At 41.5% G+C, this 226,293-nt stretch overlaps 2 protein-coding genes, 2 long non-coding RNA genes and 1 other non-coding gene across 11 annotated transcripts; 2 read left to right on the forward strand and 3 right to left on the reverse strand.

Annotated features, from left to right (window-relative positions):
- Positions 1-8,876: 8,876 nt before the first annotated feature.
- On the reverse strand, positions 8,877-23,067 carry HINT3 (histidine triad nucleotide binding protein 3). Its single transcript, XM_027972326.2, has 5 exons — positions 22,664-23,067; positions 18,380-18,497; positions 14,677-14,746; positions 12,671-12,797; positions 8,877-9,636 (listed from the first exon to the last, which is right to left on the reverse strand). Exons 1-5 carry the CDS (start codon positions 22,862-22,864, stop codon positions 9,604-9,606), a joined length of 549 nt encoding a protein of 182 aa, XP_027828127.1. The 5' UTR covers positions 22,865-23,067; the 3' UTR covers positions 8,877-9,603.
- A 17,615-nt stretch (positions 23,068-40,682) lies between these two features.
- NCOA7 (nuclear receptor coactivator 7) lies at positions 40,683-198,751 on the reverse strand. Of its 7 annotated transcripts, none has more exons than XM_004011139.5 (16): positions 198,637-198,751; positions 174,218-174,328; positions 121,656-121,876; positions 97,675-97,754; positions 93,640-93,747; positions 89,090-89,203; positions 88,423-88,548; positions 86,293-86,477; positions 81,250-82,256; positions 79,774-79,942; positions 57,522-57,669; positions 49,861-49,986; positions 48,213-48,365; positions 43,725-43,820; positions 43,238-43,311; positions 40,683-42,860 (listed from the first exon to the last, which is right to left on the reverse strand). In XM_004011139.5, exons 2-16 carry the CDS (start codon positions 174,265-174,267, stop codon positions 42,725-42,727), a joined length of 2,793 nt encoding a protein of 930 aa, XP_004011188.1. In that variant the 5' UTR covers positions 174,268-174,328; positions 198,637-198,751; the 3' UTR covers positions 40,683-42,724. The 7 variants fall into 7 exon arrangements, 6 of the variants coding, with proteins under 6 accessions (XP_004011188.1, XP_012037865.1, XP_042109141.1 ...); XM_012182475.4 differs by having other exon boundaries at positions 81,250-82,289; XM_042253207.2 differs by lacking the exon at positions 198,637-198,751 and adding an exon at positions 171,795-171,874 and having other exon boundaries at positions 81,250-82,289; positions 174,218-174,331.
- LOC132660194 (uncharacterized) lies at positions 51,587-75,689 on the forward strand. The gene is made up of 2 exons (XR_009601507.1): positions 51,587-51,853; positions 53,647-75,689. It is a non-coding gene; the product is annotated as an uncharacterized LOC132660194 (long non-coding RNA).
- An 8,324-nt stretch (positions 198,752-207,075) lies between the features above and the next one.
- Positions 207,076-210,839, reverse strand: LOC105608245 (uncharacterized). The gene is made up of 2 exons (XR_001042036.5): positions 210,663-210,839; positions 207,076-210,552 (listed from the first exon to the last, which is right to left on the reverse strand). It is a non-coding gene; the product is annotated as an uncharacterized LOC105608245 (long non-coding RNA).
- Positions 210,840-210,954: 115 nt separating this feature from the next.
- TRNAE-CUC (transfer RNA glutamic acid (anticodon CUC)) lies at positions 210,955-211,026 on the forward strand. Its single transcript has one exon. It is a non-coding gene; the product is annotated as a tRNA-Glu (tRNA).
- The last annotated feature ends 15,267 nt before the right edge of the window (positions 211,027-226,293 follow it).

Here is a 226,293-nt window from a genome sequence, read left to right on the forward strand (position 1 = left end):
TGTGGAATGCTGCGTTGCGTTCCAGAGCAGGTTGCGATCAGACAGTGTAGTTCCCAGTGATCCTCCACCTGAAATGTACTTTTAACTTTCCCGACAACTCTTCAAATCCGAGTTTTAACTGAACTGAAATTTCACCTACTTCAGGGCAGACTTCTCCAACCACTTTAGGCGTGGGGAATGACTTAGCTGGCTCACTCACTCAAGATTTAGTATGCTTTTTATATTTTCGGTAACTTTCAAAGATACTTGCCTTGTAAGCCAATCAGAGTCAGCTCTTGAGGACGGAGGTCATCTCTTAACAATCCATTCTGTACCTCACAGAAAACAAAGTGAAAGTGAAGTCACTCAGTAGTGTCCGACTCTTTGTGACCCCATGAACTGTAGCCTACCAGGCTTCTCCGTCTATGGCATTCTCCAGGCAAGAATACTGGAGTGGGTTGCCATTGTCTTCTCCAGGAGATCTTCCTGACCCAGGGATTGAACCCTGGTCTCCCACGTTGTAGGCAGATGCTTTACCATCTGAGCCACCAGGGAAGACCTCCTCAAAGTTCAAGTTGATCCTTGAACAAGATGGATTTGTTCTGCTTGGGGTCCAGTTACATGTGGTGGTGGTTGTTTTCCCACTGAGTACTACTAAAGTACTACAAGATTAGAGGTCGAAGGGCCAACTATAAATTTTTACACAGATTTTCAACTTCGCAGGGGCTGGATACCCCTAATCCTTCCCCAAGACCCTACCCACACCATCTTGTTAAAGGATCAACTGTACTTGAGTTGTGGTGTTAGGCTCACATGACAAGTCCACAACCAATTGTATATTAAAGCAATGATGTAAGTTGCTTCTAACTATTCACAATGGCACAGATTTGATAGCAGATAGTTTGCAAGTTCTAATAATTTACATAGTCTATGTATATGTTGTTGCTTTTGAGGGTACTGAGTCTTTTGAGCTTTTGAGACCTGTTGTACATTGTACATAATATTGTGCAAAGTACAAAAGGGTTGTTATTCTGCATATCCCCACCATCAAGCGCCAAGATCATAGTTGATGCTTAGTGGAAGTGACTAAGAGCATAGGCTGTTGTCAGTCTTAGGTTCAAACTTCAGTTCCACTATTTACCATCTATATGCACTTAAGCAAATTTCTTTGCCTCTTTTATGCTCAGTTTTATCGGAAATGGAATAATACTGCCTCCCTTAAGGGATTGTTCTGATTGAGATAATAAACATGAAGAGTTTAATAAATTGTATGGGGCAAAGGGGCTTCCCAGGTGGTGCTAGTGGTAAAGAACCCACCTGCCAATACAGGAGACGTAAGAGAAGTGGGTTCGATCTCTGGGTTGGGGAGAAGGCATAGCAACCCACTTCAGTATTGCCTGAAGAATCCCATGGACAGAGAAGCCTGGCGGGCTACAGTCCATAGCGTTGCAAAGAGTTGGACATGACTGAAGCGACTTAGTACGTGTAGGGCAAAAAAAAAAAAAAAAAATTTAAGGAGGATATTTTTCTTCTCATAAAAAAAAAAACTGTAAGAAAATTCCTCTTAACACACCATCTACTTTTTTTAGGTAAAATGTCTTGATAACCCCACTTGAAGTAAGTAAGCCTCTGAATGTCTCTTGGCCAAGGCTTCAGAGAGGGTTAAAACTACTAGATGTGAAAAGGGAGTTGTTGACTCCTTTGAGAAAAGAGGCCAAGGTAGGCACAGAACCGATGAAATGTTAGGGCAAGGATGTGCAGTGCTTGATAAACCCCTATCCCCCAAGTTTCTCAGAATGATTAAATACTATACACGAGATTTTGATGGAACAGCTTTTTAAGTTTTAAAGAAATGCTGATTTTCATGGCTGGGTTGATTCGGTGCTGTGCAGAAATACCAAGTGAGAATACTGGCCCTAGAAGAACCCAGATGAATTCAAGTTTCACAGATTTTTCACATTGAGATCCTTTAAGCTAAGGTTCATAACTAAATCTCTCCTAATTCTTCACTCCAGAAATGAGCAGAAGAGCATCTGCATCATGAATCTCAAAGTGTTGGCTACATGGTCTGGGGAGATAGAACTTAACCCTGCATAGGCCATTAAGGTTAGTGAGAAACTACTCTGAGATCAATTAAACTGCCTTTGGAGGAATCACAGCTAGAACTGTTCAACATTTGGAGGCTTTCTAGAGTAGTTAAGGAGGAGCAGGAAGGTACAGATTTGGGAATTTGGTGTTCAAACTAGCATCTAGACTCGCAATTTTTTAAAAAAATCATTTTGTTGAAGTATAATTCATTTTCAGTATTGTGTTAGTTGTGCACAGCAAAGTGGTTCAGTTATACATATATATTTTTTTCACATCCTTTTCCATGGTTTATTATCAGATATTGAATATAGTTTCCTGTGCTAGTCAGTAGGACCTTGCTGTTCACCCATTCTATATATCATAGTTTGCATCTCCAACTTAAAAAAAAAAAAAAGAGTACTAGAAGGAGTTAAGAGGTTCAAATTCTGCCTTCTGGGAGCTGATCCAAAGCTCCATTTTTGTTTCATCTATCCAGACAGATCTCTTAGAGACCTGGCTCCTCTTGTGAGATGGGAGCCTCTGAGATAGGCTGCTCATATTAAAAACCCAGAGGTATATTCCTGGGAAGTCAGGAGAGGAGAACTTTAAGTTCAGGTTAGAATAGGTCACTACAGTGTTGAGACTAGTAGGACGTAGTGAAGGTAGGAAATGAGAGTTAACAGGCCCAGCAGCAGAAGTGCGACCATACATCTAACTGAACATCTAACACTTGAAGTGTTTAGGTGTCACAAAGAACCACAGGGATTGTGAATCAATGAGAGGGAGAAAAGTATGTATTAAGACTAGAATTTTGCAACAAATTAAAAGCAAGGGGATTCTGAGCAGTTCAAAGAGTACAAATTTGTTGTAACAAGTCATGTAAGAACTGAAAACTTCACTGTAGTGAAGCATTCCTGAGGGAGTTCTGTTTCACAGTATTTCAAAAGAATACTCGGCATCGTCAGTCTTAATGAAGATAATTCAGGAAGAAAAGAGAAAAAAAAAGGGGTCACTTTCAGGAAACTGAACAAAGTGGAACTCTGAGTTCAAACTCAGCTCCTGGAGGTTAAATTTCCAACAAGCAAGATCTCTAGATGAGGATAAAAGTAGATCCCATCTTCCGGTCGAAAGACTCCCCAGAACAAATCTGAAGTCCCAGTTGCAAACTGGACCAACTAATTTGCTTCCTGTGAAGCCCAATCTGTGCATAGAAAAAATTGTGAAGGGAAATAGGCTGGAGATTCAGCTTTCTTCCTTGGTCGTCCTGCCACTTTCAAATAATCAAGGGCCATACACTTCAAGGCAGATGTAAGATGGCAACATGATTGAGTTAGGTTCAAAACCAACTCTCCCCAACTGAGCAACTGCATGAAGTCGAAACAATTTTTCCAAAAGGAGCCTAACCTAGGGCCTGCTGCCAAAATTAGGGATGCCTTTCCTCTTTGGGCCTGTCCTTAATTTCTTTTGTTTGCAATGAGATCGATTGCAAGGTACCAAAAATGGTTTGTCTTTTACTCTACTTCAAATATAAGGCCATGCAAGACCTGGGTATCATCTGCACTGCTCCAGGCTTCAGCTTTGTAGCTTAGGTGGCTCTGCACATCTTTGAACAAATGCCATTTATTACTTCTCTTGGGCAGAACTTGCATACTAGGCATAAGTTCACAGTGCATGTGCTTTATCTGAGCCAGATCTTTCATCTTTCTTTTTTTTCCTCCTCATTTTCCTTCTCTTGCTTCCTTCTTTCCTTCCTAAAATATAAGAAGCAAAATATGATATCTAAATAAAGGCTTTTGACAAGTGTACATGCTAAATTGCTTCAGTTGTGTCTGACTCTTTGCAACCCTGTGGACTGTAGCCCACCAGGCTCCTTTGTCTGTGGGATTCTCCAGGCAAGAATACTGGAGTGGGTTGCCATGCCCTACTCCAGAGGATCTTCCCAACTCAGGGATCAAACTCTTGTCTCTTACATCTTCTGCATTGGAAGGCAGGTTCTTTACCACCAGGGCCACCATTTGTTTGCAGATATTAAGTAGGTGTGCAGCTTTCCTGGGGCGGGGGGGAACCCCCACAGATTCTTATTTAAGCACAATTTCCAGTAATGACCATCTCTTGACCCTAGTTGCTTACCATGAGTGGAAAATAATCATAGTGTAGTTAGCGTCAGGTCCCAGAGAAAGATTTTCTTGAACATCTATTGTAACGGGGCCCAGAGAAGTTTTATTCAATCCCATAAGACACAGGTTTTCCCATTTTAACTGCACACTGGAATTACCTGAAGACTTTTTAAAACTACAAGGCCTGGAATCTATCTCCAGAGACTCTTGTCTGGTATGTGGCCTGAACACAGTTATTTTTTTAAAACTCCTCAGTTTTTATTTACTGTGCAGCCACCAGCATATCACCTGGGAACCACTCAGAATGCAAAATCCTGTCCCACCCTACATCAGACACTCCAGTGTAGGCCCCAGTAGTCTGTTTTCAGTAAGCCCATGAGGTGGTTCAAATGCACAATGAGGTTTGAGAATCACTGCTGAGAAGACAGTGGCACGGAAGATGGATGGGCTTTGAGTCCCAGGTACCACAGATAATAGCATGTTTTTCCTTCTTTGCACCCAACTTTGGGAAGAGAATTTATGTGATGTTTGCAACATACTGCAAATATTTTCTCAGAAGGTATAACAAGAAAATATTCCTCTCTTACTAGCCAGAATGAGACTCAAAGATAAATCTTAGCTGAGAAAATACCTAGTATAGCCTCCTGTGCTAGGTCACTTCAGTTGTGTCCAGCTCTTTGTGACCCTATAGACTGTAGCCCGCCAGGCTCCCCTGTCCATGGTGATTTTCCAGTATAACCTCCTAAGGTAGGTGAGTTCTTGTGGCCCAGGCATGGTGACTAGAACTGAGGCTTCAGAGCAAGTTTTTAAATTCCAGAGTGAAAGTGAGATAAATGTGTCCCCAAGGCAAGGAGAGAAGAAATAGAGGAAAAGTGAGTCAAGATGGCAAGAGCTAGATAACACTTTCCCCTTGCCCTGCAAAGGTGTGGTTGTTAGCTGCAGGAAATGTTTGGTGTGGGTGGATTCTTTGGAATCTCAGAGGTTTCACACCTGAGTTATCTTGGTCATGGACACCACTGTAATGCCAGGAAGGTCCTGACATCTAGGTTGTACTCTTGATTTTTGGATTGAAAGCTGCTTGAAATCACTATCATGGTGCTTAACCAGATTTTGGTTCATTACGGTAACATTTTAAGAGACGTGGAAAGTAAAATACAATATCTCCTGAGTGGTATTATGCATCAGTCACCGGGTTAAGGCAGTGGGAATACAAGGATTAAAAAAAATCATCCAACTAAGAGTTTTAAATCCAATGGCAAGAATTACACTATATTTCCTGGCTAGACTGTGTAAGGTCTATGCTAGGAAAATAAAATGTCATGGACCACAGCTGATGGTACATTTAATAATGCTGTGGTTGGGGATGGGCAGTATAGACATGACTTCCCTAAGGAGGTATGGAGAAGGCAATGGCACCCCACTCCAGTACTCTTGCCTGGAAAATCCCATGGATGGAGGAGTCTGGAAGGCTGAAGTCCATGGGGTCGCTAGGAGTCGGACATGACTGAGCGACTTCACTTTTCACTTTCATGCATTGGAGAAGGAAATGGTAACCCACTCCAGTGTTCTTGCCTGGAGAATCCCAGGGACGGGAGAGCCTGGTGGGCTGCCATCTCTGGGACACGACTGAAGCGACTTAGCAGCAGCAGCAGCAGCAAGGAGGTAACATTTTAACCTGGCCTTTAAAAGTGAACAGATTTTCAAAGGTGTGCTCAGTTTAGTTGAAATAGTAAAAAACGTCTGGTATGTGGACTATGAGTACAGGAGATAAAGCTGAAAAGGTTGCTGAATAATCTTGATGGTAAATGGGCATTTTCATAAGAAAGAAAATTGCATAATCAGGTCAGCAATTTAGAATGGACTCTGATGGAGGCTGTGTTAGAACGGAACCAATAATGGGAACAGAAAGCCCAGTTAACAGATTCTAGTAACATTCAAGGCAAGAGAGGATGAGTGTCTGGAAAGGCAGAGACTTTGGGCACTTACAAGAATGAACTGATTTTTGTTTCAGCTTCCTTCTAAACAGTTCGTGTGATACCATAATGGGATACATGTCATTACATGTCATACATGTCATTAGGGAGCGCCCCTGCGTGCTCGGTCGAGTCAGTTGTGTCTAACTCTGCAACCCCAATGGACTGTAGCCCACCAGACTCCTCTGTCCATGAGATCCTCCAGGCGAGAAGACTGGTCTGGGTCGCTGTGCCCACCAGGGGATCTTCCTGCCCCAGGGATTAAACAGATCTCTTGTATTGCAGGTGGATTCTTTACCCACTGGGCAACTGGGAAGCCCCTACATGTCATTCATTATGTATTTGTCCAAACCCACAGAATGTACCACACCAAGGGTAAACTTTAAGATAAACTACGAACTCTGGGGTGATTTTGATGTGTCAGTGTAAGTTAATCAGTTGTATTAATAACAAATGCACCACTCTGGTGGGGAACCTTGATAATGGGAGAGGCCCTGAATATTGTGGGGACAGGAAGTATAAGAAGTCTACGTACCTTTCTCCCAATTCCACCATGAACCTAAAACTACTCTAAAAAAGCAAAATCTTTTAAAAACAAAAATTTTTTTTAAGCCCAGAGAGACAAAATTTCACACAATATTTTTTCCATATTTATTTAGCAGAAATTTAGCTAAGTAAACAGTTTGAAACAGTTCATTGTTAATAATTTTAAAATTCCGGTTACCAAAAATAGTATCACAACATGCATTAATAATCCTCTTGATACTACTATAAACATTTTTAAGACAGGTTATGAATTAGCATTTGTACTGAGCTAATGTTATAACTGTAGCAGCTAGAGTTACCAAATATTAATAATTAAAGAAACTAATAATTAAACTATATACTTAAATAAACCTAATAAATAAACTATATACTTAAATAAACCTAGTAATTAAACTACTGCAAAATCTGAATGAATTTCAGTTGTCATAATTCGATTATTAATCTTGACAGAAGTGCCACTAAAAATTTAAGGCTCCAAGGGTTTTCCAGCAAAGGAAAAAAGCTTACTATGAGAGGGTATAATCCCATATAAATTAAATCAAATGGCTAATCAACATTTTTTGTGAAGCCCATGGGGCATCTGAGAATTCTGAGAATTCCTTAAATACCTTTACGTTATTATCATAATACTGTCCATTATGTCACTACAAGGTCACAAAGCACAACACATTCCACATGTTGAAAACTCCTTTCCTGAAGAAGCTGGTCACAGCTGAACTGATTTATTGCTAAGTCACTTCAGTCGTGTCCGACTCTGTGCGACCCCATAGACAGCAGCCCACCAGGATCCCCTGTCCCTGGGAGTCTCCAGGCAAGAACACTGGAGTGGGTTGCCATTTCCTTCTCCAATGCATGAAAGTGAAAAGTGAAAGTGAAGTCGCTCAGTCATGTCTGACTCTTAGCAACCCCATGGACTGCAGCCTACCAGGCTCCTCTGTCCATAGGATTTTCCAGGCAAGAGTACTGGAGTGGGCTGCCATTGCCTTCTCCGGAACTGATTTATAGGAACGTGTAACTGTGAATCTGCATAGGTGCTCAGCAAGCTACTTAATACAGTAGTGCTGAAAAACTCGTAAATATGATTTTGAGAGCCCATAAGCCCTCTCTCCACCTCTAGAGAATACAATGGAATCCAGATATTCAATTGTAAAGTAAATAGTAATGGAGGCAAAACCCAAGGAAAGTGCACGTTGGTCTCTCGGCCTTAACCTCCACGGTCCACCTGCCAAACACTGAGTCACGAACACTTAGTTCCACTGCCACCCGTCTCCAGTGTGGCCCTCTCCACAGACTCCGCTACGGACATTCTGATACTTAACATACCAACTTTTACCCACTGGTTTTGTCTGATCCTTGTATTGGCAATTAAAGGCAGATGGTCCTTTCTCACTTCTATATTTCCTGATCCTGGCAGTGCCTGGTACAAGTTAAATGCTCAGCAAATGTTTGTTGAATGAATAAATGAACTAGACAATATTGAAAAACACTGTAATTATAATAAGTATTTCATTACTGAAAACTATGTTTAATATAATGCACCCCAAAAAGGAAGAAAAAAAAAACTAGTCTTCTTGGATTATTTCTAAGATCAATACTTTAATCCTTATGTTCATTTATATTCGTGTACATGGTACAATTACACACTGGCACAACGTAAGATCAGCTTTCAGCGCTTATTTCTCATTCACATTCACTACTATTAGTGTAGGTTAGCACCAAAAGACAATTTCTGAAGAAATATGTCTCATGAAATGATTTATCAATAATATTAATGTATTTAATGTATTATTAAAGTAAGTCTTCTCATCCGCACCTATCCATCTCTACTTTCAAGTCAGGGCTTGTTCATGATAAAAGACAGGTCTAATCACTTTGTAATTCTAATTTTCCTTTGGTATAGTAGACAAATTATCAAGCAGCAGCTTCCTCCAGTTTTTAATATATTAATAAAACCACTTCATGTTTCTTCCCCATTTATATTCTTACAGGTAAAATTCCATTACAATGAATTCTCTTGGATAACCAAATTGATTTGCTGTAGCAAATTCACTGTTAGAGAGAAGTTATTTTATATATACTATATAGCTTTCAGTATCAATTTATTACAAAGATGCTAGGTTTCAGGAAGTGAAAACCAGCACCTGAAGTCAGTAAAAAGTGACACGCATACAATTCTTTCCATCAAGATCAGAGATCACTGTGTAGTATGGTGCTCTTTATTTTGAAATTTTACATGTAAAATTACAGAACAATCAATAAGTAATTTATTTCTCTCCTTCATATAACAAAGTTTCCAACAAAGTACTTTTACACCAGTTTATTCTTCATAAATAAATCACTATTATAACTGACTGCTAAGTCGCTTCAGTCGTGTCCGACTCTGTGCAACCCCATAGACGCCAGCCCACCAGGCTCCCCCATCCCTGGGATCCTCCAGGCAAGAACACTGGAGTAGGTTGCCATTTCCTTCTCCAATGCATGAAAGTGAAAAGTGAAAGTGAAGTCACTCAGTCGTGTCTGACTCCTAGTGACTCCAAGGACTGCAGCCTACCAGGCTCCTCCACCCATGGGATTTTCCAGGCAAGAGTATTATAACTGACTACTTACTGAGAAATAAAAATATTTGAATTTCTTAAAAAAATACAGAGCCCTTCTTGATTAACAGAATTTGTTTTAATAGGACTTTATCTAGAGTATCTTATACTTTAGACAAGGAACCATTAAGACAAAGTCAATGACAAAGAATTTATATGACTACATCACACATTTCAGGAAACAAACACGAAGAAACAATTTAAGGCTGCCCAGTAATAGCTTCTCATAAAACCCAGTGAACCTTACAACTGTAATTAGACTTCAAAGAGACGAAAATATTAGTCTATGTTGAGCCAAGATTAGGAAATCTTCCACTGTTGACATTTTCATGTTCTTAGTCTTTCAATCAAATAATCAGCCTGTAATTAAAAAAATACCATATCTTTAGTCTAATTATCATAGCCTATATGAAATAATTTTACTGGCACTTCTATTATAATAAGCCACAACAGAAGAGCTGGATACTACATATTCTTTTCCTAAAAATCTTACAAAAACTCTCAGTTGGTTTTAAACTATGGTAAAGGTGTTTATTTAATATTTTGTATATAAATAGGCAGATTTTTATCCACATTGCCTATTTGTCAGAAAGTTTCAAAAAGAAAAAGAAATACATCACACTAAAGTTTTAGAAAGTAAACTAAGGGGGCTTCCCTAGTGGCTCAGCAGTAAAAGAACCCACCTGCACATGCCGGGGACAAGAGTTCAACCCCTGGCCAGGGAGGGTCCCGCCGGCTGTGGGGCCACTGAGCCTGTGAACCACAACCACTGGCCTGCTCTCCAGAGCCCAGGAGCTGCAACTCCCGAGCCCACGTGCCACGACTGCCGGAGCCTGTGTCCCGAGCCCACGTGCCACGACTGCGGAAGCCCGTGTCCCGAGCCCACGTGCCAGGACTGTGGAAGCCGGTGTCCCGAGCCCACGTGCCACAACTGCGGAAGCCGGTGTCCCGAGCCCACGTGCCAGGACTGCGGAAGCCCGTGCACCCTAGAGCCTGTGCTCCACAGACAGGCCACCGCAATGAGCAGAGAGCGGCTCCCCCTCACCACAACTAGAGAAAAGCCCGTGCAGCAACCAAGACCCAGCACAGCCAAAGCTCAGTAAGAACTGTTTTTCTAAAAATCAAGAAGTAAACTCTATATGGAGGAACTTGAAAAGCATTTTACTAAGTGAAAGAAGTGAAAAGGCTATATACAATATGGCTCTAACTATATGATATTCTGGAAAAGGCAAAACTGGAGACTTAAAAAAAAAAATCAGTGGTTACCAGAGGTTAAGGGGCAGGGAGAAACGAACGATCAGGGCACAGAGGATTTTTAGGGCACTTTAACTACTCTGCATGGTACTACAGTGTTGGATATATGTTATGATACATTTGTCCAAAGCCACAGTATATACTACACAAAGAATGAACCCTAATAAAAACTATGGACTTTGAGAGATAATGATATCAATGTAGTTTCACGGATTATAACAAATTTGTCACTGTGGTGTACAATGTTGATAGTGGGAGAGATTGTGAGTACGTGGGGACACAGGATATATGGGAACGCTCTGAACTTTCAATTCAATTTTGCTGTGAACCTAAAATTCTTTAAAAAAAAAAATCTGTTTAAAAAAGAATAAAAACTAAGGTCTTCTAGTTAAATTATTTCAGATACTTTACTCAGTCATCTTATATATCTGGAATACTATATAAGATTTCAGAATAAATGTTAACATCTTTATTTTTATTTTTTCAGAGTCTCATAATATATACTTAATATCTATATTTAAGAAGAGTTCAGATTCCCAGGATGAACCATTAACAGATATAACTTTGTTCATTCATTTTTTTCCCAACTAAAAAATCTTGTAAGGAATACAGTTTAGAAATTATAAAAATATATTTAAATTGTCTTATTATAAGACATAATATAGAAAATTAGAAATACAGATTTTTTTAAGAATGCCTCTTTTTTATCATACCAATCTTTTAAAGAGACCACACCAGCTTCCCACAAAATGTCCAGTTTTTTAATCTGAAGTACACATACGTCTTGGCTTCCCAGGTGGCTCCAGTGGTAAGGAACTCATCTGCCAGTGCAGGAGGTGAAACAGACGGGGATTCGATTCCTAGGTTAGGAAGATCCCTTAGAGGAAGGTATGGCTATCCACGCCAGTATTCCTGCCTGGAAAATTCCATGGACAGAGGAGCCTGGCAGGTTACAGCCCATGGGGTCACACAGAGTTGGACATGACTGAAGCAACTTAGCATGCACACACATACATCTTAAATATATTTTTAATTAAATAAAATAATCTGGACAAGTTGAAGAAAGAGATAATAAGTCTGAAATACGAAGTTTCTCAAAATCAAATGTATTTTCATTTCTTCTGTAATATGGCTATAATAATAATATATATTAACTAATGGTAATTACTTAATTTGTAATTTGATGGTTTTTCAGATTTAGCTGCTACAGGTCACCTTATCATCATGGACATATAAGAAACTGGTAAATTACTAGTCAAGTGGCCCTGGAAAGACAGAGTCATTTAATAACAAAGCTTGACTGTCAGGTTACAAGCTTATAATCAGTAGAATTCTATTCTACTGTTGCTCTAGCAAAGCAGAATTCTGCAGTTTTTTAGACTCACAGCTTCAACTTCAGGTTTAGCAGCTGATGCTACTTGCCTCTGTTTCTACAAAGAGGCTAATGATGAGAGAGGCTGCATTTACTGAGCCCTTACTATCTGCAAGGTACAGTTTTGAGCACTTTGTGCACATGTGTGTGTTTGTGTGTGTGTGTGCTTAGTCACTCAGTTGTGTCCAACTCTTTGCAACCCCATGGACTACAGCCTACCTAGCTCCTCTGTCAACTGAATTTTCCAGGCAAGAATACTGGAGCGGGTTGCCATTTCCTTCTCCACGGGATCTTCCTGATCCAGGGATCAAACCTTTGGCTCCTGCACCTCCTGCATTGGCAGGCGGACTCCTTACCACTGCACCATGTTAATTAAATAATCAATCCTCTTCTGAACCCTGGAGGCAGGCACTATTAACCGTAAGTCAGTAGACAAAAAGCTTGGGCCTTAAAAAGTTTAAGTAACTTGCACATGGTCACTTGAATAACTAATGGAGCCAGAATTCAGAACTATTAATGCTACAAACTTCTATATCATATCCTCTGCTTACAATTCAGAGCCTTCACCACGGTATCTCTTCCTACAGATCTGATGACCTGGAAAGTCCCCCAAATTAAAAAGATTATTTTGGATATGTGCAAATAGTACATTAAAACAGATGACCAAATCTATAAGAAGTGTAAATGTCTACTGTTGCCAAGAAAAGAAAAACTACAACCAAAAGGACAAATATTTTTGTATGCTGCTAGCGTAACAATAATACTCACTGTGATAAACCAATAGGAATTCACTCTATAAACCAATCTTGACATGAAGCTCAGCTGATCAGCTGGTGCCAGAACATGAAGGTGCAAGTGGGCAATGGAACAGAATGGTGACACATGGAAACCCATTCTGAAACAGAAAAGTACGAGGTAGCTGACAGATTAGTTTACAACTACATTTTCAGGTTAAAACACATAAATATTAAGGATACCCAAAACAGGTTATTTAACTTCTATGCAGAGTACATCATGAGAAACGCTGGACTGGAAGAAACACAAGCTGGAATCAAGACTGCCGGGAAAAGTATCAATAACCTCAGATATGCAGATGACACCACCCTTATGGCAGAAAGTGAAGAGGAACTAAAAAGCCTCTTGATGAAAGTGAAAGAGGAGAGTGAAAAAGTTGGCTTAAAGCTCAACATTCAGAAAATGAAGATCATGGCATTCGGTCCCATCACTTCATGGCAAATAGATGGGGAAACAGTGGGATCAGTGTCAGACTGCATTTTTAGGGGTTCCGAAATCACTGCAGATGATGATTGCAGCCATGAAATTAAAAGACGCTTACTCCTTGGAAGGAAAGTTATGACCAACCTGGATAGTATATTCAAAAGCAGAGACATTACTTTGCCGACTAAGGTCCGTCTAGTCAAGGCTATGGTTTTTCCAGTGGTCATGTATGGATGTGAGAGTTGGACTGTGAAGAAAGCTGAGTGCTGAAGAATTGATGCTTTTGAACTGTGGTGTTGGAGAAGACTCTTGAGAGTCCCTTGGACTGCAAGGAGATCCAACCAGTCCATTCTGAAGGAGATCAGCCCTGGGATTTCCTTGGAAGGAATGATGCTAAAGCTGAAACTCCAGTACTTTGGCCACCTCATGCGAAGAGTTGACTCATTAGAAAAGACTCTGATGCTGGGAGGGATTGGGGGCAGGAGGAGAAGGGGACGACAGAGGATGAGATGGCTGGATGGCATCACTGACTCGATGGACGTGAGTCTGAGTGAACTCCGGGAGTTGGTGATGGACAGGGAGGCCTGGCGTGCTGCGATTCATGGGGCCGCAAAGAGTCGGACACGACTGAGCGACTGAACTGAACTGAAGGTAGACAGATTACCACTCAAACAACTCTTCCACTGTTTTTCTACATGAACTTCAGAGTATTCACACAGTTCTTCCTCATGTTGAAGTTCACAGTAAGATAAAGCCTTCATCAAGAAAAGCTTTCACAGAATATTATGGCACTGTATAACTCTTATGAATTCTGAGCTGGCATTATGTCTTACTTCCATTCTTATCCCTGGTGGCTCAGACGGTAAAGCGTCTGTCTACAATGCGGGAGATCTAGGTTCGATCCCTGGGTTGGGAAAATCCCGTGGAGAAGGAAATGGCAATCCACTCCAGGACTATTGCCTGGAAAATCCCATAGATGGAGGAGCCTGGTAGGCTACAGTCCATGGGGTGGTAAAGAGTCGGACACAACTGAGCGACTTCACTTTCACTTTCAGTTCTTATCATATTCTGTTTAATTTTCCTAAAAAATGCCGAGTCACTGGACACTGAGTAGAAGTCGGGAGTCCTTAGTTCTAAGACATGACCAGTAGATGGCATGCTTTCTCCTAAATAAAGTGGTCATTTCCTTACTATCACTAAACAAACTTTGTCATCACTTTTAAGTTTCTTGAATACTAAAAGTTAGATTTTTTTCCCTAAGGAAATTCAATTTATACACAGTTTTATCGGAATGCACATACTCAACAAAAGACTAATTTTCCCTGCCCACTGCTTGAATATACCTGTCTGTCCAAACTGCAAGTGGCAATTATTAGAAGATGCTGAGATGTGAAAAGAAGTTCTGTTCATTAAATTTACTAGTGAACAATATGTTCACTTTCAGGAAAACTGCATTTAGACCATGAACTCTGCATCTCTACTTTCATTTTCCCGAGGAAATAACATTTGAGGAAAACAAACTGTATGTATTGGTTTCTATATGGAAATATACGAACCTTGTATTTGCAAAATCAGTGAAATTATTCCTCTCTAGAATGGCTTTTCCAACAGTCACCATGTTCTCAACTGTAAAACAGGAAAGAAACTACATTATGCTCTAGGAGACGTTAAGTTCATTCCCTAGTTATTAACCCAAACTTTTAGATCCTAGTAAAAAGTCATATCAAATGGATACACATTTAAAGACTTCTTCAACAGCTCTAAGTTACTATGACGTTTGCTGATCAACACCTCAAACGAAGGTGCAACCTATCACAAACTACCACACAAGAGCTGACTCTAAACAGCTCTTGAGGGATATTATCAAGTGATACCACAGGACATCTGATCCTACTGTGGTCTAATTCTAATCATAAGGAAACCAAGTATCTATACAAAACTTGTCTGAGTTAAGAAGACAAGAGAACTTTGAACTTGCTTTTGAACTCAAATTAGGAATATGACACCGCTTTATACTAGCCCCGCTGTGACTAAATGTTTGTTTTTCTTCTAAACTCTCATCTGCCTTAGCATCTTAGTCTCAGTGTCTCACGGGCTTCAGATGGGATATGCTTCCCCATTAAAACATTTTTGGCAACCTGGTACCTTCAAGCACAATGCCAAACTTCAGATCCCTTTTGTTTCTGAATTGGTGTAATCAAGCATTTACAAAGGGAAGAAGTGAGAGAATCTGCAGAGGATAGTTTTAAAAGAGGTTTAAAATCATTGCTATCAGTTTGCTTCTCTTAAATCAGGCTTGAGTGGGAAGGCTTCCATGACAAGGTCGGTACCATTCAGTCAAAAAAAAAAGCCTAAGCGAGACTGTATCTTGTTTTCTTTCACAAGACTCCCAAGATTCGAGGGGGTGGGGTAAGGTTAAATTAGGAGGCTGAGATTAACATACATACATTACTATATGTAAAACAGATAACCAACAGGGACCTACTGTTGTATAACACAGGGAACTACACTCAGTATTTTGTTATAACCTGTAAGGAAGAAGAATTTGAAAAAGAATATATATACATACACGTATAACTGAATCGCTATGCTGTATACCTGAAACTAACACAGTATTGAAAATCAACTATACTTCAATGAAAAAATTTTAAAGTAAGAAGAGAGAGATGGTAGAAGCGTGTAATAAGATAGAGATGGTAGTCCATGTAATAAGATAGAGAAGGACTTTTAGCACCATAAATCTAGTCCAGAGATCTTAATTGGATGACAAATTAAACTGAAAATATTCAGAAGAACGTTGCCTAGTTTCTGGTTCAGTATGGAGACCTGTGTGATTATTCAACTTGCTTTTGCTTTCAACATTAAAACCATTCTCGAAAGTATAATTTGAGAAAAAAAATACCCCCAAGATGCCAAACATTTGAATAAATAAAAGACTGTTTTTTCTTTTAATTTCTTTAAAGGACATATGACTATTTAATCATTTTAACAGTAACATGGCATTATAAAGTATATAGATGAAATATAAATGACAATAACACTACAAAGTGTTGCAAAGTTTCTCATATTTTGAATTGATACAATGCTAACTCTAAGTAGGCTGTTTTAATTGCAGGATGTGTGTTTTAATTTCACTATAGCAACTACTTCAAAAAAATACAAAGAAAATTGGCTAAAATGACAGGAGAAAAATTAAAGTGGAATATTAAAAGTATGCTTGAAAAAAAAAAAGTATGTTTGATCAACCACAGAAAGGCAGGAAAGAAGAAACAGGGCAACAAAAAGCAAGTGGGACAAATAGAAAACAAATGGCAAGATGGCAGACCTAAATCCAACTATGTCAATAGTTATATTAAATGTTTCTGAACTAAATGCTCCTATTAAAAGACAGCGATTTCCACATTATGTTGTTTTTTTTAAATGCCAGACGCAATTACATTGCTATCTTCACGTCTTTAAATATACATATTCAATTTATTATAAGTAAAGGATAGAAGAGGCTTCCCTGGCAGCTCAGTGGTAAAGAATCCGCCTGCCAATGCAGGGGACACAGCGTCCATCCCTCGGTAGGAAAGCTCCAGTGGAAAAGAAAATGGCAACCCACTCCAGTGTTCTTGCCAGGGAAATCCCACGGACAGAGAAGCCTGACAGGCTACAGTCCACGGGGTCTCAAAGAGTTGGATACAACTTAATGACTAAACAACAACAACACAAGGATAGAAAAAGATGCCCAAGGCTAACAGTAAGTAATAAGAAAGTTGCTGCTACTGCTGCTGCTAAATCGCTTCAGTCGTGTCCGACTCTGTGCGACCCCACAGACGGCAGCCCACCAGGCTCCGCCGTCCCTGGGATTCTCCAGGCAAGAACACCGGAGTGGGTTGCCATTTCCTTCTTCAGTGCATGAAAGTGAAGTCACTGAGTCGTGTCCAACTCTCAGTGACCCCACGGACTGCAGCCTACTAGGCTCCTCTGTCCATGGGATTTTCCAGGCAAGAGTACTGGAGTGGGGTGCCCCTGCCTTCTCCTAATAAGAAAGTTGGGAGTATCTAAATTAATATCATACAAAATAGACACAAGAAGTACTTTCAGAGATTAAAAAGGAACATTTTATAATGATAAAAATAGATCATTGAGAAGACATGACCATCATGTTATGCATTCACTAAAATCAGATCCAAACTACATTAAAGCAAAACCAATTGTCTCGTTCCTGTTTCATTGATATCTGCTCTATTATTTCCTTCTTTATGCTTACTTTGATCTGATTTTGCTCGCCTCTTTCTAGTGTCCTAAACTGAAAACAGATCATTGATTTTATACCTCCCTTTCTAACATAAGCACTTAAAGCTATAAATTTTACTCTATACACTTTAGCTACATTCTATAATCCTTTGATATATGTTTCTATTACCAATCAATTCAAAATATTGAACTATTTAGAAGTTACTTAAAAGTGTAATGTAATGACAATGTAATTCCATTGTCATCAGACAACATATAAGGTTTTGATCATTTGAAAATGTACTGAGACTTTATTTATTGTCCAGAATATATCTTGGTTAACATGTGCTCACAAAAAAATATGTATTCTATAGTTAGGTGAAGTTCTATTAATGTTAATTATAGTCACAGGGCTTGACACTGTTACTAAGCTCTTCTATATGGTTATTATTTTCCCAACTTTAAAGACTATAAAAAATTAATTGCAAGGACTTTTAAAGGTTTATTATGAAGATATTCAAATATACACAAAATCAGTAAAAATAGTTTTATAAAATGAAATCCAAAACATCTACTATGCTGCTTCAAAATTAGTAACATTTGATTTGCACAGTTATAAAAGCTTTCGAGAAGAAATATTAGAAAAAGAAAAGCAAGCATAAACACATTTCTTCCTCTTAAAAAAAAAACAAAGTAAATACTTAAGGGGCTTCCCTGATGGCTCAGTGGTAAAGTGTCTGCCTGCCAGCGCAGGAGAAATAAGTTCGATCCACGTGCCACAGAGCAGTTAGGCCCGTGTGCCACAACTACTGAGCCTGGCCACGAGTTAATAAATGTTGAGGTTTGATGATAAGTATGTAAAGGTTATACTAAATATTTTCTTTAATTTTGTATATATTGGAAATTTTTCATAATGAAAGTTTAAAAAGCCACATGCTCCTTTATCACAATACCTGTCTAACCTATTTCAACTGTCACTGCCATCACTGATGCCAGTTCAAGATGATATGACTGTGAAGAATGCCACCATCCACTTACTGAGTTCTATGTGATCTTTCTTTAGATATCTGCAGTTTTCAAAATGCTTCTTTGGCACCACAAGATAATGATGAGGTGCTGCTGGCTTGATATCTTTGAAGCAAACTAGGTCTTCATTCTAAAGGAAAAAAAAAGTGTCATTTGTTAGTGAATTTTTAAAAAGAATTTCCTAATGCAGTTGAGGCATGTATTAAACATCATAAATCTCAGTCTGATATGGAAATGGTACTTATGTTACAGCTAATCTCCATTGGGCAATTTTGTGATTATGCATTATATCCATAAAGACAAGCTTTAGCTTCTTTCATGAGACACTCATTTATCCCAGAGAAGAAAAAGACTTATATAAAGTCAATTTCAAGGAAACAATTATGAATGAAGCTATTAAATTCATTACTATAATCCAAAATTTTTTTTAAATCTCATTATATATTTCTCCATCTCTACCCTAAGGTTTGTCTCCTCCTAATATGTACTTTTAAAGGTTTGACTACAGAATCAAAGCAGGTTTGATAAATATTTTAAATTTAGTTTTTTTCTAAAGTCACATTTTCTTCAATTATAGCATCATCTAGCATCTACATGGGATTACATTTTAAAGCTTTTTCTACAAAATTTTTTTTTAATTTGCCACTTTACAGCATTAAAAAAGACTCAAAATATTGAAAACAAACTCCAGTATATTGTGCTAAGATATGTATGGCATCTCTTTTCTGTTTTATACACTCTATACAGCAATGTAAGGAAAAACAAAATAGAAACAAAACAGTGAATCTTTCAACCTATTAACATTTGAGTTTCAAGCTTTTCCAAGAGAAAAATCTATATTCCCTAAATAAGCTTATTCAATTTCTCATACTTAAAAATTAAGTAAAAACTAAAATCAGTATCAATAATCATAGTTTCCCTCAGAAACAATGACAGAATGCACTGTTGCTCATTAGTTCTCCATTCCAAGAACTAAAATTCAACTGGGACAAGGGCCTCATATGCATACCAATAATCTTGATTTCAACAAGAATAATGATGAAAGGCAATTGTACATGTATCATGAACTCCCTTATCAGTATCCATCAGTTCAGTTCAGTCGCTCAGTCGTGTCTGACTCTTTGTGACCCCATGGACTGCAGCACGCCAGGCCTCCCTGTCCATTACCAACTCCTGGAGTTTACCCAAACTCATGTCCATTGAGTTGGTGATGCCACCCAACCATCTCATCCTCTGTGGTCCCCTTCTCCTGGCGCTTTCAATCTTTCCCAGCATCAGGGTCTTTTCAAATGAGTCAGTTCCTCACATCAGGTGGCCAAAGTATTGGAGTTTCAGCTTCAGCCTCAGACCTTCCAATGAATATTCAGGACTGACTTCCTTTAGGATGGACTGGTTGGATCTCCTTGCAGTCCAAGGGGCTCTCAAGAGTTTTCTCCAACACCACAGTTCAAAAGCATCAATTCTTTGGCACTCAGCTTTCTTTATAGTCCAACTCTCACATCCATATGACTACTGGAAAAACCATAGCTTTGACTAGCTTTGACCTTTGTTGGCAAAGTAATGTCTCTGCTTTTTAATATGTTGTCTAGGTTGGTCATAGCTTTTCTTCCAAAGAGCAAGTGTCTTTTAATTTCATGGCTGCAGTCACCATCTGCAGTGATTCTGGAGCCCAAAAAAATAAGGTCTGTCACTGTTTCCCCATCTATTTGCCGTAAAGTGGTCAGTATCCATACTGCTCATCTAAAATTTATTTGGCTGCATCAGATCTTAGCTGTAGCACACAGGATCTCTGTTGTGTTATATGGACGCTTTTGTTGAGGCACACAGGCATGGGCTCCAGCTCAGTAGTTGTGGTGCACGGGCCCAGCTGTTCCAGGGCACGTGAGATCTTAGTTCCCCGACCAGGGATCAAACCCGTGTCCCCTGCATTAGCAGGTGGATTCTTAACCACTGGACTACTAGGGAAGGCCTCAAATGCCACCTTCTTGGCGAAGCATTTCCTTCCTAAAACTTTAAAACTGCATCCCTTTTCTCTTTTGTTGTTCCCCATCTAAGAAACTATGGATTTTATTTATTATGTTGCTTATTGTCTATTTCCTGTGAGTGGAATGTAAGCGCCACGAGGACGGGGAGTTTTGCTCATTTTATTTGTTGCTGTATCCCAATGCCTCCAGCAGTGTCTGGCACACAGAAGGCACTCATGTAAATACTGAGTAATGGACAGGGGACTAAATTCCTCTCTACCAGGGACAAAGCTCTACCTCTTGCGGCCAGTTTAAACATCTCTCCATTGGTACCTGCCCATCGTGATTTAAGCACACCAAAGACTTCCCTGTTTTATAAAACTTTCTCTTAACTCCACCACCTCCTGTAGTTACCACTATCTCTCCCTTCTCCCCAAGACTGCCAAACTTCCTTCAGAAGTCGTCTGTCTTTGCTGTCTTCAATGTTTTAGGTTGAATCTCAAGGTTTTTATCAACGATCTGCCCACTGCCTCATCACTGCACTGCAGTTGTTCTCCTGAAGGTCAGCGGTCATTACCCCGGGGACAAAACTAGTTCTAATCTAAGTTGGTCTCTCTGCATGCATACTGGAGAGTCATCCAACCCAGATATGAGGATGAGGGAAGGTAGCTATTGCTGCCAGTTCCTATCTTCTCAACATATTCCTCTCTCTTCGCTTTCCTAGTTTCTCTGTCCCCTTTTCAGGTCTTCATCCTCTGCCTTTCTCTTACGATGTTAGTGTTCTTTAGAGTTCTGTGCAGGGATCCCTTCACTACCCTAAAAATATGTCCTAGGTGATCTTATTAATTTCCCTCTTTTCAATTTCCACCTATAAGCTGGCAGTTCCTATCATCTGGGCTAGCGATGCAGACCTCTCCATTGTCAGACTCCTAATTATTCCTAAATTGATCTGCTTTTCTTCATCCCCATTACTACATTTTAAATCAGGCTAGACTACCTCAACAGCTTCATAACCAGTCTCTATGCCTCCAGCCTGGCCCTCTCCAAATCACCCTTCCCCAGGGTACCAGATGATCTTTCAAAGATCAAACGTTTTCATGGACCTCAACCCTTTTCTTCCAACTCAGCATGAACAGTAGCAATAAACTGTGGCGCTTCCTTCCCCTCACTCTTCATATAAAGCCCAAACTGCTTAACATGAAGTACAACAGCCTTAATAACTTGGCCCTCGCCTACCTCTCCACCCTCAGTTTTTACCACTCACCCCTTCAAACTCTATGCTCCAGTTAGATTGAATTTCTATTCGCCTGTGGCAGAGACCAAACCGCGGAAGGTTCTCTTTACCCAAGACATTGTTCTCTCCTCCTCCTCACCTGACCATGCTTATTTTTTCATGTCTCACTTCCTCTGGAAGGTCTTCCCTAACCCTTCAAATCTGGTCAGGTGCCCCTCCCACGGGCCTTGCAAAATACTGCAGGTGGTAAAACCATCTCACCATAGCACGGAGCACACTATCAGCTGCCTCTTCTGTCGGTACTGACTCCACCCTTTATGTTATAAAATGTAGACAGGGACTGCTGGCCTTTATTTACCTTGCTCAGCACTGAATCTCCAACAGTGCTTAGAAGGAATTCAATTTACTTTTAACCAATGAATGATTATTACAAAACAAAAACAAAGCCCAGAATCTTTGGAGCTGATTCTTTCAAAAGACTGTTTCTTTAAAGGCGAGTCAAGCAGGTAGACGAAAGTACCTACCCGATACCTGTTTTAAAATATCTGAGCAAAGTCTAAATGCTTTGAAAATTTCCCCAACTGATAATAACACTTCTAAGGAACTGTGGAAATCAGAATGCATTAACTAATAGTGTGACCACGGACCACTTCTGCCAGCCTATTTTCAGCGGATCTAACAAATGGGCTTGTCACAGTCACCATTATCTATTTTCTACTAGTTTGTTTTCAGAATCAGTATTTGCAGAATGTAAAGGCAGTGTCTAGAAGAGTGGGGGGAGGTGGGGCAGGGGGAGGTTCCTTTAATAAAATCAGAGGTCACTATTGTCCACCGACCACCTTGGCAGCTGCGGAGAGAGGTTTTATCTCTACATTTTCTCCCCTTAGAACAGTAAACGAGGCTGGCGACACTCCCGGCGCCTAGAGAAACAAGCCTGTCTCTATCACTAGGACACCCAGCCTCCTCCAGCTCCATTTACGCAGGACCGTCCCCACCCGATCCACGCCGGCGAGGCCCCCCTAAGCTGAGGCGCCCTAAGCGGAGCCCCCCGAGGGCGTTCCGGATCCCACCCGCGCCGGGTCGCGCGTCGCAGCCCACCTCACAGTGCAGGAGTTCGGTGCCGGGGTCCTGGTGCGCCGCGATCCGGCAGAACACGCACTTGCTACTGTAGTTCGCGAGCTCCGGGGACTCTGCGGTGACCGCGGGGGTCTCCCCTGGGGATCCCGCCGGTTGGGCAGCCGCCACTGGCTCAGAGCGGGCACACGACTTCCCTAAACCGCATTCCTCCTCCTCCATCATCGCACCCGCTCGTCTGCGCCGCTGAGAGGCTTCTCCGGGACAACAGGGCCTCCTGCAGAGTTCGCCTCCTGCACCTCCTAGATTTTACCTCGAGGCGTCGCCCCTTGTCTGGCGCTGGGCCGGGCAGGGACTGGGCACCGCGCGGATCCAGGGCCACCGGAGCCGCAAGGCGACTCGCCGCGAAGCCGCAGAAGCCAGAGGCTGGCCTTCACGCTGACTGCCACTCGGGGGCGCGCAAGGACGCGGCACGGAAGAGCCGCCGCCGCCGGCGGCAGCCGCCCATCCCCGTGCGTCTCGGTGGTAACGACGCAGGACTTCCGCCACAACGCCGGCTCGCGCCCCACGCCGCGATGACCTCACGTTCGCGCTCTACCCGGGGGCCAACTGGAACTTATTGAAGGTCTTCTCCCTGAGCCCAGTAACATAAAGTACCTCGAGTGTATAGCGATGTCTTAAAATTTTAAAAAAAAAATTTTTTTTTAATTCGTAGGTTTTACGAGAATGAACATTTCTAGAGCTTTGTTTTCTACACAGACTATTTTCGATACTTTGGGTATCCATTTAATACCATGATAATTTTAGGTGATAAGGCTCAAAATATCAAAACAGAACTTCACACCTGTTTTTACCTTTTGTTGTTATTATTGACAGCACCAGCTAGATCAAAATAGTGGGCTTTATCTCATTCTTCATACACAGATAAATGCGGAATCCTGTAGTTTATAGTCTGACATATTCCGGAACTTCATAGAAATTGACGAGGAATTGACCTAGAAACTTCAAGAAATTGACAAGAAATTCAGGCAGGGCTTTCTTGGGAGTTGTGCTTCGGGAAAGAGCGAAAAATGAGTAACACATTCCCTTGCTGGCTCCCTGGGTTGGGAGGGGCGCATGAGTTGGTCCCTTAAATGGGATGAGGGCCGGGCCAGATCTGGGGGTCTATCGGCGGGCGGGGGTGGGGGGGGACGTGGCTTAGTAGGTCGGCCCAACCACCCCCACCCTCTTGAGGGTGCTGTGTGCAGGGATCATGAGTAATACTAACACCCTCTTTCTGCTCAGGACATCGCAGAAGTAGCAGCTGGGTTTTTGGTCTTTTTGTACCTTGTTGCTTATAACTTGTTCAGGCTGTACTTCAGTTCAGTTCAGTCCCTCAGTCCTGTCCAACTCTTTGTGACCCCATGGACTGCAGCATGCCAGGCTTCTGGGTCAATCACCAACTCCCTAGAGCTTGCTCAAAACTTGCAAGCAGTTATTTTTAGTCCTTTAGTTTCTTTATATTCTGTTGCTCAAGCAGACATTTGTCCACATGCAAACACTGTAGCAAAGGGTCCCAAGTCCTCAGTCTCTCTCATTCCCCCGCTGTGAGCTTTTGCACCCCTTATTTTTAAGGGTTAAGGGGCTGAAGTTTTCCTCTTCTGAAGCATCTTCTGGCTGGACAAGGGGTCTCAGACCCTAGCTTACATTAGAGGTTTAGAAGTCCCTTGCTGACTGTTTCAAGGACATGTAGGGACCTGGGCCACCCTCTGCTGGAATGGATTGAAACCCTTGAGTCATAATGAGCCTAACTTGAAATTGCTGGAGCCTAGAAGATACAAAGTTAACCAAAAGATTAACCAGACAAGAGCCGAAAAAAGCCACTAACGGGCCTAGAAATGGAAGAAACCAAGTTAACTTTGGGAGTAGGGCTCCTGTCAGTGTTGACCAGACAGTGAGATTGTGTTGCTCTTGCCACAATTGTGACGCCGTTCTGCATGGGTGAGTATTTCTTTAATATTAACATCCACCTGTCCTGTTGCACTGATCCAGGCACAGCAGGAAGTATTAGTTACCAAACAAACTCTGCCTTGTTCTGCCAGAAAGTAACAAAGAGCCAGGCGATTATGAAGAACTATATTAGCTAAAGAGACAAGAGAGGTCTTAGGTCCCATTAAGGCTTGTTCTATCAGTTCCATCACACAACCACACTGTCCGGGTGAAATTTCCCAGTGTTACTTCATGATAAGTTAAGCCTCCGTGTAGAGCTGCCTGTCCTATGACTAGCCCTGCCCTGTGCTAAGATCATTCCTTTTGCTCTCCAGATTTGGGAGTGAGCCAGCCTGGTCCTATTATAGATAATATCCCTCTTATCCCTATAGACCATACAGGACACTCTCACACGAAGTGGACATCATCAGTGCATTTACAGACCATAGTATGAAGGCCTTGGGAAAAGGGCATGGCCTGGCATAACTCCATAACACGATGTTTTGGGTGTCTTCAGAGGAAAACAAACCCTTCAAGGGGGCAAACCCTTCTGAATGTCTTACGATTGTTCAGACCTGATAGTCCCTGAAGGACATAGCTGTTGCTAGTACATATGCAACTAGGAGACCACAAATCTTTATGTTGGTAATTTAGATTATATCACGTTATAAAGGTCTTCATGAAATGCTTCAGTGTGATCTGGTTGGTTTTGTCAGAGTTGACAACTGTAGTCCAGCTCATTATTTGCTCGATGTCCCACAGGCAGGTTGAATTGGATTGACAGGTGGATGAGATATTTCTTTCAACCATTCACACTCCCCTTCCATGTTGTTTAGGAAGACGGAGCCATAGTTTGAAACAGGACACGGGAGGTTGTAAGTACAGTTTCTCCCTACATAAGAGGCAGAATATCTGGTGTAATTCTGTCTCCAGTTGCCGGGGGTTGGGGGGTAGGCATATGAAACAAGTACTATTTGTGCAGTTTAACATAGCGTGCCCCGTGCCTTGGGTCGTTGTATAGGGGATTCAGGTTAAAGCATTGTAATAGCCCCCTGGAAAGTGCAAGCGTGACTAGCAGAGAGGGAAGGGGTGGCAACTGTCCCCAATTTATTTTGTTAATCAATATTGGAACCGGAAGGATCAGGGGAAATGCAAGGGGAGGGCCAGTATCCAGCTGGGGTGGTGAGTGTTGATGGTATATCCAGCATTATTTTAAATGTTCTCTTTTGGACATGATTTTGGAAATGTTGATGAGTGAGTGTTCTCACTATTTTTTCCTGGTTACATGGACTAGTAGGGCACACAGGGTCAATAACAGAGCATCTTGGGGGTGGAGAATTTTCCCTTAAACCAGCATGGACAAGGGAGTTAATTCTCTGGCGAGGGTGGCCGTGCAAAGCAGTAGGATGCAAGCAGCAGCACAGTAGCACAATTGCGAATGGGAGTCCAGCTCACACACCGATTTACTCACCTGTGGATCATGCCTGTGCTTGCAACAGGCATCACAGGCTTTCCCCTGGCTCACAGATGTGTTGCTCTTCTCTCATGACTTGAGGGGTTTTCTCCACATCTAGTACTAAGACAAGGCCTCCCACTGGTCATTTCTGAGCTAAGCCTCAGACCACTCCTGGGGACTACATGGACCCCGAGGACTGCAGGACGAAGCAAGTGTCATGAGCCTCTTGGCAGAGCTTTGCTAAGGTTTTCTCTAAAGGATGGTTCATTTTCTCCACCTTCCCTGAAGACTGGAGGTCTTCAAGTATGGAGGCCAAGAAGTATGTAGCTTGTAATCAGTCCCTAGACCCCATGTGAGCCCCTGTGTGATTTTGGCTATAAAAGGGGGCCTGCTATTGCCCTGGAGGGGAAGTTCAAACCAAGGAATTATTTCTTTTAAAAAGGACTTAGACTTCAGTAGCCTTTTCAGGTAGAGTACGGAAGGCTTCAACCCATCCTGTGAAAATAACAACAAATACACAAGAAGATATAGCCTCACCGCGGGGGCATTTGGGTGAACTCTAACCACCAGCCAGTCTTCCCTGTGTGTGTCCCTTGATGTTGAACCAGCCTGAGTAGCAAAGCGTGGATTGGATGGGTTTGTGAGTTATTACAGGCACACAAATCGTAGGCAAGGGTTACTTGTTTTACTGTTCTTTGGAGCCCCTTTCCTGGAAGAGCCTTTTGCGTCAAGCCCCATAGTACATCCCTGTCACAGTGGCTGGCATCAGGCAAGCTCTTAGCGAGTTTCCATTGTTGAACCTTAGGGATTAGAGCCTCGTGAGCCTTCAGGCCAGCCTGTGCTTCCTTTCTCATAGCCCCATTTCTCAGCATTTTCTTCTTCCTGTGGGGAATACTGAGAAAATCTAGGAAGTTCAAGAGGGCCAGTCACTAGGACCATAATTTGATCAGGTTCTTGTGGTCAAGCTGCCTGTTTTGCAGTTTGATCAGCTTTTGCTGTTCCCGTGGCTCTCAAAAGATCCATCCTTCAGTGGATTACTGCTACCTGGCTTGGGAACTATACTGTTTCTAGAAAGCCAGAATTAAATCTTTATGATTTTAAAGAGAATTTCTAGCAGTTAACATTCCTCTTTGCTAAGTATTGGGGCAACCATACAATTAACAGAATAAGTCTCAATTTTTTAATAGAGCCTGGTCACAGGTCATGGAGCATTTGATCTTTATTTAAGCATAGATTGCAGCAATAAGCTTCAAAAAAAAAAAGCTTAGAACGTCTTTTTAATAACTCAAAACTACAGGAAGGGGCTATCTGGGAGGTGAGTTTTAGGCAGTAAATACAGATTACTTATGTAAGTGTAATTGATCATATAGGTTCTTTTAAATTGGCTATGCTGCATTTTCATAAGGAGGTCTCAGACTAAACTTTTAAAAGACCTCCCAGGACCCAGGAAAGCCATGCCAAGGGTTTATCACAGATTTTGCCTAACAGATTTGAAGAAATTAAAAAAACCTTTCTGTGGTTTTTCCCCCAAATGACCTTGAAATTCTTGCATTTGTTTGGAGGTGGGCTTCCTTATTTACCGGATAAAGTTCCTGGGAAACTCAGAGTTTCCAGTTTCTGGAAGGATCAGGTAGAGAGAAAATATAAATGCTTCAATTCTACTTAGCATTGTAATTTACCAAACTGCTGTAAATCAAAATTAGCTTTAAGGGAAGGGTTTTCTTATATATGGTGAACACAGAATAATAAGCTAATAATATCTCAGACAAAACAAAAGAATTATAACCACACCCATCAGTTTACTCAGTCCTATGTCATTAACAGCTTTCTAGAGCCATCAAGTTTACTCAGTTCAGTAGAATGATACGAAAGTTACCAGAAACCTGTATTGGTCAGAAAACCCTTTCTATGAATCTTCCTGAAATGAAACATTTTTGGTTTTTTTACATTTACATTATTGAAGTACAGTTGATGTACAATGTTGTGTTAATTTCTGATGTACTGCACAGTGATTCAGTTACTTATATATACACATATATACACACATATATACACACATACACACATTCCTTTCCATATTCTTTCCCATTATGCTTTTTCACAGAATATTGCATAGAGCTTCCTGTGCTCTACAGTGGGGCCTAGTTGTTTATCCATTCAATATGTAATAGTTTGCCCCTGCTAATCCTGATCTGCCGATCCGGAGCGCCCTGGCTTGGCAGCCACTGGTGTGTTCTCTGCATCTGTCAGTCTGTTTCTGCTTTGTGGATAACTTCTTTGTGATATATGGTGTTTGTCTTTCTCTTTCTGAACTACTTCACCGAGTATGATGATCTCTAGTTGCATCCACATTGCTGCAAATGGCATTGTTTCACTCTTTTCACGGCTGAGTAGTATTCCACTGTATATATGTACCATGTCTTCTTTATCCATTCATTTATAGATGAACGTTTAGGTTATTTCCATGCCTTGGCTGTTGTGAATAGAGCTGGTGTGAACATAGGCGGAGTGGCAGCTGTCCTGGTTATATCCCTAGTGATACCTACAATCGCTTCGCTCACTTACCTGGTATTTTCAAAAAGTTGCTTTCTGTTTCCAAACCTTGGACTTGATATAGTTCCCTGCCATAGAAGTGGGAGGAGCAGAACAAAGTCTTTGAAAATTTTCTAGAGTATGTGTCCTGGTGTGGGAGCAGGCACAAATATAGGCACTGTGTGTGTCCCGGCAGAGCGGATACCAGCTGGTGTTCTGGATAGCTGCCCTGGGAAACAGCAATTTGAGTTGTGTGACAGTAAGCAAACTTTACATTTTATTTGCAAAATGGAGTGCTCTTTTCTAATTTCGAAAGGACACCATTTGGGGCAGTAGCAGCTCTGCTTCAGAGCAGGCTCTGGAATTGGACAGCTGTGCAACTTGTCATCTGTGAAGACATGGGCTAAGTTTTTCTCTCTCTCTCTCTGTATACTTTGCTGTATACCTGAAACTAATACATTGTAAAATTAACTAGAATTTAATTTAAAAAATAACTGATGGCAATGACGACCCTGTATGCAAGACAGGGAAAGAGACACAGATGTGTATAGCGGACTTTTGGACTCAGAGGGAGAGGGAGAGGGTGGGATGATTTGGGAGAATGGCATTCTAACATGTATACTATCATGTAAGAATCGAATCGCCAGTCTATGTCTGACGCAGGATGCAGCATGCTTGGGGCTGGTGCATGGGGATGACCCAGAGAGATGTTATGGGGAGGGAGGTGGGAGGGGGGTTCATGTTTGGGAACGCATGTAAGAATTAAAGATATTAAAATTTAAAAAATAAAAAAAATAAAAAAATTTTTTTAAAAATAAAATAAAATGAAATAAAATAACTGATATCAAAAATAATATACAATATGGAGTAAGTCACATTACTGTTATCAGTAGCAAGCATTTATTAAGAGCCAACTTTGAACATCATTGGAGAAGGAAATGGCAACCCACTCCAGTACCCTTGCCTGGAAAATCCATGGACGGAGGAGTGTGGTAGACTACAGTCCATGGGGTCACAAAGAGTCGGACATGACTGAGCGACTCCACTTTCACTTTCACCATCATATCACAATAGAACAAGCCGTCATTTGTTCATGCCTTCCCTGTCACTTGCTGATCCCTTTCTCTGCTCTCCTTTGCAGCCAAACGCCCCCTCAAGAGTTGACCTTGCTCTTCCCAATCCTTCCCCGCCCCTCCTCTCACACTGTCTCCCCTCAGGCTTTCACGGCCATCATCCCATCCAAACTATTCTGCCGAGAGGACCAATGACCTCCATGTCACCAAACCTAATGGGTCAGTGGTCATCTTTTCAGCCAAAGTTGATTATCATCTTCCTCTTAATGAACTTCTTCTCTTGTTTCCAGGACACGACACTTCCTCAGCTTTCCTCCTTCTGGGTTGGTTGTTTCTTCTCAAGTCTCCTTGGCGTCTTCCTCTTCTTCCCACACCTCTCTCATCACCAATGGGCTTTGGTCCTAGGTTCTTTTCTCTCTCTACCTCCCTCCTTCTCTCTCTCATTCCCTCCCTCTCACATATAAAAAGCTGTACATATTTAACATGTAAGTCTTCCCTTAACTGTACTCACTCCCTTGGTGATCTCCTGCAGCCTAATGCCATCACATTAGTCAGTGACAGAGCTGAGACCCAAATCCAAGCAGTCTGCCTGAAAGAATATATACCAAATATATTTGCACTGTGATCTCTGGATGGATAAATTATGACTCGATGGTTTAGCTATATATTTTACATCTTCAACAATGAAAATATAGTATTTTTGTCATAAGGAAAACATTTTGACAGACTTAAAATTCAGGATTCCTGATAAACTTCATTTCATCATTCTCTGTTTCATAAATAATCTCATTCCATACACTTTTTAAGTTGTTCAGCCATGGTGTCAAAAATCACAAGGCATTTTTCAGGCAGATTTTTTGGTGTTTCCGGCAGAGACAGACAATGGAGCTACTACAGCCATATGTCTGATACAGCGCAATGCTGAGTCCATTCTACAGTGAGGATATAGAAAGTGTGTTGGTGAGTTTGTCTTCATCTCATAAAATATCATCTCAACAGTAGACACCCCTTTTCCACATCCTAAATAGAAATTTCCTGAATATAAATACAAAAACCTTCTATGGCTTATATTGAGTAAATAGGAACAACTTTTTACTACTTCACCAGTCTCAAAAATTTTAGATCATTCTGGAGATAAAATATAAGCATGGGCACACTTCCCCCTCCCTAAGAAAGCCAGTGTAAAAGTAAGTGTATGTGTAGGTGCAAAGTCATGTCTGACTCTTTGCTACCCCATGGACTGTAGCCCGTCAGGCTTCTCTGTCCATGGGATTTTCCAGGCAAGAATACTGGAGTGAGTTGCCATTTCCTTCTCCATGGGATCTTCCTGACCCAGGGATTGAACCCGTATCTCCTGCATTGGCAGGCGGATTCTTTACCACTGAGCCTCCTGGTATGCCCATAAAAGGAAATACTTAAGGCTAAAGTGGCCACTACTTGGTACTAAGTATTGCATGATGCTGGCCTCCAACTGTTGGAGTGAGTGAAATGTCTAATAGGCAAAAGAGGGGAGGAAGAAGTGCTTGTGTGTGGGAAAGGAGAGAACTTTCCGGTTTCTGATTATTAAACTGCCTTATTTAGACCTCTCTTTGAGCAAATATTGGCACATGGCCCAGGATCCTAACTTGTGACTGTTTGAGCTCTGCTGAAGGACTTTAAGGGAAGTCCTGATCTGTTGTTCTGAAGTGGAAACTTGGTAAATTGATTGTAATGGATAGGATGATAAAAGAAAAAAAAATCCCATCTCCTTATAGCAACTTTCCCATTCCTTCACTGATATTTTGTTTACTTGTCTACAGAATATAATGCAGACACTTCTGCTTTTTGCCATAATCCTTTCCTGAAAGCCATGTCTTCAAAGCACTGAAAGTAACTTCTACTTTTATCAGAAACCACATTACAGTTAGACTTTGCATTTCTGATAGAGAGTGCAGAATAAGCAAAGTCTGATGTGACTAACACCGAAGTAGCACTCCATTACCTTTTCTGGCACTTTGCAGCTTTCTAAGGCACTTTCACGCCTGCAACACGGGAGACTTGGGTTCAGTCCCTGGGTTGGGAAGATCCGCTGGAGAAGGGAATGGCTACCGACTTCAGTATTCTTGCCTGGAGAATTCCATGGACAGAGGAGTGTGGTGGGCTACAGTCCATTGGGGTCTCAAAGAGTTGGACAGAGCTGAGCAACTAACACTCTCACTTTTTCACTTATTTCACATATGCAAATTAATTTGATACTCTTGACAAATCAGAGAAGACAATATTATTACTTCTATTGTGGAAATGGAGAAAATGGGACAGAGGAAGATGAATCAGCCTACTCAGGATCACTTAGGTGGCAGATAATAGAGGGACCCATCTTTCAGACCTTTTAGTAGAACCAGGACCAGAGGTACTTCTTTTCTTCCTCAAATCAACAGAAAACAGCTACCACGTAAATCGGCACACTCCCATCATCTTGAAGTTAACGTCAGTTTTCTTGCCAAATCACACCTGTATTTTTTCATAATCTCAAGGCCAATTAATCTCATCTTTGCCATTCATTCTTTTTCTTATTAAATTTTTTTTTGTCTTTACTCATACCCAAACTGTCTTATGCTTCCTTTTCTCCTTTTTTCCACCTCTGGCCTCTTTGAATCTTTTTCCACTCTAATAGCCATAATTTCTTTGTAAGCACCCCAATCTATATCAACAGCTTCCTCACAGAACCATACCTTCACCTTTTTGCCTTGACTGAAACCTGGCATTCCCCTAAGGACATCACTCCCCTTGAGCCCTGACAAACAAAGACTGCTTTTTCTGCCCCCCTTCCAACATGCTGAAGCAATCTGGAAGCAATGTTGGCATTCTCTAGCTTCTAACTGCCAGTCCAGGTGATCCCATTCCTACCTGTGTGCACCTCCCCACCCTCTGCACCCTTCTGAGTGTCATGTTGTAGCACGAAGCGCAGTCACATCGTGCTCCAGCTTCTTGGTCACTCCCTTAGATAAACACAGAGCTTCAGCACCTGGCCCACACACGCTGCCAAACTCCCACGTTATCTCAGACAAACCCAGCACCCGTGACTCAAAGCTGCTCAGGCACACAAAGGGACTGCGTGTGCTTCCACTCCTCTTTAACACAACTCATTCCCGTGGCAAAATCCCAGCCTGACATCTTCCAGATGCTCTGAAAAACCTAAGCTTTAATGACTCTTCACAACTCTGAAAGCACCCGTCCTAGCAACTTTCACTCTCTCCTGACTTCTTAGGGATTTCTGTTCTTGATCTTTCTTCAACGCTTTCTGTTGGATTCCCACCTTCACGTCTCTCCTTTCCCAGCATAAACTCCCAAAGCCCATCATATCCCAGAATTGCTTCTGGGCACCTACCATGCCCTCCCTCTATTTTTGCTGTACTGCCAACTAACTTGGTATCGCCTGTGGTTATCTCAGTGGTTAAAGGCACAAGCTAGGGAGTCAGACTTCCTCAATTTCTATCATTTAGTAGTAATTCTATCTTAGACAAATCATTAATTTTTTCAGGGCTTTCAGTTCCTCAGTTGGGAAATAACAATAGAGTACTTAGGACCATCACAAGTTATTATGCAGATTAATTGAGATAATGTTATGTGAAGTGCTTAGAATAGTGTTATGCCTTACACATAAGTGCTCGAAAATCTTTACTGTTATTACAAATAAACTGCTTGATGCTGCTGCTTAAAACAATCACATAATCAAATTAATAAGTCCCAATATATGCCCAAATCTGCAAAGCAAAACACAAATCGATAAACATCCCCCCTTTCCACCCCTCTCCCTAGATATTGCCCACTGAAAGGAGACACTTGAGAAAATACCCTTGTAGGGCCTGAGGATCTCTGAGATATGTGTTTGTGCTCAGTCATGTCTGACTCTTTGCATCCCCATGAACTATAGCCCACCAGGCTCCTCTGTTCATAGGATTTCCCAGGCAAGAATACTGGAGTGGGTTGCCATTTCCTCCTCCAGGGCATATTCCTGACCCAGGGATCAAACCGTGTCTCCTGCATTGACAGGCAGATCCTTTATCACCTGGGAAGCCCAAGGACCTCTGATATCATCATGTTAACTGTCCTCCTCATCAAAGGTAGATGGGATTAACAGACTGGCTAATTTCTTTTATTCTTAGGGCAATAACAGCAAGGATTTCAGGTGACTACTTCCCAGAAGACAGACTAGAAGAAACAGGCATTGACATGAATAGACATCTCACAAAGGAGAAAACATAAATGGCTAAGGAATATGTTAAAAGATGCATATCCTCATTAATAGTCAGGAAAATGCAAGTTGGAACTACAATGAAATAACATTGCACATTCCTGAAATTGGCAAAAACTAAGAAATTTAACAATGTCAGGTGTTGGACAGAATATTGAAATAGGCATATAAATTGTACAGTCACTTTGTGAAACATTGAGAGATTATCTTGTAAAGCCAAATACTTACTCCATAGACTAGCCATTCCACCCCCATGAACCTCTTTCCTGTGGGCCTCAGGACAATTTTCAGAATCAGACAAAACTGCCAGCAACTCTATCCACTGATAGAATGGATTAAATAGTGATACAGTGGTACATTCACACCAAAGAGTATTAAACACACACAGAAATGAAATACAAAAGCAATAACAACATGGCAGAATCTTAGAAACAATGATGAAAAGAAAAAACCACATCTCTAACAAGTAAATAGTATAATGACATTTTACATTTATCGATCCACTTGATTCTTCCAACATTGCTCTCATTTGACAAGTGAGGAACTGATGGCACAGAGAGTTTAAATAGCTTGCTGACAAAGGGAAGTTTCCAGGATCTAGCTAACATTTACTTCGTGCTTACCATACCATGTACTTTCCTGCTGCTGCTGCTGCTAAGTCGCCTCAGTTGTGTCCGACTCTGTGCGACCCCAGAGACGGCAGCCCACCAGGCTCCCCCGTCCCTGGGATTCTCCAGGCAAGAACACTGGAGTGGGTCGCCATTTCCTTCTCCACTGCATGAAAGGGAAAATTGAAAGTGAAGTCGCTCAGTCATGTCTGACTTTCTTAGGTTATTATTTTATGAGAAATGCTCCACGTAACATGTCCTTGATTTTTTTTTTTTCCCCTGACTAATCTTTCTTCCAAAATCAACCCCTAGAGTTAGGAGTGAAGAACCCAGTTTATCATATGCCTTTGCACTCTTCCCCTAACCCTATCACCAAAGTGCAAACTCACTGGATAGTTGAATTTTTACTTAAATGGTCTTCTGAACTATTTTCTAGATTCCTCACTTGGAAGCAGAGTGTGACTCACTGTCCACACCCTAAAGCCCTGAAGCCTTGAACTTCCCTTTAGTCTATACTTTTCAGAATGACAGTAACTAAGAGGTCTGAAAATGAAGGAATTTTATTCCCAGAAAGCATTCACACACCACCCTGCCCTCCACCCTAGACTTTACATGACACTCCTAAGACCCAAAGGATAGAACTTGAGCAGCTAGAGGAAGGTCATTTCTTCTTGCATCACAATCTTAAGAATGACACTTGTAAACCTGTGACTAAGCACTATATAGCAGGAAGGGGAGGAGAGCCAGGAATCCAAAACCTGTATTTTAATCTCAAGTTCTACTACTTAGCTGTACAGCATTGGGCAAATTCAAATTCTCTGTTGTTCATTTACTTTAGTTATGCGCTTTGTTCAGTCAGCCTTGACAGGCATTTATCGAATGCCTCCTAGGGGCCATGCACACTGCCAAGCATGGCACCCGGACAAGCCCTGGGACTATAGGGATGCATAAGACCTTGTTAGCTACAGACAACCTCCCAGCCATGAAGGAGCTTTCTTTCCAGAGTGAAATCCTGTTATCTTGGCGCCTGAGATGGTTAAGTAGAGTGTGGGTAACATTAAGCAGAGTGTGGGTAACCTTGTGGTAGAGATGTAGAGACTGGACAATGGTCAGCATACTTTTGTGGTTAAGAGCTTAGCTCTGGGGTCAGTTATAACTAAATGTATCCTGGCTTTAACTCTGATGAACTCTGTGATTTCTGGCAAGTTATGTAACCTCCTGAAGAATCAGTTTACTCATCTCTAAAACAGATAATACTATATATACTATATATACACACACACACTATATTTTATATATATATACTATGATTATACTATATTCAATTTGAGAATCAAATATGATAAATGAATATAAAAGGATGTTGAGATTCATGATAAATAAATGTTACCTGTCCTCTTCATTCTCCTTTTCATATTATTATTGTTAATAAATCATTTGTTTCTCCATAAGGCACTGTGACAGAGTTTGGAGATTTAGACAGAAGTTGTCCATCGTCTTGCTTGGCTCTAGCTGGAAGATGGTACTTTAGATGGATATTCAGATCTTGTCCCAAGACGGTTCCTGAAAATGTTGACATGTTTTAACAGGATGATTACAGGCCAGTGCAAAGTGAAACTGATCTTGGAGGAGGTTATTTATAAATGTTCTGAAATATGGAAGGAGGTATAATTAATCATAGAATAAGCAAGAGGATGCATTTTAAACTAAGGATGGGTCAGTACATTCTTTGGGGAGATGTTTAAGTGAGTGCAAATCATACTGAATAAATTTGACTTAATCTAAAAAACTGTGGTCCAGAATTATGTCAGAAATGAATGATGAATATGATTATAAATAAATTGTAATTAACTTCTTATGTATTAAAAATGCATGTATTTCAAAAGTATAAACTGAGCAAAAATATTTGCTATGTTTTGTCATTTATGTATATGACAAAGGGCTAGCATTGTGAATATACTAAAGAAATCTTACAAATACATAAGGTGGTGAGTAACTCAGTAGAAAAATGGATAAAAGACTTAGCTTATTTAGGAAAAAAGACATAAATCTGGGCAATATATGTGACCCCAAGGACTGTAGCCCACCAGGTTCCTCTGTCCATGGGGTTTTCCAGGCAAGGATACTGGAATGGGTTGCCATTTTCTTCTCCAGGGGATCTTCCAGACTCAGGGATTGAAACCATGTCTCCTGCATTGGCAGGTGAATCCTTTACCACTGACCCACCTGAGAAGCAAAAATGATCTTACAGATACACAGATTCATATCGCACAAAGTTCTATATGTGTGGATGTTCACTAAGAATTATTTGTAAGAACCAAAAAAAAGTTCATTAGTGAATAGCCGTTAAAACAATGACAGACCCATGCAATGTATAATGAGGTAAGTCTACATGTACTGATTAAAAAATGCTGTTCATAGTATATTGTTAAATTAAAAAGGCAAAGAACAGTGTGCATAGTATGGTTCTGTTTAAAAAAAGAAGATACAAACAAAGATATATGCATAGACATGCTCCGGAAGGAAACACAAGGAATTTCTGTGGTGGTTACTTCTGGGGATATAGGAAGGAAATGTTTGCCTTTTACTGAATTCTCTCTGTCCTGTTTGAAAACGTTACCACGAATGTGTTTTACTTTTATAATTAAAGGGAGAAACAAAACCTCAGGTTAAAAATTCTAAATAGCAAATGGGAACCATTGCAGTATCTGAAAGTAGGGTTCATTACTAAGTACGTTGCTGCCTTAGAAGAGGAACTTTCCTGTGCAGCTCTCACGTTATTAGTTGATTCCTCCATTCGAGGGAAGCATTTCTACATTTATTTATCGAACCCTTAGCTGTGCTTGCTTTATGTCAGACACTATTTTAAGTGCTCTCATCATGATACAATCATGAGGTGGTGGTTATTATCCCCATAGTGGGGATCAGGAAGCACATAGAGGTTAAAATACTTAACCAGGGTCACAGTGCTAGTAAGCTCTAGAACTAAGATTCAAACCCAAACTGGGTCTAGAGAAGCCATGCCTTAATCCACGCTTTTGTTGCCTTTGGAAGTCTTTAGAAGCTTTGAGTTCTTGCCAGGTAATCTGGTTGTATGATCTGCTGAAAGGAACTTATGTCATGCATAGCCCCCAGCTCTCCTTGGGACACCCCAGGTCCAACCTACCCACATTTCTGACCCTTTGTGGGACCTTAAAGTACTCTTGCCTGGGAAATCCCATGGACGGAGGAGCCTGGTAGGCTGCAGTCCATGGGGTTGTGAAGAGTCGGACACAACTGAGCGACTTAACTTTCACTTTTCACTTCCTGCATTGGAGAAGGAAATGGCAACCCACTCCAGTGCTCTTGCCTGGAGAATCCCAGGGACGGCGAAGCCTGGTGGGCTGCCCTCTAGGGTCGCACAGAGTCGGACACGACTGAAGCAACTTAACTTTCACTTTTCACTTTCCTGCATTGGAGAAGGAAATGGCAACCCACTCCAGTGTTCTTGCCTGGAGAATCCCAGGGAAGGCAGAGCCTGGTGGGCTGCCCTCTATGGGGTCACACAGAGTCGGACACGACTGAAGTGACTTAGCAGCAGCAGCAGCAGCAGGATCTAAGAGAGAAACAAACGCTGTAGGAGAACAAGACTAAGCCCTGCTGGGCATGGAGTAATAACAGGACCTTTTAGCAGCTCTCAAGGTCAACACAATACCTCAACACAGCGTATCTTTGTAGAAATATTCTTACTGTTAATTGGCATCTTCAAAGACGAAAGGGTTGATCTCAGTCAGCTGTTAGGTAAAATGTGGCTGATCCATTAGCCGGTAGAGACTGTTGAACCAAGAAGGACTGCTGTGGAGATTAAAGGCTGAATTGATCGGCTGAATTCCAATGTTTTCAACGTATGTCAAGGTAAGGACGACTTTTTTAGCTGGAGAGACATGAAAAGGGCTGCCTTATCATCCAAGTTTGTTGAATGTGAATGTTCCTTGTAGGTGTTTCTTGTTTATCATTTTCTTCAGTATAATCTCAGACTTGTGTTAAGCTCTATCAAGGCTACTTTTTGTAACCCTAAAAGTGGATTGGTTGATGAAATGATGGGTTCTTGTTGATGGGTAAATAGGACACTAAGTTGATCTAATCATCCCTTTTCTTATGCTTTTTGATTGCCCTTCATTCTAACAGGTTGATGTTGAAAGCTTTCTCCACAGGCAGCAGGTTCTCTGGGTGTGCGTGCAGCCATTGGGCATCCCAGCCGGCAAGCTCAATAAGGAAGACCAGTCATTGAGCAAAACTGTTTGAGGCATTTTGGGTGGTTCATTGTTCCTTGAGGATTCTGAAACTGGATGCACAACTCTATATAAGAAATAAACGTTTTTTCCTTCCTGTGGTTCATTGTGCATTGTGGATGGGTGCCTGGTAAGAGCTATGTCATCCTATAGGACTGCCATGGGCACCAGAATATCCAGGATAGGAACAAAACACATACAGATGGCCAAGGTGGAAATTTATTTAAGACAAGGTCTGGGCACTGGAAAAGGTTTTTTAAAATTATTTTTTTCCTCAAAGATGAGCATCATTTATCCTAAACAGATCTAGGTTTTCAGTGTGAAAAGACTCTCAGGGAAGTGAACCTTCTGGTTATTTTATTAGCAGACCACCTAAACAATGAGACATACTATTACTTCAGGTGGTACCTAGTTTTGTGAAGATCCATAATGGCAGGGACAAATCAAAGTACTTAGAACTAAAGGTTCCCTTCTGGTGATGGAGTAACAGGCTGAGTTCATTGCTGATAACATATGATTTGGTTTTGCCAAATCTTGATCCCGAGCTATGCTGTTCAACATGGCAGCCACTAACCATATGTGGCTAAATTTAAATTCTTTAAGATTAATTAAATGAAATTAATAAAAATTAAATTTAAAAAATTCAACTCCTCAGTCATCCAAGTCACATTTCAAGTGTTCAACAGTAGTATGGTAGTGGCTACCAAAAAGGACAATGCAAATTCAGGGAACAGTTCGATTGGAGTAGAATGTTCTGTTCAACAGCGCTGATCTAGAAAATAAATAGGTCTCAAAAGATAGTCTACCAAAAATCACCATTTGGATGCTTGCTTGGCCACACCAGGGAGATTCTATCTAGTTTTTATTCTGAACCACTAGTTACCTGAAGGATTGATAGAAGGGTGGAGGCAGTATGATTTTAGATTTGGGGTGGACTGTAAAGCCCAATTTTTTCCGTAAAGATAGCCTTCTGTTGGCAGATCACTGTGGACATGGGTCATAGGCGAGTAGGTAGGAGGATGTGGAAAGGTTGGGGCTTACCCTGAATGAGGAGTGTGTGACCTGACTGGGCAGGAGGCAGGGCGCACAGGTACTTTTGACAGTTGCACAAAGGGCGAGCATGGCTGTTTAGTTTCTGGAGCTTCCTTTGGTTTCTGACCTCCTTACCTTTCTTTATCTGATTATATAAAATAGGTTAGGCATCTTAAGAAAGTGAACCTCAGCTTTCTTTTCTGGTTTAAGAGATTCTTAATGCCTTCCTCAAAAGGAAAGTATTTCTTTTATTAGTCCTGTTTCATATGCCTCTAAAACTTTAAAAGGATTTAAGGAAAGGGAAATCAAATGAAGGCTGATAATACCTCTCACAAGAGTTCAGGATTTCCCTGGTGGCTTGTCACATGAGGGTGTATCTAAGTCACTTTCGACAGTGGTGAGACATTTGGCTGCCCTCTCCCATCTACGTCTTTTGAGGTTGCCTCATGAACTGAGGAACTGGGAAGGAAAGAACACTGTCTGAGGTCTTCATCTTCAGGGGCTAGGAGACAGGATGTTAAAGAAAATTGATCGGAGGGTAAGGTGTCTCTCGTGGAAGTTAGGAAGTAGGTCAAGAGAGAGATACTAAAAAGAAAGTCACTATTCAAAGAACAACTAGGATTAAGAACAGAGAAACTAGCAACAGAGCCAGGAGTTGTCTCTAGTAACTGTAACAAGGAGCAGTTTTCGGGAACTGAATAGGAGTGTGGGTACGGGGAACAAAGAGGGAATTTCCAAGGTAGCAATAAAAACATGACCACTGGACCTTACTTATTTAGTCTTGGTTATTTCACCATCGTCTCACGCAAGTAAAAGCTCCAGCATGCAATAAATACTTGCTGAATGAATCCTCAGGAAAGAAAATCACATTGAATGCATGAATTCCTTTATTGAAAATATTGGGCTAGCACTGCATTACATACACTCAGTATCCATAAATGAAGGGCCACACATGTCTGATTGGACAATACTGTTTTAAATAGAGAACACAGCATCTGAATATGCTCTCACAAGTATAATATCATGGACTAAACTAGGTAAGAGTGAACTATATGCAAAATGACCATTTTGTTAATAGCATATGGTTGCAAATGGCATAAATGGTAAACGTGACCATACTGAGACATTCCTGGAATCTCACACAGGCACATTATGTAACAAGCAGATTAATAAGGTTCAACTGCCAATAAGTTGTTAATAAAGAGTTTATAACAGAACTTGGGTGAAAGTACACCCAGGCTACAGGTTTAAGATTTTATAGCATTCAAAGAAACTTGTATGGAATGTGAGTGGAGTGAAATAATTGTTGATCTGACAGGAGGCCACATGGTAATTTGTTTGTTCTCTTTTATAAATAGTCTAAAGTAAGAGAATAAGCTAGAGGGAGTATTCCGCCAGCTTAAAGCCAACATTCTAAGCACTGTTTACATTTTTTAAATGCAGATCTATAAACTACTACTTTCTATTAATTTTTCCTTTCAAAGATCACTGGAAATGTAATTTATGACAGACAACTTTCTCAGCTTTGGCTATTACTTGACATTTTTTTCCATTAGCAGTCTTTGGCTTTTGTAAAAGTTTGACAATAATATTTGTTAAAATTTTAATAAGGTTTTATTATTAACTTTCATAAAAGAGTGTTTAATGATATGAAAGTGAGTTGATATTTAAAAACTGCTTTTTACTTTTTTTTCCGATTGTGGTATAAATGCATTTCTTGGCATTGAATTTTTTTCAAATAAAAGAGTGTAGAAACCAAGACAATTGGGATAATGGACACTTTTCATTTGATATAAAATATACAGAAATTAAAACATTCAGTCTCATTTAAAACAGAGGCCTGTTAATGTAAAAACTTGGGGAAAATTATGCAAAAAAAATCTAATAAAAATACAATTTCTGTTACTAACACATGAGATTTTATAAGAAGCAAAACATTTCTTTTCAAAGGCAGGGTTCTAAATCCAGGATCATAAAAGTATACATTACTGTAAATATCAATTTATGACTGTGAGAAATGGCTTATTCTTCTTTACACAATTATGTTCAGAGTAAATAACTAAAAATGTATCTTTTCAATGACAAAAATGGAAAGATGGCCTACAACAGTCAAATCAATAAACATTGATAATGAGTTTTTAAAAATTCAGAATTGTGTGTGTGCATATATGTGTGTGTGTGTATATATGTGTGTATATATGTGTGTGTATATATGTGTGTGTATATATATGGACATTAAGCAGCACATACATATACAGATCACCCTAAACAATCAGGGCAAAAAAAATTTAATATAAAACTATATAAATCAAATGGATTTGTTGCCAAGACAGCACAAAATGTATACATTTGTTTACTTCAAGATTTGACACATTAAAAGAAAAAAATTGCCAACACATTTCAAACAATATACTAGAAATAATAAATAAAACAGTTTTAAAAAATCATATATTCCCTTTAAGTGCTATGCACTTTCAATTTTTCTAAATGAGACTAAACTTTTCAATGGCAAACGAGTATGCTGTACATTTTGGTAATGAAAATTATGTTGATAAATATACAAGGAATGTATATACTTCTACAGTATTTTCTTTTTCACAGTTACCAAAAATAAAAATTGCATTCAACTCACATCTATAAATATTCTGACTCCTCACTCTATGGGTTTGAAGAAAGTGAGAGTATAAAGTCTTTCAACGATCTGAACTTCAAATTCTTTCTTCATCGTCTGCCTTCCACATGTACCCTTCAGAATCTCTCTGCAATGTAGTTGCGCTCTGAGATGATGGCAGAAAGAAAGCACTATGATGGGATGAGGCAGTCTGGGCTGGGGCTTCGTCTTCCAGCTAGCTTTAGCAGGGCTGACTGAACCCAGTCTTTTTAAATGTTCTATTTTAAGGCAGTCTAAATTTCACTCGAATGTCCATACCTCGAGGTCTTGAACTATGAAGTCTTCCTTTTTGGAAAGAATATCATTATTAAAAGTGCTGCAGGAGTTGCTTCGTCCATGGTATAAGTCGGCATCTAACCATAAGCCAAATCGTCCCCTAAAAAAGGTTAAAAAGGCAAAATGGTGAAAACATCTCAACTTTATGTACACGCAGAAATGTACACACACAGAAATGTCCTCCCTTGTCCCAACTTCTTTCTGTAATGCTATAGTCAAAACCCGAAACTGCTTATAAAACATTTCCTCTATTTCATTTAAATGACCTGTCTTTCAGGTGGTCCCTCATTTGGACACATAAATAAGTCATTTTATCTTCAATTCTTAGTGTCGTGTGTTAGACCACACTGTCCTAAATAATCGGCTAACTACACATGGACTAACTACGAGCAGCTGACACCACAGTTTCAGTTACCTGGATTGAAACAGACCCACTCTGGTCAAGTAGTAAATTAATAACAACAACAAAAACCTTACCCTCCACCACCAAGTTCCAAAGAACTTATGTCTCCATTGATAAAGTATGAGTTTTCTCCACTCCACTTGAAGACCTTAGGTAGAAACAGAAGACAAAGAGAGATCAGACATTTCAATCTGGAGAATTAGTAAAGAGAGAGGGGACCACCCATAGGCTGAGGAAGCTTCTGACTTCTAGACCTTTCCTACACCAGGATGAGCTCTCTGAAGTGGTTATGAGGCAGGAAAGATCGCTCGCACACATGTTGGCTCTGACCTGCAATTCCACCCTGGATCTCAGAAGTTCATGCAAAAGTTCCCAAGGCCCAGGAAGGGAACCAAGTGGTTTCTATGCTGTGGTCATGAAGTGCTGAGCAGGCTAGAGTGAGGCCAAGTGAGGTTATGGGATGGGACATCTACCACTCCGACCACAGCCTCCAGCCTCCAGCTCCACCCACCCTCCTGACACCACGACACTAGGCCGTCAGTATTCCTTCCATCCAGGTACCTTGAAATGGGGGCTAAATGTGTAGAGAAAAGTTTCGCCTGTGCCATAATAGTGGTCACTGAACTTGAAAGGATGAGTCGCATATGCTCCAAAGATCTGTCAAAAGAAAACAGAAATGTTAGCAGCTTTCAAATACAAACCTCTCAAAGAAAGCCCTTCTGAAATATTTTAGCATAATCCTTTTCTGAGGTCTCATTATATCTCTTTCAGCAAGATAATTATGAAGAGCATTACTAAGTCAGAGTTTCTAAGTGAAAAAGACCACCAACCAACAAATAGAATGTTCCTGGTTCTTATCAGTACCCAAGGGGCTCAGAGAACTTATAGGTCAAAGGTCAGCAATTGCTTCAATTTAAAAAGACTTCCAAAGTCCACTGTAGAGACAAAGTCTTCCAGTGAATACAGGCGGCACACTGGAATATTAAACAACTGCAGCATACACCTTGCTCACAGAAATGAGTGGTTGACACAGTGAGGGCCTGTCTCTGATGTGTTTTATAAGTAGAATCATGGTCAGATATTTCCCCAGAGAAAATAAAGTTCCCTCCCCCTTGATTCGTAGAAATGAGTTTTCAATATGCTTAATAGAACTGTGTCCTTGACGTGACTGATCCAATACTTAGTTCAAAATGACTTTTAAGAAAAAAGCAACAATTCCATAATACTATGGGCTTTCAAGGTGCTTTAGATGTATCTGAATCAATGATTTTGTCTATTTTTTCTTTTTGGGGTTGGAAGAAGCAGTGTTTTCAGAATGACCATCCCACTGCTTCAGCCTCTTATCCTCCTCAGGTCCCAACCAGTACCTGCAGGGGTGAAGACTGGTAAAAATGAGCATACATATTCTGGAAATGTCCCTAGGTGATTCTGATATATCTTCTCCAAATTCCACTTGAGAAACAAAGCTTCAAATGGAGTCTACCTGGAAAATGTCTTATAATTCTTCAAAATAATTTAAATCTGATTATTATCATCATGGAATCTCTGCTTCAGTTCCTAGCTCCTTGAAATACTAAAAATTAGGCAGAGTAGAAGTCTCAAAACTCTTTCTAACCCATGTTCCTCATACCAAAATCTCTCCTTAGAGCTGCTAAGAACAAAGAAAAAACAGTAACAAATCTTCTTAGCAACCACAGAAATTTGTTTAAGCACTGGAGATAGGATGATACTAAGAAATGACTGTTAATTTTTTGGATATACAGCATTATGGTTATGTAAGAAAACATTCATTTTATTTTTTATATTAATTTATTTAGAAAGAAGTTATATAATATGTACATAATTGTATTGTTGGGTCAATAGCATCTAAAAATTTAATATATTTGACAATAATAGAACAAAGGAATCCACGGAGGGGAAGGAAGATAGCCAGAAGTGGTAAAAGGAAGGTTAATACGACAAAACCTATAAATGCGTAATTGCTCTCTTTCTTCTCTCAGCTTTCTTAGTAGATAAAAATTGCACAGCTATATAAATAACAGTTTATTTGTTGACTTTGTAATATATATCAATGTTATGCCATAAAATTACTACAAAAAGTGGAAAGATAGAATATAGGAGTAACATTTCTATATCTCACTGGAATTAAGTTAGTATAAATCAGGCTCTGTTACCTGATGACTGCTCTATTATTTTCCATAGTGCCTTGTGGCATAAACTACTCCATGGTAATTCTCTCTCAATTACATTTAGGCCCCTTTGCCACAGTAGTTTTCCTTGGCCAGTCTGTAATTTATCCTGACTCCAGGAAGGCTCTCCTCAGCTGTCTCTCGCCCTGGTTCTCTCTGGAAGGTCTATAGCTTAGTCTGCTGCCTTCAGGGAGCCACTAACCTCCTCTTAATTGTTTACTACCACATTTTTATTGTTTTCTAGAGGAGCCTGGTGGGCTGCAGTCCATGGGGTCGCTAAGAGTCGGACACGACTGAGCGACTTCACTTTCACTTTTCACTTTCATGCGTTGGAGAAGGAAATGGCAACCCACTCCAGTGTTCTTGCCTGGAGAATCCCAGGGACGGGGAGCCTGGTGGGCTGCCGTCTATGGGGTCAACTGAAGAGACTTAGCAGCAGCAGCAGCAGCAGCAGACTTCCCTTTAGCTTGAACTTCCCCCACGTTCTTCTAAATGATGTCAGGTCTTTTGGGGAGAGCTTCTGAGCTGTATGTTTTATGGTCTGCCCATTCACCTGGAGCTGGGAGCTATAGATTCGGCTTTGGAGCTGGGAGAGGTGGATAGTGGTTCGCTTTTCTCAAAGGTACAGTCCTGCTTTATGAGCACAGTAGCAACTAGTCTTGGCTCCCCTCTCCTACCTGTAACTTCTGCTCTGTGCTGAAGCAAGGGCAGTGGAGACCCCTGTATTCTCAGCCTGCTGTGCTGAAGGTAGACCAACCGTCCCCTAAGGGGAAGAGCGCCGCCTACCTCCAGGCCGCCCTTGGCTGCAATTCAGCCTCTGAAGCTGAATGGTGGGTAGGGGATAAGAAATGCTGAGGACCTGCCTGGGAGCTGGGGGTGATGGATCCTCATCTTCCTGTCCATGCAAGCCCAGAACGAAGCCTGTGTCTGAACAGGGACTGGGGTCGGGGGGCAGGGGGGCCGGGAACAAGTGCCACAGAATCCCACTGTTATTACCGAGATTTATCAGATATTCTTTAAATGAATTTTCACTTGCCATATGCCCTTAGGACAATATCCAGAGACAAAGTGATTATTGCTTTTATAATTCCCATCAGTAATGGCTGTTTCACTGGGGATTGGTTCTGTAGAACTCCTCATGCCTGCCAGTCTGCATATGTAATGCTTTTATATTAGAATTGTATGTGGTTCATTTCCAGATAAATGTACAGATGTTGTGTTATCATGTTCCCAAACAGTGGAGCTGCATCCTTCCTTGCCTTGGGGGTAGATGGGATGGGGAAAGCAGAGTTAGTGTCCAGCTGCCTTCAAACAACATAAATGCTTTCAGTAAGATAACACCTCAGAGACAAATAGTGTAATCTTCAGGACTAGGCAGACATCCATTACATACCTTCTGATAGGAAGCTGAGTAAAATCATGCACCATCAAAACCTGCTCTGTGAGGCCAACAGATTTCCCAACAAGTTTGCTATCTATTCGTAACCTAACAGGAGAACTAATCTATACGTACAGTGCAGGTTTGTGTATAGTCTAACACCATCTAGCTCTATCTCATCTAAAACGTAGCACCTAACTTTGCAAATATTTCACTAAATCTCCAAGTAAATTCCATTTTAAATCTTTGTTGTTATTATTAAATTTTTTTTACCTTGCCTCTCTCTACTATTCAGCTTGGACTATGATTAAATAAAGTGTTCTCAATCTGTAAATAACAGTAGTAACAGTGATAATAGCTGAACCATTCCCCACAACTCTTAATCTATAATTATACTGTAACCTACTCACAGGAAAGATCACAGTCGAGACAGACGGTGCCTTTAGTACCGCAACCACTCATTTTTCCCAAGACAAATTATGACAGCAAATATCTATTTCCCCTAAACTGATCCTAATTATATGGCTTCTCAGCAAGCTCCTCAATGTTTAATAGTGCCCCACACCTAACAGACACTCATGCATTTTCTGAATGGATGCATAAATAAATGGTTGTCAAGTAAACCCTGCTTCTAAATGCCAGAAATAGAGAATAATGATATCTACATCTTAGAAGAGCAAAGAAATTTCTTCTTGCTATAATACAGGCCAAATTGAGATGCTCTTGAAAGATGAAAAAGCAGACTTGAAAGATTTCTTCCTTTTGTAATGCAGAAGTTGGCCTGGATGGTGTAGAAAGGAAACCCGGACAGATTCCACCCAAACTCCCAGCTGAGTGAGCCGAGAATTATTAGTGTAGGGTAGATGGGAGTAATATCTATTAATAGATTTCATCAGGGCCTCCAAGACCAAGAGGGATGAAACAGAGATGAAAATGAGAGAGATGAAAGTGTAATGAGCAATGGCCCAGAGCATTTTCTCCTGTTTTGTAACAACTGGGCCCATAAGGTACAACACATCACGTGCCTAACTGGCTCTCCATCTCAGGAGCTATGTGGACAAGGTTGGTGGGCACTACCTCAGCCACCTGAAAAGAATTCTGGGATGGCACTGAAACTTCTTTCTGCAACTATCTCCAAATCTCGACTTGAATTCTTCCAACTTCTCCAGTTTCAGCTTGCAGGATATCCCTGTAGCTTCCTACTCTATGATGAGAACAGGGGAAAATGATGTGACTGTACTTGGAGACATGCTCCATTTTCGTTTTTAGAGATGCATTCTGAAGTAACTAGGGGTAAAACAACATAATAATTGGGGATTTACTTCAATCCTTCAGGAAAGAAAAGAACCAAGTGTCTGTGGCAAAATCCTGCTAACTGTGCAGTCTGCTGATGGGAGTTCATTGTATCTGTCTCTCTCCTGTCGTGCAGGTTTGAGAAACTTCATTGAAAAAATGTTTCTCTATAAGAGGAACAAGCCTCACCTGATTATCCATATCTTTGATGACCAATAGGACAGGACTGTCTAGTGCTGCTGACTTCCGGTAGAGAGTTTTCAAGCTGGTCCCATGCTCTAGCGTGCTGTACGCGAGTCTCCATGGATAGCCCTGCACCCTTGCTGGAAGGCGTCGGGCCAGCTGTGAATCCAAGGATGGAGATGTAAATATACAGGCTGCCTGAAAATCATCACGCATGAACTTGTAGCACCAAACAGATGCCTGTGGCTCAAACTCAAAAATCACATGACTTTCCACATTGTTCCCCTTTACTCTAGCAAGTACTTGCCACTATAAACTGAGAAGGCAAAACCATCATTGCTTGACATTGTTTACCTTGGCAGGAATGCTCCCCAGAGCATGTCCTCCCTCTCAGGGATGGTGCTGAAGGGTTACTGTGCCACTATACATTTGCAGATAGAGCACCGAGCTTGATTAAGAGGTATGAGTTAGAGTCATGCTGTCTTCTGTACACTTCAGCCTTTCTTTCACTGAGTATTTTACCAGCTGATCTTTCTAAACATGCCAAGGCTCAGAGCTGTTGCTGACAACTGAAGAGTCTCACCAAACTGAGCACAAGAAAGCATGGGTATTTTATGCCAGTAATCAGACGGAGTTTGTCCTCCTTGCACTTGTATTTGTCGCTAACTTTAATATTTAACTTGATTTTGGCTGTCATAGGGCTTCCCAGGTGGTGCTAGTGGTAAAAAACCCACCTGGCAATGCAGAAGACGTAAGGGATGCAGGTTTGATCCCTGGGTCAGGAAGATCCCCTGGTGGAGGGCATGGCAACCCACTCCAGTATTCTTGCCTAGAGAATCCCATGGACAGAGAAGCCTGGAGGGTTACAGTCCATAGGATCACACACAACTGAAGTGACTAAGCACAGTAGCTGTCATAAATATCAATAATGCATATCTTTTAAAAAATACAAACAACGGAGGCTATGAAAGATGTTGAGGTCCTCAAAATGCTTGGCGTAGCTCTAGAATCAGCATGAACTCCGTAACTGCTTGGTCAAGTCACTTAGCTTTACGGGCCATCACAGATGCTTTTATAAATTGAGGGACTTGAACTTGGTGATTCTTTAAGGTCTCTGAATTTCAGTTTCTAAGGTAATTGATGGGGGAAGTACAAGAGGTTCCCTTCCTAAAGTTCAAACTCAAGCACATAGTATTTCATGAAAACATAATTAAGAGATGCTCAGGAAATAGAAACAAAACAAAACAAAACAAAACTAAGAGAAAGGAAAGTTTTTCCTAGTAGTAATAGATGGTTTTCATAAAGCAAGTTAAGTGTACTTGCTATGTGACGTTTACTGAGCCTGATCAATTAAAACCATCGGAACTCTGAGATAAATGATCCTTTTAAAATATGTTAGGACTATAATAGGACACTTTAAACGTTATTCTGAAGACAAGAAATGGTTTTTTGCTCAGGTCTCAGGAAATGGATGTTGGCCAAGTCCTCCTTCTCCCAAGAGGGTGGCAGGGACACTGTCTTTCTGAAACAGGGGGTCTTGGTCAGGCTGCTGGGGTTTTCCTTTGAAACTGGACTCACTCTCCACCCCAAGTGAGAAGAGCAAATGGTCTCGAGGTTTGGAAGGCCCCCACCCTCATCCCCAGGGAGCACACACCTGCTCGATGTGCATGTTCTCCAGAAGCGCGCTGTGGGGCTGCAGGGTTGGCAGGGCGGCCTCGTCCTCATCTTCGTAGTAGCTGCACGTGCTCTTCCTGCGTTTTGCCTCCTCGACCGTGATGATCTGAAACAGAGAAGCCAGGTAAACCAAGAAAAATGATATTCTGGCTTTTCCTTCACCTGCTATTAACAAAAAGGACCTCAGGTACACGATTGCCTGTAACCAGTAGGTTTAGCAGCGGGACATAAACTGAGCCAAGACTCTTGGGGGAAACGGCTAATTATAATCTCGATTTCAGAGAAAATGCAGAATTTAACACAGAGTGGCTGCAACACTTAATATGTACAAATTAAGTCACAAGTTTTCCAGTCTTGTTACTCTCGGCCATCAGGTAAGAATTATGTATAATTTCACAAGTGATTCATACCTTTGAAATGCCCTGAATGATTCTCCATTAGCCTGCATCTAAATTTGAATTATTAAGGGAGTAATTAGAGATCATACTATGAGTAAGTCTTCTATAAATAGGGAAATTGGGAAGATTAAGAATAGCTTTTTAATCAAGACTCCTAACGTTTCCTCTCAAGGCCAGGCACATAGCAACCAACAAGCAATCACAGCAACACCGAATGATAACATCTATGGAAAATAACAAAACAAAGAGGCATCAAGCTTTAGTCTAGATTGTAATTCTGTTATGATTCTTTATGGACAGTTCAGAAGCCATCAAAGTAGTATTTCCTTCAAAGCTGAAAACAGAAGCACGATGTTGGTACACACCATTTATTTCATCGTAAATACACTTGTCAAGTACCAGGTTCGAATCTTTTCGCCTTCTGCTTCTCTGAAAATCTGGATAAGTCACCAAATTATTTTGAAATTGAAGGGTATAGAGAGAAAGTAACTAATATACTAAAATACCTGAGTACAATGGAATGATTTTTGCATTATAGAGAAAAAGCACTTACGTTACCTTAGTGAAAAGTTGCCCGATAGTGACTACTTAGTTTCCAGAATGCTGTCACCTAAGCCTGATTTACAGGTAAGGAAATTGGCCCTTAAATTTTTACCGTTTTCTAAGGGGTATTTACTTAAAGAACACACTGTCAAAGAATCACAAATTCAGCATTTTAAATGTGTTAAGTAAAGCACATGTTTGGGGGGGGGACCTCTGCATTTAACACAAGTACAAAATGGGGCTGCAGAATGAAAAAATAAAGTGTGGAATTTTGACTCCAAAGGGAAGGGGCAAACCACACCGGTGTCTCTCTCCAAAGTGAATAAAAGACCTGCTCTGGCGGAGAGAGCAGCCTGATCCTTTCTAATTAGAAAGCGTTTCAAAACATCTGAGTGGCAGAGTGCAGAGGGTCCGCGGGCACCTGATAAGCTATCAGGACTCCAACATACCTTCACAAAAGGCTCTTGGTCCGGTCTGGCACAATAGAAAATCTGAATGTCTGGAGGCAGTCTTCGGACTCGCATTGTGAAGGGGTGGGAACTGCCTGCTTGCTCTCTGAAGGGAACAGGTTTTTTGCCTGTCTGCCTCCACAGCACTGTTAGAGCCACGAGGAGCTACAACTGCTTATGTAGTATCTAGTTTCCTGCATGATTGAGTTTCTGTTTCCCTTAGGAGAGCGTTCAATATTTCTCCAGGAACACACCCAAATTAGGATTTCGAGCAAACACACACTTCCTGTTAGGCATAGCTGTGAGGCTGTAAAATGACACTTTCACCTTTGAAACGCTGGTGGTTTCCTAACAGCACAACAAAACCTCATTGTTGTGCGTTTTTTTTTCCCCCTTCTTCATCTTGTACTTTTCTTCCCAACTGTCCTCCGGCTGCCTGAGCTAGCTTTTTCTAGCCCTGCCTTCTCAGATTTTTCTTTCTTGCATCTTCTCTGAAGGGAAATCTCCATTTTAAATCTTTGAGTGTGCTCGCTGACATCAGTTTGAATCTCAAAGGAAAGATGAAAAGGAGGCTTTACCGGAGGTAGGTTCATTACATTTAGAACAACGGCGTTTCACTTCAAGACCCTGTCTGTTGAGTATGAGAGACGTTCAGAGGAAGGAAGAACATCTGGTTTATATGAAGCTGAGAAAAACGTTACTTTAGATTCAGTTTTTCAAAAGAGTCGGCCAAGTAATATTTACCTTTTAACCTTTCAAAATATTAATCTTAATGACAAATAAGCATGATGAGTCTTCCTCTACTGGCCAGGGCAGATTTCTAGGGGTTGGAGAGAAATGCAGATCACTATTGGATCAATTTTCAAGGATCTTTCTGTGAGTTTTCCAGGTCATAAATGGCCTTTTGGTACCGCTGGGGGATTGAGTGCCGCTACACAGATCATCCCAGGGGTCATGAGGCTGTGGAGGATGTTTGGTGACCAGTCTCAGGTTGGCCAGAACTTATTCTCAGTGCGAGAGTCTGGACACAATCTAGGGCAGAAGCGCTTGGACTCTGCGCCAGTGAGCTGGCATACCCTTCAGTGCCTGGCGCTTCGTGACAGCTAACATTTGCTGAGTGCTTTCTCTATGACCCCAGTGCCAGCTGCTTTGCAAGGCGTGACACAAGCAATTACAATATATCATTTGTTCGCTTTTCAAATTAGCAGAAGTTTTGAGAAAGGAAGAACAGTTAATAAAGCTTTCTGTTAGCAGAAGCACAGTGAGAAGGGTATGCCTCACATTTCTGGCAAACTGTCATTATATACAAAATTAGGAGACTTAAAAAAGTAATGCCCTTATGCTAAGTAATTTCACTTTCAGGAAATTAGGAAAAGAGTCAGAGTTACACATCATCTCACCCTTGTGAAAAACTTGAATGAATACGATTTCTACAAGTGGCGGAATTGTTAAATTTTGATTGAGGCTTAAAATATGTAACCATTAAAACAAGGCTTCCAAATCTTTAAATATGATACAATTCTCACAAGATGTCAGGTAAGAAAAGCCAGATACCAAACTATACATAAAAATGATCTCATTTTGCAAAAATAAAAAGACTCACTCTCCCTACCCTTACCCCCTAGAAAACACTCTATGATAGAAAGAGTTTAAAAAATGTACAAAAGTGTTGTGTGGTTAGATATTATTTTTAAAATGTGCAGCATTGTGCTTTTCTATAGCTTCCAAATTTAATATAATAAGCAGGTATTTTATAAAACTAGGGAATAATGCCTATTTGAAGAGCTTGGTGTGGAGGGTGGACTAATGGTTGGGTTGGCTGGAGGTGCCCTTGAAAGGGTGCAGACAGCTTACTAGGGCGGTGGGCCCCACCCCACATGAGATCAGAATCAACAGACTCTAACTGGAGATGACTGAGGATGAAAGAGAAGAATCTGGGATGATATTTAGGCTTCTGACTTGGGGCACCACTAATTAAGATGAGAAGGCATGAGGACAAGCATGTTTGGGGGAAAGATGACAGGACTTTGGACATGCTGAGGATCAGACACCCGTTAGGGGAGTGAAGCTTCCTCTTCCCACCCACAGAGGAGAAGGAATGGGACGCCAGGGGCCCGGCTTTAAGGTAATGCTAGTAAGCTGAGTCTGCTCCTGCATGGGAAGGAGCCAGGACAGCTCAATTCTTCGCTTCATTGTACTTTTGGACTTTCTTGTCCATGTGGCAAGAAACCGGGATAACAGTCCAGTCACCTCTGTCTCCAGGTATCTCTTCTTTCCATGTGCCCCAAGTGTTAACAAGAGCACTAGGGTCTTGGAAGAGGCCACCCCGTTTCTTCCTCCTTCTCCATCCCTCCTTTTCTTCCTCTTCCACCACAGGTCTAGAGACACACCTTCTAGAGGGATGAGCGCTCTCTTTTATCCTGCTCAGTGGCTCAGCCTGAGAGGCTCACTCAAGCCCACTCGACTCTAACCCGGGAAGCAGACTTCTCTCTCTCCGCATGCCTCCTCAGCGCCTTTTCCTCTGTGTGCTGGAGGGCACGGCCACTGCTCCCACTGGACTTGTCAGGAGCTGAGATTCAAGGTTGGGATTAGTGGAAAGAGGCAGAATAGGCCTAAACGAGGGCTGCTTCCGTTCAAGATATCCAGACCTAGTCAGGAAAGGATTGAATTCCCAAAACAATTGAAACCCTCTCTCCAGGCCTCCATACTGAGGCAAGAGACCACACATAGCCTCTACAAGAAAATATACCTTTCCCAGCTCTGCTTCTTCTCGGCACATATCTCATGGGGGCCTCTTGGGCACAGATGGTTAGGTGAGGAGGACAGGAATTGATATTCCCTGATGCCTTAGCCAGAATGCCAGTGTCACGCCATCTCTGCCTCGTGGAGACCCAGGGGTCCCTGTGGGGCCTCTATGTGCTTGACAGCGGCAGCTTGGAAAGAAAGAAGCATGTGAAGCAGACATGTGGGAATCTGCAGCATAAATCTCAAAAGCTGATGAGCTCATCCAAGGAAGATGTAATAGATGAGAAGAGAAAAAGAGTCAGAAATAAACCCTTGGGGAACACCATGAGAAAACGAACAAGCAAAGTATATTTGGGGGACTTCCCTGGTGGGCTAGTGGTTAAGAATCTGCCTTCCAATGCAGGGGACGTGGGTTTGATCCCTGGTTGGGGAGCTAGGATCCCACTTATCCCAGGGCAACTAAGCCCACGAGCCACAACTACTGAGCTCGCGTGCCACAGCTAAGACCTGATGCAGCTAAATATAAATAAATATATTTTTTAAAATGTACTCAGAAAGACTGGCCAGGGATAGAAATAAAACAAAACAAAACAGAGATGATAAGAAAAGCCAAAGAGAAGGAGAGTCTAACAGGCTTGTGCTGTGCTAAAATTGCTTCAGTCGTGTCTGACGCTTTGTGACCGCATGAACTGTAGCCCATCAGACTCCTCTATCCCTGGGATTCTCCAGGCAAGAATACTGGAGTGGGTTGCCGTGCCCTCCTCCAGGGCATCTTCCCTGCCAAGGAATCGAACTTGAGTTTCTCGCATCTCCTGCACTGGCAGGCGGGTTCTTTACCACTAGTGCCACCTGGGAAACCCTATTTTTAATCAATGGTTTCAAACAAGAAGGAGCAATGTGAAGGCAAACATGCAAACAAGCCAAGTGCGGGGCCACAGACCGCAGTGCTGGGAACCGTGGGCTGAGGGAGCAGAGGAGGAGTACTCGACTGAAAGCCTCGCAGCAGTGACCGCCGAGCTGGGCCTGCGAAGGGTGACAGGAGCTTGCTGTGTGCATGCATGCACCGCGGGGCTGGGAGTGAGTAAATGAGAAAGGGATGGTGAGGCAAACACACACACGGAAGGACCCGGCGTGTCAGCGGAGTCAGAGCCAAGGGGCCGGCCTCTCCACCCTGCACCGTCCCTGTCTCACAGAGGGCCAGTCTTGGAAGATCTGACAGTCGCTTGATGAACCTGCATCCAGGTTGGGAGTGTTGCTGGAGAAACCTCATCGCCTGCCACCCCCCACCGCAGGCTGATGCCAGACCCCACCGGGGCCTTCAGTAGCAGGCAGCCATCCTCCTGCAGTTCGTCAGCTGGCATTATTCCTGGTTTCTATAGCTCCTACTCAGACCTTCTCTGTATTCCTCCAAGTCCTCCCTTCTTCACTTCTAGGAGATGCCCCCTTCTGCTGTTACCAAGAAATCATCAAATGAGCAATACCACGACTTACATAATACTGCCACTGAATCTGCATTCTGTTCTCACACGCCCTATTCCTTTCTGCTGCCTGAACACCTAAGACCAATCCTATCCCCACCCCTACATTCCCTGCCAATTCTCAGGGATCCAGTCCCTGGCTTATGCCCTCTCTTATTTTATCTTCTGAACCCTCTACTCTACCATTCCTGCTGATCTCTTCTGAAAGGTTAAAGCCTCTCTCACGAGAAGGAAAACCTCCCACCCTCACATTCGCTCCCAGCTTTCCATCTCATTTTTATTCTCCAAAAGCAAATTTGAGTGGTTGGCCCACATCCACTAGCTCCATTCACTCACCCTGGATACATTCCCTGAATGTTAGAAGCTACATTTTGAAGCTGCCACTTTAATGAATCTGCTTTTTTGCTGAAGTCACTGACTACTACCTCCTTGGTTTTAGATCTAAAAGACAAACCTTAGTTCTTTCTTGTTGACTAATCCCTGGGATCAGAACACAGAGCATTTTTTTTTACTAAACCTAATCTTCTTGCTATGTTCCTTATCACAGTGAAGGGCTGGTACCTCGATCCTTCCAGTTTCCATTCTAAAAACCTAAAAATCTAAAGAGATCAATCTTGACATCTTTCTTACTTTCCACATGTAATTAACTACTCACAAAATCCTCTTTCTCCTCCTATCTTTCAAAAGCGCTGTTTCCTTAGTCATCACTGTCATTCTTTCAGGCACTGCGCGCTCTCAACAGTGACTACTGCAAGAGCTTCCTAGAGTGTCTTCAAGTGTTGTCCAATTCCAATCAACTGCACACCTGCCGGCAAGAGCAGGCTCTCCAAAATGCGTGTCTCTGTTTAGTTCTCCACGCTCAAAACAGCTCAGTGCCTTTCTACTGCCCTTAGGAAAATAACCAAACTCTTCAAGCAGTTCATAGGTCCTCTGTGACCTGCCATTTCATTATCTCCAGCTTCATTTCTTGCCACTCCCTCAGCTTTGCACTCTATGAACCAGCCACACTGAACTCTTTATTAGTCCATCAAAAGCCGCACACTCTTTGCTTCTCCCTTGGGTCATTCCTCTGCACAGCAGACTTTTCTCTCTGGCCAGAACATGTTCTGTGTCCCACTTCCACCCCAGCTGCCTGTCCCCCCACTTCTGATCTCAGCTCAGATTACTCCTCCTGGGTCACTTCCTTGGATCCCCTAGCTCCATTCCGGTGTCTGGGTACACGCTTCCATAGCCTGTGGCACCTCACCTATAATGGCAATTACCTCACTATATTGTAATGATTCTTTACCAACTGAGCTATCAGGGCTCCCCTCATAGCTCAGTTGGTAAAGAATCCCCCTGCAATGCGGGAGACCCTGGTTTGATTCCTGGGTCGGGAAGATCTGCTGGAGAAGGGATAGGCTACCCAACCCAGTATTCTTAGGCTTCCCTTGTGGCTCAGCTGGTAAAGAATCCGCCTGCAATGTGGGAGACCTGGGTTCAATCCCTGGGTCGGGAAGATCCCCTGGAGAAGGGAAAGGCTACCCCCTCCAGTATTCTGGCCTGGAGAATTCCATGGACTACACAGTCCATGGGGTCCCAAAAGAGTCGGACACGACTAAGCAACTTTCACTTCACTTCACTATTGTAATGATGTATCCATACTCCTTGATAGTAAATTCTACTTAGCCCATCCATTGTGCTCCTAACATGAGAAGGGCTTGCTAAGTGCTCAAAAAAAAAAAAAAAAAGAATGGTTTTTCAGGCCAAATTAAGAAGCTTGACTTTCATCATGTACATAATGGGGACCCTGCAGCAGTTTCAAAAAAGGGAAGTGAAATAACTGGCTGGTAGATGTGGTGATAGTGTCTTCCTAATACACAAAACTAGTTTCAAACAGAGGAAGAAGGTTTTCCCTCATAGGATTTCCAAGGCGCACAAGAAATCTTAACTTCTTGCCAGCCAAAAAGTGCTTGGATTTTGGACACGAGAATATTTCGTTTGTGCCTTGTACTTTAAGGACGACAGTCTAACCCTCTTGAGCCTCACCTCCCAGCTCTTGGTGGTTGGCTCACTGAAGAAGTTGTCGATCATAGTCAGCTCTTCTTTCTCCACCACCACAAAGCCTTGCTCTTTGGCGTCTTTCCCATAGACGTCAGGAGACCACTGGACAAAGAACGTGTACAAGTGATCCACCCTGAAAAACACGTTTGCCATAGGGGTTAACACCAAATCTACTTTCCTGGCAGGCACGAGTAGGAACTTGGGCATGTATGACTCTCCTTTTCCTGCTTAGCAAGTCCATGTTGCTACTTGGGAAATCTCCCATGTTGAAGACAGTCTCTACTTGTGCATTCCAAATTTGGAAAATAAGTCAATAAATGCAAGCAAAAGTCCACAGACACTGAGCAAATGTCCTTCAATCTGAGGAAAAGATCAAGAGATGGAACTTAAAGGTAGAAAACACAATGAAATATTTACACCAAAATTGTTTTTCTTCATTGGATCCTCATTTATTGAATATCTCTATTCACAGGGGAAAAATTGACCTGAAACTTTAGATGGGAACAAAGCAATATTCCAGTGGGTCTTTATGTAGACTGAAACATTATTATACCTTAATTTTAATAAAATATCTTTAATACCTAGAAAATAGCAGGGATAATACTAGCTATCATTTTAACATTAGAAACAGACTTAATTTAACCAATACTAGGAATGCAGTCTTGCCTTCAATATCTCTGTTCTCTTATACATATTTAACATCTGAAGCATCTCTCCAGACTTAACCAACAGACAGGTGGCTAGTTCCCAAGAAAAGACTGGGAGCTCTCAGTCTTAGCACCTAAAATACCTCCCACCCTTCACCCATGTGAAAGAGTCAAAAGTTCTCTGACCTGCAACCATCACAGTGGAGGTGTAAAAAACAGATAGGATCAAATGATTCTTAAAGTCTTTAATAATTACAAAATGATAATTTCAATTTGAGTCTCCTGTTTGGCACAGTGCTAACTCATTCCTAAGTTTATAAAAGTTCTAACTGTAAAAATATTGTAACACTCTTGCTGTAGACTGAATATTTGTGTCCCCCTAAAATTCGTATGTTGATATCTAATCCCCAAAGTGATGGTATTTGGATGTAGGACCTTTCAGAGGTGCTTAGGTTATGAGGCAGAGCCCTCATGACTGGGATTAAAACACCCCACAGTGCTGGCCAGCCCCCTGTGCCACGTGAGAACGCAGTGCAAAGACAGCCATCTATGGAACCAGAGCAAGCCCTCACCAGACATTCAATCTGCCAGCACTTTGATCGTGGACTTCCGAGACTCTGGAACTGTCGCAAATAGACCTCTTCTTTAAAAGCCACCCAGTCTGTCATATTCTGTTATAGCAACTAACTGAAGGGTTCCCTGATGGCTCAGTGGTAAGAATGCCTGGGCCACTGAGAGAGACTCAGGTTTGATCCCTGGGTCAGGAAGATCCCCTGGAGAAGAAAACTGCAACCCATTCCAATATTCTTGCCTGGAGATTCTCACGGATAGAGGAGCCTAGTGACCTCAGTCCCACACAAAAGAGTCAGACACAACTGAGCAACTAAACGACGACAACAAACTGAGAAATATAAACAGGATCAAAACACACAACAGAAATGTCACCATAATTCTAACATTCCAGTGGATCCAACTGCCTTTAGGTTTCTATGGTCCTAACCTGTTCTTGATCATAGGTACAAGGTCTTCTTTCCATCGTTACCGGGGCTAAGACATAATTGTTATATGTAACATTAAATAGCGCATATTTGCCATTGTTGCTAATCTTTGTACTGACTTGTAATGGCTGCATTTCACAGAAGTAATAAACCATAATTACCCAAATCCCTATGTCCTTGGGATGTTTAGCTTGTTTCCAATTCTTTTTCTTTGGTTGTACAAATAACATTGCAATGAATATCCTCATGATCCATGCCTTTTGTCATCTTTTGAATTATCTCCTCAAGATTAGTTCCCAGAAGAGGGATTATTAGGCCAAAGGGCATGGTTTTACAGCTCGTGATCCATCTTAACAAACTGCTCTTGAAAGCCTGACTAATTTACTCTGACAAGAGCATTACAGTTTGCATCTAAGGTAACAATCTTATCTTTTTTTTTTTTCTAAATGAATTTCATATATATTTTAAGTTTTACCCCACTGATTCTGTATTTCTTTGAGCGGTAGTAGGTTGAACATTTTTCAAATGTTTGCTTCCTGGCTGCCTTCTATGAATTGGCTCTGTGATTGTGGAGTCATTGTTTTTCTTTTCAATATATGGGAGCCTTTATAGAATGTAAACATTAGCCACTACCAAATGTTTTTCTAAGCTGTTTTTTTTCCCTTTTATAATAATTATGTCTTTTCTTTCATAATATAAAATTCTTATTTTCATATATTTTAAAGGTATAGTTCCTTTGAGACTTCTACTCCTTCAAAACAAGGGAAGTTGGCACCCAACACAAGGTGTGTATCAGTGTGCTATGATATGCTAACCATTTCTATTTTTTTCTAAAAAAAAAAAAAAAAGAAATATAGATCTATGTTATAACTGTGCATGGCTGTGATAGTTAATTTTATATGTCAACTTGGCTAGGCCGTGGCCAGTCTTTGGTCAAACATGAGTCTAGATGTTGCTGTGAAGGTATTTCTTTTTAAAGATGTGATTAACAAGTAAGCACCCTTTCAATAAAGCAGATTATTCTCCATAACGTGGGTAGGCCTCATCCAATCAGTCAAAGGCCTTAAGAGGAAAAGACTAAAGTCCCCAGAGTGAGAAGGAATTGTCTCTAGATGTCCTTCAGGTTTGTGACTACAATATCAACCCCTCCCTATTCCTCTAGCCTGCTAGCCTACCTTGCACATTTTGAACTTGGCAGCCCCCATAGCCATGTAAGCCAATTCTTTAAAGGGAATCTTTCTCTGTATATGTGTGTGTCTGCATACAGACATATATATACCTACACACACACACACATCTTCTCAGTTCTGTTTCTCTTGAGATCCTTGACTAAGACAGTGGACAACTCTGAAAAACTATGTAAGAAACTGAGGGGAATGGTTATCTCTGGGGAATGGAATGAGGTAGAAGAAAAATACATTATATATATATCTTTCCTTAATTTTTTGGACTTGATAGTACATTTTTATAATTTTAAAATTAAAATTACATTTAAAAAAAGCAAATAATGAGAACTTTCCACCTTAGTCATATCCCTGTGCATCACATTCTGGGTCCACCTCTCCCGCTGTAGGTGACCACTTTCTTATCTCCTTGTGTGTTCCTGTGGTGCTGTTTGTATGTTGTTCATTGTTGTTCAGTCGCCAAGTCGTGTCTGACTCTTTGTGACCGCGTGGACTGCAGCACACCAGACCTTCCTGTCCTTCACTATCTCCTAGAATTTGCTCAAACTCATGTCCATCGAGCTGGTGATGCCATCTAACCATCTCATCCTCTGTCACCCTCTTCTTTTCCTGCCTTCAATCTTTCCCAGCATCAGGATCTTTTCCAATGAGTCAGTTCTTCATATCAGGTGGCCAAAGTATTGGAGCTTCAGCATCAATCCTTCCAATGACTATTCAGGGTTAATTTCCTTTAGGACTGACTGGGTTTGATATTTATATCTATTTTTATAGCTAGAAATAAACATGAATATAAATTCTTTTCCTCTTTTGTTTCTATGAAAAATAGTACTATTCTCTAGTTTTTTTTGCTTAGCAGTAGAGCCTAGATATCTTTGCACAGCAGTAGAGAGATGGCTTCCTCGTTCTTTCCTTTATAACTACACAGTACTTTCCTGAGTGGATTTACCCTGGTTTACGTAACCATGCTCTCTAGCCTGGTCACCTGGCTTGTTTTCAAGACAGTGCTGTCATAAACTGTGTCATGAGTAACTTGGAACGTCATTTTTGCAAGTCTTACAGACGGAGCTATAGGATGTATTCTCAGAAGTGAGACTGCGTTATCGAAGGAGCAATTCACTTATGGCACCATTTTTTGCCCTCCCACCAGCAATATGTTTGCTGCTTTGAATCTCCAAACTATTTTTATCATGTAATATGACACTTCCTATTAAAAGTTAACTTAACAGTAAAATAAATCATATGACTCCAGAAAGGTTGGTAAGTATACAATTCTAACTCTTTTTGAGTTTTCTAACACTTAAAATTTAGTCCATCTTAAGTGTATTTTAGAAAAAAGTTGAGAAGCAAATATGCTTCACTCTAACTTTTGTAAAAGGACACATTTATTACATGCTTACCCACCTCAGATAAAATGGCTTCCTAAATATATGTGGGTTAGCTCATCTGTGAGAAAGAAGAAAGCACTTCCTGATACATGGGAGCCGGTCTGCTCCTATCGGCCAGGTCCCACTGGTAGAGGAGCTGGCTTAGCACTCCCAGCTCGGCTCTGGTAATCTCCTGTTGAACATAAACAATTCCACAGAACATGAAAGTGAAAGTGAAGTCGCTCAGTCGTGCCCGACTCTTTGCAACCCCATGGACAGAAGCCTGCACCAAGCTCCTCCGTCCATGGGATTTTCAAGGCAAGAGTACTGGAGTGGGTTGCTATTTCCTTCTCCAGGGAATCTTCCCAACCCAGGGATCAAACCCAGGTCTCTCGCATTGTAGGCAGACAATTTACCGTCTGAGCCACCAGGGAAGTCCACACAGAATATGAACATCAGGCAAAGATACTCTATGACCACGATGAATCATGACAGAGATGAGTCTGCTGGGGTCTTATATCTGAACACAGTGTGCACCCACAAAAATGACCAAACATCCCTCTAATCTGGCTACTATAAATGACTGTGCTACTTCACCAGTTAGGGCATTAGCCTCTCTCGTTTTCCCTCCCTCAACATGGGATTTCTGCGTCTAATCCAGTTCGACTTAAAGTTCTCCCTCGAATCACCTAACATACATCCTGTGACCCTTTTCTAGCACTCTCTAACTAGAAAGGGCCCTAAGATGGCCCTAAGTCCCATGCATTCTACTTCAATACAATAAATCAAGCAAGCTCATTCAACTTCAGGGGTGTTCCTGGTGGTCCCTGGCTGCAGGGCATTGCTTCCTTAAACAATACTCCCTATGCACCCACTATGCGCCAGTGACCCAGCCCTGGAGGAGCTACCTTCTGGAATATTAGGGTTGGAGATATAAGGTATCATTTAATCCAGCTGACTCTTCTTGATATAAGAGAATGAAGGCGTTGAAGTCTACTATCAGCATCACAGCCAGGACCAGATCTCCTGAGGTTCTTTGAATCACATTGCAAAGCCTTCCCCATATGCACCCTACACTGATTTCTGCATTGGTTCCCCTGTAACGTCCTGGTTATGACACAAGACACATTTTCTTCATCACTTTTTGAACCAACTATCCATGAAGGAGTGCTCATTTATTTCTTCTCTAACACGTTACTCTCAAAGGAGAAGGCATTGTACAAATATAAACACTGAAGAAGCCTCCTAAGAAATGCTAGGGTCTCAAGCTGGCATATGTCCCTGTGTAAGACTGCAAGCGAATGAGGGATGAGGCAGAGATTCAAACTGAAGATTTTATTTCTATTATAAGAAAATTTAATAAAATTTTATTTCTCTTACAAGAAAATGTATAATTTTATAAATTATAATTTTCTTATAAGAAAATATAAATTGTGACACCTGCAGGTCCGTGAAGATTTTAAGGTGAGTTCCTATCTCAGGAACTGCCAGTCACTTCCCTTTTCGGTGACCAAGACAACAAATTGCTTGGGAAACCATTTGAGCAATTCTTTTTATTATGCAGATTCAAGGTGAGTAGGACGTATTATTTTAGAGGAGGGTAGAGTTGAACAGTTCCTGTTTGATGACCACAGCTTGTTCCTATAACCCACTGGGCAGGTGGGTGGGATGGAAGATCTGTATGTGGGCCAAAGGATTTCCTAAGAAGGAGGAAATCTCAAGTCTAATACCTTCTTTTTCAAAGTTCAACATTATCAGAGCATCTCTGTTGAATTAAGCTGGTCCTAATAGAGGTAAGCTCTCAGAAAAGGATAATATCCTTTTCTGGAAGAAATACCCCTTCCTTCTGGAAGAGAAACTCTTCAAGGTGGTGGGGGGAACAGTCTGATCTAGACTGATGACCTGGGATCCATATGAATGCCATGGTTATTTTAGGAGCAGATTAATTTGGGCATGTTGTGTTGCCGATGGAAAAACTTAGGTCAACCACTTGCCACAGTGGGCATACGATGGAAGAAATGGCTACACATGTCATACATATATGCGTGAGTTCCCTTTGTCGTTGTTTACTCAGTCAGCACTGAGCGAAACCCCATGAACTGCAGCACGCCAGGCTTACCTCTCCTTTACTATGAGACCCCTAGGAGCTATAACAAGTGAAGGGCTGGGGAGGGAAAGGTGAGTGTGGGCACAAGGTATTCTTGCCACCATGCACTTTTCTCTCTAGAAGAACTACATCAACCTGGGGCAAGAATCTGCAGTGACCAAGTAAGAGAGGTTTATTCCAATCTCTTCTCTAGGGATGGTTGGATTTCCTGCGAGGTGAATCAAGCCTCTGGGATCATTGGTTGACAGAGTAGCCTATTTTGTAGCCAGGTCAAGAGCAGCCAGGGTCATCCCTTTAAACTGGACAATCCCTGGGCTTGCTGAACTTACCACAAAAGGAAGTGTCTAGAACGGAGACATGCATTCTCAAAATACCATAAAAGAAGGTCAGTGTCAGAAAAATTTTACTGTTAAACACAGAAGCGACCTTATGTTTTAAGCAATGCTGATGAAATATATCAGCTACCTAAAAAGAAAAGATTGGATTCCCTGCCTTGAGGACCTCACATTACACAACAGCTCTAAGAGTCAAGTGTTATTAGGCCCAGTTTAAAGATCAGAAAACTGAGGCTGCGAAGACTGAATGATGTGCCCGAATACCCCATCACCGGAAATGCTCCAGCCAGTCTAAGCAGACTGCCTCCTCTTTTATGAATGCTGAGCCCCAAGGGGGATGGTGCACTTTTGCAACTGTTAAGGGTCTCACAGAATGAGTTGGCTACTTCCTTGGTTTGGGGTTTTATGAACGAAGCTTAAGTAGGTGTGAGATGCCCTGAGTGGCCCTTAGGTCACATGGGGGCACCCTCCCCCATACCTCCTTCTCCACACTTCCACGCACTGCACACAGCACTCAGCTCCAGGCCTGGGGAACATCAGGGCAGCCTACTCTGCTCAGCCACACCGCTGGGAACGGCTCTCCACTGGCTGCGACGGGTGTGCAACAGCCCTGGACAGCCTCCTGCCTCTCTCAGGTGGCAGGCTCTCTGCCTGCAGCCAACAGTCTCCCCAGCCTCGAGAAGCCTCCGGGGATACAGGAAACCTCCAAAGTAGGTTGTGCAACAGGGCAACCTGCTGGGGAATGCCCATGTCTCTTTTCTCAGATGCCCAGGACCCTGGCGCACCCCAGCATCCCTCAACCATAGCCTCCCACACGTAAAACCTCCGCATTGTCTTACAAGGAGGGGTTTTCACACTATGCCTCTGAGGGGAAAGCAGGGGTGAACAGTTAGAAAGGCCCGTCCTATGAGAGAAAATTAAAGCTCATCTGGAGCTGGTTTGATTGCTTCATTCCTTGGTCCTTGGAGACCAAAAAGAAGAGGATGTGACTTCATTTTTTTTTTCTCCTTCTAGATTAGAGAGGCCCTGAGTTTATTTAAGTTTCTCTAACCTAATTCCTGGAACAGTTCTTTTTGGCTAGCTTAACTGGATTTTCCTGGTGGTTAGTTCCCAGAACCGAATCCTGCCCTCTGGAAACAGGCCTGAAGTTCTGAAAACCCCCTCCTTGTCCCTCTGCCCCCACCTTGCCCTCCTCACGACCACAACCCCGTCAGTTCCGCTCTCACCTTGACCCTCACCCCTCGCCTTTCCCCAGTATCAGCCCCTCGGGAATTCACACACTTCCAGGCCAGTCTCTGCACCTCACCCCCACCAGGGCCTCCTAAAGGCACACAGCTTTCTCCCTCCTGTTGCACCTGCCCTTCCAAACCCCTATTCACAGAAACAAGCACCTTTCTAACTCCTCTAGTGAGACGATGGATGTTGCTGCATTTGCTTATTGGAGCTTAATAGGTCCACTACAAGTCAAGGGCGCCCAACGTGTGCCAGAAGAAACCCGCCCTCCTGGGGCTCTCTACTCACCTCCAGTGCCCCTCCTCCACGGCTCCTCCACTCAGCAGCTATTCCAGACTCAGCCCTCAGCCCACATTCAGTCTCTCTTCTACCCACCCTGCCTCTCAGAACAGAGGACTCTCTAATAGGGTGCTCCCCCTTAGTAAGCATTCTCTTCAGAAGAAGTAACTGCTCTCCTGTTTTAACCCTCCTCTCAGAACTTCAAACAGTCCCACCCTTGAGTGGTCTCCCTACATTATTCCCATCTCACTTCTCTACCACTTTATCTCCTTCATCTTAATCCACAAATTTACTTGCACTTCCCCACTCTTAAAAATACATATATAAGCCTCTGGGACCTCCCTGGTGGTCCAGTGGTTAAGGCTCCGAGCTCCCAATGCAAAGGGTATGAGTTCGATCCCTAGTCAGGGAACTCGGATCCCACATGCATTGCTTTGTGGTCAAAAAACCCCAAACAAACAAAAAACATAAGCCTCGAGATTTTGTTTCTCCCTAAGGCTTCCTTCCCATACCTCATCTTCCCTTCAGGTTATATTGTTAACATTTGGGTTAAACATTTTTTTCGCAACTCCTTTTTGTTCCTGACTCTATTAACCTTCTAGTATATGCCCTTTGTCCCAGGTGGCGCTAGTGGTAAAGAACCTGCCTGCCGATGAAGGAGACATAAGAGACGAGAGTTCGATTCCCGGGTCAGAAAGATCCCCTGGAGGAGAGCATGGCAACCCACTCCAGTATTCTTGCCTGGAGAATCCCATGGACAGAGGAGCCTGGTAGGCTGCGGTCCACAGGGTGGCAAGGAGTCAGACACGGCTACAGTGACTTAGCACAGCACAGAAGAAACCTGCCTCAGAAACTGTGTGGATGGAGGCAGGGTTTTGCATCCTGTTCCCTCCCTCACTACTTTAGTGAAGCTGACTTCCTCAAACTTGACCTACCGTGAAGAAACTCAACAGTATCTCATTCATGGCTTTTATTTTATTTTTGAAGCACACTGACTCACCCTGTGGTCTCCATGAGTCACCGAGCTTCAGCCTCAGTTACCTCAGAACACCATCTACGGCCTCGGGCCAAGCCAACACAATTACTGCATTACCAGTAATTACCACCCTGCTGGCTACCATGCGGTCATGAAGCAGTAAGGGTGGTAACATCTGTGAGCAGGGAACTCACAGGACAGGTACTGGGCCCTGGAAAAACCTGGTATGTAAGGAAAAAGCAGGAGGAGAAGTCCTGGAACAAAGCCAAGAAGAGGCAGAGAAGTAGAAGCAAGGTGATAAAATACACATCTGAGCACTTGACCCAGCTGTGCAAAACCCTTCCGCTCTCTCCCTGGAGGTTTTCGGATAATTTCAAACTCCTTAGGGCTCCTGAGAGCTTTGTTGTGTGTCAGTCTCCCTAACGGGCTCTTTGCTGCAGCCACACGCTCTTGTATCTCTCTCCTCCAACATCCCACTCTGGCCTCCACGCTCCATCTGTTGAGCCTCTTTCTTTCTTGTTATTATTATTTTAAGAAGAGTGATAACAAAGGTAAGCCTGGTGGAGAATCATTTCATGCTGGGGTCAGGGAAGGCCTCCGAGGGGTCCAGGTCCAGCTGAGTTCTGAAGGAACAGTCAGTTACAGGAGGAAGGCAAGCAGTATTCCACTGCAGGGTCATGTGCAAAACGACCTGGCATTGTAAGGGCAGGGTGGTGCTGGAAGGAGGTCAAACTGGACATGGCAGAGGGAAGGAGGGACAATGCAATCACATCCCTGGTGACTTCTTGACGCAGATTCTGTAATCGGGACAAGCTACTGAGACACGGTGCCTGCCCAGGGTGATCCAGCCCCTGCCCTCAAGCGATCAGGTTGAGAGAAGCCAACAAAAGTGCCTAACACAGTTCCAATGGCAGAAGCCAGTGGGCATCAGGACTGGGATGTCCACGCAGGACAAGAACTCATCAGGGAGGAGAAGAATTCCTGACAGGTGGGGAAAAAAGATAGAGTTTTATCTTTTGTTAATGGACTGGCAGGGGTGGGGGGGAAGAAAAAGCCAGAGGAGCTGGGTCACTGGGTCACAGCAAATCCTGGGCACAAGATTATATGCTCTGACCTTATTCCAAGGCTACCATTCTCCAAAGTGTACCATGGGCAGCTCCAGTGACTTCAGAGGACGCCCAGAGGACCCTATTTCCATAGTTATGTATTTATTTAAAGTGTATTGGGAGTCAACACAATTAGCATATTATTAGCTCCTAAATTTCACAGATATTACTGCTCAGGAAAAGCCTAAGTTAAAAAAAAAAAAAGAGTTGATCTAAATCCTTTGAAGACAACTCTTAAGGAAATAGTAGTACAGATGGTTTGCAGATATGGGGGTATTTGGAAAGGAAGGGAATGACCGAAGTTTGAGAAGCACCACTAGGCAATATCCAGGGCTCCGGCAGGGAAGTGGCCCAGCCAGATCTGCAGTTTAGACAGACTGCTGTGGAGCCAATGAGGGAAGGTCAGGAAGAGATACAACTAACTGGAAACAAAGACTTTGTGGAGAAGGCGGCAATGGCAATCCAGCCAGGAGGCGATCAAGGCCAGGGTCCAGGCGAAGTGGTGGACATAGCGAGGAGCTTGCCATTCACACTCCTCCAGGCACAAGAATAGTTCCCACCCATCCAGCCACTGGTGATACCAAAACCCGGCACTCAAGATTTGTTCAGGTTTCCCGTCTAACTCCAACTTTGGGCTTAATCATATTTCATCATCTGCAGTGATTCTGGATGCAGATGGTGACTGCAGCCATGAAATGAAGATGCTTACTCCTTGGGAGAAAAGTTATGACCAACTTAGGCAAAAAAGCAGAGATATTACTTTGCCAACAAAGGTCCATCTAGTCAAGGCTATGGTTTTTCCAGTAGCCAAGTATGGATGTGAGAGTTGGACTGTGAAGAAAGCTGAGTGTCATAGAATCGATGCTTTTGAACTGTGGTGCTGGAGAAGATTCTTTAGAGTCCCTTGGACAGCTAGGACCAGTCAGTCCATCCTAAAGGAAATCAGTCCTGAATATTCATTGGAAGGACTGATGCTGAGGCTGAAACTCTAATACTTTAGCCAGCTGATATGAAGAACTGACTCATTTGAAAAGACCCTGATGCTGCAAAGGATTAAAGGTGGGAAAAGGGGACGACAGAGGATGAGATGGTTGAATGGCATCACTAACTCAATGGACATGAGTTTGAGTAGGCTCTAGGAGTTGGTGATGGACAGGGAGGCCTGGCATGCTGCGGTCCATGGGGTCGCAAAGAGTCGGACACGACTGAGTGACTGAACTGAACGGAGATTTTGTCATAAGCCTCAAGGCTCCTTTAGAGATTCACCCCAAAGAAGACACCATATTCAAGTTACAAATCTGCATTTAGCAGATAGAGTTGTCATCTCTGAGAAAGAAATTCAAAGAAGGGAAATGATAAAGGTTCTTAGAAGGCAGCAGGCTTACCTTAGAGGCAAAAAGTACTGCCAACTATAGGAAAGGAAGCCGCAGAGCAGCAACTGACTATCATTTAGAGGACAGACAAGCGCAGTTATTTCTCATGATAACTTCAGGGGGCAGCCACTATAATTAGCGCTCCTAGTTAGTGCTGGAAGAAACAGATGCTTACACAGGTTAACTAACTTGCCCACAGCCACACAGTATGCTAGGGGCGGACCTGGCATTAACCTCAGGTCAGTTCATGGTCTCAACCCACATGTTGCACTGTTTCCTTTATGTCAGTCTTGCTGTTCTGGTTTTACTATTTCATGAAAGCCCACCACTGACCAAGCTGTAGGGTTGAGGGATATAAAACGTGAGGACAAATCAGAGGTGATGCTTGGAACAAAACATTATTCCAGCCGTTCACAGTTGAGGTGTAAAGGTTTTAGGTATGATTATCATTTATGCTATCAAACAAGACTACTAGTTATGGTGGGATTTTATTTACTGTTGCTTTTTTTTTTTAAACATAATTGTGAGGTAAAGGACAAAAGCACCATTTCTAAGTTAAAGACCTGACCTCCCAAGTTAGTTCCACTTGTTATCAGCTGGAGGCTTTGGGAAAGTTCCTTAATCTCTCTGTGCTTTTATTTTATTATTATTAATCTATATATTTATTTGGCTGTACTGGGTCTGTCAGTGGCAGCACACAGGATCTAGTTCCACGACTAGGGATCGAACCTGGGCCCCCTGCATTGGGAGTGAGGAGTTTTAGCCACTGGACCACCAGGGAAATCCCTCTCTGAGCTCTTAAAATGAAGGTAAGAAAACCTAGCTCCTTATTCCAGTATATGGAGTGTTAAATGCATAAGTTCATTCTACTCTGAAACAGATCTTTCAGAAAGTGCCCTATATGTGATTCTCTAAAATCGTGCTACCACATAGACCAACAAACCTGACCAAAACGACCCAGAAGCAGCTAGGCATTCTCGTCTTATCACAGGTCACTTGACTGGTACGAAAAGAAACTGGGGCAACACACAGCAAGATATAACCCGCAAACCACGCACTTAATTTAAAAACTAAGCAGGAACCATTAAACAATTTAATGGTTATTACATTAAAGATATACTTTAGAGTACATTATGGTACAGAGAATAGGAAATAATACTACAAGAAAGGGAAGAAGAAAGAATGTGACCCAGACAGTAAGGAGTACATATGTAGTCCCCCTGTTCAGCTGTATGAATGGTAAATTAAAGATATTCTATGCACTTCAGCCTCGGAGAAGGCAATGGCACCCCACTCCAGTGCTCTTGCCTGGAAAATCCCATGGGTGGAGTGTAGGCTGCAGTCCATGGGGTCGTTAAGAGTCAGACACGACTGAGCTACTTCACTTCCACTTTTTACTTTCATGCATTGGAGAAGGAAATGGCAACCCACTCCAGTGTTCTTGCCTAGAGAATCCCAGGGACGGGGGAGCCTGGTGGGCTGCCATCTATGGGGCTACACAGAGTCGGACACGACTGAAGCGACTCAGCAGCAGCAGCATGCACTTCAGCCTAAACCATTCCCAGACTTTTCCACTCAGAAACCCAATAAGGCAAAGCACTCTTTTCCTGTTTGTGTTTAATATCTTGCTCTCTTCTTATACGAGCATTTTATTTAAATCATTAAAGAAATGTTTAACTTTTCCTGACTTAAATACAATCACAACATTTTTTTTTGCTATTTATTAATAGAATAGCTGTGTGAGCTCTACAGTAGACTGGTCATTACAAAACAGAATGCTTTCATTTGTTTTTAAGGCAAAGCACTCTCGACCACAGAAGCTATTACTAGAAAACTATCACTTAATTTTAAACCCATCCTCAATGGCCTGACCTAAGGTCCTGATAGCTTAGGGTGAACGGTGTCAGATTCTTGATCTCCAAAGAAGATTTCTCTTCAGGACCAGGAACCAGGCTTGATCACTCAAGAACTTTTGTGTAGCAGTTGAATTAAAGTATGAAAAAGACAGAGAAAGCTTCTGACACAGACATCAGAAGGCGGACGGAGAGTGCCCCTCTGCTAGTCTTTAGCCGGATGTTTTATGTCTGCCAGAAAGCTATTAATCAGATAAGAGGGACACCTCAAGGCTGAAGAGTTTTACTAGGCCCCTCTCCCACAATATGCCTTTTTGAGATCTGATGGCATGAAGTGTGTCATCCCCCAGTCATAAAACAATTGATATGAATACTGGTCTGTTGAGCTATTATCAGCCCAAAGTTTGAGAAGAGGAAAAAAAAGTTAGTCTTAGGTGGAACCATTTTGAAGAAAGGCAAATTCCAAAGCAAATACATAGTTTCACTAACACAGTTTAAGAAAAACATTTCCATAAGAAAAACGCATTGGTTAGCTCAAAGTTTGAGAAAAGTTGAGTTCAGGTGGAACCAGGTGTTGTCATGGCAACACAGAATTTTAAGAGACTCTTGCAGCCTATTTCCTCCATTTGGAGACCCCTGGCCTTTCTGCCTGTTACCCTCTCAGCCGTTATATGAAAGGGGTCATTTTACTTGCTGGTAAGGTCCCTTCTGGATTCAACATTCTACAACTTCAAATGAAATCAATGGTTAGTAATGCCCTGATGTAATGTCCATTCTTAAAGGGTCTCTGTGTATCTATAAAAGAAAACTTCATTTACAAAGCACCAACTAAACAAGCTTCTTTGTTCACCAGAAATAATAGGAAAGTCCTTTTGAGAATCATTCATCAAAACAAAATAGTTACAATACAGATCACTCACAAATAAGTAAAAACTGAAGGTTTATATTAATATCAATGCTGGAGGCCTTCAGTCGGCAGCCTGTTACTTGGACTCAGCAGTAGGGAAGTACTTTTTGCACTGCTCACTACTTTATATTCCCCATAAACAGTGGCTAATACTGCAAAATTGGGGGGATTTGCCACACATCATCCATAATTCAATTTCTTCTGAAAGAGATGAGAAAATTTAGCAACACCACGCTCACATTCCCACATAGCAGCATTGGGTCGGAGGGACCAAGTTACTCAGCAGCTGATTCCCAGAGCAGATAATTAACACGGGCCCCTAAGCATCTCTCCCCACATCCCTCCATCTGGCCCCTGCAAACATGTAGTTGCAGTAATTACTGTTTCTGCATACTTACTCCCAAACACTATGTGCGGCACCCATTGGCCGGGATTAATTATCCTGCAGTGGAAACAGGCAACAAACTACTCTCCAAAGTGCTGGCTCTCACTCTTCCACCACAAAACACAGCCACCGGAGTAGAGCGCTCACTCTAAAAGGGGCGTTCTTTTTTCACATGCTTAGGCTCCACTGTAGAGTCACTGATTAACTTAAGGCGCTTGCCAAAGCTGGTTAGTGAAGTTACTGAAGGGTGGCTGCCTCTACCAAGGTGCTTCTGGAAAATGATGAATTGCTAGAACTTTAAGTGGGTGAAACAAAAAGTAAAATGACCAGGAATAGAATGAGAGGAAGCAAGACCACTTCAAAATGTTTGGAAGTATTAAAAAAAATAAAGTGAGAATATTTACATAAGTAACCTTATTATCCTATAGCTTACTTTTTTTTCAGTAGGTTCCCCAAAGTTAGAACTTGTGTTAATACAAAGAGAGAAAGATAATTCCTTTAGGAATTATTTTGGAGCTGTTTTTGAATTTTTTCTTTATTAGTGATATGCTTATCTTAAAACATTATTATAAGACTACAATATGACATAAAAATCACCAGGTTTGTATTCTGAAATATACCTGGTTTGACTAACTAGAGCCTAGATTGTTCTAAAAAGTATAGTAAAGACTATTGAGAACGATGGTCTTTTGGGCACTGACCATTACTAAAGATTTCAGTTTAGCTCTGATACCCTTAAAAGCAAGCAAAAGATGACTTTTGATCAGAAAATGCAGCACTAACTATGGTTCAAGATTTCATGGTGTAAAACTAGGTCAGTCTGTGATTCCTTTAATTCACTGTTTTCTCTAAGGAAAATGAGAAATAAGGAGCATTTTTCTTAGTCTTCATGAGGGTCCTTAGGACTTGGATTATCTTCCCACTGTAAAGTGAGTTTAATAGAAAAATCAATTTTTTCAATTTTATATCTCATTAACAAAAGTAATGCATGCTTACTAAATGCAGATAGGATGTTTAATGGCAGAGAAGTAAAAGCAGTTTACAAAATAGTGTATACATGTATATTGTGTATTTGTGTATATATAGACTTACTACATTAATGCACACATAGAAAAAAGGCTGAAAGGCTACAAAAACAAAGATGAACTGTAGTCAGCTTTGTGTAACAAAATTATGAGCTTTTTATTTTGCTTTTGCTTTTTAATATTCTTCTAAATACTATATAAAGCATGCACATGTGCTCGGTCGCTTCAGTCATGTCCAATTCTTTGTGATCCCATGAACCATAGCCCACCAGGCTCCCCTGTCCATGGAATTTTCCCAGCAATAATACTGGAGTGGGTTGTCACGCCCTCCTTCAGGCAATCTTCCCGACTCAGGGATCGAACCCAAGTCTCCTGTGTCTCCTGTCATGGAGGCAGGGAAAACAAAGAAGGTCGCACACTCAATTGTACATAGTGGTAGTGTAGATAAAATAAGTATAGTGGACTGATGCCACTACCAATGTCCAATATGTTGGTAGTGGACTGATGTCCAGTACCTTGGCCACCTGATGTGAAGAACTGACTCATCTGAAAAGACTCTGATGCTAGGAAAGATTGAAGGCGGGAGGAGAAGGGGATGACAGAGGATGAGATGGTTGAATTGCATCACCAACTCAACGCACATGAGTTTGAGTAAACTCCGGGAGTTGGTGATGGACAGGGAAGCCTGGCGTGCTGCGGTCCACAGGGTCACAAAGAGTCGGACGTGACTGAGTGACTGAACTGACTGAAAAATACTCATGGGCTCTCCCTTTTTCCCTTTCCCTCTCTTATTAGCCTACTTATTACACAAATCACACTTACCAGTTACTTCATCCTGGATTGATGAATTAAACATTTATACATGATTTGGCCAATTCTACATAATTCCTGCTATTTCCATCTTACTGATTTTAAAAGCTAAATAATATGAAATCAATTATTATTAAATATGAAATAAAAAATTAAATATTAAATATTTCAGAGGTTAAGAGGCCATAAATAATTGAAAAAAGATAACATTTTTAATTTAAATAGGAATTATTGGTTCTTTCTAAGAAAGGAAATAATCTCCGTAGAGGAAAAAAGACAAATGTATTTTTTATATAGAAGAGTATCCAAATGTTTGGAATACAATCTATATTAAGCCTCTAGATAGTCATTAAGTTTCAACGCATACTAAAAGATCTGCATCTTTACCACCACCTCCCTGGCATTTTGTGTTTTGATGCCATAATTGACATCTTACATATTCTCTTGCTTTTCCCTTAACTGTTAGCTATAGTTACAGCTAAGATTTTTCTATTTTTTTTCTCTTTTAATCTTCATATTGGCTTATGTAAGTGGTTGATCCACAGCCTTTACTATATACTTGCCTTTACTAGTGGGCTTTTTCCTTTCCGATAAATTCTTTTTTTTTTTTTTTTTTACATGCAGGAAATGAATTTTTTTTTTTTAAATTTTAAAATCTTTAATTCTTACATGCATTCCCAAACATGGGTTTGCAGCCTACTCTTTTCCACTTAGAGAAGACCCTTCAACATTGCTTTTAAAGAGTTGGTATAGTGTTTATGAACTCTTAGTTTTTGCTTCTCTGAGAAGTTCTTTCTCTCTCCTATTCTGAATGACAGTCTTGTCAGGTAGAACACTCTTGGTTGCCTAGGTTTTTCTCTTATAGCACTTCAAATGAGGATTCCCTTGTACATGACTTTTCCTCTTGTTGCCTGTAGAATTCTCTAAGTTTTGCCATTTTAATTATGGTGTGTTGGGGTGGATCTCCTTGGTTTAATTTGAGACTCCTTTGAGACTCTTCTGCTTCCTATACCTGGATATGTTTCTCTCCTTCAGGTCTGGAAAGTTTTCAGTCATAATTTTATCAAATACATTTTTAATCCTTTCCTCTGTCTTCTCCTTCTGGGACCCATATAAAGACCCATATTAGTATGCCTGATGTTGTCCCAGAGGTCCCTTAAATTGTTCATTTTTTTCTTTTTGCTGTTCTGATTGGGTGATTTTCATTAATTTAATTTTCCAGATTGCTCACATGTTCTATATCACTCTGTGTGCTGTTAATTCCTTCTAGTGTGTTTTCTATTTCAGTTACTATCTTCAGTTCTGACTGGCTCTTGTTTTCAAGTTCCTTATTAAAATTCTCATTCTGTTCGTCTATTCTCTTCCCTAGTTCAGTGAGCATTCTTATTATTAATGTTTTAAACTCTTTATCTGGTAAATTATTTTATCTTTGTTTCATTAAGTTGTTTTTTCAGAGAGTTTTCTTGTTCTTTTGTTTGAAACAATTGTCTCTCAGCTTCCCTGGTGGCTCAGATGGTAAAGCGTCTGCCTACAATGCGGAAGACCCGGGTTCAATCCCTGGGTCAGAAAGATCTCCTGGAGAAGGCAATGGCAACCCACTCCAGTACTCTTTCCTGGAAAATCCCACAGACGGAGAAACCTGGTAGGCTATGGTCGATGGGGTCGCAAAGCGACTTCACTTTCACTTTCTATGAAATTAGGATTAAATGGTTACCTATCTAGGTCTTGAAGGGCTGCCCTTGTGTAGGAGCATTCTGATACAGTCTGCCTGTGGCTCTGGTGGGAGAGTAGGATATGAAGTTAGCACAGGTCATGTTTTTCCCCAGGTGTCCAGGCAGCTCTCACTTTGGTGGGAGGTGGAGCTGGTGATGGAGGAGACACAGCCAGAACCAGGTGTGAGCTGGAGTTTCCCCTGTGCCTAGTGGCTGATGCTGTCTCATTGGGTGCAGTGTCGGTCACAAGGTGCCGGAGCAGGTATGAGCTGGCTCAGTTCCTCTAAGAGTATGCTCTCCCTATTCCCAGCATTGGCACCTTTGTCCAGATGAGAGCAGCACTGGAATGGGTTGGGTGGTCCTAGCATGCCAGTCAGTGCTCCAGACTACTCTCCATCTGCTGGGTCCATGAGAACCAGGAATGGCCACTCTCTCCCCATTCAGGAAACAGTGACAGACTTTATTTTCTTGTCCTCCAAAATCACTGCAAATGGTGACTATAGCCATGAAATTAAAAGATGCTTGCTCCTTGGAAGAAAAGCTATGACAAATCTAGACAGCACATTAAAAAGCAGAGACATTACCTTGGCAACAAAAGTCTGTCTAGTCAAAGCTATGGTTTTTCCAGTAGTCATGTATGGATGTAAGAACTGGACCATAAAGAAGGCTGAGCACTGAAGAATTGATGCTTCTGAACTGTGGCGTTGGAGAGTCCCTTGGACTGCAAGGAGATCCAACCAGTCCATCCTATAGGAAATCAACCCTGAATATTCATTGGAAGGACTGATGCTGAAGCTGAAGCTCCAATGCTTTGGCCATCTGATATGAAGAGCCTACTCATGGGAAAAAACCATGATGCTGGGAAAGATAGAAGGCAGGAAGAGCAGGGGGCGACAGAAGGTGAGATGGTTGGATGGCATTACCAACTCAATGGACATGAGTTTGAGCAAGTTCTGGGAGCTGGTGATGGACAGGGAAGCCTGGTGTGCTGCAGTCCATGAAGTCACAAAGAGCTGGATGTGACTGAGCGACTGAAGAGCAACACAACAACATGGGAGTGTATATTTCTTTTTGACTTTTGTTTTCTTCAAATAAATACCCAGAGGTGAAATTGCTAGACTGATGGCAGTCCCTTTGTAAATGTTTTGCAGAACCTCCACACTGTTTACCATAGTGGATGCCCCAGTGTGCACTCCCACCAACAGTGCACGAGGTTTCCCTTCTTCTACATCCTCGCCAACTTGTGTTGTCTTTTTGATGACAACCATTCTGACAGGTGTGAGGTATCAAGATTTTGATTTGCATTTCCCTGATGATTAGTGATTTGAGCATCTTTTCACACGCCTGTTGGCCATCTGTATGTCTTCTTTGGAAAGAGGTCTACTCAGAGCCTCCATCTGCTTTTTAATTGAATTTTTTGATACTAAGTTGTATGAGTTCTTTACATATTTGAGTTCTTTACGTATTTTGGACATTAACTCCTTATCAGGCATATAATCTGCAAATATCTTCTCCCTTTCAGTAGGCTGCTGTTTCATTTTTCTATGGCTTCCTTCACTGTACAGACACCTTTTAAAGCTTGATGCAGTCCTATTTGTCTATTTTTGCTCCTGTTGCTCTCACCTAAGAAGACGTATCCAAAAAAATATTGCTGAGACTGATGTCAAAGAGCTTACTGCCTATGTTTTCTTGAAGGAGTTTCAAGTCTTGCATTTACACCTTTAACCTATCTTACTTTTCTATGTGGTGCAAGAAAGTGATTCAGTTTTCCCATCACCATTTATTGAAGAGACTGTCTTTGCCCTATATTCTTGCCTCCTTTGTTGTAGATTAACTGACCATAAAAGTGTGGGTTTATTTTGGGGCTCCCCATTCTATTCCATTTCCCAATCTTAAACTAAAACGTGGCTTCCCTTAGGGTAGGTAGAGACGGAAATACGTAAAGAACGGAAAAACATTTCCCAACATCTGCACAAAAAACATGAACATAGTGAGATATATAGTATTTCCCAGAAAAATATTTGGTCAATTAATGATTAGTTTAAGAAAGACAAGTATGTCAGGTTATTTGCTAGCCAAAGACAAAAAAAAAAAAAAAAAAAAAAAAAAAAACCAGGGACACTATAAAATACAATGTAATAGAATTCAACAAGTGACCTACTTTAAAAAAGCTCACAATAACTACTTGTGTGCGAGGTCAAAGAGAAGTGTTATTTCAGCATTACAGACTTATTCTGGCTTAAAGAATGACAGTAAAAAACTACATGTGTGAGTGCAAATAAATCACTCTGTAAGATTCGTTGGTACACATACATCTCAAAGATAATACAACTGAAAAAACCTAAATTCATTTTATTATAAACAATACATTTTTCCAGAGAGAAAATGATATAGATAGGTCTCCCAACAGACCAGGAATCCACGTAACTTAAATATAGCTGAAAGAGTCAGTACTTTGTTATCTCCACCAATAAAATCAGGAATTGGCTAAACCTCTAAGATATTATACATCTATGACATATGATTCTAGAACTCCGATTTTCACAGGGCTTCAGAAATTATTTGTAAATATTTCAAGAAGAAGAAATGTAAAAGACACACATTTTCTTTGTACCTCCTCAGTATCTGTAAACTTTGAAGGAGTCAGTGTTGGGGTTCTAAGCACAGGGAGAGGAGTACAACTTGTAAACACTAAACAAATTATGCTTAACATCTATGTTAACACGAGTTTGTATTCCAAACAGAAAAAATATTAGCAAATTTCTTAATTAAAATTCTATTAATTAGCTTCACATTAAACTATGATTTATTAAGATCAGGCAACTCTTCATGAGAATTACCATTCTGGGCACTGATCAGCCAGAAGTTGTGCTTGTGTTTGGAATTTCATTTTGCTTTATTAAGAAATCAGGCTTGGGAATTCCCTGGCGGTCCAGTGGTTAAGACTTGGCTCTTTCACAGCCGTGGACTGGGTTCAATCCCTGGTCGCGAACTAAGTTTCCACAAGCTGAGTGGCATGGCCAAAAAAATAAAGTAAAAATGAAATTACCTCTTCAATACTGAAATATCTGGGGAAAAAGTTCAGTTAAATAAATAAGCATTCATGCTTAAGGAAGCTCACTGAGTATTTATTCTTGGCAGGTATGTTAACCAAAAAGCATGCCTTGATGACTAGTTAGGAAAAGGAAAAATGCGTGTGTTTAACAATTTTGAAGACTAGCTTCAAGGCTTCTGAGAAGAAATTTTTATTCTATCACATACAAAAGAAAATTTCTTTTCTAAAAAATAACGTTTCCTAAATATTTCTATTATAAAGATGTACTGCTCAGTGACACACTGCTGAAGAATGCCACGCCTCTGTCCCTGCTCTCCTAGACTGTCACATCACCAATAAAACTTCGTAGCAATTTAAAAATACAAATCTCTTTAGCGGTCTATGTAGCCCCCAAAGCGCACCCAGATGGTTTTAGTCACATTTCTCATGCTGCTGACTCACAGACACTTTCTCCATAAGGGGAAAGCAATCTTTGGTGCCCGCCCGCCCCCCCCCCCCAAACAGGCACTTTAAAATTAAAATCACGCCTTTCTGCAGCACTTGGGGTTTAGCTCTGCTCCATCATATTCCTTTATTCCCAACAGAATGTACTTCCACTTACTGGCACCTGAAAATACCTCAATCTTCCTTCATTTAAAACTCAACTGAGTAGAAAGTTTTGAAAGTGGTTCTGCACGCAAGACCGAGGATGACTTCAAATTTGCTATATTGAAACCACCCTTTAGCCGAAAGCTACTGAAATAACACCCTTTTAGAAATTCTAAGATGTACTATGAAGAGAAATCTCTTATTCAAGAATAAAACCAAGAATTTCAAGACTAAATTAAAAACTGAGATGCAATTAGAGTCTACTTGACCAACAGATTTCCTATTCCAGCCCACACTCACCTCTCCCGAGGAACAGCAAACCAGTACTCCGGCTGCTTTCTTCGTTTGCCATACTGCTGGACCACAGCTGTCGTGTGAGTGGCAAAGGATTTCCTCATTGGTTTTCCCACTTTAATGCACAGAAACATGGGTGGAGTTTTGCTTTTCTCTTCTTTTGAAGGAAGTATATCTGAATCACACATGAAAAAAAAAAAAAACTCCATTATTAATAATATTGGTGATACTGAAATATTTCAACTTACAAAGAATTTCCAGTCCCCTCTTAGTGGTGGAAAGTCAAAACATATGGCATAAATAGCATATAACATGATCATGTTAGATTAGGACTAACTAAATCAGACCTTCTCAAGCACAAAAGGTGAAAGTTCTGGATGTTTCACTTTGGTCTGCATCACATGAAATGCTACAAACTAGGAATAAGGATAAAAACCAACACCACAGCAAAGAGCAGAGATTTGTGACAACCCACAAGAATACATATTAATGATTGGTACTGAGGACCACATCATACCACAATGCCATTCGATTTAAAACTGAAATACCTTCAAAAACCAAAGTGAAAAAGGAAAAGTTCCTTGAAAGATTAAAAAAAAAAAACAACACACTACTTTCATTATAGAATTCTGTGTCATAGTTCAGTGTTCAAAATAGATACCATATATTGCTGATTCTTCCCAATTACTATTGACCCTTGAATAACAGAGGGTTTAGAGATGCTGACACTTCCGCAGTTAAAAATACATGTATAACTTTAGAGCTGTCTCTCCACATCCCTCCTCCATAGATTCAACCAACTATTGATGGTGCAATATTGTATTGCAAATTTATTGGAAAAAAAAAAATCTGTATACAAGTGGACCTGTGCAGTTCAAACCCTTCCGTGTCTCAATAAAGATATGCTCTATTGAGGAAACACTGTTCTCAAATAACTGTACTTCTTTTGCTGTTGCATGTGCAAATTTTAGAAAGGCAACTATACAGGCATATCTTGGAGATATTGTGGGTTTCGTCCCAGACTATCAAGATAAAGCAAATATCACAATCAAGTGAGTAACACAATTTTTTTTTTTGGTTTCCCAGTGCCTGTAAAAGTTGTTTATATTATATTGTAGTCTATTAAGTGTGCAATAGCATTATATCTAAAAAAAAGAGTACAATGTAATTAGAGAATCCTTTATTGCTAAAAAACTTTTAACCACCATCTGAACCTTCAAGGGTAATATCTAAGATCACTGATCACAGATCCCCACAAATATAAGAATGAAAAAGTCTGAAATATTGCAAGAATTACCAAAATGTGGAACAGAGACATAAAGTAGACAAATACTGTTGGAAACAGGGCGCCAATGGTCTTGTTTGATGCGGGGTTGCCACAGATCTTCAATTTATAAAAAAAAAAAAATGCAGTTTCTGTGAGGCGCAATAAAACAAGATATGCCTATAGAACAGAATAGAAAGAAATGAAAAATGGCTTACCTTCAATGGGTACCTGAATTCTCTTTAATAGCCATAACTGAATTTCAGATTTATTATCCATTTGTGCACCTTGGCAGCTGTTGTCCAGGGTAGATTCCAAAGAGGAGTCTGGATACTCTTTATTCATACCTTCTTCTGCAGAGGAGCTCAGTTGCAACGGAAGGGCTGCTCTCTCTCTTGCCCAGGGTTTATCTGGCTCTTCCTTGCCCTCAATCGGGGGATCACCTGTCTGGGGAAGAGAACTACTAAGGGTGATGTCTATGCCCACTGGCTCAGTACTTTTGCCATCGCTTAATTCTGCCTTCTGCATGTTATCAGGTAACTGTGACCCTTCTTTGTTCTTAGTAAGGTAATATTCAATGAGTTTGACTTTATCTAGATCTTCATGTATGTCCAGTGTGTTTTCCACCTGGCTTTCTGGGGACCCAGACTGCTTGTCCACCTCGGGCATTATATCTTGTTTCTCACAGGTTTCTAAGTCTAGGGCTCCCTTCAGTTCAGCATCACACTCTGTTCCCGAAAAGTTCAGGGCGGACTGAATTTCTGTAGTAGGACTGATTAGTTGCGCTTTAGTCTTCCTTCGTTCCTCTGGGTCAAGAGAAAGGCACTCCTTTGCGGTGTCTCTTTTGTCCGTTACACCTTTAGTTTGAGAAGAAAGTTCTTCCAAGTCAACGAAGTCATCATCTTCCCCTAAAAGAGAATTTTCTTTGGCTATAGATTCAAACGCAGCCTGAGTGTCAGAAGGTTCCTTGCTGACGTTAGCTACTGGGGTAGATTGTTGGGTTGCCTCTGCAGAGGATTCCAGTTTCTTTACCTTGACTGATACAGAGCTGTCTGAGGGCTTCGTTTCTATGTATTCTGTTGACTTCTCTGAAGGTCCTGCTGATGTGGAATCTGAAGTGACTGTCCTCTCTCCGTTCTGTTGCCGTTTTTCTTTGTTGAGAGATTTGAACTTACTGAATGGGTTGATATCCTTTTCTGAAGCCAGGTCTTCCCATTCTCCAGGCCTGTACAGAGGACAAAGATCCTGAGGTAGGTCACTGCAGGGGAAAAATGGTGAGTGCACATGGAATGTTAAAAACAAAACCAAAAGCAAAAGGATGAAAGGCAAAAAAACTAAAAATCCAACAAAAGAAACAAAACATAAATATACCACAACTTAAATTTATATTTAAAGGACTTTAAAGCAAGGAAATAAAATCAACAGATTGACTTCAAAAAGAAAAATAAAATCAACCGTAAAAAGTGGCAAAATAAAGAACCAGGAGAGTTGCTTGCATATCCTATTAGAAGCAAATGAATGGTATTTGAGGTCATTTATGAACATGGAGATGTCACCCACCAGATTTTTAATGATGAAATAAAGTTTCTGATTTTCATGAAAGACAAAGGAGACTGAATGTTTTAGTACTATGTCTAAAATTCCTTAGATATTCAAGGCTTTTCCTTTTTTCATAAAAAAGTACATAAACCAACTACATTACTTCTGAATGGCTCATTGACCAAGTAGCTACTCATTTAACTGCTTTGTAAAGTAAATGACATGGAACCATAATTTTGGTTTCATGGTTTAAGATCCAACGCTTTCAAAAAGAGACATCCTTCTATTCCTAAAGGAGATACAAGAGGATTATTTCCCCTATTACTGCAGGTATATAGCACCAGCTCCATTTTACAGTTTAAAAATTTATGAAAATAAGTCAAATGAGCTCTTGCTTACAACGATTGATTTACATTTCTTATCTCTTTCATTTTATTACATTATCATTTTCCTTTATGGCAATAAGCAGCTGTTTTATCAGCTGAAACATAGTTTCCTGGCACTTGGCCAATTATTTTTCCTTAGTGACAGATGCTTTATTACTCAGATTTAAATTATACAAAAAATGTTGATTAAACATGTTCTCCAAAGTTCTCCATAGTTTACTTACCTTACTGTTGATATGGATTAAAACACAGATATAAAACCCTTTTCTAAAATAACATGTTTGGATTTCAGAAATAAATTTTCTAAAAAGGCTAAATCATATTCAGGTAATACTTTACTATTCTGGCTTTGAAATAATTATGACAATACTCAGCAAAGTCCTAGGAAGTTCAAGATACAAGACAGTCTCCCCAAAGTTACTGAATAAATCATCTGCATAGAGCATCCAGGGTTTTTCCAATATAAAATAAAAGCCTATGTAACTGTTAGGCTCTGATAAATGCTTTAAGAGGCCTCTAATTCGTAATTCACTTCAATTCAACAATCATTTACTGAGCCCCTACACACCATATATGCTAAAAGACAATTGTGACGGTATCTCTGTTTGGAAGAAGTCTGCAGACACAAAAATGTTCTGCTCACCATGAGCATCTCAAGAGATGTTACAGATGCTTCAATCCTAGACTCAAGTATAATGTAGCATAATTTCCATTTTCAGGCCCCAAATTTAATCTGGCATATTAAAGACCAAAGTCAGTCCTGTAACAAAGAAGCCCAGCTTTTCACATACTTAATGAGCAAATTGATAAGCAAAATCATCTTCCAGTGAACACCTAAGTCCCTTCCTCATCTCTTACTTCCCTGGCTGGCTTGACCTCCACAAAGAAAGCATATGACTGCACTCTAATCAGCCTTCTGTATTGCCTTCTCATCTACCCCTCCCTTCTTGTTCTACCTAATCCAAGCCAGGATTAATTTAGCCATCTGTTTTGTTTGTTTTGCTTTTTTTTTTTTAAATATCACAGCTGCCAAGCTCTACTGTGGCAACATACACAGTGGTGTCAACTGGCTCTGCTGTTAATTAATGTTTTCTAGACTCAACCAGGGACCTAATGACGACCAGTAATCCCTTCAGTTGTTCCCTTCCTAGTCTCCACGGCAGCTGGAGCTACGAAATGTCTTGCACAAAGTATATAAGGCCTGAAGGTGAAGATCGAGAGGTTTTACACACACACTTTTATTATCTTCCAATAAAAAAAATTTGTAATAATAAAAATAAATAACAACTATTTTCATGTGGCAACCAGATAATCTGCACTTCTTGTTTTAACATACAGCTTTAAATAATGAAATTTAAACTGCTTTAAACTTTTCAACAGTTGATGGAATTCTGAGGTCAGTACCAAATTCATTTGACACTGATTCTACCACCTCATTCTATTTTGCTCATTGGTGCACATACTCTTCATTAGACTAAAAATGTCTTTAGATCCCTGCATCCACAGGAACAATCACTGTACAACTCTGAAATAATTTCAGCACACTAGGAGCCAATTCCCAACTCCTCCCTCTCCCCTCAGCTACAGCATTAGCCTTGGACCATGAAACACAATCTCACATTGAGAGAAATCTTTCTGTAAGGGTGTATCTTCCTATTACTAAAAGAACACTTAACATCGTACTCTGATGATATGCAATAGAATCGCTCCATTAGAAGCCATCCCCGGGCAGGAAATGCCCCTAACTGCCTGGCCATCCACTTCCAAACTTAACTGTTTCTTTACCTGTTCTTGTCTTCTTTCCCCTCATCACCATGTTCATTCTTTCTTTTCAAAACTAACTCTTTCACTCCCTTTGATCTTCCTCATCTAAAGATTCCGAGATGGCTGGACACTCCCTCACACGGTTCTCATGGAACGCTGTGTTCACATCTATGTCTACAGTGCTGTTCAGGGACCACTCTTGTCTGCCTGTTGTACCCAGCAGATGGCGAGACAGTGGCTGTGACCCACTCGCCAACAAATCCCAGCCACACAAGAGGCATACACTAGGATGTATTAGAACCCTCAATCTGTACGAATAGAAGATTTCCACAGAATAATGAAGAGTTTCAGATATGCACAGAAGGTTCAAATAAACAGCCTATACATATTAGGCACCAGGCTATTGTCTAAGAGTTTTGGTATATCAACCCTTTTAGTTCTTGTAACAGCTCTGCAGGCTAAAAAATACTATTAATTCCATTTTACAGATGAAAAGACTGAGGCTCAAGATTGAGTTACTCAGGAAGGTCGTGGAGCCACAGGGTGGCAGAAAACCCAGGCACTGTCATGCCAAACTGCCTGGGGTGCTGTACTGCCTCCTATAACCTCCCACTTGGACACTTCCCCCAGGACTCAGAGAGACCCCAGTGGCCATGCTTCTACGGTCCCTGCAGGGTCTAGCGGATCCGATGCTAAGGACCGCACAAGTCCAGCGGAGCCAGCTGGCATAAATCCCTAGGTTAGTTCCCTAGTTTCCTTTCATGCTTTTTATGAGTCCAAGGGGCTGGTTTCCCTTTCTGCTGTTGGACCCACTGCTCTGTCTCTTGCCTCCTATCACTGAGAGCTTCTAAAGGTGTTTATACTGCTAGCACATACACAGTATACAGAATTAGGCACACTGACAAAATGACAAAGGATCAGATTAGCTCTACAAGTGAATCGATTCTCTGAGTTTTCTTAAGCTGTTCCTTCATGGGGACCTTCTTTTTTTCCAATCAAAAAACTCAGTTTTAGAAGACAAAAGTAATCAGAACTAAAGCAATATCCACCTACACTTCAGAGACAAAATAAACTACTATTACTCTCTTTCACACCACTTAAGGCAGTCTGGCTACAAGGCACTGCCTCTGCACTGTCCACTCAAATCTCTCTCCACAAAGGATTAAGGAAAGACGCAAGCTGAAGAAGAATAAAACTCTGCTTACAATTAAACCGAATAGAAAATCCTGATTCACTCTTCATAATCAGACAAATTCTTTCAGAGAAACTTCACTTATTCTTTCATAAATTAAGAACATGCATTCAGGAAAATAAGCCAAAGAAACAGCATTTTTACATGCTGGGTTGTTTTTTTTTAAATTTTCTCATCTTCGAATGTTCTACTCTTCCTTATTATTGACTTTATCATTTCCATTTTCTCTTTTTTCTATTTTTTAAAAATTTAGTACACAAATATTCTACCTTCAAACTCACCTCTACACAGTCTCTCACTCCCACCAATGCCCTCAGTTTTTAACTGCATTTAATTCTCCCAATACTCCCTTGGCTGGTAAACAAAGAAAGGTGTCTTACGATGGCAAGGCATCTTTGATCTTCATGTGGGAGATATCATTGTAGAGGGCGATGGAAACGACCTCTTCCATGGGGCAGATGAGGCCGTATTCCTCACACCCATTTTCAATGACCAAGGGATCGGACTTGTGAGGGTCAAACATGATGTTGTTAGGAGTGACAATCATGACGCCTCCGACTACACCCTGAGGAAAAAGACAGAACAGAGTCGCTACAGGCGAGATGCAGCCAGCATAGTAGCTTTAGTGAACTCATGTTGCCATCCCACCGACTTCTCGAACCCTGGTATCTTACAGGACAGTTGCAGCCCTTCTACTGGAAAAACAGGCTGAAGCAATTGTGTCACTGGGTGCGGAGTGCTGAGTCAGAGAAACAGACACGCCTCGCTGTGGCCATCAGCTGAGCCTGGTTTGAGCATGGCTGCTCAATAGTACAGGGACCTTGGGTTTCACATGTATGTCTCAGATCCCCAGTTCCCCGTTGGTAAAATGAGAAGGGCTGTCCCAGGTGGTTACCTGATTGAGAACTTTGGACTTTACAATTCACTCAGCAGGTATTCACATGCCCAGCAAGTGCATGGTACTGTGCTCTGGAGGGAGCTGTCTCAGTCTCGGTGTCAAAGAACACCCCTAGCATTTTGATCTAAGATGCTCAGAAAGCCCCCATTCAGCAAACAGGAATATGAAATTTTTACAAACAGAAGTGAATATATTCAAACTATGGAAACTGAAAGCAAAGAACAGTTGGGAATTCCCTGGCGTTCCAGTGGTTAGGACCTAGTACTTTCACTGCTGAGGGCGTGGGTTCAACTCGTGCTTGGGGAATTAAGATCCCACAAGCCATGTGGTGTGGCCTAAAAGAAAAAAAAAGAAAGCAAAAAAACAGTACCATGGTAGGAACTTGTCTGAAACTTTGTCGGTTTACATGGTGGACCATGTTGACCATGGGGATACTGTCTACCAGGCACAGTAGGATACAAACAACTCCCTTTAGGTACATTATTTATTTTGATACTCTTAATGAGTTTAGTGATCACCTTAGCAAAAAGTTTTGCCTTTCAGACATTACTTATTCTTGGTTGCAAAAGTTTTTCCTACCATTAGAACCTAGCATTCCTATGAGCACAGGAATTTGCTTTATATCAACATTACCCCTTCTTCAGAGGCTCACTAAAAGTCAGGTTTGTTTTTTATACAAAACACCAACAAGCAAAAAACTAAAAAAATTATATAACAGACATTTTCATACCAGCATCTCTAGTGGCAAACAGGTTGATAACTTAGCATTTTCCAAGTTAAGTGCTAAGCTCCTTAAATGAATCATATTTTTTTGTTTTTAATTATTTCTAAAAATGTTTTATTTTGCACTGGGGTATAACCAATCAACAAACAATGCTGTGATAGTTTCAGATGAACAGCAAAGGGACTCAGCCATCCACATGCATGTATTCATTCTCCCCCAAACCTCCCATCCAGGCTGTCACATAACACTGAGCTCTAGAGTTTCATGTGCTACACAATATGTCCCTGTTGGTTATCATGAATTCTCTTTTAGTTAGCACACCCTATTAATTAAATTGTATTATTATTCTTACTTCATATGAGGAAAATGGAAGCTTAGGAAATGTAAATATTTTGCCCATGGTCTCAGAGCTAGTGGCAAAGAGCTGTAACTTAAGTTCAGCGACTCTGACTCTCGCGTTTGCTGTTAAAACACATTCTATACTGTCCCTAAAACTTTATGGGCTAAGAACTGAAATATAAGTGATAAACCCAAGATCACAAAGAATCACATGTTCACTCAATGGTTCAGTTCAGTTCAGTTCAGTGCAGTCGCTCAGTCGTGTCCGACTCTTTGCAACCCCATGAATCGCAGCATGCCAGGCCTCCCTGTCCATCACCAACTCCCGGAGTTTACTCCGACTCATATCCATCAATGGCTACTATTCCCTTAATAAGTAAAATGCCAGGCATCCAAGAGGGAAAAAACAAATGCAGTTTTGAAATCTTGCAGCTGAAACTTCGGGTAAGATATTTTAAAGTAGTCTGCCTTTGATAATTTGGAACTGGTTTCGTTTTCCACAGATTCTAAGGGAAAAAAAAAAAAAAATCAAACTGCATAGTCATATACCTTTCCATCAGTGAAGTACCGGCAATTCATTTTCAAAAATTTTACCACTCCTGGCTCATCCTCTTCCGAAGTGGATGATAAGACTCTCTCGATGGGTTTTAAGGCCTTTCTTGCTAAGTCAGCATCCTTTAGAAAGCAAAAATTTCCACAAATAGAAACACTTAAAAAAATATTATTTGTATGAATTTAGTTATCTAAGTTTCCTATAAGTAACCTGTTTTTATTAAACGTGAATATTTATAAAAGGCAAATGTCTTCCATCCTTCAAAAATAATCACCCAAGTCAAACTAAGATTTTTAAGGCATATATGTATGAACCTATAAAAATGCCCCATCACGTCTTTAGAAAATACCTTAAATGAAATAATTCATATTGAACTCATTCAAATTCTGTAGAAAAAGGAGTAAAAGTGGTACAAATAAACTACTGGCCTCACTGAGAGTTTAACTTCTACATAAACAAGACATGCATTTCTGCCTTTGAGACCTTAAATGTGAACCAGTTTCTTCTCTCAACTGATGACAAATTATTTTAACCCCACCTCTTCAGTGAGGGAGGAGAGTTTCAGATGAACTCTTGAGAAAAATAACATGAGTTATTTTCTATAATTACTCAAAAAACCGGTGCCGATAAATATGCGCTTCGGTGCAAGAGTGAAATACATACAGGCAGTTTGTCGTATTCTGCATCTGATGATGAAGGAGAGACAGTAGCACCAGGGCTGGATGATGAGAACCTTAAGGTACTCGAGGGAAAGCTGGCATCGGGCACAAAAAGAACCTGAGAATGGGAAAGAAAGGCTAGGTGAGTCCCAAGAACCAGGGCAGCGTTCAGGGCAGTTTTGCTCCACACAGTATCACGCTGGGTGTGGGACGAAGACCTCACTGGCTTGCGCTGAACTTCTGACTTACTCGGGGCCTCCCAGACTAATCTATGCACTAGTATTCAGAGAGAGGAATGCGCGCAGTGCAAAGGGTGCTGAATATACTGCAGGCGCTCACAGGAGAGAGAAAGGCGGGGGAATACTCTGCACAGGCTGGGTGAAGCAGGCGGGTCCAAGTGAAGCCGTGGGCAGCAGGATTTGGACAGGGAGGGAAGAGCCTTCCAGGGCCGGGTACGATAGTACAAGGGGATAGAGGCGAGAGTAGCATGGCGTACTTCTAAACGCAGCACCCGCGTCAGGAAGAAACAGGACGCATCCAGGCTTCCTGACTCCAAGCAGGCCCTGAGTGCTAATGCATTAAGGTCCTTATATGAAAAAGCTGTACACGGCAGCATCAATAATCTCAGCACCTGCTCTTCCATCACTGTTTGGGATACCTAAAAATCCCCTAACTTGGTGGTGCTCGTGGTAAAGAATCCACCTGTCAGTGCAGGAGACACAAAAGACGCAGGTTCGATCCTTGGGTCAGGAAGGTCCCCTGGAGGAGGAAATGGCATCCCACTCCAGTATTCCTGCCTGGAGAATTCCATGGACAGAGGAGCCTGGCAGCCCACAGTCAATGGAGCCACAAAGAATCAGACACAACTGAGCGAATGAGCCCATACTGCACTAAACTGCTTTCTTCTGCAAGATATTCTGGTTCCCGAAATGCTATTACGATTCTGTTACTCAACACTCTTTTAACAATACAGGCTACATTCTGGAATTATATCAAATACTATTTTAAAATGACCTTTAATGTTATAAAATATGTGAAAGTGAAAGTGTTAGTCACTCAGTCATGTCCAGCTATTTGCAACCCCATGGTCTGTCCATGGGATTCTCCAGGCAAGAATACTGGAGTGGGGTGGGAGGGGGGTTCATGTTTGGGAATGCATGTAAGAATTAAAGATTTTAAAATTTAAAAAATAAAAAACTAAAAATAAAAAAAATAAAAATAAAAAATAAATAAATTTAAAAAAAAAAAAAGCATACTGGAGTGGGTTGCCATTCCCTTCTCCAGGGGATTTTCCTAACCCAGGGATTGAACCGGGGTCTCCCGCATTGCAGGCAGATTCTTTACCATCTGAGCCATCATAATTCACAGCTAATCATGTAACAACTGTTCAATATTGTTACTGAACACTTTGCCCCATCTTCTAGTTGTATCTCTATTTTATTTACTTATTTATTTTTCAGAGTTATGTTTTATTCAGTGGGAATTTTTAGGACTTAAGCGCAGGAGACAGCATCTCAAGTAACCCTGAGAGAACTGCTCTGAGGAGGCAAGGGGAGGAGCCAGGTTATACAGGAGTTTTACAACAAAGGGCAGGTAGTTTGAACATCAATAGATTATTGCTAAAGAAAACCAGATGTCCCAAGTTAAGGAATTTAGCACTTTTCTTGTATGGGAAGATGCAAGAGTCTGGGCTCATTCAAATCATTCTTTTGCATATCTCTATTTTAACATTGTTGTTCAGTAGCCTAGTCGTGTCCAACTCTTTGCAACCCCATGGACTGCAGCACGCCAGAACTCCCTGTCCCCTCACGATCTTCTGAAGCATGCCCAAGTTCATGTCCACTGCATCAGTGATGCCATCCAGCCATCTCACCTCTGACGCCCTCTTCTCCTTCTGCACTCAATCTTTTTCAGCATCAGGGACTTTTCCAATGAGTTGGCTGTTCACATCAGACTGGAGCTTCAGCATCAGTCCTTCCAACAAGTATTCAGAATTGATTTCCCTTAAGGTTGACTGGTTTGATCTCTTTGCTGCCCAAAGGACTCTCAGGAGTCTTCACCAGCATCACAACTTAAAGGCATTAATTCTTTGGCTTCTGCCTTCTTTATGGTCCAGCTCTTTACAACCATATGTGACCACAGGGAAGACCATAGCTTTGACTATACGAATCTTTGTTGGCAGAGTAATGTCTCTGCTTTTCAACACACGGTCTAGGTTTGTCATAGACAAATTTTAACTTTAGTTCTTTTAAATCTCTCTTCAGTCCAGAAAAAAAGTGAGCCAAGAACAAAACACACCTTAAGATAAGGTGGAAAAATCATCGTCAAGGAGAAATAAGATGAGGACTGATAATACTGAAATATGAGCTCCCAAATTATCAAACGTTCATTAAGAATTGGGCCATTAGATTTGGTCCAAGTTTCCAAATAACCAATGGAAAGATATAGACATCATGAATCAACAGAATTCACTGTCCATAAAATAAAAACAAACTAGTTTCTTACTAGTACAAGTAGTCTCCCACAAAGCCTCATTTGAAAAAAACAGTGTCTCACAGTGAACTCTTTGTCCTAATGACACATGACAGTAAATGAAATAACCAGTTTTGAAGGACTGTTCTTTGTAACAATGTCAAAATGGGTCAGTGGCAAATGTCAAAAGGTTAGAGTTTCATGAAAGTAATTAATTTACAGAAGGCTAAAATTACATGGTCTTAGTATACAGCTCTTATTTATTGTATGTTTCTGGGCTAGGACCGAAACAGATTTCTTCCAAACAGATGTCAATTCTCCATTAATATTTTCTTTTTGCACCTGAACACTAACAAGTGTTAGGCAACATAGGTTGAGATTCTATTGCCTGACATTCTAAATGCCAAATCAAAGAGATAATTCCTATGCTTAAATAGCCCACTGTACTGTGTAAATAGAAGTGAGTGTTAACGTGGAGAAGCCCAGTCACTACACATCTTCCTTCAACGTGGAAGTGAGTCTGGATCATTCTTCTTAATTCCTCATCTTTGCCAGAAAAAATCATGAGCACAGCCAGATCTCGGGACAACTAACAGCACATAACTGTTTAGTTATATGGGGGCTACACAGCATAGTAAAGGCAAGAAGGACCATGTGAGTAAATGTAGCCCAACCCCTCATTTCAGAGATGAAACCAAGGTCAAAAAGGAAGTGACTTGCCCAAGTTTAATAGTTATTAAAGGGTCAAAGGAAATGAAGCTTTGGGGCACCTATTTTTGTATTATTATCCTTAAGGAGGCATATTAAAATGGTTAGATGAGATGGTTAGATAGAATCACCAACTCAATGGACATGAATTTGAGCAAACTCCAGGAGATAGTGGAGGACAGAGGAGCCTAGCGTGCTACAGTCCATGGGGTCACAGAGTTGGACATGATTGAGCAACTGAATAACAACAACAGGGCATATTAAGACAGTTCCTATATCTCCTATTAGTACTGGACCTTAATCCAGTACCAATAAACTATTTTGTTCATGGACTTAGTAAAAGAATAAAGAATCACCCTAAATTATCTTAGTAAGTTCCAGCGGCTACAGCTTGAATTAGTAACAATATGCCTAGGTTCTCTGCTATGGGTCAGTTAACAGATTATTCAGCAATATCCCAGACTATACGAAACCCAATAAAAATGACTAAAATCTATTAATTTTGCAGAGATAAAAATATATTAATTTTTGAAAAATTTTAATTCGTATTTTCCCTCGACTAACCTGGTACCGGCAATATACTAATTTCTCTCATTTATGACAAGGACATAAATACCTAAAGCATGATAGTACAAACTGGCCAATTTATAGCCTGGTGGCTTCATTTGCTGCCCTTGAAATAAATGCAAAGAATACTACCATTGCCTGAGTGAAGTTATTCTTAGAAGTAGCAGCATCCACTGTGAAAGAACTCAATGTCACTAGAATTTATTTATTTGTAAACTTTTTGATGGCTACCACTCTGACCAGTGTGAAGTAATACATCATTGTAGTTTTATTTGCATTTCTTTACCAATTAGCAATGATGAGCGTCTTTTCATGTGTCTGTGGCCCTTTCTTAATGATCCTGCTGAATGTCTCCACCTTGGGCCAGATTGATCACTTCTGTCATGGTATCACATGAAGGATAAAATGACAAAAATTTTGCCTAATTTAAAATAAAACGATGGCCATAATATACCCCATAAGTGGACTAAACTGAAACTTGCAATTCTAAATTAAACATTTGAAGAATATCTGTATAATTCTACAGGGAAAAAAGTTACATTAATTTAACTTTTCTTGATGGAAACATCTATTAACACAAAGGATAGTTAAATCAACTGTGATAATCATTTGCAAAGCATTTATCTCTGAACAGTTCCTAGGCATCAGGATGCTTTCAGAAGTCTTGGATCTAAGAGACTGAACCAAGACACAATAACAACAATGACAGTCCTGAGACACTAAGAACAAGTCATTAAAAATGGCAGCGAAAATACATTTCTAAAAGGAAAATGTTTCTAAAGGAAAATTCAATAAGAAAATCATTACCTGGCCTGGAACAATAGTATGCGTGAAAAGCTTATTCAGTTCCACTAATTTATTGGGAGTGATGTTAAATTTCAGTGCTATGGAGTTTAGGGTGTCCTGGCTTCCAGCCTGGAATAATCAAAGAAACAAGATTCAATACACAAAGCAAAAGACAGACAAAATCTTTCTCCCGATAGTCACATTAATCTGTTTGATACGAGTCCATAAAAAAGTAACACATGCATCCAAATGTATTATGAAAAAAGCAAATACATTCTCAATTCTTAACAAAAAAGTCTTAAATATTATTCATATCTGGGCTCCCTTATTTGCAAATTTCACTGTCCACTAATAGATTTCTAAACTTACTCTGGCACAACTTAGGTGTGTAGAGGAGAGAGTCTATGAGGTATAACATAAAGCTAAGAAGCAAAGAAATATTACACATAATACTATTCATAGGAGAAATGGAACTAGTTTCTCTCTTTGCATTTTCTGTCTGTTTGCCTGTCTCTTTACTGTACTTTAGGCTCCTGGATTGTGGCCTGTTAAAGACCATTTCCCCACAGTGCCGGACACATAGAAGGCATTTGAATATTTGATGAATGAATACAGTGAAAGGCATGGAAATCTTAAAGGACGCAGATTAGCTACCAAAAATTGTTCACTGACATTAACATGACAGTTTCCCACAGTCAACCAAATTAGTGCTATTCTTTAAATCTATAAAAGTTGTGATATGTCTCAGCTGTTCATGTCTCTGTCCTTCTCCAATAGAGGGGGATAGGAATAAAAAGGCGATGGCACCCCACTCCAGTACTCTCGCCTGGAAAATCCCATGGATGGAGGAGCCTGGTGGGCTGCAGTCCATGGGGTCGCACAGAGTCGGACACGACTGAAGTGACTTAGCAGCTGCAGCAGCAGGAATAAAAAGGGCTGTAAGAAGATGTGAAACTGGACGTCCCTGGTGGCTCAATGGTAAAGAACCCACCTGCCAATGTAGGAGACACAGGTTTGATCCCTGATCTGGGAAGACCCCTCATTCTGTGGAGCAACTCAGCCCTCGTGCCACAGTGGAGCCAGTGACCTAGAGTTTGGGAGTCGCAACTACGGAACCCACGCGCTGCAATTACTGAAAGCCAGGCGCCCCAGAGCCTGTATTTCACAAGAGGAGCCGCTGTGGGGAGACGCCCCCGGCACCGCCAACTGGAGAACAGCCCTCCGCCTGCCGCAACTAGAGAAAGCCCCCGTGACAACGAAGACCCAGCACAGGCATGAATAAATAAAATTATTTAAAAGAAAAGGCGTGAAAAGCTCCACCCAAAAAGAAGTCTGCCCGCTCTGGTCAGGTCAGTATCCGAGGACAGACTCCCTGTCCAGGGTCACCGGATGGAACTTGTTAGCAGGCAGCCCCTCTGGCAACTATCACTGAGATGCTCCCAACTACCGCCCTGGGTCAGCACCGGGGGTTAACTCTGTAAGCACAATGGGCTCCACTAGGCGAGCCTTGAAAGACAGGCGGAGATTTGAGGTGGCTGAAGGAGTTTGTAAGCAGGTGAAATGAGACTTACCCCTTACCACTCACTGCCCTCAGGTACCAAAGGCCCACCGACTAGATGGACTTGCCCCAGTTCTATACCTGTCCCAGAACTATAACCAAGTTCATAGTTACAGACTAAACTAAAACTACCTCAAACATTTCTAGAACAAGATAGAAATACATACATTTTTTTTTAAAGTTACTGAAAACGTAACAGATGCCTTTACCTTACCCTATGCAAAATCATCAGTACTAAAGGTTAACAAAAAAGTTTAAAAAAATTTTTTTCAAGTAGTACACATTTACATAATATATTCAAACCCCTAGTTTCTCAAGGTTTAGAGTCAGTAGAAGACACAGATTGATAATACAGACAGACTGAGTCAGACTGTTGGACCTGAATTCCAAATCTGCCACTTGCCAGCTGTGTGACCTTGAGTCACTTGCTTAACTTCTCTGTTCCTCAGCTTCTTCATCCAAATGGAGATACATATGACAAGTGATCAATGAACCGGCTTCACATTTTTACACAAAAACTTGAGGATAGGGGCTTCCAGGAAGGAGGAAGATTTTAACGATTTGCAGGTATTACACAAGGATAAAACATATATACAGAGCCAACTTACAGAACCTGGGAGGGATACTGGTATCATTAAATGTTTGAAACTAAACAGAACGCTTGAACATCCACAGCACTGGAACAATGCAAGCAATTGTGTAAGTGGCTCTGGTCATGGTTCTCTACACACAAAGTTATGGATCACCTTTTAATAATGAGAAGTACACAAAGTAACTGGCCAACTAATCTCCATAACGTAAATCAATCAGGTGGAGAGATCTGCCATAATGACAACTAGTTCCACCTGAACTTAACTTTTCTCAAACCTTGAGCTAACCCATGCATTTTTCTTATAGAAATGTTTGTCTTAAGCTATGTTAATGTACGATGCATTTACCCCAGACTGTCTTCAAGTCAGTTCACCTAAAGGCTCAGAACTGACCTGACAACCCAGTATGTTATACTCATACAGTTCTCTTAATCTAGGTTGATGAAATTCTATATTTGTATGGGAATCTGCCTTTCTTCAAGATTCATGTCAATCGTTTTATGGCCCAGGATGACTCCCCTGGTGCCAAGATTATCTCAAAATGCATTTTGTGGGTGAGGGGCCTGGTGCCATTCTCTGAGTTTTGAGACATTTCCTTCCTTTAATTAGCAGACTGCTAGTAGCTATGGGCTGCCATCTATGCGGTCGCACAGAGTCGGACACGACTGAAGCGACTTAGCAGCAGCAGCAGCAGCAGCAGCTATATAACATCCAGCTAAAGACTAGCAGGGGGGCATTCTTTCTGCCTCCTTCTGATGTCTATGTCAGAAGCTTTCTCTAGCTCCTTTATACTTTAGTAAAACTTAAAGTTTCATTAAACCTTGTCTCTGGCCCTGGATTGAATTCTTCTTCTCCGGAGGCCAAGAATCCTGGCATCTTTCCATGGTTCAGCAACCTTTCAAATGTGATGATACAGAAGCTTGGAGAAGATTCACCGTTCTAGAAGAAATGCCGGGGAGGGGCAGGCCTTGCTGCTTGCCTTATATAGAGAGCCAGGCATTGCACACAAATAATGAACAGAAAATAAATACCATGAGGAAAACACGGGGGCAGGGGCAACAGTACTTAATTTCTTTCTAGAAATCAGAGATCACTCCTCAGCAATGCCAGTTCAAAGTAATGAAAACAGATCTATAACTGAGTGCCCACTTCGTGCCAGGCCTGGGAGAAGCATGCACAGCTGCTGCCCTCCAGAAACTCAAGGTGTGATGGGAGAGATGAGTACATAATGGGGAGGTGCAGTCACAGACACACACACCGCATCATCCGTCTGCTGATCCAACCACATGGAGGTCTAATACCCTGCAAGCACCAGAGTTAGAATGGCAACCAAAATGGGATCTGGTCTCTCTCCATGGGCATATGAATTAAGGCACAAGATAGACATTGAAAGATAATAATTATGCTAGTGGATCAACACTGTTAAACTGATAGAAAAGAACACAATTCTATGAGACAGTAAAATGAAGGGATCTGCCCTAGACTGGCAGCATGGTCACAGAAAGGAAGAATGAACGTGGAGAGGGATAGGAAGATGACGTTCGGGCTGAGGTTCTGGTCTGTAGAAATGTATGGATGATGGAGTCACTGCTCCCTGAAAACAGGCCAAGCCTGAAGGTCTAAGTGACTGTGTTGAGTAGACAACTGAATGTATGGTTTGGGAAGTCAGAAAGCATGTCTAAGAAGGAGACCTAAAATTACTCATCATTGGCATATCAAAGGTAATTCAAGTAATAGGTTTATTCAGGGAAAAGTTACAGAAAGGAGAAATGACTGAGGTCTTAAGAAGCTTTGCTATTTAATGGCTACATAAGGGGAAGGCAGCTAAGGGGCAGGATGTGTCCAGGGAGAAACATTATGTAAATCTAACAGTATTAACAAGTGTTTGTACTACCTGTTTATACTTACAGTGTATTCCATAGTACCATGGGGCTTCTGAACCACCATCTTCTTCTCTTTTTTATCATGTGTTTTGTTTGGATTGTCATCTGAGGAATAAAATGATATAAGTGAATGATTTCATTTTTAGGAACTGAGGATAGGGTTATTTACAATATATTAAAAACCCATTCTCAAAATGATTTTGAAAAAAATAAAAAAAAAAAAAACGAAAAGAAAAATGGGCTGAAGGCACAAATAGACCAAACACATAAAAACATACTGGTCATCAATGTATACTTGAATAAATGATTAACGCTAACTGCAATTAAATAGTACAAATAACAATGAGGTTGTGCCTTACAGTTATCCAAGTGTTTGTTTACGTGATAATGTATAATGATGAAGTTAACTAGCATGGTGATATAAGTGATATACAATGTAAATCAGTACAGCCCTTTTAGAAAGTGATTCTCCAATATGTAACAACAGCCATAAAAAACGTCCATAACTCAGTAATTTTTCCCTTAGTTATCCTAAGGAAAAATTCAACACAAGGAAAATGCTATGCACAGCAAATGGTTACTGCAGTATCATTTATAACAGTGAAAACCTGGAAAGACCTCTGTGTTCAACGACACATTAATCTGGAACACAGATCGAGCTGCTTTTAAAGGTCAAAACCAGTCAACCTAGTAGTTTGGCAGCTACGAATGATTCAACCTAGTTGCTATGACGAAATACCTCTTAATATAACCAACCTGGACACTGAAAACCAGAGAGACATGTATCAATGGATATACATTTAAGTGACAAAAAGTACAAGATTGAACTAACTATGAAAAGCTGCTCTAACTTGTATGAGATCAGAAAAATGCAAATTAAGACGAGCTATCATTTTACAGCTATTGGCATGGTAAAACTCAGAAAGCTGGATAATTCTAGGGTTGGCAAAGATGCAAGCTGCTACAAGGAATGTAAACTGGTACAGCCATTCCAGCAAATTAATTATATACAGCCTGCTGCTTCTGTTCAGTTGTTAAGTCATGTCTGACTCTTCGTTACCCCACGGACTGGAGCCCGCCAGGTTCCTCTGTCCATGGGATTGTCCAGGCGAGAATACTGGAGTGGGTTGCCATTTCCTTCTCCAGGGGATCTTTCTGACCCAGATTCAAATCCACATCTCCAGCGCTGGCCGGTGGATTCATTGCCACTGAGCCACCAGTACGACTCAGCAAACTGACCCACAGATACATATCCTCTCCCAGGAGATATCAGAAAGTGAGTGACCGGCTGGCGGGCGCACAGAACAGAGTTATCTGTGGCAGTGAGGAGCAGGAGGGTAAGCAAAATATATCTAATTACTGCCTAGAATCCCAGAGCATAACACACCAGAAGCATACACCAAAACATGTTTAGAGAGAAACAGAATGGTATGTGCAGAGTAGTACCATTATGTATCCTAAAAACAGCTGCACGGAAAACTACACACATTTTTTAAAAATATACTTTTATTTACTTATTTGGCTGCACCTGGTCTTGCTTGTGACATGTGGGATCTAGGTCCCTGACCCAGGTCCCCAGCATTGGGAGCGTGGAGTCTTAGCCACTGGGCCTCAGGGCAGTCCCTGTGGCTGAACAGGTTATCAGCCTGTCCCTTGCCTATAGAATCTGGGGAGTTGCTCGGTCTTATTTCACCTTCTTTCAGTTCTCTGTTTACAGCATTTGAGGGGTCGATCAGCCTCATTTCATTTTATCTTCTTTCCGTTCCCCTCAGTCCAAGGTGGCAATGTTCCTGCTGGTATAACATTCAAGAACTTGGAGGGTCATTAGACAAAAGGCTCACTTACAGATCTTTCCGAGAAATTCCATTTCTATTTCTGACTGCTGCTGGGATGACTGAGGGAATCCACGAATTACAGCTCTGATCTCTTCAAAGAGCCTTCTGATAGCTAGACACATTTTTTAAGGCTACACCCCAACAAAAGCCCACACAGACTGAACACAATAGAATGGAGTGGAGGGGGAGAGAAACAGCAGGGGGAGATGAGGACCTCTCCATCTGAGACCCTATAGCCCCCAACACCCACACGCAAACCAACAGTATCATTTCAGCTACCTAACAAACATGGATGAGCTGGATGAGGATGGAAGGGAACACGGGAATGTGAAGATAGTTAACGTACACGGGATTTCTCTGCCTTTTAAGAAATTCCTTTATATTATTTAAAATTAAGAACCAAGATAAAAAAAAAATAGATTGCTATTAGAGTCTTTTTCTAGTCCTTTCTAGAACCAGAGACACTCTGAACATCTACTATAAGCTTATTCACTCAGTTGTGTCCGACTCTTTGTGACCTCATGGACTGTAGGCCGCCAGGCTCCTCTGCCCATGGAATTCTCCAGGCAAGAATACTGCAGTGGGTTGCCATGCCCTCCTCCAGGGGATCTTCCCAACCCAGCGATCAAATGTAGGTCTCCCGCTGCTGCTGCTGTTAAGTCGCTTCAGTCGTGTCCAATTCTATGCCACCCCAGAGATGGCAGCCCACCAGGCTCCCCCGTCCCTGGGATTCTCCAGGCAAGAACACTGGAGTGGGTTGCCATTTCCTTCTCCAGTGCATGAAAGTGAAAAGTGAAAGTGAAGTCGCTCAGTCGTGTCCGACTCCTAGCACTGCAGATATATTCTTTACTGTCTGAGCCACCAAGGAAGCCCCCAAATCTTCTAGATAATATATATTTTTAAAAAATGATTTCTCTTCCTTTAGGTGATCGATCACATCTAAATTATTTCAGGAAGATGAGACTCTACTGACTGTGGTCTTCAGATCTCCAGATTCTGTAGGAGGAGAATCTGGAGGTTCCATGCAGTCTAGTGAAAAATCAAGGAGAGTATTTTAAAACTCTCATCATCTGCATGGTGTTCATTCCTTTTAATATCTTAGCTCCACTCTCTGCCCCACATTCCTGCCCTTTTCTTTGCTACCAGCAACAGCTATCCCTTCAGGTCCTCCTGCTTTCAGCACAGTCTCTTCATATCCCTCTGTAGGTGCTTCCTATTTCTAGAGCCTAATTTGCTGCTTCTTTCCATCTGTGGCAGCTTCAGCTCATGCCCTTCCACAGGCTGTACATAGTCATTTCTGGTCCCAATGGGGGTCCTGTTGTATGCCAGCAAATCATGAGAGTTTTCATATTATTCAGCTGCCAAAGAAAACCAGGTGCTGGCTGAGCTTTTCAGGATAAACTTGACTATGTACAACTGATTTAGTACAAAAATTACTTTTCTTCTGCACAGGTGGATAGGCCAGAAAAACTGCAAACATGGTAATAATATATTTAGAAGGAAAAAAATAACAACCTTTCCTCCAGAGTCTAGGATTTTGAAATATTTGAGGCGAGGACCATGATGTATCCCTCTTTGAATGTCGTGTGCCCTAGTGTGATACCCATTACACATGCTTGCATGAAATTTACCAATACAAATCAACAGACCTGATGAGTTTGAATATGGGCAATGTTTTCACCGATAGAACATCACACCAGGAACATCATTGGAACCAAAGCCACAAACCAAACATTAGGTTTTACAGTTGACTGAATACAGAAAGCTGAGAAGTAACTGACACATTCTAAGGACCCAGTCTGTCTTCATATGATTATAGCCCAAGGTAAGGATTCATCAGTTCAGTTCAGTCCCTCATTCGTGTCCGATTCTTTGTGATCTCATGGACTGCAGTACGCCAGACCTCCCTACCCATCACCAACTCCAGGAGTTTACTCAAACTCATGTCCATTGAGTCGGTGATGCCATCCAACCATCTCATCCTCTGTCGTCCCTTTCTCCCACCTTCAATCTTTCCCAGCATCAGGGTCTTTTCAAATGAGTCAGTTCTTCGCATCAGGTTGCCTAAGTATTGGAGTTTCAGCTTCAGCATCAGCCCTTCCAATGAATATTCAGGACTGATCTCCTTTAGGACAGACTAGTTGTATCTCTTTGCAGTCCAGAGGACTCTCAAGAGTCCTCTCCAGCACCATGGTTCAAAAGCATCAATTCTTCAGCACTCAGCTTTCTTTATAGTCCAACTCTCACATCCATACATGACCACTGGAAAAACTGTAGCTTTGACTACACAGACCTTTGTTGGCAAAATAATGGCTCTGCTTTTTAATATGCTATCTAGGTTGGTCATAACTTTTCTTCTAAGGAGCAAACGTCTTTTAATTTCATGGCTGCAGTCACCATCTGCAATGATTTTGGAACCCAAAAAAATAAAGTCAGCCACTGTTTCCACTGTTTCCCTATCTATTTTCCATGAAGTGATGGGACTGGATGCCATGATCTTTGTTTTCTGAATGTTGAGTTTTAAGCCAACTTTTTCACTCTCCTCTTTCACTTTCATCAAGAGGCTCTTCAGTTCTTCTTCGCTTTTTGCCATAAGTGTGGTGTCATCTGCATATCTGAGGTTATTGATATTTCTCCCAGCAATCTTGATTCCAGCTTGTGGTTCATCCAGCCCAGCATTTCTCATGATGTACTCTGCATATAAGTTAAATAAGCAGGGTGACAATATACAGCCTTGATGTACTCCTTTTCCTATTTGGAAGCAGTCTGTTGTTCCATGTCCAGTTCTAACTATTGCTTCCTGACCTGCATATAGGTTTCTCAAGAGGCAGGTCAGGTGGTCTGGTACTCCCATCTCTTTCAGAATTTTCCACAGTTTGTTGTGATCCATACGGTCATACTGCTTCTTAAATATTTTTTGGCAGTAAGTTTTCAAGACGGCCAGCTGCTCCTCTCAGTGAGTGAAGTCTTGGATACATTACTTCCACAAGCTCTGCAGCACATGGTCTGTGAAGCGCTGGGGAGAGCGGGGCAGAGCTCCGGAATGCCTGGGGAGAGAACTTCTCTGCCGGGTTTCAGGAAGGGCTCTGCTGCCAGCAGTTCAGGTGAGGACTCAGGGCCATCTGCAAGGATGCCGTTATCTCCCAGTGATACCTGACATCTCTATTTCGAGCTTCAGGCCTCCTTAGACCTTTCTGTCGTTCAGTTGCTAAGTCATGTCTGACTTTTTGCAACCCCATGGCCTGCAGCACGCCAGGCTACCCTATCCTTCACCATCTCCCAGAGTTTGCTCAGATCCATGTCCATTGAGTTGGTGATGCCATCCAAGCATCTCATCCTCTGCCGCTCCCTTCTCCTTCTGCCTCGGATCTGTTACACCTGCCCAAATTCAAATCCTCCCCCTGCTTACAAAAGCAAATGATTTAGAAGTATCTACTGCCAGAGGAGAACACTGGCCAAGTGGTCCTCAGAAGCCATTCACAGGAAAGCAACTGTACCTCCTGTTTGCCCCACAAATAGGGCTCTGAAAAGTTTTCAGAGACAGCTTTTCCCAGTCCAATAAGTGTATTAACAAAACCCTGGAGGAATGAAGCACAGGCTCTTTTGCCTAAACTGTCTTGTTTCCTCATAAATCCTAGAAGGGTTGAAATGGGCAATGGGGGGAATCAGCGTTGACCTGGTGCCCTGCCCACAGGTCCTGCCTCCTCATCCCTTCCCTGCCCACAGGAGGACCAGGGGTGTCTGGAACACACGGCTACTGGCTCCGGCATCTGAGGACATCCTAGACAACGTCTGTTGAAAGACTCCTTTCTCTCTCCGTGCGTTGGGGCTAACAGAAGTTGATGTTCAGGAGAAAGTCCAGGGCCTGGAAAGGCAAGAAGGCTGGAAACTTATCATGGCCAAGGAGATATATTTTAAGAGAACACCTGAGGCTTGAGAACAGCACCTACAGAAGTCTGAGATTTGCAAGGGCGGGTAGGGAGGTAAAAAGAAATGTGGCTGATCGAGGGGGTGGGAAAGGTTCAGAAGAAAGGAAAATAAGCGTTATGTCACAAACGCACAGAAACCAAGCTAAAGGAGGGTTGTACTGACATTGTCAAGTGTTACCCCTAGGATGGGAGATCGAAACTTGGAAACAAGTAACTGGGAGGTCACAGAGGTCCTGCCGTGGAAAAGGAAGGGATCTCAGGACAGATGTGCTGACCCTTTCAGTCAAGTAGGGATAAGGTCATCTGCTGAAACGTAAGGCGTTTGAAGACAGGACTGGGGACTTAAGGCGCTGTGAAATTTGGAAGAGTTATTGCGGCAAAGATGAGGTTTCAAAGATATAAATACTGAAAGAAGCAACAGGAAGAAGCAGCAAGGGTTTCCCCGAGGGCTGGGTCTCAACCCCAAGGTGGCAGACCATGGAGGAATAAGCAGGCCCCTCCGTCACGGCCACCTGCGCCAGGAGAACGGCACGACGTAGCTGCCGCTGCTGTAAGACATCACCAAATCGAGTGGTTCCGAACTTTAACAGACACCAACTTATGATCTTATAGCTCTACACATTTCAAGTGTGACATGGGGTCTCACTGGGTAAAATTCAGGGTGTCAGCAGGCAGCTCTCTTCTGGAGGTATGAGGGGAAGACTGGCTTCCTGGTCTGTTCATCTCGGAACAAGCCCGCCTTCCGGCCCCTCAAGGTCCCTCCCTCAGTGGGCAGAGCCAGCAACATCCAGCCGAGTCCTCTCACACTGCCGTTTCTCCAGTTTCTCTGCCACCCTCCTCTCACTCTTCAGCACTCTGGTGTCCACACTGGGCACACCTAGATAATCCAGGATGCTCTCCTCCTTCAGGTCACCTGATTAGCAACCTTAATTCCATCCACAACTCGAATTCACCTCTGCATGTAACCTAACAGGTTTCAGGAATTAGGACACGGACACCTTCCGTGAAGGGGTAGGGGACATTATTCTGCCTACCAGAGATGGAGAACAGGCTTACGGGAAAAGACAAAAGAAGTTCAGATCCCAAAAGGGGATCTTTGATGATTCAAGTAATAACCCAGGTTATATGAGTGTGCTGGGGTCGGGGGAGGGAGAAAGCGTAGAGGGGCTTAAGGAATGCAGCTCTGGTTATGTGTTTTGGTTCTGAAAAAAATCCAGCAAAAATGAGATACTATCCATGACCTTGAAACCTGGGCATGTGGCTCCAGGCACAGACCACTGGAGAAAGTGGAGTCAGGACAGTGGACATTATCCATTACTGTCCTTGAAAGCAGAAACAAGAGACACTGGTGGATTCCCTGGCTCTTGGTTCCATAAGCTCCATATAGATAGAAGTGAAGTGAAGTCACTTAGTCGTGTCTGACTCCTTGCGACCCCATGGACTGTAGCCTACCAGGCTCCTCTGTCCATGGAATTTTCCAGGCAAGAGTACTGGAGTGGGTTGCCATTTCATACATAGATAGAAGAAGGACAGAAAAGACAGTATGTAGCTTTCCTCTTACTATCTGAACAAGCACAAATAGAGTGTTGAAAATTACCAAGTTTTCAAATTTTATCAGGATCAACTTTGCTCTGGCCTTCCACTTACTGTGTGTGTCCCTTCTTCCCGTACCCCTCTTGACCAGTTCTCTTCCTTCCTTGCATCCTTATCACAAGACCATCTGAATGGGGGGCATGAGGCTGATGGCAGGACTCTCTACACACTTGTCCAAAGAGGAAGGATGGCTTCCATGACATCCAAAAGAGGGGCATCAGTGCAGCGGTAATTGTCTACGCCTGTCTCATGGTAGTGGAGTCGCGCAGCTGTGTCTGACTCTTGCAACCTGCCAGGCTCCTCTGTCCATGAGATTCTCCACACCAACAATACTGGAGTGGGTTGCCATTTCCTTCTCCAGTGTCTCTCTAGAGCTTTCTAAGAAAAGGGCATCCTGATACATAAACAGGAAAAGCTGTTTCCAAAGACAGACACAGCCCCAGACTGGAAATAGATGGCACAATTTGATATTAATCAGTCAGGTCATGTACCATTTCCCTTATGTTACCCCACATTTTTTCTGATGACAGTTTGGTTTTGGAGTCAAAACGAGCTGGCTTCACCAATCAACCCTCACAGCTGTGCGACATTGAACAAGTCACTTAAAATCTTTGTACCTCCATTTCCTAATCTGTAAAATGGACGTCTCACAATGTTGCTCAAAAGATTAAATAAGATAATGGACACAGTTTATCTCAGAGCCTGGCACAGAGTGTTTAACAAATGCTACCTTGAACAGCAAGGAGACTAAACCAGTCAGTCTTAAAGGAAATCAACCTTAATACTCATTGGAAGAACTGATACTGAAGCTGAGGCTCCATACTTTGGCCACGTGATGCAAAGAGCTGACTCATTGGAAAAGACCCTGATGCTGGGAAAAATTGAAGACAGGAGGAGAAGACAACAACAGAGGATGAGATGGTTGGATGGCATCACTGACTCGATGAGCATGAACTCAGGCAAACTCTGGCAGATAGTGCAAGACAGGGAAGCCTGGTATGCTGCAGTCCATGGGGTCTTGAAGAGTCAGACACGACTTGGTGACTGAACAGCAGTAACATTAATAATGTTAAAGTTTAAATACAGAAATATTAGAGTGATATAGCATTAATGCGATAGATGATTATAAATTGTTTAAAGGAGAAAAGCCTTATCTGATCACTTTGGTATATGACCAAAAAAAGCATCTGATGAAATTAAATAGCCATTATTATATATTTTTAAAAATATAACATTAAAAAAAAATCCAACTGTTAGAAAATTTAGAATAGCAGTGACTTTCCTTAACATGATGAAGAATGTTTACTCTGTGACACTCATTAGAAATAAGCTTCTGAAAAAGCAGTGAAACCCTAAAGGTTATATACACCAAAAGCAATTTCCCCATAAGAATGGAAACCGAAGGACTTCACGACATCTTTCAGGACTGCATGGCTTGTTAATTACCTAAATGCAGCCTGAACTAACACACGAGTGAGGCCCCCACCCCAGCCTTACAGAGGGTTCCAGGGCCTGCAGTGGGAGAGACACCCATTGGCACTGTACAAACTCCATCCATTCTTCTTTTTCCTGTTGTTCTGAGAAGATAAGTGCCTGAGAGCACTTCTAGCATAGCTTTTAATGCTTCTGGGCAGAGTATCTTCCAGCCCACTAAATTACAACAAAGAGGCTAACATAATGTGATGCAAGGCTAAACCGCAAGTATCGATGGTCATAGAATAAACTTTGTAGTGGAGATGAAAACAGAAACACTTCAAATATAAGGAGACAGCCTGGAAATCCGAGAAGAGGGAATCCCTGCCCTTTACTGGAGGTCCCCTTTCATAACCCTGAAAGGCAACACCTGTGCAGAATGAACACCAGGCACCCGCTGGTTCCCCTATGGACTCTAGAAATTAAGTACCAATATCTAAACCCTCCTGAGTCATACCTAAGTAAACTGAGAAGCATTCTTGTAGCAGAAATCGAAAGCAAATATAAAAAGTAAAACACTAACCAAAATACCTACAGAAACTCCTACTATCAGTTTATACTCAACTTTTTTTTTTTTTTTTTCTGGAATCTCCATTCAAAAGCAACACATAAAAAAGTTTAAATACTGAAGAGAAAGAGATGAAAATTTGATTATTAGCAGATAAGTTATCTACCTATAGAGCCAACATCATAAAAACATCCCCTGGTGGCTCAGTGGTAAAGAATCCACCTGCCAATACAGAGGACGTGGGCTCGATTCCTGATCCAGGAAGATCCCACAGGCTGCGGAGCAACTAGGCCCGTGCGCCACAACTACTGCGCTCTGCAGCCTGGGAACCGCAACTACTGAGCCCTCACCCTGCAACGAGAAGTCACTGCAATGAGAAGCCCACTCATCACAACTAGAGAGTAGCTTCCACTCGCTGTAACTAGAGAAAAGCCCGAGCAGCAGCTAAGACAGAGAAGGCAATGGCACCCCACTCCAGTACTCTTGCCTGGAAAACCCCAGGGACGGAGGGGCCTGGTGGGCTGCAGTCCATGGGGTCGCTAGGAGTTGGACACAACTGAGCGACTTCATTTTCACTTTTCACTTTCATGCATTGGAGAAGCAAATGGCAACCCACTCCAGCGTTCTTGCCTGGAGAATCCCAGGGACGAGGGAGACTGGTGGGCTGCCATCTATGGGGTCGCATAGAGTTGGACACGACTGAAGAGACTTAGCAGCAGCAGCAGCAACTAAGACCCGGCATGGCCTAAATAAATAAAATTTTTTAAAAATTCAGAAATTGTAAAATTGTTCAGTAAGGTGACTAGATGTAACAGTGTTTTACACTTGTAATAGAAACTTTTTGGAAAAGTCCCAGACATAATGATATCACACTAGAAAATATGTAGGAATAAATATAGCCAGACAATGACAAGAGACGTAGAAAGAAAGTTTTAAAGGTTCTCTGCAGTATATAAACAGAAGCTTGAATAAAGGGCAGTACACATAATGTTCCTAATAGGAAACATCATTCTTATAAATATCTTTCTCTTCAAATTAACTTTTATTTTTTTTTTTATTTTTAGTTTTTTATTTTTTACATTTTAAAATCTTTAATTCTTACATGCATTCCCAAACATGAACCCCCCTCCCACCTCCCTCCCCATAACATCTTTCTGGGTCATCCCCATGCACCAGCCCCAAGCATGCTGCATCCTGCGTCAGACATAGACTGGCGATTCAATTTACATGATAGTATACATGTTAGAATGTCATTCTCCCAAATCATCCCACCCTCTCCCTCTCCCTCTGAGTCCAAAAGTCCGTTATACACATCTGTGTCTCTTTCCCTGTCTTGCATACAGGGTCGTCATTGCCATCTTCCTAAATTCCATATATATGTGTTAGTATACTGTATTGGTGTTTTTCTTTCTGGCTTACTTCACTCTGTATAATCGGCTCCAGTTTCATCCATCTCATCAGAACTGATTCAAGTGAATTCTTTTTAACCGCTGAGTAATACTCCATTGTGTATATGTACCACAGCTTTCTTATCCATTCATCTGCTGATGGACATCTAGGTTGTTTCCATGTCCTGGCTATTATAAACAGTGCTTCGATGAACATTGGGGTACATGTGTCTCTTTCAATTCTGGTTTCCTCGGTGTGTATGCCCAGAAGTGGGATTGCTGGGTCATAAGGTAGTTCTATTTGCAATTTTTTAAGGAATCTCCACACTGTTCTCCATAGTGGCTGTACTAGTTTGCATTCCCACCAACAGTGTAGGAGGGTTCCCTTTTCTCCACACCCTCTCCAGCATTTATTGCTTGCAGATTTTTGGATCGCAGCCATTCTGACTGGTGTGAAGTGGTACCTCATTGTGGTTTTGATTTGCATTTCTCTAATAATGAGTGATGTTGAGCATCTTTTCATGTGTTTGTTAGCCATCCGTATGTCTTCTTTGGAGAAATGTCTATTTAGTTCTTTGGCCCATTTTTTGATAGGGTCGTTTATTTTTCTGGAGTTGAGCTGCAGAAGTTGCTTGTATATTTTTGAGATTAGTTGTTTGTCAGTTGCTTCATTAGCTGTTATTTTCTCCCATTCAGAAGGCTGTCTTTTCACCTTGCTTATATTTTCCTTTGTTGTGCAGAAGCTTTTAATTTTAATTAGATCCCATTTGTTTATTTTTGCTTTTATTCCCAGCAATTTAGGTAAAAATTTAAAACAAAATTTCTGGGAAAGGAAATAAGTCAAATTGATAACTAGGCATAAATATATAAGACTAGAAGCATAATACAGAAGATTATCCAAAATTATTTTTGAAAGAGAAATGAGGGTAGGTATACTATATCATCCAAAAGGAAATCCTAAAGGAAATCAACCCTGAATATTCAGTTGGAAAGACTGATGCTGAAGCTCCAATACTTTGGCCACCTGATGCGAAGAGCTGACTCATTGGAAAAGACCCTGATGCTGAGAATTGAGGGCAGGAGGAGGAGGAGAAGTGGGTAACAGAGGATGAGATGGTTGGATGGCATCATCGACTCAGTGGACATGAGTGTGAGGAAACTGCAGGAGATAGTGAAGGACCGGGAAGCCTGGTGTGCTGCAGCTCATGGGGTCAAGAAGAGTCTGACACAACGGAGAGACTAAACAACAACAATACTGTATCTTGTTAAAACACACGATTATAAAGTCATAGCAATTAAAACACTGTGGTGAAACAACCAAAAACCAGAGCTATATTGAAAGGGTGTGTGTTAAGTCGCTTAGTCGTGTCTGACTCTTTGAGACCCCATGGACCTCAGCCCACCAGGCTCCTTGGTCCATGGGATTTCCCAGGCAAGGATACTGGAGTGGGGTGCCATTTCCTTCTCCAGAGGATCTTCCCAACCCAGGGATTGAACCTGGGTCTCCTGTACTACAGGCACATTCTTTACCATCTGAGCTACCAGAGAAGCCTGGTATTGAAAGAATTTCATGTAAAATAAAGGTATCTTTAAAACCAGTAAGAAAAGGCTTAGTTTTCACATAAATTTCTACCTTCATGTTATAGTGGAAGCTCTGGCATCAGGCACATAGAATGAATCCTTGTCTGTCCCTGACTCACTGCGTGACCTTGGACAAGTGACTTAAGGAGGCTTCTCAGGGTGTAAAATGGGAAATGCCAACTGGACTCTCCCAGAGAGTTACTGTAAGGATTAGATAAGGCAATTCAATCAGGTAAAGCACTCCACAAAGTGCAAAGAAAGGGCTCAGGAAACCTTAAGGACTATTATTAAATGATAATGGTGAGCACTAGCTAATGTTTGGAGATAAAACCATATCACTCTGAGGTCAAAACAGATGATGGATTAAAGATTTAATAGTAAAATGTCAAGTCATAAATATTCTTGAAGAAAACACAGGACTTGTCTTTGCTTAAAGATGTCACATTTTCTCTATTGGTGATACACACTTTCCGTTATCACTAGCCTGCCTCAGTCAAGAGTGCAATTAAAATATTCAATATTGTTGTTTAGCATTCTAAGGGTAACTTCTGGAATACCTGATCATAAACCATTAATAAAGTTTTAGATAGCCATGCTCCATAAAGAGCCTGGAGAGGGTGGGAACGTGAGGAAGAACTCTGTACTCAGTGTGAACACCATGTTTCATCCTCTGTTGACACAAAGGGAATGTCTTCAGTGGGTATTATTTACCTTCCTTCAAGCACATCACAAGCACTACAGTCCTTGACTGAAATGAGTCACGCTGAAGTAAAACCTAGGCTGGAAGAAGGGCAGAGGAGGAGCTGTCTCTCACAGAACATTCTACTTCAGAGCCCAGTACCACCCTCCGCTCTGATCACGCCCTCACCTGTCTGCAGAATGAACGAAGACTCACCACTATACCACCAACACAATGCTGTGGAATAAACGAACTAGTCTCATCCTGACTCCGAGGAACCAGTTTTTTCTCTCAGCATTTGATTTAGTTGTAAAATCAGTGAGTGTTCTGAATGTAACTACATATGTGACTGGGTGAGGTAATTAAGTGAGAACTTTCAACCTTGTCATCATATTCATTACAGCTCAGGGGAAAAGGAAATTCCATGCAGTCACCTTTTTATTCCCCACTAAGATATAACAATGTTCTTGGGGCAGGGGAGAAGACATGAAAATGTTATTTAACTCTTGCCTTATTCTTCTCTCACAGTAGATTGAGGGGAAAGCAAGAAAGATGAGGGAGGCTTCACTCGGGCTTCAGTACCACAGAGCTGGGCTTGAACCCAGCTTCATGCAGAGCCGCAGGGGGACCGTCTGAAACTTTTTCAGCTTCTAGATTTTCTCACTTACAAAACAGGCCACTACTGCCTGCAGTAGATCGTGATGATTAGCACATTAAATAATGAAATAGAGCATCTAGCCCACAGCAGTCACTCTCCCAAAACATGCTTTCTGCTCTCCCTCATGTCTCATGCTGCTTCTCCTCACCTTCCCACCTTCTTTCCCACCCTCTGAAAAAAATTTCTCAAAATGTCTTTTTTTTCTTTTGTATAAATAGGTCAAGGCCTTAACCGAGTAAATTTCAGCCTTAGGAGAAATTTTAGGAAATGTGAAAAACAATTCTATATGAATCAAAACTATCTGTGTTCATTTGAAAATACAGTGGAACAAAAGAAGAAAATACCAATCACCCATTTTACCCTGGAGAAGGCAATGGCACCCCACTCCAGTACTCTTGCCTGGAAAATCCCATGGACGGAGGAGCCTGGTGGGCTGCAGTCCATGGGGTCGCTAAGAGTCGGACAAGACTGAGCGACTTCACTTTCACTTTTCACTTTCATGCATTGGAGAAGGGAAGTGGCAACCCACCCCAGTGTTCTTGCCTGGAGAATCCCAGGGACAGGGGAGCCTGGTGGGCTGCCATCTATGGGGTTGCACAGAGTCAGATACAACTGAAGCGACTTAGCAGCAGCAGCATTTTACCCTGGTTCAGAGAGAAACATCTGATTTCTGGTAAATGTACTTTCAGCAGCTTTCCTTCTTTTAAACAAAAATGGAATCACAGTCGATTTCTATTGCCAACCTGCCTTTCCACTGTAACAGTATTTTGTGAAAATCTCCCACGTCGTCAACTGTTTTTCTTCATCATTAAAAAATGACACATAGCATTCCATGTTAAGTTATTGATGTTATCTTAATTTTCCCACTATTTTAAACAATGCCGTGACAGTCTCTGTGGTCAAATCTATCGACACGCACGATCATTTCCTTAGGGTAAGCTTCTGCAAAAAGAACTGTTGGGTCAAAGAGTGTGCAAAAGTAAGACTGATAAAAGTGACCAGACTGCCTTCCAAAAAAGACTCAGTCACTTTCCTCCCGTCAGTGTTTTTCCTTGGCAAACTCCCCAGTTCAGTTCTAACTTGATTTTTCAAAATCACTCCAACTCAAAAACCACTAACCCTGTTGAGTCTGAACTGCTGTCCTTCTCTCAGCCCAAACCACATTGGAGCGTTTGACCAACAGTGAGATTTCTCATAATACAAAGCGGATGTCACACAAGGACTGAGCAGGAAACAAGATTTGCATGCTGCAGAGCGCCATGATCGTGAAAGGACTGGACTCTCAGCTTGAACTCAGAGCACGGCAGCTTCCGTCAGACACAGCTGCTCTGCTCAGAGACTAGAACGGATTACAATACACTGTGTTAGTGGGAGGGCTGGAGTTGTGAGAGGAAAAGGAAGGAGTTTCCCTTGAGCAAAACTCAGCCAGATTACCAGGAACTGGTAGGGCGGGGGAAAACAGGGAGACGCTGATCAGGGTACAAACTTCCAGGGATATGATAAGACAGATAGGTTCTAAGGATCTAGTGAACAGCTTGGCGATCACAGTTAATAATACTGTACGTTATACTTAAAAGTTGCTGAGAGAGTGGATCTTAGATATTCCCACCACGCAAAAGAGATGGTAATTATGTGACCAAATGAAGGCATTAGCTAGTGCCAGGGCAGTAACCATTCTGCAATATATCCATATATCAGCATATTATATACATTAACCTGCACAATTTAATGTCAATTATATCTCAGTAAAGCTGGAAAAAAGAATGGTGCTGCCTTTTTACTGTCATACTTAAAGCCATGTTTACAATCATCATTATGTCTTTTTTAATTCTATGTTTAATTAGTTACAGTACTGACCACCAACAATTCTTTCATACAATGACTTTTTCCTTCTTGAGGACTACATTTCGACATGCGTCTCGGAAAAGTGCATCACTCCTGCACAGTAACTTTAAGAAAGGTATGACACAAAAGGTCTGTTTCCTGAGACCTTAGTATGTCTGAGGATGTCCTGTTATCTTTGAACCTGGAAAACAGCTTTCACTTCACAATTCTGAAGAAGTTTAATTCCTCTGCTGTTCGCTGCTGTGGAGAAGTCTGTGCCTTTCCTCTTTGCTCCTTTGCAGGGAACATTTTGTTAAGGTTTTTATTTTTTCGCCTATTTATTTTTTACCATTAATCCATAACCTGCAAATATTTGCCACAGTTTAAGTGCAGTTTTCCCAGTATTTCTGCTTAAATATAACAAGCTGTCCTGCAAAGAAATAGAGGAAAACAACAGAATGGAAAAGACTAGAGATCTCTTCAAGAAAATTAGAGATACCAAGGGAACACTTCATGCAAAGATGGGCCCAATAAAGGACAGAAATGCTACGGACCTAACAGAAGCAGAAGATATTAAGAAGAGGTGGCAAGAATACACAGAAGAACTGTACAAAAAAGATCTTCACAACGCAGATAATCACGATCATGTGATCACTCACCTAGAGCCAGACATCTTGGAATGTGAAGTCAACTGAGTCTTACGAAGTATCATTACGAACAAAGCTAGTGGAGGAGATAGACTTCCAGTTGAGCTATTTCAAATCCTGAAAGATGATCCTGGGAAAGTGCTACACTCAATATGCCAGCAAATTTGGAAAACTCAGCAGTGGCCACAGCACTGGAAAAGGTCAGTTTTCATTCCAATCCCAAAGAAAGGCAATGCCAAAGAATGCTCAAACTACCGCACAATTGCACTCATCTCACACACTACTAAAGTAGTGCTCAAAATGCTCCAAGCCAGGCTTCAACAGTACATGAACCATGAACTTTCAGATGTTCAAGTTGCTTTTAGAAAAGGAAGAAGAACCAGAGAGCAAATTGCCAACATCTGCTGGAGCATTGAAAAAGCAAGAGAGTTCTAGAAACACATCTACTTCTGCTTTATTGACTATGCCAAAACCTTTGACTGTGTGGATGACAATAAACTGTGGAAAATTCTGAAAGAGATAGGAATACCAGACCACCTGACCTGCCTCTTGAGAAATCTGTATGCAGGTCAGGAAACAACAGTTAGAACTGGACATGGAACAACAGACTGGTTCCAAATAGGAAAAGGAGTATGTCAAGGCTGTATATTGTCACCCTGCTTATTTAACTTCTATGCAGAGTACATCATGAAAAACGCTGGGCTGGAGGAAGCACAAGCTGGAATCAAGACTGACGGGAGACATATCAATAATCTCAGATATGCAGGTCACTTTCACCCTTATGGCAGAAAGTGAAGAAGAATTAAAGAGCCTCTTGATGAAAGTGAAAGAGGAGAGTGAAAAAGTTGGCTTAAAGCTCAACATTCAGAAAACTAATATCATGGCATCCGGTCCCATCACTTCGTGGTAAATAGATGGGGAAACAGTGGAAATAATAGCTGACTTTATTTTGGGGGGCTCTAAAATCACTGCAGATGGTGACTGCAGCCATGAAATTAAGAGACACTTACTCCTTGGAAGGAAAGTTATGACCAACCTAGACAGCATATTAAAAAGCAGAGACATTACTTTGCTAACAAAGGTCCATCTAGTCATTGGTTATGCTATGGTTTTTCCAGTGGTCATGTATGGATGTGAGAGTTGGACTGTGAAGAAAGCTGAGCACTGAAGAATTGATGCTTTTGAACTGTGGTGTTGGAGAAGACTCTTGAGAGTCCCTTGGACTGCAAGGAGATCCAACCAGTCCATCCTAAAGGAGATCAGTCCAGGGTGTTCACGGGAAGGACTGATGGTGAAGCTGAAACTCCAATACTTTGGCCACCTGATGCAAAGAGCTGACTCATTGGAAAAGACTCTGATGATGGGTGGGATTGGGGGCAGGAGGAGAAGGGGACGACAGAAGATGAGATGGCTGGATGGCATCACTGACTCGATGGACATGAGTTTGGGTAAACTCCGGGAGTTGGTGTGGTTCATGGGGTAGCAAAGAGTTGGACACCACTGAGCGACTGGACTGAACTAAACTGTAAGTTTCCACTCATGAAAGCACTCTTCCGGGGCATTCGTCAGATTGGACCTGTTCACCACCTAGGCTTTCATGAGAAGACTTCACTTTAAACATTAGTCTGATTTCCTTGATGGCCCCAAGAAGCACAAACCCAATGATTTCCACCTTAATCATTTCAATTTATGTTATACCCTAGTCCCTCAAGTATCCTGCTTGATTTAAAAAAATTATGAATTAGGGTCTTGATATCCTTCCACATCAAAGTCCATTTTAACCCTTTAATTTGAACTCTAGAGTAGGAGAATGAACATTGATTTTGAACAGAAGAGTAATGCTACTGTATGTCTGTGGTTTGACCTACTTTTATGTATAGGAATTAACTGATCAAAACAGCACAGCTTTGGCTTTCTGAACTTGCAAAGTGAAGCAATGATAAATGACAGATGGGAAATCTTCACATGTATGGTTAAAAAATACCCCAAAGAAAAATAATCTGTATGAGGAAAAGTCTTAGGGTTGCCATCGTGAGAAATAACTCAGTAGTTGCTTACTTTTATTGTGTGGCAAACCCCAAAAATGTTTAACAAAGGAAAAGTAGAGAATTTCATTTCTTTTACTCTTGTTAAGTTTCTTTTGAACTCAGCAGAGAAAGTTACAGTTTGAAATGCTTTACACTTTACAGATTTATTGTTGAAAAGCTAAATTCATTCTTTATACTGCAGAGGTTTTCTCTAAATAAATCTTTATTGCTGTAACCACAAAACTAACCATACTCAAACCTAAGTGCTTTCTATTTGTCAAAATCACCTCCTAATTCTCTTAAAATATCTACTTTACCATTCAGGATTCTTACTAATCTTTTACATAAACACACTACAAAAACATAGTGATTTATTTTATTCCAATTTAGCCTTGCCTCCCACATTTATAAAACTTTTCTCTTTCAGGTCTTACATCTGTATATCTATGTTTCAGTTTGAAGAACTTCCCACTGAGACAGTATCCACATTTATAAAATTCCCATTCCTATCTTCATTTCCATAGAAGCAAAGATGTATACTCTTCTACTGTGAAGGAATAATGTATTCCTTTAATACAAGAGAATTTTGAGATATATTTAATTCATGCCACTCAATATATTTTGATACTGTGATATGGACCAAACATCTTTTGAAACATATGTAAATATTACTACTACTTGTGTCAAATTTAACTGTAACAGCAAATTTTGAAAAATATATTAACATATTATTAAAATATAAAACTGTAAAAATATACTGTGATCAAACAATTCCTTAAGGGTTTATATAAATAAACAGAATAACTGAGTAAGGAGCTCTATGTATCAGTAAATACCAGGGCAGGCACAGAAGAATTGAGCTCACTTATGTCAGAAGCTTTTGCTGGGATGCTTGCCATGTGCCTGGTGCTACAGTAGGTGCTAGGTCTCCATTTATCTGATGCCATCTGCCTCAAGGAAATTACTCCTATTTCCCCTCCTCAAAAACAAAGCAGTTTTGGAGGTGGTTATCATCTTGTTACAGGCAATTCTCGTGATTCGGTCTTTCCATAACATCTTTTATCAGCATCTTAGCTCTTGTGTTCTTCTAAGTGCTAGGAGTAAGGAATTGCTATCCAAGGCTTACACGAGGCACAGATAAGTCTAAAGAGCTAAAAATATTATTTTGTCAAAATATGCTTCCTTAAATCAAGTAGGTAATATTACAGATGTGGAAACAGACACCAACAGGAAGCAATTATTTTATATGGATGATAGAACTTTACATTTGTTTAATGTTCTTTTTCTAAAGCCCTTGGGTTTGCTCTGTTATATTATTCAGTTCACTATAATTTTCTGACTGGTATTAAAAATAACTTTAAACTATGTGATGTGAAAAAAATGAAGAAAACAAAACTCTTTTGTAATTTCTGTACTCGGAGAAAACAAAAATCAGATCCTACCTTTACAGATCCTTCTAGTCTGTTTTTCTATAAACTCATTATCATTTGTCATCCATTAACTTTTTGTTTTGACTTTGTTTTCCCTGGATTGCATCTTTTATTTGCATTCACCTTGCACCTTGAAGTAGCAATTTCCAGGCCTTTCACCTGAAATTCAGGCCCCTCTAGACAAATCTACTTGGTACCTCTAAAATATCTCCAAACACATATTCACTATTTTCCTTCTTGAGTTCTCAAGTTTGCCAATTCTTGACTCTGTCTTTTCTCCCTCATGTACTGTACCAAACAATGCTGTTTCTAGGAGCAAATTCTCTCCCTAGGGTTCTGTTTCTCCTCTGCCCCGGTCTCCAACCTGCCTTCAGGCTCACTTCCACCCGCTGTCCTTTGATTTATCCTCTTAAAACAGAGAGTTACAGAGTTTCCTCAACGGCTTCCACAGATACAGGATAAAATCCAAATCCTTAATGTGGCTAGGGCTTCCGTGGCGGCTCAGCGGTAAAGAATCTGCCTGCCTCTGCAGGAGACAAAGATTCAGTCTTCGGGTTGGGAAGATCCCCTGGAGAAGGAAATGGCAACCCCCTCCAGAATTCTTTGCCTGGGAAATCCCGGACAGAGGAGCTTGGCGGGTCACAGTCCATGGGGTCGCAGAGAGGTGGACTGCTGCTGCTGCTAAGTCGCTTCAGTCGTGTCCGACTCTGTGCGACGCCAGAGACGGCAGCCCACCAGGCTCCCCCGTTCCTGGGATTCTCCAGGCAAGAACACTGGAGTGGGCTGCCATTTCCTTCTCCAAGGCATGAAAGTGAAAAGTGAAAGGGAAGTCACTCAGTCGTGTCCGACTCATAGCGACCCGATGGACTGCAGCCCACCAGGCTCCTCCGTCCCTGGGATCTTCCAGGCAAGAGCACTGGAGTGGGGTGTCATGGACTAAACAACAACAACAAATGTGGCTTACAGGGTCCTCCCGGGTTGGCATCTCTCCTCCCCAGACTGGTGCCATCAAAGGGACTTAAACCGGAATTACCTTTGACTTGAGTCTAAGCTCCACCTAGTGGTACAAGACAACATTTCTGGGTGGAAATCCAGGGAATATGCCAGGTCCACCCCGTGAGGTCAAGCAAACCTGCCAACACAGGCGTCCAGCAGGTAGAGTAAGACGTGGAAAAGACAAGGAACCCTGGGACTCAGAGGCCAACCTAGCAGTGCTCTGTAAGCACTGGGTTCTCCTAAGGAAATGCCTGAAACCTCCAAACCAGTTATTAGTGCCATTCTCCAAAGAAGATGAAAAGTTATAATGGCATCTCTTTAGTTCTTGTCGCCAAATAAAATCACAGGATAATTCTGAGTCAACTATTTTTTTGTTGCCTATATCCTTCCAGAATTTTCATGAAAGTCCAAACAATCACAGTATTCATTCATTTGTGTATAGTTCATCCTCTCAATGCACATTTAAAGAGCACTTGTAAAGTAGATACTAACAAAGCTAATAATACAGGGTCTAATCCACACCAATCTACAAACAGGAAAGAAGGTAAATAAATCCATGATGAGAATACAGAAGGGAAGTCTAACCTGTCCAGGGAAAGAGTGGGGTTTCTGGAAGAAATGAGGACTGTGGTGACTGATGAAGTCTAGTAAGAATTAAGTTTGTAGACCTATAGCTGATTCACGTTTATGTTTGACAGAAAACAACAAAATTCTGTAAAGCCATTATCCTTCAATTAAAAAATAAATAAATGTTTAAAAAATTAAGTAAAGAGTAGAGCGTACGGTACTAAAGAGTCTCTTAATGAAGGTCAAAGTGAAAAAGCTGGCTTAAGACTCAACACTCAAAAAACTAAGATTGTGGCATCTGGTCCCATCACTTCATGGCAAATAAATAAGGAAACAGTGACAGACTTTATTTTCTTGGGCTCCAAAAATCACTGCAGTGACTGCAGCCCTGAAATTTAAAGACGCTTGGTCCTTGGAAGAAAAGCTATGACAAATCTAGACAGTATTAAAAAGCAGGGACATCAGTTTGCCGACAAAGGTCCATCTAGTCAAAGCTATGGTTTTTCGAGTGGTCATGTATGGATGTGAGAGTTGGACTTATATAAAAACGGCTGAGCACCAAAGAATTGATGCTTTTGATCTGTGGTGTTGGAGAAGATTCTTGAGAGGCCCTTTGACTGCAAGATCAAACCAGTGAATTCTAAAGGAAATCAACCCTGAATATCCAATAGAAGGACTGATGCTGAAGCTGAAGCTGCAATACTTTGGCCACCTGATGCGAAGAGCCAACTCACTGGAAAAGACCCTGAAGCTGGGGAAGACTGAGGGCAGGAGGAGAAGGGGGCAATAGAGGATGAGATGGTTGGATGGCATCACCGACTCAATGGACATGAGTTTGAGCAAACTCCGGGAGTTGGTGATGGACAGGGAAGCCTGGTGTGCTGCAGTTCGTGGGGTAACAAAGAGTTGGACACAACTTAACAACTGAACAACAACAACAGAGTGAACGGTATTGCTTCAAAGTGCTATGCACATAACAGAGTGCAGCACGCTAAAAAGCTAGGCTAACGCATCAGCTGAAGTGAGTAGTGTCATGCAAAGAGAAATCTCAATGGAAAGGACTCTGTCAGCTTCCTTCAGGGAAACTCTACGGAGCAAAATGTCTCGATTTTAAAATACTTTGTAAGCACCAGCATTTAAAGTAGGATGAGAAGAGAGTGTTTTAAACTGTGTGACTGTAAAAACCACACATTTTCAAATGTCCAGTGTGTACACTGTAAAAGATGTGAGAAGCCATTTTGCTTACCCCTGTTTCTCTTTTTGAGATAATACTCAAATTTTAAGAGGGAGTTTATTAATCACACAGAAATCTTTTTCAAAACATTTACAGTTATAGCTTTTCATAAAATGCTGGATGGCTTCAGATTAAAAGCAGGCAGGTTTTCTGTAGCAGAAGGCCTCTGCCTCTGTCGAAGCAATGTTAGCAAAACCTCGCTTATAACCTTCCCATGGCAGCCCACCTATATCTTTGATGAGAACTAGCAGAAAGTTATATTAAACACACAGACCAGATCTGTCCCCCGGGTAACTGGCATTAACTGGGACCAAGTCTGGGGCCCTGTGCACCAAGTGCCTGCTACCAGCCCAGGTTCCATATACTGGACTGCAGTTCATCCTTAGAGACCTCCTTAGTCTTCTGAGCCTCGCAGTCTTCGTACACCGTAATCTGCATCACACCAAGTTTCATCTCCTGGTTCCCTTTCTTTAGGGGGTTTCCCTGACGGCTCAGACGGTAAAGACTCTGCCTGCAATGCAGGAGACCTCTGAACATACTTCAGGCCTGCCTGTGACAGGATCAGTAGGCATGAGAAGCATGGTAAAGCAAAACAGGAGCATGACCTCCATCACGCTAGACAAGTCACAACTACAGACGCAACGATCATCCTCAGACACTGTATGACCCTGTGGATTCATCTTAAGAGGCCTCTTAACTACAACTTCCAAGTCATCATCGTCGTGGTCTTTTGTTTTCTTTTTAATTTAAGGATGCCAGGCCACATCTCCTCCATTTCCTATTGCCTAGCTGATACCAAACTGTGCAGGCATTTCTACCAAGACTTCTATGGATAGGTCTATAAACATTAAGAAAAATACTTCTCATACAGGGTAAGTGACCATTATTTAATAAATATTTATGAGCAGACACTGTTCTAGACACTGTGCTAGATGCTAGAAGATAAGATGAAATAAGACACATCAATCTTATTTAACTGTACTTCTCTTTATATAAGATTTTACCAATAAAACAAGGCCTGGCAGCACATAGAAGCTGCTCAATAAACTGTTACTACTGTATCAGGCTTCCCACCTGGCTCAATGCAGGAGCCTCAGAAGATGTAGGTGAGATCCCTGAGTTGGGAAGATCCCTTAGTGAAGGAAACGGCAACTCACGCCAGTATGTTTGCCTGGGAAATCCCATGGACAGAGGAGCTCGGTGGGCTGCAGTCCATGGGTTACGAAGAGTCAGACATGACTGAGCACGCGTGCAAGAGTAACAAATATTAAAGTCCTCAAGTTCCACCTCTCGCTCTCATGATTATTACAGAGCACATTATAATATTATATGGGCTTCCCTGGTAGATCAGATGGTAAAGAACCTGCCTGCAATGCAGGAGACTCAGGTTCGATCCCTGGGTTGAGAAGACACCCTGGAGAAGGGAACAGCAACCCACCCCAGTATTCTTGCTTGGAGAATGCCACGGACAGAGGAGCCTGGAGGGCTACAGTCCATGGGGTCGCAAAGAGTCAGACATGACTGAACAACTAACACTACACTAATACGATATACTATTACCAGTAACAAATTATCATCTTTTAAAAATTACTACAGTTTTAAAATGAAAATACTGCCGAGTTGCCACCAATACTCACCAATACTATAATATCTCTTTAGTTCTGTGCGCCTGATCTCCTTTAACTGATTACTTTTTCTCTTCTTTTTCTCATCAGTAATGTACTCCTCTTCCACAGCAATGTTGCACTTGTCTTGCTCTAAAATGACTTTACTAGCATCTTCTTTTCCAGAATGAGTCCTTGCAGCCATAGCTGAGGCTGTCTCTGCATTCTGTTTGGCTTGCTTTTTCTTTTTCAATCTAAGGGTGAGAAGGAAAAAATAAGAAAAACATTAGAAAAATAATTTGCTAAGAGAAATTATATTAATTTCATGCTATTGGGCTTTGAGAAACTAATTAACTGATATTGAAAACATTTTATATTATTGAGTTTTTTCCATTTTTGTTTATTTTTACATATTATTGTTAATTATACTTTCCTCTTGTTTTTTGTTTTTTAATCACTTAAAAATTCTTTTATGGAGATCTGTGGCCTTTCCTCTGTTTTATGTCCTCAATATTTATATCTCAAAAACATCACTGGGAGATGCTTTAGACCTGAGGAAATACTAGATTCTTCTGCAGGCTATAAGACATTGGGTATGTTTTTTATCACAATGTACAGCTACTTTACTATCATGCCATGTTTAGTGTGTTACTTTTTAACTGTTTCTGGTCTCAAGGGTACCTTTAGCCTGATGAGCAAGCATATTTATGAAAAAATCCTTTATAATTGACTCACACACTGAATATAAAGGTTTGTCAAGGTGTGAGCTGGTTCAGGTTTGAGTAATTCTTTTCCTTTATACCTATGATAGTAATAAGAAAGAGCTGAACTTCTTGGGATAGACAATGCCATAATGACAATATCAACTTAGTATAATTACTAATATAAAAGCTGACTGATAACATTAACTTATTTGACATTTTCAACTTTTCACTCCTCAAAGATGTGTAAAAGGTTTACCATAATCCACTGAAATCCAGTAACTCAAAATATTTCCCAGTTGATGTATCATTCTGATTAACTGACATGTCATTCTGTACTCGCTAGTCCTTCTTAAGAATGTTTTTACCTCCCAGAATGTAAAGAGTAATGGCCTTGGCCTCCACTGTATGAGACAGGCTGGTCATATATAAACATTTTTTAAATTGGGATCCTTTCCCCCTCTTCTGTCTAGGCACAGTCAGCTTTTTTACACACATGTCTACTTCCTTTACTCCCTTGCACATCTATAAAATTTGATGTTGGGCAATGGATGAGGAAATGTTTTGGGAAGAAAAGGAGATAACTAGGATCAGAAAGGGACAAAGTTTGATTTTATGTTGCTTTGCTCTGTAATGTTGGCCAAATCAATTTAAAAGTTAAAGTCACTGAGGCTTGGCTATCTAATGCAATATTTTATCAGGATCAATTGAAATAATATGTCAACAATAGAACACACACACACAGTAGTATATACCCCAATACAATCATAGGATGACATGAGAACTAAGGATGGCATCATATACAACACACTTAGCTTTTGAGATAACAGTCTCATGTTCCAACAAATATTTCAACTAGGCTGTCATTCATTCAATACTGAGCAGGCAAGTTCTTATAGTTTCACTGGCTAATAAATAAGTATATGGCATAAGAGAAAGCACAGCTAGAAAAAAAAATCATAGATGGATATACTCCCCATCTCTGAGTTTAGCTCTCTCTTTAGGTTTACTTGTTAAAAAACAAACAAAACAAACAAGAATACAATCTAAACAAAATCGGAAACTCATAAAAAAGGAATTATATCCAATAAACACATTTTTATTTTGTACCCTCACATTTTAAACTGCTTTTTTTCAGGTAAAACAGTATGTAGCTCTTTGCAAAGGTGAGTCAGATAATGCTCCTAATAAAACAATTTCTTAATCAAGATTTCTGTATGAGGCTGAAATTAATATGCAGTGGTGGCTTCCCTGGTGGTTCAGTGGTAACAGAATCGACCTGCCAATGCAGGAGATGAAGGTTCAATCGCTGGATTGGGAAGATCCCCTGGAGAAGGAAATGGTAGTTCACTCCAGTATTCTTGCCTGGAGAATGCCATGGACACAGGAGCCTGGTGGGTTACAGTCCAAGGGGTCACAAAGAGCTGGACATGACTCAGCACGCATGCACAACCTAGGTATCACACAGAGATCAGTTCTTTGTTTAGGGAGGTCTATACAGATAGCTGATCTCCGTATCCAGAAGGACATGCTAATCTTGTTCTGATGTATTGGCTTAGCAAAAACATGCCTCAGATGAATGTTACTGCCCACTTCCTAAAATGATTCCTTCCAGGGAGGAGAGAAAAGAGATTTCCAAAATTAGTTCTTTGCAGCCTGAGATAGTTGCTGCTTCTTAATCTTCTGAATTTTGCCACTGTAAGTTGATCTAAATGTCCTCATTTCACTGTTCCCATTATAATTAAACTCACTCAGATCCAGGGCACATGTTTTGATGAACAGAGGCACTGTTTGGGGACATCTCATTAGAGACTGTTTTTCACAGGTGGAAATAACAAAATGGGATACATTGTTTCATTCACTTTCCCCCTTTTCCACACAGACCTTTATTGTCAAGCCATAGAGATAAACATACTGATATTTCAAAAAAAAAAAAAAAAAAAAGCTACATAATAGCAATACCAAACTTGCATAACAAAAGACAGAGTACAATTTAACACTTCCGTGATTTTACAATCAGTTACATCTTTTGTTTTGACTAGAAAACTACAGGAATTTGCTTCTCTGGAGGTTATAAATATGACTGGAACATTTTGACTTTGTAACTGGAAATCATACTGTGAGTTCTGGAAGCCCACTGTAAAATCCTTCTTCAAAGCATGGAAACACATTTTTAACATTTACCTAAGGGGTAATAAGAAGGGCAAAATCGTCTGAGAAGGCCTTAAAAATAGCTATGAAAAGAAGAGAAGCAAAAGGCACAGGAGAAAAGGAAAGATATTCCCATTTGAATGTAGAGTTCCAAACAATAGCAAGGAGAGATAAGAAAGCCTTCCTCAGAGATCAATGCAAAGAAATAGAGGAAAACAACAGAATGGAAAAGACTAGAGATCTCTTCAAGAAAATTAGAGATACCAAGGGAACTTTTCATGCAAAGATGGGCACAATAAAGGACAGAAATGCTATGGACCTAACAGAAGCAGAAGATATTAAGAAGAGGTGGCAAGAACACACAGAAGAACTGTACAAAAAAGATCTTCACAATCCAGATAATCACGATCCTGTGATCACTCACCTAGAGCCAGACATCCTGGAATTCGAAATCAAGAGTGCCTTAGAAAGCATCACTACAAACAAAGCTAGTGGAGGTGATAGAATTCCAGTTGAGCTCTTTCAAACCCTAAAAGATGATGCTGTGAAAGTGCTGCACTCAATATGCCAGCAAATTTGGAAAACTCAGCAGTGGCCACAGGACTGGAAACGGTCAGTTTTCACTCCAATCCCAAAGAAAGGCAATGCCAAAGAATGCTCAAACTACCACACAATTGCACTCATCTCAAACGCTAGTAAAGTAGTGTTCAAAATTCTCCAAGCCAGGCTTCAACAGTACACAAACCAGGAAATTCCAGAGATTCAAGCTGGATTTAGAAAAGGAAGAGGAACCAGAGATTGAATTGCTCACATTCGCTGGATCATTGAAAAAGCAAGACAGTTCCAGAAAAACATCTACTTCTGCTTTATTGACTATGCCAAAGCCTTTCACTGTGTGGACTGCAACAAACTCTGGAAAATTCTGAAAGAGATAGGAATACCAGACCACCTGACATGCCTCTTGAGAAACCTGTATGTAGGTCAGGAAACAACAGTTAGAACTGGACATGGAACAAAAGACTGGTTCCAAATCAGGAAAGGAATACATCAAGGCTGTATATTGTCACCCTGCTTATTTAACATCTATGCAGAGTACATCACGAGAAACGATGGGCTGGATGAAGCACAAGCTGGAATCAAGACTGCTGGGAGAAATATCAATAACCTCAGATATGCAGATGACCCCACACTTATGGCAGAAAGTGAAGAGGAACTAAAGAACCTCTTGATGAAAGTGAAAGAGAAGAGTGAAAAAGTTGGCTTAAAGCTCAACATTCAGAAAACAAAGATCATGGCATCTGCTCCCATCACTTCATGGCAAATAAATGGGCAAACAGTGTCAGAGTTTAGTTTTTAGGGCTCCAAAATCACTGCAGATGGTGACTGCAGCCATGAAATTAAAAGATGCTTGCTCCTTGGAAGAAAAGTTATGACCAACCTAGACAGCACATTACATAGCAGGGGCGTTCCTTTGCCAACAAAGGTCCATCTAGTCAAGGCTATGGTTTTTCTAGTAGCCATGTATGGATGTGAGAGTTGGACTATAAAGAAAGCTGAGCGCTGAAGAATTGATGCTTTTGAACTGTGGTGTTGGAGAAGACTCTTGAGAGTCCCTTGGACTGCAAGGAGATCTAACCAGTCCATTCTAAAGGAGATCAGTCCTGGGTGTTCATTGGAAGGACTGACACTGAAGCTGAATCTCCAATACTTTGGCCACCTGATACGAAGAACTGACTCACTGGAAAAAACCCTTATGCTTGGAAAGACTGAAGGCTGGAGAAGGGGATGACAGGGGATGAGATGGTTGGATGGCATCACCGAGACAATGGACATGAGTTTGTGACATAGAGAGTCTGCGACTCTCCTCTGGGAGTTGGTGACAGACAGGGAGGCCTGGTGAGCTGCAGTTCATGGGGTCACAAAGAATCGGACACGACTGAGCCACTGAACTGCACTGAACTGAAGGGGGCATAATTGCCAATCTGATAAATGTGGTATAGTTAATGCTCTTCAAACATTCCTTTTTAGGACTTTTTATCTTTGAGGCCTTTCCTTTTGTTTTTCAAATCAATATCACTGCAAGACATTCCCACAGAAGTGTTCTGTTATCACTAAATTAAGGTAAACTGGAAACAAAAAGTTCTACAAGAAAATAGACTCCCTTTATTTCACCAAAGCTTTTTTAATGACCTCAAATGTAAACATTTACATGGTGGACTAAAAAAATTACCTGGCAAATTACCTTAAACAGATAGGTGATTGAAAATAATGAAATATGTTTAACATATAATGGCTGTGAATGTGGTAAAAAAAAAAAAAAAAAAAAACCTAAAAATCAAAAAACCTCTTGTAAATGCTCTATTTGTCTTAAAAAAATAAAGGCCACAAGACATAAAACGAGTGTTCCTTCCTAAATCTCCTGTCACTGCTGTGACCCAGCCCTGTCAATTCTGTTTCCCGAATCTCTCCTTCTCAAGTTGACCTCCTCCTCTTGGTCTCCACTCCCACGGAATGATTTTCGGCTTGCATTACCTCTCTGACTGAACTGTGTTTTTACAATATAATTTATTCTCTGTTTTATTATGAAAATAATACATGTTCATACTAGTAAATTTTTAAAATGCAGCAAAGTAAAAAGGGAGAACTCTAAGATGAAACGCTAACACTGAGAAGCAATCATTGCTTGGGGGAGAAAAGGAAAGTAGGGGCAATTACACAAAGTCAGACTTTCCCCAAGGGCAGAGGAATGAGGGACTGTGGCTTACCATCAGGATTCTGAGCTTCTTATATGTACCTTTCCATAAAGGAGTATTAAAGGACTCTATAGAAAACAGATAAACAAGGGCCTACTGTATAGCACAGGGAACTATATTCAATATCTTATAATAATCTAAAGTGGAAAAGAATCTGAAAAATTATTTATTAGTATATATAACTAAATCCATTCCCTTCTCCACTGGAGAACGGAATGGCAAACCACTTCAGTATTCTTGCCTTGAGAACCCCATGAACAGTATGAAAACGCAAAGTGATAGGATACTGAAAGAGGAACTCCCCAGGTCGGTAGGTGCCCAACATGCTACTGGAGAACAGGGGAGAAATAACTCCAGAAAGAATGAAGGGATGGAGCCAAAGCAAAAACAATACCCAGCTGTGGATGTGACTGGTGATAGAAGCAAGGTCCAATGCTGTAAAGAGCAATATTGCCTAGGAACCTGGAATGTCAGGTCCATGAATCAAGGCAAATTGGAAGTGGTCAAAAAAGAGGTGGCAAGAGTGAACACCAGCATTCTAGGAATCAGCAAACTAAAATGGACTGGAATGGGTGAATTTAACTCAGATGACCATTATACCTACTACTGCGGGCAGGAATCCCTCAGAAGAAATGGAGTAGCCATCATGGTCAACAAAAGAATCCGAAATGCAGTACTTGGATGCAATCTCAAAAACGACAGAATAATCTCTGTTCATTTCCAAGGCAAACCATTCAATATCATAGAAATTCAAGTCTATGCCCCAACCAGTAACGCTGAAGAAGCTGAAGTTGAACGGTTCTATGAAGACCTACAAGACCTTTTAGAACTAACACCCCCAAAAAAGATGTCCTTTTCATTATAGGGGACTGGAATGCAAAAGTAGGAAGTCAAGAAACACCTGGAGTAACAGACAAATTTGGCCTTGGAATACGGAATGAAGTAGGGCAAAGGCTAATAGCGTTTTGCCAAGAGAACGCACTGGTCACAGCAAACACCCTCTTCCAACAACACAAGATAAGACTCTACACATGGACATCACCAGATGGTCAACACCGAAATCAGATTGATTATATTCTTTGCAGCCAAAGATGGAGAAGCTCTACACAGTCAGCAAAAACAAGACCAGTAGCTGACTGTGGCTCAGATCATGAGCTCCTTATTGCCTAATTCAGACGTAAATTGAAGAAAATAGGGAAAACCACTAGACCATTCAGGTATGACCTAAATCAAATCCCTTATGACTATACAGTGGAAGTGAGAAATAGATTTAAGGGATTAGATTTAAGGGATTAGATCAAATAGACAGAGTGCCTGATGAACTATGGATGGAGGTTCATGACATTGTACAGGAGACAGGGATCAAGACCATCCCCATGGAAAAGAAAAGTAAAAAAGCAAAATGGCTCTCTGAGGAGGCCTTACAAATAGCTGTGAAAAGAAAAAACGCAAAAAACAAAGCAGAAAAGGAAAGATATAAGCATCTGAATGCAGAGTTCCGAAGAATAGCAAGGAGACATAAGAAAGCCTTCCTCAGAGATCAATGTAAAGAAATAGAGGAAAACAACAGAAAGGGAAAGACTAGATCTCTTCAAGAAAATTAGAGATACCAAGGGAACATTTCATGCAAAGATGGGCTCAATAAAGGACAGGAATGGTATGGACCTAACAGAAGCAAAAGATATTAAGAAGAGGTGGCAAGAACACACAGAAGAACTATACAAAAAAGATCTTCACAGTCCAGATAATCACGATGATGTGATCACTCATCTAGAGCCAGACATCTTGGAATGTGAAGTTAAGTGGGCCTTAGAAAGCATCACTACGGAGTAAAGACAATCTCTTTAACAAGTGGTGCTGGGAAAACTGGTCAACCACTTGTAAAAGAATGAAACCAAATCACTTTCTAACACCGCACACAAAAATAAACTCAAAATGGATTAAAGATCTAAATGTAAGATCAGAAACTATAAAACTCCTAGAGGAGAACATAGGCAAAACACTCTCCGACATAAATCACAGCAGGATCCTCTATGATCCACCTCCCAGAATTCTGGAAATAAAAGCAAAAATAAACAAATGGGAAGGATCTAATTAAAATTAAAAGCTTCTGCACAACAAAGGAAACTATAAGCAAGGTGAAAAGACAGCCTTCTGAATGGGAGAAAACAATAGCAAATGAAGCAACTGACAAACAACTAATCTCAAAAATATACAAGCAACTTATGCAGCTCAATTCCAGAAAAATAAACGACCCAATCAAAAAATGGACCAAAGAACTAAATAGACATTTCTCCAAAGAAGACATACAGATGGCTAACAAACACATGAAAAGATGCTCAACATCACTCATTATTAGAGAAATGCAAATCAAAACCACAATGAGGTACCACTTCACACCAGTCAGAATGGCTGCGATCCAAAAATCTGCAAGCAATAAATGCTGGAGAGGGTGTGGAGAAAAGGGAACCCTCCTACACTGTTGGTGGGAATGCAAACTAGTACAGCCACTATGGAGAACAGTGTGGAGATTCCTCAAAAAATTGCAAATAGAACTACCTTATGACCCAGCAATCCCACTGCTGGGCATACACACCAAGGAAACCAGAATTGAAAGAGACACATGTACCCCAATGTTCATCGCAGCACTGTTTATAATAGCCAGGACATGGAAACAACCTAGATGTCCATCAGCAGATGAATGGATAAGAAAGCTGTGGTACATATACACAATGGAGTATTACTTAGCCATTAAAAAGAATACATTTGAATCAGTTCTGATGAGATGGATGAAACTGGAGCCGATTATACAGAGTGAAGTAACCCAGAAAGAAAAACACCAATACAGTATACTAACACATATATATGGAATTTAGAAAGATGGCAATGATGACCCTGTATGCAAGACAGCATAAAAGACACAGATGTGTATAGCGGACTTTTGGACTCAGAGGGAGAGGGAGAGGGTGGGATGATTTGGGAGAATGGCATTGAAACATGTATACTATCATGTAAGAACCGAATCACCAGTCTATGTCCAACGCAGGATACAGCATGCTTGGGGCTGGTTCACTGGGATGACCCAACAGAGATGTTATGGGGAGGGAGGTGGGAGGGGGGTTCATGTTTGGGAACGCATGTACACCCGTGGTGGATTCATGTCAATGTATGGCAAAACCAATACAGTATTGTAAAGTAAAATAAAGTAAAAGTAAAAATAAAAAAAAAAGAAAGATACTTTAACCATAAAAAAAGGAAAAAAAAAAAAGAAAGCATCACTACAAACAAAGCTAGTGGAGGTGATGGAATTCCAGTTGAGCTCTTTCAAATCCTGAAAGATGATGCTGGGAAAGTGCTGCACTCAATATGCCAGCAAATTTGGAAAACTCAGCAGTGGCCACAGGACTGGAAAAGGTCAGTTTTCATTCCAATCCCAAAGAAAGGCAATGCCAAAGAATGCTTAAACTACCACACAATTGCACTCATCTCACCCGCTAGTAAAGTAATGCTCAAAATTCTCCAAGCCAGGCTTCAGCAATACGTGAACCATGAACTTCCAGATGTTCAAGCTGGATTTAGAAAAGGCAGAGGAGCCAGAGATCAAATTGCCAATAGCTGCTGGATCATTTAAAAAGGAAGAGAGTTCCAAAAAAACATCTACTTTTGCTTTATTGACTATGCCAAAGCCTTTGACTGTGTGGATCACAATAAACTGTGGAAAATTCTGAAAGAGATGGGAATACCAGACCATCTGACTTGCCTCTTGAGAAACCTATATGCAGGTCAGGAAGCAACAGTTAGAACTGGACATGGAACAACAGACTTGTTCCAAATAGAAAAAGGAGTATGTCAAGGCTGTATATTGTCACCCTGCTTATTTAACTTCTATGCAGAGTACATCATGAGAAACGCTGGACTGGAAGAAGCACAAGCTGGAAACAAGATTGTCAGGAGAAATATCAATCACCTCAGATATGCAGATGACACCACCCTTATGGCAGAAAGTGAAGAGGAACTAAAAAACCTCTTGATGAAAGTGAAAGAGGAGAGTGAAAAAGTTGGCTTAAAGCTCAACATTCAGAAAACGAAGATCATGGCATCTGGTCCCTTCATTTCATGGCAAATAGATGGGGAAACAGTGGAAACAGTGTCAGACTTTATTTTAATTTCATGGCTGCAGTCACCATCTGCAGTGATTTTGGAGCCCCCAAAAATAAAGTCTGACACTGTTTCCATCTGCATATCTGAGGTTGTCGATATTTCTCCCAGCAATCTTGATTCCAGCTTGTGCTTCCTCCAGCCCAGCGTTTCTCATGATGTCCTCTGCATAGAAGTTAAATAAGCAGGGTGACAGTATAGAGCCTTGACGGACTCCTTTTCCTATTTGGAACCAGTCTGGCAGCCATCAAAGTCAAGGACCTACAGCAAGCTCCTTTCTTTGTCTCTGCGAGAGGTCTCCTCTGTTGTTTGCTGACTTCCAGTGGAATGCAACACAAAAAGGCACCAAATGGAGAGAGGAGGCTTTCATTTGCAATAGAGGGCAGGGTTTTGTCCAGGTTTTATTAAATGCCATATTTCCAGGGTCTATGCATTAAACATTAGCTCGTCAAAAATGAGGTTATGTTCTGATTTGAGAGTTTCTCTCCTACAAATATGCCATTTCACAGCTTTGATTGGTAATGTGTTCTCAAAAATAAGCTCTCATCTCTTGATCTGTTGGTAAATTACTAACTTGTTCAATTCTTCAGTTTCTTCCTCTGTAATATAGCCCAACTTAGAGGAATATGAGAAATAAATGTGAAAAACCATGAAAGAGGCTTTTATCACCAAATTACTATTTCCAAAAGTTGAGGGCTATTGTACATACAGCACTGATATTTGAAAACTTTTTTTTATTAAATCTAATACAAAAATGTTTATTTGATATTATGTTATCCTAAGTTGCTTCAATCGTGTCCAGTTGTTCTCTGTCCATGGAATTCTCCCGGCAAGAATACTGGAGTCGGTTGCCACTCCCTTCTACAGGGGATAGTCTCGACCCAGGAATCGAACCTAGACTGCCCATATTGCAGGAAGATTCTTTACTGTGAGCTACCAGGAAAGCCCCTTCTCTTTACCTAGATAGTTAAAAAGAAAATATATTAGCCATATATAATTAAAAATATATTAAATAGACTTCTTTCATTAATTTTAAATTAGTGGTTCTCTATGACTCTTACTTAATTCCACAATTTGAGGTCCACGTGTTTCTATAAAAAGTGTCATAGAAAAAATATAGTAAAATTTTAAATTAAAAAATCTAAATTCAGTTCTTCAGTTATAAGAGCCATATTTTAAAACCTCAGCATAGGAATTCCCTGGCGATCCAGTGGTTAGGACCCTGCCCTTTCACTGCAGGTTTAATCCCTGGTCAAGGAACTAAGATCCTACAAGCCATGGGTACGGCAAAAAAAAAAAAAACAAAAAACAAAAAACCCTATTAGCAAGAGACAAAGAGTGAAGATAGAAATGTTTTCATATTTAAAGCTTATTGAGTATATACATAGAATACAAGATCTACAGTTCAGTTCAGTTCCTCAGTCGTGTCCGACTCTTTGTGACACCATGGACTGCAGCATGCCAGGCCTCCCTTGTCCATCACCAACTCCCAGACTTCACCCAAACCCACGTCCATTGAGTTGGTGATGCCATCCAACCATCTCATCCTCTGTTGTCTAAGGGTACAACAAAAAATTTGGTGACCTTCTAGCAAAAGAAAGGTAAAAGTTGTGGGGAAAGAGTAAAAAAAAAAAAAAAAAATTTCTCTTTTTTATATTTCAAACCATGTACAATAGTCAAAAAAAATTTAATATTTAGTCTTTGAAGTCTCCTTCCTATAATAATTTAACTCATATATATTATCAGATTTTAAAAACTGAGTTTACTTTTTAAAAAAGATTATCATGAAAAGTTTGAAAGAACTTTTTTCCTAACAGCAACTACTATTGAGTTGACTAATGAATCAGGCACTATGCTACAAACTTGCCAAATATTTTCCTATCCTCATAAAAGTCCAGTGAGGTAGGCAGTCTTATCTCCATGTTACAGATAAGATAAGGACAGCTGAGAAAAATTACGGCCATTCTGCAAGGTCATAGGGCTTCGTTAAGTTGTGGAACAGGAATTCACAAAGGCCATGGAAACTCCAAGATCTCTCCTGAAAGTATTCTATGGCTAATGTATATATCCTGCGACTTTAAAATCCACTGGACTTTGGAAATTCTAGGAACTACTTGGGGAAGAATGGTTTGGCAATCTAATAGGCTACAATGGAGAAAACATGCTCACGGGAAGGAAAGAGTTAGGTTCTGGGCTTGGCTGTCTCATAATCAGTCATGACCCTCTTTGGAAATAAGATAAACGCTCTAGGACTTCTAAGGTAAACAAAAGCAAGAGGTTGACATGATTTTCAAGGTCTGTCTGGCTCTAACAGTTGGCTGAGATTTAGGAAATGTGCTAACACTATTTTTGAAGTTGAAAAAAATTCTTCTCTTAAATCCAAACTAAACCTTCTTAAGAGTTTGCACTTCCTTGTGCTCCCTTATATCCGATGACATCTTCCTTCCACAACTGTGCCTTCAGCCCTGGAAAAATCCAGAGGTCAAGAAAGAACACCTTTGTATATAAAGGATGTTTAATAACAAAAATAAAACGAAAAAATTTTAAAAGGCAAAGAGGCTCTGTTCTACAGTTTGGAGCTGATAGCTCCATGAAGAAAAGTAGAAAATGAGAAAATTGACCAGCCACAGAAGCAATCTAATTTTTTTTCTTTTACTTTTTTTACTTCTTTTGCTTTTTAAATTTTCTTAAGCAAACCCTTTGGTGTCTCATTTCACCTAGTTACAGGTGAAGAGGGGATAAGATTCGGTCTGTGGAACTCCAGAGAACATATTAATGAGCTATAGAAAGTCACAGAGAAAGAAACATTAGGTCAAGGTAACTGTCTAACAGAGCAATCTAATAATGGAACCAGCTGCGTCATAAAGAAGGGAACTCCCTGTCACTGGAAGTATTCAAGCAGGACAGGTCCAAGTTGTGACCTCCCAAACCACAAGGAATAACCCTGTGTATGTTTTTAACTGGGATATAATTGACATGTTATATAAGTTTCAGGTGAATAGCATAATGACTCAGTAGATATATATATAGCAAAATGACAACTATAATGTCTAGTTAACGTCTATCAATGTGCATAGCTACAAATTTTTTAGTGTGATGAGAACTTTAAGATCTACTCTCTTAGTAACTTGCAGATATACAACAGAGTACTATTAACTATAGTTACCAGGCTATACATTATATCCACAGAACTCACTTTATAACTGGAAGTTTGTACCTTTTTGATGACCTTCACCCATTTTGCCCATCCCCCGATACAGTCTTCTTTAATACAAGTATTTCTCCTCAAAATTGCTTCCATAGGGAAATAAGAGTACTAACATAAAAGACGTAGATGTGTCATTATTTCCTTTAAAAAGTCATAGAACAGTATGATCAGTTCAGCTCAGTTCAGTTCAGTCACACAGTCGTGCCTGACTGTTTGCGACCCCATGAACTGCAGTACACCAGGCCTCCCTGTCTGTCCATCTTGAACTCCTGGAGTTCACGCAAACTCATGTCCATTGAGTCGGTGATGCCATCCAACCATCTCATCCTCTGTCGTCCCCTTCTACTACCTTCAATCTTTCCCAGTATCAGGGTCTTTTCCAATGAGTCAGTTCTTCACATCAGGTGGTCAAAGTACTGGAGTTTCAGCTTCAGAGTCAGTCCTTCCAATAACACCCAGGACTGATGATCTTTAGGATGGACTGGTTAGATCTCCTTGCAGTCCAAGGGACTCTCAAGAGTCTTCTCCAACACCACAGTTCAAAAGCATCAATTCTTTGGGGCTCAGCTTTCTTTATAGTCCAACTCTCACATCCATACATGGCTACTGGAAAAACCATAGCCTTGACTAGACGGACCTTTGTTGGCAAAGTGATAGTATGACCTTATTTTTGTGAAATAAAACCAAAAAAATAGAAGAAAACCCGCCAAGACCAACAACTATTCCATTCAGTTATATATATACGTGAGATTTAGAGATATAGCTCTGGGAAAATGGTGGGTCAGTGAGGAAGGAAAGAAGAGGGACGATTCTGACTTTTGATGTTCAGTCACTCAGTTGTGTCCGACTCTTTGCGACCTCATGGACGGCAGCACGCCAGGCTTCCCTGTCCTTCACTACCTCCCGGAGTTTGCTCAAATTCATGTCCCTTCACACTTACATAATTTGGTGCTGGGTTTTTTTTTTTTTTTTTTTTTTGTACAGGAAGGATATATTACTTTGTAATTATGAGCCAATTTTTTAATTAAAAAAAAATGAAACATCTGCAACTCTGACAAAATTTCACTACATCTTATTCAGAGGTTCATTCCTTCCCCTGAGTCCAGCTGTCACAGTGAACTGCTGCACTGCAGTCCCAATCCCCTTCTTTACCCGGGCAGAGCTGCTCTGTGGCCCTCAGGGAACCTTCTCTTAGTTCTTGTTCTTGGCTGTTCCACTGAATCTTTGTTCTTGTACTGTTCTGACCTGCAGAGTCTTGGCTGATTTTCCCTGGCTGCCTAAACGTGACTCTTGCCATCTCCAGACTCAAGGAATGGGCTGTTGCCATGGAATAAGCTCTGTCTGTGGGTTAGAAACATCTGCGTTTGAATACGCATTATCCTTTATTAGGATAATGACAACAACACCCTCAGCTGTGATTGTTGTTTAGCCCCTCAGTCATGTCCAACTCTTTGCAACCTGTGAACTGCAGTCTGCCAGGCTCCTCTGTCCATGGGATTTTTAGGCAAGATACTACAACTCAACCTCAGGTTCCTTGTTCGTGCAAAGGAAATAATGGCCTCAGATAGGGGTTTTTTTTTGATGGTTAAACTAAGTAGTTCAAGGAAAGCTTACTTGTATTATTAAATACAACCTGTGTCTGGTTCCCAGTAAGAGCTCAATAACCAGATGTTACTATTCGATTGGCCAAAAAGTTCATCTGGGTTTTTCCCAGATGCAAAACCCAAATTGACCAAATTTGGAAAAACCTGAATTAACTTTTTTGGCCAACCCTGTACTTGGTTATGCCACTGCTGTTGTCTCTACTTGGGTATTTCTAAGAATCCCAGAAAATGAGGTGACATACAAAGTAATATAATACAACCAAGAAGGTACCTAAGTCGAGACATTATTCTTCTCACTATACATAAATATTAATTTTAGTTAATACTGTGCTATGAATTTAGACAACAGCACAAAGCTAGAAAACTATTTATTATTTCTAGGAGAACATCATTTCTGGTATTCCATTTCACTTTGTGATTTCACAAATGGAAGGTCAGCTTCCTGTTTCCACTGCAAATTGCCAACTGGGATAAATGCCAAATAAAATCAAACTTAAAGTGTGTGTGTAGGGGGAGGGGGGTGTGTGGGAATCACTGAAAAACAAAACAAATACCTAATGAAAATCCTGTCTTTAAATTATGATCAAATAAAACCAAAAAGTTCCAGTAATCCCTGGGGGGGGGGGGGTGCGGGGGGGGGGCGGGAATCTACAGCTGTACCTGATTGAAGTGCCACCTTTGAAATGTGCATTCATTTATCCATTTAGTTTAATTTTGATCTTGAAATCTCCCTCTCCCCCAAGAGAATTCATCAAGCTCAAATGGAAATACTCTAGCTCCAAAGAACCTACAGTTAGAAAAAGAAATCCTTTGGCTTTGGGTTTAATAACCAGCAATATGCCCACACAGGTGAACACCACAACAGAATTTCCCTTGGCCTCAGGAAACCAGTGCATTCCAATAAAAACTGCTAAACAGAATGCCTGTAAGGGTCACATCACAAAATTTTCCCTTTTCTAGGATCTCCTTGTTCTATAACAGCGTGGAATCAGCAGATCTGAGGGGACTCTGGTGATCAAAGTGCAGGTGCCAGAAGTGGATGTAAAAAAACTGCCACACTTTCCGAGGAGCCTTGGGGTGGGTTCACACTGGATGTTTCAGAGAACCTCCCATGCTTCCCCCCAGTGCCAGGAAGACAATGGTACTGCCACAAAATGGATGCCTACTGTGTAGAATGTGTGCCTTGTATTTATAAAACAAGACAGGCTTTTGTTGCATCTATAGATTGCCCATGTGGGAGTCTGGTTCCCTCTTCGACAAATCAGGATGCTGAGTCACAGCCTGAGAAAGTTCCATGGGAATCAACAGCACTGACAATAGTAATATACACCTCAGCTATAAACTGAAAAGAAGCAGAAACGGGAACTTGCTTTGGGAGATAAGTGAACTGCATTCTGCTAAGAGTGATCAGCCAAATCCTATAAATATAACATTTAAATATTAGGAAGTTTTACTGCTTGTCAATTAAGAATAAGCTGATAAATATAGCAATGCAGAAGTTAACCAAAATCTGCAAATACAAATGCTAAGAAATGACTAAGTGCTTAGTAGCTTGCAGACTCCCTTTTGGTATGTATTGATAGTTTAACTTAATACTATCAACTAATTAGCTGTCTATGGCTGCTGTCACAAATGACTACAAACTTGGTAGCTTAGAACAACACAAACATATTCTCTTAGAGTTCCAGAGGTCAGAAGTCCACAATCAGTCACACACTCCCTGCAGACTCTCTTCCCTTGCCTTTTCCAGCAGCAAGAGCTGCTTTCTTCCATCTTCAAAGCCAACAGAGCAGTATATGGTTTCACCGTCACACCACATTCTTCTCTGCAGTCAAATATCCCTCTGCAGTCAACTCTCCTCCTCCTCATGGGAACACTGAGACTGCATTCAGAAGCCCACCCAGATTATCCAGGATAATCTTCCCATCTCCAGAGTCTTAATCTTATCTTCGAGGTCTTTAAGCCTGAGAAGGTTAACATTCCCAGGTCCATGGATTAGAACCTGGGTATCTATGAACAGGCTTCCCCAGTGGCTCAGTGGTAAAGAATCTGCCTGCAATGCAGGAAACACAGGAGACACGGGTTTGATCCCTGGGTTGGGAAGATCCCCTGGAGAAGGAAACCCACTCTGGTATTAAGGCCTGGAAAATCCTATGGACAAAGGAGCCTGAAAGGCTACAGTCAATAGAATTGCAAAGAACTGGACATGACTGAGCAACTAACACACATCTTTGAACAGCAAGAAGGTCAAACCAGTCTGAGCACCAGGGAAGCCCCAAAGGAAATCAACCCTGAATATTAATTGGAAGGACTGATGCTGAAGCGCCAATACTTTGGCCACCTGACTCAAAGAGCCGACTCATTGGAAAATACCCTGATGCTGGGAAAGACTGAAGGCAGGAGGAGAAGAGGGTTACAGAGGAAGCCATGGGAGGATGGCATCACTGACTTGATGGATATGAGTGTAAGCAAATTCCAGGAGATAGTGAAGGACATGGAGGCCTGGTGTGCTGCAGTCCATGGGGTTGCAAAGAGTTGGACATGACCCAGCAACTGAACAACAATAGTCTTTGGGGGGTCATTATTTAGTCTGCCACACTGGATAAATTTGCTTTTGTGTCATAAATAATTGTAAAATGAGCAGCATATCGCAGTGTCTTAGTTTCCCATATCTAAATCATTGCTGCGTCCACGCACTGCATTGTCTGTGTTAAAGTTCACTCCTGGCAGTGACTGACAGCATGTATTTCTCAAGAAAACACCTCAAAATTTTACTCAGAACTATCCTGAAATCTACAGGAGCAATGAAAATACTACAGACATAAGCTCTCATTTTATGTTCAATGACTCCAAAATAGCTTCTTGGAGGTGTAGGTATTGTAAGGAAAAATTTTAACAGGAGGGATTTCTAAAGAGTTCATCTCATTTTCATATCTGATTTCTTTAATTGTCATGGAAATCAGTCACTGTTTATGACCAAAGCCACATAATCCTCCAAATATTTTTTTCTTTTATGAGAGCCCTGTAGCATACCCAGAAATCTTTTATTTTTAAGTCGGTTAATTTTTTTTTAATATATTTCAGTCAAAATGAATCATATGCTCAGACTTTCCAGTGACATTTGCAGAAAAAAGCACTGGGATAATATATTTCAAAGATGTACATATTTCAGCATAACAACAAAATATTTCAGAGATACAGGTCTTCTGAAGAAATAGAAAATTTTGATTTATTAAAGCCATTTAAGCAAAACAAGAAACTAAAGCATAGCTACTTTGAACATTTTCAAGCAGAAATATAAAGATGCCAGGAATCTTATTCTCAGATCTAAGTCTCTAGAGAAAAATGGAGGAAAAATAAGGCTGAAAAACTACAATCCTGAAAAAAGTCAAGTTCAGTATAGACAGTTTTGTTCTCCTAAAGGCCTAGTGAGTGAAACACAACATTTATGATCAGCAGAAATGGTCTGCTGACAAAAAACAATTATGAGTGGCATGAAATTATAATATGCTCTAACTCAACTTCTCTCTTCCTTCCAACTTTGAAAATATATTCTAATAACCTTTAACTGCTTTTAAACAACTTTAGACACACACATATCCTTTTCTGATAGTCTTATTTCAATGTCGTAAATTAGACATGGCATCACAACTCCTCCTACCATTATGGATTTGGATTCTCTCAGAAAGAATAACCTTATATCAGGCATACATTAAAAAAAATCAGTTTCACAGATACCCACAATTTAGTTGTCTTACCGTCCAGTATGTAGGTGTATTTTTTCCAATGAATATATGCTGTCTGTGTCCTTGGGAAGTGACATTGCTCAAAACTAGGATTTCGGGAGTAGGAGACTAGTACTATCTACTTTGAAATATTTCCTTTTTAAAATTAGTGTAGAACTCTGGGGTAATTCGTTTGAGTGTCAGGGTAAACCAAACACAGATTTTTTAAGACAAATCCTGGCCTTCCTTTTATTTATCTGAGGGCCCACCTCTAGGATGATGATCTTCCAACCACATGGCAGTCTCCGCCTGGGTATTCAAAAAATAAAAAAAGAAAAACCTCACCAGTGGTCATCTCTCAAGTATAATAAGTCCCCTACACATGAATGAGTTATGTTCCGAGAGTGCATTTGTAAGTCCAACCATGTTAGTTAGCCTAGGTACTGAACAAACACAATCAGCTATATAGTACTGTACTATAACAGGCTTATAATACTTTTCACACAAATAACACCAAAAAACAAACACAAAAAAACTAAGAAAACTTTTTTAATCTTACAGTACAGTACCTTGAAAAGCACAGTAGCACAGTACAACAGCTGGCATTCAGGGGCTGGCACCCAGCGAACAGGGAAGAGGAGTTACTGACGGGTGGAGGGGGAGGCAGCGGGAGGCGGCAGAGCTGAAGGCTCGTCAACAGTAAGACACGGAGGGCGAGCTGCAGTTTCACTTACGCTAGCCTCGATTCACATCTTCGAGAGTTTGCAACCTGAAGGCTCACGTGCAGGGGTCTTACTGTATACTAGCCTGCTCTTAACTTACCAAAAAGAACACCTGCAGTTTAATAAAAACATAATGTTTGATCTCTTTTCCTATGTGGCTCAGAATTCCCAGAACATCTGCCAGTCTCCTGAGTGATGGGAGTATCTTTATATGCCAATGAGGTGACTCCTGGTATGTGTGTGGAGGAGGCATAGGGAGGGGAGCTGGCCAGATACTTTCAAGATAGGGTCTGGTCACCAGAAACATCACAACGTGACTATAAGCTTGGAACTTTCAGCCCCACCCCCAGACCTTGAGAAAAGAGAGAAAGAGGAGAGGGGCAGGAGATGCAAGTTCAATCACCAATGGCCAATAATTCATTAATCATGCCTGCGTGTGTATGTTCGCCCCTCAGTTGTGTCTGACTCTTTGTGACCCCATGGACTGTAGCCCACCAGCCTCCTCTGTCCGTGGATTTCTCCAGGCAAGAATACATGAGTGGGTTGCCATTTCCTTCTCCCGGGGATCTTCCCAACTCAGGGATTGAACCCGGGTCTGCCACAGTGCAGGCAGATTTTTACAATCTGAGCCACCAGGGCAGCCTACCCAGTGAAATCTCCATAAAAAGCCCTTAGATGACGGAGTTCAGAGAGTTCTGGGTTGGTGAGCACATCAATGTTCTGGGAGAGAACAGAACCCAGAGAGCATATGGATGCTCTATTTACCCCCACCTGCATACTCTGCCTGACACTTCTCTTCCACTGGGCTGTTTCTAAGTGGCATCCTTTATAATAAACTGGCAAATATACGTAAAATGTCTCCCTGAGTCCTGTGAGTCATTTTGGTGAATTCAGACTTGAGCAGAGGATCATGGGAACCAAACGCATAGCCAAGTTGGTTTTCTATATGGGTTGACTAGGGATGTGGAACTTCACAAGCAGCATCAGGAGTGAGGGCAGTCATGAGAAACTGAGCCCTTCAGCTTGTGGAGTCTGACACTGACTCAGAGACGTGCTAGGACCAGAACTGGACTGAATGGCTGGACACCCAGCTGATATTGGAGAATCTGAGAATATCAGATTCTAGACTTTGCCAGAGAGCCCATTTTGAGCAGAGACAATGGTGCTGAGACTGATAAAGATCTGCATGAAAAACAGGCAGGCTACACTTTCCTATGATGAGAGCTGGATGACTGAAGGCATGCTGGCAAGTTCTGCTTAGCCCAGGTGGTGGTTTACTTGTTAAGTCATGTCCGACTCTGAGACTCCATGGACTGTAGTTCTTCAGGCTCCTCTGTACATGGAATTTTCCAGGCAAGAATCCTGGAGTGGATTGCCATTTCCTTCTCTGGGGGATCTTCCCTACTCAGGGATCAAACCTAGGTCTCCTGCATTGCAGGCAGATTCTTTACCAACTGAGAGACCAGGAAAGCCCAAATGACTTAATGACTGAGCATTTAAAATGGGGATATTTCACACTAAAATCCAGAATTCAGGGGACTTCCCTGGCAGACCAGCAGTTTTAACACTCTGGGCCTCCAATGCAGAAGATGTGGGTTCAATTTCTGGCTGGGGAACTAAGATCCCACAAGCCGAGGTCAAAAAGTAAATTGGGTTTCAGGTTCACCTTGAAGCATTAGAAGACACAGTGGCACTGGACCAGAGCCCCAAATGACAAAACAGGGTGGCAGGGAGAACGAGCAGCTACCCGCTGTGACGTCGGGCCGAGCTGTGTGGCCACCAGTCCCGTCCGTCTGTACAGTGACCCCAGGCTGAAGGCTGGCAGCCACCACTCGGCACCCACTCACTCACACCACCACTCTGGTCCCTAAAGGCACTGTTTGCATGTTTTGCTATGGAGAGCACAAGGTTTTATTCTTAGGTCAATTCAGATCATCAGGAAGCTGTAGTCTCAGACTACGTTGTGTTGGCCTACTACAGAATGTCTTTGAGTCATGTTCTGGCATCAAATCCTCTATTTTCACTCACAGTCACTTCAATAAACTGCTATATGGACGTTAAAGACACTACCCCTACTTGTTTTGTTTTTCAGTGTTCCTTTTATCTAGGTTGTAAATCGTATATAATTTTAGAAATAAGGGCTTTGTACCTGGGGAACTGGTATATGCTCCACTGATGTATGGAAGGGAGGATGAGATGGTTGGATGGCCTCACAGAGTCAATGGACATGAGCTTGGCAAACTCCAGGAGATAAGTGAGGGACAGGGAGGCCAGGCATGCTACAGTCCATGAGGTCACAAAGAGTCGGACAAGACTTAGCAATTGAACAACAACATGGAAAGGAGTCCCTTTATACCACCAAACATCAAGTACTCCTCTATCAGTATCCTCGGGGGACTGGTTTAGGATCTGCAACCAGATACCAAAATTCATGGATGTGCAAATCCCACATTTGCCCCTCCATATTGGCTAGTTGTGCATCCGTGGATTCAACCAACCTTGGATCCTGTATTAATTCTTAGATCCACAGCTGAGTGAATCCAGGGGTGTAGAATGTACAGGTTCAGAGAGCTGATGGTACCTTTATTTTTTAAAAAATCTGCATATAAATGGACAGAGCAATTAAAATGCATGTTTGCTCAAAGGTCAACTGTAGTTCTCAGTCAACTACAACTTTCAGTTTCTAATTAGTATTTTACAATTTTTTTATAAGGGCGACAAAGAAAAACATATACTAATATGTGGATAATTGCAACCTCACTGCCTGTGGTACCTCCTAAAGGGAACTCTGGGTTTGAGTCTCAGTTTTTCCCCCTTTCTTTGGCTCTGGGTTTATTGACAGAAGTGTGGGAAATAAATTAGAAGAAGGAGAGAAATGGAGAAGAACATACAGTGAGAGAAGAAACAGAAGAAAAGACACCTAACAAAGAAGGGGAAAGAGAGGACTGCCTGGATTTGCAGAGGCCCGTGGTGACTGCAGCCATGAATTCAGAAGATGATTATTTCTTGTCAGGAAAGCTATGACAAACCTAGACAGTGTTCAAAAGCAGAGACATCACTCTGCCAACAAAGGTTCGTATACTCAAGGCTATGGTCTTCCCACTGATTATGTGCAGTTTTGAGAGTTAGATTGTAAAGAAGGCTGAGCATCAGAGAACTGATGCCTTTGAACTGTGGTGCTGGAAAAGACTCCTGAGAGTCCCTTGGGCAGCAAGGAGATCAAACCAGTCCATCTTAAAGGAAATCAACCTTGAATACTCTTTGGAAGGACAGATGCTGAAGCTGAAGCTCCAATCCTTTGGCCACCTGATGCAAAGAACTGACTCACTGGAAAAGACCCTGATGCCAAGAAAGATTGAGGGCAGAAGGAGAAGAGGGTATCAGAGGATGAGATGGCTAGATGGTATCATCTATGCAATGGACATGAACTTGGGCAAACTCCGGGAGATAAAGACAAGGAGGCCTGGCATGCTGAAGTCCGTGGGGTTACAAAGAGTAGGGCATCACTGGATGACTGAACACTGTGTTTCAAGAAGTCAGAGAAAGTTTGGGAGGATAACTGACAGCTTTGTTCAGAGAGATGGGGAAAGGATTTTTTAAAGTTCTAATATTGGAGAAGGAAATGGCAACCCACTCCAGTATTCTTGCCTGGAGAATCCCAGGGACAGAGGAGCCTCGTGGGCTGCCGTCTATGGGGTTGCACAGAGTCAGACAAGACTGAAGCAACTTAGCAGCAGCATTATATATAATGCATTTACTCCCCTCTTGGATGTTTTCTGAAAGGTGAAGTAAATACTTGAATTATTTTTAAATATTTTCACTGTCATACTTATTTCTTTGAATGTGACTTAATGCTGGGACTGGGCCAAAACAAGTCTGCCCATATAGATGAGATTCATAAATGTACTTTTTATAAGGTATCTGAAATTTTTGTGGAACAAGGTGGGGTGTGAATGAATGAATGAATAGATAAGAATTAAGGGCTGCAATAATAAAGCAGATTGATTATAAGTTACCTATCTCAAACCCACAAATTGTTAAAATCCTTGAGTCCCATCATGTCACGTACACTAAGGGACTAATACCACAAGTGAAGATGCTTGATATTCATACGACAGAAATTAAACTCCACTCAACATCAAGGTACTAATTTAAAAGACTGTAAGGCGCTTAGTGGGGGACAACTACACTGAGACCTAACAACTCCCTCACCACTTGAACACTTTGCCCATTTCCCCAGAGAAAGACAAGTGGACTTTATCAACATTAACTCTTCTTCATACCTAATATGTCACTTGGTACAGGGAGGAGAAACAAAATTCATTATATGCCACTAACTGAGTAATCAAACCATCCTCTCTCCAAGGACAATCTTTACCAAGAAACTTTCACCTTGATTTTATTACATTTTCTTTTTGATTTTTTAATAGTAGTTGATAAAAGGCAAAGTAATCTCACATATATATTTGCCTTTTTTTACGTAGTTTTAAATATTCTGATCTGAGAAATTCTTCTTAATTTTCTTACATATCATAGAACTCTTTCACATGTTTATAATATTGGAATAATAATCAATCAAATTTCCTGTGGATTTGCACGTTCCTGTATAAAGCCATAAGAAAACTCAACTGGACTTTATTTTGGCTGAGATTGAAAGAAGGCTTCTGAACAAAATCAAAATATCATGATAACAATATTTCATAAGATGAAGCAAGACAAATATGTTTTTTAACTCTCATTGAGACTCTCAGCAGGGGGTATACTAGCTACAGTTCAAATGAAAGTCAAAGTTTCACTGCTATTTACATGGATTAGAGCAAAGAAGCCCCAATCAGCAAAAAGCAAGGCCCAATATTTAACCCATGTACTACAGATTACAATTTTACAAGAACATGGGCAAAAACTAAAATTCAGTATTTATCAATTGTTATATCCTTAGTGAAACTATTTTACACATAAAAAGTAAGGTGTTTTCATCAATATATATTATTCCTCTATATTCAGATATTGTTTTAGGGGACTCGTGATACTAAAGAAAGCACTAAACTGAGTTTCAGATTTCTACGGAAAGCTGTCACAATATTAAAAATTCTAAAATGGTAAAAGTAATCATTTAAAATGATAAAATAATTATCTAAGCCAATAAAAAAATTATCTTTTCTATTTTGTTTTCCAAGAAGCACAAATCATAACACTTCAGGTAGGAAAGCTCATTGAATTATCCAATGATGGGATTAATTATTATATTTACAGACTCCTTCAATACACTCCAGTGATTAGAAATTCACCAAGATTCAACATGTATTATTCTTTGATTTAAAACTTCAACTCCAGCACCTAGTTCAGTATTTGACACACTATAGATATTTATAGTAGACTTTTGTTGACCTCCCCTATAATCTTTTCCTCCTTGTTTTGCCATCAAGGACCAATTTTCAATAAATATACCCTCCTGCTACATTTAATACTATATCTGGGGAAGGTTCCACCCCAGCTCCAAGGACAAAAAATACAGTTCAATACAATTGAAGAATTTAAATTTGGACTGTATGGGTCCACTTATATGGGGGTGTCTTCAACAGACAGTACTATACCCTACATGATGGGAGAAGCGGTAAACCCACGGATGCAGAACTGTTAATACAGAGGAACTGCAAATGTGGAGAGCCAACTCTAAGTTATGCAGGGTTTCTGACTACATGGAAGGTTGGCGCCCATAACTCTTATGTTGGTAAAAGGTCAACTGAATCCCACCCAGGCCAATCAGACTACTGAGGCGCCATCTACACAGGAGCCAAGAAAGAGCACATGACCTAAGCTGCTCCAATCAGAGTGAATCTCAGGACTCACCGGTAACACACTCACCCTGCCTACTGTTAACACAGAGGAGATCCTGTACTCTCAGGGTTTACCAAGCATAAAACCTGGGAAGGAAGTCAAAACAATGGAAGAGCTTATCTACAAAGAAACTGAGTCAGGATGACATTATTTGGGTCTCAAATCAAGGTACTCCTTAAGTCAAATCTAAAATCTATCCCAGGACTTTTTAACTTATACAAATGAAAGTGGACGTGTTAGTCGCTCCGTCGTGTCCAACTCTTTGAGAACCCATGGGCTGTAGCCCACCAGTCTCCTGTGTCCATGGGATTCTCCAGGCAAGAGTAATGGAGTTGCCATTCCCTTCTCCAGGGGATCTTCCCAACCCAGGGATGGAACCCGGGTCTCCTGCATTGCAGGCAGATTCTTTACCATCTGAGCCACCAAGGAAGCCTTACTTTTTTTCCCCTAAGCTGGTTTTATGTTTACTTGACATCACCACCCCCAAAAGAGAGCTCTGACTGTTATGTGAATACACATGAATGACCCCAAAACGTGCACTGGCTGAGTTGATGTTGGACAGCAGCTGGGAAGTTGGCCATCCGTGTCATGTGACGATAAAACAGATGTTCGCTGTATCCTAAAACTAGATCGTGTGTCTATAAGGACTGCATCATTAAGGGACCTGAGAGAATTTTCAGGATTCTGGACTGAACTGTCCACTTATTTAGCCTTACAAAAAGAAACACGTTTAGGCTGTAACTGATCTGCTAAAATTAGAGCTAGATAAAAATAAAGCTCCATTAATAGAAAATCTTTGTGATTTCAGTCACTAAGAGAATATGTGTGCTAAGTCACTTCAGTTGTGTCTGACTCTTTGCGACCCTATGGAACATAGCCTGTCAAGGTTCTCTGTCCATGGGATTCTCCAGGCAAGAATATTGGAGTGGGCTGTTATGCCCTTCTCCAAGGGATATTTCTGACTCAGGGATCAAACTCGTGTCTCTTAGTCTCCTGCACTGGCAGGTGGGTTTTTTACCACTAGTGCCACCTGGAAAGCCACTAAGAGTAGGGTGAGCTGGTGTCTTGCAAAGGCGGGAAAGCCAAAGTATCTGCCCCAATCTAAAGTTGCTACAAGGAAAGTAGGGGGCTCGGCTGTTCTCAGATAAGTATTTGTGAGAAGTCCTTCCCAAATACCTCCAACTTATTCCCTCTGCTAGACACACATGATGATGGCCCCATTGTACAGACGCAGCAGAAATACAGTTCAGGGCCCCTAAGAAGGAAATCAACAGTGCCTCTCCAACTCAGGCCACTGACTTTCACTGCCCTGAAGCAGAGACTCAGGTGTTGCTGCTGTTGCTCAGTCGCTCAGTCGTGTCCAACTCTTTGCAACCCCATGGACTGCAGCACATCAGGCCTCCTTGTCCTCCACTATCTCCTGGAGTTTGCTCAGATTCATGTCCATTGAGTCAGCGATGCCATCTAACCATCTCATCCTCTGCCGTCCTCAACAGTAAGGAAATGGGCTGAGGACCAGCTCACAGCTGTGAAGTGAAAATCATTCAGTCATGTCCGACTTTTTGTGACCCCATGGACTATACGATCCATGGAATTCTCCAGGCCAGAATACTGGAGTGGGTAACCTTTCCCTTCTCCAGGGCATCTTCCCAACCCAGGGATTGAACCCAGGTCTCCCGCACTGCAGGTGGATTCTTTATCAGCTGAGCCACAAGGGAAGCCTCTGAGAAACCCAAAACTCCCAAGCCAAATTCTATCTTCATCCAAAGACCATGGCTCCGCCAAGTCTATGGTTCTGGTTTTCAGCCTTGGTACTTGGCCAATGAAAACATAATGAAAGCCTGCTAAATGTTTTAATGGAATTGTATTGCCAGGAAAAAAAAGAATCTTTGATTTGTCAAACAAAGTGGACTTGTAATTGCTCAACTCCCAAAGGAAGTGCTTGGTCCCGGAATCTCTGCCATCAGAAGATGGATGCTAGGGAACTCCGATTCCCAGAAGACTCTTCCCACCTGTTGTCCAAACAGTGGACAAGCGGCTCTGGGCAGAACTGGGGCTGCCCTCAGGCTGTGCAGGGAACTGACCCGCTCCCAGAGCAGCAGAACCTGCTCTTCCTGTCCAGCAAGACGGGCCAAGGACAGCAGACCACTGACCACTGTGCGCCCCTTCCCAGCTGCCTTTCCCAAACTAGAGTTGTTTGGGTTTTATCTTTGATTTTGTTCCAGAAGGGAGTTTTCACAGTTCAGTCAGGGCAACTCTTAAGTTGAACCACGAGATAAGCTCTTTCCCACCCAGGAAGACGTGAGGCTAGCGCAGAGGCAGTCTGCTTATCACCACATAATGAGGGTCTGAGAGTGAAGAGCCGCCCTGGCAGCTCCCTGTGGGGTCTGAGAGTGAAGAGGGAACAGTTGAGAGAGGTGGTGGCTGAACCCAGAAGTCCTCCATTCTTTGTGTCCTGACTACTCTTGGAGACTTTTTTTCCCACTTGCGTGAAAAAGAACACTAACTGAACAAGAAGGACTTGTAAGTAAATCAAAGGCATTTATAAAGTTCTTCATGAAACTGAGCACCAGAACCTGCCTCTGAAGTTCCCCTGCCTTGGTTTGACTTCTCCTTGTACCACAGAGAACTGAGATTCCTGCTCCTTGTGGCAGGCCTTTCAAAATATGAGACAGAGAGGACACCCAATCTCACACCAAGTTTTTTTTTCTTCTTCCAGCTAAATACCTCCAGTCCCTTCCATTTCTCTTCACACAAGATATGCATGGGTTTCTATTATGCTCACTGCTCTCAAACACAGCTGAGTGCCTGCAGAATCTCCTCTGGGGCCTGGGCAGGCAGGCATGGAATCCGTTTTCATCTCCACAAGGAGACACTAGGCCATTTAGCGCTGTCACAGCACACTGTCCGCTGTGGAAGAGCCTCTTAGCACATGCTGATGACTGGATGGATGGAAAAGGAGGCAGGGGAAAGAGAAAGGAAGGAGAGAAAGAAGAAAGAAAAACAAAAAGACAGGAAAAGGAAAGGAAGGAAGAGGGAGAAACGTAATAGACCAAGACATTTCCAAGTAACCACTTTTAAAAAACATGCGTTTCACAGAAGAATGGTAATATCCTACGAAAAATACTGCTTGTGGGAGTGCAAACTCAGACAACTTTCTGGAGGGCAATTTGGAGTCATTATAAAAATTTTAACTGTATGTAGGCTTTGATCACTGCTAGGAGTTGCTTCTACAGAAATAGTTGCACAAAAACACAGAGATATGTATACAATGCAATTCAATGCAACACTGTAGCAGCAAAAAAAAAAAAAAAAAGAAAAGGAAGCATCATGGAAAGATGTCTATACATAGTAGTAAGTAAGAGAAAACATGATTATATATGCATGGATATTTCTGAAAAGATAGGTATAATTCTGTTCTCCAAGTTACCTTTGGGGAATAAATTGCAGAGGAGAGGGGGAAAAAAGAAGGTCAGAGGACTTCAAAAATTATATGTGCTACACTATTTTATACCATTTGAATTTCTTATTGGTATCACTGTTGTTTCGAATCATGAAAAAAGGGTGAGTCTCCACAACTGGTAAAAACAGAGGTTTTTCTCACTTATTTCTTTGTTCCTCTATTCCCTATTTTTTGTTCCACCAAGAATAATGCTTCAGTGTGCAGTGACCTTGACCAGTTAGGACACCAAGCTTCTTAGTGGCACAGGATTACACACTTCTCCGAGGGACAGTGGAGTCACAGAGCAGCTGGCTTCAGGAAATGCCCCGCACAGGGCTCAGCACTGATGATGCAACCAGCAGGGGCCAGGGTTTCTGAGGCCTCAGTAGGTAATTTCTAATTCTGGTCTCGTTTGTCCCTTCAGCTGTAACCAACACTACTAACCAGATGTTTTCCGGCCTTCTTGACACCTCCCCTCCTGGTGTGGAGGGGCCTCTTCATCTCTATCCCCCTGTGTGTGTGTATTCAGGAGGAAGGTCACCGGTAACAGGTGAACACTGATAAATGAGATCAGAGAGGTCAGAAGCTGAGACATGCAGGCTTGGTACCAGAGTAAGGACTTTAGAGTTTTAGTTTATGTCAAGGGCTATGAAAAGCTACCAGAGGATTTAACACAGAGAATGAGATGACCTGATGTGTGTTTTAACAGGTTTTTTCTGGCTCCTATGTAAAGAAGGGGTTGTCAAGGGCAAGAGCAGAAGTGAGGAGGCTAGTCAAAGGCTACAGCAGCAATTCAGAAGACAGGTAGTGGAAATTAGGAGATGAAGTGGACAGATTCAGATTATGTTCTAGAGGTGAAGTTCACCAGCTTTGCTGGAAGACAGTGAAAGTGTTAGTTGATCAGTCGTGTCTGACTGTTTGCGACCCCATGGACTGTAGCCCATGAGGCTCCTCTGTTCATGGGGATTCTTCAGGCAAGAATACTGGAGTGGGTAGCCATTCCCTTCTCCAGGGGATCTTCCCAACCCAGGGGTTGAACCCAGGCCTCCTGCATTGCAGACAGATTCTTTACCAGCTGAGCACAGAAAGAAGGTTAAAATGGACTCCCAGATTTTTGGCTTAAATGAATGGGTGGTCTTGCTTAGTAACTGTGATGGAGAAGATCAAGAATAAATCAGCTGAGGGACTTGCCTCCTCACACTCTTCTCAGAAGACCCACTGCCCATGGCTTCCATTTTTACCCCCCAAATGCTAACTCTCAGCTTTCTACCTCCAGCTCAGAATTCTGCTCCGAGCTTCTTCTCTGTGGATCCGATCACCTACTCTGTAATTCTATGCACTCTTCTCATAGTACAGCAAACTCAAAATGAGCAAAACTGAACCTGACGGTTTGTCTCCCCAGACGCTGGTTTCCTGGAGGTGTTTCCTATCTTACTGGAGGCTCCACTATTCACTAAGTTGTTTACATGGAAAACTGGCCCCTGGGTCCTGCTCCATTTCAATCTCCACATTCCACTATTGCTATTTCCTACTCATTGTACCTTCCGTCTTTATACAAGCTCTCCCTCCATCAGGAATGAATCCCATCGCTCTTTCACTACCTCATCTCTATCACCCCTCAAGAGACCAAACGTCACTTCCTCAAGAAACCCTTCCCCAATGCTCAGATTTGGTTAGCTCTCCCTACCACAGACTCTGTGTTGCCATCTACTTTTACTTTGCAGCACTTCAGTTCAGTTCAGTTCAGTCGCCCAGTCGTGTCCGATTCTTTGCGACCCCATGAATCGCAGCACGCCAGGCCTCCCTGTCCATCACCATCTCCCAGAGTTCACTCAGGCTCACGTCCATCAAGTCCGTGATGCCATCCAGCCATCTCATCCTCTGTCGTCCCCTTCTCCTCCTGCCCCCAATCCCTCCCAGCATCAGAGTCTCTTCCAATGAGTCAACTCTTCGCATGAGGTGGCCAAAGTACTGGAGTTTCAGCTTTAGCATAATTCCTTCCAAAGAAATCCCAGGGTTGATCTCCTTCAGAATGGACTGGTTGGATCTCCTTGAAGTCCAAGGGACTCTCAAGAGTCTTCTCCAACACCACAGTTCAAAAGCATCAATTCTCCGGTGCTCAGCCTTCTTCACAGTCCACCTGTCACATCCATACATGACCACAGGAAAAACCATAGCCTTGACTAGACGGACCTTAGTTGGCAAAGTAATGTCTCTGCTTTTGAATATACTATCTAGGTTGGACATAACTTTTCTTCCAAGGAGTAAGTGTCTTTTAATTTCATGGCTGCAATCACCATCTGCAGTGATTTTGGAGCCCCCCAAAATAAAGTCTGACACTGATTCCACTGTTTCCCCATCTATTTCCCATGAAGTGATGGGACTGGATGCCATGATCTTCATTTTCTGAATGCAACAGCATAATTGAGTAACGATTACTGCAATTAGTTGTTTAATAGCTGATTCCCCCAACAGAATGTGAGATGAGGGACAATGTCTGTCTTAACGACCACTGTAGATTCAGTGCTTTCTTTGCACAGTAGACAGGATACACAACAGAATCAAAATATACATTTGTGGAATGAATGAATGGAAATTCCTAACTAGTCACTAACTGACCCTGTTTAAATAACAGCCTCTCAAGACTCAGGAACTCATCTCTACCAAGAAATTAGCTTAAGTAGTTTCTGAGGTGTTTTTTGGCCCTAAATGCCTATAAAATTTTTTAAAAACAAGGTAAATAACAAATTTAAATCATATTGAGGGCCTTCCCTGGTGGTCCAGTGGTTAAGAATCTCCCTGCCAATGCAGGGGACATGGGTTCAATCCCTGGTCCAAAAAGACTCCACATGTTGCAAAGCAACTAAGCCCGCATGCCACACTACTGAAGCCCACGTGCCTACAGCCCGTGCTCCACAACAAGAGAAGCCACCTCAACGAGAAGCCTGCAAACCACAAGTAGCCCCTGCTCACCACAACAAGAGAAAAGCCCACGCACAGCAATGAAGACCTGGTACAGTCTGAATAAATAAGTGAATAAAAATTTTTAAAAATCACATGGAGATTGATTACTCAGAAAACCAAAAAATCTTCGTTATGTATATTTTGAAGTTTCTTAGAATTTTCTTATAGTTGCAGAGGACTGTCCTATGTCCACACATATTTAATAAGTATTATTTGTATTTTTAAGTCACTTTAGTTGCATCTAGTGACTTCAGACACAGAGCTATGTGTTTTCTGAGTGCTTGCTTTCCCCAGTTAAAGCGAAATAGTTTTTGCTTATTAAAAAACAAAAAGAAACCACCCACATGTTCCTTTTAACACTGTCTTACTACGTATCAAAGTATGTCTTATTTTTAAAGACTCTCTATGGTTTCTCGATAATCTGCTTACCAAATATATTTGTATGGATTATGATTTTTGAAGAACAATGAAAACATCACAGCTTAACTTCCAGGTTTTGGTTTTTTTTTTAAGGGCCATTATTATTTCTCAGAGGAAGCAACTTTGTGGAATCACCAAAAAGGAGGGAAGAAAGAGAGGGAAAGAGGCCTTACTGAAGCTAGCAATAACTATAATTTCTCTGCAAGAAGGACTGAAGAGCAGAACTGAATTTTGGAAGAGTTGAGGAAGACTTGGGGAATTGTCTTGGACTTCTCTGATAGCTCAGATGGTAAAGAATCTGCCTGCAATGCAGGAGACCAGGTTCAATCCCTGGGTTGGGAAGATCCCCTGGAGAAGGGAATGGCAACCCACTCCAGTATTCTTACCTGGAGAATCTCATGGACAGAGGAGCCTGGTGGGCTACAGCCCATGGGGTCAGAAGGAGTCAGACACAATGGAGTGACTAACACTTCCACTTTTCACTTCTGTGAAAAGTTGCACAAAAGCGGAGTTGCCTTAAAGTTGCACCTGCTAAGCAGGCAGACTCCTTCCTTCAGGACTGCAGGTTTATTCAGGTGGCAAGGGGGCGTGCTGATGGCAGCGGCATGGGGGAGGGTACTGAAGCCCCCCCTGAGCAGCTCCTGCCTCCAGCCTCACACAAAAGACCTGCCCCCTTATTCCTTTTAAACGTTTTAGCTGTCTGCCTACACAACAAAATTTGTTATGTGTCTGCGTGTGATCACACTTGTCTTTCCTTGGTTTCTGCATTTTGCTTAATTTATCACTTTCTCCACAATGAGGTTAAACTATGAGACTCACTTAAATTTACGACCTCAAATTATTAACAAGTCACTGAATTTCTAGGACCAACCAATTCACTCTATAGTAACAAAGATGGGAGCAAAATTTTATCTTAAAAAAATTAATTTGCTTCATTAATTTCTAGAAGTTGGAAAATAATTTATATGAGATGTGAGAAAGAAAGTTATTCAGTGGCTCCACACAGAAGCAAAACTAGTAGAATTTTGGTGGGCAGAACATGCAGTGGGGCGGGGCTTGGGGGAGCAGGCTCAGAGGCTGTACCACGTGGGAGACACAGGGTGATGACGTCACACTGGGGCGAGCGCCGGTCCGGCCTGACTATGGGAAAACAACAGAAGCTGCTGAGAGCCTAGCTGTCCTTCAGGAGTCCTGCCAAAGAACTCCCCACTCGGAACAGCACTTTCCCAGCAGATAAACTTAGTGCATTGTTTCACTATAACCGGTTGTGAATTTTGAGCAGTCCATCAGCCACAGCTGATTTTAAAAACTCAACTTCTAGTCAGAAAGAGATTAACAAATACCATACGATAGTACCACTTACACGTGGAATCTAAAATGCAACACAGATGAACATATCTAAGAAACAGAAACAGATTCACGGACACAGAGAGCAGACTTGTGGTTGCCCAGAGGGTATGGGGTAGGAGGAAGGATTGGGAGTTTGGAATTAGCAGATGCAAGCTAGTATATACAGAATGGATAAGCAACAAGGTCCTACTGTATAGCACAGACAGCGATATTCAATATCGTGTAACAAACCACAAAGGGAAAAAACTTATGAAAAAGAATATATATATGTACAGCTGAGTCACGTGGCTGTACAGCAGAAACTAGCACACACTGTAAACCAACTATGCGCCAATAAAATTTTAAATATTGAAAAAATTAAAAACTCAACTTGTGAGCAGGTTTGGTACACTAGACCCTCACAGACCACAAATGAAGCCTCTTAACTGACCAATGACAAAGGAGACTTGTTAAAACCAATAGTTTGTGGGCTTATTCTTCCTCTTCAGAAGGCAAACTTCAATCCTTCATTAGCATTACCAATGAATTAGTGAACAATTTCTTATCTAGCAAGTAATAAATTAATTCAGTGCTTGCTTTACTGATTGCTATAATAGTTAAAAGACAAAAGAGTAAAGCACTTGGAAGCAACCAAAAACTGACCAGGCTGGGTTAGTTAGGACAAAGTGGCAGAGATCCTCCTAACACTTATTAAAACCATCAGTCAGGAGGAACTTGTCCAGACACATGGTCAAGGGACTCATCTACAATGGGAAAAATCCTGAAACAATTCTCAAGTGACTTGGAAGTTCTGGGGAGGAATCTTGTGAATTTGGATCTTCAGCAATGTTTTCTCTTTACCTTTCAGCTGAAGATTGTGACTGTAACTCAAAAGGAAGATATTGAAGTATACAGTTAGATACTGATGCCACTGATGTAAGATCTCTCCCAGTGTCCCAGGCACACGCATTCCCAGGCACATTCATGTGACCACGCATCTGCAAGGGTTTCCACCCTCACTCTCACCTTCTGGTGTCTGAAGACAGCCCCATGTCACCTCTTTGATGATGATACCCTGGCTCTTTTGAGCAGTCACTTCTTCTGCCTCACACTCAGAGCACTTGACAGTCACATTACTTCCAGTATTATTCCATTGTTACTACTTTACAAGTATCCTGTTATTACACTGGATTGTGCATTCCTACAAATGTCTGCTGCGGGAAAGGACAGATGAGTGTGACTTCAAGGCCAGAGTCTAAAAGGGAAATGGCTCAAGAGGTATATGCTCTTTCAAAACAAATTCTGCCAACTATACCATGGATGAGCCTGTTGAAGAAGCAAAGCAAAAAGCATCTCCAGAAACAAATGCTTCCTGATGAACCCATGTTTTTAATGGACATAAATAAAGGATGCAGAAAGGCACATAATGAAACTCAAACAAAAGCAAAAAGCAAACGACAGAAACCCATGAGACCAACGATGGACAGCCGAAGATCAGAGTTAACAGAAGTTTGTAAACAATGCACAGGAGAAAGTAACAGGAAAATTTCAGGGATGTTGAGAGGGTGAAGAGACAAGAAGTAATAAGCCCACTGCCTATGGCACCCTGAATGAAGTTATAAGAGAGAGAAAGTAGATCTCGTTCAATCCTAATCTGCAGCTCTATCAAACAGACTAAGTGTAAAACTAAAAAGCATAGCGCACCCATGGCTAACGAAAAAACGAAACCCAGGATGAAGTCTCTAGCCCTATAAGCAGTAACTCCTTGAGTAGTAAAACTACTACTAATAATCACTGAAGAATCATGGAGAAAGATTAGGGGAAAAAAAAGATCCTGATTTAAAAAAGGAACAAAACAGATTCTAGAAATGACACAGTAAAAGCAGCTTGATACCCACTCCCAGAAAAGTAAACTGACAGATGTTAGACAAATCATTTGGGATTACTTAAAGATGAATTATTGGCTACTGGGAGACACCATGGGTATGCTAAAATGAATGAATATGAACTAAAATAATTCTCTCTTTAATAGGCTGCTAGATTCGGCATATTGATGCTCATGTCACAGGAGGCAATATAACAAGTTTTCACTTAGGCTCTTGAAAATGTCTGTGGCTAGCTTCTCATTAATGAAAGTAGGGTGGAAAGAGCTGAGCTAGAGATTTTGGTTAAGTGAACTGAGAGAAAATTGAGTCACAGCAAGTTGAAAAACTTAAAGATAATTATTTAACTACTAATAGTACAAATATGCCATAATGCATTCAGCTCTCCAATTCAGCATTTTTATCAACTATGTGGATAAGGACATAGCAAGCCTGTTGTTCAGCCTGTATAATTTGGCCCAAGCTAGAAATGGCAACCCACTCCAGTGTTCTTGCCTGGAGAATCCCAGGGACAGGGGAGCCTGGTGGGCTGCCGTCTATGGGGTCGCACAGAGTCAGACTCGACTGAAGCGACTTAGCAGCAGCAGCAGCAGAATGGACAGCAAATATGTTTGATGTTAAAAATCAGGCTTCAAACTTTCAGTAAAATTGGAATAATGGATGAAGGAAAACACTGTTTTCCCTTAGTGTGAATGACTGTCAATAAATTAATGAATTATACCACTGTATTAACAAAAGTAAAACAAGTAATATTTCTCCAAATACATTAATGAAAACCACACCAAGATAGTGAAGAATCTGAAAACTATTTTAAGTGAGGATACTTAGAAACAGGATAGTCAGCCTGAAAAAGAGAAGGTTCAGAGAGAATACGATGTTATCTTCAAATACATACAATAATATATGAAAGAGGGATTTGATTTATTTTGCGTGGATCCTAAGTAACCGGCAAAAAGTAAAATAAGTTAAAGGTAGCAGGAGGAAAGAAATTATAAAAATCAGAGCAGAAATAAATGAAAAAAAAAATGAAGGAGACAATAGCTAAAGGTCAATAAAATAAAAGCCGGTTCTTTGAGAAGATAAACAAAATTGACAAGCCCTTAGCCATGCTCATCAAAAAAAAAGAGAGAGAAGGAGGACTCAAATCAATAAAATGAGAAATGAAAAAGAAGTTACAACAGACAATGCAGAAATACAAAGGATCATAAGAAACTCCTATGAGCAACTATATGCCATAAAATGGACAACCTCGAAGAAATGGACAAATTCTTAGAAAACTATATCCTTCCAAAATGGAACAGGAAAAGATAGAAGTTATGAACAGACTAATCATAGGCACAGAAATTGAAGCTGTGATTAAAAAAATATTTCAACAAACAAAAGCCCGGGGCTAGATGACCTCACAGGTGAATTCTACCAAAAGTTCAGAGAAGAGTTACCACCTATCCTGCTCAAACTCTTCCAGAAAATTGCAGAAAAAAGAAAACCCTTGAACTCATTCTATGAGGCCACCATCACCCTGACATCAAAACCAGACAAAGATGCCACCAAAAAAAGAAAATTACAGGCCAATGTCACTGATGAACAGATGCAAAAATCCTCAAAAAATTCTAGCAAACAGAATCCAACAACACATTAAAAGGATCATACACCATGATCAAGTGGGCTTTATCCCAGGGAAGCAAGGATTCTTCAATATATACAAATCAATAAGTGTGATATACCATATTCACAAACTGATAGACAAAAACCATATGATCACCCTAACAGGTGCAGAGGAAGATTTCAACAAAATTCAACACCCATTTATGATAAAAAGTCTCCAGAAAGTAGGCATAGAAGGAACCTACCTCAACATAACAAAGGCCATATATGACAACCCAGGTCAGGAAGACCCCCTGGAGAAGGAAATGGTAAGCCCCTCCGGTACTCTTGCCTGGGAAATCCCATGGACGGAGGAGCCTGGTGGGCTACAGTCCACGGGGTCGCAAAGAGAGGACACGCCTGAGCAACTGAGTGAGCACTCAGTCGGACCTGGCCTTCCCAGGTGGCTCAGTGGTAGAATCCACCTACCAGTGCTGGAGACATGGGTTTGATTCCTGGGGCGGAAAGATGCCCTGGAGGAGGAAAATGGCAAGCCACTCCAGTATTCTTGCCTAGGAAATCCCACGGGCTGTGATCCATGGGGTCATGAAGAGTCGTACACAACTGAGCACACGCACACACGTGACAAACCCACAGCAAATACTCATCTCAGTGGTGAAAAACTGAAAGCATTCCCCCTACGATCTGAGAGGAAATACATTTTAACTAAAAATTTTAAAGCAACTGTTGACTAACAAGAGCTTTTTAAACAAGAAACATCCTTAGGAGTCCCTGGAACATGCCTCTGACTGGGAAAGCTCAAATCCAGGCTGGAAAAGGCCAATTTGTTGGATGAAGTGGAGTTTCCAGCCATGGTGTGGTAGCCCAGATGACCTCTGTATTTCAACTAAAAGATTTTATGTTTCTGAAGTTCGTTATGGTGCCTGTGTTAAGAGGAGGAACGGAGGAAGAAAATGAGATATCAAGATAACTCTCAATCACTTCTTTCAAGTCTCCAGAACATTACCAAGTTACTGGATAACCTGGTGCTTCTACATGTCAAACCTATTCAGAGAGGGACTGAAGATTCTTATATGATGTGCCTTTAAAATTCAGTTGTCATGAAACTGTGCACTGAAAGAAAGTCATGGAGGGGCTTCCCTGGTGGTTCCATGGTAAAGAATCTGCCTGGCGATGCAGGAGATAAGGATTCTGTACCTGGTCCAGGAGGATCCCACATGCCTGGAGGAACTAAGCCTCTGGGCCAAAACTGTTGAGCCTGTGCTCTAGGCCCCGGGAGCCATAACTACTGAGTCCACCATACCCCAACTATGGAAGCCTGCTTGGCTAGAGCCCCAGGCTCCGCAGCAAGAGAAGCCACTGCAATTAACAGCCTGTGCGTGGAAACTAGAGAAAAGCTGTGTACCAAGGAAGAATGAGATTAACTAACTAAATACATGAATAAAGTTATTTTTAAAAAACAGAAAGCCATGGAGACACTCATTAGATTTCTGAATGCAGGAAAAATAAATTTACCAGCTATTATCCAAATTGTGCCCGTCTTTGCAGGCGATGTTCTCTTGGTATCTCCAATTTTCTTGAAGAGATCTCTACTTTCTCATTCTATTGTTTTCCTCTATTGCTTTGCATTGTTCACTTAAGAAGCCTTTCTTATCTCTCCTTCCTATTCTCTGGAACTCTGCCTTCAGTTGGGTATATCTTTCCCTTTCTTTTTGCCTTTTGCTTCTCTTCTTTTCTTTACCTATTTGTAAGTCCATCTCAGACAACCACTTTGCCTTCTTGCATTTCCATTTCTTGGGGATAATTTTGGTCACCACCTTGTGTACCATGTTATGAACTTCCATCCACAATTCTTCAGGTACTTGTCTACCAGAACTGATGCCCTGAATCTGACAGAAGCAGAAGAGATTAAGAAGCAGTGGCAAGAATACACATTTCTAACAACAAAGCTAGTGGACGTGACGGAAATCCAGCTGACCTATTTCAAATCCTAAAAGATGATGCTGTTAAAGTGCTGCGTTCAATATGCCAGCAAATTTGGAAAACTCAGCAGTGGCCACAGGATTGGAAAAGGTCAGTTTTAATTCCAATCTCAAAGAAAGGCAATGCCAAATAATAGTCAAACTAATAATAGTTAAACTACTGTTGAACTCATTGCACTCATTTCACATGTTAGCAAGATTATGTTCAAAATCCTTCAAGTTAGGCCTCAGCAGTACGTGAACCAAGAACTTCCAGATGTACAAGCTGGGTTTAGAAAAAGCAGAGGAATCAGAGATTAAATTGTCAACATCCGAGGGATCACAGAAAAAAGCAAGGGGATTCCAAAAATAATCTACTTCTGCTTCATGGACTATGCTAAAGCCTTTGACTGTGTGGATCACAACAAACAATGGAAAATTCTTAAAGATATGAGACTATCAGACCACCTTACCTGCCTCTTGAGAAGCCTATATGCAGGATAAGAAGCAACAGTTAGAACTGGACATGGAACAATGAATTGGTTCAAAATTGGGAAAGGAGTATATCAAGGCTGTATACTATTACCCTGATTATCTAATTTATATGCAGAGCACATCATGAGAAATGCCAGGCTGGATGAAGCACAAGTTGGAATTCAGATTGCAGGGAGAAATATCAATAACCTCAGATATGCAGATGACACCACCCTTATGGCAGAAAGTGAAGAGGAACTAAAGAGCCTCTTGATGAGGGTGAAAGAGGAGAGTGAAAAACCTGGCTTAAACTTAACATTCAAAAAACTAAGATCATGGCATCTGTTCCCATCACTTCAAGACAAATAGATGGGGAAAAATGGAAACAGGGACAAATTTTATTTTTTGGACTCCAAAATCTCTGTGGATGGCCACGAATTTAAAAGACATTTGCTCCTTAGAAGAAAAACTATGACAAATCTAGACAGTGTATTAAAAACCAAAGCCATTACGTTGCCAACAAAGATCTGTTTAGTCAAAGCTATGGTTTTTCCAGTAGTCATGTATGAATGTTAAGAGTTGGATTGTAAGGAAGGCTAAGCACCGACAAACTGATGCTTTTGAACTGTGATGCTGGAGAAGACTCTTGAGAATCCCTTGGCAGTAAGGAGATCAAACCAGTCAATCCTACACAAAATCAACCCTGAATATTCATTGGAAGGACTGATGCTAAAGTTGAAGCTCCAATACTTAGGCCACCTGATGCAAAGAGCTGACTCACTGGAAGAGACCCTGATGCTGGGAAAGATTGAGGGCAGGAAGAAAAGGGAGCAACAGAGGAGAAGATGGTTGGATGGCATCACTGACTCAATGGACATGAGCTTGAGCAAACTCTGGGAGACAGTGAAGGACAGGAAAGCCTGGTGTGCTGCAGTCCATGGGGTTGCAAAGAGTTGAACATGACTGAGTGACCGAACAAGAGCAACAACAAATAAAGTCTACTTTTGATTAGGCGAAAGAACTAGTCAGATAATATGGAAACCAAATTCAGAGTAGAGAAAGATTTTCCTATGTGTTAAAAATAAACAGGAAGAAGGTAAAGATTAGGTTTATAACTCAACCAGCTTTACCCAGAGAGTTGTTGTGGGGAGGGAGGTGGGAGGGGGGGTCATGTTTGGGAACGCATGTAAGAATTAAAGATTTTAAAATTAAAAAAAAAATTTTTTAATTTTCAATGCCCTGTTAAGACAGGGCAAATTGCACTTAAAGGTAAATATGTGTGTTTGTAACTCTCTTAATTTTAAAAATCCATATATTCTCAGAAAAATTATGTTTTCATATACCTAATGTGTACATATTGCACACTTTTCCATTTAAACCACATCTACTGTTATGAAAGAAAAATATCTTGAAATCCTGATTATAGAAGCTCAGAGTTATGGTTAAAAGAAATTAAATTTCTCTCGCTATCTAGTAAAAGCAGTTGATTTAGCAAAGTAAAAGGAAATACCTCCCACTTAAAAAAAAATGATGGAGTCATTGAAATGGAGATGGCTCATTCCCCAATGACCTCACCAGCATCTGCTTCAATTACCTTCTGAAAATGAAATAACCAAATTACTGTTCAGCTTTCTGCTGTGCTAACAAAATTAACCTGAAATATCAAAATTCACCTGCTTTAAATTATACATTACACAACTTCTAAACCAAAACATCTTCAAATGGTAAAGAACACAAACCAAGGTTGTCATAATCCACAGTAACATTCTCACATGCACGGGAATAATTAATGGAAAGATTAACAACTTAAAGCATCCACGACAGGAATTATATTCAAATCATGCCACCTATTCAAAAGCAGGATCAATCCATTTTGAAACTAGTCCTCTTTATACAACAGATGTGCTCTTGGACATGTGTGTATAAACTGTATTTAAATGCCATAGAGCGATTTAGAAATAGAATTAGGGTTCATGGTTGTTTTTTTCCCTAAGTATAGAAAAGAATATTTTAAGCATGAATAACTGGCCTCTAATTACTGTTTCCTATGTTCCCAGGTTCATATTTTGGCTAACTAGTTTGTCCAGTATTCCATAAGTACATTGGTAAATACTACTTTTAAATTTTGATGCAATCCATAGCCTTGTTTTCTGGTTCCTCTATATGCACATCACACTCTCAGTTCATACCTAAAGAAACCTTGTCCCAAAACTAGAAAGCTACATTTCTCATTTCAGTACATGATATACCCACCTCAAAGTCACCTTTACATGGTTCAAGTGAAATCAACTGCATGGTTCTAGTAACAGAACCATTAAGAAAAGCCCTCCTTCGTGCTTGCCACCACCTTCTCCCTCAGCAGAAGCTAGACCATGTCTTGCTTGGGCAAGAGATCCAGGAGGTTCCCCATTTCAACTAGCATCTTCCTTTCTCATCCCTGGAACACTCTGATTCAGGCTCTGTGGTGTTGACTCATCTGTCTGCTTTATTTGGTGCTGAGTCACATCTGCAAACCATAGGCCCCCCTACGTCTTGCTCAGTCTCTTTAAATCTGGCCCATTATCCTTTTCAATACTGTTTTCATCTACATGTGAGAAGCAAAAAGCTAAAACAAGTAGGTAGGCCCAGTGCATGTTTGCTGGTATAACACAAAAATGGGTACAGAAAAAAAAAAAGGGACATTAACCATTTTGCTTATACAAACTTTATTTAAAATGGTACATGAAGGAAGAGGGAAGTAAAAATGCATGAACAGGGGCTTCCCTGCTGGCTCAGTGGTAAAGAACCTGACTGCTAACCTAATGGAGGAGACAAGGGTTTGATCCCTGGTCTGGGAAGATCCCACATGCTGCAAAGCAACTAGGCCCATGAACCACAACTACTGAGCCTGTGCTCTGGAGCCCAGGGGCCCTGACTGTTAAGCTCATGTGCTGAAGCCCATGTGCCCTAGAGCCCAAGGTCTGCAACAAGGGAAGCGACTGCAACTGGAAAGAAGCCTCTGCTCACTACAACTAGAGAAAGCCCACCCAGCAACAAAGACCCAGCACAGCCAAAACAGAAATAAAGTAATTAATTTTAAAAGTGGCACAAGCACCAGGTCACTGTCTCTACAACAAAAGTAACCAAGACTTTCACCTGTTAGGGCCGCCAACTCTGAATCAAGAGAAGAAATCATAGGGGAATCCTTGATATACGCCCCAAATATAGAGGAAGTTAAGACGCTTGCTAACTTTTTCATTGGTATGTAGGGACTTGCAAAGTTTCCTTGAAAGCACAGAGATTTCCTAGCTTGTTCCAAAGTTCCTAGTAATTCCTTTACAGTGGAAAGCAGAAAATATCAGTTTTAATTAATTACTGTATCACCTAGATCAGTGAGTCCTACTTATCTTTATATGGGTAACTGATAAGGCTCTATAAAATTCAATTCAACATAGTTTAATGAAGAATACAACATAATAATTAAGAACATCGTCTGTGAGGTCAGCCATACCAGGGGTGCGTCCCAGATCCACTATCTCATCATTACGTGACCCTGGGTCAATTACATAACATCTGTGATACCGTTTAGCATCTTTGCCTGTAATCAGGATACTAACAGAGCAATTATGAGACTAGATGAGTACACAAATCAGTCTCTGTTCTGTAGTACCTGTTGGTCATCATTCACAGTGAATGACTGTTAGGAGTAGGACATGAACCTACACCCTGTGAGGAATATAAAAATGAAAAAGAACTGACAATAAATAACCCAAGCAAATAAGGCAGAGAAGATGAGAGTGCTACTGAGTGAGTGAGTGAAGTCGCTCAATCGTGTCTGACTCTTTGCAACCCCATGGACTGTAGCCTACCGAGCTCCTCTGACCATGGGATTTTCCAGGCAATAGTACTGGAGTGGACTGCCATTTCCTTCTCCAGGGGATCTTCCCAACCCAGGGATCGAACCCGGGTCTCCCACATTGTAGACAGACGCTTTACCATCTGAGCCACCAGGGAAGTAAAAAAAAAAAAAAAAAAAGAAAAGAAAAAGAACTGACAATAACACAAGCAAATAAGGCAGAGAAGATGAGAGTGTATCCAAAGACGAATGGTATTCAGGGCCCCAGGAGAAGGAATTAGGAAGCCTACCAATGCCTTGGGTCAAGTGGCAAGGGAGGGTACATCTAGTTATGTGTGTGGGTAGTGGTGAAGGATTAGATGAAACAGGAAAGGCCGCAAGGAGATAATTAAAGATGGGGTTGCCCGAGTGACGGGTTTGACATCACTGTAAATAAAAAGTGGATCGTAAAGAGTAGTTCTTTGCACATTGAAAGCAGAGGCTTGAGGAGGCAAAGAGTAAGAAATGTACAGAAAATAAAAATAAGAGATTCAGACAAAAAGATAGGAATGAGCCATTTTGTTCAGAACCTCAAATTCAAGAGAAGACTGGGATTGGGAAGTAACATACCTGAAGTGGGCCTCGGAGAGACTAACCTGGGAGGGTGTGTAGGAGGGTATGCAATCAGCATCTGACTTAGGAGCTAGAGGGGGTGAAGCCTGTAGAAATTTGCAGATAGGAATTTGAGGGGGAAAGGAAGGAAGACTTCTACCAAAATCAACGACAGCTGGATTATAAGCGTAAGTGGTGAACTTCCTGAGCTGTGAGCACAGAGCATTTTCTAGTTCAGGACTCAATTTCCTCTTGCGGAAGAGCTGTTGTACCAACAGCAATTTGTTGTTGTTCAGTCACTCAGTCATGTCCGACTCTTTGCGACCCCATGGACTGCAGCACACCAGGCTTCCCTGTCCTTCACCAGTTCCCAGGCCAACAGCAAGGAAAGGTTTCAAATGCATGTGACAAAAGTCTCTGGAGCCAGTAGTGACAAGTTTAAGTTCAAACTCAGGAGTCAGTTCCACTGAAGTCTTCCTTGACCGTCAGCAACAACAGGCAAGGAGGGGGGCGGCTTAAATCATTTACTTTTCATGCACTTTGGTCTTTCTGTATCTTTGAGTCCTGTCTTGGGTCTTTCACTGAGAACCATGACTAGAGCCTGGACAAGTTTCAGGGGATAAACTCCCTGAAATGTACACAAAATTCATGCCTATGTATTATATTTATTCTTGCTCTTTCTCAATCTTTCATTTGTTCATGTATTCCTTACTTAGGCAGTATACATTTATATTAAAATTCGTTAGTGCTTATTTTTCAATAGAGCTTAGTCCAAAGACTTCATGTATTTTACTTCAGTCAATCCTCTCAACAATCTTAAAAAATAGGTAACTACTATTATTATTCTCATTTAAGAGAAAAGAAAGCTATACAACCCCACAGCTAGTAGTCTTACAGAGAAGAAATAACCCACAGGAGGCCCCAAAGCCAAAGCTGCATAAGCTTAGTTTCATCAGGCAGTTTTGCTAAACTACAGTTTCCTTGGGTCTCACTCCAGAATCTGGGACAGTCCAGATCAGCAAGGGAATTTCAGGTTAAACAGGGACAAGCTTGTCACTTATCCTTAAAATTGGTTAGGCCCATTACACTGCACTGTGGGAAAGCACATTTATACCATCACAAGCATTTTATGTACAGCTCTCTTTGAAAGTGACAGTGAAAGTCGCTCAGTCCTGTCCAACTCTCCACGACCTCATGCAATAGTCTCTGGAGTTCTCCAGGCCAGAATACTGGAGTCGGTAGTCATTCCCCTCTCCAGGGGATCCTCCCAACCCAGGGATTGAACCCAGGTCTCCCGCATTGCAGGCAGATTCTCTACCAGCTGAGCCACCAGGGAAGCCCAAATTGGTTAGACCCATTACACTGCACTGTGGGAAAGCACATTTATATCATCACAAGCATTTTATGTACAGCTGTCTTTGAACAACTGCTTAATGTGTGTTAAATCAAAGAAATTTGTTTTGGGGGGGAGGAAAAATAACTTCACTGCCAGTATACCAACCGCTGAAGAATTTTCTAAATCAATGAGTCATTGTTCAATATGGTACACAATTAAAAAAAAATGTCTAAATTGAGATTCAACATAAACATCCTTATAAATATTTAAAACAAGATTTTCATGAAATAATATTTATTCTGACTACATACAACACACACTGATTATTTTCTATTCAGTCTAGCTCAGTCCTGACTGATCTTTTTTCTATTCTATCCCATTAAAACAATGCTGGTTCCTATCCACTAAACTGATTTCACAATGCCCAATAGGTTGGTAACGTACAGCTTGAAAAGCAGTATTCTTCAATTAAATCAAGTCATTTTGCCTGTTCTTTAAAAATGAAGCAAAAAGCACGAGTCTGCTACTGGCTAAATGTTTATATGCCTTTTTTTAAATCTTAAAAAAAAAAAAAAGTTAATGATTTCCTGAAAGCATTAGCAGATCAAACTCGACCATGGCTGTTTTTCCCAGTAATGAATGACAAGCAATATGTAAATATTCCCTTAAGAGCCACTTGCTCTGAATTCAAACCAAGAAAGTAGGAAACATGAGCCTTAAACAACATTACAGCTCACACAAGAATTTAACTGGTAATTAGGAATATTTTCAAATAAGGCATATGCAGCTTTTTCACAGGAAATGATTTGAAAGGATTCTTAATTTTTTAAGGTTAGTAAAATTCTGAATACTGAAAAACGTAAGGTGATAAAAAATTAAGACTCACAAAACATTTATATCCTACATTAAAGAAGCTATTTTAAATGAATATTCTCAGTCTGTTGATTGGTCAAAAAATATTTAACACGTCACTGACTCAATGGATATGAGTTTGAGCAAGCTCCGGGAGATGGTAAAGGACAGGGAAGTCTGGCGTGCTGCAGTCCATGGGGTTGCAGAGTTGAACAAAACTGAACAACATATGTCAACCAATATTTTAAGAAGGCATAAGGAAGGAAGAATGGACGACTGCTGAGTCACTTCCCTCCAGATGGCCCATCTAGGGGGAGAAAGACTGCAAACACATAAACACAAATAGGAGCTAAGAACATCACACACAGGAGTGTTCTTGTGTAGGGCTATGGATCACTACAGGCATGTGTCCCCAGCAGCCCTCTAGGATGGTTCTTAGAAGCTGAAATCAGATAGAGTTTCCAGTGAAGTCAAAGAGGATATCCTACTTCCAAATCTATATACAACTTTTCCTACCTATCATAGTATGATGCTACAAATATGTTCTAATCCCCTCTCAGACAATGTAAAAATGAACACTTAATGCAATTTAAACTGAAACCACACAGAAAGAAGAAATCCAATCAGAGATACAGATGAAGCAGAGTGGGATACAGGGTCCAGACCATCCATTTAAAGGCTCAGTGACTGAAGGCAAGTTACTTAACCTTCAAACTATTGCTTCACCATCTGCATTTAAATCTACTCACACAATCATGGTAAGACTGAAGTGGGGGAACGCACCTGAAAGCACTTTATAAAGCACCACAATGCTGTGATTATTAACTTTTATTAGAATCAGTAGGCACAGTAAAACTGAAAAGATATTAACCAAATATTCAGAAGGTTTACAGTTAACACATACCAAGCACTTAAAATGGGTCTGTTCGCTTTTCATACACTAGCTCAAGTAAAGCCAGGAATATGATAATATCTGAATCCAGCACCTGGTAATAATAAGGTTTTCCCTCAAATCTGGGACATACTAAGGTTCCTCTCTAATGGCCCTTGGCCAGCAGGAAAAAAAACAACCTAGACACTGTTAATTAAAGGAAGGGCAAGAGTTCACATCACACCACTCCACCCACGTGGTATACGCATTCTTAGCCCAGCTGTACCACAAAGAGAGGGCTCTTTCCTAAGGTTCAAAGAGTGCTTCCGTGGGGCTGGAGCAGGGAGCACTCCCTGGGTCCTCAGCAGTGCTGCAGAGCAACCAGCCAGACCCACCCAGGTGACGCTTTCCACTGAATCTTAGACTCTGAACTTGACCAAGAAGGCAAGCTGAGATCATCTGTCCAAGTGTAGCTCTACATTCATTCCTATTATGGGCAACTACTTTTTTTAGACAAGGTGCAATTCTGGGGTATAAACTGGATCACTGTAACGCACACACCTGACTTTCACAGGTTGGGTATACAGACTGTATGTTTCATATTGCCTTGCTTGGTTAATACTCTGACATTAACTGTATTATATGGATGGATAAAGTAGATCCCACCTGCCAGTGCAGGAGACACAAGAGACACGGGTCCGATCCCTGGGTTTGGAAGATCCCCTAGAGGAGGGCATGGCAACCCATTCCAGTATTCTTCCCTGGCTTAATCCCATGGACAGAGGAGCCTAGTGGGCTACAGTTCATGGGGTCACCAGAGTTGGGCTTGACTGAGTGACTGAGAACACAGCACAAAGTAAATAAGACATGGATTATGGGACGTCTTCAAGTTATAAACAAGTTGTTTTTAGAAAAGGTCACTTATAACGCAGATCTTTAGAATCCATGATGCATTTCTGCGTATTAATTTACAGTGGCATAAATTAATGTTAAGCTGCCAGGACTGCCCTCAGAAATCCATGCAGCCCATAATGTGAGTGGCAGCAGGTCAGGCACTTGTGTTCTATAGGTGCCATTCTGCCACCAAGCTGCCACACAGCCCTGGGTAGCCCTGTTAGGACAAAACCAGGCTCAAACGCTGCCTCACCTGCCTGTTATGTAATCTCACCGAAGCTATTCAAACCCTTTCAGTCTAAATTTCCACAGCAGTCAAATCATATTTGGGGATGAACCACATACACAAAGAGCTCAAAAGGAGCCTACACAGAAATCACTGAAAGGTCACTAAATTCTGCAAGGGCCAGATAATGTGAAAACAAGTGTGAAAGAAGGGAGCCCCTGTGGCATGATTGGGAAGAAAAAAAAAAAACAAAATACCTGCCTTCTAACCATGAGAGGAAGAAAGAGGGAGCAGAGACCACAAGGAATAATGATCACCCTGGAGATAGTACAGAAAGTATAATTTCCTTTAATAATGCAGTTTTTCATTTGATTTCAACACTTATGGAGCATCACAGAATTAATATCCACATATATAATATATGACTTGTGTATATACAAATTATTTGCAAAAGTGTGGGGAAATGTTTCATGAATCATGTGATCAGGAATAAAAAATTAGAACGAAATACTGAAGATGCTGAGAAACCAAGTGCGCCAGAGCCAGGAGATCATGAAAGCTCCTTAGGGCTCATCCAGAACAGATTTATCGAGTAGTGATGCTGATTCATGCTTCCATTTAGAGCTATGCAGCATATTTCAAGATAAAGGAAAGGAAGGATTGGGTGATCCTCAAGTCACTAGTTTCAACGCTAAACTATTAAAATGGGGTCTTTTACATTTAACTTTGCTTTGATGTTAATTTCAGAAAGAAAGAGAACCATAAACAAAGGGGGTGGATAAAGGATTATTGACTAAATACAGTCAAACAATGTTTATGAAACCACAAGGTAAAATAGTGTACAAAAAACAGAGGCTATTTAACTACTCAGAAGGGTAAAGGGATAGGGGACGAGAGTTCAAAAGCAAGTTTTAGGATTTCTGATACATATTGTGGTAGCAGGCAGAAATCAGGGCAGATCTTGCTTTTGCTCTTCTCTGCACTGGCACCCCACTCCAGTGCTCTTGCCTGGAAAATCCCATGGACGGAGGCCTGGTGGGCTGCAGTCCACGGGGTCGCGACTGAGCGACTTCACTTTCACTTTTCACTTTCATGCATTGGAGAAGGAGATGGCAACCTACTCCAGTGTTCTTGCCTGGAGAATCCCAGGGACGGGGGAGCCTGGTGGGCTGCCGTCTATGGGGTCGCACAGAGTCAGACGCGACTGAAGCAACTTAGCAGCAGCAGTAGCAGCACACTCGCAGTGGAGAAGGCAATGGCAACCCACTCCAGTACTCTTGCCTGGAAAATCCCATGGGTGGAGGAACCTGATAGGCTACAGTCCATGGGGTCGCAAAGAGTTGGACATGACTGAGCAACTTCACTTTCACTAGTAGACATCTGTGTAACGTGGTATGGCCACATCACTGTAGCTATCCCCTTGGCCTGACTTTCTGACTTTCCCTAGAGATCTTGCTTGGAGCACCTGTAAATACATACGCTGGAGCAAACTGCCCTAGGTGGTCAGAAACTTGCTTTTGAGCAGATCCTGTTGGTAATTCCACTTTACGGAATTCTACGGTTGGTCAGAGGCAGCTGAAAAGATTTCTGATTCTGGCTTCCTCTTTTCTGATAATAAAGTTTTCAGGTTTCTGCTTGTTTATTTGCTGTTTGCCTTTAAAGCTTGACCATTTGGGGCTACAAAAGCATCATAATAGCTAAAATGAAGGTTGAAACAGTTTAAACTGTTCCCTCTTTTATTTCCTAATAACCCATCACAGTGATTTACTATTTAATAGTACCGCTGACTGTTGGCCTTGTTCTGTTATTTCTATGCCTCTAGGATCACACCCCATTTTTAAATGTTTTTCTTTTCCACTGTTAGAATACTCTTCACAAGAGGTCAAGGCAAGCGTGACAATTAACTTTTGCATTTCTGAGCTGAAAAATACTAGGCTGTTCTTCCAGAAATTCTCAATTTAAGGGGCTCCCCTGCCCCTGCATCTTAGGAACACAACACTGTTAACCCTGAGCAGGTTGTTCATGAACCACAGTCACCTTTACTATTGATATCAGTTTGGATGAGCCTGAGAAGGCGCTACAGCTTGTGGAATCACTATTTACAGCATCCCTAGGCAAAAGGAAAAAAAGAATCTTGACCTAAAGTCACATCTTACATAAAAATTAACTCAAGATGGATAGCCAACTTAAGTATGAAACATAATACTATAAAATGTTTGGGGAAAAAATGAAAGAAAATCTTCAGGACCCACGGCTGAGCAAAGAGTTGTTAGACTTAATGCCAAAAACACAATCCATAAAAGGAAAACCTAGTAAATTGAATCATTAAAGTTAAAATTGACAACTTTTGCTTTGCAAAAGACTCTGTTAAGAAGCTGAAAGGAAAAGCCACACACTGAAAGAAAATACTGGCAAACTATTTACCAAAGGACTAGTATCTGGAAAGTATAAAGAACTCGCAGCACTGAACAATAAGAAAACAATCCAGTTAGAATATAGACAAAAGATAGGAAAAGACATTGCGCTGAAGAAGATGGACAGACGGCTGAAAAACACATGAAAAGACATTGTATCTCATTAGCCATTAAAGAAATGCAAATTAAAATCTCAATGAGCTATCACTACATACCTCTCAGAATGGTTCAAATGAAAAAAGAGTGAGAATACCAAATGCTGATGAGGACGCCAAGAAACTGGATCACTTACACACTGCAGATAGGAAGGAATGGAAAATGGTATAGCCACTCTGAAAAAGGAGTGCGGTAGTTTCTTATAAAATTAAATGTACTTATCATTTGACTCAGACACTCCACTGAGCATTCATTTCAAATAAATTAAAACTGATACTCACAAAAAGAATTTTTTTTTACACAAATGATCCTAGCTTTATTTGTAATAGTTCCAAACTTGAAACAAATGTCCTTCAATGGGTGAATGGTTAAAAAATTGTCATACATCATGGAACACTACTCAGCAATAAAAAGGAAACATTATTACATAATTTTTACATAATACAATTATTATATAGTACAAGCAACATCTTGGGCAGATCTCAAGTGCTATCATCTGAATGTTTGTGTATCCCCAAAATTCATATGTTGAAACCTAGTGCCCAATGTGATGGTATTTATTAGGAGATAGAGGCCTTCTGGATGTGACCAGGTCAAGAGGGCAGAACTCTCATGAACTGGTGCCCTTATACAAGAAGCCGGAGAAAGCTCCTTGCCTCTTTTATCACATGGAAATCACAGTGAGAAGACAGACATGATGGCTCCCTGATCTTGGACTTCCAGCCTCCCGAACCGTGAGAAACAATTTTTGTCGTTTATCAGCCGTTCAGTCTGTGTTTTGTTACGCAGTACAGATGGACTAAGATATCAAGGGGATTGAACTGCGTGAAAAGAAAACAATCTCAGAAGGTTAGCTACTGTACGATTCCATTCATGTAATATTTTCGAAATGGCAAATTATAGAGATGGAGAACAGCAGTGGTTGTCAGGAGTAATGGGCAGAAGGAAGAAGGTGAATATGGCTTCCAAAGGGTAGCACACGAAATCTTTTTGATGGAACTGTTCTGTCTCTTGATTGTGATGGTGGCCGCACAAATCTACACGTAATAAAACTGAACAGGACTAAAACATGCACACGCACCCATACACAAATGAATGCTTGTAAACCTTTGTGAAACCTGAATAAGGGTTAGAAGATTGTATCAATGTCAATTTCCTGCTGCTGCTAAGTCGCTTCAGTCCTGTCAGTGTCTGACTCTTAGCGACCACATGGACTGCAGCCCACCAGGCTCCTCCCTCCATGGGATTTTCCAGGCAAGAGTATTGGAGTGGGTTGCCTTTGCCTTCTTCCGTCAATTTCCTAGTTGTGACACTTATCATACAATAGTCATGTAAGGTGGGAAACTGAATGAAGGGTGTAAGACATCATTCTATTATTTTTTAGAGCTACATGTGAATCTAAAATTATCTCAAACATTAAAAAAAATCACTATATTGTTGTGTTTATTCTAAGTGTCCTGTCTTTCTATGGTTCACCCATTAGATACCTGATTTCTTCCTTCCCTAAACAACCTTGCTACTCTCTGGGGTCCTAACAGCGGAAAACAATTCACTAAAATTGGTAGTTTAATTCTTGCTTTCCAAAAATTCTTATTCATGGTTTAGCATTACTAATTGAAACATGTCCCTTGGATATAAACCTATATTTGAAGACTGACTCTAACACTACATCAAATGGACAAAATACTTATTTTCTGAGTTACCTCATTAATAAATGGGGGTAAAACCTATTTCATAAGTCTATTGCGAAGCTACATAAAACAGTAAATAAAGTAAGTACTTGGCACAGAGTAGTTCCTTAAATGCTCATTCCCTTCATTTTCCCACTAACAATCTACCCAGACATAAAAATATCAACAAAAAGTTTGGTTTTCAGTTTCCAAGACGTTTGGAAAACAGGAAATGCATCTTTAACAAGCATGCTAGGAGTTGGGATGTGGTGAGGCTGAATTGCTTCTTAAGAAATATTTCAGTTTAGGAGATTATAATCATCATTTTAAACCCATGTTCTCACTCTGAGCTTGAAAACAGTCCAACCATCAACATGGTTTATGAATGTTCTAGTAATAGACACCCCACAAGGTAATAAACTTAAATATGTCATAGGTTTTTAGTTATAGATCAACTAATGAAGCTAAAGAACAGTAGGAACTAAGCACTTAGGATTTAAAATTCAATGTAGCTTGCTAAACACAGGATTCTGAGCAGTCTGCAGTGCGATGCATACAGACGGCTAGACTCTCTGAGCAGCACTGGCCTGAGAGAACTGTCAAAGATAGAAAGAGAAGAACCAAATGTTATTTCTCCAGTAAAAATAAGAAAAAGATGAAACAAAGTCCATCTAATTGCTCCTAGTTATGTGCTCTCTTTAGAAACAGTCACAAAAAAAAAAAAAAAAAAGCCAAATGTCCTTAATACTTAAGGACAAAGTCCCCTCAAACATTTTTCAATACTGGTATAAATTTGCCAAACAAATGCTTACCGAGCAAAATAACTTTGTTTCCGTTCCTTCTTCTCTTCCTTGGTATCCATAATATTCGATCAAAAGTGCAAAATAGTTGGAAAATTCCTTTTTAATCAATGAGTCATAACCCTGGTTAAAAAAAAAAAAAACAGAGTGACTGTAAATTAAGAAGTTCATTAATGGCCAATATGAAGAAAGAAGCAAAATAGAGCTACATGGCCCCAACAAATGGAAGCTAATCTTTAACCAGTAAGTATAGTCACATGAGTCATATATGAAATACAAGTGCTCCTGCAGGAAGTGGGGGGCAGAAAACTATAATTAGAATGGAGGTGTTAAAACTAACAAAATGAAAAGTAGCTGGAAAAATAAGTTGAAGTATTTTCCTCATAATTACCAATTATTTCAAAGTGTGCTAAAGCAAAAACTGCTGACTTAGGAAGATTTTAGGCTGGCTATGCAGAAGCTAATTTTTAAAAAATCTTTGAATTCATAATCACTATTTTCAAGCCATTAATGATGAATATGTCTTATCTACAATGATGAAAAAAAAATGGATCACTTGGGTGTTTTACAAGAATGTTCTTCCTTTAAAAATAAAAACAACATCAGTGTTCTATTTTGGAAACATGCCAGCAAGTATCAATACATCTCACTAGAGTGAATGTGCAAATGAAAGCACAGAGCCTCGGGAAGCTATCCCTCAGAAAGGATTTATATGCTTGCCTCTACCTCACTGTCTCACCCATGCAGCTCTCACCTCTGCTTCCCAGGAGCAACCTGGTTCAAATCTTTAATAAGAGGTTGTCTCCAGATCAGTCTTCCTTAAATACCACTCTCATCATGCCATGCCCCTGCTCAAACATTCCCAAAGTCTACTTACTGCCTGGTGCACTAATCTAAATTTTCTGCACAGCATTCGCCTTTCCTAAAATCTTGCCTTTTCACCCTGAATGAGTCTCAAAGTAAAAAAAAAAAAAAAAAAAAAAAAATTTCATCAATCAAAATTATTTACTAATTTATATCAACTCCATAAAGAATTTACTTCACAATCCCTATTACACGGAAGGTACTGTGATAAATGAGTGAAATGAATGAGTGAAACTCGCTCAGTTGTGTCCAGTTCTTTGCGACTCCGTGGACTGTAACCCACCAGGTTCCTCCATCCATGGGATTCTTCAGATAAGAATACTGGAGTGGGTTGCCATTTCCTTCTCCAGGGGAGTCTTCTTGACCCAGGAACCGAACCCAGGTCTCCTGCACTGCAGGCAGATTCTGAGCCTCCAGGGAAGCCCCATAAGACATGAGACTTGCCCTAACGGTGTTCACTGTCTTGCAAGGGAGACACTTAGGATTTCAGCTCTGTGGGATACACACAGCTGTGGGGAAAGCACAGAGCCTAGAGAAAGAACTCTGAGTCTTCCACAGGCCCACCCTATGGCAGGTCCACACACACCAAGATCTGAAGGATGAGCATGGGTTCCTAGTTAAAGGGCACGGCAAGCAGGTCTGGCTGAACAAAAGCAACGTGGAGACACAGTCTCTCTCTGCTGCTCCAGGACCAAATGTGAAGCAGGAGAGGGGTGGGAGCTGAGGATGAAGACATGGACGGATTAGGGTCATGAAGACCTTTCATGTCACGCGAAGAGCTGGAACTTTATCCTCACTGCCCACTATGCACTGCCTCCCCTTCCTGGCACCTCTGCCAGCACCTTGTCAACAAGGGCTCAGGCTGACCCCACAGCCGCCCTCCTGACAGATATTGCTGCAGGGAGGGAGGGCGTGTAACACCCACAGGTTACAGAGAATGGGCTTCAGAGGGCTGACAAGAGGGTGAACAGACTCTGCTCGAAGATATCACAGTGGACCTCCCTAGGGGTCCAGTGGTTAAGAACCTGCCTGCCAATGCAGGGGACACAGGTTTGATCCCTGGTCTGGGAAGATTCCACTTGCTATAGGGCAACTAAGCCCGTGCATCACGACTACTGAAGCCCGAGCACCCTAGAACCTATGCTTTGCAACAAGAGTAGCCAACGCAGAAAGAAGCCCGCACACAGCCATGAAGAGCAGCCCCTGCTCGCTGCAACTAGAGAAAGCCCACACACAGCAAAGAAGACCCAGCACAGCCATAAATAAATTTTAAAGATGATAATAATACATGATTTTTTTAAAGAAGATATCACAGTCTAACTAGTTGAGAAAGGGCTCACACTTAGGCCAATAGTATTTACACAGAAAGAGGAGGCATGAGTTCAAGACATATTAAGGAGGCAAATGAGTCCAAATTTGGTGACGCACTCCATGAAGACAACATGGGACAGGAAGGAATGATGAATTCCTTCCAAGTTTCTGCCTCAGGGGCTGGATAGACTGTGATACCACAGATAAGATACGATCTACAGGAAAAGGGCAGGCACTTGGCGGGATGTGGGAGCAGAAACAGATGAAAGATCAGTTTTGGGCATGCTGCCTTTGAGTTCCCATGGGACTGTTAGCTGGAGACACTCACCAGATGTTAGATTTCATAAAGCACAAGAGTGCAGAGAGGGCTAGAGAAAAAGATTGACAAATTAACAGCATATGGTTGTACTTAAGGAAAAGAAAAAACAATACGATGATAAACCCTGCACATACGACAACTAATGAAGGACACGGGCTCCACTCTGACTAGTTTCTCTCTGAATCCCTGACGCAGGGCTGCCCTCAAGGGATTTGCCAACCAGTAGGAAATAAATGTGTGCCCATAACTAAAATGGACAGCTAGTAACTTAGAGCTGTCCAAAATAACACCAAGAATCCAGACGACACAAAGTTCAACTCTGGGGTAACAAAGTACCCCTTTTAGGAGGGAGAGGATTTCAACAGGTAAAGAGGGAAAAGAGAAAGGATTTCAGGAAGAGGGAATGGCCGAGCGTGAAGTCTGGACACGAAAGGGCACAGTGGCCTGGGCAGGGAAAGAAAACCACCTTTCCTTTTCATAAGTCATCACTTCAACATTTTCCACATGCTCTCTCTTTTCATCCCAAGACCACATTACGAGTTATGCATCCTTACTTCCATTAAACTGAGGCTGAGAGATGCTAATTTCCCTAGTTCAACCCTCCCAGCCTTGGTGCAGCAGAGATTTAGATGCAGATTGGTGTACCTTTCCTGCCTCTTGACAACCTGTGAGGCCATAAAGCTTTGGAGATAAGTCAGGGAAAGTGGTCTGGAATCAGCAGCATCTAATGCCTCGGCGTAGGCTCCTTCAGGTTAAGACCAATGTACCCGACACAGCGGAGGGGCAGCGGGTCAGTGAGACCTCCAGAAGGACGGCCTCAGTGGAAAGGACCCTGATGCTGGGAGAGATTGATGGCAGGAGGAAAAGAGGGCGACAGAGGATGAGATGGTTGGACGGCACCACCGACTCGATGGGCATGAGTCTGAGCAAACTCCAGGAGACGGTGGTGGACAGGAAGGCCTGGAGCGCTGCAGTCCATGGGGTCGCAGAGTCAGACACGACTGAAGAGAGTGAGCAACGGCCAAGTGGCGTGGTGGGGCGGAAGCCACCCTTCACGAGCTAGGACAGTACTCGTTAGAAAACTGGGGGCACAAAAGAAGGAGGAAAAAGACAGGAGCCAAGTGTCCAGCTCTCATCACCTCCATTTCACTGCGGCCTGAACCCGCGGGGCTCCTTGCCAGCTCTGTGCCTTCATCCTTACTGTTCTCCAACCTTGAGTTAGTCTTGCTACACTTCCTCCTCTGACCGGATCCAACACAAGATTCAGTCGTGCTTCCCTGACCACTTGTGTGCCCTTCTCTCTCTGCCTTGTAAGTGTACTTCACACGTCACTTATCACTTACTGTGAGGCACTCGATCGTACACCCCGTGACAATGCCGCTTCACTTAGCCTCCTCAGCCCCAAACAACCGAGGTTCCCTCAAGTTGAAAACCATCATGTTCCATACTCTGCTTACACTTCCCTAAATGCAGAACACAGAACTAGGCAGAAAAACCACATAAAAGCTAAGCAAGGAATTAATCCAGTCCTGGGGATAAGATTAACGACATGGTAGACAGATATCAATCCAAGGATTCCTCCCAAAGTAACAGTTATTTGGGGACTTCCCTAGTGGTCCAGTGGTTAAGATTCTGCGCCTCCACTGCACGGGGCACGGGTTCAATCCCTGCTTGGTTTGGCAAATATATATATAGTTGCCAAATAAATATATGTAATTATTATTTGGAAATGGGGACACTCCAGAAAGAATTAGAACCCTGGCTCTCTGCCCTGCCCTGGGCCAGGTGGTTTATTTTAAAGTTTCGCTTCTGCATGCCATCATATGTGATGATCTCTATTTATTAGATTTCCCCTCATGAATAAAAATGAAGTCATAACCACCTAATTGGAAAATTTTTATATTGCAAGCTGAGCCAGAAACTAATATTTGGTTCTAGTGGAAAAATATTGACAAAAATAAACACAAGGAAAAAAAAAAAACGATTAAATGATCCAAGAACTGACATCTGGTGCTGCTGTGTCTGTTTAGAACTAGTAGAGTTCTTTTTCCATTTTTTATTCAACAGATTAAAAAAATATCCAAATCTTTGGTTTCTTTTAAATTTCTTGGAACTGATATATTTCTTAAACCAGATGGATGCAGCCCTTTCAGGTCTGGACACACCAACAGATTAACCAGGAAGAGATCAGCAAAGGATGCTATAAAAATGATTTGCACAGAGCACCACCTGGCAGCCTTCATGCTTCACTGAAGAACCAGAGCTCCGTAAATCAATCTTTAATGCGAACTACATTCTCCATTATAAGTGGCTATAATGGGCTTCTTAAAAGCCCTTCTTCCATTTAATGTTGACTTTCTCCTCGCATCAATAAACCCTGGACTCATCCAAACACTGAATTACAAGAGTCTCTTGCATTCAGGGTGCATTACAGACCAAGAAGAATGCTATGAGGGAGTACAAGATGTATCTTCTACCTAAATATTTCTTTTTGTGATCTTAAATCAGTATAGTCAATTTAAATTTAGTTCATTATTTTTTTAATGGCGTATACAAAACCCTTACCCCATAAGAGCTGTGTTAAAAACAAAGTATTTTCTGTATCACCAACAAATGTTTGATGCGTCCCGTGATGCCACTCAGAAGGGATTTAAGGACAGAGCTATCAGACACCCTCACTAACTCCATCAAACCAGTGTGGACCCACACAGCCCAGGGTGGCTTTTTGGCTTCCCATAGAACACAGTGCAGCTCCTTGCTCATTCAGGTATGACCAGTGGAAACTAGGAAAACACCAGAGCACACATAATGTCCATCAGCTGTTTTCCCAACAACATGTTTCCTAGTATACAAATGAAATAATGACAACATGCTGTAAGCCTTGGCCACATAAGGAACAGGCTAAAATGTACCTTTCTATGCAAACATTTCCTCCTAGGAAATATTTACACTTATGCTGAAATATGACAGGAATTCAGTCTTTCTCAAAGCTCTACTGTCATCTAAACACAGACAGGGTATTCAGAAATATAGGTGTTAAACAAAGGTCAGAAACTTGAATACTCTAACAAGAAATCTGGGAAGAAAGACATAGAAATAGAACAAAAGCATGCTGCAAACATTTTAGGGAAACATCTAGGAGATGACGTTCCCAGATAAACAAATGTGTGTCATAGAAACAAAACAGAACTTAATAGCAACAAAGAACTACAAAGTGATACTTGAATCAAGGTGATGATCAAGGCTACCACTTGAACGGGACAGAGCCAATGGATGGCAAAATGGAGACCTCATCAACTCCTATTCCATTGTTTTTTGCCAAGGGAACTGAAATTAGACCTGAAAAGAATTAAACAAGTGTGGTTATCAGTGCTGTCTTACCCAAAATGAGTAAAGAGATTTCATCAAATCTCCTGGATACGCTAAAGAAAGATCCACCTCTGGGCTTGACAGTCACTTTTTAAGTTCCCTCTAGGAAAAGAATGTGCAAATAAGATTTCTAAAGCATCACTAGCAAGGTGAGGAATTGCTGAATATGTGGAAAAGGCCAAAAGCTTAACAAGTTGCAAATAGATTTTAATTTTCAACAAAAGTTAGAAAAGGGAGTATGCAAATTACACACTGGAGAACATCATACAAATCCCCAGCAAAACATTAGACATGATAATTAAAGGCAGCTTGGGAAGGACTTAGAAGAGGAGGCAGTGAACCCTGAAATCCACGATGTTCACAGAAAATCAACCACTCAGCAGAACAACAACAAACAAGCAGATCTCTTTCTGAAGCATCTCCCAGGGACCAAGTACTCCCCTGGAGATACAAAGAGGACAGCATTCACAGGCCAGCCAGCTCAGGTGAAACAGGTAACTGACATCCATCAGGTGGTAAGGCGAGTGGCAAGCAGTCTGATATTGGTGGTACAAGGAACCACACAGCACAGAGGGGAAGCAACTACTCTGCCAGGAAGGGAAGGGGAGTCTGGGAAATTCCACAGATGATGCCAGAGCCAGACTGTGAGGGAGGAACAAAGAGTTTGATGCGGAATGCAGAAGCGACTGCTCTCATTAGGCAGAATGAGGATGTGCAAGCCATTGGCAGGGAATGCGTGGTACTCAAGGAGGCCTGGTGGCCTGGTACGGTGGGCATGTAGAGCTGGTAGAGAGAAGGAAGTTCAAGAATGGGACTCAGCCAAACTGTGCTGACCTAATCTCCCTCTTGTACACAGTTACTATGCTGGTGCAACAAGGAAATGAGGCAAATGTGGTGTAATTGTACTTATAAGGCACTTGGTAAGTTTCTCTTGATCTGCTTATGAATAAGATTGAGAATGTGGCCTAGACGTGAATGAATGCCCCCAGGATTGGACTGATTACAGAAAGCACCGAGTCACTACAGCAAGCGGTACGTGCTCACCAACTGACCGGCCTCTATCTGGAGCTGGGAACAGACTTCCAACTTCAACCTAAAGGGAGGGTGTTAACAGCTTAATGCAGTGTTCTTTCTTAAGCCTTGTCCTCATTAATACATTTACCAATGATTTGAATGAAAATATGTGCTTAATAGACTTTTGAATAGATAAATAACATCTTGGATAACAGCATTTCAATTCAGACAGATGTCAGCTGTCTGTAGATCAACTGAGGGCTCTGCATCTGGGAGAGGTAGAACCTAGCATTAGCACAAATGAATAGGACAGGCATATATCAACCCACTCCAGTGTTCTTGCCTGGAGAATCCCAGGGACGGCAGAGCCTAGTGGGCTGCCATCTATGGGGCAGCACAGAGTCGGACACGACTGAAGTGACTTAGCAGCAGCAGCAGCAGCAGCGTATCATGTTTGGGGTGACAGTAAGATTTACATACCCAGTGGTGTGATTCCGCTGCTTCACAACACCTCCCCCCACCCACCTAGGCCAAAAAATAAAAAACTAATGCAGTCAACCCAGAATAAAAAAGGCTATGATGATCTGTCCTACCCTTTCGGAGGGTTACAGTATATCATGACTATTGCGTGTAGCTCTGGATCTCCTCATACAGGAGAAATAGAAAGAAATTGGAACAAATAGAATGATTAAATAACCTAAAACTAAACTTTAAGCTGTGCTGTGGGCTTAGTCGCTCAGTTATGTCCGACTCTTTGTGACCTCATGGACTGTAGCCCACCAGGCTCCTCTGTCCATGGGGATTCTCTAGGCAAGAATACTGGAGTGGTTTGCCATGCCCTTCTCCAGGGGATTTTCCCAACCCAGGGATCGAACCCAGGCCTCCCACACTGCAGGCAGATTCTTGACCATATGAGCCACCAAATTTTAGGAATATTAGTCAAAGGAGCTGGTGAGGTTTAGCATGGAAAGAGTAGAGAGGAAAGGATGTGAAAGAGGAGTTGTCAGGAAAGGAATTTTCCAGGCAAGAATACCGGAGCAGGTTGCCATTTCCTCTTCCGAGGATCTTCCCAACCCAGAGACTGAACCAGAGTCTCCTGCCTCTCCTGCATTGGCAGGTGGGTTCTTTACCACTGAGCCACCTGGGAAGCCCCAGAGGAAAGGACAGTTATTTTCAAATATCTCAAGGGTCTTATCTAGTAGAGGATTTAGGCTTGTACCAACCTAGAACCAGGCACTGGGTATTGAGAGAGAGGTGTCTTGGCTCAACATAAGGGCTTGATGCAAAGAGCTGTCTCCAGAGACAGCAGCTTCCTAATCTCCAGAGCAGACAGCACAAGCTGGATCACTTTGAGGGGTGGCTGTGGACTGGTAGATTTCAATTCTACCAAACATCAACACCCCTCACCTAATAAATACAGCTGACCTTTGAACGATAGGGTTTAAACTTCATGAGTCCACCTACATTCAGATTTTTTTCAGTAAATATACTACAGTATCACATGATCTGAAAATACGAAAGAACTGCATGTACAAAGGGCCCACTGCGAGTTACACACTTATTTTTTTAACTACCCGGAGGGTCAGCTCCCCTACCCTCACAGTTTCCAATGGTCAATTGTATATAAGTATTTTATAACATGCCCTTTTTATAATGCTGAGACGAAGCTGATAAACAATATAACCCATTTAACACAATTTTATGAAGGTGACATAATGCCTTAAAGGAAAGCAACTGATCACAGGTAGTTCAATATCTAAATTCCCAGGTTTCAAAAATCAATATAATGCCAAAAGACAAGTAACTTATAACAGGTAAGTCATAAGTGAATAATTTATAATCATAAGGTAAATTCTCAAGCAGAAGTTCATTAGAAGACACAACAAATGCTCAGATGCTTACACCACCACAAGTTTAGCTATAGGTGAAATGAGATCAGAAATAATTTAATAGAGGGAGGGGCATATGTATATCTATGGCTGATTCATGCTGATGTATGGCAGAAGCCTACACATGGATAGACTAATATTTCTAATTACTTTATCCAAAATTTTTCATGTCAAAAATTCCTTCAAAGCTGAAATTTTACAAACTTCACACACCTGAGTAGTTCTGTTTTCAAGATTCTCTGTGCTTTACCTGACTAAGCCCTCCGACTCATGTTAAGGCAGCACAGCGCCTTTAAAGGGGCTTCCCAGGTGGCGTGAGTGGTAAAGAACCCTCTGTTGATGCAGGGGACCTAAGAGATGCAGGTTGGATCTCTAGGTCAGGAAGATCCCCTGGAGGAGGGCATGGCAACCCACTCTAGTGTTCTTGCTTAGAAAATCTCATGAAAGAGGAGTGTGACAGGTTACTGTCCATAAGGTCAGCAAAGAGTCAGACACGACTAAAGCGACTTAGTAGGCAGGCACCTTTGAAGCTGGACAGACCCCATTGGAATCCAGACTCCAGCACTTCCAAGGTATAGAGCCTTGAGCAAGCTACTCGATTTCTCTAGCTTCCAGTTTCCTTATCTGTGAAAGGGTTGGTCTAGAAATGAAACATGTCCAAGAGATGTTTATCGAGTCTAGCATCTCATGGAACAGAAAATTCCCTCCACTGAGATTTCAACAAGCCCAAATGTTCCTGTGTTCATGAAAATTACACCTATCTTCATCAGCGCCTGCAGAGTTAGATTCAAATTTGCCCCTAAACAGACATGTTAGATCATGAATTAACTCAAGCCAGGCAGCCTAGGAGAAGCAGCAACAGTCAAAACATTTACCAAACATTAACCATATGCACAGGATTTTTTTGTTCAGTGCTATCATACACACAGTTTAATCTTTATGACTCTATGCGAGTTCATTTTCTCAATCCTTTTTAGATAAAGAATCTGAAGTTCAGAAAGGTTAAAATAGTTATTCAAGGTCAAACAGCCATAAGAGTTGGAGCCAGAAGGATCAGTTTTGTCTGACACTAAACTCAGAACCATTCATAATGGATCTCTAATGCGAGGCAGTAACACTACACAGAATTTTCACATCAGTTGCCTGGTTCTTCCTGGCAGTTGGTTCTACCCACCATGAAAAAGAAGAAGAGGGTGAACACCAGCGTTCTTGTCATTCGTCCTTCAGGACATTGATTCTGAACCACATTCAAGTTAGTCATTGCTATTCATTAATAAATGCACTGCACTAAACATGTTCACCCATTTAATAAACATTTACTGCTTTTAAAAAGCTAACTGGAATGCACGTTCCCTTACTTCATTAAATCAAGTGAAATACCTCTTAAATATTAAGGACTGAAGTAAAGATATAACTGACTACGCCAGAAATATATCCCTCAGCAGTTGGCATATTTTTTGTTTCTGTTGTTATGAAAAGTAATTGTCTGCCAATCCAATTATTTCTCCACTAAAATTAGTAAACACACAGCATCAGAATTTAAAAATTAGTAAACACACAGCATCAGAATTTTGATTTTTTTAAAAAAATTTGCTTATGGATTTTAAATTGCAAAAGTCCCTTTTTTCTTCCCCTAGGGACTAAGACTGATGATTCTTTTTAGAACTAAAAGTTATGATTGTATAAAACTTCTACCAGAGGTCTTTAATATATTGCATGCATTTTCTCATTAATACTTAAAAAGATGTAACTATTTAGTCTTAAACAGTTTTCTATCTGTACACAAACACAAATTAAATGGGCAAAATATACAGAAAGTCATGTAAAAAGTTATTGGAGACAATGAAAACAGAACAGAGCCTGCTCTGCTGATTTCACGTCTCAACCAGGAAACTTCCTCTTTCTCACCATCAGTCACTATTTATTTGGTGTCTACTCCAGGCATATGAGTGTCCAAAACCCACGAAAGTTGGGGAAAAAAAAAATCTGATGCCTGCAACATCACGAGGTGATTTCTAGGGACACCCTCTATTATTGCTCCAGCACTGGAAGATCACTTCAGATCATCTCTAAGGTGAGTCCAAAGGTGGTAGGCTCCAAAGGGCAGCAAGAAACTCTTAGGTGAGGGACACTCCTGATGGTCAAGAATCTGCCTTGCAATGCAGAGGATGCGGGTTCCATCCCTGGTCAGAGAACTGGGATCCCACACGCTGCAGAGCAACTCAGCCTGCGTGCCCCAACTAGAGAGTCAACTCAGCCTGGGGGCCACGATTAGAGAGTCCATGCACTGCAACAAAGGACCCCGTGTGTCCAACTAAGGCCTGACACAGCCAAATAAACAAATAAATATTATTTTTAAAAATGACACAGGAAGAAAAATTTGTCTTCAATTCCTTCTGGTATTCATTTTAATATTATTAGACCCACTACTAAAATCCTAGGATCTCTGGCCTATTTGCTGGTTTTTTTTTTTGTTTTTTTTGTTTTTTTTTTTGCAGTTATCACTCTAGCCCTGGCCCAAAAGGAATTTAAAAAAAAAGAAAAGAAAAGAAAAATTCCAGAGTCTTCTGGAGTCTCTATCTACTAGTATAGAACTCAAGCCTACTCCCCGAAGAGTAGGCCTCCCGAAGAGTAGGCACCAGTATCATTCACTGCATCAGCTACCTTTGCTCACAGCAAACGCCATCACTACTGCAGGGGTCCTGGTTTTGCATCATGCCCCAACTCCTTGAATTTTAGAACAGGAATAAGCATGGGCAGTGGTTACTACTTCTATTTCTTCTTCTAATTATTATTACTATTATCAGGTGGGAGCTATCTGTTAGATGAATCTGAATCAGGATTAACTGACGCAAACAAAACCAATAAAATTTGACAGATGGAAGACGTAATAAATGGAATGCCTTTACAAAGAACATATAGGCTATAAGCACTAGTTTTCAAGAATTAAATCTGAGTGTCTTTGGAGACAATCGAGAGACATAATGCTCACTTTACCAGGTAAATTGCCATTCCACTAAGGAAAAGCCACATGCCTCTCTGTTTTCATGTGGACAGTATTGGCAATTGAACACCATCTTCAAAATACACTGGCATGCACTCAAACATGTGAAAATGCCAAATAAAAAATAATTGATTTATCACTCTTTTTAATATGCTTTCAGTATATTTCCACACAAGTAAGCATACAACATAAATGTACAAGTAGCAATAAACAATTTACACTTACTCCAAAATTGTACCTTGTCACATACTGACAAGCCATCTCTTCAATGAGTAAGCATTTATAAAGAACCTGTTTTATGCCTACCACTGGACTATATATCTGAAACCTATGCATATAAAGAGGACTCAATACACTAAGAAAACTTTAATTTTTAACAGGAAATAAAACTGACATGAATAAAATAATCAGAAAAAAAGGGGTACGATTAAAAAGCCGTGCCAAATAAAACTTCACACAGAGAAGTAGCAACCAAAAGAAAAAGGCCAGGTCACATGGGCCAGTGTTCCTAGGGAGGTGTGTAAAGTGAGACATGACCGAAATAACCACTCATGGTGGTAGTTCCACATTGCTACACAATGGACAGTCATATTTGTAATCCAGAAAGAGCTATATCCTTAATGAAACAGTGTTCTATCAGAGCATGCTCAAGAAGACCGAAATTCCACCCTACTCTCAGATATATGGGACAAAGATGGAGAGAAGCCCGTACTGCTTTGGTTAGCACAGTACAAAATGTGGTAAAAACACAAACATCCCTTCAGGAGGAAGGCAGGATGAAAAGTGTCTTCAGGGCAGGAAATCTGCCCAACCCAAAGTCATCAGACCACCATTGGGAGGTACTGTGACCTCTTCTTCAAGAAAAAATTTATGCATATAGTAGTCAATACTAATTTTCCAAGAGATCTGGTTAAGAAATCAAGTCTATAGTTTAAGTATGCTTTCCTTTAAAGGTTTATTCAGTTGTTTGAAATAAAAATTCTTGAAGAATTCCAAAGAGAAAGGGCTCTTCGGCCATTTGGCCAGACTGGATTGCTGTCCTCAAGTATGTACTCCTTCCTTGTTACAGAACTACGCACGCATGCCTTCCACTATGCCCCTGAGTGGTGCTCTGCACGAGCATACAGAGCATGCTGCTCTAAGCCAGCTGGCCATGTGGCTTGTCTTAATCAACAGACTGACCCATTCAACATAAGGCTCGAAGAGGCCTGCGAGTTTCTGCACTCTCTCAGAAAAGTACGTCCTGGGTAGTGGCTTTTCCTGCTTCCACACAGGTCCCAGGATGAAGACCTATGGAACAAACCTGAACTCCTGCCTCAGCTTTGGAGCCCAGCCCAGCCCTTCTGGACTCAGTCAACGGCTGCCAACCTGCAGATTCATGAATGTGAAATAAACATTTGTGGTTGGTTCTAAGACACTAAGCTTTGGATGGTGTTAGGCAGTAGTATCCAGCTTCCTTGATGGCTCAGATGGTAAACAATCTGCCTGCAATGCAGGAGCCCTGGGTTCAGTCCCTGGGTCAGGAGGATCCCCTGGAGAAGGGAATGGCTACCCATTCCAGTATTCTTGCCTGGAGAATCCCATAGACAGTGGAGCCTGATGGGCTACAGTCCATGGGGTCACAAAGAGTAGGACACGACTGAGTGACTAACACTTTCACTTTCACATGCAGGATAGTATCACAACAACAAAAACAAAATCAACACACCTTTAGGAAATATCCTGATCCACAAATTACTTTGTGTATTTTTACCAAGAAGATCAAAGGCACACAGTACATATTACTATCCACAGGCATAATTCTACCAAGATCAGGAATGCCAAAGGTGAGACAAAAGCAGTCAGTTAACAAAAACAGCCAAGAAAGCATCCCTTCCTTCCAGTTCTCATTTATCCCAAAACCAATGTGGATGCCTATGCAAGTTTAACTATAAGAAGACACCACTTAACACCAAGCGAGACTTATGTACATCTTGGTACATTCATCTGTGTGTGTTATTCGCTCAGTCAGGTCCAACTCTTTGCAACCCCATGGACTGTAGCCCGCCAGGCTCCTCTGTCCATGGGATTCTCCAGGCAAGAACACTGGAATGGGTAGTCATTCTCTTCTCCAGGGGATCTTCCCAACTCAGGGATCGAACTAGGGTCTCCCACACTGCAGGCAGATTCTTTACCATCTGAGCTACCAGGGAAGTCCAAAAGTGAGTGTTAGTTAGTCATGTCCAGCTCTTTGTGACCCCAGCGACTATAGCCCCCCAGGCTCCTCTGTCCATGGAATTTGATATTATTTATCATTAGGGGTTGAACTGCATCACTGAACACCCCACAATCCCCCCAAATACAGTGAAGTTGTATCCACTGTATTCCAGGATATGACCTTATTTGGAAAGAGGTCATGGCAGACACATTCAGTTGAGATCTTATTGGAGTACTGTGGGCCTCTAATGACTGGCGTCTGTGTAAGAAGATGGCCATATGACGATCAAGACACACAGGGAAAACACCACATGAAAACAAAGCAGAGATTAGAGTTGGGCAGCGATAAGCCAAGGCATGCCACAGGCAGCCAGCGAACCACCAGACGCCAGAAGAAGCAGGAAAAGATCCCTTTACGGGTTTCAGAGAGATCACAGCCCTGACAACACCCTGATTTTAGATTTCGACCTTCCAGAATCGTGAAACAATGAATTCCTGTTGTTTTAGGCTACCCAGTTTTTGGTACTTGTCAGAGCAGCCCTAGGAAACCAATTCACTTGTCTTAAATCTTACATACTATAACTGTTCCAAAAGGATACTTCATCAAAAATATGACTTCCCCATCATGTCTATTCTGCCACTTTCTCTTATACTTTAAAGGAAATCTGCACATGCAATTGAGAGCATTGGTAAATATTATTTTGAATATTAGAGCAGAAAGCTCACACAGTTAACATTTGTACCCAGGAGGTAATTCAAGCACACTTTATTGAGTAGTGGACTAAGAACTCACCTAATTATCAAGGAAAATTCTTAACAAAAAAGGAACTTTGAACTCTTCGGAGAGTGTAGCATCACCATGTATACTTCAGCGATTTTAGCCTAACAAACTCATGCTGTGAGGTTTCTTACACACACTTATGCTACCCTGTACCATTTTCTAATGAATGGCACCTCTTGCCTACATTCCTTTCAGTCAGACCGTAAGCTCTCAAAAGGCACGGAGTGCGTGGTATTGTACACACATAAGCAAGAACTAGAAAGATGGGCACAATGAAGATGGAACAGAAAACTCATAAGTCATTGCCTAAGAATGTTATCAACACAACAAAAACCAGTTTTCTTGTGTTCCATCCGTGTGCATGTGGACAACATTTTGCTAGATACCTGAAGGGCACAGAGAATTATAAAACACAACCCCTTATCAGCTTAGGGGTTCCCTTGTAGCCCTTAGGGCTTTCCTTGTGGCTCAGACAGTAAAGAATCTGTCTGCAGTGCAGGTGACCAGGTTCAGTCCCTGGGTTGGGAAGATCCCCTGGGGAAGGGAATGGCAACCCACTCCAGTATGCTTGCCCGGAGAATTCCATGGACAGAGGAGCCTGGCGGGCTACAGTCCATGGGGTAGCAAGGAGTTGGACACGACTGAGTGATTAATACATCCACATTTTTCAGCTTACTGTAGAGCTAAGCTATAAAGCAAAGTGAAAGTGTTAGTTGTTCAGTCGTGTTCAACTCTTTGTGATCCCATAGAAAGTAGCCCACCAAGTTCCTCTAGTACTTTCACTTTGCTTTATAGCTTAGTTCTACAGTAAGCTGATAAATGTGGAAGTATTACTCGCTCAGTTGTGTCCGGCTCTTTGTGACCCCATGGACTATAGCCCACCAGGCTCCTCTGTCCATGGAATTCTCCAGGCAAGAATACTGGAGTGGGAAGCAATTCCCTTCTCCAGGGGATCTTCCCGACTCAGGAATCAAACCTAGGTCTCCTGCATTGCAAGCAGGTTCTTTACTGATGAGTCACTGGGATGAGCTATAAGCTATAAAGAAAATCTGTATTTAATTTGTAGTACAAATCATTAAGCACTGAAAGAAAATGAAATTAGGGGTAGAGTAGATGTCCTAGAAAGCGTTGATGGAATTAAGTATCAACCTGGTATAGAATACTGGCTTTCAAGAAGGGAATGTATGAGGAAATTCAGATAGAGGCGGCAGTCAAAAGCCTGAAGGCAGGAATTACCACATGGTTGTCAGGGTTACTGAGAAGCCTTCGGATCCTACTAACTTGCTGAGTGTATGCAGGTGGGGCTAGGGAGATAAGGCTGGGTGCCCAAAATGTGGAGATGATATAATGCCAGGATACAATGCTATCATTGCCTAAGCAGAATTCTCTGGCTTAAGTTTCCATAAGAAAGCCACCACCATGAATATCTCATAAATCATTTCACTGGGTCTACTTATTCTTGAAGAACTAGCCTTGAGGCTGATCTATACATAAAACAAGCAAGCAAGCTAAATGCAAGAAAATATCAAGCAGATGGCGTGTGGGTGAACACGTGGAGGAAGTGAAATATTAGCAGCTTTGAAAAGAGGAAGAGAAAGTAAAATATGTCAAAATGAATATGCATTTTATAAAGAAAACTCAAGAATATAAGGCCTATGATATATTAATTTCAATTAGTTCTAACAATTATCATTGGAATATTTATGATAAATAAATGTGAAATATTTCACAAATACAATGTGTAAATGGAAATTGCTATATACCATTACTGGGGACAAAAGTCTCAATGTTTTGTCACTTCCCGGTCTTTTCTGCTATGCAGCTGCATTTATGAAGCAAATTAGGGTCTTTTTGTATATATAGTTTGGTATACTCTCTCTTAAAAAAACTCCAATTTTTACAATATCAACCTTGCTAATAACTAATATATAGTTGCTTATTCTGTGACAGAATTTCAAGTACTTTATATATATTAACTTATTAGATAATTCTCAATAGCATGTGAGAGGTGGATACTATTATTATCTACATTTCACAGATGAGAAAATCAAAGAGAAATTAACTTGCCTAAGCTCACCTACCTGATACATGATGAAAAATAACTTTAAGCCAGGTAACTGGCTCCGGCACCCTCACTCTTAACCCATCTACCATACCACCTGCCTCCCAGAGACAATGTGCTTATCACTGAAACTAAGCTTCATCTCTGATTTTTTTAAAGATGTACTCAGAATAGAATCATGGCAATCCATTCCAGTATTCTTGCCTGGAAAATCCCATGAACAGAGGAGCCTGGCGGGCTATGGTCCATAGGGTCGCAGAGTCAGACAGGACTTAGTGAGTAAACAGCAATAGAATAGAATCACAGGGGCCAAGGGAGTCTATGAGCTGAACTGCTCTCCATCAAAGGCATAATACCCCCATATAACCTCTTACCACCTGTGAAAAGGAAAATGACCCAGCCTCATTGTTACGGACTTCTACAATCTAATTATAATCTGCATTTCTTTGATGCAATGAAGGTGAATATTTTTTCACGTTTTGGCCATTTGTAGTTCCTGTTTTGTGAGCTTTCTATTCCCACTATGTAGATGGTTTATGTCCCCCATCCCCACCCGCAAATTCATACACTGCAAACCTAATGCTCTAGGTGATGGTATGAGGGAGGGCATTGAGGAGGTGGTTAGGTCATGAGGGCTCCTCTCTCATGGGATTAGCACCCTCACAAAGGAAGCCCAGAGAGATGACCAGCCCCTTCCACCATGTGAGGTCACAAACAAGAAGCCCCTGAGTCTACAACTCCAAAAGGGGCTCTCACTAGAACCTGATTGTGCTGGCACCCTGATCTCCAACTTACAGCCTCCAGAACTGAGTAATAAATTTCTGCTGCTTATAAGCCACCCAGTCTATGGAATTTTGTTATAGCAGCCCCAATGGACTCAAATGATTCCTTCCTAGAATGCTTAGTAAAGTGTGTTCAATTGAAACTATTTTAAAAGATACCAGAGGGTTGCTAACTAGCTGTTTCAGTGGGAGCCTATAGATAGGCAAGTCCCTCAGGGGAATCACCAGGACCCAAGGCTGAAGGCTCAGCTGTAAACACCTGGGGCTATAAGGACTGAGCAGGCTCTCCCAACACACTAACAGCCTAAAACTGTGCTTTATACCACATAGCAGGGGCTGTACTGATCCGAAGGCTGGCACAGTCATTAATGGTACTCGAGACACTCAATTTCTCATATCAACATGTCTGGGAACACAAATCAGTAAACCTGATGTTTGCTTATAAGTGTGTGTAGGTTGCTCAGTCGTGTCTGATTCTTTGCAACCCCATGGACTATAGCACGCCAGGCTTCTCTGTCCATGGAATTCTCCAGGCAAGAATACTGGAGAGGGATGCCATTCTCTTCTCCAAGGGATCATTCCTGACCTAGGGATTGAACTTGGGTCCCCTGCACTGCAGGCAGATTCTTTACCATCTGAGCCACCAGGGATGTTTGTTTAGTGAGGTCAGAATTACAGAGGAAAATGAAAGCTCTAAAGGGATCTCACACCTACGGAGCAGCCTCACAAATTTTTCCTATTTTCTACATGGCTAGCACGGTTGGTGATCAGAATCATCCACTAGTCAGAGGATTCTACCACAACAGTGGGGAACCAAAGCTATTAAATTCTTACCTGCTAAACCCTCTGTTAATCAGTTAACAATTTACCTCATGCCAGGTATTCTGCAATAAAATTGAGCACCTAGAACACCCTCTGATTATCTAGCTTGGAAAGAAAAATACCACATTTGCATACTTAGGAGTCACTTCTTAGGATGAGCTACTGTCTCCAGACGGTTCATGTCATCTATCAGGACTGATGGTTAATACTTTCGATTGTTTAAGGGTAACCCCATACTTGGAGAGTTTCACTCCTTTACCAGCTACAGAGTCAGAGGCAATACACACACACACACACACACACACACACACACACACACACACACACACACACACACACACACACACACACACACACACACACACACACTCTCTCTCTCTCTCTCTCTCTCTCTCTCTCTCTCTCTCTCTCAGGGACATAATAAATATGGAGGTATTTTTTAAATGAGTGTTAACACAAAGTTTGAGAAGAGAATTAGTCAAGTAAGGTAGGCATGCTAAAGAAAATAAATCATATGGACATGTATTTTACTGAGCGTTGGGCAATGAATAGTAGATGAGAGATGACTTGTTAAATAAAGCTTCAAGTTTAGGTTGGTTTTTTTTTTTTTTGGACCCATCAGAGCATGTTATCCAAAATCACAATTATTTTTCTACTAGAAAGGCAGCTGTGCTATTGATGAGAAATGCCTGGTTCCAGTATGGACGCCTACTTGCTACACTACGTATAGAAGGCCCCATGAGTTTCTGGAATCTGAATGGTCCGTAGAGATGACACCAGAACTGAGTGTGGCTTGCTAATGAAAATAGTAGGACAAGTGTTCCACGCAGAGGAAATGGCCTGAAGAGGAAAAATCATATGCAATGCATGTGCAGGAAGTGACAAACAGTTCCGTGTTACCAAAATAGAGATTCTGAACTTGGGGGTCTGTAAACAAGGACACAGAGGCAAAGCACCGTGTTCAGTGTCTGATGAGACCACGAGCTTTCATCATATATATATATATTTTAAGTATCCCTGATTGGGGATGGGGAGATGAGTTCAGAAAAACTGTGCACCAAATGCATGACAGGGAGGGGCAGGGGACAAGAGATGAATTCCTCAGGGGCCACAAGACCAGGCTGAGTCATGCTGGACTCCTTTCTGTGCAGACTGGGATCCTTTAGTAGAATGAAAAGGGATGTGTAAAAGGAAGACTGGCTGAAACGTAGGCGAAAGCGAAGTGCAGGCAACAGTCCAAAGCATCCCAGGAGCCAAACAAGAGCAGTGGGAACGGAGAGAAGGGAATCAGAGAAATGATTAGGAGACGAAACAAGCAGGCTGGATATTCACGTTTGCTTGTATCAATCTATGCACAGAGCGTCTCTGGGAGGATTCTCAATTAACTGATAACACTGGTTGCCAGTGGACAAGTGAGGCGGGTAACCAAGAAAGAGGATGAGAGGGCATCCTTCCCACTGTTTACGCATTTGTACCTTTTGAATCACACGAAGGTAATGCCTACTGTAAAAATAAAACGGTTTTTAAAAAGACATGGAGCTTATCATAATAAGATGCCTCTATTTAAAAATTTAATTTTTTCTCTCCAAACCCTCTCTCAGTGTTTCCAGGTGCACTTCTGAACTCAGATCATTTTTACCTCAAAGGCTCCTGGACTGCACCCATGATAGTCCCTTAAGAAGGGCCAGTCTCTCTGTTGACCAGGGTGATAAATGCATGAAACTGAAGTGGACACCATAGAGATATAAATAAACAACTAGTTCCCGGGTTACATTCAACCAACATAATATATAGTTGTCAAAATACCAGAATAAAGAAAGTCTGATTAATTAACTCAGGGAGCTCAATCTTCTCAATTTTAAGATAAGAGCTCAAAGAAGAATCTCTATGATTTACTAAAAACAAAGATGAATCAAATAAATTACTGATGTGAAAGAGATCAGATGTGAGGCCCAGTGTGGTGAGTGTTAAGCTAATATAGGCTAACCCTTTAGCCTATATTCATTTTTTTTTTTATTAAATAGAATGAATCTCCTATTCAGCCTGATAACAGCATATAAAGCAGGTACTCCAGAAATAACTGACATAAAGTGAATGGTTTGACCAATTTTAAATTAGCCAATAGCAGACATAAATTTAATAGTTAAAAAATAAGTGGATCTTAGCTTTGCAAAACTAAATAAGAACACTGTTTCCTATTTGGCCATAAAGCTCAAATATACCAAACTTGCAATACTTGTTCAAAGCATAGTTAATGGTACCTGTTAAACTTAATCAAAACATACTGTGTCCAAAGATCAATTCTGCAAACGTTTCCATTCATTGCTTTTACATTTTATATTTTGACTTGTTCTACAAGATGTTGTGAGTCAGCTTAAAATAATAAATACAATAAAATGGGAAACTCTATTAGGTAAAAAAATCAGAATAAGAAAAAAAGGTAGAACAGAAACTCAAGACCAAAGGGAGAGTTAGATCATCAATATTCACTCATAGGTTTTTATAGGGTTATTAAAATTAAGCTGCAAATTTGACTCTGCGTTTCCTAGTTGCAAAGCAGAAAGGGAAACTTAATCGATTATCTAATTCTAGTTCTGCGTGATGAAAAGAAAAAAGGACACTCAATAATTATTCAGGGGAGGTAAAGCTTTTCCTTGGCATTTAGAGTTAAATGGAATTTCTTGCATAAGTCTTCAAATAGGAGCTGTAAAATGAACTATGATCTTAATAACCACATCTCTTAAGTAACAACAGTAGGTTTCTTGTGACTGTCTTTATTAATAGAACGCTTCCTTGTGAGCACCATTTGGGGGGAGGGGTGCAAAGAATTCACAACAAAGTAAGCAAAGTACACAGTTTCTGAAGATCTGGGTACACACCTGGCCTAACACCTAGAACTGGAGGGGAATGGGCGGACATCACAGCCTTTGTTCAGCCAACTCTCTATATAAACATTTCTCTCATATAAGCTTCTGATAAATTTATGAGCAGACAAGTCATAGTCCCCGGCACTCCATACCACCATTAAAGAGAAATTAGCATACCACAATTATTCTTCATCCACTAGTCACCCACGTTTGAAACTCAAGGTTATATAAATTTTCTTTTCTCTATTTTTTCTGCAACCATAACAATGCTCGTTCTAACACAGGTGAATTGAGTGGATGTTACTGGATGTAAACAATAACAAAATTATGGATTGGGATTAAAAAAAAAAAAAAGACAGTAAGGACATTTAGCGGGCTTCCCAGCAGTCGCTACTGGTAAAGAACCCATTTGCCAGTGCAGGTGGCAAAGGGGATGTGGGTTCCATCTCTGGGTTGTGAAGATCTGAAGGAGGGCATAGCAACCCACTGCAGTGTTCTTGCCTGGAGAATCCCATGGACAGAGGAGCCTGGATGGCTACAGTCCATGGGGTCGCAAAGAGTTGGACACAACTGAAGCTACTTAGGTCTCACACACACAAGCGACATTTAGCAAAGAAGGGGACAGGGGTTTTGGTTAATAAAACTTAGGAAAGATATAGAAAAATAAGATAGAATAAATCCAGGTCTTAGGATTGAATTCCAGTGGTGTATGTGGAGGCAAAGTGCTAGGGGGCTCAGTGGTCAGGACCCAGGTAGTGAGTCATTCAACTGCAGAGGCACTGTGCTCTGGGATGCAGGTCTCAGAGGGAAAAATGCCTCTTTCATTCTGACATTAGGAACTGATTCCAAGGCCAAGAGTGCCAGCACAATCAAGCTATCTGCAACAAAGAGAGTTTAATGTAACTGCAGGGGAGGGTTCTTTTAAGAAGTTTAGAATGAGCAAAGTAGAATGGTGTAAATTAACTGCTCAATATCCTTGACCACAAATTTAACATGCATAAAATGTAGCTATCTTTATGTCATGACAGAATTTTTGCTCTGTTCAAATAAATCATAACGTATTTTTCATAAGCTCCCTCCTACTGTTGATTCACCCAGTCTCGCCACCTTTTACATAAAAGTGTTATTTCCTCACCATCCAGCAAGAGCCCATGTAGGCTGGAGGAGCAATAGTAATAAACTAGGGCTTACCATATTTTTGTGGAAATAAGTCTTTGGGGTAATATGTAATAAGGATGGTGAAGAGTATTAAAATGATAAAAAAGGAAAGGAAGAAAAAGGAAAGATAATAAGTGACTGGATCATTCGCAGACAATTTTGTTAAACAAAGTGAAAAAAGGTTAATTCTGACTCATAAAACTTACATAATGGAAAAATAAAAACAAAACTGGAAATACCATAGTGCAAAAATAAAGCAAATCAAATGTAATGCAGTTATCCTTGATGATTTCAAGATAATATAAAATTTAAAAGGAGAAAGGAAACAAATCTTCCAAACCCTTGATTTCACAACCACTTTAGTTCTCGAGCTTGAAAACTGCTATGTTTATATACTGAGGGAAACCCATACTGTTGAAAACGTGTATCTATATCACGTATTTTGAATCATTTAGGAATTACAGACTCTTCTAAATGTTTTATTTTCACCTTTACCTGTAATAAATACATTATAATTAGGTCAACCACAACAACTCAACCCTAAAATAAGTTAATATGTCACTTATTAACCAAATCGCTGTTATTCCTGGAGTAACCTGAAATTTCCTTTACACAAGTCGCCACTTTTTAAGTGTGTTTTAGAGTTTAATTAAAATAGGTTTGATTACCCATTAGAAAAAATGTGCCAGCTTAAAAATGAAATTATATTAGCATTTGGGGAGAATTACCTTATTTAACAACACATTAAAGAAGGAAAACATATGGTCTTAAAAATGTCAAAATTCAACTTAAATGTTGACATAACTGATTTTGACTATTTATGCCAAGAAGTAATTTTAAAAATACAGTTAAGCTTCAAGCACCATAGAGTAAACAATATGTTTTAAACCTAAACTGTCTTTCGATGAAGCCTGAAACACAGCTCATTCAACAAATAACCCACGAGAACCTATTATGTATCAGACCAGGGGATTAGGAGACTGAACAAGAGGAAGTCTCTATCCTCCTGTAGCTCTCAACCTTAATACGTTAATAAAATCGGAGCGTACAATGATCCAGTTTCCCTCTCTTAACTTTACTGCTTAATACGAAATTTAAACATGATAGCCTGTGAAGAGAGAATCTTGCCAAAAGGTTATCGTTCGTTCTGATGTACGAACTTTACATCGTACATGGGAGAGAAGAAACAATTTATAGCCAGTTTCTCAAAAGTACAAACCTTATTAACATCTAGCTGGAAGCTAGGCTGCGCCCAAGGCTGCCTCTGCTGGCCGACTCCGAGCATCTTTCCAGCAGATTCTAAACTCCCTACACCTGTATCAAACTTGCCATGCTTCCAAACACATCTCTTCAGGAAAGCTGAAGGCTCGCTCCCAGGTAAGCAGCACGAGAATTCCCCAGCCTCATCTAGCTCCTGAATATCTGATTTCTAAAGGGGCCTTCTCCAACTGGCCCTAAATGACTGAGTACAAGAATCTGAGACGTCACTTTCACGTTATCAATCAGCTAGCTCCGAAATACATCAAAATCCTGAGTGACTTCTACCTGCCGCTAGAATAACTCTTTGCGTGGCTGCACATTGGGAGAATACAGAAAGAAGGCATCTGTTCATCAGGCCGAAAAAATACGGTGACATTTATCCACCTGAGTTCCTGAAAATTCGGCCGTGCTCCCTCTCTCCATCCCCCAATAATCCTCACACCAATCCATCCTCCCCGCCCCTGCAAGCAGCGCGGGCCCCTCCGGGCCCAGGGGCTGGACGGGGAAGGGTCACGCTCTCCTTCGCCACCGCTCGGCCTGCCGAGCTCAAGAGGAGGCTGTCAGGTTAACAGGGGGGGTGCTGCGCCCAGCGCCATTAGAACACCTCCGGGCGCCGCACCGAGCTCCGGCGCGAGGCAAGTTTCGCGGGTCCCGGCCCCGGCCCCCCGCCCCTCCGCAGCGGCAGCATCAGCCGCGGGTGGCGGCCAGGGCCGGCGCCCGCCTCGCCACCTACCTACTGCAGGGCGGGGGCGCCGGCTCCTCGGGTCCCGGAGAAGGGCGTCGGGAGCTCGCATTTCTGGGAGCGGTGGCCTCTGCCGCTGGGCGCGGGGGAGCGCATCCTCCGGGGTGGGTGGGAGGAGGGGCCGGGGGAGGACCGCGCGGTGACGCGGAGCTGGGCGGGAGGGAGGAGCGCCCCGGCGCGCGCCCCGCGGGACCGGCGTCCCGCGCTAGTGGACTGCTCGGGCCTCTCCACGCCGCGCGGCGCCTAGCCAACCCTGCGGGTGCGCCCGCGAGTCAGGACCTCGGCCGCGACAGGCTGCCGGGCCCGGCCGGAGGCGGGGAGCTGCGGGTGGGACGACGCGGTGCAGACGCCCGCCTCTAGCTCCGCCCGGGCCGCACCACGCTCGGCGCCCCTGCGCCGCGGCGGGGGCCGGGGAGCTCGGAGGTTTGGCTCGGCCGCTCGGGCTGCAGCTGCTGCATCCTCCCCGCCCCGGCGATCTCCGGGCTGGGAGGCTGGGGGCACCCGCGACGGCTGGCAGCCTCGGCGGCCCGGGCGCAGCCCCAGCCCCGGCCCGGCGGCTCCGCCCCAAGAGAGCTGCGCGCGCGGCCTCTGCAGGCCGCGGCCCTTTGTGACGCCTCCCGGGAGTGAGCTCGTGGCGCTTCCCGCGGCCGGCCTGCCGGCGGCGGAGCCTAAGGTCTTCTTACCTCGCCCCGGGCGGGTAATCCCCTACTGCTGGCCACCACTCTCAGTGTGAATACGGCTTTGAGAGCAGAGCTCGAGTTCGTGTCTCCCCGAGCATGAAAGCCCTGAGGTTCCTTGTAGCTCGGGGACCGCTGGTCACAATAAACTCATCCTTCTGTCCTTTCTGGCGTTGTGTTTCGCAGAGGGGCCCCCATGTCCTCACCCCGCTCCCGCTCCCATCCTCCGCACAGCATCCGGGGTGCTGACAAGTTGCTGTCATTGCAGCAGTGGGGACCGAGCAATTGAGCCCTCCAGGCAGACTCTTGGCAAAGACCGGAGGGAGCCTGGGTTGGGAAGCTTGGCATCAGCTGCGGGCCAGTGCCTGTGAGCTTCCCATCCCCATTGGGGAGCTGTTCCTTCTAAGGTCCCATGACCAGCACTGCAAGATGACTAGGTGGATTTGGCCGTGAAATTGACCCTTACGTAAGGAAAAGACTTAATGGTGGAGCCTGCAGCTGGTGCGATAACACTGGTGTGTCAGAGGCCAGACACACAGGCCCAAGAGATAGCAGCCTCTTCTGGCTTGTTGTTGCTTATGCTGTAACAGCCTCTCGTGAAAGACAAGCGAAGCATTTCACAGAGATGGCTTTGGAATTTCAGTTGCAACTGGTTGCGTCTTGCAAAATATGGAATAATTACCCAATTCTGTACTGAGCATGTATAAAACTGGACCTCGGGTTTATATCTTTTTGCTTTGACTGTGAGGAATTGGAAATTTTCCTTTTTTTTTTTTTTTTTCTTTAGGCATTATGTTATTTGTAAATGATTTCCAAGGGAAAATAAGCCTCCTGCAATTTAAAGAGCTGATTTCATTGAATCAGAAGAACTTGGTTTGGGACCTCCAGAGAAACTGAGAGGCTCTCACACTTCTTTGATGTTTTTGAAATCTAAGATTAATGTAAAAACTGGCAAAGACACGTTCCACAGCAGTACAAGCTGTGGTAAAATCGTGATAAAATTTTCGAGATGAATTCTTCTAAATAGACATCCAGCAGGGTAGGACCTGCGTTGTGTATGGGTCAGGAAACACAAGCCCCAAGCCTCGGTCACATCCAGAGACTCTGATTTGATTGAGAGCCCCATTTTGTTTTCAAAAGTACCTATTTTGCCCCATATTCAGAACGACTTGACCAACATATGTATATATGTGATGAATAAGTGAAAGAATGAAGTCTCCCAGTGAGATTTGGCAGTTGCTTACTCTTAACATTTGTAAAGAGGTCTGCTTTAGATAGTAGTTTGTGCAGGAAATATCCTTTGAGTTGCAATTCTGGACTGCTTCCATCCTTCCACCAAGAGTCCCCTTTTGTTTTTCTCTCTATGGACCCCAGATTTTGTCAAGAAAAAAAATAGTGATCTTTTTTTATTAGACAAACATATTTTAAAAGTACTAACCATCAATCATAAAATGTTTCTCCACCTTTCAAAAACATTGCTTCTAATTTAAGGATCCTCTTTACTATCTTCATGAACTGCTCTAGAACTACAGGCTATATCACATGCTTATTATAACATTTTATTACAGTGAAAGTTTCGGTAGAATAAAGACTTCTGCCCTTCAGTTTAAAGAGGGAGAAAATTCCCCCTTTACTATTGGTTTTTCATTTACTCAACGTTTACTGATTTGCCTAAGCCTTGTCTTTACAGAGAAGTCCAAAGAAATAAACCATCTCCTTCTGCTCTAGATCTGTGCTGTCTCATACAGTGCCCACTAACCACATGTGCCCATTTAAATTTAAACTAAATTTAAAATGTAGTTTTCCATTCCACTAGCCACATTTCAAGTGCTAAAGAGCTACCCGTGGCTAGAGACGACTCATTGGAGAGCAGAGAATAGAAATTTCCGTTATTTCAAGAAATCCTTTTAGACAGCACTGCTCTAAGTAGAAAGTGAAATTTTAATTGAGATAAAAGATATAGTATGTAAACTTATTTGGGAAATCCTATTTGGGAAATCCTATTTGGGAGCAGTGTACAGTACAAATCAAACCTCAGTAGAATGTGTACTTCTTAACAGGGTAATCTCTAAGAGTTTAGGCTCTGGCTTCAGACTTCAGCTCCATCACATGCTGACCTTGGGTAAATAATTTAACCTCTGTTGCTGTTATCTGGAAAAGGCAGATGATAATAGTAACAAATATCAGGATTGATACAGGGCTTCCCTGGTGGCTCAGAGGGTAAAGAATCCACCTGCAATGTGGAGACTTGGGTTTGATCCCTGGGTTGGGAAGATCCGCTGGAGGAGGGCATGGCAACCCACTCCAGTGTTCTTGCCTGGAGAATCCCTATGGACAGAGGAGCCTAGCAGACTACAGTCCATGGAGTCACAAAGAGTTGGAAATGACTGAGCTTCTAAGCACAGCACAGCACACACAGGGATTGAGGGCTTCCCAGGTGGCTCAGTGGTAAAGAAGAGACCTGTCAATGTAGGAGAAGTAGGTTCAATCCCTGGGTCGGAAAAACACCCTGCAGAAGGAAATGGCAACCCACTCCAGTATTCTTGCCTGGCAAATCCCATGGACAAAAGAACCTGACAGGCTACAGTCCACTGAGTCACAAGTTCAGTTCAATCACTCAGTCCGGTCTGACTCTTTGCGACCCCATGGACAGCAGCACACCAGGCCTCCCTGTCCATCACCAGCTCCTGGAGTGTACTCAAACTCATGTCCATTGCGTCAGTGATGCCATCCAGCCATCCTCTGTCGCCCCTTCTCCTCCTGCCTTCAATCCTTCCCAGCATCAGGGTCTTTCCCAATGAGTCAGTGAATCAGGTGGCCAAAGTATTGGAGTTTCAGCTTCAGCATCAGTCCTTCCAATGAATATTCAGGACTGATTTCCTTTAAGATTGACTGGTTGGATCTCCTCACAGTCCAGAGTCGGACACAATTTAGCAACTAAACAACAGCAAAACCAGTAGGAATTACATGAGATAATCCATGAATGATAGACTAAATTCTAGAACATGATTTCCAAGAAAGGTATTTTTACAGCAATATACATTATTATAACAAAGTTTTTTGTTGTTGTTTTTAATTATACCCTTAGGACTCCTCACTGTACTTGGGTAATATAAAGTGCTTGATAAACACTGAGTTGATGAGAAATTATAAGGCAACACTGATTTTATGTCTTTGAGGGCCTCTATTAAATATGAGAACAGGCTTTTCCATCTCTATTGCAGAGTAGTGGCCATTCTAGAACAATTTAGGTAGAACTGTCCTGTCGCTTTTCCTGGGGTAAAGAACCCTGTATGATGAGACTTTGAGGCAGATAGAAGCAGAGATTTTTTCAGCCCCTTAAAGGAAGAAAAGAGAGTCACTTGCCCGCCTCTTTCTTGCCCCTCAGGGTAAGAATGGGACAGTGGGACCTCTATCCCAGAATTCAGGCATCAGGTGTTCTCCCAAGGGACTTTCCAGAGGCATGAGTAGGAATTCCACAGCTAAGGGAACATCACCAAATAGCAACCATTACTGCAAATGTGTTCTGTATTTTTCTTACATAGCTATCCAAGAATAGTTTTGTGATGAAGTATGACCAGTGCGTCTGCTTCTAACCACAATACTAGTAACCTCTCATGAAACGGGAATTCCAGAAACAGAGGCAAATACTGCTGCAGCACTTTGTCAAAATGAAAACCCCCCTGGTAAGGAATGAGCTCACAACCACGGAAAGACCTGAAACTTCTTTGGGAGTATTCTCTGGAAAGGGGTTGAAGAGATTTTTTTACTGGGTAGTAAATTTAATCTACCAGCACTAAGACAGTTCATTCTCTAGTGGTTAAACCAATCCTGCTTTTTCTAGCACAAAGAGAAAAACATACCTGCTTTCACACATCTGCCTTAGGCTGGTTGAGACACAGGAGTTCCATAGGAAGGAAATACTACCTCTGGGAGGTCTGTTGGAAAGTTAACTTGCACCTGAAGATGTAGATTAGTGTTCACTGTTTAACAGTGTTGAAGGCAGTGGCTCTTTTTCACAACTGGGGTCATTGGTCCGGAATATTACAGATAACTATCTTGAGTTTTGAGAAGAATGAAAACAGCTGCTTTTGTGGGTCGGGCTTCTCTCGGCCTGTTATAAAGAGGAGGGGGACATTTTCTTGTCATTTTAAAAGAGGAAGAGCCGCCAGAGCGCATTGAGAAAGAAATAGTGACATATATAGGAATGAATTGCTGGCTGGGTGCCTGTTAGCGAGCAGAACTTATGGCTGATTATTTAGAATAAGCCCAAATATAAGAATTCATTATATTTTTCAGTAATTTCTTAAAAAAAAATCTAAATAACATAGTGCTGAGATAATTAGTTAAGATATAATTTAAAATTCTGAAATGAATCAGTAAACTCAAAGTGATGTTAAGTGGTGACTGTTGTTTGGACTTATTTGAATCAAAGAAATTTATGGTGCAGTATGCTAAAAAGGGGACTTCCCTGGTAGCTCAGATGCTAAAGAATCTTCCTGCAATGCAGGAGACCTGGGTTCCATCCCTGGGTTGGGAAGATACCCTGGAGAATGGAAAGGCCACCCACCCCAGTATGCTTGCCTGGAGAATTCCATGGACAGAGAGGAGCCTGGCAGGCTATAGTCCCTGGGGTCACAAAGAGTCAGCCACAACTAAGCAACTAACACTTTCACTTTTTTCAAGCTGAAAAGGGAGTTTTTCAAAGGAAATAATTAGAGATTCATAAAAAGTTGCAAAAAATGTACAGGGAAGCCCCGGGTTTTCCCCTATTTATCCCCTAAAAATAACATCTTGTGTAACTACAGTACTATATGAAAACCAGAAAATGGCACTGGCTTAATCTTTAGAGCTCATTGCCTCTGTGTGTTTGTGTGTCTGTGTGATTTCTATACAATTTTATCATCGGTACAGATCTTTCTACCACCACCAGTCCATAGGACCAGTCTATCATTCCCACAAAGGTACCACACCTGCCCTTTACCATCACCTCCATCTTCCTCCCCACCACATCTAATTCCTGTAAATCACTCATCTGTTCCCATCTATATACCTTCAAAAAAATTCTATGTAAATGGAATCTATAATATATAACCTTTTGTATTGTCTTTTTTTTTCCATTCAGCATAATTACCTTGAGATCTATCCAAGTTGTTGCAGGTATCAATAGGTTTGTTTTTTTTTTAATAAATATTTCACTGTGTGGGTGTACCACAGTTCAACCATTCATCCACTGAAGGATGTTTCAGTTGTTTCCAGTTTTAGGTTATTATGAATAAAGCTGCTATAAACACTTGTGTGCAGATTTTATGTGAGCATAAGGTTTCACTTTTCTGGTATAAGTGCCTAACGGTACAACTGACTGGGTCCTCATATAATGTACATACTTAGTTTTATAAGAAACTGCCAAGCTATTTTCCAAAGTGGTTGTACCATTTTACATTCCTATCAGCAAAATATGTGTGATAAATGGTGCATTGATGATCTATTAAATGAACTTATTAAATTGAAGTACAGTCAAATGTTTCTTTTATCGATAATATCCACTACTCTACTAACTGTAATTGCTTGTTTACTTGAACCCTGACCAACTAAACGTCAAGATCAGGCATCCTGTGCCTAACATAGTAACTAATATATATTCAGTTCAGTTCAGTTGCTCCGTCATGTCTGACTCTTTGCGACCCCATGAATCACAGCACACCAGGCCTCCCTGTCCATCACCAACTCCCGGAGTTCACTCAATCTCACGTCCATTGAGTCCGTGATGCCATCCAGCCATCTCATCCTGTCGTCCCCTTCTCCTCCTGCCCCCAATCCCTCCCGGCATCAGGGTCTTTTCCAATGAGTCAACTCTTTGTATGAGGTGGCCAAAGTATTGGAGTTTCCAGCTTTAGCATCAGTCCTTCCAATGAACACCCTGGACTGATCTCCTTTAGGATGGACTGGTTGGATCTCCTTGTAGTCCAGGAACTCTCAAGAGCCTTCTCCAACACCACAGTTCAAAAGCATCAATTCTTCGGTGCTCAGCCTTCTTCACAGTCCAACTCTCACATCCATACATGACCTCTGAAAAAACCATAGCCTTGACTAGACAGACCTTTGTTGGCAAAGTAGTATTTCTGCTTTTCAACATGCTGTCTAGGTTGGTCATAACTTTCCTTCCAAGGAGTAAGCATCTTTTAATTTCATGGCAGCAATCACCATCTGCAGTGATTTTGGAGCCCCCCAAAATAAAGTCTGACACTGTTTCCACTGTTTCCCTATCTATTTCCCATGAAGTGATGGGACCAGAAGCCATGATCTTCGTTTTCTGAATGTTGAGCTTTAAGCCAACTTTTTCACTCTCCTCTTTGACTTTCGTCAGGAGGCTCTTTAGTTCTTCTTTGCTTTCTGCCATAAGGGTGGTGTCATCTGTATTTCTGAGGTTGTTGATATTTCTCCCGGCAATCTTGATTCCAGTTTGTGCTTCATCCAGCCCAGCGTTTCTCATGATGTACTCTGCATAGAAGTTAAATAAGGGTGGCAACATACACCCTTGACGTACTCCTTTCCCGATTTGGAACTGGTCTGTTCCATGTCCAGTTCTAACTGTTGCTTCTTGACCTGCATACAGATTTCTCAAGAGGCAGGTCAGGTGGTCTGGTATTCCCATCTCTTTCAGAATTTTCCACATTAGACCGTCAGTAAATATTTGTTCAGCAAATCAACAAATTAATGAACAGAAAAAGAACAGCTGAATCACTGACATCAAACTGAAAAACTGAGTTATCCATAAATTATAACTAGAACTGAATTCGAGCTGGATACCATGATTTTTTTCCAATATATAACATTTTCCAGCTAGAAAGTGGCACTCTATAAGGTAAGTCATTTGTGGGTCAATTAATCAATAAAAAATAAATGCCAAATTATGTCAGGCCAAGGTTATTTGCTGTAGTACTTTAACAACAATAAATTGAAAATAAATGGTCAATGATATAAAACTGCTTTGATAAAATATCTATACAATGGAATACAATACAGTTAATAAAATAATCAAAAAACTATGTAAAGAATGAACACCTTTCAAAAGAAATTAATAAAAAGGTTACAGAAAAGTATGTGGAGGATGCCCATTCTTATGTAACAATTTAAACAAGGAAATTTAAAAAGATATAAGCATTAAAGATGTTAAGATTCCAAATCATTTACAAAGTATTGGGTGTGCCTGGACTACCTTATGTCAGAAAGCAAATAAATGCTAAGAAATTTATAGGAACATGTTGAAAGAATACAGGAGAAAGCTTAAAGGGACTCATTGTGGCCATATTTGGGACAATTTAATTATTAAGTGAATAACAACAGCAGTAGATTATAACACATTGACTAAAAACACAAAAATAAAAAAAGAATGTGAGTCCAAATTGTTATTTTAAAAATAACAGAGGAGAGAAAGCGAAGTTCTTTACGTGAGATTGATAAAGTAACACTGTTTTGCAGTCACCACAGTAGTAACTGATTCATGCAAGGATCATCAGTGGATGCTAAAGCCACTGGCTGAGATTTTGCGGGGGAAGAGAAAATTCATACACTTTCAGAGTATTACTCCCATGGGTGATGATTGCTTTTTTTTTTTTTAATATTTGTTAATTACAAGTGAAAAGGGTAACTTTACAATGGAGAAATATAGCACATACCTTCACCAAATGATCCAACTTACTGTGTTTATTTCCTACTGGTACTGTGAAAAAATGACCACAAACTTCCTGACTTACACCACCACAAATTTATTATCTTACAGTTCTGGAGTCCGGAATTCTGACATGGGTCTCACTAGGCTAAAATCCAGGTGTTTGCTGGCAAAGCTGTTTTCTTTCTGGAAGCTCTGAGGGAGAACCTTCACCTTGCCTTCTTCAGCTTCTAGAGGCCCCTTGCATTCCTCATGGGCTCATGGGCCTCTTCCTCCATTTTCAAGTGAAGAGGAACTAAAAGCCTCTTGATGAAAGTAAAAGAGGAGAGTGAAAAAGTTGGCTTAAAGCTCAACATTCAGAAAACGAAGATCATGGCATCCGGTCCCATCACTCCATGGGAAATAGACGGGGGAACAGTGGAAACAGTGTCAGACTTTATTTTTGGGGGCTCCAAAATCACTGCAGATGGTGATTGCAGCCATGAAATTAATAGATGCTTACTCCTTGGAAGAAAAGTTATGACCAACCTCGATAGCATATTGAAAAGCAGAGACATTACTTTGCCGAGTAAGGTCGTCTAGTCAAGGCTGTAGTTTTCCCTGTGGTCATGTATGGATGTGAGAGTTGGACTGTGAAGAAGGCCGAGTGCCGAAGAATTGATGCTTTTGAACTGTGGTGTTGGAGAAGACTCTTGAGAGTCCCTTGGACTGCAAGGAGATCCAACCAGTCCATTCTGAAGGAGCTCAACCCTGGGATTTCTTTGGAAGGAATGATGCTAAAGCTGAAACTCCAGTACTTTGGCCACCTCATGCATAGAGTTGACTCATTGGAAAAGACTTTGATGCCGGGGGCAGGAGGAGAAGGGGACGACAGAGGATGAGATGGCTGGATGGCATCACTTACTCGATGGATGTGAGTCTGAGTGAACTCCGGGAGTTGGTGATGGACAGGGAGGCCTGGTGTGCTGCAATTCATGGGGTCGCAAAGAGTCGGACGCGACTGAGCGACTGAACTGAACTGAATGGCTGGTAGAGTCTTCTTGGGATCACATCACTGGAATTTAAAAGTCCTTCTGGACTTAAAAGGACCCCTGTCATGATTCTGGGCCCACCCAGGTAAAATACAGGATAATCTCCTCTCTCCCTCTCTCCCAAATTCCTTAATTTAATCACACCTGCAAAATTCCTACTGTCACATGAAGTAATATCCATGTGTTCTGGAGCTTAGGACAGGGACATCTCTGCGGGGTTCATTATCCTGCCTACCACAATTACCATTAGAGATAACACATCAGCATTATTTGAATTATGATGTAACGTACTGAGAATAACACAATTTAAGGCAGTTGCCTGACAAAAGAAATGCTTGTCTAAACTGAAGGACTTTCTGAAGCAACTGTCCTCCACTATTCAGTGCTGTAAAAAAAAGGGGGCAGGGGGATTATTTCAGATTAAAGGAAGAAGACCACAGAAACAAGACAAATACAATGTATAATCCTGGAGTGGACCCTGGATGAAAACAAAAAAATATAAAAGGTGTCAGACAATTGGAAAATTTCACTATGAACTGTATAATAAATACTATTGTACAAAATTCTATTTCCCCAAGTGTGATAATTGTACTGCTTGTTCTTAGGTATAGTATTTCAACATAAAGTATCATGGTGTCTGCAACTACCCTCAAATGGTTCAGAAAAAAGATCAAAAGAAAGTAAACATGGCAAAATATTGCTGCTGCTGCTAAGTCACTTCAGTCGTGTCCGACTCTGTGCGACCCCATGGACAACGGCCCACTAGGCTCCCCCATCTCTGGGATTCTCCAGGCAAGAACACTGGAGTGGGTTGCCATTTCCTTCTCCAATGCACGAAAGGGAAAAGGGAAAGTGAAGTCACTCAGTCATGCCCCACTCTTAGCGACACTATGGACTGCAGCCCACCAGGCTCCTCCGTCCATGGGATTTTCCAGGCAAGAGTACCAGAGTGGGTTGCCATTGCCTTCTCGGGCAAAATATTGACCACTGTTGACTCTAGATTAGTACTATAAATTAGAATATAATGCAAGCTATAGATATAATTTTAAATATTAAATCAGCTACATTAAAAACAAAAAAGAGAAATATTAATTTAAGTTTTAATAATATTTTAACTCATATACTCAATTAGCATTTAAAATGTACTCAACTGTTAATGAGTGCTTACATTCTTTTCCATACAAAGGCTTAAAAATCCAGTATTCATTCAACTATAGAACACCTCAACTCTTACTAGTCACATTTCAGTGCCCAAGTCACACAGTGGATGCTGGCACCACTAAATTAGCACAAGATGGATGAAGGGTATATGTGTGTTCATTGATCTATACTTGCAGTTTTCTGTAGGTTTGGAATGTTTCAAGATAAAAAGTTTGAGGAAAAAGAAATAGATATTTCTAGGAAATAGAAAATAAAAACAATTTAAAATAGCACAGACGATTTCCAGGAGAATACAGAAGAAACTGTTAACAATGGTCAGCTCTGGACAGAAAACGTGAAGAGTAATTACAAGATGAAAGAGGGATGATGTTTCTTGTTGTACTCTTTCTAACGCTTTGTACAAGACTGTGACCAAACTATTACAACTTAAAATTATTCTAAAAGTAATATCCGCTTTATCTTTTTATCCAAAACCAGATACTTATCATGTAAGCTCTGAACATCCCCAATTGAGACCAAGAGCTCCACCTACAGCGCCCGATTTCCGAAAAATTCCTGGATACAGGAAAGGAGTGTGGGTCCCATCTAAAATATAGCAATTACGTTTAGAAATTTCTTCTGGTGATGTTTCCGTCTTTATTCATTAAGTCATTTTAACCTTCCTGTTTGAGTATTAGTAAATAATTTTTGACAAATTTCATCAAGAATGTAAACTCCATTTCTGAATTGTTGAAAACAAGAACACATCCTAAAGTCTACTGTGATGGACGAAGGCTGTAATTCACAGCGGCGCCGGATGTTGCGAGCAAGTTCATTACAAATTTATATCTGTTTTACTTAAGCCTCCTTCCATCTTGCAGCGGAGCGGGGTCGCTAGGGTTACATCAGTCCAACTGAACGGTCGGCACTTTCAAAGCTGAGTTACACGCTCCTTCATGAGCCTTCTGCTCCTGTTTCCTGAGGGATTCTGAACTGAGGCTGGGCTGGAAGGTTTCTTGATTCCTTCGGTAATTGCATCATTCACATAATAAGAAGTGAAGCGACTGCCCAGATAATAGCAGTTTGAAAAATAGGAGGCATTGGAAGCGCAGCGCAGAACGGTTCACTTGGACCCGAGCGCCCAGGCCCGGGTTTCTCACTAAGCAAGACATGCGCAGCCGTCCTAGCTTCGTCAATCGGACTCCCCAGTAAATAAAACAGTCGCGTCCTAAAAGGCCACGAAGCCCTTCACTGTCCACGTTTACCCCGCACGTGCTCTATGCCAAGGTCGTGTGCAGGGTTGCACCGAGCTCTATACCGGGAAACGCTCTCCGCCCGCGGCAATCAAACGTTCGATTTCGTATAAAGCGAAGTGGGATTTTAACAACTGCGTGAGAAGGAAAGACAGAAAGACACATACCGAAAGAGATTAGATTTAGAAGGAGCAGCTAAATGACTGAGAAAATAATGAAGCAAGTACAAGGTTCTGGACAGTACTTTTAACATTTTCCAGGTATAGATATTTACACATCACGTAATTCGGATACAATCCCAGGACGTCTTTTGCACCGTGGCAGTCAGAAGAGGATTCGATTTGGAGTCTCCAGCCTTGGGAGCCGTCGCGGAGCTAGCCGGAGAGCGCCGAGAATTTGCCGGAGTTTCAGTCTGAAATCCGAAACCGGAAAGAAGTAGGCAGGGTTTAAAGTCAACAATCTTTCCCGCCATTGGTCCGGTTTACGTAGAGACTTTTAAAGAACCAAATACTGCCGGAGAGAAGACTAAGTTAAGTTCCCTGGTGGTCTAGTGGTTAGGATTCGGCGCTCTCACCGCCGCGGCCCGGGTTCGATTCCCGGTCAGGGAAATAAGTGTTTTCTTACTTGCAGTCGAGTTACTGTTTTTTTTCCCCCCCATTATTGCTGTTTCGAGTTACTGATTTCTCTCCCACTATAGCTGTTACCGATATTTTTTCCATTATAAAAATTCAATCCGTTTCTTTTTTAATATTATTAAACCTGAGACTTAAAATACACCATACCTTTTAACAGATAATTGCAATCAAACAACAAAGTGATCTCTGATTCTAAAATACTCTAAACACAACTTAAGCCACTTATAAAATTGCATTTTCCAGCTTTGGAAGACAATTTGGATGTGTATACAAACATTAATTTATTGAGCCTTGTTCATTTGGAGTTTCCTTTGACTAAGAGGAGGAGGAAAATTATTTTAGGAGGGATTCTATCTATTATACATCATACTAAGAGTCACGTTTCATATATTTGGATTACGTGTTTTGTAGATTGCATATAGCTGAACTGTTCTTATCCTGTTCTCCTTTATGAATCTAAGATCTTTTTTGAGGTGTGTTGTTGGTTAATTACCAAATAATTGTTTTATATTTTCTCTTACCATTCTGCTGCTGCTGCTAAGTCGCTTCAGTCGTGTCCAACTCTGTGCGACTCCGTGGACTGCTGCCTACCAGGCTCCTCCGTCCATGGGATTTTCCAATCAAGAGTACTGGAGTGGGTTATATTTTAACTTTTCTCAAAGACATTCACACAAATATGACAAATTTCTTGCATCCAGTGTGTCAGTTCCCTATAGATTTATCATATAGGCAAAGAAAGATTCGGGGTTCCTCAAAAGAAAATATCGAAATGTTGGCATCAAAAAGAAGATTAAAATGGTGCTATTAATATATAGACATTACATTTTTTTAATCTAGAAATTTCAAAATCATTCTAACCTTTGCTATTTTTTAAGCTACTGTGTTTGTTTTTTTAACCATATCATGTTAAGCCTGAAATTTCACAGTAGCATAGAAATAGAGCTTGATTACAGCTCCTATGGCTTTGCCTTCAGTTCAGTTCAGTTCAGTTCAGTTCAGTCGCTCAGTCGTGTCCGACTCTGTGATCCCATGAATCGCAGCCCGCCAGGCCTCCCTGTCCATCACCAACTCCCGGAGTTCACTCAGACTCAACTGTCCATCGAGTCGGTGATGCCATCCAGCCATCTCACCCTGTCGTCCCCTTCTCCTCCTGCCCCCAATCCCTTCCAGCATCAGTCTTTTCCAATGAGTTAACTTTTCGCATGAGGTGGCCAAAGTACTGGAGTTTCATGGCTTTGTCTTACTTACCTTTAATCTGTGCTGAGACTGGTTTGGAAGAGGAAAATGTGTGGCCCAGGGGTTGGAAAAAGCAGAAGGGTTTAAGGAGTGTTTCATGTAGGATTTAAGACACAAATATATTTGTTATTATTGTTGCCATTAACAACAACAACAACAACAACAAGCGCCATTTCTCAACAGTTTGCTATGTGGTGTGGCTCACTGGTAGAGAACCCAGCTTTCAATGCAGAAGACACAGGTTCCATCCCTGGGTAGGGAAGATTGCCTGGACAGGGAAATGGCAACCCACTCCAGTATTCTTGCCTGGGAAATCTCGTGGATAGAGGAGCCTGGCAAGCTATAGTCCATGGGGTCGCAAAAGAGTGGGACAGGACTTAGTGACTAAACAACAGCAAAGGTACTTCAAATAATTGAAGCACATGGTGAGGAAAGGGAGAAGGAAGTGGCTATGAGAACGAAAACAGAACTGGAAACTGGTTAACCAAATACCCTAGAGGATCTGGAAAGCCTGAGAAAGGGCGCATTTAACCTTAGGAGGTCCCAAGCCTGGCATCTACACCAAGGGTGGCTGCACCAGGCTGGCCATAGCAGGGCACCTCTGCCAGGGAACAGTGCAGGTCCAGGTCAGGCAGGTTAGTGGAGCCACATTATGGAGGACCTGAAGACAAGCTACAGAGTCACAAAGGGAATGCACCAAGCCTAGGTAACTTGATAGGACAGAAAAGCTGACGAATAATAGGGAAGCAGCAGCAATGGCTCTGGAAGTTGTGTTCTGTGTGGTTAATAAAGTTGGAGAGGCCTGCCATGTGATTAGGAAGTTGAGGCCGGCAAACAGACTCAGGAGAGAAGTCAGTCCAGTTTGATCCCAACAGAGGCAGCACAGCTAAACAGTGATTGGAAAAACAGGATGGCACTTAGGAAGGTAAGGGATTTGGGAGCTATTAGCTTAGAAGTTTGAGAAGATGTGGGCTCTCTTTTCAAAAAGACAGTCTATTAAAAGGACAGAAGGCCAAGGAAAGAACCAAGTGAAAATATATTATAGGAGAATGGGAAGAAGTAGAATAACTATGAAGGAACAGCAGAGGAGCAGTAAGAGAGTTTATAAGCAGATCAGAAAAATTTAAGAAGGAAGCAGCAATGAAGAGAATAGGATATTGCAGAAAGGTTGGAAACATCAAGGAGAATTATCAAGGAAATTAAGCAAAGATGGGTGGTGAGACATGGCTTCTGGGTGCTGCATAGACCAGCGGAAGCCAGACCACAGGAAGTAAGTCTGTCTAGGAGGCCATAGCTTTAAATGGGCTTTCCAGGTGACACTAGTGGTAAAGAACCTGCCTGGCAATGCAGGAAACTAAGAGACACAAGTTCGATCCCTGGGTTGGGAAGATCCTTTGGAGAAGGGTGGGGCAATCCGCTCCATTATTCTTGCCTGGAGAATCCCATGGACGGAGGAACCTGGTGGGCTACAGCCCATACGGTCGCAAAAAGTCCGACCCAACAGAAGCGACTGGCACACGCATGCAGCACGTGCTGAAGGTCTGAGCTAGTGTTAGAAAGAGACAGCACACCTGTCAACGACTAGATGTCACAGAAGAGCGAATACCGAGAAGACAGAGAGATCTTAGGAAAGCACAGAAAGCGCTCCTGTTCAGGAGCCAGAGACTGAATTAATCTCGTCTGTCAATAGCAGCTGAGTTATCTTGATTATTCCCTGGTGGCTCAGATGATAAAGCATCCCTGCAATGCAGGAGACCCAGGTTCAAGCCCTGGGTCGGGAAGATCCCCTGGAGAAGGAAATGGCAACCCACTCCAGTATTCTTGTCTGGAAAATTCCACGGACAGAGGAGCCTGGTGGGCTACAGCCTATGGGGTTGCAGAGTTGGACACGACCGAGCGACTTATAAACTCGCTTACTGCTCCTTTGCTGTTTCCTTCATAGTTATTGTACTTCTTCCCTTTCTCCTGCAATATATTTTCACTCACTCACTCTACCTTGGGAGAGTGACTCGGCTTCTCTGAGCCTCTGGATCTTTACCTGCACAATGGAGTTGCTATTAGCTCCCATGCATGCTTCACAGAGTTATTGCCATCCATTCATTCATTGGTTTAGCAAGCACTTATGGAATTTTCACTCCGCGTCAGTCACTGTTCTAGGCACAGACAAGAAAGGGCAATAAGACTCTAACAAAGTTCAGTAGGAATCAAGGAGAAAGTGACTAAGGTTTTGATTATGGCCTATTAACTTGGAGGCTTCCCTAGTGGCTCAGAGGTTAAAGCGTCTGCCGCCAATGCGGGAGACCCGGGTTCGATCCCTGGAGAATCCCATGGACGGAGAAGCCTGGTAGGCTGCAGTTCAGGGGGTCGCAAAGAGTCAGCACGACTGAGCAACTTCACTTTCACTTATTAACTTGGAAAGGGTGCTGATTTGGATCGAGGCACAGCAAGAAGTCAAGTTGCCGTTCAGTTCAGTTCAGTCGCTCAGTCGTGTTCGACTCCTTGCGACCCCATGAATCGCAGCACGCCAGGCCTCCCTGTCCGTCACCAACTCCCGGAGTTCACTCAGACTCACGTCCATCGAGTCGGTGATGCCATCCAGCCATCTCATCCTCGGTCGTCCCCTTCTTCTCCTGCCCCCAATCCCTCCCAGGATCAAAGTCTCTTCCAATGAGTCAACTCTTCGCATGAGGTGGCCAAAGTACTGGCGTTTCAGCTTTAGCATCATTCCTTCCAAAGAAATCCCAGGGTTGATCTCCTTCAGAATGGACTGGTTGGATCTCCTTGCAGTCCAAGGGACTCTCAAGAGTCTTCTCCAACACCACAGTTCAAAAGCATCAATTCTTCGGCGCTCAAGTTGCCTTTAGGCTAGGACTAAAGAGAGGTCTTCAAGTGAAGCTGTCCTGAAGGTAGGTTGACATTTTTTTGACTAATGATAGATTCAGAGGAGACTCGGCTTTGAAGTGAGAATGAAATCCTCATGAATGGAGATGCACACCAAGAGATTGAATGCAGCAGAAAAGAAGAGCTGAGGTTTGCAGAACTAGCTAGGGGAGAATAAAAGAGGAAAGTCTGAAGGAGCAGAGTCAGGATAAATTAGGGTGAAGAAAGTCAAAGAAGAAAGACCCTGGAGATTGTAGGGTAGTCATTGATAGCAACAGCACATTTCTCTTGCTTGGTTTATTTTTTAATGGAATTTTATTTTCTTTGATTATGGTTAGAATCATTTTAATTGCATTTTATCTATTTTATTGTCATTTGTGTCAGTTTTTCTAAATGATATTGTGATTTAGACACAAAAATATCACATATTTACAATAGCCAAGATATGGAAGCAGCCTAGATCCATTCATCTGTCAGTGAAGATGACAAGATAAAGAAGATGTAGTACTTATATACAATGGAATATTATTCAGCCATAAAAAGGAAAAAATTTTGAGTCAGCTGCAGTGAGGTGGATGAACCTGAAGCCTCGTATACAGAGTAAAGTACATTAGAAAGAGCAGAACAAGTATCGGATATTAACACATATATATGGATCTTGAAAAATGATACTGATGAACCTAGTAGAGAAGACTTGTGGACATAGGATGGGAAGGTGAGGGTGGCGAGAACTGAGAAAGCAGCATTGACACATATATGCTGCTGCTGCTGCTGCTGCTAAGTCGCTTCAGTCGTGTCCAACTCTGTGCGACTCCAGAGACGGCAGCTCACCAGGCTCCCCCATCCCTGGGATTCTCCAGGCAAGAACACTGGAGTGGGTTGCCATTTCCTTCTCCAACGCATGGAAGTGAAAAGTGAAAGTGAAATCGTTCATTTGTGTCCTCCATCCGTGGGATTTTCCATGCAAGAGTACTGGAGGTGCCATTGCTACCAGGTATAAAACAGTGGAAAGTTGCTGTATTAATACAAGGAGCTTGCTTGGCGCTCTGTGATGACCTTGAGGGTGGGATGTAAGGAAGGAAGGGCGGCTCAAGAGGAAGGGGATGTATTTATAATTATGACTGATTCACACTGTCATATGCCAGAAATCACAACATTGTAAGGCAATTTTCCACCAACTGAAAAATAAAAAGCACACAACCTACACATAGCACAATGTCGCTGCTTTGTAGAGACAGTTTACTTCATTTCTTGCTTTTTGAAGAGTGGGGAAAAGCTGAAGGACTGTCTGCAGAAATACTCCACATATGAAGAGGTTTCTTAAGGGCAAAGGAATAGAAATTAGTTAATACAGCAAGGGTTATTTGCTGTATACCAAAAGATGTATTTCTGTCAATTTGCTTTATTTAAATAATCATCATTCACCCAAAGATGGACTTTGGCTTGGGCTGACAAGTTCTAAAATTATAAGGACGTCTGAAAGTAACCAAGGGTGCGGGGGCGGCAGGGAGGAGGGACTTTCAACAGCATCTAGTACAGTGCCTGACATATGGTTGGTGGTAAATGAATGAATGAACCAATCAGTTGAGCCAAGAAGTAGGTTGCTAGGTCTTCACTTAAAACCTAACCCCTTATAATACGGCTTTTTATGAATCACACCTTTATATTTCCACTGAGAGCAGAAAGTAGAAAAAGAATTCAACTGAGTCATCCTGAATAATGGCTCTCGCCCCTGTGTTCTTTCAGATGATTTCTAAATTATTCCTATGAATTTCTATGACATATTTAACACAACAGTGCGTTTAATAATTTGCTACTATTTTGTGTAAGTTATGGTTTTGAACGCTGAACTAAGCACTTTATCTACAATATTAGAATCAATTCTTATAATAATCCTTGGTTTGTAGTTTAGGAAATTTAGAAAGTTTGTAACTTAAAGTCCACAACTATGTCAGGGAACCAGGATTCCAACCTGGATTTGCCCAGCCTAAGTCGTGTATTCTTTAAGATTCTCTAGTGACAACTGATTTTCTGGTCATACTATGGAGTGTTCTTTAGAGCAGTCTTTACAAATAGAATGGTTCATGGGGGGTGTTCCACAGAAAGAAAAAGAAAGTATTTGATATTTAAGGTTCTCTTTCAAATGTATAATTGAACTCTACATATTACAACTTTAGTTAGAGTCAACCCTAGCAGCTGCTTACTGGAAGTTCCCAAATTCTTAAAAACTTGGGGAAATCTTATCAAGAAATAAGTTTAATAGAAAACGCAGCATACTTGCAGTTTTTGAATAAACATGCTGATTTGTGAAAGTGCTTTTTTCTTCAGTTTAATTTTCATTTAATTAAAACTAATCGTTGCCACATTGCCATGTAGATCACTATTATTGACTTAAATAAAAATGGTTCTTTTTTTTTTTTCATTTTCCTCCTTTATTGAGTAGGCTACAGAAAAAAATGTTTTTACATTAGTTACATAAAACAAAAGCAATTTGTTTCAACTATGGACACACTTGATCAATTATTTTTTCTGCTCATTACATTCTCTCAATTTTTATAATATATAACAATAATATATAGTACTTCCAATAATTTGCTATTGTTCTGTGTAAGTTATGACTTTGTAAATTCCTTGAAGTCAGAATTCATAAAACATACTTCTTCTGTCTTATAAAGTGATAATCACAGAATTATGCTTCAAATTATTGTTGTTTCTTGATCTTGATAATTAGTTAGGTCCCTGAAGGCAATGAAGTGATAGGAGCTTCATGAGGACAGGCTCTATGTCATCAGTTCAGTTCAGTTGCTCAGTCATGTCCAGCTCTTTGCAACCCCATGAACTGCAGCACACAAGTCTTCCCTGTCCATCAACAACTCCCAGAGCCTAAACTCATGTCCATGGAGTCGGTAATGCCATCCAACCATCTCATCCTCTGTCGTCCCCTTTTCCTCCCGCCTTCCACCTTAACCAGCATCAGGCTTTTGCGATGAATCGGCTCTTCCCATCTGGTGGCCAAAGTACTGGAGTTTCAGCTTCAGCATCAGTCCTTCCAATGAATATTCAGGACTGATTGATTTCCTTTAAAACTGACTGATTATATCTCCTTGCTGTCCAAGGGACTCTCAAGAGTCTTCAGCAACACCATAGTTCAAAAGCATCAGCTTTTTGAACTTTTTGAACTTCGGCACTCAAGCTTTCTTTACAGTCCAACTCTCACATTCATACATGACTACGGGAAAAACCATAGCTTTGACTAGATGGACCTTTGTTGACAAAGTAATGTCTCTGCTTTTTAATATGCTGTCTAGGTTGGTCATAGCTTTTCTTCCAAGGAGCATGTGTCTTTTAATTTTAAGGCTTCACTTGCCATCTGCAGTGATTTTGGAGCCCCCCAAAATAAAGTCTGTCACTGTTTCCATTGTTTCCCCATCTATTTGCCATGAAGTGATGGGGACCAGATGCCATGATCTTAGTTTTCTGAATGTTGAGTTTTAAGCCAGCTTTTTCACTCTCCTCTTTCACTTTCATCAAGAGGCTCTTCAGTTCTTCTTCGCCTTCTGCCATAAGGGTGGTGTCATCTGCATATCTGAGGTTACTATGATATTTCTCCGCACAATCTTGATTCCAGCTTGTGCTTCCTCCAGCCCAGCGTTTCTCACGATGTACTCTGCATATAAGTTAAATTAGCAGGGTGACAATATACAGCCTTGACATACTCCTTTCCCTATTTGGAACCAGTCTGTTGTTCCATGTCCAGTTCTGACTGTTCCTTCTTGACTTGCATATAGATTTCTCAGGAGGCAGGTCAGGTGGTCTGGTATTCCCATCTCTTGGAGAATTTTCCACAGTTTATGGTGATCCACACAGTCAAAGACTTTGGCATAGTCAATAAAGCAAAAGTAGATGTTTTTTTTGAACTCTCTTCCTTTTTCAATGACCCAGCCCCTATTGGCAATTTGATCTCTGGCTCCTCTGCCCTTTCTAAATTCAGCTTGAACATCAGGAAGTTCATGGTTCACGTACTGCTGAAGCCTGGCTTGGAGAATTTTGAGCATTACTTTACTAGCGTGTGAGATAAGTGCAATTGAGGGGTAGTTTGAACATTCTTTGGCATTGCCTTTCTTTGGGACTGGAATGAAAACTGATTTTTCTAGTCCTGTGGCCACTGCTGAATTTTCCAAATTTGCTGGCATATTGAGTGCAGCACTTTCACAGCATTATCTTTTAGGATTTGAAATAGCTCAACTGGAATTCCATCACCTCCACTAGCTTTGTTCGTAGTGATGCTTTCTAAGGCCCACTTGACTTTGCATTCTAGGATGTCTAGCTCTGGGTGAGTGATCACACCATCGTGGTTATCTGGGTTGTGAAGATCTTTTTTGTATAGTTCTTCTGGGTATTCTTGCCACCTCTTCTTAATATCTTCTGCTTCTGTTAGGTCCATTATTCTGTCCTTTATTGTGCTCATCTTTGCATGAAATGTTCGCTTGGTATCTCTAATTTTCTTGAAGAGATCTCTAGTCTTTCCCATTCTATTGTTTTCCTCTATTTCTTTGCACTGATCACTGAGGAAAGCTTTATCTCTCCTTGCTATTCTTTGGAAATTTGCATCCAAATGGGTATATCTTTCTTTTTCTCCTTTGCCTGTAGCTTCTCTTCTTTTCTCAGGTATTTGTTAAGGCCTCCTCAGAGAGCCATTTTGCCTTTTTGCATTTCTTTTTCCTGGGGATGGTCTTGATCACTGCCTCTTGTACAATGTCACGATCCTTCATCCATAGTTCTTCAGGCACTCTGTCTATCGGATCTAATCCCTTGAATCTATTTATCATTTCCACTGTATAATAGTTAAGGGGTTTGATTTAGGTCATATCTGGTCTAGTGATTTTCCATATTTTATTCAACTTAAGTCTGAATTTGGCAATAAGGATTTCATGATCTGAGCCACAGTCAGCTCCTGGTATTGTTTTTACTGACTGTATAGAGCTTCTCCATCTTTGGCTGCAAAGAATACAATCAATCCGATTTCGGTATTGACCATCTGGTATATGTGTAGAGTCTATGTGTAGAGTCTTCTCCTGTGTTGTTGGAAGAGGGTGTTTCCTATGACCAGTGCATTCTCTTAGCAAAATTCTATTAGCCTTTGCCCTGCTTTGTTTTGTACTCCAAGGCCAAATTTGCCTGTTATTTGAGGTATCTCTTGACTTCCTACTTTTGCATTCCAGTTCCCTACAACGAAGAGGACATCTTTTTTGGGTATTAGTTCTAAAAGGTTTTGTAGGTCTTCATAGAACTGTTCAACTTCAGCTTCTTCAGCATTACTGGTTGGAGCATAGACTTGGATTATCATAGTCATCTTTGTATCCTCTAAACAATGGCAGTACTTGGCACATAGTAGCCATTAAAATGATTCTTGAGTGGATAAATTAGAGAAAAATCAGAGGCAAAAAATCAGAACTGGCACTTTTCAGAAGAAACATGGGTCATCAATAAACCTTTGAAAAGAGGATGGCCTTCTTGTGTCATCAAGAAATGCAAATTAAAACAAAAGAGATTCAGTTGATACCCATAAAGTATAAAAACTGGAGAAAAACCTAACAATATTAAGTGCTTTTAAAGACGTTGAACTGAAATGTGTGTACACTGGTGGTAGGGGTATAAATTGGTGCAATAAAATAAGTGAAAAATAATTTATTATCTAGTAAAGTTGGAGGTTGTCATACCTAGCAATTCAAACCCCTGGGAGAAATCTTCATGTGAGCACCAGAGGATACATACTAGAATGTTCACAGTGGCACCATCATAATAGACCCAAACTGGAAGCAAGTTAGATATCCATCAAGAGCAGAAAAACTAGTTATGCAGCAGCATGGATGAGCGAGGAGTTTGGGGGAGAATGGATACATGTGTATGTATGGCTGAATTCCTTTGGCATACATACGTGAAACTATCACAACATTGTTAATCGCCTATGCTCCAACAGAAACTGTAACAATATTGTTAATCGCTCTACTCCAGTAGAAAAGAAAAAGGTCAAAAAAAGAGTACAACATCTAGATATATTGTGGCAAAGTCATTCAATGAAATACTACAGAAGAGTGAAAACAAATGAGTCACAGCCTCTCTCATCAACATGATGGACTGCCGAAAAATACTGTGTAATTCCAAAGCCAAGTCCAATACAGAATGGTATCATTTCATATGGAGTTTTAAATGCTAAACAAAAACTATTGTTTAGTGATATGCATATACACGTGTGCTCAGTCGTCCAGTTGAGGCCGACTCGTCCTCACTCCATGGACTGTAGCCCAGCAGGCTCCTCTGTCCATGGGATTTCCCAGGCAAAAATACTAGAGTCGGTGCCATTTCCTTTTCCGGGAGATCTTCCCCACCCAGGGTTCGAACCCAGGTCTCCTGCCCCGCAGCAGACTCTTTACCATCTGGCCACCAGCGAAGCCCCATTGATAGGTACACGGATGGTAAACGATACATAAAAACAAGATAGTGGGTATGCCTGGTTAATGGCGAAAAGAGAGAGAGGATTCAGTGAGAGGCACACAGGAGTCTTTCTAAGTACTGGCAGTGCTGATCTGGTGGCGAGTACACAAGTATTAATTCTCATTTGATTATTTATAACACACATATGTTACACTTTTTTTTCTGTCAGCTCAATATTTAATTAAAAGAAAAAGGAATGAATGATACTATTAGAATAAAGTCTTTGGGATAATGATATGCAAGCAATATTTATTTGACCAAAAATTCCACTCCTCTCTGCTGCTGTAGTTTTAATGGGTTGTTTTTTTTTCTTTTTTGGTCAAGTAAGTATTAATAGAAAAGTTCTGGGAAGATTGAAAATTATAAATGTGAAAATAAACCACAAGGTGGCGCCCTAGCCTCATGTGTTTCATTCAGACATTTAATCCAAGTAACCGTCTAGTCAAGGCTATGGTTTTTCCTGTGGTCATGTATGGATGTGAGAGTTGGATTGTGAAGAAAGCTGAGCACCAAAGAATTGATGCTTTTGAACTGTGGTGTTGGAGAAGACTCTTGTGAGTACCTTGGACTGCAAGGAGATCCAACTAGTCCATTCTGAAGGAGATCAGTCCTGGGTGTTCCATTGGAAGGACTGATGTTGAAGCTGAAACTCCAGTACTTTGGCCACCTCATGCGAAGAGTTGACTCATTGGAAAAGACTCTGATGCTGCAAGGGATTGGGGGCAGGAGGAGAAGGGGACGACAGAGGATGAGATGGCTGGATGGCATCACCAACTAGATGGACGTGAGTTTGAGTGAACTCCAGGAGTTGGTGATGTACAAGGAGGCCTGGCGTGCTGTGGTTCATGGGGTCACAAAGAGTTGGACACGACTGAGCGACTGAACTGAACTGAACCCATACTTGGCTCAGGTGGTAAAGAATCTGTCTGCACTGTGGGAGGAGCCTGGCAGCTATAGTCCATGAGGTCGCAAAAGAGTCGGACACAAAAGTCGGACACGACTGAGCAGCTAGCACAAACACACACACCCCATAGTTACTTTGAGAATTTTCAGTTCAGTCGCTCAGGAGTGTCCAACTCTTTGCAACCCCATGGACTGCAGTACTCCAGGCATCCCTCTCTGTCACCAACTCCCAGAGTTTACTCAAACTCATGTCCATTGAGTCAGTGATGCCATCCAACCATCTCATCCTCTGTCATCCCCTTCTCCTTCCATGTTCAATCTTTCCCAACATCAGGGTCTTTTCAAATGAGTCAGTTCTTTGCATCAGGTGGCCAAAGTATTGGAGTTGCAGCTTCAACATCAGTCCTTCCAATGAACACTCAGGACTGGTTGGATCTCCTTGCAGTCCAAGGGACTCTCAAGAGTCTTCTCCAATACCACAGTTCAAAAGCATCAATTCTTCAGTGCTCAGCTTTCTTTACAATCCAACTCTCACATCCATATATGACTATTGGAAAAATCATAGCCTTGACTAAATGGACCTTTGTTGGCAAAGTAATGTCTCTGCTTTTTAATATGCTATCTAGGTTGGTCATAACTTTCCTTCCAAGGAGTAAGCATCTTTTAATTTCATGGCTGCAGTCACCATCCGCAGTGATTTTGGAGCCCAAGAATATAAAGTCAGCCACTGCTTCCACTGTTTCCCCATCTATTTGCACGAAGTGATGGGACCAGATGCCACAATCTTTGTTTTCTGAATGTTGAGCTTTAAGCCAACTTTTCCACTCTCCCTTTCACTTTCATCAAGAGGCTCTTTAGTTCTTCTTGGCTTTCTGCCTTAAGGGTGGTGTTATCTGCATATCTGAGGTTATTGATATTTCTCCCAGCAATCCTGATTCCGGCTTGCACTTCATCCAGCCCAGTGTTTCTCATGATGTACTCTGCATAGAAGTTAAATAAGCAGGGTGACAATATACAGCCTCGATGTACTCCTTTCCCTATTTGGAACCAGTTGAGAATGTTGGACCTGGTCTAAATCTAGTTTATTATATTCATAAGGAACAATAGAAAGTTCTTTTTCTTTTAGCATCTTTCATCTCGCTTCATCAAATATGCTTGATTTTACCTGCATATATATTGCGCTATCCGATTAAAGTTTGGGGAAAACAATTCAGATAAACTCAATGCAACAAGAATGCACGTCTAGCATATGATGTTTATTCACTCAGTCACACATTTGTGTATTCAGTCATTCATTCAATGTGACACATAGTTTTTGAGCTTCTCTTCTGCCCCAGACACAGGGCAAAGAGGCCCTGGAAACTTGATGGTGAACAAAACATGTTTGTGCTCAGTTGTTTAGTCGTGTCTGACTCTTTTCAACCCCATGAATGTAGTCCACCAGACTCCTCTCTCCATGGGATTTTCCAGGCAAGAATAGTGGAGTGGGTTACCATTCCCTTCTCCAGGGGATCTTCCTGATCCAGGGATCGAACTAGCATCTTCTGCATTGGCAGGCGGATTCTTTACCACTGTGCTACCTGGGAACATTGTCACTACTGTTTGCTTTCCGTGTAGTGGTGGAGATAGAGTAATCATACAGTAACAAATTTAAATCGCCACTCATACACTCAGTGAAGGAGAAGTATGTGGTTCAAGCCATTCCACAATACGGTTTTGAACCAACTGGAGATGTTAGAGGAGTGATCCATCTCTCAAGGTTTGAAAAGTAAGATAAGTTACCTAGGTAAGAAGGAGAGAAAAGAACATTCTTTTAGAAGGAATATGTACAAGACCTTGTAGCAGGGGAGAGCAATGAGAAAAGGGCTGGAAAAAAGGCAGATGGCTGGGTGGTGAGTCGGAAGCAGCAGAGTCGGGGTGTGTGTGTGTTTGCTAAATCGTACCAGTCACGTCCGACTCTTTTCGACCCTATGTACCGTGACTCGCCAGGCTCCTCTGTCCATGAGATTCTCCAGGCAAGAATACTGGAGTGGGTTGCTATGCCCTGCTCCAGAGAGAGGTAAGGAGAGGTTTAAAAAGTGGGCTGCCGTCATATCTTACATGGCCTCCTGGCCTGAGGTTAAGGATTTTGTTTTCATTCTGAGAGCAACAGGAAGGCACAGAAAAGAGGGTGCAAGCAGCTCAAAGCCCCTGCCCAATTACTGGTGAGATAGCTTCATCAGTGTGTACGACAGATTCTGCCTTAAGTGCTAGACGGTGGCACTACTCTGTTCACCTATGCGTGATTAGTTTTTCTATAGTGAAGGATGTTATTTATTTACTTTTAGGCCATGCTGCATGTGAGATCTTAGTTACCCAACCAGGGATCGAACCTGTGCCCCCCGCATTGGGAGCATGGAGTCTTAACTACTGAACTGCCAGGGAAGTCCCCTCATGAAAAGACAGTAATATAATTTCAATCTCAGCTGTGTTAGATTTCAGATTTTTCTTTTTTTTTTTTTTTAGTTTTTTATTTTTTAAATTTTAAAATCTTTAATTCTTACATGCATTCCCAAACATGAACCCCCCTCCCACCTCCCTCCCCATAACATCTTGAAGTAAGCCAGAAAGAAAAACACCAATACAGTATACTAACACATATATATGGAATTTAGGAAGATGGCAATGACGACCCTGTATGCAAGACAGGGAAAGAGACACAGATGGGTACAACGGACTTTTGGACTCAGATTTTTCTTTTAAAGAAACATGACTCTATCATATTCGTTTTGAATCAAACTAGAAACCATTGCTTTTGAAGACAGGAAATGTAAGGTGTACTTCTTAACAAATAAATAGGCTGATTTTGCATATCCACAACAGAATAAAAACCTTTGGCACCTAAAATATAAAAGGTATGAAAGAAAAGGTTTAGTTTATGATCATGTGTTAGAAATCAGGAAACCTGGGTTCCATGACTGTGGGAAAAATTCTCTAACTTGGCTGAGTGTCTGTATTTTTCACCCGGTAAATGAAGCACTGGTCTAAATTATGTTCTTCTAAGTCTGAAATTCTATCCATCTGTAAATACATTCAAAAAGAAATATGTACACGCCACTAATTTAATGTAAAGAGAATAGGTCTTGCTGGCCTACCTGGGCACATATTTGAATAAACTTGTGTGAATTGGACCAACTGAGACTTATTCTAGATCTTAAGACACTTTCAACAAACTAAGTTTGAATGAGCAACACTACTGTTTATTGATAGCATGCCATGTGCCAGGTCTTTCGAACATTATTTCATTTAATCCTCAGAAAATCCTTGTGAGATAGGTGTTTCTTTCTTGGTGGGGCAGGGCGGGGGCGGGGGGGGGGGCATTGCACACAGCATACAGGATCTTAGTTTCCCCACCAGGGACTGAACCCACTCCCTGGAGTGGAATTACCAAGTTTTAACCACTGGACTGCCAGGGAAGCCCCAGGTGCTGCTTTCTAAATCTCATTTTACTGATGAGAAAAAGCTGACCCAGATACACTCATTTGTCCAAAGTCACACAGTCAATACATCTCAAGATCTGACTTCAGAATTTGTCCTTTTAGTCATTATACTATGTGTTCTACTCACTGAAGAGGTGAGATTTTATAAATGACTTACCAATATTGAGTAGAATAGACAGAAACTGACTAGTATTATAAATATGGATTTCAAGTTATGTATAAGTGATCTGAGTAAGTACCAACATTT

This window comes from Ovis aries, chromosome 8 (assembly GCF_016772045.2).
Source record: "Ovis aries strain OAR_USU_Benz2616 breed Rambouillet chromosome 8, ARS-UI_Ramb_v3.0, whole genome shotgun sequence".
NCBI classification, from domain to species: domain Eukaryota; kingdom Metazoa; phylum Chordata; class Mammalia; order Artiodactyla; family Bovidae; genus Ovis; species Ovis aries.

What these genes read in the sequence shown, in the direction of transcription:
- NCOA7 (XM_012182475.4), bottom strand. Translation starts at nt 174,267, where the DNA reads ATGGATACCAAGGAAGAGAAGAAGGAACGGAAACAAAGTTATTTTGCT. An exon ending in TTTGCTGTTCCTCGGGAGAG is followed by an intron (nt 57,670 to 79,773) that starts GTGAGTGTGGGC and finishes CGTGTTTTTCAG; the next exon opens with GGTGGATCACTTGTACACGT. An exon ending in AGAACATGCACATCGAGCAG is followed by an intron (nt 48,366 to 49,860) that starts GTGTGTGCTCCC and finishes TTGGATTCACAG; the next exon opens with CTGGCCCGACGCCTTCCAGC.
- HINT3 (XM_027972326.2), bottom strand. Translation starts at nt 22,864, where the DNA reads ATGATGGAGGAGGAGGAATGCGGTTTAGGGAAGTCGTGTGCCCGCTCT. An exon ending in CCGAACTCCTGCACTGTGAG is followed by an intron (nt 18,498 to 22,663) that starts GTGGGCTGCGAC and finishes TTTTTCCTTTAG; the next exon opens with AATGAAGACCTAGTTTGCTT. An exon ending in GAAAGATCACATAGAACTCA is followed by an intron (nt 14,747 to 18,379) that starts GTAAGTGGATGG and finishes CCTGTTTTACAG; the next exon opens with TTGAGAACATGGTGACTGTT.